Below are 288,358 nucleotides of genomic sequence, written 5' to 3'. Positions count from 1 at the left end.
CCAGACAGATGGTCCTTACCAATAACAGGAACCATGCTAGTATAAACAAAATCTAATTGCCAAGACAATCTTTCTCTTTTATTAACTTTTCTTGTCTATCTTTTCATTATCCACTTTTCCTAACCCTAGTGGAAAGAAAATCATATGGTTGAACACTTGTGAACGATTACTTTACGTCCCCAAAAGATTTAAGGTAAGGAAGAAATCATATGATTCCAATTTTGAGAAAGCGGTTCTGCTTTCAGTATATACTAGTTGTTGCAAGCATAGCTTTAGACTTTGCAGTTAATAAATTGCCCATTCACTAAAGTCCTTTCTCTTTCATATGTATTTCTGTTCATATAACATAGTAGATGCCTGAATCTCAGATTGTCTTACTCCCCAGATTGAAACCTTCCTTGAATTGCTTTCAGAATGCTATTTGGACTCCTTGGCAGAGCCTTGGTGTCTCTCCAACTGGAACTCGGTCTCCTGCTGCACACTGACCACTGACCCTGGCATGTATACACATGATCATCACGCATGAGAAAGCATTTGCACGTTTGTACACATTTGCAGGAGAAACACACACTTTTCAAATCTACGTTTATAAATGCTGTTACTTTTAACCTGTGTGTAATACACACAGACGCACATACATTTGAGCTTCAGTATTTACTATCCCAGTTTGAAGACCAATCTTTCTTCTTCCCTTAAAAGGAACCTCTTTGGGGATACTTTTGCATTTTTACCTTATAGTATCACTTAGACAGAAAAAAGTGTGCTTGGTTAAAAACTGAAATTGGTTATTATTTATTAGATGAGAAAAACAACCATAGGAAACACATGTTTTGATATATGTTTATTAGATTATTTCCTTTGGCTATATACGAAGTCTAAACTCATCAGATTGCCAGTAAGCCCCTTACTACTCTTTATTAGTTAGAACTTAAATCCACCATGTGTCAAATACCAAGTAGAACCTACTTTGCATTGTTTTATTTTATCTTTTCTTTCTTACGTTTTCTTTATTTCTTTTACTTTTTCTTTTTCTTGCAGTACTGTGGTTTGAAATGAAGGCCTAGTAGTTGTATTCCAAAACTTGAATCATGCTTCTAGCTCTTTTTGCCCTGTATGTGTGTTTGTGTGTGTGTGTGTGTGTGTGTGTGTGTTTGTGTATTTGTTGATTGTGAGTCTTGAACTCAGGGCTTGGGCGCTGTGCCTGAGCTTCTTTTTGCTCAAGGATAGTGCTCTACCACTTTGAGCCACAGCTCCACTTTTTGTGCGGTTAATTGGACATAAGAGGCTCATGGGGTCTTTTCAGCCCAGGGTTAGCTTTGAATCATGATCCTCAGATCTCAGCCACCTGAGAAGCTAGGATTACAGGCATGAGCCACTGGCACCTAGTGAGTTATTTTTTAATCATAATTTCATTGTTATTACTAAGATGTCATAAAGAGAAGCTACCATTTCATAATTCAGGTAGTGTGAACATTTCTCTTCTGGACAATGCCACCCTTTTCTTTGATTTCCTCCAATTTTCCCCTCCATTCCTGCCTACAAGTTTCATAGTTCATTTGCCACATAGTATGTGCTGAGTACCATGATTGCATTTGTTCACAATTCCTCCCTTCTTTGCTATGTCCCCTTTTGCTCCCTCCCCCAAGAACAAGAAAAAGAAAATCACACACAAACAACAACTATACAAGAAACAATATAAATAAATAACTGATGTTTTCTCTGGTTGTTGTTAAGTTCTCCCTTTTTACTTAGCCAGGCTAGACCACAATGATCCTACTTATGCATCCCATGGTAGCTGGAGTAACCAGGTACTCACCATTGTGTCAAGTACTGTGCCAGAAAGGATTGTGCAATCTTTTGGCTAAAGCTGTCCTTAAGTCATCATCTTCCAATCTCTTCCTCTCAACTAGACAGATTACAGGTGTGAACCATGAGTTCCTGACTAATTTTCATTTTTTAAAATATGGATTATTAAAAAGCATTCACTTTGCTGGATGCCAATTGCTGACACCTCGAATCCTAGCTACTTAGGAGTCTAAGTTCTGAGGGTTGAGGTTTGAAGATAGCCTGGGCAGGAAAGTCTGTGAGACTCTTCAAGTAATCAGAAAAAGCTGGAAATGACATGTGGCTCAAGTGGTAGAGCACTAGCCTTGCGCAAAAGGAGCTTAGGGACAGTGCCCAGGCCCAGAGGTCAAGATCCAGTACTGGAAAAAATGGTATTAATTTTATCTACAAATATACACTTCCACACATACATACACAGTTATTTTTACCTATGTTTGAGACTTATTTCACATTAGGCCATGGTGCCTTTAGATAACCAACCATATCTATACAGGGACCTGGACCTATTCAGGAAGGAAGCTTTACAAGGACTAAACTTGCATTTGTTTCTACTTTCTACATTCAATGACTCATTTATTCATTTTACATTATGTGAAAATAGGACCATTTCTATTTAATTGGCCATAAACTAGATATCAGTTATTAAAGTGTATTTGAGGCACATCTCTATCATCCAAATTCTTAAAGCAACACATCAACTTCTCAGAAAGATTCACAATATATTAATTTCCATTAATGCAGAGAATAGAAATACCACTTGTGTGTAAGTTTCTTTGGCGAGAGACCCCTCTTTATCTCAAACATAATGAAGAGCATCACCTGTGAGGACATTGGGAGAGCTGTAAAATGTGACAGGAAGTGGAAAGGATTCTTGCCTGCCTCCCATGCAGGGCATCCAGAGTAGAGAAATATGCTCACTACGTGATGTTATGTGCATAGTCTCCTTTCTCAGGACTTTCCGAGGACAACGGATGCCTCTGAGATTGCATATGGTCTCAAAATTCAAAAAAAAAAAAGAATTAAATACTAGAGAAATGGAACATTCTTTTCCCAAGAGAATTTTTGTAAAAGTATGAGAATTCCAATAGTAAGATTGAAGAATTTGAAGGGAGGTAGATGAAGCTTAAGGGACTAGACAAATGACATAAAAATAAAGCTGAACTTCCATTTCCACTCATGCTTTTTTGTGGAATGCCAGTTGTGAAACATTGTTCTCCTTCATTGTGACAGGACATGTGTTAGTTACTAACATTGGTTTTTCTTTTCTTTTTTTTTTTTTTTTTTTTGCCAGTCCTGGGCCTTGGACTCAGGGCCTGAGCACTGTCCCTGGCTTCTTTTTGCTCAAGGCTAGCACTCTGCCACTTGAGTCACAGAGCCACTTCTGGCCATTTTCTGTATATATGGTACTGGGGAATCGAACCCAGGGCTTCAAGTATACAAGGCAAGCGCTCTAGCCACTAGGCCATATCCCCAGCCCTTAGTTACTAACATTGGAAAAGGCGAAACGCCTTGTGTATCTGCTGATAGCATGGTGGAGACTACACATAGAAACAGCAACATGATTCAATTACAGAAATGTAAAAGGGAAACAGCACAGATGGAAACCAAAAGTAAGAATAATAAACTCTAAAATGGTCATCAAGGAAGGCTTCACAATGACATGCCATTTTGATTTTGATTCTGTCCTTTGGAAAGAAGCTCCTGAGCAAGGCAAGACAGTGGTTGAGGGCATGGTGGAAAGTGATCAAGCCCTTCTGTTTGCTGGGTTGGCTTGCTGGTTTGTGCTCAAGGGCTCAGCCACACCTCCAGCTCTGCCCTTGGCTGATTATTTCAGAGATGGAATGTAGTGAACTTTTCCAGATCTCAGCTTCCTAAACAGGTAAGATTATAGGTGTGAGCCATTGGCACCCAGGTGATGCTTTGCTTTTAAGGTGGCATGCTGTCTCGGCCTTGGAGGCCAATGAAGTTCAAATACTCATAATGGTTAACACCTTGAACAAACTTGGAATACGATTTTCACACTTGTCACAGACTGAGAGAAAGTGGTTGAGGGTGTGGGAAGGAGACCTTTCCAGCTTTTGAAGTTTTTACTGAGTTCCTTAGAAGCTTCTCCATGTGACATGATTGGGTGTTAAGCTAGAAGTGGCTGCAGCCCTAGAGAGAAACACTTTTTCTCTTCGAAAGCTTGGTCTGCAGATCTTCACTCAAAAGTGAATGTTAAAATAAGCCACTGATTTCTTCCTTTCTTTTCAGCTGTGTATTTCACTCTTCTGAATAGAATCAACCTTACACTAGAAAATTCTTGACTGGTAGAAATGAATAGTCAGTGTGAGAAAGAAGTTAGACATTCATCTTCCTTTACCAGAAGATAAATGGCAAGAATTTTCTACGATAAATTGGCAAAAAGGTTTCATCAGGTTTCATAATTTTCCATGTGAAATACCGTGTTATAAAAAGCAGAACGAAGGTTTTCTAGAGAACATTGTCATTAGCGGGGCACTGGTGGCTCATGCCTGTATTCTTAGTTACCCAGGAGGCTGAGATCTGAGGATTGTGGTTCAAAGACAGCCCAGGCAGGCTGGTATCTCTAACCACCAGAAAACTGGAAGTGGTGCTGTGGCTCAAGTGGTAGAGTGCTAGCTTTGAGCTGAAGTGCTCAGGAACCGGCCTGGGAAATACAATTAGAAATTTCACTGCTAACCACGTGCCATAAATGGAAAGAAAAATGTGGTGAACTGGGTTTTCTCACCCTGAGGAAAGGAAAAAATACAGAGAGGATAGGGATGAAAGCAAGAAGGCAGGCTTCATCCACACTCAATTCTTCGCCAACTATGAGACGGGAAACGGAGTCTGACAAATAATGAGTAACAGCTTTTAACACTAACCAGGTTGGTGAATCCATGGCTTGGATCTGGAGCCTTAGTGTATTCCAGTTATGAGCTTCTTAGTTAGGTAGACTGGGCCACAACTCATGGCCATGTGGACTAGCCAAAGACCTGTGACCCCAGGAAAACCTGGGAGAGTAAACCAGAAAAGCAGGTCTTTATGCAGGAAAGAATGTTGGGTCTACCCCAAATCGTACATCAGATAAGCTGGTCCTCTGAGTCCGTGGTGATTAAGACAGGTCCCAGGACCCAAAGAGGAAAGGACATCTAGGGGAAACCTTTGTCACATAATCCAAAAGATAGTTTGGTAGACTTTTTTTGATGAATGGATTTCAATTAAAAGCCCATATAACCTAATCATCTGGAGCATCACTCTTCCTCTGCTCTTCTAGGTGCCTTCTTGGGCCTGAGAATTAAATGTACACAAGAGACTGCCAGGAGGAGAACCATAGACCAATAAACATCTAAAGAGGTGGTAGGACCTAAACGTTTTTGTATTATATTGGGCAAAGAGGGAAAATTGTGGAAACTTAACTGAAATTCATACAAGTCTAAAATAAGAATTACCATGGGCCATTTGTATCAAATTCTCTTGCCTGTGGTCCTCATTAGAAGATATTTCTTTCTCTTGACATTCTGGCTCATGGCTGTAACCTGAGCCACTCAGAAGGCTGAGATCTGAGGATCACTGTTCAAAGCCAGTCTGGGTAGAGCAGAGAATTCTGAGACCCTTATTTCCAATTAACCACTCAAAACTGGAAAGTGGAGCTGTGGCTCAAAGTGGTAAAACACTTGCCTTCAGCAAAAAAAAAAAAAAAAAAAAAAAGGTCAGGAACAGGCTTTGAATTAAAACCCCACGACTAACAAAAATCAATCAATCAATAAATAAAGTGCAAAGAGGGAATCTTTCTCAATAGAAGAGGGTTTTTTGTTTGTTTTATTTTTGCTTTCCACTGTCCTATTTTTAAAAATAAAAATGAATTAAATGATTTTCTTGTATTCACTATTTTCCAAATGCCATTAGCTCAAAACTGTCCTCATATAAGTGACATGTTTCTGCTCTCTTATATCCATAAATGCATTATTTATTTCTGTGATTGTTAAAACATTATGATACCTTAGCATTATCTGAAAAGCAAGTTAACAGCAGCCCAGTGTTTGGGTTTTACTGTAGACTTACCACATTAAAATCTATTAGCAGGGAACATGAAATAAATGACCCATTATCTCAGTCATTCTTTTTCCTGGGCTATAACACTTACTTTTCTGGTGAGTGTTATTTCTATGTGTAAGTTTTGCCATTTTCTTTCCATTTATTTTTCACACCGTGCATGTCAATGATCCCAGTACCTGGTTGTCATTATTTCCTTTCTCCATCACCTAGGGAATTAGATTTTGTGGACATTTTTTTATGTAAGGATGGGGGCAAAGGAAACGTCTAGATTTTTCATACAAAAGAATCTGATTTTCACTGCTAACATAGACAGCTTGCAAGTGTGCCCAATTATTGCACTTCCTTTTTTTCTTTCTTCTTTGCGCTCTCTCTCTCTCTCTCTCTCTCTCTCTCTCTCTCTCTCTCTCTCTCTCTCTCTCTCTCTCTCACTTAGAATTTATTTCCTCCACCTTTGAACCTCATCTTCTGGAGATTTCTAGCTACAACCTTCTTTCTTCATCCATTGCTACTAATAAGGAGTGTAGGTGGATATTCCATTGGGTCCATCATTTTTATGAAGTTTATGTTTTCTGACATTTCCTGAGATGTGCTAAAACTTAGCTCACCTGTCACTCTTTATGTACTTATTCTTCCATTTTAGATAAGCTTTGGAGCATTTGGGGTTTTTTTCCTTCTCCAAATGGAATGCTTCTCCAGCAGGGACATGAACCAGAAATCTGAGAAAGAGAAAATTGATTACTTGTGCAGCAATTCTCATACCAGAAGTCCCCTTAGAAATGTTTTAATTAGATTTTTCTTGGAAATATTTTCTGTGAAACTTGGCTATCAGTTAATTTGTAATATAACTACAAGATAATTTTGAAGATCTTGTTTTTCTAAGGGGGGCATTCTACTTGAGAAGTTCTTTGTGTGACAAAAATCTTTGGGTAATCATTTAATTGAAAAATCATAGAGTAGAAGATAACAGCATCTTTGCCTAAAACGCAGATGAAAAAGTAGCCTAACTCACAGAAAATTTCCATGTAACATGCTACCCACTGTCTCAAATCTCTTGTTTATTAAAGCGTTGTCTTGTAGATTTCATCTCTGTTCCCAAATTTCTCCTGTCTCTGCTATTGCTACGGGGCCAAGTCCCTGTTCTGGGGATCAAAACTCCATTATAATTGACTATGTCTAATTTAAATACAACTTGATTTTCAGAACTGGACCAGAACAGAGCAAAAAGATGACCTCTTTTGTGTGGCCAAACTCTCAACATACATAATATACCCAGAAACCAATAAACCTGAGCACATGATATTGTTTTGCTTTTGGGTAGTAAGAGATATGGTTTTTTTTCAATATTAAGTTGGGATAGGACCTACATATTAAATAATAAAAGCCAGGCTTAATAAAGGCAGTAATAATTTCTCTTCCAGAAAAGGGTCTGAAAATTATTTTTAACTTGAACAAACTGTCCTTTAAAGTACACGACAACTGTCCATGTCTACTTTCTGAGGTGTATTCTTCCAATGAACTCTTGTTTGATTTTTCACTTTTGTATGTTTTCTTTTTAGACTCTTTTTTTGGAAAATTTGTGAGAATATTATATGATTGATTTATGAACATTCACATTTAATTAGAGAGAAATAATCAGTTTTTTTCTTCTGTACAGAAAGAGTTATTTCTCCATTTGTCCTCACAAACATGGAGTTTTACAGTGTTGAAGTAAATATTTACTTAGCCAATTGATGCAGGATTCTAAAACTCCTGGATGCAACCACATTATAGGTTTTGTACCTATAATGAATGCTTAACAAAAAGAAACAACATTTCCAACAATGGTGGTTGAATTTTTTGTACACTTATTTAATTAAAAAAGAAATGAATTCATTAATTCTTCTCAGCAGAAAAGGTTCATCTCAGGGCTTTGTGGTTAGTTTTGTTTATACCACAGCTAGCTTTGGTTCTCGGTAAAGAGGATATTTATTTCAGATTTAACTAATTTTTTTTAAGTTTCTCATTACTCTGGCTATAGATGAGATAAAAACTTCTATGTTTCTCATGAGATAAAAAAATCAACTTTAGAGACTCAGGTTTAATCACTCTAATATATTTAAAATTATGTCTCCTCAGAGCTTCACATGGTAGAAAAAAAATTAATGGTTTTATATTGATGTATAAGTGACCTGTTGTCAAAGATTTTTTTTGTGTGTGCTGTCCTGGGGTTTGAACTCAAGGCCTGCATGTCATCCCAGAGCTGTTTTGCTCAAGGCTAGCTCTTTAACATTTAAGCTACTGCTCAAATTCTGACTTTATTTTTTTCTTCTTCATCTTTTTTCTTTCTCTCTTTTTCTTCTTTTTTTGGGGGGGTAGTTTTTATTAGAGATAAAGTCCCACAGACTTTACCACCCAGACTGGCTTCAAACAGCTGTCCTCAGATCTCAATATTCTGAGTAGCTAAGATTACAAATGTGAGCCACTGGCATCCAGAAACTAAAAAGAAACAAGTCTCGAGTTGGGAATGTGACTCAGCAGTAGAGTGCCAGCATGCACGAAGCCCTGGGTTCAATTCCTCAGCACCACATAAAGAAAAGCTCAGAAGTGGCACTGTGGCTCAAGTGCCTTGAGCAAAATGAAGCCAGGGATAGTGCTCAGGTCCTGGGTCCAAGACGCAGGACTGGCCAAAACAAACAAACAAACAAACAAGTTTACTTCCTTTTTAGAACGGAAATATAAGTTTACAACGGGGGGCTGGGGATATAGCCTAGTGGCAAGAGTGCCTGCCTCGGATACACGAGGCCCTAGGTTCGATTCCCCAGCACCACATATACAGAAAACGGCCAGAAGCGGCGCTGTGGCTCAAGTGGCAGAGTGCTAGCCTTGAGCAGGAAGAAGCCAGGGACAGTGCTCAGGCCCTGAGTCCAAGGCCCAGGACTGGCCAAAAAAAAAAAAAAAAAAAAAAAAAAGTTTACAACGGTTCCATTTCTTTTAAAAAAAAGTCTAAATGGTAGGACACATTTAACAAAAATGTATAGCAGACCTTTGGATTATGAGATATAAGACATGCTAAGATTTTGGACTTTATATGTTCAAGAATCAATTTCTAAAATTTTTGTGACCATGCTATAATTGAACTCATCATTTGGTGTTTTAGTTCTCTGGGAATGAAGCTTCAAGCATGCATACTTATTCTCCCAATCAGACTCAAATGCCTGTGTAGGACTAAAGGATAAAACAGGGGGACAATCGATCAATAACATTTGTTGACAATACTAGATGTTTGGTATTGGATAGCCTTCAACTTTTACTCACAGGTATAATGTGAACTCATAGTGTAATATCCTGCTATATTTTATATATATAATGTATGCAATATAAATATATAATATATACTTATATGCATACTTCTATATAATGCTATTATATAACAATATAATATATATTTATAGCATTATACACTATATATCAGTATGTATAGTATATTGTATGTTATATATTATAATTTATATATAATAATATAATGTGATATATCTAAAAATATTATATATTACATGCTATATAATGTAATAATGGTATTATACAAATCATAATATGTAGTACTATTATATATATACTATGTAATTATATACTGTATTATATATTATATGTAATATTATATTATACATATATGTTTTAATCATTGTGACTAAAGCAACTTAAAAAGAAGAGAGCTTTACTTTGGCTCATGGTGCCAGAGGCTTTGGCTCACATTCTGCTGGCTCCATTACTTTGGGCCTGAAGTGAGACAGTTTCATGGCAGCAATAACATGGCAGGAGCAAATAGCATTGTGGCTGCAATGCAGAGAAAGAATAAGAAAAGATGCCAGGACAAAATATAACCCTGAATTATGCCTTCAGTGACATACTTCCTCCAAGCAGACCTACATCTGAAATTTCCCAACGTATCCCCATGAAATTATCAGATTTTCATTCGATCCATGGATGAATCTATTTTTGAAAGTTGAGCTCTCCAGCCATGAATAACCCCATCTCTGAATATATCACTAAAGACTGAGACTTTAACACATGATCCTTTTGAGTGAAACTTCACAATGCAAACCATAACATGTATGGTTTAGAATTCATTAGAGTTAACTATTATTAACTATTATTCCATCTGTTAAGTACTTTGGGAAGTAGCATCTATTGCAAAAGATGCACTGATGTGTAGTATTTAATTTAATGGTAAAACTTCCATACAGTTATTAAAGGGATAATGTAGTTAATCTTGTATTTCCAGGAATCATAGCACACTTAAGGGACTTCATGAACAGCAAGGTTTCTCACAAAGATAAACAAGGACTTGGATTAAAGTTATCTTCCCTCTGCATCTGCCTCCCATCAGGAGCCACAGAATCTTCCAGATCTTTCTGCTCCTTAATTGTAGCTGCTCTCTCTTTTCCTGCCAGCTAGATTCTTCACAGCTGAGCCTTCTCCACAAATGGCCACTTGTCCCCTACTTGATCATGACTAAGGAGCCTGTCCTATCTTTTTTTTCCCTCTCTCTCCAATTTTATATTATTGAAAGAGAATGCGATTTACCTAGTTTTCAATCTGACTTTGGATACAGATGGCTGTTAATTCTTTGCCTTCCCACTAAATGTCTAATTTCCCTCCTCTAACAACTGACCCAGCCTTAGTTATTTGCTTGACACAGAGAGGGAACCATGGTAACAGGCACAGAGAACTTCTCAGCCAAGGTTACAAGAAACCCTGTAGCTCCTACCTAGGTGTGTGGTGGCACAAGTCTCCTTGAAGATTGAACTACCATGTTACCCACTTGGTTACAAAGACCAGGTCTTTTAAAGGCGCATGGATTTTGTAGGACTGAGGAGGATGTAGGTAGCCTTTCAGTGCTCTTCCAAGATCCTAGACATGTGAGTAAATCTATCTTGAACCATCCAGACCAGACAAGCCTTCAGCTGATTGCACTACTTTCCTGAGTCAATGGCATGTGCAACAAAGTCACCCACATGTTCCTGGCTTGACCACTGAATGTTGAGATTTAATTAAATGGTCCTTTTAAGCGACTGAGATTTGGTGTAGTTTGTAATGTAGCAATATGTAACTGGAACACTTCCACCTGCTCCAGTCAGCTGTAACTCAATGGGACACAAATGCAATCTCACTGGTAGGAAGAAGGTGGGTGGAAGATTTCTTCAAGAAATAAAATGTATGCTATTAGAAATTGTAAATGAAATCACGAGGTTAATTGCTTGCTGTTCTTAATTTCCTTTGAGAAGGCAGCAAAGGAGATCGTGTTACAACCAGACACTGGCAGGATTTCAGTGACAAATACAAAGGCATATCTAAGATGTTGGATGAGACTTCTGACGTCATTGGACAGATTGCAATTTACAACTTAATCATAGTAAAAAGCAGAAAATCATATTCTAAGAAGACTGGTACTTAGTGACTTAGGAACAATTATCTAAAAGCCAAAAACTATCTTTATCAATCACATATCTTATGATCATCCACAGCAGAAAAAATAATAAATTGTAATGCCTCAATTTTGTTGAACCAGAGTTTAAATATATTTTATAGCTATTTGAGAGTGAATGATATGTATGTAAAAATCTATTAAGTGTAAATACTGGAGAATAGATTGTATTCAATTTCCCCAATTCTTCACCCAGCAACTTAACCAAGGTGGTGCAAAACAGGTTCTGAAGGATTATTCATATACTGGAAATTGACAAACACTACAAATAAAGGGTATCGTTTCTTTCTTTCTCTCTTTCCTTCTGTGTGTGTGTGGGGGGGTGGATTGTACTGGGATTAAACACAAGGCTTTGTGCTTGCTGATCAGGTTCTGTATCACTTCAGTCATACCCCTGACCCCTATCTTCTTTCCATGTTTTCTGCAAAGTGTACAGTTTAAAATGCATCATCCACGGACAGTCAATGAGCACCTTTGCTAGTGAGAAGTCCTCAAAGCAATCAAGTATGACCAAGGCCTCACTAGAGGCAATGTGCTTGTGCTGGTGTACAATATATATATACTTGGTCAAGTAGAGAGTAGCTATTGTTTCCTAATTTTTAAAGCCTATGTCAAGAAGGACATTACATCTCATTGTACAATAATTGATTGAGAGTTTTATATTCTCTTATAATGTCAAGTGAATTATTTTACTAGTAACCTTCCTAATAACTAGCTATCCTGTAACTGAATCTAAAGTACATGATGTATTGTTAATTTTAGTATCTGCTAAAGACTTCTTATCATTATTTAATCCAATTTATATTGAATAATTTTTGACCTTTTAATTAATTTTTAAAACATGTTTAGAGGCTGGATGTAGAGACCTATGCCTGTAAATCCCATCTACCTGGGAGGCTTGTATATCTGAAGCCATTTCCAGACAACCATGTGATCTAAAAGAATAAGTAAGTGTAAAAAGTCTAGAGAAGTGGTTTAAGTGGTAAAGTACTGTTTTAGCAAGAATGAGACTCTGAGTTCAAATCCCAGTAGTTCCCAATATATAAATGCATGATAAATTTTCACAGAATATTTTGGTGATTTTTTTAACCCAATCTCAGTCCTTACTATTAACATTTTTCCTTCCCTTGAAATGTTTCAAAGGTAGTGGAGTTTGAATTCAGGACCTACCTCACTCTTGCTTAGGCAGGCACTCTACCACTCTGCCAGTCCCACATCTTTATTCTTTTTGTCAGGGCCTTAAGATTATATAATTCTTTAAGGAAGATCACACGAATGATATGCAGTGGCTTTCATTCAAGAACCATTTAGCTGAGTGGTTCTTATTCTCACTCTTATTTCTCTCTGGGGTCTGTGAATAGACCGAAAACAAAAGAAGCTTTTCATTAGATCCAGGGGGCGCTTGCAGGATTTCCTCAGTAGGTGGCGCACTAGTCAGTAACTGAGTCTCAATCAGATGCTATCAGATTGTCTCTGGCTGCAATTAGTTCTTAGTTTTCAGTCAGTTTAAATGTTCTCTCACATCTATTTTTATAGATATTTTAACCGAATTGAGAGTAAGAACTCCAGCCAGAGTTCTTTATTTCATTAGAAATTTCATTTCTCAACAAAATTCTTTACATAGCTTTACTTAGCTAGTATTCCAAATGAAAGCAAAAAACTGCTTTGTAACCTTTTATCATAGTACTGAAACACATTTATCCAGCCTGTTTTTCACTTTATATCATCAAGCAACAATGATGGAGTCATCACTCTATTGTACCAAGATGCAGTGTATAATAGAAACAGTCTTTGTTATTTCTTTTTTCTTTTTCTTTTTTTCCCCAGTCCTGGGGCTTCAACTCAAGGCCTGAGCACTGTCCCTGGCTTCTTTTTGCTCAAGGCTAGCACTCTACCGCTTGAGCCATAGCACCACTTCTGGATTTTTCTATATATGTGGGGCTGAGGAATCAAACCCAGGGCTTCATGTATAAGAGGCAAGCACTCTACCATTAGGCCATATTCCCAGCCCCTAGAAACAGTCTTTGAATACATATTATATATTATATATTATATAATATATATATTACCTTGATATACATATATATATATCACGATTAAATTGTTTGGCAGGATAATTTTCCACATGGTCTTTGGTTATCTTTTTCAGTAGTTATTACTAAATATTGTTAGAGCATTCCCTGAGAGGTAAAGGTCCCTGAGAGGTAAAGAAAATGAAAAATTATTAACAATAATTAATGCTGTATTTATATATTTGTATCTCTTGTATATGTGTGTATATACACATATATATATAAATGTAAACACCTAAAGTTTGTTCAATATTTGTCCATAGTAACTTAGTCATATCTTTTTAAAAATAACAATTACTTATTTATTATCAAAGTGATGTACAGAGGGATTACAGTTTCATATGTAAAGCCATGGGTATATTTCTTGTACTATTTGTTACTTCCTCCCTCACTCCCCCTTCCCCCCTTGTCCCTCTCCCTTCATGAGTCATTCAGTTGGTTTACACCAAATGGTTTTGCAAGTATTGCTTTTGGAGTCATTTGTCTTTTTATCCATTGTCTCTCGATTTTGATCTTCCCTTTCACATCCCTAGTTCTAATACCAGTATATACAGTATCTAGGATACTCAGATGAGATACAGTGATAGCGCTGAGACAACTGCAGGAAGGGGATACAAGAGGATCATCAACAAAAGAAGCTACAGTTTCACATGGCATGTTGAAAGTAATTACAACAGTGATATAACATTCGTTTCCATAACATGGAGTTCATTTCACTTAGCATCATCTTATGTCTTCATAGGGTCATAGCTATTAGGCTCTTGTGATCCTCTTCTGTGACTAGCCTAAACCTGTGCTAATTATTCCCTATGAGGAAAACAATAGATTCCATGTTTCTTTGGGTCTGGCTCACTTCACTTAGTATAACTTTTTCCAAGTTCTTCCATTTCCTTATGAATGGGCAATGTCATTCTCTCTGACAGAGACATAAAATTGCATTGTGTATATGTACCACATTTTCCTGATCCATTCGTCTACTGAGGGGCATCTGGATTGGTTCCATATTTTAGCAATGACAAATTGTGCTGCGATGAACATTGTTGTGCTGGTGGCTTTAGTGTGTTCTTGTTTGTGGTCTTTTGGGTAGATGCCCAAAAGTGGGGCTGCTGGGTCTTGGGGAGCTCTATGTTTAGCTTTCTGAGGAATCTCCATATCACTTTCCAGTGTGGCTAAACAAGTTTACAACTTAGTCATATCTTATATAGCTAAATTCAGCTTCATATGAAAATGTTTTCTGGTGGACAATAAAGCATAATAATAGATTAGTGCTGTAATCAAGATGTAACCCAACAAATGCTTGCATGAGAATCAGCACACCTTTTAAAATTTCAGATTCCTTCTGAGTTCTGGTGGCTTAAGCCTGTAATCCTAGCTACTTAGGAGGCTAAGAGCTGAGGATCTCTATCTGAAGCCAGCTTGAACAAGAGAGTCTATGACATACAAGTCTATAGTTAACTACCAAAACAAAAAAGTAGAGATGTGGTTCAAGAGGTAGGGTATCAGCCTTGAGCAGAAAAGCTAAGGGACAGTGCCCAGGACCTGAGTATAAGCCCTAGTACCAACACATACACACACACACACACACACACAGAGAGAGAGAGAGAGAGAGAGAGAGAGAGAGAGAGAGAGAGAGAGAGAGAGACCGAGAGAGAGATTTCTGAATCTTGTCCATACCTACTGAATCAAAATCCTGAAATTAGAACCTAGTTATCTGAATTACACAAGCTTCCCAATTGTTTTTTATTCACTTCTGGGCTGTAGACTACAGTGGAAAAGTTAAAACTAAGTAGCAGAACTTGGGCTCCAAACTGTTTTTTTCTCTTTTCTCCATTTCAGGTGAGATACTTTCCTTGAATCTTTTTTCACTGCTTATCCCACTGGTACAAATTAGGCAACCTGCCAAAATTCTCTGTTTCAGTTCCAGGCAATTTCATAAATGAAAATGGCCATGAAGCTGGTAGCATGACTGTTACATAATTTTTCTGGTAATTTTCTTATGTGTTTGTCTACTTCTAATGGCACTTAGTTATATCTAAAGCTATCATATTAAAGCACATGTCCTGCAATGAACTCCTTGAATTCATATTCCAGAGAGTTATATGAGTTGTGCAACAAATCCAACAAACACTTATGAAACACTGAAGCAATTAGGTTAATTAGAAAAAAACATAAACTTGGTTTTAAAGAAAGAAAATGAAATAAACTGACTTGACATTTGCAGATATATCCGGAAGGGTCTAATAAACTATATATCTTTTGACAGAAATCCAAATTGTTCTCAATTTATGACTCACAGTAAAGCCACTAAGATGTATTTAGTATTTGAGTTTGGAGCACCATTCTGTTGTAATAAACACTCATTTAGATTCAAGACAAAGCTGAAATTTCCTAGAGTCATATGTGAACACAAATAAGACACCAGTGACACATTAAGTATGAACTTTAGTTACACAACAACACAAATTCTTCTAGAAAGTAAATCCAGCTCCAGTTGCTGTTCTGTGCGAATTGGTTGATATACACTGTGGTTAAATGCATGTGCATTTTCACCTCTATTTTGTGAGTTACAAAGAACCAACTTTTTCCAATATTATGGGGTGGCAATTCCATTATCAAAAAACTCAATGTTAAATTGGATCCTGAATTATAAATGTATACTCTTCTTGGCTAGTGTATTTCTTTTAAAATCTTATTATGAATATGTTCTTTAGAGATACTCATGTTGGTCAAGAAAGATTGTTACTGAATGCTAATATTCTGGTCTAACATTATATGCCTAAAACCCAAAGTTAAAAGCCAGATTGGAAACCTGTCCCCTAAGCTCCAGATTTGACAAAACATCTACAGTCTTGCTAATTCCAAAAAAAAAAAAAAAAAAAAGGAAAGGAAAGGAAAGACAGATTTCTTCATCTTTTCATAACTACCCATGGGCTAGAGATACATGAAGAGACAGATAGTAGATAGATAGCCATGTGTCACAATTACAACTACTTAGTGATTCATGCCAGCTCATCAACAGGACAAGTGTTTTCTAGCTAATTGGAAAAAAAAAATCCTCATTGCATTTGAATCTTTGACTCATCTGTGTTCCTTGTACCTTTTAGCTTCTGGGGTCTGTTGGCATTCCTTGGCTTGTAGCCCTATAACTTAAATCTTTGCCCCTGTGGTCACATTTTCTTCTATCTTGTATTTCCCTTTCATAAAGATAGATAGATTATGTTTAGATCTTACCTGGATAATCTATCACAATTCCCCCGTCTCAGGATTCTTCACTTATTAATTGCATCTTTTTATTGTCCCAAATAGCAGCATGTGCTGGAACTAGGGATAAGGTTGTGACTACATTGGGAGTGGCATTACCACTCCTGAAATCAAAAAGGATTGGATTGGCCTCTTGGCCTTTATTCAAGGTATCATGGTCAGTGGCTGGCCAGTATGCCTTATCTCTTGTGGTTTAAATAAGGAGATGATCAAAGTATGAATCCAAGATCAGACAAATAGACTTTTATCTTTTGTTTTGGTTTATCATAATTCAAGAGAGGAAGAAGAATAGCAATAAAAATGTCAAGAATGCACTCAACAGACAAAGACATTAACTGAATAGTGAGGAAGTTCCCAGAGTATCCTAAGGAAAAGCTTAGTGGCTGAATTAGCAAGAAGACCTCTGGTGTAAATTAGGTCCAAATAAATTCTAAGCTACTCTTTTTTATGAGCAGTTCTCCCCAAGAGATTGGCTTGATTAACACCACAGAGTCCTGTGAAGACAAGTGAGATGCTTGGCTAGAGGGATGGTTTAAGAGGCACTAGAGGTTAATTAACTCCAAGGTTTACAATGTGGAGCTGCCTTGGCCTGACCTCTCAAAGTATCTGTCACACTCATGCTTATTTGTATTTCCCAGTGTGGTACATGAAGTCAATAGTGAACATATGGAGTCTGAGAAGGCATGACATCACACTTTTCTGGGGAGTAAAAATTCATTTTAAATTCTTGTTGTAGTAAAGCATATGTCCAAGAGTGCAAATGCCCAAGATCATTTCAGAGCTGCATAGCACCTCATCACCTCAGGAGACCTAGAGGTCTCCTCATAGGGCAGAAGTGGAGATATAATCATTATGTTCTCTCCAATTCTATAGCTCATTCAGCTTGCAAATAAGATGGAGGAGTAAGCAACTAGAAGGAGAGGAGGGGGAGTTGTGAGCTGCAGTTTGTGGAGGGGATATATATGCATTAAACTTTACATCTAAGAAAAATGTACACAATATATTTACAGATTTTTAGGCTCTTTAAATAATCTCTTCTTATGGAGTGTAAGGCTTAGGTACAAAATTCCTCATTTTTAATAAAACTGATACAAGACATTATCATATCAATTACATCTCAACTACTTGAAAATAGCTTCCACCTGTTTCACAGGATGATGACTTCTATAATTAGTTCATGGAAACATTTACATATTTCAATTTTACTATAGCATCATTTATCCAAAGAAGTAAGAAATCCATAGCAAACATGTAATGTCAGACTGAATTGGGAGTCAACATTTCTGAATAGTTTGACTACTACCAATTTTAGTGTGCATAGAACTCTGCCTTTTTGTGCTGTTATTTGCCCAGTACATACCCCAGGTTCAAGTAATTCTTCAACAAAGTAGATACATTCTAGAGGAAGAAACCAACAATTAACCATTCCATGATGATCCATCATTTCATTTGCCTCATACTCTCCTTTGTTATACATTACATAGCCCATTATATGTAATTCTAACTATGACCTTATGACTAAGATTCTCTTAGTATGAACCCATCAACCTCTTCTATCCTAAAGCCCATACACAGAAGCTGATTTTCCCAATGGGACAAATAATTGACTCAGCCTGAATTCAGAGTCTACAATACTGTACAATGCTTTTATTTAACCTACATTGAAACAACCACACGTTTTAAGCAAGGGAAGGTGGAGTCAGAAAACTCAAAATCTGCTCTCATCTTCCTAGGCTGTGATTTAACTGAGCTTGAGATGGGCATTCTGATTTGACGCTACCTCTCGCTGCTCCTAACTGTTGCCATTTGGCTGTACTGGCTGTGGTTTCCTTGATTCTTGCTTAAAGACACAAAAGTCCTACAATGACTGGGAAACCACCACACCTGTACCTCAACAAACAAGAATCTGTTGCCAAGATTAAGGAAAACCTAACAGTGTCTACTCTGAAATACTCTGGTGCGTTTTGAGTGATTTTTAAAATGTTGAAGGGTAATTGAGAGCCATGCAATTTCCTCCTTACATTCCAAGACCAGAATCTGTACCTTACTCAAGGGTGACAAGCACTTTCAGCTTTCTTTAAACTCTGCCTGTTGTTAGGTATAAAAGAAGCCGTGGAAGGATATTTTGTTCTAAAAAAATTCCTTTGTGCTACTTGATACACTTTTAAATAAGTAAAGGTCTTCCCATCATTCCAGGTGAAGAGATTAATAGGAAGACCTATAAAACATAAGAGCTTTAAAATAGGAGCTATTAAATCCAGGGTAAGCTAAATGGTTCCTCCCCTGGTCTCAAAGCCACTTGCCCAGGCTACCTCTTCCTCGGGAGAAAACACCTTCAAACTGATCCCGGTACTTGGGAGCAAGTATGCTAACAACATCCAAAGGGATAAAGTTTGCCTGATCATTGGGTATAGGTTTGTCAAAACACATGAATAAATAAATAACCAGACTCTCTGGAGAGTTGCCTGTCACATCGTCATCACACTGTGGACTACTAGATGGTAGCCCAGTTAGAACCTAATCCCCAACATGTGACCTTTGAAAATAATTCCACCATTCGAATGCCTGGCTTTATGCAAGACTTTTCCTGTAGCTCCTAACCTCTACTATTAGAAGAAAAACAACAACAACAGAAAGTGACAACTCTCTTTGCTCTAGGTATTACTACTTTATTTACAGCCTTGGGGGAATTATTAAGGGTGTTGTTACCAACAATCTCCAATCTTACCCAAATGATTTATCAAACCTCAGGGCAGACAGGGCTAAAGGCCCTCCCTGGCAGGTATGGTTCTTGATATCTGACTTGCCCAAATTTCCTATTAACATAACAAGGAGTGTCTGCTATAGCAACACCTCGTTGCACTAGCATCGATACTTCAGGACATGTGGAGGGACAAACTATGGAAACAAAGTTTAGGCTCTCATGGGCCACTTGGCTGCTGCCATTGTTGAAGCCACAGACACAACTCCTCGCATTCTTCATGCTTGGACCCTGTGTTTAAATTACTAACAAAGTTTGTGAGCTTTTGCCTAGATCAAACTACAAATGATCATGGATTTAAAAACTAAACTCTACAGGGGGCCTTTGGATGGCGTTTTAATGCTACTTAAATACGTTCCCCACTACACCCCTCTTTGAGTACCTTCAGTATTTGGGCTGCCTCTCAATCCCCATTCAGCTGGAAGTTTCCAGATCAGGTTCAGGTGTCCTCATGTCTTGACAGTAGCCAGGGAATACTCAAGGAGGGAAAGCGGGGGAGTGGAGGGGGGAAGAAGAAGTTGCATGTCCTGGGAAGGAGAGCCTCAGATAGTCAGGCCAACCCTCCAACCTGAGGCTACTTCCAGGGGAGGGTCTTGCTTGTTTTACACAAGCAAACATAATCTGACAAATTGCCAGAGGGGAGGAGGAATATTAGAATGTTTGAATGTCTTAGGCTAAACCCACTATCTTGAGGCTACTGCCCAGAAGGGGGACTTGCCTGTTTTAAACAAACCAAGTACAACCTGAAAAATTGCCTGAAGGGAGAAAAAAATGGGGGAAGAAGTAAGGTTAACCTAATGCAACAGCTGAGAAACCCTGAGACCACAGGTTTCTTCTGGTCCTGCTACTGATTCTTCTGAGTGGCCTTCATGTCCTCTGTGCTGCCTTGCTGTAACTGTGCTTGTTGTTTTTTTACTTTTATTTTTATACTGTTGGAAAATAAGAACCCCTCCCCCCACACACATGCTCGTGTGTCACAGGCAAAATTTAGGGGACTCGGGGACAATATATTCAGGTGAGCCTTTGGGGGGGGGTCACTGATTCTGTCCCAGTGATTGACACCTCCAGCCAGCAGGTCCACCAAACCACTTCCTCTACCAGAACATATGGGGTTAGAAGAATCACATCTCCAAAATGTCATAGCTAATATACTTAGCTTAGGCTGAAGCTTCTAGCCCGAAGTGAAAGTCAATATCTTGTTTGTATCCTTATTAAACTCTTGCGATTTGTTTTGTAAATTTAGTCTTTGAGCAACTGAAAATCCAAAGGATGTTTGAACAATTCCCTGTAGTTTTATCATTTACAAATACTATTTTCAATTTCATAAGCTTCTTCAGCCTCCACTTAGCTAGTTTATCATGCCTGGGGGGAGAAAAATCAAATTTGAAGAAATTCTCAGACAATAAGAAAAGATGTTTTCAGTATGTTCTTTCAAGTTCCACAACTCAAACAGCTCTATTATTACTTTTATATGGCACTATCCCCTGGCTATCACTTGCTTCAAAAAAAGGGGCGGGGGGACAGAAAGCAATTTATTTTCCACTTACCCTCACAAAGATGAAGGGTAGCTAAGAAGATGAAGAAATTTGTTGTGGAAAACATAAATTAGATTAATATTAGCCACAGCTAAAGGATAAATGTTGGCTCTCATAAAGTATTTACACCTACATATCTGACACACTGCTTAAGCTAAGTGGAGCTGGATTTCTGGGGTCAGAGTTTAAGCACCATTAGCAATCCGGGCAGCAAGTTACCTACTTACTCCTTCTGCACCTCGCTCAAAGGACCAAGGGATGAGCATCCATATTTTTCTGACAACCAGAGCTCTTGATTTTTTAGATTTCTTTCCAGGTCGCAACAGCACACAGGCAAAGAGGTGGAACAAACTGGAGGAAATGGAGTGATGAGAGTATTAAAATAAAGAAGGGGCAGAAAGTAAACTCACCAGACCAACAGGCTTTATTTGGTAATGAAACCTGGGAAGGATGCCCAAGTCTCCATCCCCCTTACAGCTAGGGCTTTTAAAATATCAGGCAGAAAGAGTGAAGGGCCCTGCTTAGGGAGGTGGGGTGAGATGGTGGTGGGGTGGATGTGCAATACTATTTTGACTGAGGAGGAATTTCAAGGTCTCAGCAGCCTCTGTGTTAGTCAGGGGTGTCAGTGTCAGATGTGGCCTTGGTCTCAGGCTCTCTTCCAAGAGTGCTGGTTCATTTGGTCAGGAATAAGAGGAGGGGAGGTCAGTGGTGATTCAGTAGGGTGGGCATTAAGGGTCATCTTAGAACTGTCCTTAGATACAGCTGTTGGGGGGAAGGTGAGTGCTTTCGGTTTAAATTGTTTTCCATCACTCCTGATTCTGGAAAAGCATAGGGAACAAGGGAAAGGGACTGCCATTGTCTTGTCTGGCTACTTCCTACGGATATGGGTCAACAAGGGAGAAGAGGTCTCATGCTTGCAGAGTCAGGTTTTGAACTTTGGAGCAGAAAAGGTGGGTTGCTGCCTGAGAGATAGCTGTTAGGCACTTGGTGAGGAACTTCTCCGTGGGTCTGACTTGAATGCTACAGAGGATTAAATCTGCATTGACAAAAGACTTAAAAGCAATTATGTTGGAAGTTTGAAACAACCACTTATTATTTTTTTTTTTTTTTGGCCAGTCCTGGGCCTTGAACTCAGGGCCTGAGCACTGTCCCTGGCTTCTTTTTGCTCAAGGCTAGCACTCTGCCACTTGAGCCACAGCGCCACTTCTGGCCGTTTTCTGTATATGTGGTGCTAGGGAATCGAACCCAGGGCCTCATGTATACAAGGCAAGCACTCTTGCCACTAGGCCATATCCCCAGCCCCTGAAACAACCACTTATTAAACAAATGAGTTTCTTACTAAATAAGATTGACAGCATTGTAGATGCCACAAACTCTTTTACAAGAGGAATACATGGATGCTGGCTTGCTTGATGTTTTCTCCAGCTTTGTATCTAAGTTGGCTTATGTACTTGAGGAACAGAGATATAATTAACAATAGTTTTACATCAGTGTATTAATTCTGACCTTAGGTAAAAATCTTAGATCAGTGTTAAATTACAATTACATGCCAATATTACCATTTTATAAATCCAGTCTTATAAAACTCAACACATATACACAGCATCTGCAACTTACTTTGAACATTCTGTGGTTTGTCTTAATTTCTCATTTTTTTTCCATTTTAGAACAAACATTTAAGGCAATTCTTACTTCTCAAATCCTTTCTAATCTAAAGAAAACAATTTTCTGTTTCCTCAATTCTCTTTCCAAAGTTTACACTGTTTTTATAAAACTGTCCTATAAACCTCAACATCCCCTTTCCTTTAACTTCCCAGTCTCATTAACCAGTTTGTTAGCAAGGTTTTCTGGCTAATGCAGCAACTCAGTATGGCTGGTGACAAACCTCAAGGTTGTCAGTGACCTTCAGCAAAATTTGTGATACACTGTAAAGCTGCCAGCTTGCTAAACTTCAGTGAGGGAAAGACGTTCCTTTGCTTTTTACTTGCAGTGAGACATTGAGGCTAATGGAGAAACTGAGGTGAATTCCAGAAATCTGTAAATTTGGCCCTTCAGTAGGAGAGACAAGCCCCAGAGTGGAGCAGAAAGGATATTTGCTGGCCAGCCCCTGTCTCTGTGACCCGATATTCTATTGTTGAGGAAGCTCGTGGAGGGGGCAAACAAACCCAAGCCTCCTCGTTCTAGTTTTTGAGGGAGGGAGAACTCCAGATCTGACTGCATCAAGAGGGTGAGGGGTTCTTTCCTGGGTGGGGGGAGCAGTCCATTTTCCAGTGTCCCCATATACCACAAAGTGGGCAAAGCTTAGAGAGTGGCCATGGGTTTGGGCAAGCTCTTGTCCAATGTCCATCTTTGTCACAATGGAAGCAGGTAACAAGAGCAGCAGACAGACATGAAGCCTGTGTTGGGGGAGGTGTAGCATAGTCCAGTCCATTTGGGGGTTGCAGGGAAGCAACTCACTGTTAGCATTTACCTTTAAGGGGTCTCTCCTCTTCTTATTTATTTACCTCTTTATTCTGGCTGTTAATGACCACATTAAGTAGCTCCTGTTGGGGCATTTCGGGGCTGTGCTCCAGCTGTTGACTTTTGTTTTCCCACTGATATCTGAGGGGGGGGGGGGTGGCTGATAAATTTAGTGTGGAGATTTAAAAAAATTGTCACTCCAAGGAGTTCAGATCCAGTTGTGGAGGAGGGAGCTGGCAGTAGAGACTGGACAGGATTGGAGGCTGTCAGCTACACCAATCTGGAGCACAGAGGAAGGGTGACAGGGACAGAGAGGGGTTGCTTAGAGGGGAAAGGTTTCCAGAGCATCTGGGTCAAGGAACAGGAAAAAATGTAGTCAGGAGAAGGAAAAAGACCAGGGTGGAGGGAACTTTCAACTACTTGCCATTTTGTTTCACTGTGAGAAGCTGTTTATTCCATTGGTATTGAGGCCAAACGAAGGCAGAGAAGTTCCATCATTTCCAAGGCTTTCAGATTCTTGAGGAGAAAGCCAAGAAGAGAGTCTGCCAAGATTGAAATTTGGGAGCCCATTTTGGAAGGGAAAGAGCAGAGACCGATACTGTGTTTAGAGCAATCAGAGTATTCCGGTGATGCAAAAGCTGGATTCCTTTGGTCAGTAAAGGGGAGTCTCCACTTTATTCCCAAAGGGGACCTCCTGAGGCCCTGACCGTCCCTAAGCCCAGGGCCCCAAAGTGAGGCCCTCACTCTGGATGAGGCAGGATGAGAAGGTCAGTGGTCCATGCAGGAGATACACCAACCAACGACTTTGGCTTGGAGCTCATGATAGAAGCAACAGGGCAGAAGGAGGAGTAGAACCATGGACTCCAGGGAGGTCTGGGGAAGGGCAGGGGAAAAGGAAGAGAGAGAGAGGTGGGGGGAGGAGGAAGGAGAGGGGGAGGGAGGGAGGGAGGAAGAGAAGGAGAGAGGGAGAGAGGGAGAGAAGGAGAGGGGAGACCAGAGCTCCAGGCGTTAGTGATGCCAATTGGCCAAAGCAAGCTGGAGGGGATGTCATGTGGGGACCCACTGGCTCGCAGAAAGCCACTGGAAAGGAAGAAAACGAGAGGCAAGGTTGAAAGAGAGAAAGAGTAAGTGGAGCGAATCTCCTACAAGGATGGGAGTCCTTGGGGAACACAATCCTGGCTCTGGACACCATTTGTAAGGCAACTGAGTCATGAGGGTATCAGAATCAAGAAGGGGCAGAAGGGGCTGGGGATATGGCCTAGTGTCAAGAGAGCTTGCCTCGTATACATGAGGCCCTGGGTTCGATTCCCCAGCACCACATATACAGAAAATGGCCAGAAGTGGCACTGTGGCTCAAGTGGCAGAGTGCTAGCCTTGAGCAAAAGGAAGCCAGGGACAGTGCTCAGGCCCTGAGTCCAAGGCCCAGGACTGGCCAAAAAAAAAAAATGGGGGGGGGGCAGAAATCAAATTCGGCTGACCAACAGGCTTTATTTGGGAATGAAGCCTGGGAAGTCTCCTTCAGGATGCATAGCTGAGGGGAATGCATGCTCCTTACAACCAGGGCTCTTTACACATTAAGGAGAAAGGGGGGATGGGAGGGAGCAGATGCAAGTGGGGCGACATGGAGGAGGGTGGATAAGTAACTGCTATTTTGACTGAGGAATTTCAAGGTCTCAGCAGCCTCTGTGTTAGGGAAGTCAGCCGTGGTCTAGAGCTCTCTTTCACGACTGCTAGTTCATTTATTCACAGGTAAGGGGAGGAAAGATGATTCAGTAGGGTGGGCATCAAGGACAGTCCTAAGATATGACTGTCAGGGGGAAGGTGAGTGCTTTATTTTCCATCAATATATAAATGCCGCCCCCCGCCCCCCAGAGTCCTGGAGATAGAACTCAGTGCCTGGGCCCTGTCACTGAGCTTTTGTGCTCAAGGCTAGAACTCTACCACTTGAGCCACAGCTCTACTTCTGGTAGAGCCTATTTGATGGTTAATTGAAGATGAATCTCGTGGACTTTCCTTCCCTGGCTGGCTTTGAGCCAGTGATCATCAGATCTCAGCCTCTGTAGTAGTTAGGATTACAGGAATGAGCCCCCAGCAACTGTCTCCACAATGTCTCTTAGCCCTCATCTTGGTAGTTGGGAGCATGAATACACAGACCAGCTGTATCCAGAGCCTTGTCATTCATTCAGATCAACTTACCTCTTTTGACCTAGTTTTTTTTTAAGTTTTTATTTGTGCAAGTATTCTATTTTTGTTTGTTACTTTATTTGTCTATGAAATGTTTAAATCACATAGAAAATAATAGGATGGATATCATCATGTCAAAAATCCATGTAACTACCAAATGTTACAAATATTTTGGTTCTGGTGGTAACAAATAAAATGGTACAATCTCCTTTTATTCTCATCCACTGATCTGTTACTTTCTCTTCTGTGCCACAAGTAATGTCAATTATAAACTGACATGCAAACCAGTTTCCATTGCATATATTCAGAAATAGTATGTTAGCATCTTTTCAATTTTATAGAGGTAAAGTCATATAATACACACTAAACTATAATTTTTTACTGAATAGTATTTTTGATGACCAATAATTTTGACACATACTGCTCTAATTTATAGTTTACATAGTATAATGCTCATTGCTTTAGTACATTCTCTCTTCTAAAAAGAGATAGGTAAAATACTAAGTTTCTGCCTTTACTCAGCTCTTCAGAAAGGTAGAAGAGAAAAAGAACAGGCTTGTCTTAATCAAATGAACATTAAACCAGAAATCAATGCCTGTGACAGATGGCAGGACAGAAAGAAGTCCCACCCTCTGTTAATAGTTAGATGAAAACTGTTTCAGAAGACATTATTCTCCAAAACTACTGCCAGAGAGTAAAAGGTATATTGAACACATTCAATACACATAAAAATTTGAAGAAACAATCTGTCCGTAATTGTCGTTTTTTTAGGTCATGGTGGTAATGAGAAAAACATTTTCTGAGTGCCTTATTATTTTATTAGCCTTTTAAGGTATTTTATTAAAATATTCTTTACAAATGAGGGAAATCTTGTTTACTGGTAGCAGAAAAAAATAGTCTTTATTTTCTATAATGAAATGCAACAAAGAGTATTTGATTTTGGTACCCTAGGGATTGTATATACATTCATTTGAATTAGGGAAGGGAAGGGGAACATCAAAATGGTGACACAAAGGACAAAGGGAGAACCAATGCAACAGTGATACTTACAAGACAATATGTTGTAAACGAACTGTACAACTTGCGGAGGAGGGGGATTGGTGAGGTGGGAAGGTGGGAGAGAAATGAGGGAGGAGGTAACAAGTTTGACAAATGTACTCACTACCTGACGAAAGTAACTGTAACCCTCCTTACATGACCTTGACAACAAAATTAAATCAACAAGAAAAAAAGAAATGCAACAATGAGAATTGTCACCACATCTAAGGATTTTTGAAGTTCCAGATTTCCAATTCTTTTACAGGACACTGTTGTCTAATACCTCAGCACTTTCATAAAGAACACCAAGGCCAGCCAGTCCTGCAGCAGAGCACAACAAACAAAACAACCAACCCCTCCAATCCTCCTGTGCTCACACACGGCACTAAGTTGGCTCGTGAACATCAATCTTGCTTTTCAATATGGAATACTAGAGCTCTCAAATCCAGGGTTTTCACAGTAGAGTAGAAAATGAATGTCACTCTTTGGAGAACCAGTAATTCCTTTCTTGCTCTAGAGGGCTTCAAGTGTTGAACAATACTTTAAAGACTTTTCTGTGTAGGCTATAAAGGAGCTTTCTTTTAGGAGCAAAAGAGAATAAATAATCCCCTTGATTTTATCCTGGTAAATAGGGAGTTTTCTTAGAGAAAGGAATACACTCCTGGCATAACGTGAGATGACTGCAAGAAATGGATACAATGGAAATTTCTTTGGCTATAAACACTACACAAGTTCTCTCTTTTTGTTGTAGTTACAATTTTATTATCTTTAAGTAGTTGTATGAAGAGATTGCCATTCCACATGTCAGTTGATGTGAATAGCCTCTTCAACTGTTCTTTCACTCACAGACCTGGAACATGTTCTGAGGGAATATACTTCATATTTCTTTCTACAGGTAAGTTCTCATGTGATGTACAGTTAATTGCCTTTACACAGTTTTTTAAGATGGCAGGAGCATTTCTTTTAACTAATATTTTAAGTACCAATTAGTTATTTTGCTCATAAGGGTATCTGTGTTTTTTGTTTAATAATACCATGTTCCTGTTTATTGATATACTTTTGCCTTTAAAAGATTATTTGGAATATGAAAACACATGGCAGCTTTTGAAACAGAGGCATTCTATTCTTCTGAATTAATAACAGGTGATTTGATGCCATTTCTTCAGTTTCTTTTCTTCTCATCTCTCATCTTTAACTTTAAGAGGAACTGGTACAGAATCATTAACTGTTTTGTATTTCTCTGCAGTGGTGAGAATGTTGTCCTGAATTGTCTGTTTTGCCACACTTAGGAAATAAGGGAGCTCATTTCCAAAGCAGCTTTCGCCAGATGTATGTTCATCATGAGGCATCACCTGAAGAACTTTCTCCAGGTCCTAAACAAACAACACTTTCTTCTCTAGCACTGCCTGAAGTTGGCAACAACTGTTGAGTAGATGGGGATATCTAGCTTGAATCTCATCATAAACCATCTCCAGCCTGTGCGGGCACCATTTGTCATGTTCTACCCTTGTATCTCCAGATTCCCAACTCCTCTGCACCTTACCATGTCAAAAGTATTTGACATCATCATTATGATTCACATAATAAACACCAGCACTTACAAGCTGCTCTTAATTGAACTGCATGTATCTGCATGCACTGAAGTTTCAGTGATCCCCGGTTATATGGTAAAGAGAAGTGGCCAGGGAATTTCCTTGTATTGTCTTTTTAATTTCTTGTAGCTTAAAATAATTCCTATGTCAAAGAGGCACATTTGGAGAGGCCTCTCTGAGCCACATAAAAGCAAATGAGAAAAGAAAACCTTTAGAGAATTCAAGTAGAAATGATTCATATTCCTTTTGATAGACTTGAATAATATCCAGAAACTGATTCTGCATATCACTAGGATAAAAGGGGTTATTCAACACTGATAAAAAATTTCATCTTTTCTGAAAAGGTGGCCATTCCAATTATGCATCTGGAATTGGGTTATCTAGAGGTTTGCATGACTAATAGGCAGAGTCTATGTGTGGCTAACAGGACTGAAAAAGTTCCTGTAACCTCTGAAGAACTAAAAATGTGCAAGTTAGTCAACATCAGGTGTTCATATTCTCATTGCCTGAGCCACCTTATCCAGACTTCTTTGCCCTGTTGGTTGTCTCCAGGCCTGCAGATAACTATGGTAAGCGTTCTCTTTCTCAAGGCCAATGATTTCCAAGTTTCCTTTTACATAGTGTCTCACATTAATAAATGTTTTGAAAACATCAGTGCAAAACTGAGAATAATGGACATACTTAAAACTCCTAGCATTTTATCTTTTCAAAACCAACTTTATTCAACAGTAAACATTTCAAGCCTCAAAAGGTAGCATATCTCATGACAGAAATATTGAATAAATATGTTGACGTATCTTGAACCAAGGTATAAAAGATATGGACTCAGACTAAGAACAGTAAGTATCTTGGTCAACTTATTTGGATTGAGACAATGGACATACTTTGGGGTTGTGTCTGTGTGGACATTTGCAGAGAGGCCATGTGGCAGAGCCAGGAGTGATGGAGAGAGCTGCTCCGAAGTGGGTGGGACCCACCAATAGGCTAGTGACCTGCAAGTTTCCGCAAAGTTGCTGCAGCAACTGTGATCATAGCCCACGCATCAAAGGTGCTATCTCCAGCAAAAGTACTGGGGCATCAATAGTGTATTCCCAGTGAAAACAGAGGATTTACTAATGTTTTCACCAAGAAGAATTTCTTATGAAGGGACTGTGATTCTCCTTTGAAAGAATGCATGACATCTGAGTTGACTGCTGGGGCTTGCCAGAGAAATTTCAAGGAATGAGGTTTTTTGGCAGTACCATGAGGACCAGATAACATTATGCTTCCATACACACTTATTTTAAATTTCATAGAATGAAACATCACATTCCATAGTGAAATACTGTATTTTTTACTCCTTTTTCTCTTCACAATGTCTCAGGAAATGCTGGTCATCAATAAATAATCATGTTGATTGACACAAATATCTAAATAAAGGAAGTGTCTGAAAAAGCAAAGGGAGGCAGTACTGAGAAAAAGTGAATTTATGAGAAATAACATGGGAGACAGGAGAGAAGTAGCACAGGGAAGAAGAAAGATAATGAATTAACATCCAGAATTGTCTATCCCAGTTCTTAGATTGATCCAGCCTTGTGCTGGAGGCTAAAGAAAACTTTGCTGTCCTTGATTTTACTTCAATCAATTACTTCAAACTCAGAAACTCAAAAAATTAAAACAAAAACAAAACACTTTATTTGTGGATGTTAAGAATTGGAATTCATGAGACAGAGATTTAGAGAGCCTGAAATTAATGTTCCAAGGAAGCCAAGAATCATGGCAGCTAACTTGGGCTACTGAAGTGGAGAAGGGATGGGTTTTATGAGATCTCCCAGAAGAGAAGGATTTGGAATCATATGTAAGCCATGCTTGCTGGCTCCATTTTAAGTGTCCTTCCACCGTTACTGTCACTGTGATTTCCCATTTTCCATACTTCCCATGGTTGTCTCCATTACTCCCCTGCCAGCGTTGAAGGCTACCCTGAACTTGGAAAAATCCATCTTAAGACTTGAATTCAAAGATCATGTTACCAGTATCTGAATAATTTAAATTGTTAGAAAACCAGAGGAAAAAGAGGTGGAATTGTGGCCACTTTCTTGAGCAGAAGAATCGGGAAATAAAATGACTGGAAGTCTCTGTTCTCTGTTCCACTGTGAGACAATCCGCGTGATGCTGCTCAGTCCAGGTCTACATCATTGTGCAAGGCTTCTAGACTTGCCTGCTTCTGCTTTGCCAGGCAGCATCCCATAGAGACCCAGTCCTTAGGGATCTGGCTGTGGACATGGCACAGTCACATGTTGAACCTTGCATCTCTCATGATCAATGCCCACTTTCACATGTGGGTGAGACTATAGCCAGCAGGTGGCTCATTCCTTGTGTACCTTTTGTTCTCTACAACCCACAGTGGGAACTATAGTCCCTGCCTAGAAGCTGGGTTTCTATGACCTGTGAAAAACAGCTTGGCATGGTACAAACTAATATGGCCTGGGACCTCCAAGGAAGTGCTAGTTGTGAGAAGAACCCTCCCCACGAATGTGGGAGATGATTGAAATGAAGGCTTATTTGTTGTTTTATTTTTTTTAAGAAAAAAGCAAGAAATAAGAGATTCTTTGATTTCCTTTTAACCAGTGTTTACCTCAAATGAAGACAAAAGTGCATAGTGGTATGTCCACTCTTTGCCACTCCCATTCCTTTTTCAAATGAAATAGGCTACACAAGAATCCAACAATCTGCAAAAATAAAAAAGTTTTAGCAACTGCGGGGTATGATAACAAAGAAAGCAAGTAAAGTTCAATGTGTTGTGTTTTTGCCCAGAGGTAAACAGCCTTCCCATAAGACTCAGGGTCAAGGGAAGTTCTCTTTTCATTACTGATTCCCTCCAGGAAAATTAACTTGCACTGGATTAAGTGAATTGAGCACGGGGTCTAGAAATTGATGGAATGTGAGTATGGTGTCCAGACAAAGCATGTCTCTGCAGACAGAGCATGTATGTGTGCATATATGATGTGTGCACATCCCCAGGGTGACAAGAAGCTGTCTTTGCAGGGTAATTATGAGTACAATTATTCACAGAAGTTATTTTCTATTTTCAGCACAAACAAGACTAATGGTACAATCATTTCTACAAAGGCTCTGGATGTCATTCAGAGTGAAGAAGAAACAAGAAAAGCAATCCCTATAAAAGTATTGTAAAATTTGTGTGGGAAGCCTGGGAGGAGTTAGGCTTAGGACCTTATCTCTTCATTCACAATGTTGTGTCACATATATGTGGATGAGCCCAGGTTTCTTTGTGGTTGTTGTTGTTGTTGTTTTTAATATAGGATAGAAGATCTGGTCATCTGCTGGAAGAATCTTGGAAACAGGAAGTCGCTATGAGTGCCAGGGAAATGCAAAATAAATAACAACATCTCTCAGAGAAAATATTGCACTTTAGACTTCCAGATTCACAAGTGACCTCAGCTCTGTAAACTGAACCTAGGGGTAGAATTTTCTTACAGGCAATGTTCATAGGTATTCAAAATCCACTGCTGTTCTTACCATAGAGAAAACTCAATTCCAGTCTGCTGTCATAAATTAACTAAAATCAGGAGAAAAGCCAATCATCTCTGCCTCCATTTTGTGTTTGCCGTTATTCTAAGCTGTGTTCTCAGAAAAGACATGAATGATCAATATCATCTTTACTACAAAGGAATAAAACCACCCCTTAAGGAAGAGCAGAATCTTTTAGAACAGATCATGACCAAATGAAGACTAGGGCCCCAACAGAAGGCTAAAGTAAAAATTACTGGATTTAGCCAGTTGCAAACTGTATTGTTCTGTGGCAAACACATTCCATTCCATGCCCATTTCTCCTTTACCTCAGCACCTTCTTTGTCCTGGCCACCAGGTATTCATGGCCTCCTTTGTGGCTAAAACTAACTGGGTGGCTCTCCTGGCAATGAGTCCATTAAAGGCTTTTGGACTATTCACCCTTGTTTGAAAGAGATAGTTCACTGCTTTGTATTAGCTAGTGAAATTAGGCAGGGAGTCTCAGAAATAATGAAAGAAGAATGCTCCTCAGGAGCATTGAAGCTGAAATGAATCAGTTATGATTTTAAAAAATCTATTGAGTAGCTCTACATATCAAATATAAAAGCAATGACCTGCCATTCGGCTACAACGAACTGATGTAGCCAGTGAGGTCTAAAATGTTCAGTAAGATTCTACTCTGGCTTTCTCTTTGAGTTGGTTCTACAGTTCTTGGAACTTCAGAAGACATTTTAACACACTTTATCAACAGTACCAGGGTTTGAACTTAGGAACTCATGTTTGCTTACAGCTAGTTCACATGAACTATACCTCCAGTCCAGACTTTCACTGGTTATTTTGAAGATGGAGTTCTCACAGACATTTCTGCACAAGCTAGCTTTGAACTTCTGTACCTGAGCTTCCTTTGCTCAAGGCTAACACTCTACCACTTGAGCCAGAGCCTCATTTTCAGATTCTTTTGGTGCTTAATTGGAGATAAGGGCCTCATGAAGTTTCTTGGCCAGGGTAGTTTGAACCACAATTCTCAGATTTCAGCCTCCTGAGTAGCTAGGATTAGGTGTGAGCCACCAATGCCTGGCTAGATATGCTTTTTAAGTATGCTACAGTTATTAACTCCTTACTCACTAATAGGTGCTATTGGGTGCATTTATTACTCCCAATTGTTCTCAATACCATCTATTAGCGAGTGCTTTTAATTTGGTACATGGTTAGTGGTCATACAGCTAGTAAATAGCAGGGCTTAAATTTGAACTCAGAATCCAGATTCTTAATGAATTTTTCATACAGCTCCATGATCATGATCATGATAAGACAGGGATCTTAATTATAGCACTGTTGACATTCTGAGCTAGATAATTCTCCATTGTATAGGTAGCTATTCTGTAGATCTGTATAGAGCTAGTCTATATATTGTTGGACCTCTGGTTTCTGGCTACTTGATCTCAGCAGCATAAACTAAAAACATCTTTAGATATTACCACATGTCCCTGGGGGGACTGAAGACATAGTCAGAAGCTGTAGATGGACAGAAATATAATGAGTTATGGATTTCAGCTTAGCTGAAGAAGAGTGTCTAAGATAAATTTGGAGTCAGTGAAGCAGTCAGAATATATGAAATATTAAAGTACTTGTCATAGACCACTTGTTCCTTGGGAATTAAGAACAAAATTATCTGTGCAGAAGGTAGCACACAGGGCAGGCTTCATTGAGAAGGTCAGTGTGTAGAATCAGAAAATGAAAAGACAAAGCAAAGACAAACCAGCATGGAGAAAGCATGAGATGAATTGGACATGGTGAAGTCCAGCTGAACTGCAGTGGGTGCTATGAATTGGAGGGAATAAGATTCACAACTGCAGAGTCGCCAGACTGCGGCTGGGCCGCCAGGGCCTAGAAGATGGCAATTCTGGCGCCTCTCATTGCTCTGATCTATTCCGTGCCGCGGCTTTCACAATGGCTGGCCCGCCCTTACTGCCTTCTGTCTGCCCTGCTCTCTGCTGCCTTCCTGCTCGTGAGGAAACAACCGCCACTGTGCAACGGTCTCCCTACCCAGCGCGAAGATGGCAGCCCGTGTGACTTTGACTGGAGAGAAGTAGAGATCCTGATGTTTCTCAGTGCCATCGTGATGATGAAGAGTCGAGGGTCAATCACTGGAGAGCAACATGTAGGCAACATCTTCATATTTAGTAAAGTGGCAAATGCAATTCTTTTCTTCCGCCTGGATATTCGAATGGGACTTCTTTACATCACACTCTGCATAGTGTTTCTGATGACCTGCAAACCTCCTCTGTATATGGGCCCTGAGTATATCAAATACTTCAGTGATAAAACCACAGATGAAGAACTGGAGCGGGACAAGAACGTCACTTGGATTGTGGAGTTCTTTGCCAATTGGTCTAATGATTGCCAGTCATTTGCTCCCATCTACACAGACCTCTCCCTCAAGTATAACTGCACTGGACTAAATTTTGGGAAAGTGGATGTGGATGCTACACTGATGTTAGAACGCGGTACAAAGTGAGCACATCACCTCTCACCAAACAACTCCCCACCCGGATCCTGTTCCAAGGTGGCAAGGAGGTAATGCGGCCACAGATTGACAAGAAAGGACGAGCTGTCTCTTGGACCTTCTCTGAGGAGAATGTGATTGGTGAATTTAACCTGAATGAGCTCTACCATCGAGCCAAGAAGTTATCCAAGAGTGGAGATCAGATCCTGGAGGAGGAGTCGTCTGTGGCCTCCACTCCTACCACAGTGCCACGTAGAGAAAGCAAGAAGGACAAGTAGGATCTTTCAATGGCTTTGCATCCTCTCCCATCAATTCTGGCACCTTGGAGGCCGAACTCCTGCAGTACCACAAATCTGGCCTAAGGCTGTGGCCTTTTCTTTGTTTCTCTTCTTTGGCTGTGCTTGGGTAGGGCAGGGGCTGTTTCTGATTTTAATGCGGCTTATGGGGGAACTTGTTAAGGACCCTTTTGGAAGGCATTCCCGGCTGGGCCAAGGCCTTGAGATCTCATGGTGGAGAAGGAAGGAACCGAGGGAACCTCCGCGTTAGGTCAGTGGGTAAAAGCTATCCACCACTCAGGATATCTTCAGTCTGTGGTTTCATTGTTTCTCCTTGTGGACCTGTTCACCTTAGACTAGACTAAACCCTAATGCTAGGTGGCCAGAATATAGAACACTAAGAATGCTTCCTCAAGAATGCTTCCTCGAGCAACCTTGCTTCCCTTAGGCCTTTGTGGCTTCATCTGCGGCATTAAAAATATTTAAGACTAAATTTGTCAGTAATCCCAAGAAGAAACCTTTAACCACAGAGTTTTCATCTTTGAGAATAGTATTGATCAAGCCCCCGCCCCCCTTAGGAGGGGATTCAGAGGAAGGGTTTTGCATAATAAAGAGAGTGGGATTGTCAAAAAAAAAAAAAAAGGTTCACAACTGCAAGAAGATTGCACAGAACCGTTACATGTTTGTGACCAAAAACATGAAACAACACAGTCATGCTTCAGGAACACTTATGAGCAGAGAGGAAATGAAAGGTTTGAGGATTTGTGTAGCATTAAGAAAATTCTGCAATCATCTATGTACAGGGAATGAAATAGAGTCCAAGATGTTGACTATGAAATGGGAAGGAAGGCTGACTAGTGAAGTGATTTCCACAGAAAATTCTGATTTATTATTGAACTAAAAATGTTCATGGTTTAGTAGTTATGGAAAATGACAAATGTGGTGGGTGGTTCCTAACAAGGTTCCCCAAGAGTCCTTTCTCCTAAGAGTCATAGATTGAAGTGATTATAGACTAGCCATAGTGGATCTTCCCCTGTCCCCCCTCCCCCCACACTTGGTTTTTGTTTTGTTTTGTTTGTTTTTGATACAGGACCTTGCTGTATAGCTTCTACTGCCCTGAAATTTTCTATGTAGCAAGTTTGGCCTGTAACTCAGGATCCTGCCTCAGTCTCACCGTCACACCACATCAATCGTGGCTTATATCTACTAAGTTCAATAAGGCCAAAGCAATATGATACCATTTCTGAGATTACTCAGTTTGGGGGTTACTTTCCATAATCAGTTAGCCTCACTCCTTTTAGGCCTATGGCAAAGCAGGAGACCATGGGAAATCCTGCAGCAGGCCAACAGAGCTGCACAGGGGAAAAAGAGGTAGAGACCAGGGCCCTCCACACGCTTCATGGGCTGGCCATGTCCCTCAGTGACGTTAATCCTTTCTTAATGGCTTTTACTTCTTATTTTTTTTCTTTTTGTTGGTCATGGGGCTTGAACTCAGGGCCTGGGTGCTGTCCCTGAGCTTTTGCACTGACGGCTAGCAGTCTACTACTTGGAGCCACAGTACCCACAGTTTTCTGGAGGTTCATTGGAGATAAAAGTATCATGGACTTTACCATCCAGGCTGGGTTCGAACCACAATCCTCAGATCTCAGCCACTTGAGTAGCTAGGATGATAGGTGTGAACCACCAGTGTTCAGTGGCCATTACTTCTTTACCTACTCTCCCCCCGCCCCCCCCCCCCCAGAATCCCTCCTGAGACCTAAGTTTCCAACACAGGCCTTTGGCAGACATTGAAGAGCCAAAGTACAGTCACAAGATAAACACATGATTTAAGGAGATAAATGCTTAAATCTTTAGTCCTGATTTCCCAATATTACAGAATTCCATTGCTTCTATGTTATGTGCTAAAATAAAAATCCCTATCTACAGTGGTCTTTCCACTAAACCTCATGATAACAGGAAGAGAGTAAAGAGCTAAGACAAAAATGATAATTATAATAAAACCCTCACCCTCCCAAAGCTTATCAAATCTCCTGCTAGGAGTCTAAAAGTTACTCATTCTAAAGTCTTCCTTGATCTCCTTGGTATCCTAAAATCATATTGCTAACAAAATTGCAACTTAAATAGAAAGAATTCTTCATTCTGTCTTAACAAACTCTAAACTCCCAGAAGCAAAAAGGGATATTGTATTTGCTTCCATACTTACAGCATCTAGCTCAGATTATGTAGACTCAATTCTTATTTCTTAAGATTTTCTTAACTGGTAGTTTAAAACCCAATATGTTTTTTATATGTTTATAGTTTAATATCAGCTTAAAAATGGAAAGTGACATAAAAGACCTAAGCAGCCATATCTCTGAAAAGATTCAGAAATTCTTCATTAGCCAGTAGCGCAAAGAAAGGATAAATACTAGAAGAGTAAACATTTCTTGTTCTAAGTCAAATCACACATTTTTGCATTTTTACTTATAAATGAGTATCCTTTTTGACATGTTTATTACTAATAATTCTTAGAAAAGAAAAAGTTGATTTGCATTTTCACTAACTTTTTCACCTATTTTTCTTTCACTAATATAAACCTGCATGTCTTTTACATTGTTTTCCTATCTAACAAGTCTAGATTGAGACAATGACTCCTAATAGGGAAGAACAGATCATTTGAACTTCTTTTTTTTTTTTTTGACTCCGCTTTCTTTTTAATATCAAGCTTCCTCAGTGAATCTTACTTTTGAAAACTACATCATTATTCACTCAGAGATTTTCATCACTCATAACACTAAACATTATACACAATATGGAACATTACATATACCACAAACTTGGCTGTTAAATAAAAAAGCTATCAATTATAAAAGTTCATCATTCATTTAGATGGAATACATAGTGTTTTTAGAACTTGTTACTTAGGGTTTTTTGCATGCCATACCTGGTGCTTAGATGAATATTGTTCAGAAAATTAAAGACAAATGAGGTATGTCAAGTGACGTGCTCTCCTATTACTTACAAATACATTGTATTCCAGTGCTGGTAGGGCTCATGCCTGTAATCCTAGCAATGCAGGAGGCTGATTATCTAAAGATCAAAATTGAAAGCCAGCCGGGCCAGGTAAGTTCTCCAGTTAACCTAGAAACCTGGAATTGGCTGTGGCTCAAAGTGATAGAGTGCTAGCCTAGAGAAAAAAGATCTAAAGGATAGTTGACAGCCCTCACACCAAGTTCAAGCCGGAAGACCAACAAAGAACCAAAACACACACACAAAAACATCCTAGATGGAAAGCATTCTCCATTCACTATGGATTAGGAGTTTCTTTCCTGCTAAGGCCCTTAGGGTATTTGAAACTAACATTGAAACTACAGACTCCTACATTCCCTAGAATATAAGCAGATTACACACATATATCTTTAAATGTGTTTGTGCATAGGGACTGACTAGTCAAACTGAGTTTGGGTCTCTAGGTGGTGTTTCTGGTTCTAGTTCATCATAGTTAAATTTACACTAAAGGTTGAGTCATAGTCATAGTTCTTATGTGCATAATATACAATCAGGATATAATACCCCACACAGCTCTATTCTTTCCTTTTTGTATTCCCACATGATATTGAAGGGCTGACTATAGACAGAGGATTTCTCACATGAAAAATGTTCTTGTGGATTCTCATCACTGTGCATCGTTTGATTCTGTATAAGAGGAGTAGATCAGTTCACAGCTTTCCCACGAGTGACACTCACGGTTTCTCTCCGCTGTTTGTTCTTTGAGGGAGCCAACCCTCCATGATGACTGAAGGCTTTCCCAGAACTGCGATGTTCATAGTTTTTCTCGCCCGCGGATAGTCAGGCCTAAAGCCTCTTACAAAGATGGTTTCTATCGGTGGTTTCTGTCTAGTATATGTCCTCTGGTGTTGCCTTAGATGAGTTGATTGACTGAAGACTTTCCACACAGATGAGACTCCCGAGTTCTCCCTCCGGGAGGATTGCTCTTTCTTTCTAAGGTTACAGGGTGTACCAAAACCTTCCACACACAGGTTGCATTTGTGTGATTGTTCTCATTTCTCATCCTGGCAAGGTTTAAATGAGATACTGAATGATTTCACTCACTGATGACACACATCATTTTTTTCTCTAGTGTGTACTTTCATATGGTGAAAAAGGCTGGAGGCCAAACAGAAATCTTTCCCAAGAAGTGACGCTAACCGGGCTTCTCTCCAGTGTGTATTCTCTCATGTGTGGCACGTTGAGATGGCTTAGTGAAGGCTTTCCCACAGAAATGACACTCAGTGGGCTTCTCTCCAGTGTGTATTCTCTCATGTGCAGTGCGTTGAGATGGTGTAGTGAAGGCTTTCCCACAAGTGCGATATTCATAGGGTTTCTCTCCTGTGTGTATTCTCTCATGTGCAGCACAGTTAGATAGCTGAGTGAAGGCTTTCCCACAGAAGTGACACTCATAGGGCTTCTCTCCAGTGTGTATTCTCTCATGTCTAGAACAGTGAGATGACTGAGTGAAGGCTTTCCCACAGGTGCGACATTCGTAGGGCTTCTCTCCAGTGTGCAGTATGCTATGTCTCTTAAGGTGACATGGCCATTTGAAGGCTTTTCCACAGATGAGACATTCATACCCTTTCTCTTCAGTGTGTGTTCTGTTATGCATCTTAAGGACACTTGACTTTGGGAGGCTTCCCCACCGGAAGGACACGCATGTGCTTTCTCTCCGGCATTTGCTCCTTCCTGATTTCCAGGATGAGACAGCTGAGTGACTGCTTCCCACACACAGAGGGGACCTTCATCTGCCCCCCCTCCAGTGGGCATGTCCTCCTGCTGCCGGAAGGACTTGGCTGAATGGAGGGGGCAGTACACTGGTGTCTGTCATCAACTTCCTGTCTAGTGTCTCCTCCATCCTGCCAACTGAGCTCCCTGGGTTGACCGAGTACATGCCCCAGGTCACTATCCTCACACGCTTTGTCTCCATCATGTGCAGTCGTATGGTGACTGGACTGTGAAGGAACAAAGGCTGTCCTACACAAACTACAAACATGTGATTTCCCTCCAGTGTGAGTTACATTGTGTTTACAGCGTTCATTGCTCTCAACAGACTTTAGCACAAAAACCACAGTCACACTGTCTGTTTTCCTTGAGAGACTTACTGCATCATCTAATGTCTAACAAATTCTTCATAATGCCATTGCCATTTAGATGATCAATTTCCTTGTGTTCCAGGTGCACTGGAGTATGTGAATATTCATGGTGGTTCTCTCCCTGGTGTAGGCTAACACAGGAGATGTCTTCTGCATCCTTTAGCAAACTCTGTGTCAATGAAGAGCTGTGAGTCTTTGTTTCTGTCGAGTCATTCCTGTCAAGTGAGTTGTGCAGATAAAAAGATTTCACTGACTGGGTCACGCGGACTTTACCGCTGACGTGTTGTATATAAAGATGGCCATCTTTGCCATATGGAGTGAAAATGCCAATGGACTCCAGCATACAGGCAACCTCTGACATCACATCTCTCCACAGCTTCCTCTGTGCTGCGTTCATCAGGTCCCACTCTTTGGGGGTGAAGTTCACAGTTACATCTTCAATGTTCCTGACTTCTGTCACACCTTTGACTTTTCAAAATCTCCTCATTAGGTATTGAGAACTCTGAAAATGAAATTGCACAATTCCACTCCTACAAGGTACCGGGGTCGCCATCATCCCAAGACAGTGCTCCTAGGCTTTCACTTCCAGGCAGTCCCAGCGCTATGCTGAAAGAAGCATGGAGGGAGAAAGGAGAGAGCGGCCGCCTCCAGCCCAGGATTTCCAGCTCCCATTTGAACTTCTTTATAAACTCAGCAACCATGAACAACACTTTCTACTTCCTTAGTGAGTGACCTTAAGGTTTCCAGGAATCATTTTGGAGCTGAACAAATGCTTCTGATATCATGAAAGTTCACGTATTTTCTAGGTGCTGGAAGAAGGAACATTTCTACCAGATGACATTTTTCAAACGTTTCTGGAGTGCCTATTTCTGTGTGGTACTTACATACTGACTTCTTAGATTCTCACCTTTGAAGAGAATGATAGCTTCATTTCAATTATTTTTCTTGCCTTATTTTTTTCACTTCCTTGTAGTAAGGTTTATTGGGAAAAACAACAACAACACTGGATTAGGAGTCAGACAACCTGGCATATAATCCTGTGTGAACTTAAACCTGAGTATTCATGCCTATAAAGTGTCAGAATGTTGATTCAGATAATGTATAGAAAAAGCACTTTGAAACTAGTAAGTATTGAAAGGTAAAAAGCCATTTGTTTTTCATTTTTAACTTTTAAGCCATAGTATTTCTTTTCTTCAGGATTAAAAGCATTAAAGCACATTTTCTTTCTCCTAGGAGATGTTATGTCAATTTGTTTTATTCATAGAAAATATTTTTAAACTTTACACAAATTTATATTGATAACTTTAAATAACTGCACATTGATACTGTTTCTAAAGATAGCACACTATGTTAGCTCCAGCCCATTGCTTAATATTTCCAAAGTCCTAGAGTCTGAAACTCTCTTTTTTTAAAGTTTTTATTATAAAAGTGATGTACAGAGAGGTTACAGTTTCATACGTTAGGCATTGGATACATTTCTTGTACTGTTTGTTACCTTGTCCCTCATACCCCCCTCCTCCCTCCCCCTTTCCCCCCCTGAGGTGTTCAGTTGTTCACTTACACCAAACAGTTTTGCAAGTATTGCTTTTGTTGTTGTGAAACTCTCTTTTTTAAATGTATAAATTGCCTTAGAGCATTGACAAAAAAAAAAAAAACAATTGTATCTCATCCCACTTTAAAAATCATCCTGTGCAGAATGCTTTGGTAATTGTAATAAAAATAAAAATGTTAAGAAATACATAAAAGACCCCAAGACCCATCCTAGGCTTAAGAATAATTTTTAAAAGGTGGGGGGGAGAAGAAAACAAGGGTAATGCCTTAAAAAGATATGGGAACCAGCCCTGCTGGGCAGAAAGTTAGGCTGCTGTGAACCTATTCTGGCTCCCATCTCAACCCCATTCTAAGTGACCTAGCAAGGTTTCTCGGGCTTCATGGAAGTTGAGTAAGGGGCCTATGTCCAGCTGGTAGCACATACCTGTAATGCTAGTTCCTCAGAAAGCTAAGATCTGGGTAAGCATCAAGGTTTTGTCACCTGATGGAGGTGAGGTTTAGTGAAACTTCCTTTAAATATAGGAACTCCTCACTTAGGGTCCTTGACTTTAATGGCAGTATAAGAATTTCTTGACAGGGCTGGGGATATAGCCTAGTGGCAAGAGTGCCTGCCTCGGATACACGAGGCCCTAGGTTCGATTCCCCAGAACCACATATACAGAAAACGGCCAGAAGCGGGGCTGTGGCTCAAGTGGCAGAGTGCTAGCCTTGAGCGGGAAGAAGCCAGGGACAGTGCTCAGGCCCTGAGTCCAAGGCCCAGGACTGGCCAAAAAAAAAAAAAAAAAAAAAGAATTTCTTGACAAATCACAATGGTAAGAAAACTTGGCAGAGCTTTATTGAGTAAGTAAACAAGCAGACAAACAGACACAAAACAGACAAACAGAAGGCCAAGGCACACTCTAGCAGAGTATGGGTGCTCTTATAGGGAGATAGACAAATGTACAGAGAGATACACATGGAGACACACACACACACACACACACACACACACACACACACGGAGACACCAAGAGAAACACACAGTTTCTTGCACTGTTGGGTATTTATAGGGTAAAGGTAAGAAGTCTGGCTTGCTTTAATCATACTTGGTGTTATTCTCTGAGTTTCCAGGTAAGAGTGCATCCTATCAGACTGTTGTTAATCCTTGAGTGAGAATTGTAGTTGTTAATCCCTCAGGAAGGAATGTATCCTGTGTCTCTCTTTGAAGCAAAGATGGCACTTCTATGTTTTTAAATACCATATTTCTGAGTGGCCTTCCCCAGGCCTCAGTTTCCTTAAGTTATCTTGCTTCATTTCCCCTAAAGTGACTTTTGTTCCATTAATCTTAAGGGAAGTACCTAAAGAAATATCTCCTATATTTGATGTAAACTGACCATCCCTCATTTTCTCTTTGTCCATCCGCCTTCAGTTTGAAGCCATCCAGGGGAGACAAAATTGCAAAAAGCCAAAAGTAGAGCTCTGGCTCAAGTGGTAGATTGCCAACCTTGAGCAGAAAAGCTAAGGGAGAGTGCAAGCCCCTAAGTTCAGGCCCCAGCACACAAAAAAAGAAAAGAAAAGAAAGAAAGAGAGAAAGGAAGGAAGGAAGGAACGAAGGGAGGGAGGGAGGGAGGGAGGGAGGGAGGGAGGGAGGGAGGAAGGAAGGAAGGAAGGAAGGAAGGAAGGAAGGAAGGAAGGAAGGAAGGAAGGAAGGAAGGAAGGAAGGAAAGGGGAGAGAGAGAAAAACAGAAAAGAAAAGCATTAAAGAAAAGACAAGCAAAGGAAAAGTTGAACAAGGTAACAAAGGAAAGAAGACAGGAGATTGAAAACCAGAATGGTGAATTAGGAAGGAAGAATTTGGAGATTCCTTCTATGGGTGCTTGACCTAACTTATGGTCTCAGGAGTTGATCCTTGGATAGAAAATGAGTAATGCTTCCCCTGAGTATGGAACAAGAAGCAACTTGTACCCAAAGCCTTAGGACTCTGGGTTGCATACCATTATTGTCCAAGCTCGAGGTCATATTAGATAATAAAATAGTAATGAGTATTTAGTGTGTGGGCGGGCATTTTTGGTAAGTGCCTTACAAATGGTGCTGTGACTCTGACCCACTTCTTGCCTAATCCCCACAACAGCCATGTGAGGTTAAACGAAACATTTCCACCCTCATTTCTCCTATGTAAGAAAGTTGAGACCCAGAAATGTGGAGCAACTTCCCTAGGGTCATGCAAATGTTGACTAATGAAGCAGGGATTGAAAGCCGCCACTTAGACTCCTGTATCCCGGCCCCTATTTTATTACACTGTAGAAAAGAGGGTCGACTGGAACTCTTTCTGAACTCCACAGTATACTCAGGGAGGTATTCTATGACCCATGAGACAATGACTCTTAGATGGCAACGTGGCTTCTAAAGGAACTGAGCACTTTTTAGATAACTGCTCAACTGGTGAACGGCACAAATAGACTATTAGATCAAAACAAATAAATATGCATTATTGAGGAACACAATGTCAGTGTGTATAATCTATGATATTATTTTGTAAATGTTATATTCAAGTAGCCAAAAGGAAAGGATTATAATTTACCTAAATGAAAAAAATATAATCAGAGATATTCTGCACTATTAATGTATTTATGGCTAGTGTGTTATGGTATGTGTGTTGTTATTGGTGTTATTTGTGATGAAATGTGTGTTTGTGTGTGTGTGTGTGTGTGTGTGTGTGTGATGTTGTTGTTAGTGGAGTTTTGGTTTGTGATAGGGATTCTCTATGTAACGCAGGCTGGCCTTAAACTAATGACAATCATTCCTCAACCCCCTGATTGCTGGTATTGGAAGCATGTATAACCACATGTGTACAAGGCATCTTGATCAGAGTTACCCTTTCTGTCATTCTCCCCTTACCACTTACCCTTTCCTCCACCAGGTAAATTGTTTCCACTTTCTCTTTTCATGTACATGTATTGAGTATTATGGCTATATCCATCCACTGATCTATTTTCCATGTATCTGCTCTCTCCAACTGCTGACAAATACTGTCCTACCTCTCCACAGACCCACTGCACATTTAGGTGAAGATGCTAACCAAAGTGTAGGCAGTGACTAGGGGAAATGATACTTGTTGAATGTTCAGCCTCTTTAAAAAAGAAAAGAGGAGCCTGATTGCTTCAGATAGAGGCTTTTCAGTGTCTCACAGGAGTAGAACAAGACCGGCTCCTTGCTTCTATCCTCTTCCATCCAAGTGAACTGATGGTGCTGGGTACTTAAGTCTATACCCTACATTCAAGGATGATTGATGATCTCAGACTCAATGACAGAATAGCAAACAAGTATAAGTTTAATGAAGTGGTAGAATAGAAATTTTACTGAAATGATAAAATGTATGAGTGAGCAAGAGGAAAATTCAAGCCAAAGAGAACTTGCAATCTAGAAATTTATATCATAGGAGCATTGTTGTTTTGTCTAGCAACAACATACTAATTTGCTCATTTTTCTTTGACGATGCTTTTGCAAAAGAAGCATTTAAATTTTAACACTTTGCAACACAGAACAAGTGGGAGGATAGCCTTGCAAAATTTAGTCTCCTTAGTCTGAAAAATAGGGTTCTTGTGTAGCAAAGCAATATGGTCTCTTTTATGTATGTATTCTCATTGAGTTTTTTAAATATTAGAATATAAAAAGATATGTTTCAGGAGGTTAGGATTTCAGGTCAGATAGAAATTGATTTTCTATTTCTAGAAAATAAAGTTGTCTATTATTTCTAAAACTTTTAATGAATTCGGAATTCTTTATTCGATATTATCTCTTCTCCTAACTGGAAGTATGTGAAAAATACACTTTGTTTTTTTTTTAACAAATCTCATCTTCATAGCAGCATCTCTTCAAATGAAGAGACTGATCTGAACATGGCTTCAAAGAGCTCTTTTATGACATTCTGGCGTGGTCATGTACAGGTCAAATGAATAGCTTGTCTAAGCCTGGCATGGTGACACACTGAGCTGGCACATGTCTGTAATCCCAGCTACATGGGTAATAGAGCTAAGAGGATTGTAGTGCAAGGCTGGCTTTCATAGGCAAAGATCATAGGACAGCCTATCTGAAAAATAAAGTGAAGGGCCTGAGGAGTGGCTCAGGAGAAAGAGCACTTGACTCAGTCCCTATTTCTGAGAAGAGGAGGAGAAGGAGAAGGAAAGACAGAAGATGAGAAGGAGAAAGAGAAGGAGGATGGAGAACTCTTTCCCTCTCATAAAATGCTAGAAATAAAAAATTGCAAAATAGAATACTGCTTCTCAGGGTAATTCTGCCCACATTTTGCAAATAGTATACAGTTGAATTTAGTTTCCTTCATTAATAGCATGTATATATATATATATATATATATATCTGATGTACGTATTATGATAGATGAACACATATACATAACTGAGTAATTTAAATTCTGCTGAGAAAAAATGCCATTGTTCATTATCAGGCACACATATGTAATTATCAAATCACTCTTTTTATAACCATGAGTTCAAGGTGGTTTTTTTGTACTCTCTTAGCCACATTAAACCTCCTTTAAATAACAGAAAATTAGAGTGAGCGTCTTAAAAATAACAAGAAAACATATCCATCTTTACACATATAAATATATAACTTTTATCTAAACAAATGCATGCAAGCAAAGATCCCATCAGAGTTCATCCTTGGCAGTAACAAAGGACATAGATGGGTAAAAAGAAATCAAATCATATAAGCATGTTATATATCATGGCTCTATATTTTTAATGTAGAATTCAGACACTTTTTGGAAAGAAAACAAACTTCCTAGGATTTTTTTCAAAGTTATACCCAGACTACAAGAAAACAGTGACAAGTATAAAGGTGTGTCTGAACTCAACTCTAAATTAAATAACTTACAGTTATCTAACCATTGTCTAAGCAAACGTTTATTGTAGAACTCAATGGCTAGCTACAGATTTAGTGTTTTGTGTTTTGCAGGCAAAAATTCTAGCAGTTACTTGATTTAATTGATTACTATTACTACACTCTAAACACTAGTCAGTATTTATTAGGATGGCATTTAGTAGATAGTTCATTAGTATACCAAATCTCAGGACTTCTTAAAGTTTTGTCCACCATCATTTTGGAAATGGAAGGTACCATTCATCTTATTTTATTACAAACAAAATACTCTTCTCCATTCCCTCTTCACACTCTAGATAGGTGTGCTTGCAGCACCCACTGCAGTGCAACAGTTCCATCAGAAATCAGTGCACCAGGTCACTCCAAGAAAACACACCTCCAACGTCTGCTGTGAAAAGGTGATAGTAATCAATTGACTTAAAAATTACCTCCTGCAATTGGAACACTGAAATTCATCCCCATAATAAAGATAATATCTCCTAGGAATAGGCATTAGACAAGCATTACTAAACATGGCACAGAGTCTAACTACCTTTCGCTTTTGCTTTTTTTTTTTCTTTTGTTTTGCTGGTTCTAGGGCTTGAACTCAGAGCTTGGGTGCTCTCCCTGAGCCTCTTGTGCTCAAGGCTAGTGCTTTACACTTGAGCCAAAGCACCATTCTCAGTTTTCTGGTGATTTACTGGAGACAAGAGTCTCACAGACTTTCTTGCCCTGGCTGGCTTCAAACTGTGATCTTCAGGTCTCAACCTCCTGTGGATCTAGGGCTAGAGGCATGAGCCACTGTGCCTAGCCTACCTTTTGTTTTTTAAAGCTAAAGAAGCTGTTCATATCCCAAAGATCACCAATATTAAAAATATAACAAAAAATCCAACTAGGAAACATATAACATGAATGTACACAGACACAACCACATATAAGCTTTCTCTCATGTCAAATTCTGTGACAGTATTTTTTTATTGAAGTGTTTCTGTTTCAGAGATGGACAACACATACACTCATGACTAAGGCTTACAACTTTCAAATGATTAGTGTTGTTTATTTATGGATGATTGGTCCTCCTTAGTTAAGCATATGTTTTCGCTTGATGCTTTGAAACCAGATGACTGTGCAGTTGGCTGCCATTGTCCATGTGGTGATAGACAAGCATTAACTGAAGACATTAGGCTGCGTCAAGCTTCCTCTTGGTACTCTTTAGTCTGCTGTTCAACTTTTATTACACTATTACCATATAATGTATATACCAAGACTTTGGTTAAATATATGTTTATTTGGAACTCTTCACCTATGTTAAATTTCAGCTTGCACTTACTCTTTCATATCTTAAACGACATTTTGTGAAGTATTGATTTAGTAGCGGCATCCATATGGAACACAAATATGATTACTTTATTTTCTAAATTTTCACAACACATGGAGATTTGCAGACATGTTGAAAAACTGATTCTTTGAGAATTTACACATTTCACTGTACCTGGTATTTTCACTTGAAAGTGGAAATGCTTTATTGTCAAGCATAAAAAGAGAGAAAGGTAGAATTCTTTAAATTTATTATTATTGTTATTATTTGTGTGGGTGTGGGGAGGGGGTGTTGGCTGTTGGCCCTGGGGCTTGAACTCAGGGCTTGCATATTGGGAGAAGGAGAAGGAGCTTTTGTGCTCAAAGCTAGTGTTCTACTACTTGAGCCACAGCTCCACTTTGATTTTTTGGTGGCTAGTGGGTGATAAGAGACTCATGGACTATCCCGCCAAGGCTGGCTTTGAACAGCAATTCTTTTATGTTAGCCTCGTGAGTACCTAGGATTACTAGCACCTGGCTAAAAATTATTTTTTTACAAGGAAAAAAGTATTTTTATAAAATTTACACTGAGTAAATTCTTATGTACAATAACTTGGTCATTTAAATGGATTTAAAATTTATTATATCCCAAATCAGTTTCTTATTCACAGTGAAACAGGTTTTGATGCTTCAAAACTAAGTCAAAAATGGTCCAAATATTATTTATTAAAGAACACTCAGGTTGCTGTGTTCATTGAAAGAACTAAATATTCAAGATTGTCCAAGTACCTCCAAAAATATTTAAAAACAAATCTGTTGCTTTTTTTGAAAAATTTCTTGTTTATGTATGTAAATTATTTGTATGTACAAACCAGTATTTGGAAATAAAGCATATAATTGAACAAAATGAAGTTTTTCCTTTTTTCCACCTAAAATATGTACTAATTCATTAGATTTAAAGAAATAATTTTATGAGAAGTGAAGCTAATATAATGTCATGTAGGTAAAATGTTTCAAATTAAGCAGATTAGCTTAACTATTATTTGTAACATTCGCATTTCATTTAGGTAAGAAGTAGAACATATATACAAATGACTAGACAAAGTCTACATCTACACCTCTATAACAGCTACCTCAACCATAATTTTGTATTTCCATAATATATTTAATAACAAGAATCATCAGAGTAGTTTAAAAAATATTATTTCAGACTTCCCAAAGGAAATGCTGACTCTCTAGGATAACAACAAATATACCTGAATATAACTCCTTATCCTACGCTTGTCTATATACACCTACATGGGTGGTTATGTTATTCTTGCAAGAAACAATTTTGTTATAGATTATAAAATACAAGAAAGTATGGCTATAATTTGTAGCAGAGCACCCCAGGTATCAGACCTCATAGTTATCCCAGAAAGACTTTTGAGGTAAACCACAGCCAATGCTTATTTCGCCAGAACATTTTAACAAACCATTCTTCTCCTACAATTATAGAATGATTAGGACAATCAATATTGAAGTGAATTGTGAAGAATACATTTTTTTCAGTTATCTTTGAAAGAAAAGCTATCTGACTTAGATTATTCACTTGCCTGACTTATCAACCTAGACTACAATATGTATTCCATCTAAAATTCCCAGCAACTCCATTCTTTACCATTTCACTAAACCAATAAGACAAGTTAATCAATCGACAGAGAGCCATTCCAAAGAGCCAGTGACATAAAATAATAATAAAGCACATGTTTAATAAAATTGATTGAAACTACATAGCTATTGCCTTAAAATACTACAATAATTATCATCTGAATAAGAGCTTGGTTCTGTACTCCGTTCTTTATCAGGCATAACACAGTGATTTTAACTAGAGCTACCCAATTCCAATACTGCTAACTAGTGGTGGCTGTGGTCTTGGCTGTTGTTATTGAGTCATTTTTCAGCTTTGCATTCTTTAACAAGCGTTTATTTTTAAATCTACTTCCTTTTTGTTCTATTTACTCCTTCGTAAATAAAATGTTGAATTCATTTTCCTGATAGAAATCTTTCAAAAGTGGGGGGGGGGCGGGAAAGGCAACTACAGTCATACTTCAGAATCTGTAGGAACCCTCCCCCAAGGCTAAAAAAATTGGATGCTTCCATCCCTCATATAAAATGGGAAAGCCCGGGACTATAACCTGCCCATATCCTTATACACAGTACTTAAATCATCACCAGATTACTTGTAATACTTGTTACATCTAAAATGTTATGTAAATGGCTGCTATGTAGTATTGTTTGTGGAATGGTCACAAGAAAAAAGCCAGAAAGCGTTCAGTACAGATGCAATTTTCCCCTCAGTATTTTTGTTTGTGGTTTGGTTGAATCTAGGGACGTGAACCTGGAGAAAAGAGGTCAGAGTTGACTGCTTTTGCTAAACTCCTTCACATCCTCTCTTCGCTTGAATTAATTCAGCATTTTACTTTAATCCCCTATCCCTGAAACATATTCTCTAATTAACATATGATTCTCTTTATATTCTGTATTTCTCCTGCTGCAAAGTAAGATTCATTTACAATGCTTACAGCGCATTTGCTCAGAAAACTCAAAGAGCATCCCTGAGGAGCCCAAGTTGCTCAACTACTATTTTCTGGACATCTACCAAGAAGAAAGCAGCCATGAAAAGGAGTGAGACCTCAGCAGTGAGAACATCTCATCTTGAATGCCTCTTTTTAGACAGAGTCCACTTTTATTAGGTTGTTGTTGGTTATTAATGGAGAGGGCTTGCATTTAATCCTATCTGCCACATCATTAGAACTATCCACAAAAAACACCCTGGCTGTACACAGCGAGATGATAATCCTTCTGTATTCCTTTCTGAAATTTTGATTCAGTAGTCCATATATAATTGCATTGAGGCAGCTGTTGAAATAGGCCATGTAGTAACTAGCCACAAACAGCCATTCTGGGATCCTAGGGACCATACTGACTGGGTCCGAGGCCACAATGAGACCAATGAAATTGAGTGGAGCCCAGCAAATGGCAAAGAGCACAAAAACCACAAACATCGTGACAAAGTTCCTGAAGTCCTGTGGTTTTAGTTTGGGTTTGTTGTCAGGTTTCACCCTCCGTCGAACCTGGAGAACCAGGATCCATATTCTGAGGTAACAGAAGATGACGATGATCATAGGAACAATGAAATGGAAAACCACCACAGCTATGGTATAGGCTGAACTGACAGACTGTGTGAAGGTGCAGGAGTAGATCCTTGGGTCATACTGGAGGGACCCAATCTGCAAGTTGGGCACAATGGCCACAAGTGTCAGCATCCAGATGAGGAACACATAGAAGAGGGAATTCTTGTTGCTGTACAGCTTGTCATACTTGAGACTGTGGCAGATGTAGCAGTAGCGGTTAATGGCAATCCCAGTGATGTTGAATATTGAGCCAATGACACTCAGGCCCATCAGAAAACCGCTCACTTGACAGTGCAGATAGCCCAGGTTCCATCCATTGTTGAAGATCGATGTCAGCACCAAAGGATATGGATAAATAGCCACCACCAGGTCTGCGATTGCCAGGCTCACCACAAATATATTTCCTAAAAGAGAAGGATGGATAGTGTACAAGTTAATGCCAGCATTTCATGAAGTGATAAATACATTTCCTAAAAGAGAAACATGGATAATGTACAGATCAGTGCCAGTGTTTTGCAAATGGAGCTGGGATTTTTTTTTTTCATTCAAGGAAAGAGCTATTTCTGCAAGTTGGATGAACTGACCTCATAGTTACTACCACTCTTGAATGAAGGAGAGGGACATTTTCACCAGGAACTAAAGCTCATTGTCCAATCAAGTCTATTCTTCAAGAACCCCTGCATCTCTCCCAGAAGGTATAGTCCATATCCCCAAACCTGTTCACTTTCAAACTAGCTTCTCTTCTGTTAAAAAGTCCTGTGTGCATTTTAGTTGTTCTACATCTTTGTTAACCTTCTGTGTTAACTGTGTCATCTATATATTGCTTCTCAAGTCAGACATGACTCCCTTAAATTCTATGTCTTCTGTCCTTGGTAGTTCTTCAACAACTGTCATCTAGGCCTCTAGGTTCTGTTGTTAGAGAGCAATGGACCTTTGTCTATAGCATAGGAGTTAAGGGGAAAAGGCTCTGTCAATCAGCCACCTGCATTAGAACACTGGCTGCACCCCTGGCAGCTGTGTAACCCAGGTCAATTGTCTCACCTCACCTGGGGTAAGATAATGACAATATTTTCCTCATAAGATCTATGCCAATTTCTGTGCATTATGTCCAGTGACAAATGAAGTTGTTCATATCTACAACTAACTTACCTCACACCAAAAGATAAAGCATAAATTCTCTTAAGTCTTATGAACTTAAAGTACAAAAATTATACCCTTTATATTTTGAATATAAAAATTCTCTATATTAATATAATATAGACTGAACACATTCTTAATGTATATAAAAAGAACATATAATGACATCCACTATATGGCAATGCAAGACCTTACCTGAAAAATAGCTAAAACAAAAAGAAAAGTACTAGGGTTGTGGCTCAGGTGGTAGAGTACCTACCTAGCACAGACAGGACCTGATATGGCCAAAATAAGAATAAAGAGGAAGGAGGAGAAGGAGAAAAAAAGAAAGAGGAAGGCTAGAAAGAAAGAGCTGGGCACCAGTGGCGCACACCTGTAATCCTAAGCCCACAGGAGGCTGAGATCTGAGGACTGTTCAAAGCCAGCCTAGGGGCTGGGAATATGGCCTAGTGGCAAGAGCGCTTGCCTCCTACACATGAAGCTCTCAGTTCGATTCCCCAGCACCACATATATGGAAAACGGCCAGAAGGGGCGCTGTGGCTCAGGTGGCAGAGTGCTAGCCTTGAGCAGGAAGAAGCCAGGGATGGTGCTCAGGCCCTGAGTCCAAGGCCCAGGACTGGCCAAAAAAAAACAAAAAACAAAAAACAAAACAAAAACAAAACAAAACAAAACAAAGCCAGCCTAGGCAGGAAGTCCAGGAGACTCTAATCTCCAGTAAACTACTCACAGAAGGCTGGAAGTGGTGTTGTGGCTCAAGTGGTAAAGCACTAGCCTTGAGCAAAAAGAAGCTCAGGGACAGTACTCAGACCCAGATTTTAGGCCCCTGGACTGGCAAAAAGTAAAGGAAGGGAGGGAGGGAGGGAAAGAAAAAAGAAGATAATTTTATAAGATTTTATACAAATATGCTCTTTTTAAAAAAACATTTGTTTCTTACTGTTCCTTCTCTTTTGGATAAGCTTCTCACTCCAATTTTAAAATGTTACCCATTTTCCCAAATCTATCCTAAATGGAAATACCTAAAGCTTTCGTTTATTTACCCAGAGACAAGGAATTTCTTCCTTGCAGAGTCCAAGAGACACTTTAATTTATATTAATTACAATAACTTGAACTCAGGGCTTGAACACCGTCCGCCCCTGACTTGTTTTTGCTCAAAGCTAGCACTCTGCCACTTGAGCTACAGCGCCACTTCCGGCTTTTTCTATATATGTGGTGCTGAGGAATCGAACCCAGGGCTTCATGTGCACTTTACCACTAGGCCATATTCCCAGCCCCAAATTTCTGTGTTTTTTTTTTAAGAGAAAAATAAGAATATGAAGTTATATTGGCTAAAATCATAAAACTACTGGTGGAGAGTGAAGAATATATGACTGTTTCTTAGTTTCATTCAGTCTGTTTCCCTAAGGAAATTCATAGACATGAGGGTAACAAATGGTCCCCAAGGCCAGCCTTGTCTCCAAGTCTCTTAGGGGACATTTTATTGTTTTGGTTTTTTTTTTTTTTCTATTTGTTTCTGTTTTTGGTTCCAGTCCCTGGGTTGAACTCAGGTCCTGGGCACCACCCCTGACCTTCTTTTACTTGCTAGCTCTCTGTGACTTGAGCTACAACTCCTTTTCTTACTTTTTTTGGCAGTTCAGTGGAGATTAAGAGTCTCACAGACTTTCTTGCCTGGACTTGCTTTGAACCATGATCCTCATATATCTGCTTCCTGAATAGTTAGGATTACAGGCATCAGCCACCACAGCCTTCCTCAATGACCAAATGACTGGTGTCAGAAAACAAAAGCAATCCCATTGCTTCAAGTACCAACAACTCTAAGGATGAATTCAAACCTGTAGGCCTCAACTTCTAGATCACTCCACCTTAGGCTTTGCTGAGATCCTATCCTTTCCTACTCTGTTTCCCTTGCGGCTTATAAGTCTCTCCTAGATTTACATACCATGCTTCCAATAGCAAAGCAGCACAGGTCCTTCTATTTGGTATAGAAGTATGTGTGAGAGACTGAGACCAAGGATTGTGGGTATGACTATTTAAATTCTCACTGAGGGTACATTATAGTTACTCAAGAATAATTGTTGAGTGAATTAATGCACTTTGTTGTCTAAGTGGCACCTGTATGGAAGCAGAAAATACCTGTTCTTAGCCACCAGGATGTTGGTTTTCCCAGGAGACCAAGATTCATTCCATCTTCCACTTTACTCTGGATTTTCAAATATTTGGAAAGGCTGATTAGAAACCCACTGACTCATTGTTCATAAAGACAAAAAGAACAGGTTGAACTTCAGCTTCCAAGTGGTAAATACAGAGGGAAAATGAACTTCACTCTTGGAAACATTTTTCATTTGTTTTTACAGAGAGAGTCCATAAATTCAGATCCAAGAACTCTTTTAATAAAGCATCTGTTATAAAGTTGTTTGTATATAAAATCCCATGTGGATGAATGTTAATAGAATGAGAAGAGAAAGCTGAGAGGCTGCAGGCAATTTAGAAAAGTATTCTTTGGTCATAGAAGGAAAACGGAAAGCTTTATTTTAGGCATCAAAGCACACAGCAATGTCTTAACATTCTTGATCTTAATGGGACTGCATTGCAGAAACATGACTTTTCAGATTATTCAAAGATATATAGCCTGTAAATTTTTAGAAGAAAAAATTTTACACCTTGGCTATGTCAATTATTTAAATTGGTAATTCATAGTTCTTAGAACCTCAGTCTGCTCCTATGTAATAAATCAATATAATAGTGGACATGGCAGGGATTTGTACAAAGTGTGCCACACAAATTTGGCTCTAAATGAATATGCACTTCTCAAGGCTGAGCTCTCCTCACGGCAATTAAGTCTTCTTTTATCCTGCTATCAGCTTCTTATTCTCCCCTCAACAGTTCAAGCCAGATTCTACACAACACAGTCACCAATTTTTCCTCATCCCTTTTCAATCCACTTTTATATAATGCTCGTATGTTAACCACATCACATTACATAAACTTCTTTCTCTCTAGTGTTCAGTGACATGGTTGCTCATCCCTTTTCTCAACTGCTCTTCCTTAAAGTCTCTGAATTGTAAAATCCTGATGATTTAACATACTTCCCATATTATATTCTATTCATCTAACACACTGTCTATATCTATCCCTATTCAAATAACACACTATTTACATACATCATCTGCATCATATTATTCTTATAATACCTCGTTCATGTAACACCTTTTCTATATCTGAGAATTCAGATATATATTCAGATATATATTGCTCTCTCCTTCCCATTTATCTTCCTAGTTCTGCAGTCCTTTTCTATGTCTTAATGTGTTCAGTTTCTTGTCCTGCTGTTTACTGATTCTTGGTTGCTGTAGAGAAAGCTAGTTGATACAGCATCTCAAGTGCTACATTACTGTAGTACACATACAACAAATCACATTAAGAGTAGCTCACATATTTGAAACTCAACTAATATATGCAATCTTATTGTTCTAGTCTAGATTTTTGTCAGTTTTAAAGTTGTGGACTTATGTAAGAATTGTGCTCATTATTTTAGCATGCAAAACATACAGCCCAACTGATATAACTTTTCTTCTATAAGCTGGTAAAACTGATTGATGCCTAGCTATTATTCATCTCAGAGAATTTAAGATGAATCTTTAAAAGTAGTGGTGCATTGTTTTAGCCGCAGTAACAGACAACTATAAAATACTATTCAAACTCCATTTAGGACAGTAGTCTTTATTTCCTTTGTCACTTTCTCCAGCCTTGATGGATTCAGTGAAAATCCAGCTTAAATCAACAAATTACTGCACTAAAAATAACTCTAAATTGCTAAATGATACAACAATAATTGCCATCATTATTTTAAATAATACAATACTATGCTGATTTATATATTAAAATTAAATTGATGAGCTGGGAGATGATGATGGCTCATGCTTGTCATCCCAGTTACTTAGGAGGCTGAGATCTGAGGATTGCAGTTTAAAGCCAGCCCAGGCAGGAAAGTCCATGAGATTCTTACTTCCAAATAATCACTAAAAAGCCCGAAGTGGAGCTTTGGTTCAAGTGGTAGAGCACTATCCTTTAGAAGAAAAAGCTCTAGGATAGTGCCCAGGCCCTGAGCTCAAGCCCCTGGACTGGCACAAAAAGAAAAAAAAAATGAATGAATTGATGAGCTAAAAAAGAAAAGAGCAACATTGAAAAGGTACAAAATGAAATTATTATAAAATATTTTTAAAAATTCAAAATTTGACTTTACCTTTGATGTGCTTACAGAGAATATGTATACATATATATACACATATATGTATATATACACACATATATACATATATACACACATATGTATACCTAGATGTATTAAATACTATACTGCATCATAAAAATAAAAAATATATTCACCTGTCATAAGTGTTTTAAAAAAAAACAGGGCTTATTTTATGGCCTGTCCTAGGGAAGTGCATTCAAAAGGCACTTCAGAAAAACACATATCTGCCCTTGTTTTGTGGCATCTGTCATTTCTAGATGTCCCTTGGTTCTGGTGGTTTTACTATGTCATAACTCTACACCAAGAATACTAAATGATTTATTCTGCCAACTGTAATGTATTTAAATCCTAGTAAATGCAAATTAAAAGAATTAATTTGACCCTTATTACATTAAAATTGTTGCAGATTAATAAACGAGAAGTTGGGTGACTTCCCCAACATCACACACTGTGGATGGCATAGCCAGGCCTTACTTCTAGTGACACAAGGCCACATTCTTTACAGAAAATGTACTTTTTAATAACTGAATGTTTAATAGAACTAATTTTCTACATAGAAGAAGTACCTTATCTGTAACATGATACATTTGAAAACATCTTTATAAAAATGCATTTGCTGAAAGAATATAACTTACATAAGAAAGAGAAAAAATAAAGGTATTCCAAGTAAAGTAGTTAACAAAACATAAAAAATTAAATTAAAACTAATTGGCAAACAACTTTTAAAAGTAAATGTTTACTTAAAAGGAAATATTACAATTGAAGCCACATTTTAAAAGAGAAATAAATGAACAGAACCAGTGTTTGTTAGATCATAGAACTGTGTCCAGTTCTGAATTTCATACTTGATAAATAGGAGGCACCTTACAGAACTTTAAACAAACAGATAAAGAATAAATGCATAACAGATGAAAGTATGTTGCCCTCTTCGAGATTATAAAAGAAGAGCTGTGTATTCCTAAAAATGTGGGGAAAAATCAGAAGGAAAAAGACTAGTTACTGATTATATATTTTAGTGTCTGTCATTTAACTGCTATGTGAGCAAACAAACACACAGTTTATTTAACAGGTTAGCTCTGAAATTCTCTTCCAGCAGATCTTATTCAGGCTGTGTTCCTTACTTTCTTCAAGGAAGAGATAGAACAGTGTGTTCAAATAGCTCTGCTTTGTAATATGTGAAAACAAAAAACTGCATATTAATGTTTTTGCTTGTGATATTTCAACATGTATACATTGTGTGTGATGTTTAAAATAAAATACTGTCTTATCTCCCTAAAGATTTATGATTTTTATGGTGAAAACTCAAGATCCTTGCACCACAGGCAATCACTTTACTACATTGTGGTGCATAGAACTTCATGCTTCTAATTCTAATTTACTCTCCATTTACCAGCTTGTCCCAGATTCAAAATCCAGTTTGTTCCTCATTTGCAACATTATCATAATTACCTGAAAGTTGCTGAAATGCCACACTTACTGTCAGGTCAAGCTAACTGGTTATGGAGGTGCAAAAATGAGAGAGCTGATTAAGAAGGCATCTTCATGAAGAGGAATAGATGAAATGAATGAGATCATTAGAGTTCTGAGCACTAATAGACCTTTAAAAACATCCACTAATATTTCCTTTGGTTGTCTAGAAAACCCAAGAAATGTGTGCTTTTCTTTTTTGAAGGCAGGGCCAGGCAACTTTAAGACAGTTAGGAATGGAGAGAAAACTGAAGATATTATGTGAAGATCTTATTAGTAATCTCTAATGTTCTAGTGACTATTTTGAAAGGTGTGCTAATAAGGAATGAGCAGAAGCTCCTGGGAATCTATAGATTTATGATGGATCCATGACTTCAAAGGCAAAACGTTTTCAAAGTAGAACCATCAAATAAAAGTTAGTGAAAACTAATAGCAGGAGAATTTGTGGAGGACTAGTTTGTGAGTGCGCGTGTGCGCGCGCGCACACACACACACACACACGCACCAGTACTTGAACTTGGGACCTGAGTACTATTCCTTAGCTTTTCACTTAAGCCTAGCATTCTATCACAGTGACATAGCTCCATTGCTGACTTTTGGCTAGGTACTTGAAAAAAAGCATCTCAGACTTTCCTACCCAGGATGGCTTCAAACTCTGATCCTCACATCTCAGTCTCTTTAGTGGCTAGGTGTATAGGCATGGGTCACCAGCACCTAGCTAGTCTAGGACTATTTTTATCTTTGGTTAACTTTTGAAATTGCCAGGAAAAGTAATGATGCAGAAAGCTACTAAAACTCAGTTCTTTACATAATTACTTTAATGGTGAAAGTTGCTACCAGGAATTCTTCCTTACAAGATGAACAACTAGAGGAACTGAAGATTATTTTAAAATTTAATCACTTAACTGAGAGTCTGAAATCATTACCCTAAAGTTTCTAGGGGATGAGAGTTAGTTGGGAAAATTAATAAAAACTCAAGAGTTACTAAGCAATGTACAGTATAAACCAAGGGGCAGGTTGGGGGATCATGCTAGGTGTGGTGATACACACCTGTAGTCTCAGCACTTGGAACAATGGCAGAAGAGTCACTTGAACCTCAGTGGGATATCATTTGGTCAACATAGAAAAGACTCCATCTTGAAAAAAAGAATGTTATAACATTTTAGAAAGAAATCAAGACAATATCTTTACAAGTAAGTCTGGCTGGGACTGATAACTTTAAATATTACATAAAGCGTAGGAGAACACTAACATTGGTGCTTACAAGATATCCATTAGATTGGAGATCGGATAGAACATGGACCTTGTTAGCTTGAAATTCCTGCCCTCGTCTGCATAATACATGCAAGACCATATGTTTTTGAACTTGCAGCATAGTTGTCTGATTAAAGTCTTGTAATTTCTGGGGCCCACTCATTTAATACACAGTTGATCTCTGAATCTCAAACCTATCAGACAGATAGTAATGATTACAAAAGGGAAACCTAAGCATTAGAGAATTTGTGTGATATTTGTGTCCTAAACCTTCTTTTTCTGGCTGACTTCACTTTCTACAAAATCATATTATCTAATTTTTCAAAAGACATCATTAAAACAAAATAAGCACTTAAAAAGTAAAATCAATATCTAAATAGAATTAATCACACAATAATTATGGAAATAATATAACACCATTATTTTGTACATTATATTTTGGTCACCATGGTGTACTTTATATCTTCAAAATGACAGGCAGGTGGATGGGAAGGTGGATGATAGATGGATGGGTGGATGGATTGTTGGATGGACTTGTGAGGCAGAATCTAAGCTTATCTTCTTGGTATTAATAGTATTAACCATACAGAATAAAGGGAGAGATTTAGGTTTATAGTAATAGAACCCCAAGCATATTATAAATAAAGATATGTACATAGAACTGGAATATTCTGAGTTTAGTCTCTGGGTTGGTTAATCTATACCAGGTTTGTTGCATTCTAGAATGAGAAACTCTGGAACATGTTATGTACACAACTTGAGTTTCAGTTTTATTATCTGCCTGAGGTTATATGAACAAACAAGAAAAATTTTTGAGAAGTTTTTTAATTGTTCTATGTGCATACAAATATAAAACATTGTACACAAGCAATCAGACATTCTACACAAGAAAATAAGTTATTTTCCTATTTTACAAGAGATAGCAATGAGACCAACATCAGTTGTTTGTGATTGAAAGGGAATACCAAAATTGAGAGACACAGGGTAAAAAAAGACAACAACTACAAAAGCAATACTTGCCAAACTGTTTGGTGTAAGTGAACTGAACACCTCAGGGGGGGAAAGGGAAAGGGGGAGGAGGGAGGGAGGTATGAGGGACAAGGTAACAAACAGTACAAGAAATGTATCCAATGCCTAACATATGAAACTGTAACCTCTCTGTACATCAGTTTGATAATAAAAATTTGAGAAAAAAATTAAAAAAATTCTACAAGTTTCTTCCTTTAATTTCTTCCAGCTTGAAAACATTTCAAACACAAACCCATATATAAAATTTTAAAAACTAATAAAAGTGTAGAGTGAAAAATCTAACATACAATTATTGGGATTTGTTTTAAATTGATGCAATAACTACATGTCACACAAAGATGTCCAGCCATTTTTACAAAAATCCATTTTGGATGAAGACAATATGAAGGAGGTTGAGGTTTTTAATCACAAAATTATGAGTCTTTTGGTAAGATGCTAGATCATCTTGTTGAGGATTATTACAAGTGTATCCCAATTGCTGAATCCCAGAAGCCTGGTTTTTAATAACATGCTACTTATCTGACATCTGACTTAGTGTATTGTTTACAGTAAGATAACACAAGATGGAAAATGAATCTTGATGGGGGTAAAAATCCTGAAAGGTCAAAAAAATATAAAACTATGGTCCAAATGCTTGCTGCTTTTTTTTTTTAATTACATACTTCTTGGGGGTTGACAAATGCTCACATGTTGGTATTTTATTCTGCTTTCTGGTTTTCTCCTTAAAGATCCCACAGAGAATTGATCTTGAAATCACCAGTAGACCAAGTGACAAGCTGCTTTTTTGACCTCAATTCAGACATCCCACGTATTGAGTCTTGTGTTAGAAATGTTCGCCGCTGGCTTCAGTTCTATGTGGATGGCTGCAAGGGCAGTGGCCACCCTGCCCTTCAGCTTAGGTGCTCCCTTCCCATCCCCACCTCTCATAGTGAGCTGTCCTTGGTGGGAACACTGCCACTCTCATCTCTCACCTTTGCCCAACCAAAGGTGTGAACAGGAGCTCCTTCTGGAGAGTTGGCCCCAGGTCTATGCCATTAGCTCATCAGGACTCCTCAGCTCCTCCTGCCTGCCTGATGAAAACCTGCTTCCTTTCATGCCAGCCCACCAATCTGGGAGGTCTCTATCAGAAAGGTTCCCACTCATGGAGGAACCTGTGTGGTTGGTTATTTTGCTCTCAAGTAGAGAAAATTACATGGCATGTGAAATTAAAAAAATAAAACAAACACTTATAAGTGTTCTTTGGAAAGTTCAGCGGGAAAGTGGATGTTATTAAGGGATTGTTTTTGCTAATGGAGAAAAACACATGTGAGCAAACCAACGGGCTTAGGACAAGCCAGGCTCTCCTCTCAAGAATACACGTTCCCACATCTATGATATCCTATTGGTATACTCATATAGGCAGGTGCTCTACCACTTGAGCCATGACCCCAGACCCATGTGTGTTTTGTGTGTGTGTGTGTGTGTGTGTGTGTGTGTGTGTGTGTTTGCTATTTTCAAGGTAATATCTTGCCACGGTGCCATGGCAAGCCTAGTCTATGATCCTCCTATTTATGCTTCCTTGTACCTCTGGGGATGACAGTCTCATACCACCGAGCCCAGTCATTGTGCTTTCCTCTGTGGTTTGAAGATAGGCAAATGCCACTGAGCCAAGCCATTGGTTGAGATGACAGGCTTGGGCCCCTACACCCACTTTCTAGTCAACTTCTTTGCATGATAATAAATCAAGTAGTGCATTTGATAAGCGTAAGAATGAAAGAAGATTGGAACTGGAGAGAAGCACTGAAGTCTTCCACAACCCTATCAACATGCAGATACATAAAATAAAGAACGAGTAACCACTGGAATGCAGATTCCGGATCTATTCTCTTTACACCCTCCTTCCACTCTCCCATCTTGACTGATGAGTAGCTGTATGGTGCTGCAGGTCTAGGGTCTAAAGTAATGGAGAAGCACTGATTCTCAGGCCTTCTTACCTGAGCCATAGGTCCAAGCACAATCCAACCCATCACAGGCAACACTCTCCTTATGTATAGTAACAATAAAAAAAAAAAAAGATGAGGTTGACAGTTGGTAATTCCTGGAGTCAGTGTAAGCTCTAGTCAAGACATGGCTAATAGTACCACTCACTATCTGTCCACACTCCCTTTTGCAAGTCTTTTCTGAAGAGTGTTGGTCATATCTATAAGAAGACATTAAGTATAAACTTCTCCACATGTAAGTTATGTTTGAATTTAAAAATAATTTTAGTAGTAGACCTAGCACCTGGTGTACAATTACAGTAGCTTGGTGCACCCAAGGCTGGAATCCACAAGGACAGGTGTGGCTCACCTCATAGTCTAGGAGATGAGGCAGGGCACTGGTCTATGCAGACCTGAAAGAAGTAAGGACAGGGTGGTATAGCCTAGGATCACCACTGTGGTATAGTCATCTGGGGAGGGTTACAAGTACTGACATTTTATTTACTCTGCTAGGCACCCATATTAAATAATAATAACAATAACAACAGTAATAATAATCTGCTTTTGATAAGTATGTTTCTCACTATGTCTTCTGTCCCTATCTTCTAAGATCATCTTGTTGATGGATGTCTCCTAGATGGAGCAGGTCAGAGTCAATACATGGCTCCTGCATTACAATGTATTCAGAAGAAGAGAACGGCAACCCGGGTCATCTGCTTTGTCACAGGTACCCACAGACTCACTTTTTCAGGCCAGCTCTTAATGCACTGGTTTCAACTTTGCTGTTGTCCCCATGGACATTCCTTTGAATTCATGGTTTTGCCCACTTACTGAATATCATCTCAGGATCTAGACTGTAGAATCAAAAGATTGCAGAACTTTATGCTCAAAGAGACTGACCCTGGATCAGACCATGTCATTTTTCCTAATTTCTACTTTCCCCCCCTCTATATCCTGTACATGTTAGATTGCTAGATAACTGAATTTTAGACAGGTGAAATATTATTATATCCTTGATGTGTATATTGTTTCATCTACCTTCGCATCTTTATTGGAATATCTGGCTTAAAAATACTTCTATTATCTTTAAGTAGTTGTACAAAGGAGTTGCCACTCACCAAAACAGGTTATGAATGCAGTGAGTCTAGATCAACCTCACCCCTTTCCACATTCTCACCCACTCCTCTCAATCCATCCCTTCCTTGCGTATCTTAATTTTAGGTTATATATTTAATATTTTGCCATTTACTAAAACAGTTTGGTGCACAATGCATCTTGATCTGTGTCACCACTTCAACATCTTCACTCCCCTTCCACCCAATTCTGTTGTATAATACAATGAATTCTTGCCTGTATTCTCCCCTCTTCCTCCTTCATTCTTCTACACATCTCCCCTTAGCCCCACCTTCACCGCTTGCAAGAACCCATTTCATTCTGTAGGGTTTTGACATTTTTAGTAAAAATTGTATTTAAGTATAATGTATTTATAAAAAATTGAATACATACCTTCTTAAGCTCAATTTTCACAAAAAAATTCAGTAAAACTCAAACACATAACAATGTATTTCATCTTTTGTCAGAGTACTTTGTTTTCATCATTTCTCTAGGAAATTGCAACAGCTGCAGTTAGATACCATAGAGGGCTAAAGTGACCAGGCTAACTTTCTGCCTTTCAAATGGTGGAAGAGAGGCTTGGGTAAGCACTGACTGTTCAAGTCAAAAGTCACACAGCAAGATTACAATCCCAGAGTTCCACAGGAACTCTCCCATGTGTGATGGGATTCAGTCAGAAGACATAATGTGGTAGTGTTGATTCTAGTACTGGACAGGAGCAGGCCAAATACTGGGCCACCACCTAAGACACTAGTGGTTTGGAGCCTGCATCTGCTCTGACTGGCCAGCGGCTCCCCATGTAGGCCATTAATTATTGCTAGCTTCTTCCCAGGGAAATCAAAAGCCTTCCTTGGACATGTTGGGGAGGAATAAGTCATTTTGCAGTCATCCATACCATAACTATTTCAACCCTATCTAGATAGGGTTGGTTTTTTTCATTCTCTTTTTTTATCTTTTCAAATCTTAAAGTCAGCAAATTAAATATAACTAAAGGGGAAAGTATGAACCATGTTATAAGTCACAAATGAGCTCATATTTGAATCAGTCTTCTCTATCACTCTATCAAATGGCCATCTATTCTAGAAAGACTCCAGCAGCAGTGATTTTGGTTGTATTCCAACAGCGATGTATTTAGACCAAAGATCTCTCATAAAAAAATGTGCAAGTTCAAAGGCTTTCCTGAGAAAAGCTCATTAAGGACCTACAGAATGTCTACCTCACAGATCTCCTGCTCAAAAAGTTGCTTAGCAAATAAGCAAAGTAACAGAGCAGGAGCCCCCATCATAAAGCACAAGAAACAGAATTTCTCAGTTACTAATGACAACTGAAGTGGCACAAACTGCAAATCAAACCTGCCCACACTGAGTCTCCAAGTTCAGCATGCACCCACAGGCCCTCCCTGAAAGGGGAGTAATCATGGCACCTCATCATTAGCCCACCCACAAATTTACTCTGTTAGTGCTCGAAAAGTTGTTTTTATAACTAGGACGGAAGATGACATAAACCCACTCCACCACTGCTGTGTGTGTGTGTGTGTGTGTGTGTGTGTGTGTGTGTGCGTGTGCGTGTGTCTGTGTGTCTGTGTGTCTGTGTGTTGGTGCTCTAATCCAGGGATTCATGCGTGCTACCCAGCATGCTAGGCAAATGCACTTACCTCTGAGCTACATCACAGTTGGAGCCTTCCTGTGAAGGTAGACTTTCTCTAGTATAAGCCAGTCAACTATGAAGCAACTCAGATTGAAGTTGCATTATAAGATGCTTACTAAATAATTCTTATACTATACACCACCACAAGCATTACAGAAAACAAAAACTAGGAGGGGACGTCTTTCCCAAGAAAGGATCTAAACAAAATCAGACCTTTTTATAAACAACCTACCTTAGCACAAAAATACCACTTTGGGCACACCAAGTTTACCATACCGGTTCCCCAAATTTTGCCTCCAAAGACAGGCCAGGGAAAGAAGCATGTGAGCATGATGGAGAGGTAAGAACAGTCGTGATTTACAGAAGTGACTCCCACAAACAAACAAACAAACAAACAGATTTCAGTCCATGCTGGGAGAAAATGCAGGCCCAGCTCTAGCACAACACTAGCCATGGTTGGATGTCTCTGCGAGTATCCTTCCTACATAGACTATTTTCAAAATGCAATCTGTAAACTTGCAAGGGCAAAGCTGCTTTTTACAAAGCACACTTGGGGGCCTTACAACTAAATACTAGTAACTGAAAAAATAAAATCTAAGACTTCTGACAGCAAAACTAAACCAATCACACTTTTTATTTGGCCAGTTGATGTATGTTCTTTTATCAGCAAAGTTGGGGGAAGTAATTTGTGTCCATTTGAAAGTGAATCTGGAGGAATGCCACCCAAATGCCTCTCCATCCAACACATTGCAGAAACAAGACACAGCAACAACAGACCTGTGTTGAAGAGAATCCACCCTTTTTCACCTGTCAGGAACAGAGGACTTAACACAAGTTACAAAGCACTTTGGTCAGGCTAAAGAAAGAAGGCAAAAAAGCCAAACTACTGCCTGGGTGGCCTCTTTGAAGTCCTCGGTTTAGGGAGAAAAGCTTTTTTTTTTTTTTTTTAAATAACTTTACTTGGGCTGAGGTTGTCGCGCCTGCCCGTGTGCCCCCAGAGGGTGACATAGGGAGCCCCTACCTGCGTTGCGGAGCTTCTTGTTGCGGTATACCGACAGGATAACCAGCAGGTTGCCCACGACGTCCACCACGATGGTGAAGATGAGGATGCAGGCGAGCGTGGAGGTCAGCCACGAGGGTCGCGGCCGGGCGCCCTGGGCGCCCTCGGGCGGCGCGGGCTGCGAGGCGTTGAGCAGCGCGCTGCCGTTGCCCTGCATGGTCCCCTCGCCGCCTGCGGGCCGTGTTCCCCGCGCCCCCGGGGGCCCCGCGCATCTCCGGCCCGCGCCGCCACCTCGCACAGCTCCCGCGGGTCCTCCTCGGCCCCGACGCGCCTTCCTTATTTATTTTTATTTATTTATTTCGTGGCCGTGCTGCCCGCCCCACCTCCTCCCGCAGCCGGACCGACACCCACTTTGCACTTGGTGGCACAGAGTGGGGACACCTGCCGTCCACCGCGCGGGCGGCCCCCACGCTCCCGGCCCCGGGGAGGCGCGTGGCCACTGCGCCCCCGCGCGGGCATCCCCGGCGGTGACACCGGAGACAGCCCGGACCCTGGGCGGCTGGCCCTCGCGCAGGACTGCGGAGCCCTGACCTCGAACATCACTTCACCATTGTGCTCCCGGTTCCCCGGCCTGAAAAATGGGGATGAAATCATATCCAACTTCACTGTTCTTTCCAGTCTGGTATTTCACCATTAGTGTCTGCGCAGGACGCGTCCCGCAGTGTCGAGGCGAGACAATCAATAGCCGCCAATGTGCTCCTATGCCGCCCAGGAAGCCTTAGAAATTGTGACTTCCTGAAACACCACTGTAAATGGACACAGAAGACATCACCAGAAGTGATGACAACAGAAATCCATGTAAAAATGCTAAGTCGTGGATGGACCAGCGGTGTGCTGAATGGGGAAATAAAACCCTCAAAACTTCCTGTGACTTATGAAAGAAAGCTTCAGTAAATGGAAGACACCCCATGCACTCATAATGAAAGCTTTAAATGTTCATTTTCTCTCAATAAAAACATCAATTGGTTATAAAAATTTATTATCATTATATTTTGCCACTCATGTAGCTTGAACAGCCAGCCTAGGCACTGCCCCTGAGCTCTATTTGCTCAAGGTTAGCACTCTATCACTTTGAGCCACAGCGCCACTTCCACTCTTCTGGTGGTTAATTGGGAATAAAAGTCCTACAGACTTTCGTTCCTGGGCTGGTTTTGAACTGTGATCCTCAGATCTCCCCCTCCTGAGCCACCATGCATCCAACTTCCTAAGTTCTTTTTTTAAGAGTAAAAGACAAGTGTAGGAAAGGGGAGTAGACTAGAAAGGGCAGGAGGAAAATGACTTATCCATATTAAAATGTATATTTAAAACTACAGTAAGTGAGGCATGGTGGTGTACACCTGTAATCCCAGTACTCAGGGGCTGAGGCAGGAGGATCTCGAGTTCCAGGGCAGCCTAAGCCACATAATGAGTTCAGAACCAATCTGGTCTATAATGGTGAGACTGTCTCAAAATGCCCCAAATAAAATAATTGAGTAACATTATGAAGTTCATCGATTCAAGAACATGCGGAGTACAGATTTGAGAGAATCACATTTCAAATGAGTGATAAAAAGACTAAGTTGTGAAAACAATGAAGGGGAGTGAGGGTGTGGTTGAGCTGGTAGAGCACCTGCCTAGCAAGCAAGAGGTCCTGAGTTCAAACCCTAGTACCACCAAACTACAAAAACCAAATCCTACAGTCAGTGTAGGTAAATAGTTACAGAACCTTGGGGTGAAAAAGAATTTCTTAAGCAAGGTAAAGAAGACAGGACAGAAAATAAGCATAACCACAGGGGAAAAAAATGATAACAGGTGCTTTGAATTGCACTACTTCCCAGCCCTGAGATACTTTCATTGTCATACATGCACAATGTTAATCCTGTGAGGTTTAGTGTTGTGAAGACCATGTGATGGGTGAAAAATCTATAGCCTTGAAAGATTAAGTAATGTGCCAAAGTCAGGTAATACATGGAACAATGTTTGAACTCAGGCCTCTGCTTCAAAAGCTGTACGCCTCATTACCAAGTGATTATGTTACTCTGTACTGATATATTTTGCCGCGACAAAGAAAATCCTCCTATGTTTAAAAAATACCATATATTTGAAAAGATCAACTAAAGTGGGGAATTAGTTTCTAACATAGTTAAGAGACACTATGCTTCTAGTCTTCATTAACTCCAGGAATCTCAGAAATAAGATTGAATACATAATCAAGGTAGCACCCCAAGACTTTATTGCACATATAGGCTCCAGTGTGTAATGCACACACTTGGTAGACAATAGCAAAATTCAAATGACCTAGGTTCTTATGACTTGGAGTCTATGATTAGTCCAATTGTCTACACTAACAGCTTATAGAACACTGCATTGGAGCATATTCCATAAGGACACTCAGGAAATGAAATAACCTTAGGATACATTTAAAACATATTCACCTAGTAGGGCATCAGAAGCTTGCACTTATAATTTTAGCTACTCTGGAGATAGAGATTAGGAAGATAACAGTTCAAGGCCAGCCTGGCCAAACAGTTCAAGAGACTCATTTCAACAAAAATGGGCATGGTAGTGTGTACCTGCCACTGTACTGATTTGGGAGGCTGAGATCAGGGGAAATGTAGCCCACATCAGTCTGGTCAAAATTGGTTCTCAAAATTCCAACTTAGCTGAAAAGGCTTGGTGTAGTGAAGGACCTAAATGGAAGACCCAAAACAATTAAACTCCTAGAAGTTCCTCCACACTGGCCCTTTTTAAAATACAATTTTTAATTCCTTGCCCCAAGCAGACAACCAAAGATAAAATAAATTAATAGCACCACATCAAAGCAAAAGATTTCTACATAGCAAAATGAACCAATAGCATCCAAGAAAACAATCAACATAATGAAAAGTCAGCCAAAGGAGCAGGAAATAATATCTATAGAACATGTAAGCTAAGGGGTTAATATCCAAAATATGTAAGGAGCCCACACATTTCCCTAGGAAAAAAAAAGGACCCTCATCAAAGTTGGGCAAAGAACCTGAATAGATACTTTTTTTCCAAAGAGGAAAGAAAAATGATCAATAGGGCTATGGAAAGGTTACTGAGTGACTAACCATCAGGGAAATGCAAACCAAACTACCAGAGGTAACACTTCACACTGGCTAGAATGGCTACCACCCAGAAGACGAGAGACAGGCAGTGCTGGCAAGTTTGAGGGGCAAGGGGCCTGGGACACTGCTGGTGGAAATTGGCATGGTACAGACACTGGAACAAACAATGAGGATTAATGAGGAATTAAAAGTAGAACTTCCAACCTTGGAGATCTGAATGTGGGGAAGATCATTTATATAAGAGGAAAAGAAAAAGAAAAAGAAATACAACTAGATTGTGACCTAACATTCCTTCTTCCAATGACACATTCAGAAGCAATAAAATCACCATACAAAACTCTCTGCACTCCATGTTTGTGGTCACATTATTTTCAGTAGCTAACATATGGAAATAAGCCTAAATGAATATTGATGGATGAAAACTTGTATATACACACACACACACACACACACACACGAACACACAAATATTATTTAGACTTAAAAAAGGAGATCCTGACATTTGCCCCAATATTGATGAATCTGGAAATGATTGTAGAGTGAATAAACCAAACACAAATAAACAAATAAAACAAGTCCACAGAAATTCAGAGTAAAAAGGTGTTTACTGGTCAGATATCTATAATCCTATTCAGGAAATTTAGATCTAGAGGATGGCAGTTCAAAGCCAGCCTGGGTAGAAAAGTCTACAAGACCCCATCTTTAAAATAACCTACAAAAAGGCGTGCTAGAGGAATGTCTTAGGGAGTGGAGCACTGAAGAAGCAAGCCCACCTAGTAAACATGAGGTCCTAAATTCAAACCCTACTACCTCAAAAATAATTTTTTGAGCTGAGTATATTTTAGATTTGAGGCCCTTGTCTGATGTATAGCTAGTAAAGATCCTTGTCCATTCTATGGGCTTCCTATTTATCTTGTTAGTTATGTCCTTTACCATGAGAAACCATGCATTCCCATTTGTCTAGTCTTTCTTTGATCTGTTGTGATTCTGGATCTTTACTTACGAACTCTCAATCTGTGCCAAAGAGATGCAGTATTTCCTCTATCACTTCCTGTAATATTTTCAGGGTATCTGGTCTTACATGGAGGTCTTTGATTCATTTGGAGTTGATTGTGGTGTGATATGTAAGGAGCTAACTTCAGCTTTCAGCATGTGTATAGCCAATTCTGCCAGCACCATTTGTTGAAGAGGCTGTCTTTTACACAATGAGAACAAAGGAGGATATTCTTAGGATGGATCACAGGGCTCAATAGTTATGTGCATAAGGTTATATAAAATGATGTATATTGAAATAAACTCCAAGAAATGGAAGTTTTTTTTAATTATTCCATTTGTAGTTCTTTTTTGTTTGTTCTTATTGTTTCCTTTTTTTCTCTTCTGTCACTGTTTTTGATTTCTGTATCCTTTGCCTTGTATATGTTTCTCTGATTTGGGTGGGGGGAGAAGCACAAAAACAATGGGACTAAGGTGAACCAATTCAGCAGTGAAACCCACTAATCACTATGTTGGAAATGAACTATACGATGGGTGGGTGGGGGAGATGGGAGGGGAAAAATTGAGAATAAGGTAGGGGGTGACACTGTTCAAAAGGAAATGTACTCATTACCTGGCTTGCATAACTGTAACCCCTTTGTACATCACCTTTACAATAAAAATTAAAAAGAATGCAAGGAAGAACAAAAGAAAGAGTAGTTATCATGGATGAATAATACAAGGAAAAAGGGGAGATGTTTGTTAGTACACAAAGTGTCCATTACATAGAATGAGTAAGCCTGGACATCTGGTGTACCACATGAAGATTATTGATAATAATACTGTATTCAACACTGGATATTTACTAAGAGATTAGATTTTAGGCACTTTTAACAAACACACACATACAAACACATATAGACACAAACATACACACACACACAAACAGGGATGGGCAATCTATGTGAGATGACACACATGTAAATTAGGCTGACTGTATTAATCAGTCTGTGTAAGAAATCTCTATGTACACCTTAAAGACACACAGACACAACACACACACACACACACACACACACACACTTTAAAAAGTACTCTTGCCCTTGAAGGAATAGAAAACTATTCATTTAAGGCCTCCCAAATGCAAAAACACCAATCACAAAAAAAGTCTCAATTAAAGATGTCAGTTTTCAATCTAGTGTATAGGTGAGCTAACACGTTGAATTTTTTTTTTTTTTTTTTTTTTTTTGGCCAGTCCTGGGCCTTGGACTCAGGGCCTAAGCACTGTCCCTGGCTTCTTCCCGCTCAAGGCTAGCACTCTGCCACTTGAGCCACAGCGCCGCTTCTGGCCGTTTTCTGTATATGTGGTGCTGGGGAATCGAACCTAGGGCCTCGGGTATACCGAGGCAGGCACTCTTGCCACTAGGCTATATCCCCAGCCCTAACACGTTGAATTTGACCAAGAGATATATTTTAAATCTTTTCTAGGCCTGGAGCATTAATACGGCTTCTGAATAGATTATTTGCTTATTTTTCTACATTTTCTTTGTGACCTAAGGCTGTTGGGTAGTGCTCTTAAACATTAAAATGAATTGAAGTAGTAGTCACTCAACTTTTTGACAATTTCATTTTCCCCTTTGAGATAATTGTATAATAGCTGTTAGAAAAATGAACTTCATATTATTACCTCCTACACTGACTGGTTGCTGGGAACTCTGCAAGGTGTATTTGATCTGACGACATTTTCATTCAAATATGTCTCACGTTTCTTCCTCATGTCTAGAATCATGGAAATGTAGCCTCTTTCCTGTCCATGCTCTCTGACAAGGCAGTGACAAGTGCATTTACTACCCAAGAGTTCACTTAGGCCTGCACTTTCTTGAGGGAAAAAATAAACACACACACAAAAAACAACCCCCAAAACTTGCCATTCTTTATAGTGGCTCATTGTGTTTGCAGTCAAAGCAGTAAACTGCCAGCAAGGAAATTAAATTCTGACAAACAGCCCTGTTCTCAGCTGCTGTACTAATTGAAATCAAACCTAATGTCTTTGATGATGCACAGTCTGAAAGCACACAGAATGCACCTGCAGAAGAGCATCCTACTGTCACTTGCAAGAAGTGACTGACCAGACTCAGTAGACTAAGGTCACTTGACTCTTCTCCACTTCTTCCCCCGGGGGCAAAGAAGGAATTACAGTTCAAAGAGGAAGTGGGAACCCATCAGGTAAAAACAGGTGAAGGCGAGGGCTAGAGAATTTGCCATGAAGTCTGACAGATAACCAACCTGTCTTACATGTATACACATTCCTGACAATAAAACAAAATCAAAGCTAATCACACAAAGATGATCCATTTTTTGTACTTTAAATGTTTTATTTTTGTTTCTTTTATGCTGGTACTCGAGGTTGAATTTAGGGCCTGAAAGGCTAGAGCCACAGCTCCACTTCTGGCTTTCTGATGGTTAACTGGAAGTCCTGGCCTGGCTTTCAACCACTATAAATCCTTAGTTCTCAGCTTCCTGAGTAGACAGGAATACCGATATAAACCACTAGTGTTCAGTGATGCTCCAATTCTTGTTGAGACTTTTTCCTAGAAATAAACTCATAGGGAGAGAAAAGAGGGCAGGGTTCTACAGAGTTCTTTATAGCAGGTATGGCAGAACCTGCTAGGCCTCTGGAAAGACAAGATGGTAGGCACCACAGTGCAAATGATAGGTAAAAAGCATTGTCATGATGATTACAGCAGAGAATTCTAACACAGTTGTGCCTTTTGTGTTGTTCTAAAGTTTTGTTATAAAAGTATGATCGACAAATACTTAGATTAAGATGCATAATGTGATTTGATATGCATGCATACTGTGAAATGTTTGCCTCCATCAATCTGAAAAATCCAACCCTCTCATGGAGTCACATTTTTTTTTTTGACAGGCCTTGGGCTTGAACTCAGAACCTGAGCACTGTCTCTGGCTTCTTTTTGCGCAAGTCTGGCACTCTACCACTTGAGCCACAGCACCACTCCCAGCTTTTTCGATATATGTGGTGCTGAGAAATCAAATCCAGGGCTTCATGCATGCTAGGCAAGCACTCTACCACTCTGAAATCCCAGGCCCAAGGGTTACATTTTATGTGCCATGCACATTTACTATATTCCCTCTTAATATGAGCGTAGTAAGTATAACTAACTCCAGTCACATCTTACATTTAATTTCTAGCACAAGTTCATTTTAATGAGCTAAAGTTTGTGAAGTTTTGGACCCACAGCTCAATTCGTTCCGGAGATGAAGGAGAGTTAACTTTGTTTGCTTTGTCTAGATCTTTCAAAATCCTTTCACTCTTAGTATGAGCATAATCCTGGGATTATTAGAAAAAAGGATGGTTTGAGGCCAGCCCAGGCCAAAAGTTAGTAAGACTCATCTCAGTAAGTCAGGTGTGTTACTACATACCTGTAAACTCAGCCACTGGGAGGCTGTAGGTAAAAAGATCAAGGTTGTCTGAAGCAAAAAAAAAAAAAAAAAAAAAAAGAAAAAGAAAAAGAAAAGAAAAAAAAAAGATTTTATTAGAAAAATAAAAAGCAAAAGGGCCTCAGAGGGGAGAGCATCTGTCTATATATGATGAGCCCTGAGTTCAAACCATTGTACCATAAAAAAAGATAAGTGCCAAGTAATGTAACAGCAGGAAATAATCAAAATAATCGATCCACTCTGCACAAATTATGCTGTAAAATGTTATGCTGTAACAAATGGAAGGAAAACAGGAGTAATGAGGATTATGTTACTGGCCTCCCTTCAACACCATTAAGTCAACAGGCAAGTTCTACATTTACTGACTCAAATAGCATTATATGCTTTTAGAAAACATGGAGAAGAGGAAGAATGAGAAACCCGGCTTAAAGAGTTGTAAGTGCGGGGCTGGGGATATGGCCTAGTGGCAAGAGTGCTTGCCTCGTATACATGAAGCCCTGGGTTTGGTTCCCCAGCACCACATATATAGAAAATGGCCAGAAGTGGCGCTGTGGCTTGAGTGACAGAGTGCTAGCCTTGAGCAAAAAGAAGCTAGGGACAGTGCTCAGGCCCCGAGTTCAAGCCCCAGGACTGGCAAAAAAAAAAAAAAAAAAGTTGTAAGTGCATCGGTTATCTGTGTTTTCTTAAACAATATATGTGTAGCTATACTATTTGTGTGTGCGCACAGCATTTGATTAAAAACCAAACTTGAAGCATTTCATTAAAATAATGAAAATAAGTTTGCTTTTGTTTATGATTTTTGCTTAGTAAACATAGTGCTCACTAAACAATTTTTGTTGAATGGAAGGATGGAATTTGATGATATGGAGAATAAATAGCTTCTGGGTTTTACATTACATCATATAAAAGTATGAAATGTTTGTTCATATAGAAAAGAGAAAATGCTTCAAAACCCTTTTCTGAGATATATATATATATATAATATATATAAAGCTGATAAAAATGAAAACCACTGATGCTTTAAAATGGCCAGTGAACATTAATAAATTTCAAAATGCCTAAAGAAAAATTTTCTTAAAAGTTTTACTTAGAAAATATTCATTACAACTAGGCACTAGTGGTTTTCCTATAATCCTAGTTACTCAGGAGGCTCAGAGGATTGTGGTTTGAGGCTAGCCTGGGCAGAATGTTTGCTCAACTCCATCTCCAAAATAACCAGCAAAAATCAAGGGTAAGGAGGCATGGCTCAAGTGGCTGAGCACCAGCCTAGCAATCTGTAAACCCAGGGTTTAGACTCTGGTGTGGCAAAAATGAGAAAGAAAGAAGGAAAGAAAGAAAGGGAAGGAGGGAAGGAGGGAAAGAAGGAGAGGAAGAGGAAGTAAAGGGAGGAAGGAAAGAAGAAAAGAGTCATCATTAAGAAAGTATGTGCTGGGATAGAGGTGCACGGGAATCCTGAGCGAGGCCAGACTGGAAGACATGCTGAGACTTCCTTGTAAAACAACCAAAAAAAGCACACTTTCATAACCATACACTGCCACCTAGAGGCACCACCTGTACACACGCAGCTTGCATCCCACATAACAAGCTGACAAAATGGACATCTACCTAGCCTTTCATCTCAACTCACCACTTGTATCCTAAGCAGGAATATAAACACCAAAGAAAACAGGACAGTAAAGCAAAAGTATTTTATTAATAATTTATTGTCAGTAAGAAAGACTGGCTAATGGTAGTTTTCAGTAAAAACCTTTACAAGACCATTGCATCACAAATATACAGACACCATAAAAACTGTGTCATGGGGGTTTTGGTTCTAAATAGTTATGCAGAAGGTCCCCGTTACACTTTCCGATAATGAAAAATGCATATTATCCTAAAATACAGCAACCCACTTAAGACATGTCCATGTATCAGATCTTCCCCATCATATGTACAGCTAGAAATAAATGATTACATTGAAATGTGTTAATGAAATGTCATACTTCAGTGGAAAAGAACATATAATGAAACCCTGGTTATATTAAGAAAACAAAACAACAACACAGGGTGCTAGATAATGACACTAACACCACCAAAACTCAGCTGAAAACAAATACACAAAGTACCTTGAAAAGTCTAGTTAAAACTGAAAAGAAAAAAAATCAAGTCTGTACATAAAATTTACAAATAGGAGACAGGAGGATGAATCAAATCTACATAAATACATGAATTATGCTAAGGTGGTGGTGATAGGACTGATTTTTCCGTCTCACTATTTTAACACAGACAAGTGTAAATACAAAAAGATGCTTAGAAATGGCACAGTCAATGAAGATCTTGTCCCATTACAGTAGGTCTGGGGGGCTGGAAATGGCTAAGGTGTCAAGAGGTGCGGGATTCAGTGCAGCCATGCCCATGGGAGCTCACTGAAAAAAAAACAAAAGCACTCAAGCATTGCTATAGAGAACAATGCAGGTCAGCGAGACCATCTCTAGGTTCATTAAAGTCCAGGCACTTTGGGGGGGAGTCTGAGCATCAGACTTGCGTATGCTGTTGGGAATCCAGTGGAGGAATTGTTACCTCTTCGAAGTGACTGTCGTCTCCGCTCTCATAGTCACTCATCATGACCTCAGACTCCGCTTCACAGCACGCGGACACATCCGAGCAGGAAGCCGTGGACGCGTACACAGACATGGGCATGTTTTCTATAGCGGGGGCTTCAAAGTTTCTGGAATATCCTGGCGGGTAAGGAGGGGCAAAGGATTCTCTACAAGTACTATTCTCACTGGTGGCTTTTTTTTGAGGTTCAGACATATCGGCGGGGTAGAAATTGGGCAGGTACTGATTCAAGTTGAACCTCTGCCGATTTCTGGATGAAGAACCCAAGCTACCTGCAGCAGGCATGTCTCTGGGTGGGTGTATGGATTCGAACTGATCGCTGAATTCCGGGGGCAATGGTGGCAGTTCATCGGGTGCAGGGAAGTCTTCTGGTGGTGGGGGGAAGTCACTTTCAATGTCGTAGCCCCCAGGGTAATAGTCGGTGTCGATGGCATTTGGATCTGCTGAGTAGAGAGGTGTGTGCTCGTCAATCACCTCATAATTGGGAAACTCCTGTATGTCTGGCAGGGGAACAGCTGGCATCCAGTCTGATGTATCCCAGTGGTACCCTTGGTAGAAGAGGAAAGAGATTTCAATGTATTTCTCCTAAGCTTTTTGCATCTTGGAAAACAACAACAACTCCTGATATTAAAGACAAAAAAGTGCCATGGTATTTATGCATTCATTCAAAGCTCATCACTTGGGAAACCCATTGTCCTTGCCTGGAAGACAAGAGCCCCGCCCTGGTGCAGCTTTGAAGCCCTGCATGAATGGGGATCAGTGTGTACACACGGGGAGCTTGCAGTTTTAGTATACAGATAACATTCAGGGACATGAAAAGACTTGAGAGAGGCAGGATGTAGTGTTTAAAACACATGCAGGTTTCTACACATAGCACTGGTCATCTTCAAGTTTCCTTCAGTGATTAAGAACTCATCACTACGTGAAGGAAGGCAGTAGTACCTTCTTAGGACATTAGTTGTACCCTTTCAGAAAGGAAGGATCTCTATTAAGATTATCAGACGCCAATCTGTATTACCTGTCATTAAACGACACTAATTAAGGCAAACTTTAAAGTAATAAAAGTAACCTTTAACACGTTAAAATTTAGAAAATGAACATCCTTTGTAAGAATGTGGTACATGTAATATGAAAGCTGTACTATTATTCATTAATAAAACAACGAATGATCTTACTACAGTTACATATCAAACCATACCTCTAAATACAATTGAACAATTAAGTGTTGAAGAACAATATAACAGTGTATCTTTGTTACACTGGAAAGAACAAAGAATCATTTTGGACTATATAAAGTGTTGTGATTTAAAAAAACAAACAAACAAAACACCTCCCTAGTTAGGGATAGTCATTTATTTTCTTTTTCTTTTATGTCTTCCTTCTTAGATTTTAGAAATTCCGTTAGCTAGGAAAAGGTTAGCAGTGCATGCTTAGCATGCAGGGCCCAACAGTCAAGGATTTAGTTTTTGCTTCAAACACCAAGCAACCAACGTGAAGCAAGTCAGCACTGCGTCAAATCTTCACCAAGGACTTAGTGATTATCAATGAGCAACTGGCATGCATAAATCACCTCTTGATTTGCTGAGGTCAGGAGCAGCCAAAGATTCTTTTGGTGGCAGAGTAGAAAGAAAAGAAAACATTGGTAATTAAAATAGACAGGCGGCTAAAAAGCAATAAAGTTAAGTACATAGTACCATGTAAGCCATTTGTCAAGGCCCAATCAGCCATGTACTTCTGTATGTGCCTCATTATCTACACACATTCCACATGGCTGAGAAACTTACAAAGCACAAAGAAAACAGGATATGGAAAGAGGAAATAAAAAGCAATGATGATGAAGTGGACACTCTGCTAGGAAACTCAAGTGTTATTGTTGCTACTGCCAATGGAAATCTAGAAACACAGAACTTTCTTTGGAATAATGAAAATAAACTCTGTAGGCTCTCATCAAATACAAACGGGTTCGTTATTTCTGTGACAATACAAATACATCTCAAGCTACCTGCATCACATTATAATCTCAAAAGTATATTGAGTTCAGAGGAATTCCTGGGCAAATTTTGAACAAATTTAGGTAGGTAAAGCTGAAAACCTCTTCCAACCCATCCTTTATGAATATGATTTTATATTTGTACTGTGCAGTCTTCTTTTCACAAATCTGTCATTACAGTTGCTCTTTCTGGGCTTTTGTTTATACACAGAAGCTGGCACTACATCAAAGGAAATTCAGCATCATGAGACACTAACTCTGGGCTAACTTTCCACTCTCTTTGAAACAAGGGTAAAAATCCCTTAGAGGATGATGAGGATTAGGTGAAGCATGAACGGACCATTGTAACAGCAACAATCAAAGGCAATGCTTTTCAGTGCATTTTACAATGTTCCTGAAAATCCAAGTCAACTATCTATGAACAAATACTATTTGATTGCTGTCTCTATGAACTTAATTAAAAAAAAAACTATTAGAAAGACTGTGATGTTTCTTGAAAATACATAAATAAACTGTCTACTAAAATGTAGAAAGCTCATTAAAAATAAAGACTGACAATTTTTATTACTGGCTGGCACTTGATAATCCTTATAATATAAACTGGCTTTCAAAAGTAAAAACCTTTTTTTTTTCAGTGAAGGAGATTGAAATGAAGCAACTATTTAAATTTGGTTTTAAGTATTGTTAATATTCTAAATGTTGGAATGCCATCAGGTAAAAACTGAAATTCACAAAGCTGAGTGCTGATGGCTCACAAACTGTAATCCAAGTTGCTCAGGAAGCTAATATCTGAAGATGACAGTCCAAAGCCAGCCCAGGACAGGTAAGTCTGGAAGACGTGTGTGTGTGTGTGTGTGTGTGTGTGGTCTCAGGAGACTTTTCCTACTTGGACTAGCTTTGAACTGAGATTCTCAGATCTCAGCCTCCTGAGTAGCTAGGATTACGGGTGTGAGTGAGCCCTTGACACCGGGAAAGACTGTGAGACTCATTATCTCCCATTAATCACTAAAAAGCTAAAAGTGAGGGTGCGGCTCAAGTGGAAGAGCACTAGCCTTGAGTAAACAAGGAAAGCTCAGGGACAATGTGCCTAGGCCCCTAAGTTCAAGTAGTATCAACACACACACACACACACACACACAGAGAGAGAGAGAGAGAGAGAGAGAGAGAGAGAGAGAGAGAGAGAGAAAGGAAGGAAGGAAGGAAGGAAGGAAGGAAGGAAGGAAGGAAGGAAGGAAGGAAGGAAGGAAGAAAGAAAGAAAGAAAGAAAGAAAGAAAGAAAGAAAGAAAGAAAGAAAGAAAGAAGAAAAAGACTAAAATTCACTAGACAGAATAGAACTCACTTCTGGTTTACCATACAGAAACAGTGGTACTATTTATTTAGGAAGAAAACAATCAGATCTCTTTAGTAACTGGGTAGCCTCTTGTCAAGTTCAGCAAGGGTGTTTTCCCCACCTACAGCTAGACAGCCCTCACATCCTTACATGAGGGAACTCTGGAGCATTATGGTGATAATGCTGGTGTTTTCTTCATGGCCTCTGCACCTTGGCTAGCTGTGGTCTTTAGATGAAGATCACAATCAACCAGGAACTTGCTAGACCCAGACCTGCTTTATCAGACAATGGCTCAGGGAACAAATCAATCAGCAGGTCCTCTGGGTTTTCTGATTCACACTAGCCTGTCAATTACTAGCCTGTGCTATCCACCTGTGATTACTCCAATTCCAGTGCACCAATGAAGGGCTGCTTTGATTTGAACTAAGTTGAAGGAGGTAGTTAATGCCCTTTCAGTTTTAATCAGAGAAAGTTCACAGCACATGACTTTCACTAAATTTCAACTTGAAAATCTACCTTCTACCACTGTCTTTGATCATACTCGGGAGCAAGAGGAACCAAAAGTCCAGAGTCAGTTTTAAGTAATTATAAAAGCTTTTAGTATTTGGATTTGTGTTCAGAGAAAGCGGTATCTATTGTAATTCTTAAGTTAAAACTACTTCAGAAGGTCTTGGCATTGTGTCACAGGAAGATAAGTTCTTGAGATCCTATCATTTATTTCTGAGATCCTATCATTTATTTCTGACATCACTACAGATGAGCAGAAAGTAACAAAAAAAACATACATAGAAATAATTCTGCAGTACACGTGTTATAAATATATACACCTTCAAAATTATAGCTAAAAATACAATCTATTTAGAACATTACAATAGGCAAAAAAACAAACCCAACAAAACAATATGAATACTACAGTACTCCAGTGACCTAGACATAAAACACAAACACAAAGTAAAGCATTTATGACTATACCTTCATTATTCACCGTGTCAACTACAGCATTGACAAGGTGTATTACAGTCACTATGGAAGCTTGTAAAAAGGGACAAAAGGAGTGAATTAGGAAAATCTTTATTTAGAATACAGTACACAAAATAAAATTTCTTCATGCTATGCAAATTTTCCCTATAGTTTAAAAATGTGAAATGAATGTTTTAACACAACCATATTATTATGAATGACTTGAACTGCAAGCTATAGACTTTTCTAATCAAGCTATATGTTTGCTACTATTCATCAAATGATCAAATTAATCAAATGATCAAATAGCTTTACTGAAATTTAAGCTAGAAAATGTTTACAATTATCATTATGGATCATGCTGGGACAAAACAAGTCTTATGTCAACACCTCATGGACTGAAGGCATCACATTTAAAAAGCTTGTATAACTATCCCACAAGAAAAAAACTTACGGAGATAGATATATTTGTATATAAAAACCAACAAGATTTTGTCCACTGGCTTCAACCCCAAATTTGTCATTTTATACATGTACTAAATAGCTTAAATAGCTGGTAAGCTAGCACACCAGCAATCTATCTGGCTGTTTCCTGTATAATTTGTTTTTATTTGTGTATTATTTAAAAAGTTTGTCATGATAAATATGTATGCATTTGATGGGTAGGCCCTCAATGTTTACATCCGAATTGCATCCTCATCTTGGGATCCTCTGATTATTTGTTACCATCCAGGGCACAAGGAATACTAATGAAACTAAGAGCTTAGGACAGGTTTTCCTGATTATGGAGGTGGGCTGAATGAGTTGTTAAGATAACCATCCTTTCCATCTGTATGCGGAGCCTAGAGTTGTGACTGCAGGTGAATGATCAATGAAATGTACACTGTTGCTATGCTGTTGTTGAAAGAGGATGAAGCCATGAGCCAAAGAATGCGAGTGATTACTGCACACTGGGAAAAGGAAACAGATTCTTCCCTCACTTCCCAGAAAGTACTGTAGTCCTCTGGACACTTAGACTTCAGTCCAATGAGATACAGGGTGCATTTCTAACCTAAGGTGCACTATTTTAAACCCTTAATTCTGTGGTAAAGTTTTTCATAGAGGTTAGAAAATAATAAAACAGTAAGTGCAGAATTTAATGACTGATACTGATGAAAATGTGATCACTAAAATATAAACACTTCTGCACACGTCTTTTCTCCACATTTTAAAAACTGGTCATTCATTATCATAAATTTGGCCACAACTAAAGAACATTTAAAAGTAATACGATACCAACAAAAGGAACTAGAAAAGAAAGAAAAATAATGAAAAATTTCTGAAAATATTTCCTTCCTTCCTTCCTTCCTTCCTTCCTTCCTTCCTTCCTTCCTTCCTTCCTTCCTCCTTCCCTCCCTCCTTCCCTTCCCTCTTGCTCTGTTTCACATTATTCCTGGAGCTTGAACTCAGCTGTCCCTTAGTTTTTTTGTTTAAGGATGGTGCTCTGCTGTCGGAGCCACAGCTCCACTTCTGTGAAAATGTATTTGTGAAGGGCATTTAAAGACCAAAGTGCAAATTACATAAATTGGCAATATAGATCATTTTAAAACAAACCAATGGAAGAAATAACACTACATCCACTTACTACATCATAAATGTAATATCATATGTAACATGCTTGAAATTAGAAATGAATGGGACATAATCTGGCCATCTGGCTGTGACATGTTTTTTGAACTATCTGACATGGATTTACAGAGATGTACTCTATTATGAATTATATTACCCTAGGTGATGGACTACTATGGATCAGACAGATATTAGTGGATTGTTTTATTCTACCAAGAATATATAAACCATTCGATTTTTACCCAAGGTGAAAAACTATAATGAAGTGTACAAATTCTAACATTCAAAAAGCTTTACTACCAATGGCCTTCATTGTATTCCTGAGCAACACTGACAATTTTCTATACTGGTATGTATTCATAAGGCAAGCTGCTGATCAGTACAATTTACCCTAGGGAAATCAGATGAAGCTAACTGGTATCATCGAACCCCCTGCCAAGCTTTCTTCATTAAAAACATAATCAAACTTACTAGCAATCTCTTAAACTGCGCTCTCAGTCAGTACGCTCTGATCCAAATGGGAGCTGGGGCCGCAGTGGGGTTGAGGGAAGAGACAAATAAAACCTTGTAATACCAAAGGTGTGACGGAAACGGAACATTTCAGATCGTTACATTGTGTGTGTGTGTGTGTGTGTGTGTGTGTGTGTGTGTGTGTGTGTGTGTGTGTGTGTGTGTGTGTGTGTGTGTGTGTTGGACAGAAAAGCTGTTACAAGAGTTTTTGAAAAACCCACAAAATTTCCATAACATTTACTACACTGCAAAAGAAAAAGCAACACCAGATTAGGCAATCAAATAAAAAATATATCTTTCAATTGATTACATGTTCTTCCCTATTACTGATACATTGCAACTGTTAAAATAGCTATTTCTTAAAAAACATTTTTTTTTTCAGTGTTGGGTACTGAATCTTATGCATGTGAAGTGAGAGCTTAGGGCATATTTAAGGTATTTTCCCCAGCTAATGTTCATGCAAATGTTTCCAAGGCATGGTTGAAAAGTGGTCATGTGGGATGTGGAGCCCTCCTGAGACAACGAGTGCATCTACGTATTACACAGGGCAATATGAACAGCACAGCAGACAGCCACTGCCCGGGATACACTGACACTCACCGTTGTCATCACAGGACTCAGACTGGAAGGAGCTCAGGGACTGCACTTCAGACAGGCTCTCCCGGGCACTGTAGGGCTGCGAAGGTTTTTCCTCTAGCGGCTTCTTGGAAAGACAAGGATCGAGATCCACCACTTTAGCTAAAAGGAAGAGATGAAAAACAATGAATTCCAAGTGGGTCAAGGGTTTCCTGCCTGAGGCCTGAGAAACTTAAAGGAGAAACAAAAAGAAAAGACAACAATAAAATTTAACATCTTAAAACGACAACAAAAGACTAGACGGCCTACAAATATTCTTGGATATTCACAGCAGAATTTCTCCATAAACTAGCCTGTGGATATCATCAGACAATAAAGAATACTGAAAGTTTCTGTCTGAAACTAGCATCTATAACATTTCCCCCTAAAGCACTGAATACATGCCAAGTCACTAATACATTAACTGCTACTTCCTCCAGCTATATTTCCTAATAATTCTAGCACAGAAATGCTCCGAATTTTTATACATTAAATCATTGTTAAAACCTTTATCAATAAAAAAAATGAAAAGGATCTTTCCAGAATATTAATTGGAACATGACCAGACCCAAATCCTTCATTAACACACCCACCTACCACTCCTGATAAACAAGTTTCCAACTCATAAGCATTTCAGCTTTGGAGCATTACTGGTCTGCAGCTAATGCTGCTGTGTTTTACGTGAAGCACCAATGGCATGGCAGAACTCTGCAATGACCCTTTCTCTCTCAGTAACATTCCAAGGAGGGCAGAGTTGCTCTTACTGTCATAGTCGAAGTCCCAGTTTGGCTTCTGGATGGAGTCGCTGTCGGAAGGAGAGTTGGAAGGAGGAGGGGGAGGCAGGTTGGGGGCCACGCTGCAGACGGCTACTGCTTTTCGGTGTCCATGCACAGACTCGGGGTTAAAAGTACTGAATTCTGGATGCTCTGGGATGGCCGATCCTTCAAAGGAGTTCCGGTCAAGGTTGTTTCGGGAGTCACTTGGAATGCTTGGGGTGTAGGAAATGGGGCGGACAGGCACCTGGGGGGGTATGTCCGAGTAAATGTTCTTATTGAGCTTCGAATCAAAGTAAGGTCTTTGCAAGAAAGCTGTGGTTGGTCCCAAGTGTTTGTCTTCAGGTTCGGCTTGGTGTTTCTTCTTGCGACTAATCATCTTGCGGCAGAGAACAAACACCACCACCAGTAAAAATATCCCTGCTATAAAAACTACAATGCCTATTCCTTCGGCCAACCCAATATTCCATGGGGTGGACACATACTGATTGGGGGTGGCATCTTCGCAGTGTTTTCCTCTGTACTCGTGGCTGCAGTTACAGTGATAGGAGCCATGTGTGTTCTCACAGAGTGCCCCATTGCGGCAGGGATTTCCAGCACACTCATCAATGTCACTCTGGCACCTGCCAAGATGGCCAAGAATGAGGAAAGAACTTTGCAGTGCATGTCAGACTATGGCAGATCTATTACTCTCCAGAGGTTAGAGATTCTACCAAAACCCCTCCTTTATAAAGCATGCCAAACCAAAGCAAACCAAATAAAACTTGAAGAGACCAGAAAACACATCAGCAAAAATAACTGGGACCACCAGTGCTAGTGGTTCATGCCTGGAATCCTAAGCTACTGAGGAGGCTGAGATCTGAGGATCAAAGTTTAAAGTCATCCTGGGCAAATAAGTCCATGAAATTCTTATCTCCAATTAACTAGCAAAAAGTCCAGAAGTGGAAGTGGCTCAAGTGGTGGAGTGCCAACTTAGAACAAATAAGGCAAGCTAGTATATAAGGCTTTGAGGTCAAGCCTCAGTGATAGCCAAAAAAATCATGTGACAAAACAAACACCTTTTGTGGAATAATTACTCATTTTATTATAGGCTCTAATTTTTTTTAAGCAAACATGAATTATTGTCCTAGAATTCAACATTCTACTAACCTGGCAGTTTGTTTCTAGAAGTTATAGACAAGTTTATCATTGAGGTATTTGCCTTGTGAACTCTGATAAATGGCATGCTTTAACTCTTTGGAGAAAGCTCAGTTTGTAAGAATATGCTTCCATTTGGGAATAGGACATAATCCCCTACAACAGGTGAATGGTTGAAAAACTCTTCTTGTTTTATTCACTCACTCACTCACTCACTCACTCACTCATTCATTCATTCCAGAGCTGAAGACTGAACTCAGGGCCTTGCACTTGCCAGGCATGTGCTCTTCCGCTGGGCTAAATTCCCAACCCAAACTCTTCCAGTTGTAAATGGTATATCCCCTGTTGAAAACTTTCCCAGGTACCTTACCCTTACAAAGAGATCGCAAATGCTTTCTGCTTTCTCCAATAGGGGCCTACAACACAATGGCACACCTCTCAATCTCTCCTACCTCCTTCAGTGAACTGGATCTACTTAACATCCCACAGACCCATCACTCATCTGGCACAGTTCTGACCACTATTATGGTTTTGTCAAATGTAGGAACATTATTTATTGATTAGAATTAGGGAAGTCAACTTGTAAACTTAGGCCATGTAATGAGTGGCAAGATGCAAGATTATAATCCCACGTGCAAAACTACAAGAGATATATACCTTCCTTCAACTTTGTAAATCTGCCCAAGGAGGCTGATAGTGAAGGCTTATCTAAGGTGCTTACAGAGTTATTTTGTTCTTTAAATGGAACTGGAAGACAAACAGGCTAATGTAAAATGGCATTTGAGACTAAATTCTCTCATGCATTGTTTTCAAGGTATAAGAGCACTTTTATGCCTCAATTCCATCAAGCAGAAAATAGTAATCACCTTTTAGGACTAGGGTAAGAACTATAAAATATAATAAGAGATGCAGAAATGTTTCTTAGATGTTGTATAAAAATGTTAGAGCACATTACAAAAAATAATAATTACCATTACTCTCCAAGTTGGTCTTGAACAGCTCCACAGAGTATGTTAGAAAACAATAAATTCGCACATGGTTCAAGTGTGTTCTGCCTACCAGAAAACCATTCACTTTTTTCTAGAAGTAATACCTCTAAAGTAACGTAGTAGGGATTTTCAGGCATAATATATTAATCTGCTTGATTTTTTTTTATCTTAAAGAGGAGAAAGATAATAAAAATGCCAATGAGAATTACTAAATTCGGAAGCAATGTAGTCTGAATTAATGAAGTATTATTGTGTCAGCTAATGAACATAATGCCAAGGCAAAGGGCAAATATAAATACTGAAAGAAACCATTTACCTCTCTCCCCTAAATCCTGAATCGCACTGGCAAACAGCACCATCCAAACTGTCAAAGCATGTTCCACCATTTTTACAGGGCTCATCCTTGCAATATGGACTCAGCTGGCACCTGAAGAATAAGAAGAGAGCATGCATGAACTTCATACAGCAAAACAGAACATTAAGTGAAGAACACGGATGGTTTGCACGCATGTTTTAAAAATCCAAAGAAGATGCCTTTACTCCTAGTTGACAGGACAATTCAGCTAGAGAAGGACTTCTTTTAAGGAAGCTTAGATCAAGTTTGAGGCCAGCTTGGGCAAAAACCTAGCAAGATTTCCATCTCAACCAATATGAGGTATAATGTGTCTGCCATCCTAGCTATGTAGAAGGCGAGACTGAAAGGACTGTGGTTACAGGCCAGCTCAGCTCAAAAGTCTACAGGACTCTCTCAACTGAAGAAACTGGGGGTGGGGAGAAGGGAGGCTAGGAATATGGCTTAGTGGTAGAGTGCATGCCTAGCATGCATGAAGCCCTGGGTTCAACTCCGCAGTACCACATAAACAGAAAAAAGCTGGAAGTGGTACCCTGTGGCTAAAATGGTAGAATGCTAACTTGAGCAAAAAGAAGCCAGGGACAGTGCTCAGGCCCCGAGCCCAAGCCTTAGAACTAGCAAAAACAACAAAAACAATAACAACAAAGAAGCTGAGGAGTAGTAGCATATAGCTGTCATCCCAGCTATGGAAGAAAGTTAAAATTAGGAGTCCAGGCACACAATGGACATATACAGTCCAAACAAGCTGCAGGTGTTGCTCAGAATTAAGTGTCAAGAAAGCACAAGGCCTTGAGTTCCAACGTCAGGACAAACAAAAACAAAAATCAATGCTAGAACTTCCCATGAAAATTAAGAAAACTACACATACCTCTGACCAGTGTAAAGTCCTCTACATTGGCAAACGAAGTCACCGTTGTCTACCACGCAGGTGCCACCATAGAGGCAGGGATTGGAAGAACAAGGGTTGACGCTCACCTCACAGTATGTCCCTATGTACAGGGCACTGCACTTGCAGTAATAACCTACACGTGAGCAAAAGAGAACAGTGTCAGATCTCAAAGAGTCACATTTAACTTTTATGTTGAAGTGAAGGCACAGTTCTCTAAGACCTACACAACCTATCCTTTCTGGGTACCTACCTAGTTTTCCACACACTAGTGTGTCCCAATACTAGTGTAACTTGAGAGTAGCCCTTACCAAAAATATCAGAAAGGTTGCAGATCTTGGAGTTTTTCAGGTTGTGAATATTTGCACAATCTTTAAGGGCAAAATAACCCTAAGTCAAACATTAAAAATGCTATATGATCCCAAATTGGAAATGCCTTGTTGAGTTGAAGAATGTCTAGATTTTTAGATTTCCAGATTGGGTAGGTACAACCTATATAACCAAAGCACTGGAATAAAAAAGCTGCAGAAACCAGAAAGGAAGAAAACTATAGAAATTGAAGAAATAATTTATACTACCTCTAGCTAATCACAAATGATTTAATACCATTGGGCTAATTTATACTACTACATACATGAACATTACTTATCAATTTAGTTGCATCTCACAAGCACTTAAGAATTAAAGATAATAATGAACATAGTAGAATAATACTTTAAAGACCATAATTTGCCAATCAGATGTTTAAAAAGAGAAATATCAGCTGGGCCCTAGTAGCTTATGATGTAATTGTAGCCACTCAGGAAGCTGAGATCTAAGGATTGTGGACTGAGATTCGTATCTCCAATTCACCATCAAAAAGCTGGAAGTAGAGCTGTGGCTCAAGTGACAGAGCACTAACCTTGAGCAAAAAAAAAAAAAAAGTTAAAGGACAGTGTGCAAGCCCCAGTAATGGCACAAAAAATAAAAATAGAGAGACAGTGTCAAATATATCCAGAAGAGCCTCAAAGAATGTCAGACTCTAATTTGTAGAGACCTTGGCCCTTAGGGAATGTGGGGAGGCTATGTCTAACTCCCTGTCCTTAGGTAACAGGAAGATGGCATTTCTCGCCCTCTTCACAGGTGGCCATGGCTATGAGTTTTTCTGTGGCCAAAGGACTATGGGCACTTAGCTAAGAGCTTGAGGAGCTACTGTGTAGTCTTTTCTCCTGATGCAAAGGTCATGGAGGCATGAGTCAAGGAAATACCTCTCGAGAGCGAGGGAAGGGGTAATATTGTCCAAGAAATGTACTCTTTACATGACTTATGTAACTGTCACCCACTCTGTATGTCAACTTTAAAATAACAATCAAAACATTGAAACAAGAGGAAAGATATCTCTCTGTGCCTCACTCCTGAGTGGTTCCCAGCCTAATCTGGATGGTTAATTAACGTAAGCACAATGCTGGTTTTGTTGTGCTGGTCCACTGAGATTCTCAGTGGTACTGTGGAGATAACCTGGCCCACTAGTAGCTTCAGTGGACATACACACTTCCTGGGGGAAATGACAGAAAAACCAAATCTTTCGAATCCCACTTAAATAAAATATTACTATGTAATTTTACTCTCCCATGCACACCAAGTTATACTTATTAAGCATGAAGGTTGTCACTTTCCTTAACTATGTTTTATCACTCTAAATGACCTAGTAGGATTTAAGGATACAGAAGTTCTTGAGTATCCCAGAATGCAAAAATCTCAGGACAGACAGATATGGAAACACTTCAGCAGGAGTGCAAGGCCTAGACAATCTTTATGGTTAACAAGACTCTAGCTGACCCTCTGTACAGAAATGCTGGATAAATGATAGTACCCAGAACTGAGCAGAAAAATGTGAAGCTATTTCTAAATTCCTGAGCCAGTGTCTATGGAGTTTGGAAGATGTATTTTGAGTTAGCTGTGCTTTGCCTCTAACTATTGGCACATGGCAAGACATGCATAGAAATGCAGTTCTGGTCAAGCATCCAAAGTATTACTGTAGCTCAGCAGTCAGAGAAACCATTCTCTTCCAAATAGTTTCTGCAAACAATTCTAAGTCCAGCTCTGCTGTGTTCTAACACATACTTCTCAATCTGGATGGTACTATCTGTACTGATGACACTATCTAAGAATATTATTTGAATAAAAAGAGATGAAACAAAAATATGTGGGAACCTTTTAAAGACTAGAAAGTTATGAGCCCTACCTCCAGTAGGTGATGGATTGCAAATGCCTCCATTCTGACAGGGGTTGCTTGAGCAGTCTTCTGTAGCTGTTAGCAAGCATCCCGGAGATATATCCACTGATTCTTCCATGTGTGCATAGCTTCTTGGTTTGCTATTTAAAGGCAGCTCCTGCCCATTCAAATAAATGGAGTCCATACAGCCCCTGAAACCATTACCAACTTGTGGGCTTCTTCCATGCCTTGTTCCTTGTTGACGGATGTGCCCACCAAAAAACACATAGTTATCCAGGTTGAGGGTTTTCAGAGTCCCTGGGGCCGTGCCTGATGCAGTGTGGACTTGGTCTAGAACCAATCTAGCGTAGTTTCCATTCACCTCAAGAGCCACTGTGTGCCACCGCCCATCATTGACTTGGAAGCTTTGAACAGAGACAATGCCAGGGCCACTCCCACAGTCAAATTTGTACTGCAGTCTTCCATTGTGAATCTACAAGGAAAAAAACAAAACATAACAACGGTTTCCAAGAGCCTTTACCTTGGTCTCTGTTAATTAAACAGATACTTACTTCTGCACACATTTTCACAAATATTACATCTTGAAATATTAAATACATTAACTATTAAAAGTGGTAACAAAAGCCAAAACTCAGTAAGTGGGCACAGTACCCATCACCTCAAATGTATGCAGGACACTTCCCCTATGAATTTATAACATCAGTAAGATGCAATAACTGGAGATTATAAATGCTTACAAAACACAGATGTGAACGTCTATGCTACTGTAAAGCAAAAGAACCTTTCATCCCACTACAAAGTGTGTCAAAAAATTCTTTGAAATGTGCAACTTATCTATCCATTTTGCTTTACTCACCTTTTTAAATTGATAATCAGAATGTAAAATGAAACTGATTTTTTTTTGTGCGCTTCAACCTTAAGCACTAGTTGCTCATACCTTTAATTATAGCTGCTCAATCACAATTCAAAGCCAGTATGGGCAGAAAAGTCCACAAGACTCTTATTTTCAAAATTAACCATAGAAAAGCTGGAAGTAGAGGGGTGGGTCAAGTGGTAGGGCACCAGCCTTGGGCAAAATAGCCCAACACATACCTCCAAGATACTGTAGTCAGTTCCCCGGGCATACATTACAACTGCATGGGTTGAATAGGTTCTCAGCCTCATTGTCAATTTCATCTCTAACTTGTTTTCATTTTCCATCAGGCGGTATTTCACAAAGCTATTTCCAGTAAATGTTATAGATGAACTCCCTGTGAATCACAAAGAGGAAAACAAAGTTTCTACTGTCAGTGTCTATTCATCTCTATGTTTGACTTGTCATGACACAAGTAATTTACATTATCTTTTGACTCCAGTAAAGAAAAAAACATGTAAGAAACGTCAGAAGTGATTCTTTAAAAGGCAATTGTGCTTTGTCGTTGTACTCTTACCTGGGCACTGTGTCAGCCTGCCCCCAGGACATACACAGGTATATGCCTCCTCTCTGGGGTCAGTGATACATTCAGAGCCTGCTGGGCATGGGTTTCCATCACACCCATGGTGGATGGGTGGGCATTTTCCCTCTTTATTTTAAGGTAAGAGGGGAGAGAAACAGGAATTTTTTAGAAAAAAAAAGATCTTTACAGCGATTAAAATCCAAGTAAAATATTCCTTAACACTCATTTTAATATCTTCATGTTTATTACCTGTGCAGAGACACACAGCTGCCCTGTGGTGGCGAGGAGTCACAAAACTCAGCCTGGCTGTGCTGTGCGTCGACATAACATTTTCATCCACTGATATCTTTTCATCACAGAACTTCCATGGGCAATCCAGTCCTGCACAGCGCTTGTGAAACACATCCAGTATCCTAACACCTATGATTTCCTCAATATCAGTCACAGAAGAGTTAATCTTGTGCAGGAGTTGTTTTGTGGAAAGCTGAGCGATGCTGCCTGATTTCTCTATAAAAAGTAAGACATCCAGATGTGGATGTGGCTCGGAGGGCTGCAAACTCACAATCTGTATATCGGTCCTCCTCACACCCAGGATGTTCCGTAGAGCTCGCTGGAAGTTGCGCCAGTAGTCACCAACAAATTCTTCAGGTGTGAGATTGGCAAAGCGAATAGCAATGGAGTGGTTCAACATCTCCTGTGTTATCTGTCTGATATGCACTGTGATGTCTGCCATGGTCGTGAACTTTCCATCGGTTACACTGACATTAAGAAGGTACTGGCCCATGTCTAACTTTTTATGTGCAATCAGCTTGCCCCCGGTGCTGGACACAGAGAACAGGTTGTCCATCCGGGGATCAAGACTGTAGGTTAAGGTGTCATACACATCCTGGTCTGTTGCATGGATCTTCCCAATGACACCGCCTGAGTATTCCTCTCCAGAAGCCGTAATGAAAATCTCCAGTGGCAAAATCGCAGGAGGATGGATGCTCTCCTCAATAACTCTTATGTCAACATGTGCTAGCGATGACAGTGGAGGTTTTCCGTTATCTGTCACCTACAACAAGTCATCATTTGTCTTTGTTAATAAAAACACTCATTTTGTTTAGGTTATAAAAAGTTACCAACTGTTAAATCCTTATTTTTCCATGAGAGGCCTAATATGAAGGAAGGAAACAAATAACCTTCGTAGACCTTTTACTAGTTCATACCGAAGCTCATCTCATCATTCCTACAGTAATGTAACAAATGCTCAACCCAAGAGCAGGGTGACAAAATGAAGGTGTGCAAATACAGAGGCCATAACTACGTACATTGTTCCCAGAAATGTAAGCTAAAATAAAAGCTAAATATAAAAGCTAACAGCCAAATAGCTCTTCTCTGTGGGTCTATAACAAAATCGTAAAGTAAGCCTTTGCTACCTGAACATGCAAGAAGTAATGGTCCTTGGCTTTCCTCTTGATGGCGGCTGCTGTCTGGAGGACTCCTTGCTGGTTCACCTCAAATGCTCGGTCATCATTCCCGCTCACAATGGTAAAGAAGAAAGGTGGACCATTGTGAGAAGAGTCCTTGTCGGTCACCACGAGCTGCAGCACACTGAAACCCACTGGCTTGTTTTCCTGTGCCAAAATTTAAAAATCATAGTAAAAAAAAAGATCTTTCAAAAAATCAAATTATAGGTTTGAGACACTTGAGAACTTTTTTAATGTAAGATAAATGAAAGCACAACTTTCTTGTTGATTGCTGTTAAAGGAAGAGGTGGAAGTGTTGGAGGGGAGTGGAAGGTGGGGGAGAAAGGGAGTAGGGGCAGGAAATGTGTGCGAGAAGAAAGGATGGGAAGCGTAGAGAAGGAGGAGCAATCTCAGAAGGCTAGAGGTGAAGAGGCAGAAGAAATGGGGGTTATGGGAGAAGTGGGGAAAGAGGAAGGGGGGGGAGCCAGGAGGAAAGGCAGTAACAGCAGAACATACAATTATGAGAAGTTCTCACTTGTCCTATAACAGTGAGAGTAGCTTACAATCTGAGCACAAAACGAGGAGACAGAAGCACGGCTGCATCTCAGAAGTGTTCATCTCTCAGTACAAGGAAAGACTCCTCTAATTTTACTTTTCCTAAAACACAGACTTCAGAAGGGAAGGTATTTCAAACAAACAACTGAGGTCAATGACAGCTCATTTTAAGAAGAGTCCATGAAGCCTTTACTGCACCACGCTCACCTGGATGATTACACTGTAGTTTCCCTTGGAGAAGACGGGAGGATTATCATTGACATCAGACACATCGATGTTCACGGTGGTCGTGTTGACTCTGGGTGGACTGCCATTATCAGAAGCTTGAACTGTGAGTGTGTAACCTGAAATCTTTTCAGGGAGAAGACAGAGAATGTGTTCTTATTTTCACAGAGCCAACAAACCAGGATAAACTGTCAAGACTTACTGAACTCTGTCTAGATAATTCTCTAAACCGTGAACAAGTACAACTGCAAATAAAATGTACTATCTCAATAGAAAAAATTACCCCAAATGATCAGATTCTCTACTGTCTCTCTAGAAAGTCTTATTAAAGTGTTTTATCACTAAAAACTTGCAGTTCTTTCACAGACTTAAGACAGACAAGTCATACAAATGGCTAGGGAAAAGTGTTAACATTATCTCAAGTGCTACTACTGCTCCAGAAATAACGCAGAAGACAACTTTTCCTAGGGGCCAAATTTTGCTCTTGGTCAGAAATACAGTGCTATGAGCTGTCACTCACCTTGGAGTGCTGACTCATGAGGCCATGCCAGATAGCTCTCCTCCTCAATTTCACACATGGATTGTGCTTAGCTTTCTAAATCCCTCAAGATGATTTCTGTGCCTCTTACACAAGAAATCCAGCTTCTTTCTTAGGAATTGTCCTGTTGAGCTCTCTCTTCCAAAGTAAGTGGTAAAAGCAGCCAGAAATCTAACTAACTCCCCCAGTAATATTCTGCAAAACATTAGTTCTGCAAGAATGCTCCACTCAAGTAGAAATGGGTTGCTAGGCCAAGTTAGCTAGAAAAACACTACTGGCTAATTCCCCCATCTCATAGTGGAAACAAGTATATTAAAGGACCTGGGTTTAATTACAAATAAAAAAAATTAACTGTGTATCATGGTGCATGCCTGTAATCCCAGCACTAAGTAGCTTGGTGGATGAGAATCTCAAGGTGAAGACCAGTTTAGACTTTTACAGTAAGGCTCTGTTTCAAACCAACAAGGAAACAAGCAAAAACAAATAAACAAAAAACTAATTTAGGAAGAACTCTAAATTTTCTGGTGCCTAATAGTCATTCTTCCTAAACTCTTAGAAAACTCCTATTCAAAAATCGTAGGTCAGGAAAAAAACAATAGACACCTGAGAACCGAACTGCATTTTAAGATTTATATCTTCTTCACTTATCAGTTCCTGAGAAGAAGGCTGATTCCATCTGTTTTGGGTATTTCACGTTCTTCCCAGCAGATATGAACACAAGATATTTATGTTTATTGCTTGGTATTCTGTAAACAACTTAAACCAAACTTTTCCACTTACTGTTTCCCGATCCAGCGGTTTGGTAACTTTCACCTCTCCCTTGACAGGGTCAATTGTGAATGGGCTTCCTTGGTTACCATCTACGATGGAGTAGTGGATGTGGCTGTTTGAGGGTCCATCCGCGTCATCAGCCACAACCTAGAAAATATCACTCTGTTTACGAGAGCGCTAAAGAAAGAACAACTGTCGACAAAATCTTGGTATTCATAGCTAATAGTTTTAAGGCAGTCATTTTTCTCTTTTGAAAACTTTGGTTAGTTGTGTTTCAGTAGTTATACAAAAGAGGTGCTATCATATGACAGTGTCAAGGCAGTTATTTAAAGACAGCTACTAACAGCCCAACAAAGAACTTCTGTTCTGTGGTGGCAGCCACTGAACCCATGGCCCCCTGCATGGTAGGTTAGTACTCTAAGCTACATTCTGGAATCTTATGCATCTCTAACAATATTTAATAAGCCACTATCAAAACTGGACTGACTTTACTAACAGCTAGGATAAAGGTCTAGAAGAAAACGGTAGAGAGAAATGACTCACTGTAATGACAGACTGCTCAAGAACAGCATCTTCACTGATGACTGTGGTGTAGGTGTCTTGGCTGAACACCGGGGTGTTGTCGTTGATGTCGGTGACATTGATGTTCACTGTTGCCAGATCGCTTAGTGAAGGTGTGCCTCCATCAGTGGCCTCTATGGTCAGGTAGTACTCATGGGAGCCTTCGTAATCCAGATTCTCAATGATAAATATGGCACCTACAAGAGACCATCCAAATTACTTCCGGGACTTCATAATTCCATGACCTCCTCTTACTTTTCATTCAACAGATAACACCGTTAAATAAAAATAGTTTCCATTACACCAAGGCCATTTATGAGTTTTCTGAATAATTAGAAATTTACCAACCTCTAGATCTTTCATTTCACTTAATTATTTTCTTGATACTGAGCATGATATTTAAGCTGCTTTCCATTCAGTACAACTCATAATAAACACAGGAAGAGTGTTAAAACATTCTATTCTGTGCTTTTCCATTTCCTTATTGTTTTGAATCATTAAAAATTCCTTTTGGAGTTTTAAAAATAACCATTTTATGATAGCGAGTAAAAATACATTTTAAAACAGCATCATCACATACCTATTCACAAATGGCCACATTCAACTAAGTACAGTTTGAAAGGGCAATGATTTACAGTGCCCTAAGATTTAATACCTACTCCAGGCCACTGGCTGATAAGGCTACATCCCTGTGTATGCAACAGGAGTCAAGAAGTGCCTCTGACTTTAGACCTTACAGGCAGTGCTCCTGAGTGACTCAAACTACTTCAATGATTACATGTCACTTGCTCAGTAAGGAAGATAGCACAATGAATATCAGATGCTTACTATAGACACTAAGATCTCAGGAGTTCAAAAGATGTTTCTACTTTGGAAGCTATTGCACATGCCTTTGACAGGGGAGATAAAAGAAATAGTTCCTCAAGGTCATCCATTATCAGGCTTTCTTATCTCTACTAATGGGGGGCACTTACATCATCTCTAAACTATTAGAATGTGATAATTCAGCTTTCTATTTTAAGACAGTGTGCTTTGTAGCTTATGTTGGATATGTCAGAAAACTATTTTGCTAAGTAGAACCACTTTCAAACCCCATTTAGAAACAACAGGTAAAGTGTCAGACAAACTTAGCACTTTGGGTGGAAGAAGGCTCCTATCATTTACATGATGGGTTACCTGTTTTAGAATCTATGCTGAATTTTCCATGCTCATTCCCACTTATTATTGAGTAAGTGATTTCCGCATTTGCTTCGATGTCCCGACTTGCTGCGTACACTTGAAGAACTTCTGTCCCAATGAGAATGTCCTCAGATACCGTGGCACCATATTCCCGGTACTCAAACACAGGGGGGTTGTCATTTATATCTAAGACTGACACAACAACAGTGCCAGTAGCAGTCAACCTCCTTGGCAAACCTTGGTCTACAGCTCTCAAAATAATGGTGTATACTGCTTGTAGTTCTCTATCCAAAGGCCTTTCTAATTGAATAATTCCAGACAACTCATTAATGGAGAACTGCCCATCAGCAGAGTCAATCAGTGAGTAGGAAATCTTCCGATTCAAGCCTGCCGGAACATGAAAAGGTATCAGAGGGTTTTATAGAAGGAAATTTAAATAAATAAGCGTGTTACATACTTTAACAAAAGTAATATGCTAATAGACTTATTTAGTTAATATAAATATTTCACAGATAACGAGTTAGATCCACAGAAGTTTTTGAAAGATTTGTAAAACTATAACAATACAGGTATTTCTGTTAAGATCCTGTGACACATAGCTTCTTTATGGCACTAATTTGTTCACAAAACAGCACTTCAATAATCCAATGAGACATGAAGATCAGTTAACGAAATTATTCACCAGAATTTCTGCAACACTTCAGAGACATTATAGTAGTAATTTCACTGCCTATCATTTTGAGACTTCAAATATATATTTAAAACATGAAGTTATTTGAAGGTTTCATTCTAAAACAAAGGATCACTAATCCAGATGCATGAGATGAGCTAACAGGCTGCCCTTGGCTTGTGTACTGGGCCTCTATCCTCCCCACAGTGTGAAGACACAACATTTGCTAGAAGTACCTGCATCTGCATCTGTGGCCTGCACTCTGGTCAACGGCGTCCCCGGCTCAGTGTTTTCAAACACGGTAATGGTGTATGGATCAGCAGTGAATTCAGGGGCATTATCATTCACATCTTCTAATAGGAGCACAATATTAGCTTGACAGAATCTCCCACCTCCATCTGTGGCCTTCACTAAGAGGTGATAAACTGCTTGCTCCTCACGATCAAGGGGAGCTAATGTTTTCAGTTCACCTAAACACAAATGGAAATAAATGGACTGATTTGACACTGACCATCTGAGCTGTGTTTGTGCATCTTCTCTTTTTTTTCTCTTACAATAACAAAATCTGAATAGAAGACTTCATCTGAAGAACAATTTTCCAGGGACCGCTCATGAACCTAGCAAGTTGAAGGTTCTAGCTCTTTCCATCACAAGGACTTGCGACAAGAGCTTCTTATATGACAATACTGGCAAGGTAAAATGGCTCCTTAATCTCCCCAAGTTTATAAGTATAGTAAGGATGAGGAAAATACCACAAATCATTTTAATTGTGAAAAATACTGAAGTATAGACTGACTATATAAATAAAATATACACTATATAAATAAAAGTGCAGACCTACTTAGGATTTTTTTTAGTGAAATAATTTAACAACTTAATTTTTAATAATTACCTTAAGGTAATTACTTAAGTAATACTGTTGCTGCTTAGTTTTTTAATGTCATTCCAAATTTTATACTTTAAATTGCTGTATAGACTTATAAAATATTAATTCTATAGCATTAATCCTACAGCATTTGAAAAGAATAAAATGCAACTTCCTAATTTTGTATGTAAACTAAAATCACTTATACAGATGATTTTATGGGAAATACATAATGAAATTTGTCCCAGCTCTGTCATTACCTGTGTCTGGATTTAGTTTGAATTTTTCTGCACCAGAACCAAATAATGTGTAAGTAATTTCAGCATTGGAACGGATATCTGCATCCGTAGCAGAGACCTGCATAATCAATTTCCCAGGAAGGGCGTCTTCAGGAATGGTGTCTGAATATAAAGTCTGCAAAGATGTTAAACAATATTGTTAGAATAAAAACATTAGCAGTCAGCAGTGACTGCCGGGGGAATAGCAAAAATCATTTCACTTGGCCACAGAAAACGTGGGAAATGACTAAAGTGAATATTCAAAGAGCTTTTAAAATCATTTTTCTTAAAGAAAAATTCAAGTAAAATGACAATCCAGAACATAGTCAACTTTATGGCCCTGAGTCACAGCTGATACTGGACCAACAGAATACTAAGAATTTTTTGTTGTACCATCAGTTTCATGTTGAATTTTTAGGACAAAATACAAACAGTCATCCATATCACCTGAAAATCAGAGTGCATGAACACTTGTTCTACCTGCTTATTTTTTTTTTAAATTTAAATTTAATTTTATTTTCAAGGTGATGTACAGAGGGGTTACAGTTACATAAGGTAGTGAGTACATTTCTTGTCATACTTGTTACATCCTTCATTTTTCTCTAACCTTACCTCCTTCCCAGCCTGCTAGTTGTACAGTTCCTTTCCAACATGTCTTATGAATATCGCTATTGCACTGATTCGCCCTTTATTCTGTCTCACCATCCTGATGTTCCCTTCCCTAATTCAGATAAACATATGTACAATACCCATTGTACCAAAATCATATACAGTAACAATGGGATAAGCCATAGGAAATTCACAAAGCACATTAAAAATAACAACAGCAATAAAATCCTCTTGTTTCCATATCTTGGAGTTCATTTTGCTTAGCCTCAGCTTAAATGATCATATGTACATAGCTGTTGAGCTATTATGATCCTCTGCTAGGACTATCCTAGACATTTTTATGTTTATTTAGTAATTGTTTGGTTTGAGAGACATGATGTAAATTCACTGACCAAAACATGTAGAAACACCATTTGAAAAGATGTTTATTTTACAGACATAGTCTCTGCTTTTTGTTTCCCCCTAACATCCACGTATCAGCGAGACCATGTATGTGCCTTTGTTCTCTGTGTTCTAGGCTTGTCTCTCTCAACATTATTTGTTCAAGATCTGTCTGTCCATTTCCCTGAGAATGCCATTATTCTATCATTTTAATTGCTGTGTCGAATTCCATTGTGTATAGGTACCACATTTTTTGGATCCATTCATCTGTAGTGGGGCATCTGGGTTGTTTGCATATTTGGGCTATTGTAAATTGTGCAGCGATAAACATGGATATGCAGGTGTCCTTGTGGTATCCTGGATCCCGCTGTTCTGGATAGATGCCTAGGAGTGGTATAGCTGGGTTATAGGGTACGTCTATGCTCCATACTGTTCTCCAGAGTGGTTGTACTAGTTTACACTCCCACCAGCAGTGCAGGGGGGGTTCTTCTCCACATCCCCTCCAGCATTTGTTGTTCCCTGAGCTCCGAGTATAGGCCATTATAACTGGGGTGAGGTGGTAATCTCAGGGTTTTTATTTGCATTTCCTTTACTGCCAGGGATGTTGAACATTTCCTCCTATGTTTCTTTGCCATTTTTATTTCTTCTTCTGTGAAGTCTCTCTTTAGCTTCCTTGCCCATTTAATAATTGGTTTACTGGGTTTGGAAGGGGTTAGTTTCTTGAGTTCTCTGTAGATAACGGATATTGGGCCTTTGTCTGTTGCTTTGCTGGTGAAGATCTTTTCCCATATGGTTGGTTGTCTTTTTATAGTTTAGTGGCTATGTCTTTAGCTGTGCAGAAACTTTTTATTTTGTACTAGTCCCATTTGTCGAGTCTCTCCCCTATCTGTTGTGCCCCTGTGACTCTATTAAGGAAGTTCCTGCCTACTCCTATAAACTCTAGTGTCCCACTTACTCCTACTCTGTCCTTCAGTAGTTTCAGGGTTTCAGGTCTGATATTGAGGTCTCTAATCCATTTTAAGTTGATCTTGGTGCATGGTGATAAGCTACGGCCTGCTTATTTTCAAGTACTGAAATAAATAAATAAATAAATAAGCACCATTTTTTATACAAGTACTTATCTGAGAGAGGAATGACCCCTGTGTGATAGGCGAAAATTATTTCTTCAAAGCCACAAAAAGGACAGGTAAAGCATAGGCCATTCTATTATCCTATCTGATCCTTTCATTCATTGGTTTTAACCCTCAAACATAACAAGACAGTTGTTTTCTGGTCCGGTGACTAAAGAATCCAAGTCATTGACTTTCCTCGTAGCTCATTCTAGCTTTTAAAATTTCTACTGCTTGTATAGGACCATAGTAATTACATCATACACATACTGACATTTTTAATTAAAACTATTTTACCAGGCAAAAAAGAAAAAGAATCCATGTCATAAACGAAAACACAAAAGCATCAGAGGAAGGTCTGGTTGAATTCACTTTCATTATATGAACTCAAGTATATAGGTAGATTACTTTATGACTTAGGAAACAGGATATTTTAGAATATTGATAACTGAAAGTCTTGAGCCTTACTTCATTATTTCCAAAGGTGTTATACACATTTAGTTTCTAAAAGAGAAGATACAGACATATTCCCTCCTCCTCTACCAACTATATCACCGGAAAGTACAAATATGGATTGGAATAAATCTCTCATCTTTCAGGAATCTCTCTTCCCCTCTAGATGAATTGTTAAGTGTCCATTTCCCTGAGAACAGCTCTGATACTTTCCCCAGCTATGACATATCTCACACTTGATGGGTTTCCAACATTGTCCATGTGCTCTGTCCTTTTTCAAAACCACCATCCTCACTACCCCTTTTCTTGAATTTATCATATACTTCTTCCTTTATCTACTCTTAAGTCTTCTGGGTTGACAGCTAGTAGGATCTGTAGACAGATGTCCATCCTTATCAGGATCTCCAAGGCCTCCATGTCCAAGCAGGCACGGAATTCAAATGGTCTAGATTACCTGTTGTCAGGTTTTCAGCAACTGCATACCTCTGCTTGTCATCCCACCCCCGGGGACAAAGCATTGGTATCATTGTCTTCCTTCCATCTCTGCTTCTTCTCCCTTCATAAATACCCATCTCTTCATTTTTTCCTTTTCTGATTATCTTCTCAAATTCTTCCATAGTGAATACCAGGTTTACAGATCTATTCCCAATCTCACTATCTAATGATATGACCCATTAACTTATAATTAACAAACCTGAACTGGAAAACTCAACATGCTTTCCCTAAAACCCAGGTTTACTTCTGACACTTGTACCATGTTGCCACATCCATTTTCCTATGTAATACATCAAGGAAAACATTGCTACATTATCTTTTCATTTTCTTATTGGAATAGCTTTAAGTAGTTGTACAAAGGACTTGCCATTCAACAAAGCAGTTTATGAACATAGTGATCCTGATATTTTTTCCAAGTCTTTCCATTACAATTATGTTCATGGAAGCATTATTTACCATAGGCAAAATATAGCATCAGCCCAGATGCCCCTCAATGGACAAATGATCAAGAAAATGTGGTATGTATACACAATAGAATTCTGCTCATCAATCAGAAAGAATTATATTGTACCATTTGTAAGGAAATGGAAAGACTTGGAAAAGTTATATTATGCCCACATTTTCTTTTTTTTTTTACTGTAAAGGTGATGTACAGAGGGGTTACAGTTACATAAGTCAGGTAATTAATGAGTACATTTCTTGTTGAACAGTCTCAGCCCCTTCCTAATTTTTTTGTTATTTCCTCCCCAAGCCCCTCACCACCAAGTTGTACAGTTCATTTCCAACATAGTATCTAATGAGTGTCACTGCTGAATTAGCTCATCCTTGGTCCTATGCCCACATTTTCTTATTCAGCATCGTATAGCTATCACTCCTCTACCACATCTGCCTGTTCTCTGTCTCTTTGCTCTCATTCTTCTTTATCCAGGTAATAGTCACAATCCTACCAAACTGAATTTCTTTAGGGACTATTGGTTATACTACACATGTATCTTTCAGTTATAATAATGAGTTCCCTCACTATTTTCTGGGACAGAGTTCAAATTCTCTGGAATAACCACCTCTCTCTCTCTCTCTCTCTCTCTCTCTTTCTCTCTCTTTACTGGACAGTCCTGGGCCTTCAACTCAAGGCCTGAACACTGACCCTGGCTTCTTTTTTTTTGCTCAAGGCTAGCACTCTGCCACTTGAGCCACAGCACCACTTTTGGCCATTTTCTATATATGTGGTGCTGGGGAATCGAACCCAGGACTTTGTGTATACAAGGCAAGCACTCTTGCCACTAGGCCATATTCTCATCAACACATCTCTTTACAATCTACCTTGCCTCACTACTTCTTTCCCGTAATTCCCCACTTGGGGGTAAATGAAGTCACTATTACCATAGTTCCCTCTACTTCTAATCATGGAAGCATGACCTCTGTGAAGCAGAGCTCAAACCCTGCCTCTGCAGTGCTTCCTCATCCCCAGCTCCGGATTCCCATTGTCCCATCTTGACCCTAGATCTGCTCTCATCAAATAGTGAACCCATGGGCACCGGATCCTTCTGCTAAATTCTTAGCTTCTTTGGTATGCAAAAAGCAAACACCCCAATTTGGTCTGTTACAGCAAAGCAGAGCTTCACTGGAAGAACTGCAGGCCAGATGTTTCCCCAAAGAAACCTTGTCCTCATTTTATGAGAATTCCTTCATGAAAAGTTTACAAAATTAAGCCAACACTATAATCCTCTCCATAATTTACAGTTTAGAATGAAATCTAACTGTTTTAGACTGGTATAAACTGTAAACTGTAAATTAGAAAGTTTTTACCTGCTTTGTATTCTGCAAAATAGTTCTGATGACTTCCCAAGTCTTGACCTATTTAACACTCACCTCAGCTAAAATATTGTGATAATATAGAATGCATCTGAGTTACAACACAGCACTGAATAATAATCCCATGGAAAACAATTATGATACTTTAAATTCATAATAATATTAAAGAGAATGTGACCTACCTTTTCACAAACTGGACTGTTGTCATTTGCATCAAGAACTTTCACTTCAACTATGGCTTTTGAAGAGAAGGTCCCGTCAGTTGCGGTGATTGTCAGAAGGTAGTTGTCTCTTTTTTCCCTATCTAGGGGTTTCTTTACATAGACTTTCCATTCATTCTGTATATTTTCAACAGCAAACTGTCCTAAAGTATCACCTCCTATTAAATCAAAGAAGTAAAGATGACACATTTGTTGAACTAAAAGGGTAATCAAGTAACCAAAATAAACTGTAAAAAAGGTGCATAGTATTGTAATTAAAAAACTTAAGAATTCATAAATACATAAATTTCATCTATATTGGGCTTTCTGTTTACAAAAAAACATTACTAAGCTATATATTCAGCCTACGACTGTTTCCTTTTGATACATTTCTTTTATAGTAGGTATAATAAATTTATCAACAGAATGATATCAACAGTTCAACAGGAGTCATAATAAAAATCATAGCCTAGTGAAACTGCTTTGGTTAGCTAAAAACTTGAAATAATGCAGCTTCACAGATTTCTCCTTACTTTAGATATTCTTGTTTTCTTTTCGTCAGTACTGTGTTGAACTCAGGGCCTCTTGCCCTTACTTGGCTGGCTTTTTCTGCTCAAGGGAGGGTGTCTATCACTCGAGTCATGACCGTCACTTCTAGCTTTCTGCTGATCAACTGGAGATCCCTATGAACAGCTGTTCTTAGATCTCAGCCTCTTGAGTAGCTTAGGATTACAGGTGTACATTACCAGTATGCAGCCTATTTTAGATTTTTTGAACCCAGACCGCTAACAATTTCATCTCAAATCCAACCCTGTGGTTGAAATTCTTTACCTGTTATGAAGTATGTAACTTGTCTGTTAATCTCTTCAGAATCTGCATCAGTGGTACTTAAGATGGCAATCACGCCCCCTGGAGGATCATCTTCACTCACGGTCCCCTTATAAATCTCAGCTGTGAACCGTGGTGGACTATCATTAACGTCGGTGACGGTAACATCTACAAGGGCTGTGGAGGACAGCTGTATTTTGTCACCATGATCTGATGCAACCACTTTAATCTGGTAACTGCATCTCTCTTCATGGTCAAGTTCCTTCAGAGTTGTAATCCAGCCTGTTTCTACATTAATGGCAAAGGATTCGATGATGTCCACACTTTGTGACTGGTCAAGACTATACATAATTTGGCCATTGGCTCCTGAATCCAGATCAGATGCTCTGACCTGGATGACTTTACTGCCCCCTGGCAGGTTTTCAACAATAAATGCTTCATAGGGATTGGACTCCAAGACTGGGCTGTTATCGTTTGCATCTTTCACCTGGATACTAACATCTACAGAAGCCACTACTTCATAATCATCATGAGTGCACCTAGCGAGTATGGAAAATTGATACCACTTTGTCGTCTCATGATCAAGCCTCTTCTCCAGTTTCAGTCTCCCACTCTGTCTGTCAATCACAAAGAATTCATCTCTATTACTTTCTGGAGTGTTCCCTTTGATGAGGTTGTACAGAACGGCCCCACTATGTTCTGCTCTGATGAGATCTATTTCGGTACCAATAGGCATGTCTTCTGAAACAGTATAGGTATAAAAAGGCTCTGAGAACTTTGGAAGCTTTATTTCTGGTGGAAGTATTTTTACATAGACAGGAACAACAGATTCTTTTGGTGGAGACCCGTTATCTACAGCTCTGACAAAGAAAGTGAAGATCTCATTTTCTAAGCCAACAAGACTTTCCTTCGTGGTAATTATGCCCGAGAGTGTGTTAATTTCCAAATTCTCCATAACACTTTCAGAATCTGCTTCAATGGTGTAAGTGACGTCAGCATTGGATCCCTCATCGGCATCACTGGCAAAAACTTTAATGACTGATGTTCCTTTGGCAACACTAGATCCAATGTTCACCTCATACTTAGTTGCTCGGAACTGTGGAGCATTATCATTGTCATCTGTCAGGATGACATTAATGGTACAGAAAGCAACTTTTCCTCCTGCATCCTTTGCCATCAGGCGAACTGAGATCACTTTCTCTGCTGGGGTCTCTCGATCGAGTTTTTCTGAAGTGAATATCTGTCCTTTGTCATTTATGTAAAATCTATCTTTGGCAAAGTCATTTACAATATGGTAAGTGATATGTCCATAAATGCCAGAATCCCTATCAGTTGCTTTGACCTCAACCACCAGGGTATGCATGGGAGCATTCTCAGCCAGTTCCACTTCATATTCATTCTGGAGAAAAACAGGACTGTGCAAATTACCTCCAATTACAGTTACATGAACCTGGGCCGAACTTCTAAAAACTCCATCGGAAACGGAAATGTTGAGGGCGTAGAATGGCTTCAAGGTGTGCCGTCGCAGGTTCGAGAGTGTGATAAGCCCTGTTTTGCTGTCGATGACAAAGTTTTTATGATCATTGCCAGACACAATGGAATATTCCAACGTGTCTATGTCTGAACTGTCTGCATCATAGGCTTTGACACACATCACAAAATGCCCATGGGTGGCATGCTCACTGATTTTGGCTTGGTAAATCTGTTGGTCAAAGAGCGGCGAGTTGTCATTGAGGTCAGTGACATCCACGGTGACGATGACCTCGCTGCTCAGTGGGGGCATGCCTCCATCAACAGCCCTTACGAAAATCTTGTGCTGTGGAAACTGCTCATAATCCAAAGTTCTGACCAGTGAAATGAGACCAGTGTTGCTGTCTATGTGAAAATGATCGTGACTCTTGCTATGATTTCCAAACATCTGGTAGGAAATTCCCCTGTTTGGTTCTGAATCGGCATCCATGGCTCTAACTTGAACGACAGATGTTCCAATTACAGATGCCTCTGACAGGGTCGCAGAGTAAGACAGCTGCACAAACACTGGAGGGTTATCGTTGATGTCTTCCACTATGATGTCAACAAATACTTCAGCATGAGCCCCAGTTAAAGAGTCTGTAGCACGAATGCTCAGTTTATACGCTGGGTGGGACTCAAAGTCCAGAGGAGCTATGATACTGATCACTCCAGTATTGAAGTTAATGGTGAACTGGCTAAAAGGATCTCCATCTGTGATGCTGTAGAACACTTTCAAACCTTCTGGACTATTGGCTTGGGTGTGGACCACTGGACTGTGCATCTGGATATTTTCTGGGATCTCTGCACTGTAGAAAGGTTTTTCAAACACAGGCATGGCTTTATTCATAACCGTGATTGGAACTATAACTTCAGCTGAGAATGGTGGGTTTCCTCCGTCTTTTGCAACCACTGTGACAAGATATTCTTTATTTAAGGTGTCAAGTTCAAACTGCTTTTTTAGGGAAATTTCACCAGAGATTCCAATCTGAAAGTGGTCATGATGCTCCTTAAGGTAGTAATGTACTTCCCCATTTCTGCCACTGTCTCTGTCTACAGCAGTGACAGAGCGAATAACATGGCCCACTTTGGTATCTACCTTAACAACTGCATAGTAGGGAAGGTTGACAAACACAGGTGCATTATCATTTTGATCTTCAATAGTGACTTTGACAACAACATGGGCCACAGCCGAAGGCTTATGTTCTTGGGTCACTTCAACAACCACATCGAACAACTCTTGCTGCTCACGATCAAATGGGAGGCCGGTGGTTGACAGCACTCCTGACGTGCGGCTGATTTTAAATCTGCGATCTGGATTGAGGATGTGATAGAACAAAGGCTCATTGATTGGATTCCCAATAGCAGTAATGACAGCTAATGTCTTAGCTTCAGTGGAATTCTCTTTCACTTTTGCAGAGTAGAAATCTTGGGTAAACTTCAATTGACTTTCTTTGCTTTCTTTCACATTAACTTTCACAGAGGTAAAGCTGGTAAATCTGCCGTCAGAAGCTCGAATGGTTAACTCATAACGACTTCTTAACTGAGTTGTGTTTTGTACAGTTATAGTGCCAGTCTTGTAGTCCATCAAAAACTTCTCCCCAATGTTGCCTTCAGTGATGGAGTACATTAGCTGGGAGAATGCACTGGAATCAGCATCTGTAGCATTTACTGTGATGACTTTTACTCCTTTGTATGTTGGCAACAAAAGAGATGTTTCATATAATGACCTGGAGAACAACGGAGGGCAGTCATTGATGTCAATTACACGAATAGTCACATTAGCGGCATATTCGGCAAACAGACGTGGTGCTCCCATGTCATGCACTTGCACAGTGAAGTGAAAAACACTTGTTTCTTCATAGTCCAAGCTTAGGACTGTGCGAATAGCACCAGTGCTGGGGTCAATAGCAAAATACTTGTGTACAGAGGGTTCAACAATATGATAGACAAGCAAGGCATTGGATTCTTTATCCGCATCTGTTGCTCGAATCACCAGGGGGACATTGCTGTCTGTGAGGACCACACTATTGATGGATGCAGACTCACTAATGAGTCCTGAGTATTCTGGCTGTGTGAAAACTGGCAAGTTGTCATTCTCATCCTGCAAATGCACTAGAACAGTTGTGTTTGTGGATAAGCCAGCCATGTTGGTTCCTTGTATTGTCAACATATAAACCGGCAAAGTTTCAAAATCCAGGGCTTTCTGAGTGATGATACTTCCAGAATGGGGATTGATATCAAAAGCATCACCTATATTTCCATCCTTTATTTCATATACCACTGATGACTGACTATGGGCTGTAACCATTCCAACAAAGCTTCCAATGCTGATAGTCTCACTAATTTCCACAGAGTATTCTTTGGATGTAAACTTGGGAGAGGCATTGTCAGCAATTGTGACAATGATGTGCACAGAAGTAACTTCACTCAGTGGTGGATCACCTTGATCGGTGGCTTTTACTATCAAATCATATTCTAGTTGGTGACTTCGGTCTAATTCTTTGGAAGTTTTTAGAGAGCCCAAGATGGGATCAATTGTAAAAGAATTTCCAATATTTCCTAGAAGGCAAGGAAAACAAAAAGAATACATGTTACCAAGAAACACAAGAAACAACAGTAGTAGGAATAGTTGGAGAAGAAAGCTATGTTCAAAGACACCCAGCAGAAATGCAAATTATAAAAACATCAACATTTGAATAGAATCTTCATTTCATTTGCTACCCACTCAAAAGAAGGTATGCTTTTTTCAAAAGTTTGACCATAAATTACTATAAATAAAAATCAGAAGGATTATTATATACCTAAAGCCAACTATACTCTCTCTGGTTAAACTGGAAATGCATTGTGGAAACCCATGGCCATCCTTACACTAGGAAGCAAGCAAGTGAATGGTTTTCCAATAGTCTCTCAAAACCTTTCTAGAACATATTTTATCCTCTGAACATTTACCCACTTGCCATTTCTCAAGATTCCTATTTATTATTCATGGAAAGATTATAATTCATGAAGCAAATTTACACCATGATCCTAGAAAATTGTTCCTTATTTTAAATATTAAGTGAACTGAGAAACAACTTTCTGCAATCTACCCTACTTAATAAGTTTTGAAGAATAAAAAATTTCCTTCTTAATTTTTTTCAGGTGAATATTTCAGGCGAGAACACGTGGCAACGTTTGATTGTCAAACTGGGAAGAGAGTGTGTTACTAGCATCATTGGGAGAGGACAGGAATGCTGGGAAAGCCCCTTCAATACCCAGGATAACCCCACAAGTATCTCACTCCAAACGTCCAGAATGCTGCAACTGAGAAATAAGCTTCCAAGAAAGACTGTTTTATTTTAGACCTTTCTAGGCTATACAAACACAGATTTGGCTCTAACCTCAACTCCACTGGGTGCTATAGTTTTGTGCCTTTGAAGAAACTAGCACTTCTCTACAGCCTTTGGACAGACCAAAGCCATGTGAGGATGCTTAGGTTGGATCCATCTATCCCTTTTCTTTTTCATACCTTCAGAATGCATTATTCTAGCCATACTATTAAATTTACTATCCCCCAAAGAACAATTGCGCTTTCCCCACAACAAAGTTCACTTAACTGCTTTGTCAAGATCCTCCTCCAGGCTTGCAATCAATTTGGTATTTCACAGACCAGAGCTACTTAAGTGTGGTCTGCAAACCAGAGAATTAACCAAGTACTTCTGTCTCTACCTCATTAACATGAAACACTTCCTCTAACAGTCTTCATTTCCTTCCTTCCATACACTTTCCAAAAATCCATGACAATTTTGTCTAAAGTCAGACCCAGCCTGGTTTTCATTAAGTCTGTCAGGCTATGAATCCAGGCCTCCTGGCAGTGCCTCAGACTGTGGAGGAGACCCACGCTTCTGCAGGCCCTGAAGCTCTGAGCTGAACCTGGGCCCAAGAAAAGTGTTCTGGCTCCTCTGCCAGGCTGCTCAGACACTAATTTCCGGCCTGTCTGTTTTAGAAGAGTCAATGATCTCTCACTCTATTTGTAAACAGTCATTAGAAATTAGAGTTCCTTCCCTCATCCTATATGAGCCACACCCCAACCTGTCAAAATTGTGACAGCCTGGCCTGACATGGGAGACTTTGGTAACCTTTGTCAGATAACATCACTCCTGGGGCTTTGTACTTACATTTTTACATCCCTCTGTTTTTACAAAGCAGCTGATATGTCAAAGTTTTTATTTTGCTCATCTTTCTATCTTACATAGTTTCCAGAGTGAAATTTGTACACTTAGTGAGACCTCCAACATGCCAGGTCTCAAATACAGGAGCAGCCTGTCCTGTCAGAATGCACTACTTCCTGTACAACTTATTCTCAGCCTCCAGCCACACTGTCATTCTCTCAGGTCCTCTGTATCTGCTTGTCTTCTCCTCACACAGCCTTCCCCAGCCTTTCTCCACTCATTTACCCATTCAGCCTTTACATGGCCTCCTCAGCAGGGCTCTTCCTCTTCCCTACCCTACTTTAGCCTAAATGATAACTACTCTGAGCTTGTCACTGATATCAAGAAAGTTAAGCTGGAATCCAACTAGTGACTTCACACGTGGATTCAACACATATGTATCAAGGAAGAAAGCTTCAGATTTCCAGAGGAGATATCAATAACATGGCTTGGGGAAAAAATAATGAAGCTCTCCGGCAATAACTGGCAGAGTCAGCAAATTCTGAGCTACATCTACAGTATTTGTGAACAAGGCCATGAATGTGTCCTGGGTTGGGGGCTCATCTATTCATTAAAGCTGAGATATTGTGATCTTAAAATGTCCTCTGTATTTAGAGCTCTTAAAGCATAATTTTCTTCTCCACAGGAAGTGTAAAAGAGATGTCAGAGCATTGTTTAGCAGGGCAATTTTTTCCAACTTACAATCACAGTTATATTTAAGCTAAATTTTAGGAAGAAAACCAATTCTAATCAATAAATGTATTTACTGTATGTCTTCTATGTCCAGGCATCACAGAGTGGGGTAGTACTCTATCTCCTCTTTTTTTTTTTTTTGGTCAGTCCTGGGGCTTTAACTCAGGGCCCAAGCTCTGTCCCTGGCTTCTTTTTGCTCAAGGCTAGCACTCTACCACTTGTGCCATGGTGCCACTTCTGGCCTTTTCTGTTTATGTGGTGTTGAGAAATCGAACCCAGGGCTTCATGCACGAAAGGCAAGCCCTCTACTACCAGGCCATATTCCTAGCCCCTCTATCTTTTTTAAAATGACACAAAGAGAAGAAAAGGCCAGGGTTTGGCACTGGCATGTCTCCAGGGCATAACTGAGTTGTTACTGAAAATATATCGTTTTATTAAATTCTTTTTTCCCTAAGACTTCTAACCAGACTAAACCTTTTGCTCAATAAATTGCTGCTAATTAAACATGCAGTGTTATGGACAGAATTCATAACCAGTCCTCTGAATTTCATTAAATGTAATCTGACAGAAATTGTAACCAGCTGATTAGGAATCTACTGTTAAATGAAAAGCAGTGTGAGAATTTTACAGTTCACATTATACCCACAGATGCACAGTACAAACACATACAACATACACACACACACACACCTATTATTGGTAGTAGTTGCCTATAAAATAATTGTTTACCATGATCACAACTAAGAAAGTATCTGAGAAGTCCCAATTTCACACTGGAACAGTCTACTGGGGGGGGGGGAAGTTCCATTCTTAGAATACCACATTACTAACTCTATCAGTCATTGCAAATATTCAAAGAATTCACATGCCTTTCTCAGACATCAACAATCATATTGTAACCACCCAGTTGTTGAAAATTATGTGAAAGCTAAAGAAAAGTTTCACATTTTCTCCTACATAAACCCAGTTAATTTGTGTATGACAAAATCACTGTATTGAAATGCTCAGGCATGCACAAGTGGAATGTACTGTTTTTCTAACTGCCAAGTCTCTGAAGCAGTGGGAAAATGCTTTTTCTTTGTCAAGACATTAACTAGAGTACAATGCAATTGACCACTGCAATCATAAGCAGCACACAGAATCTTATTTGTGAGTAATAAACTCAATTTGGTCCCTTTAAGGGAAACTGATGAAATTTCTAAATATGCAAAGAAAACTAGGTTAACCAAAAAAGGTATACAAGTATTCTGTTAAAATTATTCGCCATTGAGTTTAATTTCCTATCTGTGTTGAAGAAGGTAGGAAATTAAACTGTCTTCTCAGTATTTCACAGCTTACTTATGATATCTATATTAATAAGGAAATCCGGACACAGTGCCACCTCTAACTGCATAAATGTGCTCTACATCAGAAGTCTTTTCTTTTAAAACACACCTATTAAGTAGCTCAAACATGAATGCCACTTGCCTATCAGGCACATACAATGACCTTCATTACTCTATGGAATGAGTGAGCGTGTGAACAGCAACCTCACACAGAAAAGAACTGGTGGGAGGAATCTGCCCTGTTGTTGCGGCTGCTTCTTGGCAATCCTCCTCAGCAACAAGAGGACTCTGCATCTTCTGCCAATCACACTTACCAATGCCCAGACCCACGGGACCTAGCTAGTCTTCCTGATTCTTACTGCCCCCAGGCCAACTACAGCAGGGTCCTCAGCTCCTTCAACATTTCTTTAGTCTCACATCTGCACTGTGACCTTACAGTAAGTAATCCAGCTCCACACGTAAAAGCCCACATGACAGGATATGGGGGGAAAGGTGTAGGGAGAAGAAAGAAGGAGTAGGAGAAGCAGTACACTCACTTTCCCAGAACTGACTCAAAAAGAATTGAACAGGTCAGCACTATCATGGAATTTCCTGCTCTGCCCAAGAGAAAATGCTCTTGGAATAAAATTATAATGATAAATTACTAGGTCATCATTTTCTTAAGCGGATTTCATAGTTAACCAATATTTTAGGAGAAATAACTTTGTGTTTATAATAATTTTAGGAATACTGAATTGGCTCCACAATTATTTTCTTTTCCACCAGACTTTACAGTCTTGGTTATTTTAATACTGCAAAGCCCCAAGAACTCCTGATACCCAAACCTACAAGAATTTTTATCATTTCTCTCTACTGAGTTAAAAATGAAAAATAAATAAATAAAATAATTTTTTCCTTAGGCATGTAAGATGGCAGCTAGAGATCAATTTAAGCAATGTTTGTAGTGATACCAAATTTTTGAAGTGATACTTTAGTACTTACAACTGATTTTGGAAGAGAACAAATACATTCTAACAAATGCAAAAGTTAAAACTATTGAGTGCTCCAAAAATACCTGATTCAATTGAGTACAACACTTCAGCATTTTTCCCTTTGTCTTTGTCCAGAGCTGTAACCTGTAACACAACTGAGCCGACAGCAGCGGACTCATAAACCCGCCCTTCATAAGAGGAACTGGTGAACCACGGGGCATGGTCATTTGTGTCACTGACATTAACAATGATCCTTGCAAAGTTGCGTTTTACAGGCACATCTTGATCCCGTACCTGGAAGAAGCAACACATGATGAAATCAGGTTGAGGGTTTCTTTCATGGATTCAAAAGCATTATCACTCTTAAGAGGAAACTACTCCACAGGAACCAAAAGGGGGTGAGAAGGGCAAGCAGATGTCATACCATAACTGTAAGAATGTGTTGGTGAATGGCTTCATGATCAAGTTTTTCAGATGTATACAGGGAGCCAGTTGCAGGGTCAAGGCGAAATTTCTTGAGGCTCAATGGATCTATACTGCTCTGCAGAGTGTAGATGAGCTTGTTTTTCTCATCTTTATCCATAGCGCTGATTTGTAGTATTTCTGTTTCTGGCACTGTATCTTCAGGAATAACAACTTCATATTTTGATGTAGAAAACTGAGGACGATGATCATTCGTATCTATCACTTTGATGAATACCTACAATAAGTGACAAATGGTACCACAGTAATAATATTACTAATCATGATACCTTAACTTCAAAAAAATCAATACTTAATATGATACCTTAATATCAAAAGAATCAAAACCACATATACATTGGAAACAAGCTGGTATTTTAGCAAAATTAAAATACAAATGAGAAATAGATGTAAAAAATCTAGACTCAAATAAAGTTTAAAAACTTCTCACTCATAGTTACTTAAAATATGAGTGTGGTAATAAAATACTATTCACACTTAAACTGACTTTCCAAGAGACAGACTTAATTTCTCTTCAGTACAGTAGGTGTAGGACACAGTCTTGTGAGACCTCTGTAGGTATCAAGAAGAAACAAGAAAATTTACTTCATCAGGATTTATAGGCAATACATTCCCTGTTACATTTGAATCTGTAAATATCCATCTACTGAGGCAAGTAGGAGAGATGCAAACTCAAAGAACCATGAAAGCAATGCTGTTCCAATGAAGAACAAACTGCAACCTAGGTTGCTAAGTTACCTGGAGACACAAAGGAAGTATGGCAATGTGACTGGAAGCAACACCAGGCAGGACCTTTAGAAGATAGCAGTTAGCTGGAGAGCACACAGGGGTTGCACCTGCTGAGCACCTGCATTTATATGGCCTCGCTTTACTCCTACTGTGTGGAGGATGCACCCTGTGAGACCCACAATGTCTCCTAAGCATTCTCACACATGCTTTCAGCTGTCACTAACCTGGCTACACAAAACCTGCTCTGCTGCTCCTTGAGTTTCACCCACAAAGCCAAACCTACCTTGCTGTGCTCTGGTGCCTTGTCAGCACAGATCTGGATTTCTGTGTTCCTTTCCGTGTGAAACCTGTGGCTCTGTTCTCTCAAATGGCTATCTCTTTCTTGTCAGTTCCAGACTGGAAATTCAAACCTAATTACAAATTGTTCCCTTTGTCCTATGCCATTACAGGTCAACCTGAGCTCTTTTATATTCTGACTCATTTCCCTGACCACAATTCATTCACGAGGATATAATCAGGATTCTAACATTAACTTGAAGTATGAAATTACAATGAAGCACTGAAATTTAAGAGAAAATGAATCTAGAATGCATTTGCTAGTTTTTTTTAAAAAGAACGTGTCCATGGATATTATTCATTCTGAGGTTTTCTTGCCCTGCTTCACCCCCTACCCCCAAGCCTCACTGTAGAGCTAGTGAGTCTTGTTCTTTTTCTTATTAGCTTTAAGTAGTTGTAGAAAGGAGTTGCCAGTTAACAAAGCAGTTTATGAATACAATATATCTTGATCGTTGTTACTCCTATCAACAGTCTCATCTGTCCTTCCTTACCTACCTTTTCCCTTAATCTTCTTAATTTTGTACAATATGTTGGATCCTTCATACTAGCTAAAAGTATAATTTGGGGGGGAAGAGGTGCATTGCTAAGAATTCATTTGTACAACAGATGTTGGAGGCACAGGTGGGACTGTTAGAAATGAGCATGTCTGACGGAAGGCCACTTTCACGATGCCTAGACATCTGCTGAGCCAATCTTGTGAGCTGTACCCTGAAGCTTTCTCTCCTCTGAGAGACACTGAAATATCTGCAGTGTCTTCACGTTTATATTCCAGCATACACTTTCTAAAGTTTAACTTGCAAGGCTTATGACTCTGCTGGTCACTACAATTAGAACAACAATCAATAAAACAAATTTCAGGATTGACTAGAATTTGTACAGAAAAATAATTGCAAAATGAGTCCACAAAAGCACTGCATAGTACATACAATATCAATATAACATCCGTTACTAATCATAAGCTTTTACAGAAAGGAATAAAAGATTTGCACAACTGAGGTTAGATTATTTGCTTATTTGTTCACTGTAAATACACAACAGATAATATTTTTATTATTTAATGCAACTATATGATTTATCAGTGACTATCTCAAAAAGATTTAAAGGGGGAAGATCTAAATGAAGATTGAAAAACTGGAGCTTATGAGCATTTTATTCTCTAACCTTAACTTCTTCCTTTTTAAGGACAGAGAAATCACACACAAGGCTTTAGTTTCTCCTATTGTAACACAAGCTCACAAAAGGCAGAATTTTTCCCTGCTACTGCCCATACTACTTGGCTTCCAAACTAATAGCTGGCATAGGACAAATGTTCAACAAGCCATTTGTTAAATGAATAAATGAATGACTCTGTGCTTCCTCCTGAAGGCACATAATGATTATTCATCCAGTAAAGTCCCTTTTGTACAGCTCCATCAAAACATACTAACAACCAAAGAGAATTAATAGGAAAAGAGAATTTAACCAAATAAAAATGGTAGAAGTGTTAAACTGATGTAACTACTTAATCATATACAAACCAAGTAGAGAGGTGTTAAACTGATGTAACTACTTAATCATATACAAACCAAGTAGAGATTTGTAGTTAATTTTCTCTCTCTAAATAAAAAGGCTTGTGTGTAAACTACACGAACATACCAACGTCTGGTTTTCAAGCGTAAGAGGGCAGCTGCCTGTGCCACCATGCACACTAAATGCAGGATAGTCTCTCCATCCTCTTGTGCCACACACACCAGCAATACCTGTAGCTCACTCACCTGAGTAAGGATTGTGCTCGTTCCATCTGTTGCCTCGACCGTGAGGTTATAGTTTGACTTCTGTTCTGCATCAAGGGGTTTGGCAATGATGATAGTTCCAGTGCCCTTGTCCACATCAAAATGACTGTCATAGTTGCCACCTAGTTTAAATTAGGACAACATAAGAACAAGTCACAGGATGAAAATCCTGCAACTATTTTGCAGCTTTCTCATACCTAGTAGCAGCAAAAATTCACTTCTAACATAACCATCATAGGTAATCTCAGGAGCTAGTATTTTGAAATTCAAGAAAGGCATACAATGCTTTAGGGCAATACTGAACCCTAATTATCAAGGGAGGCAACAATTGAGAGGAAGCCAGAAAGCAATTCTACAGAGAGAGTAACACTGTAAACACTGCCAAAAAATGTATCTCAATTTGCTTTTCAGACATTCTTAATATTTACTTAATTTATATGTCAGTTTAAAAGCATTACTGGCCATATAAGAGTTTATTTAAAGGAAATTTTTATGAAACTTTGAGCCTATTACTTGAGTAAATAACTATTAACAACAAAATACTGGGCTGGGAATATGGCCTAGTGGCAAGAGTGCTTGCCTCATATACATGAAGCCCAGGGTTCAGTTCCCCAGCACCATATATATAGAAAATGGCCAGAAATGGCGCTGTGGCTCAAGTGGCAGAGTACTAGCCTTGAGCAAAAAGAAGCAAGGTACAGTGCTGGGGCTCTGAGTCCAAGGCCCAGGACTAGCAAAAACCAACAACAACAAAACCAAATGCTTCCCTTCATATAAATACTTAATAATTATAAGCAAATGCTAACTGAAAAGAAACTAGTGATAGTTACTGCTAAGTAGCTATTACATACTATTGGCAAATGTTTTTCTATTATCAAACATAGAGTTTCATAAAGTAAAATTTTCTATCCTAGAGAAAACATCAATGTATCTTCAATTACATTATAAATATAACTCTTCAAATCTACTCAGCTAGAAATACTTGTATCAATGAAATGAAATTGAACAAAATGAAGGCAGAATGTCTACTAACCAAAAAAGCTAAACAACACAGAGACACATGCAAGGTCTTCAGTCAAACCTAAAACTATGAATCTCGATGAGTAAGAGCTCTAGATGAAAAAAACAAAAGGGTGGGGGGAAGCAGAAGGGGCTAATGGGACCAATCAGATGAAGGACTGTGGTAAAGGGTGATGGAGGATAAGTATGATCAAAACATAATATATAAAAATGTCAAAATGAACCCTCCTAATTTGTGTACTACTAAAAATAATTAAAAATAAATAACAAGTGAAACAGTAGTTAATGTATTTGTAACTGGAATAGGTGACCACATACATACTATGAGAAGAAATAGCAATGAAAAACGGTCACTGGAAATTAAAAAAAAAAGTTCAATGAAAACTTGGTGCTTTGATTTTAGATCTCATAATCTGAAGCAAATTATGGGATCTCAGCAGATACCTTCTGCTGTACAGTTCAGGTCACAAGTCATCTGAAAGATGTAAAACACTTCTCTAGCAAGTGTATCTCCTGGCACAGCCAAAAGAAGTAAGCAAGCATGGAAAGCAAGCACAGGAGAAGAAGAAGAGTCAGTCAAACCAGTTCCAAACACAACCAGATACCGAGTCAGGTACCGCACAGCAGCTAGCACTCTGACCATCTGGAAATGCGATCAAAATGAAAGAACAGGAATTAGTTATCAGTAACTATGAAAATCACATTTTCCCTTAAAATAAGCTTGAATAGTTTCAGACCTGTTATCAACAACCATTTCATCATGACCAAATATGGAGAAGAGCTCAACCATCTCCTATGAGAAAGTATAAGAAGGGGAGCGGGACCCAAACATCTGTCCTGCCCATCTGGGATCCCTCAACCTGAATTCTATTGGCTTCATTTTCTGAAAGAACATTTGCTCAGCTAAGCAGTGGCACAAGGAAAATAAAGATGACAATTAGAGGTGAACTGCAATACATAAATTTGATTCAGAATATCCTAATAATTAAAATACTGTGAAGAAACACAGAACCACCAGAGTAGGGTGATATATACCTGTAATCCCAGCTACTCAGAAGGCTGAAGCAAAGAACACTGCGAGTCTAAGCCTAAAAAAATCTTAGTAAAACTCTGACTCATAATGTAGGATGTAGTACTATCTATCAGGAGGCTGACATCTGAGGATTGCAGTTCAAAGCCAGCCTGGGCAGAAAAGTCTGTGAGACTTTTATCTCCAATGAATCACAGAAAAAGTTGGAAACGGCTCTGTGGCTCAAGTCTAGCATTGAGCAATAAGGAGCTCAGGGATAGTGCCCAAGCCTAGAGTTCAAGCCTCAGGGCTGGCAAAAATAAATAAATAAATAAATAGATAGATAGATAGATAGATAGATAGATAGATAGGTAGATAGGTAGGTAGATAGATATAGATAGATAGATAGATATTAGGATAAGATATCAAAGTCCAATTTTAAATTTGAAAATATAGTGAATTATCTGTTACATTCTATATGTGAGGTCACTAAATGATACACAGGAAACACTTGCTTAAAAATGTAAATTTTATAATAGAAAAGTCTAGTATGCTATGCTTCCCACTGAAAATGAGGTAAATAAATCTAAAACCCTGAAGCAGACAATATAGGGTTTTTGAGTTATACAAATCAAAATCTGTAAGTTTATTCTCTACTATCACTGACATATAGATTTTTTTCCCCCAGAGCTGAGGACCAAACTCGGGGCCTTGTGTTTGTCAAGCAGGAGCTCTTCTGCTGAGCTAAATCCCCAGCCCCTATCATTGACATATGATAGTCACATAAACACAGTTACTCTAGAGATTCCAATAATATTCACTAAAAATAATAATGTGATGTGTGTGTGTGTGTGTGTATGCACGTGTGTATAGGTTAGACAGAAACATTTAGGATCCTGAAACATCCTGACTCACCTAGAAAAACTTACTAAATGTTAAATATTAATTACTTTGTGGCTACAGAATGCTCACTGTAAACAAGTTATATGTATATATACTGAAGATTTTTATAATCCAATTATTACAACTTAAAGGAATTTCTCCACCTTTTGGTCAATTTTCAATTCTCAGAATTGCGCAGAAATGAGAAAAGTATAAGCAACCTTTCCTCCATGTCACTTATACAGGGACAAAACTTGTATAGTCTGTGAGCAATGCTTACCAATGATGTCAAACCACAGGGGTGTGCCAGGAGGCTCAACAGATATCACTCCAATCATGTGAGTAACTGGATCACTTTCCATTACAGTGAAGGTAAAAACTGACTCCTCAAATGAAATTGGCTCTGGGGATGGTTTGGGTTTGGCAATCCATTCAATGTGGAGCCGGGTGGTAGATGACTTCTGAGGACGACCATTATCAACTGCCTTGATCTGTAAAACAGGAACAGAGGGAAGAAAAGCAACAAATCAGTAGCTACAGTCCAACAATGAAACACAGGATTGACTGTTTTCAAGCAAGCCAGTTTCAAACACTTAATAACTGTGTCTGTGTATACCACACATTCCACACTTGATTCAAGAAAGCTAAAGAAGGGCTGGGGATATGGCCTAGTGGCAAGAGAGCTTGCCTCGTATACTTGGGGCCCGGGGTTCAATTCCCCAGCACCACATACAGAAAACGGCCAGAAGTGGCGCTGTGGCTCAAGTGGCAGAGTGCTAGCCTTGAGCAAAAGGAAGTCAGGGACAGTGCTCAGGCCCTGAGTTCAAGGCCCAGGACTGGCCAAAAAAAAAAAAAAAAGAAAGCTAAAGAAAAAACAAACTTCTATTTCTCAACCATAATAGAGCACTGCCTAACTGGACTACAAATACTAAATCCATTTCCTGAATAGAGTTGGAAGAGTTATGATACCAAATTCACAGTCAAGGAAGAAATTCAGATTATGATCTTCACTCACTGAAAGAATATCATATTCTCCAGCTGAAGAAAACTTTTTGGATGAAACCACTCCAGTTTTGGGTTCAATGAAAAATTTGCCATGCTCATTTCCATCCTCAATGCTGTAGGAGATTTCTGCATTGGGCCCTTCATCTTTATCTGTAGCAATCACTCGATACAGAGGCTCTCGTTTGGCATTTCTATCCCGTTCTAGCTTTTCCCGTTCTGGGAGTCGGATTTTATAAAACTTCTGAAGGAACTGAGGTTTGTTGTCATTTTCATCGAGGATTTTCACGATTACTCTTGCAATGGTTGACTTGGGGGGTATACCATTGTCTGTCACAGTAACCTGTAGTGTAAAGGTAATAGATCAACAATGTTTTAAAAAGCACAGAACAAGTGAACACCTTCTATCTAAAGACAAGCAGCATTTGTATATGCTTTATCAGTTCACAAGGCAGGAGGCCCATGTCATCCATCTCTTCTCACTTCAGCAACACCCTCATGGATGTAAAGTATCCGCTCTCCTGGGATGCAGGGAGCTGAACAGTGGCCAGGAAAACACCGGTACCCTCAGGTCTTCCTTACCATGACCATGTAGTCTTTCCTCCTAACTACGGTCACTGCAATGTGAACTCTGACCAAATGTGAAGCTACCAGGCTTTACTATTCTTCAGTCATACACGTAAAGATATGGCTTTAAATATTTAAAGATTCATTTAAGGAAAAAAATATACCCAGTATATTTAAGCCAATTCTACTTAACATCTATTGCATTTTTAAAAAATCTGTCATTTTAGTTTTATCAATAATATGTCAAAGCAATATTTTAAACTATATGGAAAATATTAAAGATTTATTTGATTTCATTTGGCTACTTTCTTATTCAGAAGATTTAAATGCATAGGAGGGTAGACAAAACACTTGTCAACCAAGATTCTTAGTTAAAGAAATGTTAAAGGATTTCCATTTTCACTAAGTTGTCCATTGACTCAGTTTAGGAATATAGATCAGAGATTCTTCAGGACAATTGTATATGCATGAAAGTCAATTTCACCCTTATAGTTCATTTATCACATTATTAGTAATAACCATTTTCTCCTCACTCATCCCTCCTTCCAAGTTGGCTACTAAAATATTAGAAATTAAAGTGAAGTTTCCCATAGAACTATTTTCTTTTTGAAATTTGGCAGTGGTAAATCAAAGCATGAATATATCCTTAGGGGATGTGTCGACAGCACGCAAACTGCAGTGTTTTACCATGCTTAAAATACATGGTTTATTATCATGTCCTTTACAGAATAATAAAATTTAAAAAACCTATTGCGAGGTTAAACTTCTCAAAACCCATCCTTTTGATCAGTTCTAAGGTCTTCATAAAGAGAAATACAACCAAGTACTGTGCTTTTTAGTATTTATCACCAAGTTGTTCAAGTTTTCTGTTTCGTTTTGAGACAGGATCATTAAGCCTAAGCTAGACTTGAACTCATGATCTTTCTACCTAAACTTCCCAAATACTAGGATTATGGATGTGAGCCACCACACTGAAGTGAACTACTCTGTTCTTAAATTTAGATTCAATAACCAGTAACTTTCCAACAGTAATGGCAAGAAAACAAAATAAAACAAAACCTTTTCTCTTCTCAGACAGACAAACCAGGCCAGCATTAACCTTCAAATATATGACTACAAAAGAACAATAGAGACATAGAAACAAATGATGACAATACCTTATTTCCCAATAATGTCTTACTATTATCTTCAAGGAAATGTGTTATACCTTGCCTCTGACTTTCATTTAGAAAAAAAAATTCAAGAGTGAGTTATAAAATCAATGTAAACCTTTCAGTTCTAGCCACGTTGAGAGCAAAGAACCATGGCATGAATGCTTTCAACCTGCTATTTTCAATCTTTTACCATCTGCTTATTTTCTTCAGTAACCACATTCACCCTTCATCGGTTCCAGTAGACACTGAATGAAAACCCAAAGTACTGCTCTATAATAAAGAAAATGAATTCAAGGGAACAACAGAACCTATTCCAAACTCTAATGTAATTAATATGTCAAAATTTCTAATGGAAAAGCACCATGGCTATGAAACACAGGAAGGAAATTCATGCACATACACATGCCTGCACTGCTTCGTACCTATCTGTACACACACTGCAGAGCTATTGAGAACTAAGTATTTTGCTGACAAAGTTAGGAACATTCAGCAAAGAATGAGTGGGAGAAAAACAAGGGAGAGGGTAACAATGTTCAACAAGAAATGTACTCATTACTTTATGTATATAACTGTAACCCCTATGCACATCACTTTGACAATAAAATTAAATAAAAATAAAGAATGACAACATTATGAACATTATGAACAGCAGTCATACAAAGAAAGAGAATGAGAACACTCATTTAGAATTTGGGGTTACCTATGCTGTTGGAATAGATGGGATAGAAAAGTATGTGCTTTTCCAGATTGAGCTCCCAGATATCATAAAGAAATGTGGACAGAGGTGGCAGGTTTAGTCTGTTCTGCTCCTTCTCATAGTGTGCCTTTTTCTTTACATCTCCATAGTGTGAGGACAATAGCACCTAGCCCTCTCCACATTACATTCCAACTTCCTCCTACAAATATTGCTAAACCTCACCTCTGCAAACTATTTACTATGAGCTAGAAGCAGGCTGCCTAGTAGACCAGAAAACATTATCAATTAATCTGGGAGTGAAAAGCCTTGTTCAAAGAGAACATTTCAGAAGACATGTTTGACTTCACTCTACTTTTACTTCAAAAGATTTTAGAAATAATCTTAAAACCACAAAAAATTAGTTAAAATGCATGTGATAATGTAAGAATAAAAATAAAAAATTCTGGAAACTAGCTACAGTTCAATAGCTTAAACTAGATGTCTACCATCTCAATATAGCTCAAAAACGTAACACCAAAGAAAAAGGAAGCTGTAGGCTGTACACAGAGAAATGTTACTTCTGTAAATGACAATGAAAGTTACAAATATTATTCCTGGGTGTATATGTGTGTGTGTGCACATATGGTATCTAAAACACAAAGTTATACATATTCTGGGGTAGACAAAGGGACATGAGCTATATTTATAATGATAATTTTCTTTTTATCAATGACCAGAAGCTAATAAAATAAAATATCAACAGTTATATATTCTGATTAATGGAAGCAAGTTTGAGTTTTCTTAAGACATATACAACTGGAAGCATTGTTTAAATTATTAAAAGTAAAGAAACACATACTTCTAATAGGTGTTCATCCTGTTGCTCTCGGTCTAGTTTTCTTGATGTAGTTGTGATGAGACCTGCAACAGAGGAACAGCTTATTAATCCTTCTAGAAGAAGGTCAGCTATTCTAAAACAAGGCAACTGAAACCATACAGTTGTTAGAAAAATTAAAAAACATGTCTTAATACCTTTGAATCATCTGCCTTCCAAAATGAAGAACTGCTACAAAACAATAATGTAATTTACCAGGAAATGCTACACAGTCAATAGTCATTTAATGTTGTTTTTTTTTTTTGTTGTTTTGTTTTTTTGGTTTGTCATAGGGCTTGAACTCTGGGCCTGATTCTCAGATCTCAGTCTCCTGAGTACCATTTAATGTTCAATGAAAGAAAAAAGACAAATGATTCTCAACGAAAATCTGTACTAAACTTAGCATATAATAAACTAGACTTACTTTTGGTTCTTTGAACCAAAAACTAAAATATTTCTCTAAAATCCTAAGTAAAATATCTACTGTGCAACAAAGCAGTAATCTTATCAACAAGAATAACAAAAGTCTATATTGTAGGTAGATACTGGGCTTTTTCAAACTGCATTTACAGATGAAAGGGGAAGGGGTTATGAAAAATGCTTCCCTTTGGCACAAAAATGCAGCATACTGTGGCATGAGCTTTGTTTTCAGCAGTCAAAACTTTTTAGAGTTAATTTTCCCTTCCCATACCAGTATATCTTTCATATATTGCAAAGTTCATGAGAACAGAAATTTTTCAGTTGGCTGAAATGTCCCCAAAAGTGTGAAATTTGTGCCTTAAGATGTTATCATATTAACATTATAACAATTCAGGAAAGCAATGAAAATACCCTGCAAATAATACAAAGGTGCTAACTAAAGGGAAAAAAGGAATTATGTATTTACAGGAAATGTCTCATACTGTGGTGGGTGGTCCAGGTGCTGGGGTGCCTAGCAGACCTTGAGCATGGAGAAGCAGTCAGAGCACTGTGCACAGACTCACTTGGATTATACAATGAGCAAAGGAGAGAACACAGAAACCTGGGAGGACCGTGCCTTACAAAATGAATAAGCAGTCAAGACTGGTACTGGGGAATCAAAACCTGAGAACTAGTACCCTGGCAACGAAATCCCAGTTGTTCTAGAAGCCAAAGGCAGAGAAATTTAAAAAGAAAGTCCCTCCTCCACAGATTTCAGAGAAGTATGAAAGAGAAGGTCGTTATGAATGCCAAGATAGAGTGGAGTCAGGTATGGTGGGACATGCCTGTAAATCCTAGCATTTGGAAGGCTCAGACAGGAGGATCCGGAGTTCAAAGATAGCCTGTGCTATACATACAGTAAGGTTGTCTCAAAAGCAAAACAAGTAATAATAACTGTAAGAAGGGAGGGAGGGAGGGAGGGAGGGAGGGAGGGAGGGAGGGAGGGAGGGAGGAAGGAAGGAAGGAAGGAAGGAAGGAAGGAAGGAAGGAAGGAAGGAAGGAAGGAAGGAAGGAAGGAAGGAAGGGAGAGACTATATTTATTAAGGGTCTACAAACAAGAAAAGATAAAGTTCTAGACTGACCAGGCATAAAATTAGGCTGGGTGTGTGGTAGCAGAAAGATCTGTAATCCTACCTGCTCAAGAGGTAGAGATAGTAGGATCGCAGTCCAAGGACAGCCTGAGCAAAATTACTGTGGAAAAAAAATTCTTTCTAAATTCACATCCTTTCCACTAAAAAAGAATCCTGTCAGAGGCTTCCTGATGCTTTCTCCTAATGCCATGAGCCCCTCAGGGTGTAAAAATCAGTGCTTCCTATGGAAATTTCACACAGAATGAACTCTGAAGAATAAAACTGTTAGGGCCAGGAATAACACTCAGTAGTAGAGTACATTTGTGAGGCCCTCAGTTCCATTCCCAGCACCCCATTAAATTGACTAATTGATTAATCTCTTAATGAAACAAGAAATCATTAGGAAGCCAAGAGTGTTTTAAAGGTATGCTTTTACCTGACAGCAAGGAACCACACTGAAAGATTAACACCCTGACAGCGCTATCTGAACATGCTGCACTCTGTCCGGTAGGATTTATTCTGTTTATAGTCACTCTTGCCTCTGTGCTTCAACACTTCTCACTCCTGTTAATCCTCGCCCAGTTCTTGGCCCGCTTGACAAAGTAACTATTTCAAAAATGAACCCAAAATACGACTTCCTTATGCTTACATGTTATGAACACTGCAGTTATGAAATATACAATTAACAGTATGATCCACTTCTTCACTGTGAATGTTTATGCATGTCTACAATGTTGTGTGGATTTGTATGCCGTCTAAATCCTACAGATACACTTCACAGAAACAGCTCAGAATTCCAGTGACCAAGCTAAAGTTTTTCCTGCCAACATCACCACCAGTAAATCAAGTCATTAACAAATTTGGAGTTAAGAGTGTTGTTTTCCTGAGGCCCAAATGAGTTATTTCTCTCCTTCCTATCACACCAATCTGACTAATTCTCTGCATAATAGTTATTTCAGCTCCCCATAAACTGAGAACTGTGACTTCCAAAAAAAGTTTTAAAAATAAAATAACCATGGTTAATCATGATTCATTCTACTAGGTCCAAAAACAAAGGCAAGTTAGAAAATAAAATAGAGGGCAAAGCAGAAAAATGCCTAAGTAAGTGTTTCCTTTGATAACGTTGTGTTTTATTTTCAGTTTCTGCAAGTACCTTTAAATTAAAAATAGAAATGAAAGGACAAAAATTAGGTATTTTTCTCTCCTTGATCTAGAAAAACATTGTATTCTTTACACCAATTCTATTAAAAATGTGTGCAGAGTGACACAGCAGGCATCATGTCTTCTTCTCAGCCACTAACAGCTACAAATTGACCTCATAAATTTATCTAACACTAAGGGACCCTCTATGCATAAAAGAGCCAGTTCTTATGTGAGGCCTGGAGCTGGCTGGACTAGAAACCATGCTGAGATGGAATTATAATCTGAGCACAGGTATGCTGCACCCCTTTCTTTTCTAGCTATGTAAGCAGGACTGTTGGCTACTCTTTTGTGGTCAGTCTACGAGTCTTCTCTCCTATATCTTGACCTTTCTTTCAGTGTTGTAACATTTGGCTCCCATAAAGGCTTTTCCCAAATGGTGTAATTTTTATTATGGGTAACGTGAGATGGGCTGTCTGCATCTGAGGGGGCCGAAATGTTCTGGAGAGTCACCAAGAGCTTAGAATTCTGATAGTCAAGCATAAATTGTTGATTAGGCCTATCTTTGCATATCTTAGCTCTCATACTCTTTTGTCCTCCATAATAGAATAAAAACTACCCACATACCCTTTAACAACCCTATTAACAATAATTACAAACAATAGCTTAGAGCCCAGGAAATACAAAGTCTTAATTATAAAGTTGTTTCAACTAAGAAGCATGAGAGAAAAAAAATTTTTTTATCATGAATGAATCAAAATAATTTCTCTCTGTTCTCAAATGAGTTCACTTAACAAGCAACATGCAGGGTACAATGAAATTAATTGAGAAAATCATTTCCAAAACTAATTTACCTAATAAAATATTCTTCAGTCAGAAAAATGCTTAATATGTGCTCACCCCACATTTGTAAAAACTATCCATCTTTTCTATTTTAGTCATTTTGGGTCTTAATGTAGCAGTTAAGATTTGAAATAAAATGTTTTAGAACCATATATTCAAACACAAGGCTTCTATTTTTTTTTTAATGTGCAAGCTATACTAGTTGAAATACAGCTTGCTCAGTTAATTAAATTATTTTTTAAACCAGAGATTACCCAACTCACAGAAAGCCAAAAGGGCAAATAGAATCAGTATTGAAATTTTGAATGAATTACGATGATAAAACCAAGCACAGAAAGACACAGACAGAGGAGACAAAACTACAGAACTTTGTCTAACATGACTGTTTCCTTGAAATATTCCAGTCTTTACATCTGCACCCTGTCAGTGTTAGTAAAATGAAAATGGCTTCACCACAAATCTGTTTCTGCAAGTGTGAGAGTACATAGCTGGCAGGCTGAGAAGTATAGAGGGTAGACAATATCCACAGGTAGATAGAGATGAGTACAAAACAGAACCAAGCACAGAACTCATCTGTTCATCCTTTTAAGACTCTAAACAGTGGGAAGAAAAGTCTTTCAAACATCTTGACTTTTTAAATCTTTAACCTGTCAACAGGAAAACGTATATTATGCTTGGTTCTGGGGAACACAATAAATGAAGAAGGGGAAATCCTTGGCCCTTAAAAACTCAGCCAGGATGGGGTTCTTAGGGGAATAGCGTCAAGACCAGAACCAATAGGGAAAAGTCAGAGCAGACCTGTGAAGACTAACAGGGAGGAAGCAAGCCATCACCTCTTCCCCACTTGCCACTCTAAAAACACAGACTGCTTTAGAGGAAGGCCATGAACGAAAGGCTCAACTCTGCTTGTGTTGTCAGTCAGCACCCTTGTCCTTACTATGAGCTCTGAGGGCCTGTGTGGCCCGCCACTGCTCTTGCTTAGGTGCTGTTCCAAGGCCACATTTAACCACAGCCTGTGGAGAGCAATTCTGGCAGCTGTGGCCATCTGAACAGCTATTGTTTGTCATTCTAGTACTGGTGCCGGCCGGATTAGGCTTGGAGCCAAAAGTGGAATTCTATTCATAGGTTGTCAAGGCTGGAAAACAGCTCAGAATTCATTTTGTTCAAACTTTCAGAGCTGCAGAGAAAGGACTAATAAAATTAATCAAATGAACAGTCTAAAGTCACACACAGAATGGACAAGCAAGAGCCATTCTGGTTCATCACAATTCTCTTCTGGTTTTAATTCTGTCTTCCTGGTTGTGTTTTCTTTGTTGTTGAAAACATGGCATTAAAATGTAAGATCAAGAGCCAAGCTCAATTAATGGGGAACTTTGGTATTCATATAAATGCTATCTTTAGCAAGGCCAGAAAGAGAGGGAAACAGACCTAGTCTATTATAAGGTCAGCATCACGTTGATGTAAAATTCACACAAATGTACACAAATGCAAAAGCTTAAGTGCAGTTTTAGTAAATAATATTCAGCAACATATAAAAATTCTTGATGTAATTAATTTATCCTATGGATTCAAAGAACACACTTTTAAAAAGCATGCCATCAACATATACAGAATAGGCACACAATGCACACAAAACATCTACACATTCTTTAATAAAAATGAATACATACATACATACACACATACATACATAGATATTTTGAGTGGAACTACCAATAAGTACACTTATTTTTTAATGAATTCCCAATGCCATGATGAGACTGGCCCTTCATTTCCTGCCTTTGTAGCTGTGAAATGTCACCGGAAACTTTCGGAAGTTGTTTGCTGCTGAGGCTACTTCCTATTGCACTGTTCAGCCTCCTATCCAGTCATAATAAAATGCCACTGACTTTGCTTCAGAAAAAAAGCAGTTGTAAAGTGATACAGGACTAGAACACAATTGAGTACCTATTGCATCTACTAGATATGAACAGTATTTTGTGATTTTGTAATGCTTTATTCCTAATTTAAATAAACTATGTATCTACCAAATCTATCTGGAATCAAATAAAATCTTATATATTGAATAACCACATTTCTTATGTCCAGTATAAAACTGTTCAAATGAACAACTGAAAAACAGTCCATTGTCTATACCACTGAACTCTACAGAGTTTATTTAGTCCATTGTCTATTCCACTGAACTCTACAGAGTTTAAGAATTTGAGAGTTCTATCGTATGCACTCATTCATTCCTGTATGCTGGCTTTCTTGCTATAATGACAGAGCTGAATATTTGCGACCAAGACCAGACAAGCCACAGAGTTGGGCCTTTCTAGAAAATATTCCATTAACTCCTGCAACTATCATATGATCCAGCATTCCTTAACAGTAAGATACAGAAAAACTGGCTCCCAAGTTACACTCACACATCAAAGACAGCATGTACCATGAAGGTCCATTGAGGAAATTCACAGCTGGTCTGGCTTGGGGTCCTGGAGTCACATAAATACTTGTAAAATGGGGGGAAATACATATGACAAACACAATAAACTGATGGTATCTGTAGTCCACTCTTCTCACAGAGTTCTTATAAAGATTAAATAAGTGGATGTGGCTTGGAAGACAAAGTGCAAAGCATACATGAGATAACTCTGGGGATGGCACTCTGGCTCTTGACAGAAGTTTGAAGTGAGGTCAGGAAATGGTAGAAAGGTAGAAGAAAAGTGAACAAGACAGAAAGGTAGCAACAAAGGAAACTCATTTCTCTGGTTGTCTCCTTCCAGCTCGAGACCCAAAGGAACTGAAGACTGTCTGATGGAAGAGAAGAGAACCAGCAAGCCTTTTGGAGAGCCTAACAAGGTACCACTCCCATAATGATATGAGATTTAGAATAAGGATATTAATCGAAAATAAGTAATTTTAAAAGACAAAATCATTAAGCCTAAACAGCCTCAAATAATTTTTAACTCATTTAAAATCTTAAGTGGACAAAAACAGATGCTGCAGCAGCTGCCAAAGAGATCAAACGTCTTCAAGCACGCAGACACAAACATATATTCAAAAAGGATGCCGCTGCTTTTCACTTCCTGTAGATGCCTAATACATTTAGCATAAGCCTTAAAAATAAAATTCTCTTGGAGAGTCTGTGTTCTCAAGCAGAAAGATATAAGAAACTGAAAGAGAAGAAGAAAAAAAGTAATATATTTACTATACGAGTAAAGCTGTAAGTGGATCAGTGAAATGGGTAGTTAAGGCAGGTGGGTGCCCATATACAGTCGTGTAATAATGCACCAAATCCATCAATAACAATAAAAAAGGGATTTTTGAAGCATAGCAGCTAATATTATTAGGGGAAAAAGCAAAGATGTCTAGCAGTGGGAACAGGATGCTACCACTTGTACAAAAACAAACCAGTTTAGACTGGGCTCCTTTGGGTAAGTTCTCCAAACATGGAGCACTAAGGCTGTTCTTGGCTGTCTGTGATCTGGCTCTGAAATTATATGAGGAAGGACAGGGGGCTTAACAAAACAGGCAGGTAGTTTTGATTATAAACTCGGAGTTGGTTGATTTACTTGTGGAAGGCACACTTCTCCAGTCGCATGCTATCTCTCAGCCTTTCTCACTTAGCCCGAATGCCAAGGCCTCAATACAGAAATTAGGGGAGGAAAGGAAAAAGGGAGGGAGAATAGTTGATATACTAAGGAAGGAAACTAAAGTTCTGGAAAACCACACCAAAGGAAGCTTCTTCTCTGGACTTCTGTGTCTTTTGAATTAAGTGCCCTGTTAACCTACTTCCGATTTAAAATACATACAGACATCAAAGACAGGTGACTGTTCTTCAGTCTTGGTAAGCAGAGTATGCAGGTACCAAACACTGTTATGAGGAGCATGAAGCTGCCAGAACTGAGGACTGTCACTCAGGGTAGAGAACTACAACGCATTAGCACAATTTTGGTGAGACACACACATGAAAAAAATGTATGTTAATTAATCCATATTTCCACAAACTCCTAAAAAATACTTAGGTTAATAAGAGTCTGCTTAAAGTAAACCTAGAAATTAAATTTTACTACTTAAAAGCAGTAGTTAAATCTCTATATCTACTTTTAAGAATCAGATTTATATTCCACCACTGACCCACCCTGAAACAGACAGAATTCATGGAGTAAGAGTTTCAGGCCCCTGAAAGCTAAGAAGGGAGTTGTCCCTGATGAGAAGTGAATAAAGGGGAGACCTACGATTGTAGCTCATTGCTTGTAGTGATAGTATTCTACATATAGAAAACAGTCAAAACTTATTAAGCCTTGAACTTGAACTGTGTATTTATCATCTGCCAATTTCACCACAGAAAAGCTTTTTTTTAAATACATAAAGAGCATTACTGGCTTTATATCAAAACCTTAGAAAATACCAAATATAGAAATGAGACTTTCAGAAAAGACTGATCTGTTCTAAAGCATGCACAATGCCTAATAAGTAACCTTCAAAATTATCTGGTAAAATTATAAGCTGCATATCACTCCTCAAAGTTCAGACTGATAACCGCCCCTAAAAAGATGCTCTGCCAGGGTGGCATCAGCTTCCTGAGGTTACTTGTGGATAAGCGGACCTATAAAGCTCACACTAGTCCTTTTTGTTCAGTACTCCCTTTCTTTTCTGTCCTTGACATACCACAAAGCCATGCTACAAACTGGAAGAGCTGTAGCTACCTAGGCTCCCAACAATAACATCTATGTTCCTCTCTCTCTTACCTCAAACAAAAGCACAATTTATGTTTAAAGATATTGGAGACAACCAAGAAAAAAAAATGTTATAAAATGTTATGTTGTCAATGGAAGTGGAATCAGAAAAGAAAAACGGAATAGTCTTTGGCCTACATACCCTAACAGAGAAGATCTGCTGTGGCCCCACCCATAATCATAATGAAAACTAAGATGCAGAAAACAGATCCATCTATCCATGACAAGTATAACATATTCAAGAGAAAGGGGTGTGGTGCCTTTGCCATAAATGAGTGTGGGTAGTCCACATATACAAGCTTTAGGAGGAACATAAAGCTATCATCACTAATAACAAGGAATAAAGACTTAAAAGTCTGTTTTCTTGGAGATTCAGAGGAAATGCCACAGCCTCTATCTCTTCATTTCCAGTGCAGTGATTTTCATTAATTACTAAGTAACATGACTTAAAGTCTTCAGGTGGTGGTGTGGGCCAGTAAATCACAAGAACCATCTTCTAGCTGACTATCATTCATCAACTTCCACCATCCAGCCCCCACTTTACTAACATCCTATTATAAATAAGGCTGCTTTAAAGGTTTAGAGGAAGAAGATGAGCACTTACATAGTGGACATTAAGCATCAGGCTTAAATTTTCTATTGTATCAAAGGAATAGAATCATCTAGACACAGATCTTATGAGGCTGAATTCACTAGAAGTTTTTAACTAATGCTAAAATATGGTTCTCTTTGACCTGCAGGTGTCTGTGGGATGTTAGAATATACTTCGCAACCAATATTCTTGCGGAATATACTAACTTTCCACTCTTACCTGCTTTCAAGTAATCAAAAACAACAAAAAAAGCACCAAACCTCTATGGACTGATGAATTTTCTTCTGCTGTCTGGCCTGCCAGCAGAAAGTATATCTTGTTAGAGCAATCTGTGAACTCCTACAGAGGATTTACTCTTGCAGAAGATAAGGAAAGATTAAGACGGAGGAGGTGATGCTCTATCAGCCCACATTCTATAGGACATAACCTCACAGCAGTGATCTCATCATTTCAGAGCACTACTCTAGATTTCTCTAAGATGCTTTCTCCTCCCATCAATTACACCCAGATTTACAGTATCTACTCAGAAACAAAAGGACACTGCTTGCTTGCCTATCTATTTCACAGGTCTCTTAACCTAATCTAAAAGAAAGGCCAAAAGCACAAAAGAAAAAAAAAACATTTTTAAGGCCAATTCATCAAATAATTTAAAAACAGAATTAGCTACACATTCCTGAATTACTTCCTCAAGGCTTTTCTTTCTATATTTCTGTCTCTCCAGGCATACTTATCTGGCTCCAAAATCCTCCTCCAAACATCTTATAAGCTCCTGAATTTCTTCTTTTATATCTGACAATGCCTTCTAATTATTTTGGCTCTTGGCTGTCTTTCACTTTATTTCACAGAAAAATGTGATAGAACTTAATTACCATCTGTGCAGTAAAAACAATATGGGGGACATTGCTAAAATAAGGCTTTTATTAATCATTCAGATGCTGCTACAGGGTGAGTAGGTTCATGTCTTGATTCCTGCCCTTTGTCCTGAACTTCATGTCTTCTATACCCTCAAGGCTTCAGAAAAACACAACTCTCACAACTGGTAAGCTCTCTCCTATGTAACCAAATTATCTTGTAAAGCTCAGTGAGTCTATAATAGTCATCAGTGTTCTTAAGAATCCAAACCCCTCAGTAGATGAGATGACAAATGCTAAGATATTTAAAAATAAACCTTGATCAAATGTCAGGTTGTAAATGTCAGGTTGAAATACACTGACAAGAGCTTTACAAACTAGTATCTTAAAATTTTTCTTCCCCTATTCCCAGAGCTGGGACCAGAACCTCAGGCCTCACATATTCTCAATAAATGGTTCAAGTACTGTACACCACTGATCCACATCCCTAGTCCTTAAAGGGGTCACTTCAAGAGATAAACCTACTACATACTCGATGACCTCTGTGGGGTATCTTTCTAGGGGAAATTTCCACAGGATTGTAAACTCAAGACTTCTTTCCACCTTAAGAATGGCTTCCTTTTAAGTTTAATAAAAGAAGTTGGGAAGTATAAAACTGGCACTAAAAAGGGGCTAGGTAAGGTAGCTTAAAAAAGTAATCCTAGTTATGAGGAAGGAAGACAGAGATTGGGAGATCATGGTTCAAGGTCACTCCATCACAACCAATGGTCCACATGAGAGGGAGAGAGGTACCTGTTATCCTAGCTATAAGGAAAGGACACTGGCTGGGTACAGCTATGGACTGACTGGTGTCAACATAGGAAAACATAAGTAGGAGCCTGGGCCTAAAATGAGACCTTATTATAAGGAAGAAGGGAATAAGAGAGAAAAGAGCAAGAAAGAGTAAGAGAGAAAAGGAAAGAGAGTGGGGACCGTGTTGAATCAGATTATATAGGAAAAGATGGGAGATATGGCCAGGTGGATTGGATGAGACTTCAGAGAAGCAGGAGGTAACTGCCGCCAGGTGTGCCAGTTACCAAGGTAACTCAGGTACCAGGCACAGACTTAAATAGGTGGGGGGCATCTGCATGGAGCCCACCGGAAGTGGACCTTACATTTAAGTTGAAAATAACCAATACAAAAAAGGGCTTCTTAGAAGCATGATTCAAGATGTAGAGCACCTGCCTATCAAGCAAGAGGTCATGAGTTCAATCTCCAGTTCCAAAACCCAAAAAGCAAAAAAGGTGTAACAGACTGGTTAAAAAACAGAGTTGTTTCATGATTTTTATTTTCTTTTACATATTACTTTCCTGACATACTAAATATACAGCTAAATAAGTGAAAAGGCCAGAACACAGAAAACAAAGGGGCATGATCTCCCTGATATATGACTGTTAAGGTAGGGGGAGGGGGAGACAGTAGAGACCAGGTCTGTGAAACCAAAAACTTCTTGTCAAATGGTATTTCCCACAGGTTTGGGTCAGCGACCCTACATTATGTAACTAAAATCAAACAACTACTCAACATATAAAGGTCAAAAATTGACCTCTCAGTGGAATACAATAGCTCAAAAGCTATGTATGTACGTTCATATAAGACTATTGTCTACATATTGTCTATTGTCGACATTACATTTAAAGCCTAGGTGAATTTTCTTCGGCTAGGCCACGTGGCTACTGTATATGTTCTTGATACATTGTATATTGTATATATGTCTACCTGACCTAGGGAAGGGAAAGAAAAACAGGGTGTACAATATCACAAGAAATGTACACACTGCCCTACTATGTAACTGTACCTTTTTTGCACAACACCTTGTCAAAAAAATTTTAATTAATAAATAAATTACAAAAAAAAAGAAAAGGCCAATTTCCCTAGGATAAGCAGATACAATAAGCACAAGAAAAGTATATAAATTACTAACTAAATCTTACTCTTCAGAATCTTGCTAATTAGATTCTACTGGCAAGTATTGAATAACCGCACAACATTATTGTTTAAGGCCAGTAATCAACTGGATTAGCAGTTTTATCTTCCTACAAATAAACTGTTCTCTTAATGTCATATCAAAGTTGTTATCTTAACTGATTAATAAATCAATCCAAGTTCCTATACTCCCCATGAGACGTTTTCACTGTACAAATGACAGCTAAGATCTCCCTATTTAAATGATAACTCCTCTGAAGATCTTTTTTGTGAAACAGTATAAGAGTCCTAGAAACTAAAGAAAAATATAACACAATGAAAATTAGAAGTTTATAAATAGTTTTGGAACAAGATTTGGGGTCATGAGCTATACCTTAGGAGGAGGAGGCTGGACACAAAGAGGAAAATAAAAATATGAAAAACAAAACTATAATCTAATAGCTTAAGACTCCCAATCCCGACACTACTTGAGCCTTATCTTTTTCTGACTATAACTGTATAGCCGAGCCTATAAAATTCCCTAGTCTAGCATAAGAAGTAATACCTTCAAGTACTGCCATTTAAAAGCAAAATTTTCTTAATATTTATATAAATGAAGTTATGAAAATTCAAGTTCTTAGTGGCAGAATTTGCTTTAAGTTCAAAACATATTTCTTAGGAGCAGCTATTAAAATAACAAGTACTTGCTTTTAAAAGTGAAATTTCACTAATGAGAAAAATCATAAAATACCTTTATAAAAACAAACTAAAAGGGAAAACACCAATTTTCATTGAAAAAAACATGTCTAAAACTTTACCAAAACCAAATAAAATGATATAATAGGTAAATATTAATTCTTATTTTCCCCCATTTGGACAGTGTAACCATAAACACTTCATAATATAGTATTACCACCTACCTGTTTTAGGATGTATTGAAAAGAATCCTTGTGGGTTTCCACTAGTAATTCTGAACATTAGCTTGTCATTAGAGCTAGAATCTGGATCAAATGCCTCAATTTGAACCACAGACACATCTCTAGGTGCATTTTCCATTATTTCTGGGTAGTAAACAGGCTCTGAAGTTCGTGGAGCATTGTCATTGACATCTTCAACCTCTATGTAGATCTCTATGAAGGATGAAAGTGGCACGACACCCTGATCTGTTGCATACACTGTTAGCCAGTAATGGGAGGCTGACTCCCGATCCAGTCGATCTGAAGTTTCTATAACACCTAGAAAGAAAAAAGAGAAACATGCAGTAGCATGTCAGCAACAAGAAAATGCCACGTTGAGAAAATATCAACTCAAAATCACTCATGTCTCTTACCAGCCAGATGTTCTTGAGTTAAGCTCCTAGACACTGTCTCCGTTTCCTTCCTATATACAATGGAGCTAACAACAGTATGTTTTCTGTGAACTGATAAAATGCCCTATCACATATATCATGATAAAAAAAACAACAACACATGGCACATAATATGTACTATGAAAATAGTTTTTATTATTTGAATTGGGTGACAATTACCCAGTTCTGAAACACAAAACAGCGCCAAGAACTGGGCACTAAGAGATCATCTAATCGCCTGATACTTTAGTTTTACCAAAGATAAACTTACGGTTGGTTGAAATCTGTTACAAGTTTCCTAGAAGTTAAACAGAAATCAACGATGAAACCAGAGCCATGGCCGAGACCTCAGACTAGTACTCCTTACTCTCCAAGTTGAGTCACTCAAGGAACGAGGTGGGAGCAATGCTGCTCTAGACAGCTTAATTACTCTCCTGTTTAACAAATTATAAAGTTCTAAAGTCCAGAGTAAAGGATTGCTAGGTCTCCTGTGTTCAAAAGTTTTTATGTTTGTTCTTAATCATCTTCAAGTCCATATGTTATAAAAACATGAATTCTTTTGTGTCAGCTGTGGGGCTTGAACTCTGGACCTGGGTGCTATCTCTGAGCTCTTCAGCTCAAGGGTAGAGCTCTACCACTTGAGCCACAGTGCCAATTCCAGTTTTCTGGTGGTTAACTGAAGAGTCTCACAGACTTTGCTGCCAAGGCTGGCTTTGAACAGAGATCCTCCAATCTCAGCCTCCTGAGCTGCTAGGACTACAGGCATGAGCCACTATTCCCAGCAAAAACATGAATTCTTATCAGCTATTCTATAAATTGCAAAAAGGTAAATCACCTTCTCAAACACTAGTGTCTCTAGCACTTTATACAAAGTGACTATTCAACAAATAAGTAAAAATGCATAAATATGTTACTGGAAATGGTATACAAAAGTCCTTAACTGAGATCCAAGCTAGAACATGTTATCTATGGAGTTGACCAGTAAGAGATGGGGTCATACCATCACTAAGACTGTCTTACTCTGGTCCGGTCACTAAAGCCTACCAAAACCATACTTAATCACAGGTGTTAATTCCCCTCTGAATGATTATAAGCAGAAATATCAACTTTTCTCACACAAAGGAACACTATTTTATTCACTAGTATAATCTTACCCTTTGGCTCACAAATATTTCATGACATTTTCTTTTCTCATACTGAACTAATGATACTTTTAGTGTTCAACACCATGGTCCTTGTTGGACTTTAGAAATCCCTACTCTAAAATCACTTTTCGAAAAGTTCAATGCAAATGCTATAAGAAAAAAAATACCAATTTCATCTATATTTAGCACTAAAACAGTACTGACCTCAACCAAAAATCTACTATTTTGTACTTATTCAAATTTTCAAATAAAAGTTACATAGTTATTGTGTACAACATGTTTTAAAATATGCATATGCTATGGGAAGCCAGAACAAGCTAATTGTTAAATACATTACCTCACATGTTTATCCTTTCCCATGGTGAGAACACTTAATACCCACCACCCTCTTAGAATTTTCAAGGTAAGTTGTTATTAACTATAGTCAACATGTTAAATGTATGACCTCTATTTAAATTTGAGTTTTTCTTTATTTGAGTTTAATACCAGAAGAACCCATATATACTAAATGCTATAAACTGAAATGAATTACATGTGACATAAACTGTCATAAGATGAACGTTTATTACTACTCAAGAGCATTTTAATTGTCTCACTAAATCCTCACAAAGATATATAATGTTTATCAAAATATGAAATGAAGCTTCAGAACTTAAGAAAAAGAAGCTAGCTGGTCTCTTCGGTGACAAATAAAAATAAATGTTTACTTATTTTCTCTAACTCAAACATAATCTGTTCATACTCTACCCACCTACCAAATTACTAAAATTCTATTTGTAGTGAGAAGTAATCATTGTTCATTTTGTTGTTGTTTGTCATTTCATCACCTAACTGAAAGGAAGTGATAGTATCCAGAATGTTCTTGCTACAAGATTGTAAAAATGAGGCACATACGTTCCTCTTACCTTCTGGAACTTCAAAAATGCAATTAATTTTTATATGACAAGGATTATTAAAAATTTCAAGCACTCAGATAACAGTGATTTTACTCACTTCTTTTCACTTCTAATCCTCAAATGCTTTATATGCAGCTGTTCAAAATTATGTTCCTCTAAGTGTGATTATAGGCATTTGAAAAATGACCATCATAGAAACAATCTACTCGGTGTTTACTACTTGTGGGCATCATGGCAAATATCTTGCTAGTGTTATCTGATTTGATCTTTGTTTCTGCCCTGGCAACACAAGTAGAGGCAGTGCAACTGTTCCTATTTCCTGATAAAAATCACAGATGAGGACCTTTCCCAGGGACACAGCACGGTGCAGCTAATGCTTATATGCCAGGCTATACATCTCTGATTCCAGAGTGAAAATCTGTCCATCTTAGTGTTAGTATGACAAAAGTGAGAGTAAAGAGAACTAAATATGGTAACTGACAGGCCAACTGCATGTCCCATCCACCGTTTCACATACCACCAATATTTGAGAGAGGAATTAAATATCCATTCCTATACAACAGCATTTTGTAATGTCAAGGTAAATGGAAGAAAAGAAAAAAGGTACAAAATACAATTGCAGATGTTAAAAAATGACTATGTATTCTCCATCATGTTCTGTTTCTAGCTTGGTCTCTCATGTGTCTGTACTGTAGAAGCCTTCTGCTTGGAGTTGCCTCTCCCCTAGCACGTGGGTCAGGAGCCACGGCAGTCACATGATACTGTTCGTAACGCCTAGCCCTGGTCAGAAGCGGGGCTGAGAGTCCCACATCTTCTCTGGGCATTACTAACATGTTAAAAAAAAGACAGTGAAGTGGCTGTGCTCAAATATGGGAGAAAACTAGGACTGGACTAAACTAAGTAGCAATGAACCACACTAAGTCACATGGCTATAGTGACCACAGAATCCAGATTATATGCTCCTCCTTCCTTGGAGGTTCATCAGAATACAAACTAGTTTTCACAAGATTCCTGGTTTCAGGGCTGACCCACACATTCTAGTCACCTGTATTTCAACTAGAAGTAGTGTTTATTCTTTAAGTCACTAACTCCTACGATGTATCTACCACCTTCCTAAGGGCATAATTAGCATTTATAGATCCATAGATTGATTTCTTCCAGAACTCTACCAGTTACTGTAACTCAGCAGAGAGGAACAAATTTTAGCTTTTCCACACTTTTTTTTTTTTTTTTTTTGGCCAGTCCTGGGCCTTGGACTCAGGGCCTAAGCACTGTCCCTGGCTTCTTCCCGCTCAAGGCTAGCACTCTGCCACCTGAGCCACAGCGCCGCTTCTGGCCGTTTTCTGTATATGTGGTGCTGGGGAATCGTGGAATCGTGGGGAATGTGGTGCTAGGGCCTCGTGTATCCTAGGCAGGCACTCTTGCCACTAGGCTATATCCCCAGTCCTTTTCCACACTTCTAATCAGCCCCTTTAACACAAGAAAAAGACAATCAAACTGAATAAGACAGATGCATTAGTTCTTGAAACTATCCTATATTTAATCTTAAATGTCTACCAATCAGCTTTCAATAATGAACTTTTCTGTATAGTGACTTATTAACCACATCTTTTTTTGGGGGCGGGGGGAGGACAAAGACAAAAAAATCCACAATTTTTGTACAGTGTTTTAAACATATACCCAAAATAATACCTCCCCTTTGGGGGCCCATATAAGCATCTACTTAACTCTTTTCTGAGCTTTCCAGTCTGTCTTCAACTATCTCTGTATTCAGATCTCTTCTTTCTCAGTCACCTCACCTCTTTTCTATTTCCTCATTCCCTTTCTAAGATAGTGATGCAGCTGAAGGATGCATAAGCCCAGTAGACAAGGATCAGCCCCAGCGTTCCACAGAATTCTCTCTAGCCAGATATTAAAACAGAAGCCAGGCAAATGCAAAACAAGGAAACCGCATTATTCCTACTATGAGCTTCTCTGGCACAAGCAGGAAAGGAGGGTGAGATGCTACAGCATTCATGTTGAGCACAGAAGTCAAGTTTAGACATGCCTATTACATGTACTACCCAGTAGGGTAGCCATGAATCATTCCTTTAGTTCGATGAAGTATTACAAAAGTAATAAATATCCCACTGTCTAATCTCAAGTACACAATGAGGACATTGTCAAAAATGTTATTAATAAGCTAAAAATTTTTTGAAAGATGCTAGAAGTCTGGAAGTATTAAGTAAAAATATTTAGCATTCCAAACATACTAAGATTTTGAAACCACCACCAGATGTCACTATGGAAACTGATTTAAAATATGCATCCAGTGAAATTTTTTAAAAAACTGTAATTTCTGAAGAGTCTTGGAGCAATCCGGTTGAAAACAGACCTCACAGCAAAATTTCCTTCTTAAAGGATTTATTAAAATTCACGTTCAAAATTCATGTATTTAAGTAAACTCATATTGAGATGTCTTCCTACAGTCCAGTTATTCAAAATTTATGTGGTACAGAAACAAGTGCTCAAGTAAATGATCAAAAATTAAACAAAGGTTACTAAGAATTATTAATTCCTACTACCCATCATTGGCGGCTGATGCTACTATAACTTAAAATGTCCTTAACTAGCCATGGCCAGCGATTTTCACCAACAGATTCAAGTGGAACAAAATGCTTTCAATAGAAAGTTGGAGTGTTCACTCTCTCTGCCAAAAATAATTTAACCGATTCAAATTTCCATGGTCACAGAACACCTTTCCCTGCCACAATTTTCCTATTCCTTTAATAGACCTTGGATCCCTAACAAGCCCCAATGCCAAAGCTTCAGACAAAACTTCTATTTATGATCCCTCAGCTACTCTATTTCAAAAATACTTGCAATTGCAATAACCAAGAAATACACATTTGCAAACCACAGTAATCTCTGGGCCTTTCTGGCATGCCATGCTATGAAGGAATGCTTGCCCATAACATACAAAGCTCTAGGTCCAAGCCCTAGTACCCCAACACAAAAATTGTAGGGCTTTATATTACTGTATGTTACCCCAGAGATAACTGAGGAGTCAGGGCCCTGCTATCCCCATCAAAAGTTCCCCCACATTGACCTAAATAGTACCCAGTAGAATCCATCTCTTAAAGGTTCAGCCACTTCCCAATCACACCACACAACACAACACGGCAACCAAGCCTTCAACTGATAGGTCTGTGGCACAGCTAATACGAACCACTGCATTCTGGAATCGCACTTAGGGTAGCAATTGTATAGTTGCTTCATCAACTTAACAACAAAAAAAATGTATTCATAAACTGCTTTATTACATGGCAACTCCTTTTCACAATTACTCAAAGACAATAAAACAAAATTTCTTGCGAGACAAAGATATCATAACGACATATACATACATGGTAGTCATGATGTTCTAGGCACTATTTTGAGCAGGCCTTGACATGAATACTCATTTACATCAACCCCAAGGAACAGGGAATGTGATCATCTGTATTTCACAGGTGAAGAAACTTTAACTGCATAAACAGTTTGTCTAAAGTCACCCAGCATTTCACTGCTAGAAAGAAAGTCTAGCTCTAAAGAATCCTGACAAATGTCCCTAGCAAGCTTGTTACAGAAAAGGAGAATAGGGGGTGACTGGCTTAACTCCACTAGGGAATTTCTGTTATTGATGGAATGAAATAATGTAATGGCAAAATATAAAAAGAAAAAAAAAGTCTTGTCTTTGTTTATCTTCTTTTTCCCAACACTTGGGGATCTGGTAATGTAGGACAAGCAATCCATAATATTAGGAGAGATAGGGATTTATTTAACATATGAGGGTACTTATCTTATTGTCCAGCTTTAGCAAGTACACATTAACTATCAAAAAAAATCATTGGTATTCAAACTAAATGAAAGATAAAATCTGACAAAAATGTATAAAATATTTCAAATCTGTTATGCTTGGGAAAGAATAACTGTAAACCTCTCTCTTCCCTCTATCACACACACACAAATATTACACTGACATGTTCAGAGAAAGAATGGCCTAGAATATGCAAGAAGACAACAAAGAAAATAGATCCAACGGACTAATTATTTAAAACTACTGATTTTCTAGAAAAATAAATTCAAAAAATTTATTTAAAATGTGCACAATAAAAAGTTAAATAAAACATAAATAACCAGCAGTCTTTAAAAGTGTTGCTAACAGAACAATCCCTCTGTCTTAGATACATGATATACTCTCTTGATTTAAAAATAAATACTGCTGCAGATATTTAAAGTATACAAAATGTTGTAATAATATGTAAACAGTTAAAGGTTACTATAGAAAATAAATGAACACAGAGTAGTCTGTAGTATCACAGGATTATCTGTTCTGGGTTTTCATAGCAAGGGCAGCTAAAATCTACTCATGTGAATTCCTAATTCAATACAATTGTATATCCTTTAGATCTTATACTGTACATTAACTCTCTGGGCTTCTTTATTCTATATATATGCTGCCGGACAAGATGGGAACCTATACTTTCATTTCCAGTTATCTGTGTTTCATTTAATCTGAGTGGATTCTGAACAATTTAGATTCCAATAGCTTTAACAACTAACACTTGAAAGTACTTATATTTGAATTTACTTTAAAAGTTTTAGGTCTAGAAAATTGTATAGTGAGTCAAAAGTTAGTATCTAATGATAAGCTTTTTATATGGCAACTATTGGTTTATTTAGAAGACTCTTAAAATAATTTTAATTGAAAAACACCTATCAACTCTTTCAATTAAAATTAACTGAGAGGCTTCTGACTTAGAAACTTACTAAAACTTACATTAATTAAGTTAACAAACTTATTTTAAGCATCATATTTCAAGCCTAGGGATTTTAGCTTTTGTAGTCACTCCCAGGTCCAACTCTACTGAACCATGTTTCCTCCTTTCTTCAGAAATCAGAATTTCCAAGTTCTAATTTCCATGTCAGAATCCTTAATATTGTTAATGAGGGCTTTCATGGATAAGCTCTCTTTTTAAAGAGGATTATTTTTGAGCTGTAAAAATTATCATGTAACTGGGCACTGGTGGCTCGTGTCTATAATTCTACCAGCTCAGAAGGGTGAGTTCTGAGGATCACATACTGAAGGCAGTTCAAGGAGACCAGTCGGTCATCTAAGCACGCTACCCTCCGATAACTTGCTTAAACCTCTAAACTAAGTGGACTGTTTTAAGCCAGAGTCCCAAATCTGGCTGACTTGCTCTCTGGGGCACACACAAGAAACTCCAGGGTGCTGCTCCCATGTAGGGCAGCACTGCCTCACATTCCCACCCTGGTTTCTTCCCATAGACCTGGGGAGATAACTTCAATCCATCATTATTAATAGGGGGAAAACATCAACATACCAAGGCAAACTGACCACGAATCTGCATGAAGTTCAAGAATCCTATGCAACTGAGTCCAGTAGGATGAAAAAGAAAAAGCATTCAAAAAAGAATCCAACTCTGCTCCATATTAAGAACATTACTGTATTTATCTATCATCTCCTTTTGAGGCAGACTATGTGAAACTATGTGAAACATAAGGCACTGTAGTAATAGCACTGCCTATCTGTGTTTTGAGGACATCCTAACTAATTTGTGAATACAGCTACTGTTAGTAGCTTTAAAATACTGAATGGCAGGTGATCTCACAAGCTTTTGGCAGATCAAAACTGATGTTTAAAGGGAAGTCTCTCTCTCTGAAAAAGTTCTCAATCTTTTATTTTATTGGACTCTCAACACAGGCATAACAGAGCATTGAAAACTGTATTCTATATCTTCTTCATCAACAAGGATTTAATGTCAGTTGATGGTACTTGGTTCTTGCTAGAAATAAACTGAAACCTAGTACTGCAGAATTAAGCCTGTTTTAATTCATTCAACAAACACATTTCCTACTACATGTCAGGTCTAGTACAGGGTGCTAAAAAAAAAAAAAAAAAGACCAAGAAGAAAACATTGGATTTTGTGCAGAAGACAAATAATAATTTATTCAGAAGAACAACCAGGAGAAAAGAAAAATGGCACTTGTTTGAGAAGGACAATGCAGTATTTTACCAAGTAGGTGCATTAATAGTTACCTTACACTTAGTTATAAATATGTGTAACACAAAGACCAAGTAAGTCCTTTCTGAGGTTGTAAATTGCTAACTGAATCTCATAATGCACCATGTAGCAATGACTTTCATATATAAATCACAACGTAATTGTTTTGGGTGGGTTACAAGCATAATCAAATTTTACTTTCTTCTCTGTTAATACTTTTTCAATTTTTCAAAAAAATCTGCATATTAAGTTAGACTAAAATATTTCAAAAGCAGTACTTATAAAAGGCTAACTTAAAATGTTATCAATAGCACTTAAAGACATTTCAGAAATGTAAAAGTGACCTTTAGAAGTTGCAAGTGCCTTAGAAGTTTTCCTAAGCTGAGCAACTACGTAAAGCATCTGTGGTGCAGAGTATGTTCGAAGATGAAGACAAGGGACCATTTAGTGATGGAAATGTCAGTTAAAGTGGCTGAGTCCTGGGCCAACCTCCCTAGGCACTCCCTTGCTAAGAAAACAGAATGAGCTTCCTCCCGCTGTCCCCAACTACTGTCCAGGGCACTGCATGTATAAAGAGCTTTCCAAAGGAGACAGTCATCTCCAGAGCTCTAGAACGTACAAGTTCTGTCCAGGAGTGAGATTGCCTTTTTGCTAGGAAAAAGAAATGCAGAAAATGGAAACGTTCCTTAAAATAAAACCTCAAATCCCTATGTACTCCAGTTATACAAAATGGAAGGTGTGTTTTATATGAAGTAAAAATCGAAACAGTACAAGAAATGTATCCAATGCCTAATGTATGAAACTGTAACCTCTCTGTAATTCAGTTTGATAATAAATATATATATATATAAAAAATTTACTTTTTGGCATCTATGGTAATGGACTTGGGAAAAACTTGTGTTTCTTATTCACTCCACGTAGCATTTTCCAGTTCTTGGGCTTGCATTTTGATTCTAAATAAGTTAATATGTAATCTTTAAAAATTGTACTGTAGTCACAAAGCAATCTTCAAATTTTAACAAACAACATATTGTGTGTGTGTGTATTTGAAAAGAAATGGTTTTACAGGCAATATTTATCTACTTTCAGTATCCAATTTAGTGACAAATTCCAAATCTTTACAAAATCAGAAACTTAATTTGAGTCAAGTTACCCTAGTTATAAATTATTTTGCAGACATTGATAACTTAGCAGAAACTTTGGATATCACCATTTTATGCTCACATACACCTCAGATTAAAACAAATAGCTCTAAATTATAACCTAGATGCATTTTCAGAGTTGATGATATAAACTTTATTAATCTTGGACAAGCAGGGGGCTGGTGGCTCAAGCCTGTACTCCTAGCTACTCAGGAGGCTGAGACCTGAGGATCAAGATTCAAAACCAGCCAGGGAAGGAAAATCCATAAGACTCTTATCTCCAATAAATCACCAGAAAACCAGAAATGGTGGTGTGGCTTGAGCAAAAAGAGCTCCAGGACAGAGCCTAGGCCCCGAGTTCAAGCCCCTCAATCACCAACAACAGAAAAAGAATCTTAACAAACCAGAATACCAATCTGTAAATACATAATAGCCATTTACTTGTTTTTTAACTTCTTCCCTTCTTATGAAGGGAGTGTGACATATCTGTGTAATTAAGGATTTCTAAGTTGGTAAATTATTCTGAAATCACAAGATGTAGCCTACACAAGAGAGAGTAAATCTTAAAATTTAAAAGTAAGCAAGAATATTTAGTACCCTAGAATATTCGGGACACACTCTCAAACTGAAGGATAACAGCCAAGACTTCTCAGTGGTACGTACGGTACACAGATGTAAATTACCTAATCTTCATTATTTTAAGCAAACAGGAAACAAATCTCACGAGTACAGCAGATCCTGGGCATCTGCAGGTCTGCGATTGTTAGGTGACCACCACTGAGGAAAACCATGCCTGCTGGAGCGGCCCAGAGTTCAGTGCCATAACAGGGATACCACCACCCTAACACTGCCCAGTTTCCAGTAGATATGCCACCTGTCAGCAAATCTCAGATTTTCACTTTACCCCTGAAACTAAAACACATTCACTTTTACCTTTGTGGTTTCTTTGGTTTGTTTTTGGCAGGGCAGCATTTGTGTTGGGGGAGGTATACTATGTTTTCACAAAATTAAGGGCTGGTAAAGAGCAGCTCACAGATGACTCTTAACACAACTAGCAATAGCGTTGACCTGACCAAGAGCTTCTCCTCATTAACTGATCTGTGCTATGCTTGTGTTTATTATTAATTTTGACCCCACTTGGGGTAAAAAAAAAATCCAAAAACATGTAACCAATCTGCAAATAAGGCATGATTAAAGACAATACATACAGTAAGGTAATCATCAAGTATGGATATGACTGCATTTACATCTGACAACAACACCATAAAACACAATATAATTCCATGGCATTCCATCATTTCTGCAACCTTCCTCCCCAATCCACCCTGCTTCCCCCACACCTCTCTGAGAGGAAATGTCATTAGGCCCACAAACCAAAACATCTTGACAAAGGCAAATGTAGGCATTGGTGGAAACATTACTTTCAAGTCCTAGATGGGTCCTAAAGCACAGTCTTTGGTTATCTTAAATGACTAAAATGAATGTAGCAGGGTGGAGGAGGAGAAGACAACAAGGAGAGAGCAGGAGGAATCAGAAAGTTCAACCCTTTAATTTTACAGCTGAAGAGGCAAAAATCTACAGGGTAAATGAGTGGTTATTAGAATACAGATTTTAAAAGAAAGAACTCAAGTACCTTGGAATCCCATCATACTTATGTTTCAAGTGTGGCACCAGGCGAGAAGGGCCTACTGCACTGTCAAATCCCAACAAGCGTGAAATACGACATTTCCCATTTCTGAGGGAAATGACTGATAACAGGGATGAACAAGGGTCAGTGATGCAATCTCAGAGTGAATGGTGTAACAACCTTAAAAAGTACTGCCAGCCCGACCTTACCATGGTAACTGCTGACTACTCACTTATTCCAGTCACATTTTCCATTTCCGAGTAAGAACAGATTTCAACTGACAGAGTAAAGAATGTGCTAAATACGTAAAGAACACACCAATACTGCTAAAGTAAGTTAATAAACACAATCCCGACCCTCAATGGAACACATAGCTTTTTTGCAAGGCATGATAAAGTCTCACTTCAAATGTGAATGAAATCCAAGCTAGGAAATCAAATTAGAAATTTCTTGCGCACAGAGAGAACATGAGGTCAGCTTTGCCTCCAGCAGTGTTTCTCCATTTATTTTCATCAATTTAGTCACAACTCCTATTTAAATATTTCTTTTCAAAAATCCAAGTTAAAACTAACCAAATTCAATAGACATCATTTCTACAGGATATCATGATTTAAAAATATCTGTATTTATATTTGTATAACTCCTAGCCCTTAGTTACCAGCTGCACAAAAACCTTGATAATATATAAAGGAAATAAGGAACATTAGAGTTCTCCTTCATTCGGAGCCAGAAAGAAAATTTAGGTTCCTGCAGAATATGACTCACACTAATGCGATTCTTAAAAATGTCTCCCAAATAGTAGTAACTTATCTTTTGAATTACTAAAAACTATAAATGTTTCTAGCATGGTTTCTTATGAGTTCTATAAATGAAGGTAACATTTTAGAGATTAAAAGAATAATCATTTCTGAGAAACCAACTTGCTTTAGATGATTTTTTTAAGTGGTTGAAATAGGAATCTTATTTCAAGGGTTTATATCCAAGAGAAAGTCTATTGCCAAAGAGGAAAACTAGTTTCGCACACCATCAAAACTGAAAAGAAAGGGAAGATGCAGGGGCTTTTTTCTTCTCCTCTATCTTTGTTGATGACAGGAATCCAGAAGGCCCTACACTTAAGGTGAAGTTTAGACTTATGATTAAAGCGAGCAATGGGAAGTAGAACCCACCAAGAAGCGAGGAGGAAAGTAGGAAAGATGCTAGTCCCACCCTCTGGAAAGGCAGGGCTAGTCACAGAAGGGCCTGGATACAAGTAAGCACTATTCACAGCCAGGTACTCCTACCACTCACTTGAAGTCACACCCAGATCACACCCGGCCTATCTCACACAATTTGCAGCCATACACGATTGTGTGCACTGCACTATTTATTCGATCTGATCAGAAACCACCTTCAAAGGATGGTCTTTTCATTCAAGTCCCAGCTCAGGTCCTCCCTAGAAGTCCTTTCTGACAATCTACCCTAAAGGGTGCCATATACCTCTATTAAAAAAAAAAAAAGACACTATCACAGGACTGTTTATTTTTTCCAGCTTCTAGGTTGTATGTCTGTGTGTGAGTGAGGAGAGAGAGACAGAAAGACACAGAGAGAGAAACTGCCTATGTGTCAGAGACAAAGAGAATTTTATCTACCTGCTCATTAGCTGTCTAGTCTCTCCAGAATGCATGCTTCCAAATGACCACATGGTGCTATGAAATCCTCAACACCCTGAACAGGTTCAGGCAGAGGAGGCTGGCAATAAACACTAATTATCCAGTGAATGAAAGCATGAAGGAACTCTTCACCAAGCCTTCTTTCATCCTCTGAAACTTTGCCTCTGAAATTCTTCCAATTCTTCACTTTCAAAGGCCTGGTAAAGATTTCTCTACTGCCCTCATCTTTCCAGGACCCACAGAGAACTGCAGAAACACAGCTCTAGAAGCACTTACACTTCTCCTCTTCTCCCTTCCCTCCTAAAGACATTTATCCTCAGCCTCTTACGGGGACTGAAGCTAGCCCCAGCTAGCCCTTCTCTAGAAGGTCTCCATCCATCAAGGATCATTAATGAGCCTTTCAAGTTGTAGTCATCATTACTGTGTTTCAAAAATTACTATTACTTTAAATCTGAAAATGCTCAAACTCTCTCTGTAACAAGCTTCAAAATCCTGGAAGGGAGGGAGGTGTATTTAAATCACAAAGTGCTACATACAAAGTTAATAAAGCTGAGTTTTCCATGACTTTCAATAGTTACAGCACAATATAGCCACTTCGTTAATCCCACTGAGCCAATACATACAAGCATAACATAATTCACTTATGCAAATAACTGAACAAGCAAATTAATAGCTCAGACAGAACTATAAATACATGCTTATCTCCTTAAGGAAATAAACCAGAATTTGTTATGTTCACTGCATTCAAGAATGTATTAACTGTGTTAAAAAAAAAAAACCTCATTACATAGAAATCTCACCTCCCCACTCAATTAGTTCCTTATGAAATGTGTATTTGGTAATAATAAGGTATGCTGTCGTTTTTTTAAACTTTATAACCTAGACTGAACCTCCACTCTAATTATAACTATATCCAGTCCTCACTCCTCTGTGCACAGGATATATTTATGAGAGCTTGCAGGTTGACCACCATGGCTTAGAAGGGCTGTAGCTTTGAGAGGGAGAAAGTGTGCTTGTAAATTTCCCATTCCTTCCCACACGAGATTCACTAGCTACTGCTAACTGTGTTTCCTCCCTAGCAAAATATGTCTGTCTTCCACACCTGAACATTCCACAGCACAAAGGTGGAAGTGACACTAGGTGTATTTCCAATAGAAAAAAAACAGCAACCAAACTTCTTTAGAAAGCTTTAACAATTACCCACTATTTCCAAAGCAATCAACATTCCTCCTACAAGTGAATGACCATATGTGAATCATTAACTGGGAGGGAAGAACACAAGTATTAACAATAGCACAATGACACAACTGCAGGTAAATAAAGTGAATGGGTAACCAAATTAATCTAAAATTTAAGAAATTTAAAGGAAAAAGTGACCTCAGTAAGGCAACAATAAACAAAATATGGCTTTCATTTAGTGCTCAATATTTCTTATCACTAGCCATTCTTTTTAGGTCCAAAAATCAAGTCATGAATTCAGAAATGATGAAGACACATCTCATCTGTGTAGGAAGCACTAAATTTAAAAGAAAAAGAAAAGAGTCAAGTCAACCAATGCCTTTAGTAGTCATCCCTCCAGCAGCAAAGAATAGCCAGTCCCAGAGCCAAATTGATATGGGTTACCTAAGAAGGGATTCCTCTAACCTGGAATTACTTAGATGTAGCTCACTTTCCCTACACTCAACAGGCATTATTAAGGGTAGCTGGATGAAGCAAAGCTTTCCAGAAAGGCAAAGGAAACTCACCTCACAGAGAAGGGAAAACAAGGTTGCAACTAGGCCTTTGTCTATCTATGTCCTTAAAGAAAATTTCAAATCCATGATAGTGTATGGAACGATATCAGAGACCATTATTCAGACAAATTCCTCTGTTTCTTTTTTTAAGTAAAAACATAAAATATATAGAGGGCTAAAAATTCCTATTTCAATTTTTTAAATCTTAAAATTTTCTTAAAATCACAGATTTCATATCAGTCAATGTGGCCTGGGATTGCTTTCCCCATATGAAGTTCTATAATTAAAACCTAACTGACTGATGCCTATACAGTTGACATGTATTTGGTAAAAGATAGTTACGCCTTTCCTATTAACTTCCACCATAATCTCTTCCATTTCAACCCTGGTAAGAATTATCATTTTATCTACTGAGAAAGAGTTATCACATCCTGAATTCTCAATTCTATCTGATAAATTCCACCAAAACAAAAAGATTTTCCTATGGACTTACAGGTAGGACTCAATTTCTAAGCATCCAACAGAAGCTAAGCATTCAGAATGTGGGAATCTAATATAAAGAAACCTATTTCCCATAGTTAAATTCTGATTGCAATGTCACCCGATTAGCTCATTAATGTTAGGTTCTTTAAGTTTTTTGACTCTCTGACTCAGGACTAGCACAAAAGCTGAACTCAAAATATCTATGGGAAGTAGGCATTCAGAAATAAATCCCTGAAGAGCTATAATCAACCAACTGTCATATAAAACAGACAACCACTGTCTGGTTTAGAAAAATAATGATTTTTTTTTAACTTCCAGATGATTAAAGATTCACCCATTCCGTAAGACTGCCTTTAGGCTGGGTCCCCCATGGAGCAGGAAGGCAGAAAAAAACCAAACAAACTGTGTACCATAATTATGTGTGAATTTCCTTCCCCACTCCAATTCTGAAAGAAGCCTGTAGGGATCTTTTCTTCCTTACATACTTCCTCCCACCATTAACATTTTATTGGTAAATTAGACTCTATGATACAACTTTTACTGGTTACCAGAATTATATAGAAGTACAACCTGAAGCTAAGGAAGAAAAAAACTTGGTGAATTTGTGAATGAGCATTCCTTTTTCCAAAGGCTCATTGAAGTCTGCAGAGTAACTTCGTTAACATCTGGGTCTCATTTGTTCCAATGCAACATTCTGCCTCAATTACAAATATCATGTTAATGCTAACTTCTTGAACCTACTGCCTAAATCTCCAATGTTAAACTGTTTTTTTAATATTATTATTGCTATGTTTTGGGGGATTTCTTCAGCAGTGGTTCTTTACCCAGTTACATTTTGAACAGAACCTTGTGTGTTTTATTTGTTTCATAGTTAACAGTTGCCAAGAAATTGCTTATTGTCTGAAAACAAATCTGATCATTTATTCTCAGATCTCAAGAGGAAGATAATCTGTTTGGAATCCATCACTGTATCGCGGAGTATATATTAACTTCAGACATAAGAAAATAGATTAATTTACAAGACCACTTAGGAAGAGAGAGAGAAGGTCCATTCATATAAGTCATGTAAAAAACCCGAAAAGTCTCATAGTAACTAAATCTCTAAATGCATCTTAAACATGATTTTATAGCGTAAGTAGTATCTAACCAAAAGAAAGAAAAAGTCAAAGTCCATTTCCACACATTACCTATAAAAAGCTGGCACATGATAGACACTATATTTCAAAAAATAATAACCATTATTGCAAAAGAATAAGCTTTAAGATACCACTGGGACAAAAATCTGACAAAGGTAAGTTAAATCAAACTACTCTTAAAGGTTTGAAAAAAAATCAATTATTTACTCAGGTTTGAAAAAAAAATCAATTATTTACCCACAACCACTGTTTTAATTATAAGTTTCCAGAGGAAATAATCTTCACTTAACAAAAGTGGCATTATTTTGCCTTCATTCTAAAGCCTAGGCAGTGACAGCAAAAATGAAGAGAAATAAGCAAATGTGCATGACACCTTTATTTCTGAAATTTCAGATTCAGAAATGCAGCATTTTTATTAAGAGCTTTAAAAAAATTATGTCCAATAATCTCATTTCCTACTATTTATGCCAAGGCAATAGAGATACATACAAACAAGAAAACAACTTAAACATACAAAACCCATGTTATACCTATTATAGGTTATCTATGTGGGGCAACCAAATTAAGTCATATTTACTGATTAGAAAGGCTATATATAAATTAAAAACAATAGACAATAATGAAAGAATTTGATTTTGTTTAAAGTTACTCCAGGGTGCTGGGACTGACTTTAAACATACATTTATGCATGTGCCTGCAAACACATTAGGAAAAACATTATCAATGCACCCAAAAGTCCATTTAAAATTTTTATATGAGTCTACATTTTCCCAGACTTCTACAGTAGCTATTTACTACATTTTTTCTTTTCTTTTTAATAAGGGTCATTTTAAAAACAGGGGTAGCTCTTTGCTAATTTTGTTCCAAAGCCACAAAGTCAACTCTTCAAGAAAAGAAATCAACCCACTGCAATCATTTTCTAACTCCTCCTTCACAGACCTTCATAGGGGACCTTTCTAAAAAGACACAGATGCCCCAGCAGGAAATACATTTGCAATTCAACAGATGCACCTACAGAGATAAGGCAAAGATGCACCCTTAGTGGTGGTGGTAATAATTTCCTTTTATTATTCTTTTGCTCCCAATAGCTTTTCAACTCAAAGAGAAGCCTGTAGAAGTTAATAGGTCCCTAATACCTACTCTGTGGCCTGAACTGATCCTGCTTCAGAAGGTAATGGTTAAGACCCCAAGCAGCCTTTCACACGGGCTTTAGCAAATCCCCTGTGGTGAGATGGCCCCGGGCACCTCTGTTTTTAGCGGACCAGGCACTGACCTAATCAACAGGGTACCAAGCAAGACAATCCCCACATTCACCAGCCCTGACCAAATGAAGAGGGAAGGAGCTGGGGCTTTATGGAGGAAAGCTTTTTACCTGTCACAGTGATGGTTTGGCCCAGCAGGAGTTTTAGGGAAGGAAAAACGTTCTGCTGTTCCAGCAGATTTCCTGGTCAGCAGCCAGCACAAAATAAACTTATTTACTTAAGCTTCATTCACAACTTTTGAGTGGAAATTGCTGAAGCCTGAGAAGCCTGAGAAGGACAAGGTAAGATGTGTGACAAACCAGGGTAGCAGGACCAATATGGCATCCCAGGAGCTTTTTAATTCTCCTTGTTCACTGAAATGCAATGACATCATGGCATCAGGACAAGAAGACAGACATAGAGCAGAAAAAATATCCTAGAATATGAATGCCAAAATTTACATGGTAAATTCTATAAGCCTGAAAATGGCAGCCTTTTGAACTTGCTAAACAGACCACTGAAACTCCAAAGATCAGGTTTGCAGAATAGTAACTGCTTTCCATGAATGCCTCTTATTTCCAAAGAGAACTGCAAAATCTTCATATTTTAAGTTAATTACACAAGGTAAGAGTTGGAGATACATAAAGGACCCTGCTAGCTAATTACTTAAGTTTTCCCTTCAGCCTCAGAATGGTGAACCTGGGCTAAATAAATCTTCTGGAAAATTACTCTGTAAAGGACTGTTTTAAGCCATTGTATACTTCCACATAAGGAAGACTTATGTCTCAGAAGTCAAATCCAATTAGAATTATGCTACCAACCCCAAATATGCCCGAAGAACCATTTCAATGGAGCAATTTTAATAAAATCACAGATGTTAATCCTGAGCAATCAGGTGATTTACTCTGATTTTTTTTTAAAGCTGGACAGTTTTTAATTGAAAACAACATTCAGGTTTGAAATTAATTGCTAGGATGCTTTCCTACATCCATTAACTCAGAACAAGAAAGTGCAAGTCAAATAATTACAAAATGTGTTTCTATCTAGCTTTGACATGAGCTTAACACCCCAAGAATTACTTCACTGTAGTATTTTTAAAGCCAAGCCAGGTTTCAAACCATTAGCATCTTTAACAAAGAAATTTTCTAAAACACCAGCACAATGGGCTTTTAATTTCCCAAATGTCCTCAGAACAGGGTATCTGGTATGCGCACAAAGCTACAGTACACTCCACATGCAAAACTTAACTCTATCTCCTCTGCACACAAGGATGCGCTAACCAATCATAGAGGCTCAGAGCTCGGGACAACTCATCTCACTGGGCCTTGTGCTGCTGATAAGCCATCTTTTAATATCCACAGGGAAAATTACAATGGTATGTAACTTTCTTTGAAAGGGAATATTGGAATTTCCACCCCCTTAGAATTCCACACAACCCAACAAATGAAGAATAGTTTTCGCTGGGAATATGGCATAGTGGCAAGAGTGCTTGCCTCATATACATGAAGCCCTAGGTTCGATTCCCCAGCACCACATATGTAGAAAATGGCCAGAAGTGGCGCTGTGGCTCAAGTGGCAGAGTGCTAGCCGTGAGCAAAAAGAAGCCAGGGACAGTGCTCAGGCCCTGAGTCCAAGGCCCAGGACTGGCCAAAAAAAAAAAAAAAAAAAAGAATAGTTTTCCTCACCACCATTTTATTTTAGTGGATTTGAGCAGCCACTTCCTATTAAGATGCAGTTTTTCTTCTATTACATATTGTCATCCCATCCCATCCCCATACCCTCCCCCCAACCCGTAGCCTATGACAGCTATAAATACCATGAAACACTGGTTATAAGCTGGGTACAATAGTGAGTGCATATTGTTCCAGGTACCCAGGAGCCTGTGGCAAAAAGGATCGCCAGAGCCCAGAAGTTTGAGACTAACTTGGGCAATATAGCAAGACACAGGCTCTAAAACCTAAATAAAACAAAGCACCATCAGCAACAACAACAAATTATTCAAAGCTATTGTTCTCTAAAAAGAAATTTGAGAGACTATAGAAAAAAATTATTATCAGTATCAATATCTGAATATTTTTACTCTTTAGAATGCTAGTGACTTCAAGACAGTTGAGACATAGTAAAAACAATAAAAAAAAGAAAAACGGGCTGGGGATATAGCCTAGTGGCAAGAGTGCCTGCCTCGGATACACGAGGCCCTAGGTTCGATTCCCCAGCACCACATATACAGAAAACGGCCAGAAGCGGCGCTGTGGCTCAAGTGGCAGAGTGCTAGCCTTGAGCGGGAAGAAGCCAGGGACAGTGCTCAGGCCCTGAGTCCAAGGCTCAGGACTGGCCAAAAAAAAAAAAAAAAGAAAAACAACAAGTCATCTCCCTCACTCCAGAAGAATCCAGCAGAAGTTACTTACAGATGATAACTAACCTGAATGACTGGGTCAGAAACTTAGCTATAGGTCAAATATTTTGTGAATGCTATTCACCTAAGTAGCCTACTATTCAAATTTAACCTGACAAATAATCTGCAAAATAAATAAACCCCATAAATACATATAAACCTGTGCCATAGTAGATAGGAATTTGAAATGAAACTATTACAACTTGAGATTTATTTTAAGTATTTAGAAAACGTATTTAAAAGATAGCATATGAAAAATAGAATCTGAATATTGCCTTGTTTACTTATTTGAGTACTGTTGAAATTTTACTTTTTGATATGTTGGATTAAATTAATATGATGAAAACTGATTTCACTTCTTTTTTGTTACTGTGGCTCCTAGAATATTGCAAATGACATTTGTGCTTAGAATTGAGCAGTGTAATACTACCAATTAGCTTGTATATAAATATGTTAATATAAATTACAGAAGCCAGTTCATCTTTTTCCTATGGACCCTGGAAAAGAGAAATTTAATTCAGTAAGTTTCTAATAATTGAGTATATGCTCTACTTAGTGATAAATTATCAAGTTAAGTTTTGTCCTAGTTTGTATTGATTGTACCTGTAATGCTAGATTACTCATAAGGATTGTCCTATAATAACAGGCTATTTTATATAAAAATATAAAATTTAAAGTCAGCACCTCTAGATTAGGCTTGTAATGAAGTTTGTCAACAAAATTGCTACAGAAACTTAATCTGATTCTACAAAACAATGTTGGAAAAAGTATCATTCATTTCGATACATAATGGCTGCTGAGCTTTTCTTGCAAAGAATAAACACTGGGACTTTATTTTAGTCACTTAGTGTTTTATTTTTACCCCTGATGACTGTTTTGTACGCAGTTGTTTTTCCTTATCTCTTTCAAGAAATGAATAACAAGGGGGTTCAATTTCTAATACACTATTATTCTAGAGGGTCCCTAGTTTCTCTTTACGTATGAATGTATTTAAAAATACCCAGTCCCAAAATATCCAGACAGAAATAAAAAACAGTGAATCAGTAATTACAAGCTTCGGTCTGAACCCATCACAGAGCACTTTCCTATTGATGCAGCTGCATACATGTTCTCCACTAACTCTAACAAAAGCTCGATTTGTATAATAGCAACATGTATTACACTACATGTTCAAGTTATTTTTCACTCAGTTCCATTTAAGCTAAAACTTAAACCAAAGCATGTATTAGGCTTTAGGCTTAAATGGAAATTTATTAAAAATAGCCAAGGCATTCATGGTCCATGCCTGTAATCCTAGCTACAGAAAAGGCTGAGACCTTGAGAATCATGGTTGGTATCCAGTCTGATCAGAAAAGTCCTTAAGACTGTACCTCTAATTAATTATCAAAATGACGGTCTAGAGGCAGGGCTCAAGTGATAGAGTACCAAAGGAGCAAGTGCAGAATTGGCAAAACAAATAAAATCTTGAAATGCATTTCAATGTTATCACATGGCTTTATGGTATTTTGGAAGCCTGCGGTGTGTTACATAAGGTAGTTTAAGATATCATAGCTATTTTTACCAATTTCAAAAGCGTTTAACTTGAGCATACTGTACATTCAAAAGGAATATTCTCCAAAGGAAAACCAGATCAAACAGCCAATGTCAGATTGCTCTGGTGTGTGTGGGGGGGGCGGGCGGGAGGCAACAACAGTGTAGGACTTGAATCCAGAGGCTATCCTCAAAAGAAAGTGCTGCTTCTTTTCTTTGAGAGCTGCAGGGCACATCCTATAGAACAAGCCTGGAACAGGCAGCCAAAGATGACAGACAGGGCTTCCTACACCCCTGCCCTTAGGCAATATCCAGCTAATTCCAGACACAGAGCCACCAAGCTGAATAGCAACTGACCAAACCCGTGGGAAAACCCAGCAGAAACTAGCAAAGAAAGCATGTGGCTGATCCTGCTTTAACTGCTCAGGGCAATACTGTCTCCCCTATAAATGATGGTATTTGAGGCTACTAAGTTTCAGGACAGACTGTTTCCCAAGTATGGACATGATAAAGTTCCTTGTGACAATGAACATCTTACTTTCGTTTTAGGTTTGCCTAAATTTTCTAACCTCTGTGCCAAACTAACTTCATCTAGCCAGAATCTCTATTTCTTATAACATACAACTTCTCTCAAACCCTAAATTTGTCTCTTCTGATCCTACTTCAGTAGTGACATAGCAAACAACTTCCAAAGTTCTTCTGTCCTTATTTTAGTCATCCTAAGGAATAACTAGCTACTTCTTTTTCTCCTTTCTTCTTCTTAAAAGTTTGTAATCAGCCCCTAAGCAGCAAAAGACCTTCTAAAATGTTTGTGTACTCACAAAAATGAAGGAAATGACTTTAATGTATGTATGCATGTAGGTGTATATATATTTGTCCCTAAGAGAATCTGGTCACTGAATTTCCTCACTGTTAAGTCAGACTTCAAAGGAAAGGGGAAGCTAGGTTTTAAAAGTCACCAAGCCAGTAATCCTAGCTACTCAAGAGGCTGAGATCTGAGGATTATGATTCAAAGCTAAGCAGGGCAATAAAGTCCATGGGACTCCCTATCAATTAACCAGCAAAAAAACTGGACTAGAGACAAAGTTCAAATAGTAAGAGTGCCAGCCATGATCAAAAAAGGAGAGCGTTTGCTTGTAGGTGTGTAGAAATAACCAAGCAGTTAAAAACACACAACAAACATCCTTTTTATAAAAAAAGGACTTCTGTGGGTACTCAATTTAATCCCAGAAAGTTTCAAAAACAAGTTTTTGTCAACTCCAGAAATCATATTTATTTATTTATTTATTTATTTATTGTGCCAGTATTCGAATGTCAACTCAGGGCCTGGGTGCTGTTCCTTAACTTTTTTGGTCAAGGCTGGTGTATTACCACTTGAGCCACACCTCCACTTCCAGCTTCTCACTGATTCATTGGGGATAAAAGACGCATGGATTTTTCTGTACCTGGCCAGAAATAAATATTTTAAGTTTTAATAAATTAAACAGTAATGAGAATTGAGCAAATAAAAATAAACTCGTCTAGTAAGAGTGTGATAAGAGATGGAGACTTTGTGAAATGATGGAGAAGGGGCTGATCATTTTACACAGAAAAAAGAAGAAATACCTTTCAGTCCAGAAGAATATGGCATATTTATTACATGCACTTAGGATTCCTAATGCTATGCTTTGGTACTGGATCTGAAAAAAATGAGTTGTTTCTAGAAAAGGGAAGAATCGAAACAAAAAGGAATGCATTGTTACTGGACCATTTTTGATGTTCTAAGCCTTGTTATTTTGGAGCAGCTGTGAAAGAAGGTAGTTTAAATGGAACAGGAGTTGCAAAGGATCATACAAAACTACAGGACAAATGTTAAAGGTCTTTCTTAATCATAGTTATTTAGATAAGTGCTTCCTTTTAATATTTTTACCATAATCTATTTCAATTTCAAGTTGTTATGCACTGAACAAGTGCTTTCTGGGCACCTCTATGCCAGGCAATGCACACAGAGAGAAAGCAGATGAATACTATCTTCTGGAAGCAAAAGAGAAAGCAGGTCCCTTCCTTTGGGAGCACCCATGCTCTGTTAGGTGTGCCTCTGCCTTTCAGATTGCCTGCTTACCTGCATTCCTACTTCCTTCCTCACTCAATAAAGCTCAGCCAAGTTTTCTTACAGAAAAAAAAAGAACAAAGACAAAAACAGACTTTATAAATTTGTTAAAATAATTCTTAATATATAGTTTATGTAGAGCATGCAGTATAAAAACCACTGGCTGTTGCAACTCTACATTCTGTAGATGTGGCACCAGGTAGGGCTTCTCTGACAACATTCAGCTAATTAAAACCAGCCACTTCACACCCAGGCTTTACCTATGTGAAGTTATCACAATACTGAGATGAAACCCTTTCCTTTAAAAAGTGTTTTCACAGCCTTCATATTTCCATTAGGTCCCCTCAAAGAACAAACTAACTTGACATTTACTTGACAAACATCTATTTTTTTCACTTAAATACATAAATATTTTCAAACTGAGCAACAAATCCAAAAAGAAAGCTCCTCAGATAACATGCTAGATTAATCAACAGATGACTATCACTGAGTATTTGCTAAATACCTACCACCTATGTGCCAGGTACTGAAATGAGAAATGTCTGCCACTGCCTAATGTCAAGTATCTTCAAGACCAAGAAGGCAAGTGAAGACACTAACAGCTACGAGGCAGAGGCACAAGGATTACAATTAAGGACAATCTAGGCAAAGGGTAAGACCATCTCACAATAGAATTAATAATAATAGTAACGATGATGATGATGATAATAATAATATTAATAATGGCGTTAAAAGCAAACCTGAACCGAAAGAATACATTTTGGGGAATGTTGTAACTAAGAATTTAGGGAAGAGTTATTTTTCCATGGAGGTTAAAAAGCATACTGCCAAGGAGAGATTAGACTACCAACGCTGAGAAGCCATGAATTGGAAAATCTGCCCTCTCCTAAATCCTCCCCTTCCTCTTCTTCTAAGGATCCTCTTATAATAGAATAAGCATTATTTGTTCACTTCTTTCTTTTGTACTGAACAAAGGAAATATTTACTTACCAAACAAGATTTATTACATCCTAAACACTGTGATTTTTAAGCCCACTTAAATAAAATTTCAGCATCTGAGTTTTCTGACATTTCAAAGCAACAGAGAATTTCCATTGTAAACTGGCAAAGCTTAAGCTCAAATCCTAGTCCAAAGTGTTGCTTAATTTAAGCAAAACTACACTATGATATTTATTTTATTGCAATTGCATATCTTGTACACCTCCTAGGGAAAGAGGCCATCTGATAAAAACAATTGCACAAAACATACTGGTTAAAGCCAGATGCAGTAGCTAACATCAGTGCCTAGCTACTTGGGAGTCAGAGATTAGGAAGATAGCAGTCCAAGACCAGCCTTGTCCAAAAATTCATGGGATTCAAACCTTAATAAAATAAAAAGTGGGGTTATAGGCTGAGTAGCATTGGCTTCTTCTTGTAATCCAGGCTACTCCGGAAGATAAGATCTGGGGGATTACTGTTTATGGGGGGAAGAGGAGGAGAAAAAGTTTGCTGCGCTTCACCAAAATAACCAGCAAAAAAGGTGGATGATGTGGCCCAAGTGGTAGAGGGACAGCCTACCAAGCACAAGGCCCAAAGTTCAAATTCCATTATCCCCCCCCCCCCGCCCACACACACATAAAAGCTGGGCACAAGAAACATAAATAGGATCCTGGTTCCTGGTCTATACTAGCCTATGCACATAATAAGAAACTATACCTCAAAAATAACCAAAGCCAAAAGGGTTGGAAGTATGATCCAAGTGTTTGCTAGAGCACTTGGCTTTGCAGGCATAAGGCTTTGAGTTCAAAGTCCAGAACCCCCAATAAAAAGATATGTATAGGTTATCATTTTACTTGAACAAGCTTGAATGGGTTTCTGTTGAATCATTTTAGATACATTTATAATTACACAACAAGTAATTTTTCCATTTTAAAAGTTTATCTAGATCTTTTACAAAACAGAGGTAAAAAGCTACTGTATTAAAAGTTGAATATTAGTTAGATCTACTGAATGCATAAAAAAAAAATTTAAGAGGCCAGAGAGCACTGAACAAATGCTTGTCATTGTCATTTTCACTGTCAGTCATCATCATCACAATCTTTTGTTGTTGTTTGTCAGTCCTAAGGCTTGAACTCTGGGCCTGGGCACTGTCCCTGAGCTCTGTAGCTCAAGGCTAGTGCTCCACCACAGCTCCACTCCCAGTTTTCTGGTAGTTAATTGGAGATAAGGGTCATTCCTACCCAGGCTGACTTTGAACTTCAATCCTCAGATCTCAGCATCCTGAGTAGCTAGGATTACAGGCATGAGCCACCAGATGCCCAGCAATCGTCACAATCTTTCTTCTCTGCCCAGTCTCATGGAAACCTGAGAAGCATCTTCAAAATCTCTTAACAGAGGAACTTAAAAGCTTGGAGATGCCAGGACTTTGTGGATCATGGATATTCCTAGGTTCCAACCTTAGCCCTATGGTAATTTAACTAAACTGCTGAACCTGTGAAGAAAGAATATACAGCTTTCAACAGATTCTTACAGGATCCTAGGACACCAAAAACATTTAAGAACCACAGTTTGGGAGCTCTAGAAATAGGTGTCAGTAGCAAAGGAAATGCTTTGCTCAACCTTCACAACTATAGTTACTAAATGTTACAATGAGGTTGCCAGTTGCACAAGTGAACAAGTGAGTGTGCTGCTATGTTAGCTGTGGGGCTGGAAAGACAAGGGATGACTAAGGCCAGACAAATCCTTAGTTCAGGGAGAGAAAGAACCAGATAACTGTGCCCTGAGTCACACGCCATACCTCTGGAACCCAAGAAGCAGACAACTGGGTTGTGGGTAACTCCTGAGAAAACAGAAGCAATGATGGTTTCTTAGGCTAACCTAACAGATTGTCTGTCCACTGTCTGTTACACAAACCCAGCAGTAAAATCAGAATATGCCCACAATGAACCAACAATGTATAGGAAAACAATATGCAAAAATAAAGAGGGGGTTATCAAAGATAGAACTAGTAGCTCTATGTAGAGAAAAAGGCCAGTGTTCAGAAAGCTAGCACTATGGACGTCACAGCCAACTGTGGTGGAATATGTCCAGGATAGGAGATAGGAAACAATGGGGCAAGAGCAGTTTGCAAACAGCTAGAGCTAAAAGCGAGAGTGGACCCACAGGGGCAAAGTAACCTGGGAGGCAAGTTACAGGCTCTACTACAGAGCACAGAATTCAGGCAGACAGACAACGAGAAGTCTCAGAAAGATCACATGGAGGGAGGGATCAGTGCTACTCAAGAAGAACCTATTACACAGTTAGGCTCAAACATGTCACTTAAATATATATTTTTTTTTGTGGGGAGGGAAGTTGGGGTTTTTTTGGGGGGATGGGGCCGGAACTGGAGTTTGAACTCAGGGCACTCTACCACTTCTGCCATGCCATGCACCCTGTTTCAATTCAACTAATTTTCACATAGGGTCTAAAATCTTTGCTCTGGCTGGCCTTGCACTGCAGTCCTCAAAGTATGCCCAGCTATTGACTAAAATGGGGTCTCGATAACTTCTTGCCCAAGATGTCACTGAACCACAATCCTCCCAATCTCATCCCCCACATAGCTGGGATTACAGCAATGTGCCACTTGAATCCAGCCCAGTACCACACTTATTTTTCTTTAAGTAAGGAATATTCCAAAAGCCAGTAGCTCAAATCAGTGTGCCTTATAATCCCCATTACTTGTTATGGTTATCATTTAATACAGATCTGCATAACATTAACTAAGTATATAATGCCATGCAAGTTTATCATGGATCACATATAAGTGTATGTAAAAAGCTTAAAGTAGCACACAGTAAGTATTCAATAAATATTCACCATAATTTCATACTGATGAGAATAGGATGGTGAAGGTAGGAGTTTGCCACTGGTAAGAATAGGGTTAAAGTATCACCAACTAAAATACTGAAATAGCTAAGTAGCTTTTATTTAAAAAAAATCAATTAGTCATTAAAAAACCTCTATTTAATAGATTCTCTCCTGCATTAAACTTTTAAAAATGCAGCTCTAAAGAATTCCATTCAACAGGTTAGTTCACTCAGCCCTTTGCAGACCTTGCAATGAAACAGGTTCAATACAGTATCAGATATCCTGAGGAGATAAAGTACAGCCTAACCGGCAAGGCAGCTAGATGATAAGCTTGGCCCTTGAAGTGCTCTGTGAATAGTTTCCTAGACTTTCTATCAGTGCTATGGAACTGGAGAGCTGCCAATTCAACAAGCACAGGCATGTGCCCTTGAATGGCAATCTCTCAAGTCCATTTACTCCTAGTAACAAAGACTTGAGAGATTGTGTGTCAGAGCACTGAGTCTGATGTGGTGAGCAAGTGCTATGTATATCCATCATGGTTTATTCTTTGTTAAATGATATAAAGGTAACTGCAAACTAACAGTAATACAGAAAACACAAATTAATAATGAGGAGAAACTTGACAAACTCAATCTGATGAACTAAAATAATGCACAGTCAGAACAACAGCCTTTAAAGGGTGAAGGGGGGAAAAAAAAAAAAACCTAGCTGGGTGCTAGTGGCTCATACCTGTAATCCTAAGTACTCAGGTGACTCAGATCTAAGGACTGAGGTTTGAAGCCAGCCCAGGCAGGAAAGTCTATGAGACTCTTATCTCCAATAAACCAGCAAAAAAGTAGAGCTATGGCTCCAGTAGTAGTGCACTAGCCTGAGTGGAAAAAGCTAAAGGACAGTGAGTGTGCATGCCCTGAGTTGAAACCCCAGTCCTAGCACACAGACACACAGACACACACACACAAGAAAAACAAAAAGACGACAAATCCAACATTGACAAACACCTGTCATCTATTGTTCAAGGCAGGCGATATGGAAAGAACAGGCAAGATATCAATTGTATGTTAAATCTCTATAGCCACAGGTCACTCACCAAATTATGAGCATCCAATCCTGAAACATTCTTGGAATATAAAAATGATTCCCTGCCAAGAGGCGTGAGGAGGGTTGCATTCCCTCTGGCTTTTCCACCCTGGACGAGATGTCTGGGGCAGCAGCTGTTGCATTCAAGGCATCCAGGACAATGCAAGAGAACAATGATCATAGCAACTCTATTCAAAGAAGACATGCGTACTGCATCAGTGTCAACTACTCAGTGGAAGGAACTGATTTTGAACGTTAGATGAGATCCTAACAACCCCCTAAAGCACTGTTTAACAAGAAAACGCTCCAGAGGATGAATATCCTATGTGCACTCCAACAGGCAGCATTTTGGCTGATGGTATGCATACTTTTATTTGCAAATGCAGGTGAAGCACCAGTCTCTCATTGCCTCACTGTCTATTATGTCCGCTAAAATTCATCTGCCAGTCATGTCACTGTAATTGAGGACCACAAATGAATTCTAATGGTCTGTACTCCTAAGTGAGCTAAAAAAGAATTCCACCATTCTACAAAAACATGTCAATTAATGTTCCTTCAAGATCAAGCTTTAAATAGAGGACTCAGGTCTCCAGCCCAGCCTAATCCAGAGTCCTACTGAACTAGCAGTTCCAGAGAACATCCCTATGAGTGAGAGGCAACAAAATGTAGTCAGACTGCTCAGTACCCAAAGGGTCTCGAGTTGAAACAAACAGCACTGATCTGGCAGTTAGGGTAATTGAGGTCATTCAGTGCTTAGAACAGAGCCTGATGGTAATATTTCCGTGTCTACAGTTTATGGTACTAATACTGATCATCATTACTAGTATTATCATTATCATGGAAGTTATGTTATTTACTTGCTTCCGTTGCTTCCCTTCCATATTTCTACTGATGCTGGCTTCTATTTTGGAATTCTGGAAAGGAACAGTGCATTATCATGCTCTGCTTCACAGCATCTACAGTTTTATCCCCACACTTCCTCCTAACAAGATTTAGTCACTGAGTAAAGTATGAGACTTTACTGTATAAATAACTAAAGAAAGCCTCATCTTGTTTTCTTTCAAAACAAAATGGAATTTCTGCCAGACCTCTATTAGACCTCACTTTGACCTTCAACATCCTCCTAGTTCAAGTAGGATCCTTATCTTAGCCAAGATCGCATTGCCATGACCTGCCTTGACTCAAGGACAAGAGGACAGATGGATACACTGGACTCCCTCTCTGTCTCTCATGGTTCTAACCCCCCAATATAGCCCCAGTGTACTATCCTAAGTTCCTTTCTACTGGAGCTTGACTTTCAATCTCTCTGCAGCTGGGGGGAGGGGAGGAGTAGTTTCTAGGCTCTCCAACTTTCCTAGAAGACCATAAAGTGAGAGAAGAGGACAGCAGCTGGTGCCACTTAAGGGAGGAGACAACAGCACAAAAGTTCTTTCACCAGCAAATTTCTTAACTCCCTAACCATACCTCCCCCAGTGTCAAGCTGCCAGGAATTCTAGACCCAGTTCCAACAGAGAGAATTGCCCCACCCACCACAGTGGCCACACTCCCAGTGATCCTCAACTCGTGGCCACTTCACTTTGCTCTCAGTACTGATGCCTAGCCCTCAAGTGCATCTTCTCCATTCTACTTCTTGTCCTGAGTGAACAGACCTGAGGAAAAGAACCTAAGTCTTCAGACATATGTAGAATATCCTACTGTAAGGCAAGAAAATGCATTCTTCAAATTCAGTAGTCAAATGATATTCAAACGGGCTGGGAATATGGCCTAGTGGCAAGAGTGCTTGCCTCGTATACATGAGGCCCTGGGTTCAATTCCCCAGCACCACATATATGGAAAACGGCCAGAAGGGGCGCTGTGGCTCAGGTGGCAGAGTGCTAGCCTTGAGCGGGAAGAAGCCAGGGACAATGCTCAGGCCCTGAGTTCAAGGCCCAGGACTGGCCAAAAAAAAAATATATATACATGATATTAAAATATTCAGTTTTGCCACACCAAGGCTGCAGGAACCTTCTTGCTCTCGATGAGGTAGGCTACTGGGCTAGTCAATTTTGGACTTCACTTCTGTTTTCAATCATATAAAGGCACTCATTGTGTCCCCCTTAAAGAAAGTCAAGAGCCCATCCCCAAGAATTCCCATAATGAGAATACAGGACTTTCTCTAAGAAAAAGGCAGTCTTCATTCTTGCTTCTTTCATGAACAGTGATTTATCTTGTCCCAACAGCTGTGCCTCCATATTAACACATTCCTAGTCTTTCCAGAAAAATGTATGTAAATTTGAATCCTGCAACCATGATTGGGGTTTTAAAGAGCAGCACAGCATTAATAACTTTTAAAATGTGGCCGTTATCTTAATGAAAAACATGTCTTCCCCAAGTAAGTAAGGTCAGAGGAGGGAAAGACTCTTATCCCTTACATTATACTAACAGACAAACACTGAAACATACATATGGGAACATTATTGCCACATAACAGGGAAAAGATACAACACTGCAACAGTGCTCCAAACCAACTGCTCACTAACAATCAAGAAAAAAAATGTTTATCCAGAAAAAAATCTGGATAAACATTTCTTTTCTAAAACTACCTTAGTTTTAACAGTTAACAAGGGAGTAAGTGCTTAATTCTCAAGTAAAATTAATGTGCTCAATAGATATCTATTAGCCAAGACCAAACAGAATTGATCCCACAAATATGTAAGAGCGGCTCAATTCTTTTCTGCTTAACTTTGAAACCTACGATAAAACAAACTGGATACAAATGTAAAACTAAAATGAAATGCAAGGCCAGGCAAAACAAAATCTACAACATGTGAACTTTCACATGCATCAGAGATACTCCACTAACACTGCTGAAAAACCTACCTCAAAATCTCCACTGCAGATTTTGAGGAGAGAAATTTAAGGAATCTTAATTACAGCTCTGGAGATTGGTATTGAGACTTTCAGATCGACTTTCCAAATAATGTTTCATCTCAAATGGAAGAGCAATGATGTGGGTAATGGATTTGTCAGAGCTACTCATTGGTACCTAAGGGACTTTCTGAGGAAAAAATACGATATAAGGAGAGCTTTTCAGATGAGCAAATAAATGATGGTCATCCCCTCACAGCAATTTGAAGTCACCTTCCTACAAAGTCCATTAGCAAAATATGTGTAAAAGCCAGGGCTAGCAGGAGCATGCATGTGGTGACTGACATGCTTTCGGTGATCCATACAATTTCTATTTCTTAAGGACCAAATTTCCAGTGGATGTTTCAAATATAAACCAATTTAAAGAGGAAAAATGAAGACTATTAAAACCGAACTACATTCAAGATTGCTGGTCTGTGAAAAGTATGTAAAATAATATTTCACAATTTTAAAATAGTTAAACCACCACAAAAATTTGCTCATATTAGCCTAAAGCTAGTGGATGAGTAGATTCTTGCTCTCCAAAACCAAAGTCATTCTGCCCAACTTGAATCAATCGGGCCATTATTAAATGCACCAGTGTTAAAGAAAGAAAGAGCCTAGTGAGCTGGGAAATGAGCAGGGAGTAACAATCCAGAAATAAGCAGAACTGTGCCAGACCAATGCCAATTCTCACTGAGTTGTTCTTACACTCTGTGTGGTGCTCACCAGTACCCCCAAATTGCCTCCACTTTTCATCATGGGGCAGCTCTTCCTCCCCACTTTTACACTGCCTTAAAAATTAAACTCCAATTTAAAAAAAAGGAATTAGCTTGCCTACTTTTAGCATTTCTACGGCATAACACATACTGATTTTTTCCTAATGGAATTCTATGATATCAATTGTCCTGGCTTGGAATCTCTACACTAATTTGGGCAGATAATTCTACTCCTAAGAATTTATCATGTAATGCGATATCATTATATCATTTAGTCAATTTCTAAAAGCATAAACCTAAATCTACTACAGGCTAAGTACTTTCCTCTGTCAAGCAAAAGCCAGAGAATAAGTGATGTAGACGTTTTCAGCTTCTTCCTCTCATCTTTAATTAAAATCATTTACTTATACAAATGCATGACAGTTATAACTTACTAACCACCCTACCCATAATCCCAACACCACCTCTACCCTCCCACTAAATTACCATCAAGGTCTGGCACTGCCTTTCAGCTCTGAAAACGACTGTACGTCTACTCAAAGGCTCACCTTCATTTGTCTGGCTGTTTCCTTTTCTGTTTCTAGTTTTTTTTTTTCTCCATAGTAAGAATAACACAATTCCTTACATTTATAGTTGAAAAATACTAGTTTCTAAATGATTCTTTAAAAAGCAACAATAAAAATACCCTTCACATGAAAGAGGGAAAAAAAGACAAAGCTTATATAATTTGAGTTACAAAGAGAATGTAAATTGAGACTCAGGTTCTATTTTCTGACTCAACTCTAACAGGTCTTTATAGGCTTGGAAACCTACCCAGAGAAAAGAGTTGAGAATAATTATTCTTAGAAAATTTACTTAACCACATCATAATTTTAGCTTTAGCTTTTGAGTATTTTCCTATGTTAGAATTGTATATTAGAATTGAAATTCTAATATATGCATAAACAAACAATACAGCATTCTACTCTTCTGATGAGTGATTGCCAAACACTATTGACTGTGCTACTACTTCTTGAATTAAACAGAACTTTAGATACCTGATATATAACCTGTAGGCTTTTTATATCTCATATACAGTGGTATATAATCAATTAGAAAAGGAATCCCTTGGAAACAGAGCTATGGTTGTAGAGTACCAGCCTTGAGCACGAAAGCTCAGGTACAGTGCTCAGGCTCTGTGTTCAAGCCCAAGGACCCCCCTTCATCACGCCCCCCCCCCCACAAATATCCATTAAATTTTTAGAAGCACAATAAAAACCATTAGTGTCCAAGTAACTGTTTCTATGACAATTAAATTTTTGTCATGTACTATACACCTTTAGATGCTGGTGGAGTGTTGACTAGATGCTAGGATGAGTGTTGACTAAAGGGGATGTGTGTGGGGGGGGTATTACTTGAACATAAACACTTTAATGTAATACAGTAGGTATCATTTAGGATGAAGAGATCTAGAAAGCAAACATTGATAGTAAACTGAAACTCATTTAGGGCTGATGAGTGCTGTCATTTCTCAGTTTTGCTCTCTACCATGCTCAAAGAGCAGGACAGTCAAAGCCAAGCCTCATTTATCCCTGTAGCATTTATTAAGAAGGTTCCTTGTACCAGGCGCTTTTTGCAAGGTGCTGAGATAGAACCTGAGCTGAAGCCTATTATGGCAGGCTCACAGTCCCTCAGGGAGACTGACAGTCTATGCAGCTAGAGGAGGGGACACTGAAAAAGACCAGTGTAACAAACCATTGCTGCCATTTCCAAATATATTACTAAATCGAACACATACTAGGGGCTTTTCCATGTTGTTCTACCATATCCTCACAGAAATCTTGTAATTTTGAATGTCTCCACTTTACTGATGTAAAAAGATCATTTTAACAAGTATTTCACTTATCTAAGACCATGTCTTATCAACTGAATGAGCTAGGATTCCAAGCCAAGTCTTTGCCCTTCAACATTGTACTTTCCTACACTGGCCTCGAAAATAAAACTTAGAAGAAAAGTAGATCACATTATAGAAATTTTAGCATATAATCTTGTGAGTCATTGCACAATTTTTCAGGTGTGCAATATCCTCTGGATGGCATGCCAAATGACACTAGTGTTGTGTTAAGTAGAAGCTGGCAAGTATGATGGCCTTTAAGCTTCTCCCAAGGGCTTCTGAAGTTAACAACAAAACCACAACAGAGAGTACAAATTTAGAAATCACTATCAGTAGTAGTAACAATTTTAATTGTCTTTTACTTGTGGTCATTCAGGTTCCTTTGATTCCATCTTCATGGCTTTCTATATATAAGCATATTTACATACCAGAGGACCAAAAACATGCATATGCACTTTTATATGTATATTATACTATGTTGTGTATATTATATATTATATAAACTATATCTTGTATATAAGCAATGTATGTAATCGTAATGTATATGTCTTGTCTTATATATGTCATATATATACATGTGTGTATGTGTGTATATATATTTTATATATTTTTGAGAACGTATACCAAACTAGAGCAATAAAACGTGTACCTGTTTCTTCATCTATCCTGAAAACACCAACACCAGATCCATCTCTAATGGAGTATCGGATCTCCCCATCTCTTCCTGTGTCCTCATCATGGGCTGATACTGTCATGACTGATGAGCCAATAGGGACATCTTCTTTCACCACACCCTTTTCCACAAAGCTAGAAAACACTGGCGAGTGTAGGTTCTCATTCACATCTACCACCTCAACTTCCACATAGCAAGTAGAAGACAGAGAAACTGGCTTCCCTTTGTCCTTGGCCCTCACGGTGAGATTATATACTTGCTTCTTCTCAAAGTCCAACTGCTGTACAATTCTAACTGCTCCACTGAGTTTATCCACATCGAAGTGTCCTTCTCCATGGTCCATAAGACTGTACCTCACTTGACTAGACTGACCTAAATCGGGATCATAGGCTTCTAACCACATGACTATGGTTCCTTCTGGCAGATCTTCTCGAACTTTCACACGGTAATTAGGTGGAATAAACTTGGGCGGGTTGTCATTAACATCTCCTAGTGATACTTTCAAAAGCACAGTGGAAAACAGCTGGGGCTCTTCTTTAGCTTGGTCCCTGGCTTCAATCTTTAAGTAATGCACATGCTGGACTTCTCGATCCAAAGGTTGAACAATTTTAACCACACCAGTCATACTGTCAATTGAAAACCTATCAGTGTCAGTAAGAATGGAGTAGGTCACATGTCCATTGGGGCCTAGATCTCTATCAGTAGCTTCAACCTGGATGATTTCACTATTTATCTCCTTGTCTTCACTCACTTCAATGAAATAATGCTCCTGTAAAAACTCAGGTGGGTTGTCATTGGCATCAAGGACGGTGATGTGTAGAAGATGCCAAGCTGCCTTCTGTGGTATGCCAAGGTCATATACAGTAATATTCAGGGTATACTTGTCTGCTGTTTCACGGTCTAGTGGAGATAAAATTTTCAGCATTCCTGTTTCCATGTCAATAATGAAGCAACTATCCTCATTTCCTCCAGAAATAGCATACACCAGTTTCCCATTGAAGCCAGAGTCAAGGTCTGTAGCATTCATGAAAATTATACTGGAACCTACAAGATGGTTTTCCTTTACTTCAATACCAGTTGGAAGAGTACTCCTAAACTGTGGGGCATGAGCATTGACAGAATGAGAATCAAAGAAAAGATCCTCCACTTCCTCCTGACTGTGTAACTTATTGGCCTGCAGGAGTTTCTCTGCCAACATTTTGGCAACACCCGTCTCCTCACACTGCAAGTTTACTGGCTTGCGACTGGCAGCCACAGTGATGTTGATATATAACGGAGTGGCAAAATTTTCTCCATCTGTAGCAGTAATTCTCAGACTGTGAAAAGACAACTTTGCACCCAAGCCATCCATAAGAGATTGCTTTAATGATAAAACCCCAGAGTTGGGGTTTAAGTCAAATAAATCTAGCTCATTTCCAGCTTCAATCTGGTATCGTACCAACTGAAGTTCATCAGCATCAATAGCAGAAACGGTAGTGATTTGCTCCCCCACTCCTAGATCTCTGGGAATTGTTCCTTCACAGTTTATTTTCTCAAACAAGGGTGTATTGTCATTCAAGTTATTGAGCGTAATCGTAGCCAGAACTTCAACTTCCCTGCGGTAAGGCAAGCCCCAGTCTGATGCTCGAATCCTTAGTGTGTAAACCCGAGGCATCAGCTCATAGTCCAAGTTTTCTGAAGTACTCACAGCACCAGTGAAATGGTCGATCACAAACGGCACATGATTTAAATTTGCAATGCTGTAAGTCACATACCCATTCTCACCCTCGTCAGGGTCTACAGCACTCACACTCATAACAGTAGTACCGATGGGTGTGTTCTCATCAAAGGATGCTTTGTAGGCTGTCTGAGAAAATTCCGGCGGGTTGCTATTGACACCTAAGACTTTAACCAAGACTTTGGTGGAGGCTTTTCTATCACTTGTCAATACTTCAAGTTCAAAATGGGATGCCTGCTGTCTTCTGATTGGTTCTAAAACAGAAATGAGACCAGTGTTTTGATTGATGCTGAACCTCACTTTTCCAGGTGCACTTTTAAAGATGTATCTCAAATGTGAATAGCTAGGAATGGCTTTGACCATGACTACCGGTGTGTTGGGAGGAGCAAATTCACTTATTTCTGCTCTGTAAACATCCTTTTCAAACTTGACTGGGCCAGCTTTGAACTGTGGAGAAGCCACATGAATCACTTTGACTGAAGAGAACTGAGGAGGAGTTCCTTTGTCTTTAGCCTGGAGGGTCAGATTGTATCCAAAAGGATGACTGTCCCAATCAAGGCCACCAGTGGCTTTGACTTTATATTCCTTGCTCCCTGGGAAGGACCTCACCGTTCTAAACTGTTGATGAAGGTCACCGGCCACAATGGTTAAAGAAGCTATTTCCCCATTGACGCCCTGATCACAGTCTTCCACGGTGACAATTGCGAATGTTGGGTCCTTGTCCAGTTCTGATGGTGATAATGTCACAGCTGTGACCACAGGAGCACATTCATTTGCCTGTTCCACATGAACTGTTAGCTTGGCCATGCTACTGATACCACTGCTACCATACAATTTCATTCCCCGGTCCACAGCAAGGATTTCCAGTTCATAGAGCTGGGTCTCTATGTAATCGAGTCTACCAGTTAACAGTACCACGCCACTGCTTGGATGAATAGCAAACATGTCTGTTCGGTCTTTAAAACTGTAATAGAACTCTCCATTTGTTCCTATATCTGCATCAGTGGCACTGACCCTCGCGATGCTGGTCCTTATAGCTGTGTTTTCAGGCAAGGAGACACTGTAGGAAGTGGGGGAGAACAATGGTCTTAAGTCGTTTGTATCCAGCACTTGCACCCTGACCTTTGTTCGTGCTTCAGCATTAGTGATTTTTTCAACGGCTTTGATGACCAATGTGTAATGGTCTTTCACTTCTCTATTAAGAATAGCTGTATTTCCTCCTTTGGTCCTTATTCTTAGAAAGCAAAAGTCTCCAAGAATGTACTCTTCAGCTTTGAACAGGTTTTCATTGTCTCCTGAGACAATTTTGTACCTTAAGTCCCATGACAGATCTGTCATGTAAATACCCATCTTTACGGGATGCCCGACATAGGTTTTGGCTGCAGAGTTCTCATGAACAGTGACGTTATACTGGAAATGCGTAAACTGTAGAGAAGGAGGCTGTTCAAGTTTCTGGCTTCCATGGCTGTCTCCAAAATGCTGGAGGAGGAGGAGCAGTAGCAGAAGCAAGGCCAAATCTCTCCCCATTGTTTAACTCACAGGAACCCTAAAATAGGAGAAATAGGAATTACTACTTTGGAGAAATAAAGCAGCAAGCAAAAAGTTCATCTCGAAAAATACATTTCCCATCTTTATAAAATAAATATAATGGATTGGGAGCTTTTCTTGTGCTCCAATTAACATCCTTCTAAAAGTCTCTTCTTTTAGTGATTCCAGATCCTGTATTTCCTATGTGATGACTCAAGAATCAAAATGAGCCAAGGGCTGGTGGCTCCCACCTGTGATCCTAGCTCCCCAGGAGGCTGAGAGCTGAGAATGATGGTTTGAAATCATCCTGGGCAGATATATTCATAAGACTTTTATCTCACATTAACCAGAAAACAAAACAAAAACAGAAGTAGTGCTGTGGGTACTGCACCAACCTTGAGCAAAGAACTAAGGGATAGTGTCTGAGCCCTGAATTCAAGACCCAGTACTAGCACGTATACACATGCGCACATGCTTGCGTGTATGAGCGCACACACAAATACATACACACACATACAAAGTCATAATGAACATTAAAAATTGCCTGCAGTAACAACTAAATAACAACTACATTTTGTTCTTATAATTGACAAACAGTTAACCTTTACTTATACAAAATGAATTAAAATGCTGAAAAAGCCTGCAGGCAGATGCTACTATAGTACTGTGAACATGCAGAGCTTCTAACAAGGAATTTGGGATTAAATCCTCAACAGTATTTTTATATGACCCTGTGTAATAACAGTTTTGGGTTTTTTTTTTGGCCAGTCCTGGGCCTTGGACTCAGGGCCTGAGCACTGTCCCTGGCTTCTTCCTGCTCAAGGCTAGCACTCTGCCACCTGAGCCACAGCGCCCCTTCTGGCCGTTTTCCATATATGTGGTGCTGGGGAATCGAACCGAGAGCTTCATGTGTAGGAGGCAAGCACTCTTGCCACTAGGCCATAATCCCAGCCCGTAATAACAGTTTTAGTCTCATGTCAAACAATATAACCATGTAACAATTTTAAGGAACTAAAATAATTATATCATAAAGTTGGGTAGCCAAGTGATTCTCAAACATCAATTTGAACATACAGAAAAGGTTTGTGATATGAAAACCCAAATCCAGCTAATGGATAGCACAGGTTTTTCCTAAGTCAGAGAAGCAAATCTCAGGAACAACATCAATATTTTACTGCACTGCTGTCAATCATCAGTTCATAAAGTGTCTACCATCTCCAAGGCCCTGAGCCACCTATCACCCAAGAGGCCCCTATTAGAAGACAAGATATACACATACCAGTACTGTCATCAAAACTAACACATGGAAAAAACACACAAGGAAGCAGAACTTCAGCAGAGTCAGAGATAGAGAGGAAAAAAAGAGAAAACTGAACAAAGGGTCACCTTTCACAAGTGGGAACAGAGGTGGTGTCCACTAGGCTGAGGCCTGCTCAGAACAGGACAATTACATACCAGACTGTTCTTTATTATGCCAACAAATTCATCTTGTAAATCAATGCAGTTTCACAAATTCCCACAGTACTGTCAGGTGAGGACAGCATTAGCCTTGCAAAGTAACTCCCAGATTAATATTCACAAAATGTGAATGATACCAAAGGTGAAAGACACAGCACACTGGGAAGCTGGTTTGTCAGCCAGGTTGAAATTAGTATGGCAACATTAATTTATAGTCGCTTAACTCAGCCACTGCCAACTTTGCCCTATTAGTCATTTCATTAGGGGAGTGGGGAAAAAAAGACTTGATATGCTTAAAGCAATTAGAGGTTTAATTGATACTGAATGATGGTCAATTTGGGCATTTGGGCACTTGTTCTTGAGCTAGCATGCCTTCTACTATGCAGATAAAGTCAGGAAAATTATGCCGATGTTTGGCCTTTAATATTCAAACTAAAATAAGAAAAAAAAATCTCGGGGCTGGGGATATGGCCTAGTCGCAAGAGTGCTTGTCTCCTATACAGGAGGCCCTGGGTTCAATTCCCCAGCACCACATATACAGAAAACGGCCAGAAGGGGCGCTGTGGCTCAAGTGGCAGAGTGCTCGCCTTGAGCAAAAAGAAGCCAGGGACAGTGCTCAGGCCCTGATTCCAAGCCCTAGGACTGGCCAAAAAAAAAAAAAGAAAAAAGAAAAAAGAAAAAAGAAAAAAAATATCTCTGACTGAGCTATCTCTACAAGGGTATCAGTCTGGTCAGTGGTTCTAACAGTTGGAAAAGTTTGAGTATTTTTCAATGATCCTGTAATTTGAAGTAAAAAAAAAAAATCAATGCAATTCAACCTACAGATGCTACAGATCACAATCTTATACCACCACACTAGGTATATAGATTAGAGAAAGGAAAGGATCTCAATTCTAAATCATTTATAAGCTAAGAATGAAATATGCATATTAAGAAAATGCTTTGAAGAATGTTCAAAAAAATAATGATAAACAAACACTGTTTGAAGAAACTCATGTGTTAGGAGACATGATTACACTTTACGAAAGGTATTATACCAAGATTCTATTATAAGCACTTGTGTTAGGAGACATGATTACACTTTACGAAAGGTATTATACCAAGATTCTATTATAAGCACTTGAAATACGGTATATACATAATACAGACACACACATACATATAACACATTAAAATATATACTTCTTTTTCTGGTCCTTGCGCTTGAACTCAGGCCTGGGCACTGAGCTTTTTTTGCTCAAGATTGGCACCCCACCACTTGAGCCACAGCTGCACTTCCCACATTTTTGGTAGCTTATTAGAGATAAGTGTCTCATAGGCTTTCCTGCCTAGGCTACCTTTGAACTGCAATCCTCAGATCTCAGCCTCCTGAGTAGCTAGGATTACAAGCATGAGCCACTGGAAACCAACCTTGAAATATTTTAGGTTGGTATATGTAAAGTCATTGAGAGGTATACTGACTGGAAAAACACAGCTGATGACATTTGCTTGTTTAAAAGGGGAGGCAGATAAATGGCATGTGTATGTCTGAAAATTAGAGATGAATTCCAAGCCCATAAAAAAGAAACTTCAGTATGGTTAATTTAATTCAAAGGACCAAGAAGAGGTAGTAAGGATAATGCATACGTTTTCATTGTTCTCTACTACCGTCCACTGTTTTTCAGCCTAAATATGTTATCTTTATCACACTCTAAATTATTTAATTCCTTTAATATTTAAGGAACTTCTTCCATGAGTCAAATATAGTTCTACATGGTAGGGATTCAAAATTGAACCAAATTACCAAGTCCTAGTTATGGAAACTTGTTCTCAGCTAAGGCATACAAGCAAATAAACCAATAGTTTATGAGTAATGATGAGTAAGAGCTACAGAGAAAATAAGGTAAAAGACATAATAGTTAGGAACAAAGAGAAATAGAATCCTAAATTCAAAAGTGCTGGGCTGGTCAACCTCAGCATTTTCCAGTTTTCAGCAGATAATACCTAGATTCCCCATGACACCGATGCTAGTATTTCAGGTCTCCACCACAAAATAACTCTGTCTAGCATCTGTCACCAATTAAAACAAGTATTTCCATATATTATCAAATGCCCCGTAAGGCTCAAAAGTACCCTGGTGAAAGAGAACTAGTTTAAATACAACCAAGAGAAGCTGGGAACCAGTGGCTTATGTCTGTAATCCTAGCTACTCAGGAGGCTGTGATCTGAGAATCATGGTTCGAAGCCAATCAGTGCAAGAAAGTCTGTGGAAATCTTATGTCCAAATAACCACTAAAAAAACTGGTACTGAAACTCAAGTGCCCCAAGTTCAAGCCCCACCCAAATCATTTCTCAGTGTGTCTCCTCAAACTCTTCTGAACTGTATGTTTCTCAGATTTGCCTTGTTTATATCCTTGACAATTGTGATAAGTATTAATCACAAACTCTGTAGAAAATTCCTCAGGCAAAATGGCCCTCAAGTGGAATTTGTTTGATACTTTTCTGATGATTAGACTGAAGTTGTTCTGTAAAGGGTAGGTTGACAAAGACACATCATATCAAGGGACATAACCAACATGATTTCAATGTTAACATTGACCTTACTCATTTGGTTGAGACTCTTTTCTATACTGTGCTATTCATAAGTAAGAAGAGAACTATGCCACCAAATCACTTGGACTTCTACAAGATTTATGTAGTCTTTCTAATCATGTATTTATTCAATCACTTTTCAGGACACTGAATTTTACTACTACAAACAATGAGATGCCACCAGAGGATTTTGAACAGGGCAGTGCATGATCTACCTGGAAGAAAAATGGGCCACTCTGGGATTTATTGAGAAGAGTAATATAGGACAGCAAGGGCAAAAACTGCAGGGAACATAGAGAGAGAGAGAGAGCACTGTAGTGGAACAAGCGAGAGACCAAGGTGTCTTGGTCCAAAATGGCAATAACAGAAGTGGAGAGAAATGGCCAAAGTGGCCCGGACCAACAAATCCTGTTTGGAATTTGTTGATTCATTGGAAGGGATAGGGAAGATAGAAAAACAAGTAACCTGGAAAATTTCAAGAACTAGATGCTGAGCAAAGAAAATGGTGCTACTATGTGTCTAAAACATGGGAAGACCAAAGACTAAGGGTTGGAAGTGTCTGTCCCCTAGCAACTCATGTGCTGAAAGACTTGGTCACCAGCCTGTGGTGCTACTGATGGCTGGGGAACCCTTAAAAGGAGGAACCTAGAGAAAAGAAGTTAGGTCACTGAGGCCTGCCTTTGTAGGGAGTTGTTATCCCAGCCTTCTCCTCTCCTTTTGTTTTCCTGCCATCATGACTGAGATCACAAATCAGGATAACACAGAACTGGGGTGGGAGGGGAAGGAGACATAACCATGGATGGAGCCTGTTGCTCCTCAAAAGCTGAGCAACAGAACTTCAGCAACTTCCAAAGCATGTTTGTTAACTCAGGCTTTTCAAAACCTTGTTTAACTCTGCACACCTAACCAACAGAGTGTCACCATGATTAGGATTATTTAATGCCACCCTTTGGTCAGAAAACAACCTGCTTCTTAGGAGACACACTGAACACTTTCACAATGTAATCAAGAACCATGAATTTGGATTTCACCACAAAACACAAAGATCAAACTATGGCTGTTACTCCATGCAAAATGGGTGTGGGGGGGTGGAAAGATGCTACAACAATATTTCACTTGAAAGCATGTCATTACCTAGAGTGCATGCTTGTGAAAATTAAGCCTCAAAACCCACTTAGCCCAGGGCTACCCTGGTATTTAGAAGGTGATAGCACTACTTGAACTCAGCAATTCATGATTTCTAAAATACAATTTCCAGACTGAAAACAAAAGGTGTGGGCTGGGAATATGGCCTAGTGGCAAAAGTGCTTGCCTCATATACATGAAGCCCTGGGTTCGATTCCTCAGCACCACATTTATTAAAAAAAAAAAAAAAAAAAGGCCAGAGGTAGCACTGTGGCTCAAGTGGCAGAGGGCTAGCCTTGAGCAAAAAGAAACCAGAGACAGTGCTCAGGCCTTGAGTTCAAGCTCCCAGACTGGCAAATAAATTTTTTTTTTTTAAAAAAAAGGTGTTTACTTAGCTCCATGTTTAGAGGAAAGAACCTTGGGTTTTGAAGCTTAAATATGTTTAGTATAGATTTCTGAAAAATCCATAAACACAAGAGGAAAATAACTTTTTCCGGTAAAAAATGAGATATTAATATCCTCATAATTCTTCATTAAGGAAACTTTCATGTAAAATACTCCCTCCAATTTATCACTGAGAAAGCAAATTCTTCACGGAAGCCAGTGTCTGTGTGGAGAATGTAACTGTTCATTCCCACAGTTAAGCCCAAAGCTGGTGATTACCAAAGTGTTACCCCTGATTGACAGGACAGTCACACTCAAGGTAGCAATTCTGTCCAAGGTGATACACTTATTATTGCCAGGCCCCTCTTCTTCATGCACAAGCAGTCACTCTGGTCTTCTCCACATGAAAGAAGCAATAGCCATTTCATTCCGCAGAACACTGAGGGGAAGAACTTGGTGTTCTCCCTCAAGGCTCTGTCCCCTACACACTTACTTATATCAACATCCCCGGGAGAGCTTTACTACAGATTCACTACTGAAATTCAGCTTCTTGTTTACTTTAATATCCCTTCTTTTCTTAGGGTGCTGGGGGACGGGACAATAGGAGGCTTCCTACCTGGCTCGGCAATGCTCTGAACCTGCCTCCAGCCCTTGTTCCCATTTGTTTCAAGTATTTTCTAAAGACCTCAGAACTTCAAAGAATCTATCATGTTTTTAAAGCCATGTCACAAAATTGTTCAAAAAATAAGCTGGCCGGTTCATTCACACCTGTAAGCCTAGATGCTCAGGAGGCTGAGATCTGAGGCTTAACATTCAAAGACAATTTAGGCAGAAAAGTTCATGAGACTCTTATCTCCAATTAACCAGCAAAAAAAAAGAAAACAAAGCAAAACAGAAGTGGAGGTATAGCGGTAAAGTGCTAGCCTTGATCAGAAAAAGCTAACCAAGTGTGTAAGGCCAATTTCAAGCCCCAGTACAGGGACACACACACACACACACACCACATACATACACACAATGTAAACTTTTTTTAAAAAAATATTTATACTAGTGTTTATTTTTAAGATCATGCAAAGTAAGAAAAATATGGAAAGCTTTCATCAAAAAAAACCCTGTTCATCTATAAACAATTCATAACTTCCAGAAACATTGAAATGGGGAACAAAACCTTTCCATTTTCTATTAAGTTACAATAACCAGATAATACTTTTAAGAAGTTTTATTTTTACACTGAAAACCTAGTAGATCTTTTCTACGTGTATATTAATTCCTTTAAAACCATGTTAAATTTTTTGGGGAAAAATGGAAAGAGAAACTAAGTAGCAGCTTTAGGCTTGATGTATATCAGATTTCTTCTGAAAACTCCACTTATAGGTCTGTTAGTTTTGACTGCAGCTGCAGTAAATGTGATTACTCTAGCAGGTTTCAAGTTAAATATTACCCTCTGAGTAGGCTCTGCTGGTCGGGTGGCCACTAGCAGAAGGGGGCTGAACTAACAAGGAGAGTGAACGAGGATGAATATAGTCAGTCATTTATTTGCATGTACGAAAACAGAACAATGAAACCAGTTGAAACTTTTAGGAAAGAGGGGAGAAAGGAAGAGCAATATAGAGGGTGAGATTGACTGGAATACATATATGACTGAGTGGAAATGACATGTTGAAATCTCCCCCTGTATAACTAATACATGATTCATTGATAGATGATAGCTAGACAGTATGATATATAGTGTGATAAGCAGATAGATACACTGATTCCAATGTAGCAGAGACTAGTTTTCAAACTATCAAGAGTAGAAATACAAGACTTTCCTACAACTTAATACTTGGATATTTACATAATTTAAACAATGTGAAATACAGTTTTAAGGATCTTTATCACTTTTTAAGTTAACTAGAGATTAAGTTAATCTCTCATGCTATGCAAAGTATGTTTTTTAAATGACCTCCATTAAAAAACCTGGTATCTACTCTTATTAAACTCCACAGAACACCTCTATAAGCATTACAAAGACCACTGTTCCTACTTGTGTGCTATTGTGAGCTAAGATTCAAAGCAGGCAAAGGAAGGCTGTACATCCATTTCTGGCTAGGTGAGACAGCCCTGGCCTCTTCTCTCTCCTCTCCTCAATGAGAGACATGACCAGTATATAATATCCATCCTCTCATCTCTCAACACTGCACACACACTCCGGGGCAAGCTTTGCCCACAGAGCATTCAATAAACCAGCCACTTACCTTTCTTTTGTGATTTAAGCTCATCTCACTTAGCCAGTGACTGTGGCTCAGGCCAGCATGGGCAGAAGAATCTGTGAGACTCTTATTTACAATTAATCACCTAGTAGCACTGTGTTTCAAGTGGTAGAGTGCCAGCCTTGAACGAAAAAGCTCAGGGACAGTGCCCAAACCCAGTACTGGCACAAAAAGAAAATAAAGATATTAAAAAATAGGTCGTCTCACCAAATCTATTTTACTGTGCAAAGACAAATCATTCACATGATGTGCTCCACAGGAAGGGCAGTCAGTAATTACCAAGGGCCACTTATCCCACTCCTGAATTAGTTAGGTTTTATTATGGAAACTTAGGTGCTTCTGAGTAATGAGTGGGGAATGTGACCATTCCATGTGCAGGAGGAAAGTGGGTCATCCAGGATAAAGTCCTTGGCCTTCCTTCCTCTCCCTAAATGTTCTCATGGCCCGTTTTCATTTCTGCTCACACCTCACAAGAGATGAAACACACCCTACCTGTAAAAAGACATCCTGATGACTTAAATTTTGTCTCCCCAAATTAGCTCTGTACCTGAACTCCAACAATCCCTTCACTACAACGATGTTCTGAGGAGTCTACAAACACAGGTACTTCTTTGCTTCAAAACATATCTCCACTGGGTGTGGTACCTCATGCCTATAATCCCAGCTACTTGGGTGGTAAAGATCAAGAGGATCACAGCTTACTGTTTAAGGCCAGTGGGAAGGCAGTGGAGTTAGTGAGACCCAATCTCAACAAATAAGTATGACCCTTGCAATCCCAGCACTGTAGGATGCATGGGCAGGAGTACTGCAGCCCAGACCCAGCTACATTCAATATTAAATGAATATTTAGTTATCCTCCCTCACTAGACTGGAAGTTCCTTAATGCAGAAAATCTGATTTGTTCACCACTTTATACTATGCCAATGCCTGGCACAGACCAGATCAGTAGTTGCTGGACTGGAGGATAAAGAATTAAGAAGGGAGAATGGAATGTGCTACTATGGCAGGTACTATGTATGGGAAGGAAGATAACTACAGGGGAGGGGAGGATAATGTAAAAAGACAATACTTCCATCCCTCTAGAACTACCACAAAACAGCAGGCACAAGCAACAGGCCAGCAACAACAGGGCAGATGGCTCTGAATTTATAGTCTCAAAAGAAGTCAGTGACCACTTCAAAATGCTTTTGGTCCAGATAGGGATGCCACCTAAATGCCTGTGTGATGGATTATATCACAGTTTCTATGCCTGAATGCTCTAGGAAAGATTTCTGAAATGGTCTATAGAAAACATTTAAGTAATTCCTAGATTTATCTCCACATATAAAATAAACTCTTGGGATTAAGCAAGAATTGGAGTTACATGTGTATCTGGGACTTTTCACGAAAAGAACGATGAGTTTTAAAAGCTTCTAAAATGTACAATATGGAGATTCCTAATCTAATTGTGCATATTTTTAAGTGAAATACTCCTCTTAGTTAAGAGAGGGGGCAAGAGTTGCCATTCAACAAAGTCATATTAGAATACAAGGAATCGTAATGTCTCCCATTCATCATTCTCCCTCATCCTTCCCAAACTCAACCCTTCCCTCCCTCAAATTTTCTTAATTTTGTGGAATATGCATTGAATTTTATGATTGCATTTCCCCTCCCCATTTTGATCTTAACACGTACCACTCATTTAAAAAATTTAAAAAATTCCTTTCCGAAGTCTACGGATAAACTGACATCAATTAACTGAATAACTTAGGCCAGAGCTTGACTTCCTTACCCACAAAATTTGCATCAAGAGCACTTTCTACTTAAATTCCCACTTGTAAAAACTGAAAGGAACATATAAGGTTCCATAGTTTCTCTATTAACCAGGTCCTTTGGACCACAATTAGTCACTAAAACACAACAATAGACTACAAAACAATGGTAATAAAACAGTGGTTTAATTTCATTTGGACCACTGACTCTTGAATGGAAAACAAGTTGTAGTAGAATGTTTTTGTCTGTTGGTTTGTTTGTTTGGGTGGGAAATCTATTTGTAGCCCAGCTGGTTTTGAACTTTTCAGCCTCCCATGAGCTGAGATTACTGGCCTGAGTCAACAAGCCTAGCTACTTGATGATGTGATAAAAGTAAAACAGATGATCTTTAAGATAATCTCCAAGGTTCTTTTCATTCCTATCATTTAAAGAAATGGTTACTTCAAAGGTGGCTGTATCTAAAATGGATGGGCTACAAAGGCAAAGAAGTTCAAGAGAATAAATACACTATTAGTTTGGTCATACTTTTTCTTTTGTTGCCCTTAAAAATAGCATCCATTAATTATATATGAGGATTTCATTCTGAAATGTCCACACTGGGCATATATTTCTACCATAGATTTAAATGATCCATTCACATGAGAATCTGACAGTCATTCCTAGAAAGTAATGGATGGATGCAAATCAAAACCTTACCAAGTCCTTGAAACCTTATTTCCTTCTTGTGACAAAAAGTGGCTCATATAACTTTTCAAGAAATGGGTTCACAAATGCAAACCAAACTTATGCTGAGCTTTGTGTTATTTATATTTTTTAAATATTTTAAGTGTTTGTAAAGCTTAAATACATAACAAGACAAGAGAGACAATTCTAATTGTGAAATCAGAGCCGTCCTCTTCAGACAAAGATAAACACCAGAATTCACCAATATGTCCAGAGAACACCTTTTCACGGTAACAACTGCAAGTGTTGTATACATTAACTGAAACTCGTTAGTGAAAAACAAAGCACTGTGTAGTTTTAACACAAGCAAATATCTTCTGAAACTATTAAACACAGATTATATGAAGCCTTTAGGAATCTGCTTTGAAAAGGGTGAATAAGTAACCGAAGGTTAAGCGCCTTTAAAATCTTTCTCAATTTTAACAGTCATTGTAAATACTCAGTTTAAAAAACAAACGTCTCCTCTACCAGGCACCAGGGAGTTGCTTCACAAAAAAGCCACTTAACAAACCACAGTTTAGACTTACGTTTAAAAAAAATAACTGGATAGAAAATTTTCGAGTTTACTTTCCTAACGCATACAATTATGTCCTTGTTTCCCAAGTCCAGTTCAATGGGGTGTGAACAGGGAGGGGGAATCCTTAAGAGACGTGAGAAAGTAGCTTCCTAAAAATATGCACTCATGGGGAAGGGGAGCACTGAAGAGCGAGTCTCTTCCTTTAATAGAGGTCTCACAAGTTTCTCCAGGGAAGAGAAACCACGGCCCAACCGCGCATTTCCCCATGTCTAGCCCGTGAAGTATCTGCACACGCGAGCTGCACTGAAACCCTCAGCCCCGCGCCCCGCTCCCGCACACACGCACGCGCGCGCACACACATACGCACACACAACGCGCACACACATCCAATGAATGCCTCCGTCTCAAAGATCCCACTGGCGGCCGCTGACATTCCTTTCACCTCATCTACGTGGAAAAAAATTTTAAAATTTTTTTTAAAGTTGCCGAAATGATGAGAGAGCCCCGAGGTCGAGTGCGGGCTGGGGCGTCACCGCGGAGGGGAGAGGAGGGGACGGCGTGCGGGAAGTTACTGAGCTCCGGGCGGCGGTTCTGCGCCCGCGGCCGCCGCTGTGGTTTCCTGCTAGGACTCCGGAGCAGACTCGGGGGCAGGGCCGGCCGCCGCGGCCGACTCCCCTCGGTAATTACCATTCCCTTCACGTCGCCAATTCCCCCCCTCCCCGCCTTCGCCTCCGCGCTCTCCCCGGCCAGACTCAACTTTCCAAGTGGGAAGGAGGGCTCAGTGCCCCCGCCTTGCAGCGCAGCTCTCGCCCCCCTCGCTCTTTATCTTGTCCCCTAGGTTAGGGGAGCCCGTCCAGAGTTGTAGAACCGAGAGAGAGCAACTCACCGAGCCGCAAGCCTGCAAGTAAGAAGCAGCCCCGTTGCACGCCTCCCGGACACACCGATGGCTCCGGCCTGGCACCGGCGGCCGCGCCGCGGCGCTGCGCTGTGCCCCAGCCCGCTCCCCCTCCCGCCCAACTTCACCGCCAGCAAACTTACTGCAAAGTTCACCCCAAGTGGCGACGGCGCTTCTGGTGGGGGGAGAGAGGGGATGTCCGCAGGCACCGGGAAGCTTCAGCGTGCCCCTGAGCCGGGCACGGGTCTGCCGGGGACCTCACTGGGCCCGCACGTACGCATGGTGCGGTAGGCGGCCGGTGTCTTCCAGGCTCGCCGTCGGCGCGCCAGGCTCAGCGCCGCACTCCGCCGCCAACGCACCCAGCCCCGGGCGTCCCGCTCCGTTCGGGGGCCTCGCGCGCTCCACGCCGAGGATATCCCTCCGCCCGTGGCCACGCCCTCCCCTGCCGGAGCTTCTTTCCCCGGCTCAGAAACTCGAGCCCACTTTTCCAAAGCTCTCCAGCTGCCCGCGGTACCCGGACGACCACGCCCCGTCCAGGGGTCCCGAGATCCGCCCCCTCCTCCCGGCCCCGCCGCCGCCGCCGCCACCCCCGCACCAGAAGTGGAACAGGCCAGCCTTCAAGGTGATCTCCCCGAGCCTGCGAGTAATAGTTTGGGGTTTGTTCAAATGCCCACGTTAGTTATGGCCAAGAGTTAACCTGGAATGTTCTCTGCTTAGAAAGAGGAAACGGGATCTTAACTCATAAAGAAAAGGGAAAAATTGTAGAGCTCAGCTTAGGAAAAAGCCCCCCAGCATCCTTTTAGGTGCTTTTTTTTAAAAAAAGAGAACCTCCAGGAAATCCCTAAATTTGCATTTGAATACTGTGATTCCCAACTAGTGTTTGGAGGGAGACTACACCACCGAGGGTCTGAAAAGGAAAGTAATTAGAATGGAATCTTTTTCCTCCAAAAATTAGCACTTTTAAGTCTTCGGAAAATGCAAAGTCTTCCTTCCCAGACCTCGTCCTGAATTGCTCCCGAGACCCCAGGACCTCCTGGATCCGCCGGCCTCCCCAGGCGAACACCCCCAACTTTGGAGTCTGCGGGACAAAAGGCCGCCGAGCCGCCTCGTGCATTCCTGGCTCTCGGGTCCTCCAGTGAGCTAGCATACTGGGAACCCAGTCACCCGGTTCAAGCTGCCCGTGGAGAAAGGGGCGCCCCACTCCGGGAAGCTTCCCTCTCGCGCAGGAGCACCCCATCTGTGTGCCCCGGAGCTTGGAGCCCTTCGCAGACACCCGCAAGGCTCCAGACGCAGATGGAGCCCCGAGTCTCCGCCGAAGCCGGGAGCGCTGGAGGGTTGGGTGGAAAGTTTGTGGGGTTCGAACATTGCCAGGACAAAAAGACCCGATTTCCCTGGGACGGGTGAGGGCGCTGCAGAAGGAACGACAAGCAGAGGGAAGCAAGAGAAACTAAAATATACATATATATTTTTTCAATTCTAAGTTAGAATGGTCATGTCTTAAGCCATCTTAAAGAAAATGTTTGCAAATAATCATAGTAGTAATGGTATCTAGCAAGAGGAGCGTGGTCTGACATGCCATACTGATTCGTCGCACCCTATTCTCGGTACACTATTTCAGAAAGCACCCCAACTCACACAGCCAGCAAATACAAGCACCGTCATCTAACGACTGGTCTGATCAGGGCTACCACTGCGCAAAGTACTCTAGGAGTTACTTTCAGTTACAGGTCAATTTCATGCATGGAACACCTGGAAAGTGGGTAATCTGATCTCCAAGCTCAGCCAGTTTGCTCCCTTTGCAGAATTTTAACTCTCGATAAAACAACCGCACTACAACGCTAGCCGTTGGGGATGGGGGGCGGGGGGGGACGCACGACCAGGTCTTTGGGAAGCGCAAGGGAGAAGGGAGGGTGCAGAAAGTACAAAGATACCATTCTGCAACGTAAAAATCACAGAATTTTCTAAATAGAGAAAATGGCTCTTCGTTAATGAATAGTGCCACTTACTAGGTCTCGACCATGGGTTTGAAAATCCCCATTTTCCAGGCTCGCGGAAAAACCGAGTTGTCTAGAAGTTACACTTCCCTGCCCCGGGAGCCACCGCGAGTCAAAGGCTGCAGACTCGGCCCCGGCCGCGGTTTTACCAATCCTGCATCCTAGCACAATGAAAGGGAAGTTGGTGGGGGTTTTTGCTATCATCTATCGAATTACCTTCACATAGTGGGAGAAAATATCCGTTAAATCGACGGTCTTCCCTAACGCGGTCCCCAGAGCCTCCAGGAAATTAGGGGGCTGGTTCCCCAAACAAAACCCCTTTCCTCCAGCCCCGCTTCAGCATCCAGCCCAACCGAGGGGATTTTCCGAAGTTAAGTGGAGTCTGGACCGGGTGGGTGGTAGAGGCAGCCTGGGGGATGGCCAGCCCAGGCGGTGGTGTTCCCGTCCCCGGAGGTTCCAGCAGGTCGGAGTCTTCGGTCCGCGCGGAACCCGGGATCCAGCCGGCCGCGCGCCTTGCTCGACGCGCGGCCTAGAGGGCGCTGCGCCCCTGCAGATCACGCGGGTCCCCGATGCGCCCTCCCCGGGCACCATCTCCACACCAAGTTCCGTTTGCAGTAATTCACACACGGCATCGCCGCTTCCCAAGTTCTTTTAAACAATGCGCGGGGTGTATTTTATGCATCTCCAAAACTATGCATTACAGATCCTCCATGCGCGCACCGTGCACAACCCAAAGGCGCGTGCAAGCCTTAGAAAACTCACACGCATTCTGTACTCACCTAGACCAAACACCCCGTGTTTTCATTTACGTTTCAACTGAAAGAATTAAGGGGGGGGGGGGAGAGAAAGGGAGGGACGGAGAGATTCACTGCACAAAAAGCACTCACCCACTGTATCCAAGTCCTCGGGGCCCGCGGCACCGTGCCGGCTAGTTCAGTGGCTCCCCACGCGGTGTGGATATTTGTTAAGTGCGGTGTTAGAAGCGCCAACTTTGCCTCGGCGAGATCTTCAGCATGCCCCCCACCAGGGTGCGATCCGCCGGCGCCGCCTGGACCCAGGTGGCCGCATCTCCAGAGTGCTCGGGCCAGGTGGAAAAGTTAAGCAGCAAAAGCAGCCGGAGGGAGAGAGCTCGAGGGCCCGGCGAAGCCAAGTTTGTCAGGACATGCCCAGGCAGCCAGCCGCCCAGGGCGTGAGTTGCGGCCCGGAGCTGCGGCGGCTCGCGGCCTCCTTCCCCTCTCCCTCCCTCTCGGAGGTGCTGGGGGGGTGACGTCAGCGCCCCGCCTGCCCCCCCCCCCCAGGTTCCCCAGCTCCAAAGGGGTGCTCCAGCTGTGTCGGCCTCCGGGGCAGCTGCGGCTGCTGCGGGCTCCCCTACCGCAGCGATGTGCACGGCCGCCGTCGTCCGCACGTCGGTCCGCCTATCCGGTTCCGCGGGGCGCGGGCCTTCCCCACTCCCCGCACCGGTACGGGCCCGGGGCCCCGCGGGGCGCCCCCCTCCGCCCCACGTCGCCCCCTCGAGCCGCGTTTCCCACGCCTCGGGCGGCAGGTGATGCTCGTCTTCCTTCGCGGTTGAAACTCGTCTCCAAGGGTCGCCGGCCCCGGGTTTAGCCGGGCCAGCAGACAAGCGAGAAACAAATGTCTGCAGACCCGGCGGACGACTTGTACTCTGAGTCTCGCAACTTCGGAGCGCGATGGGTCGTCCCCAGTTCTAGTGTGCTCTGCCCTGACGGTGGGGAGGGGGCGCTTGGAAGTGTTGAAAGTCACGGTGCCGTATTTTAATTTTCAAATCCTTCCCAAATGCCTCGGTGTCTTTAGAAGCGGAGGAGGATCCGAGGGGCAGGGAGGAGCCGCGGTTTAGGGTGCCTTACCAGTGATCCGCGGTGATCGTGGCTGATTCACAAATCAATCCTCTGCTCCTCCTCGCGACGTGGATTCAGACGAATGCAAACCCCGTGGAAGTTTAATTTACAATCCAGAGCCTCGCTGGTGCGCGTGTGCGCGCGCGAGTGTGTGTGTGTGTGTGTGTGTAAAGCCCTTAAGCTCCAGAAAAATATCTGCTGTGGAATATTTTTAATGCCAGTAAAGTAATAAAGTGAATCTCCCGAACAGCATGAAATTCTGAGGGAGCCATTTTTGTAAATTGACACTGCCCCCAAAAGATTGGCGTTAAAAATGTGAAGAGCCCTGGAAAGGGAGGAGGGGGCGGGAGGCAGGCCCTACTGATAAATTTGCCTCGGCCTGTGTAAAATCTCTGGTTCAGTTTAACTGGTCGTTCGGTTTTAGACCTTTTAGGGAGGAAGGGAAAGACAAAGAAGTTAAAAAACCAAAAACCTAAAGGACACAGGCAACAAGGCCAGGGGTTAAAACAGTAAAGAAGGGAAAAAGAAGTGGTTGTGTGTGGTTTAGGCTTCAGGAAGCCATAAAGTGCTGGAAGTTTCAGTGTCCTCATCTCTAATAGAGTGCCCCCTGTACATCTGCCCTGTCTCCACTCCCCTTTTAAGGTGTCTAGATTTTCTGACAGGGAGGTGAGGGCTCTGGGAATCTAGGAAATGGAGGACTATGGGAAAGGACCAGTGGAGGGGCTGGAAGAGGACAGAGGTGCTGGATACCCTAGGGGGGAGGATGCAGACTATAGAAAGGCTGGCTAAAAGACCAGTACTCCAACTACACAGGCTCACTTCTTTCATATAAGTTGGAAGTAAAAAGTGGCTGCAAATCCTCAAAATGATGCACATAAAGTTCCCTGAGCTGCTGCTGTATACGTTGATTTGCTTTGCTGGTAGACTGGACAAACAAGAGAAATTTACATATCTCTGATGGTATTAATTTAAAAGATAGCTAGTTTTTGAAGTGAGAGGAGCAGAACACTTCTCACAAAACCCTTAGACTTGCAGTGTTTAATGTAATTAGCGATTATTCACGTGTCTACTTTCATAAAAATGAAATGAAAATGGAACTCCTTCATCTTTCTAACTACTTTTCACATGTTCAGTATCCATGGAGTTTGTACAGGTCAGAACAATACTTAGGAAGTGGACTGGGGATTGACCTCGGGCAGCTACCCTTTGAGTCACACTCCCAAGTCCTTTTGTTTGGGTGATTTTTTGTTTGTTTGTTTGTTTTCCCAGATACGTTTTCCAGCTAACTGAGCTATCATTGTACATCTCTCCTTTTTTTTTTTTTTTTTTTTTTTTTTGGCCAGTCCTGGGGCTTGGACTCAGGGCATGAGCACTGTCTCTGGCTTCTTTTTGCTCAAGGCTAGCACTCTACCACTTGAGCCACAGCACCACTTCCAGCTATTTCTGTGTACGTGTTACCAAGGAATCAAACCCAGGACTTTGTGAATGCTAGGCAAGCACTCTACCACTAAGCCACATTCCCAGCCCTATATATCTCTTTTGTCTCCACTTCTTGAGTAGCTGAGATTACAGTTGTGCACCACCAAACTTATGCCTGGTTTTCTCTGTGTGTGTGTGTGTGTGTGTGTGTGTGTGTGTGTGTGTCTGCCAATCCCTGTCCCTGAGCTTCTTTTGCTCAAGGTTAGCACTCTACTACTTGAATCACAGCTCTGCTTTTAGCATTTGTATGGGTTCATTGGAGTTAAGGGTATCACATACTTTCCTACCCAGGCTGTCTTTGAACTGAGATCCTCACATTTCAGCCTCCTGAGTAGCTAGGATTATAGGTGTGAGCCATCACTGCCTGACTGCATAGCTTTTTCAAAAAGGTACTTCAAATATTAGCATTGAAGTGCCTCCAATACTGAAGTACTTCTTAAAGCTATGTAGGAAGTGAGGGGTGGGAAGAGAATCATGGAAGGGTTCACACATTCAGCAAATATTTATTGAGTATCACCAGGGTGGTAAGTGAAATTAATGTAAGTTTCAAATTTTAATGAGTTAGGTGTGTCTAATGATTAAGAAATATGAACCTCACTTAACATGGCCTTGTAGTTGTTTTACATCTTTTCTGAGTACAAAAACTAGGGGAAGTCATCATTTAAAACAAGAAAGAACTCTTTTCTTTTTCACTTTCTAATTTTGTTTCCACTTTAGATACACAAAATAAAAGCTGGTAGCAGTGATATAATTTTTGCCTCCTTCCCAGAAGAATCACAATGTTTGAAGACGTGAACTGTTAAATCATTCATACAAACAGCAGTGGGATGAAATAACGCTAAGTAGTCTTGACTGACTTCTAGCATCCTACCTTCTCTGTTCTTTCCTCATCATCCAGCACTTCCCTTGCTTGCCTACACTTCCTGAAGGTGGCAGGAAGTGTCAATTCTCTCCACCTGCCAAAGTCTTACAGTTACTCTTCTATCTAATTTAGCTCTTTTCTGGAATCTACTGCTGTTAACCAAGGGGGCCATAAGAACAGGCAACCAGTCAATCTATTAAGAATCAAAATCATCATGAGTATTCCTACTCCCTTCCCAGTTCAGTATAAAGAGGCTTTCCTTAAGACTGTACCTTAATGATAAAATTTTGTTGTAATGTTGAAAGTCTAGAAGCCATAGCCATTGGAAGATCATTACAAATCGCCTATTGACGGCTAACCATTTAAAAACAAAGTACACCTTCATTATGGAGATACATAGAGGAATGAAGTGTTAGTGGGCTCTCTTTCCCTACAAATACAACATCTCCATATCCCGTAGATTGCTGACAACAGAACTTTGAAAGATAAATAAAATCTAATGCTTTCCCAGCTCAGTAATGGAAAGATCACATGATCATCTTTTTTAAAATAATAAGAAAGCGGGCTGGGGATATGGCCTAGTGGCAAGAGTGCTTGCCTCGTATACATGAGGCCCTGGGTTCAATTCCCCAGAACCACAAATAAAGAAAATGGCCAGAAGTGGCGTTGTGGCTCAAGTGGCAGAGTGCTAGTCTTGAGCAAAAAGAAGCCAGGGACAGTGCTCAGGCCCTGAGACCAAGCCCCAGGACTGGCAAAAAAAAAAAAAAAAAAAGAAGAAGAAGAAGAAGAAAGGAATCATATAGAAACTGTTAGAATTCTTTCTCAATTAGACTTGAATTTAGAAGACCTAATTTGAATTTTACCTTTGATAAATAAAAGTCTGAATTTGTATGAATTTACAAAATTTTGGGAGTTTCACTTCTCCCTATAATATGAACACCAAAATGATCTGCCTCACTGGTTTTGAGAGATATGATTAGATTAGAGGATGAAAATCTTAACAAAATTATTCTTCTGATATACCCACTGCCTCTTAATCTCATCTCAGATATAAAGCTTTGTAGAACCACGGGTAGTAAGTAGCTTACTTCAAAGCCAATTGAGACCCAGTGTGCTCTAAATTCTTTACATTTATTATTTCATTGGTTCTTACAAAATCATACCAATTAATGCCCTAAGCTATTTTATAAATGAGAAACACATTGGTCACCTTTCAGACTGAAAATTACAGCTGACTAGCTGATAAGACAACATTGTTGTCTGCTATGATGTACTGGTTCCTTATAGCTTGCACCTCATCTGCACTCTTTATGAACCATGACTGTTTTACATTAATGATCAGCAGTGTTGTGGTTTTAAGAATTGGACTAGAAAGAGGGCAAAACACTTATCAAATGATGGCCAGAGGGAAATGTTCCTTTCTAGCTGCTATATTAAATGTGGACAAATAATTTTTAAAAGCAGTTGTTTAAGCACAGAGTGCCAGCATCACTAATTGTGTTTAGAAATATATCTGTAATACATCCATTATTTGTTTAGATTGTTCTTTAAGGAGGTATACATATACTTAGGCATACACTTCTTCTGAATTCAAAATCAACATCTGGCTTTTAACTTGTTTAGGCTGAACAGCAGAAAAATACACACTCTACACACCACTGATTCTCAATGAATTCTGACAAGGACTATCTCCCAGGATTTCATGATCAGCATTTCAATTTATGCCTTGTTTTTTCCATTTCCAGATCTGGAACCACTGGTGTTCTCCCATTCCAATTTTTTCTTTCATTAGCCCTTTACATACAAAAAGTAATTTTACCATTTTAATATTCAATTTATTTGTACTTACCACTATTAGATTCTATCTCTTTTTCTTATAGCATATTTTTGGATCATGACAGCTAATCTTATGTAGAAACTCAGAGGATGGTGTTTGAGAAATGTAATATATACTGGAATGGTTCCCAACAGTCATTCTTTAACAGAGTACCTATGTAAACCCATGATAGTTCTGTACCACTTGTCATAGGCATATGGAACAACTATAACCAATGATATGCTAAGGATATATACTGGGACTTCTAAAGGAAACAAATCCTCACTCACTCATTCTAATAAGGATCCACAAAAATAAATTATCTGTACAGACCGTGTCAGGTCAAGATCTCCCAAAAACCTTAACTGAGATACCTAAACTGAGATACCTAAACTGAGATACCTAAACTGAGATACCTAAAAAAGAGTACTGAGTGATGTTGAATCATCTATCTTTAACTCCAGACTTCTTATGAGAGAGCGTAAGTGTCTATATCAAGCTGGTTCATGTTGGGATTTGGATTAGTTTCGGCTGGCATGATCTATTCATCTATTACAACAAGGTTTTTCTCTCCCTTTCCCGCTCCTTCCTCATCTTATTATTTAATCTAGGGTAAACCAGAAGCCCCCTTCATGAGAAACTGACGCTTTCTAACAGCCACATAGAGGTCAGCACCTCCAGCCCCAGTCCTGTCTTCAGAGAACAGAAACCTAGCAGATTCCTTGACTGCAACCTCCTGAGAGACTTTGAGGCAGATCACCCAACTAAGCTGCTCTCTGGCCTGCAGAAAAGCTATTTTAAGCTGGGGAGGCCAAGGTATATTACTCAGCAATTGATGAATTTAGAGTTAACAACTTTATGCCAATAAAATGCAAGGAATTGGTGAATGCTTGTATGAGAAAAACCATAAGGCCAGATTGAATGTTAGAACTATGTAAATAGACTGGAAGAATATCTAGAACCGCATCAGACAGAACTTTATAATGCAATGTTCCATCTGTGATGATGGAAGGTTCCATCTACAATGTCCTGAATGGTGATATTGAGTACTTCACAGTGGCCCCTGCAAAATGACAAACTGAATCTTTTATTCATCTAAATTTAAACAGTTACTGTTAACCAACAAATGACTATTACAGAAACAAGTCAAAGAGATCACACTTTGTAAAAATCATGAGCCCATCTTCTTAACCAAAGTGATGGGGTGGGGGAGGACAGTACTAGAGTACTGGGAATTGAACCCAAGAACAAGTGAAAGCATTTTATCACTGGAGCCACAAACTTAACCCTTTTATTTTTATTTTATTTTTGAGACTGGATCCCACTAACTTTGTGGAGGCTGGCTTCCTACTTCTGCTCCAGGATATCTGAGAATTCAGGATGTACTTCCCCTCCCCCCCCAACACACCTAATCTCAGATTCAAATCGTGGCTTTTTCTAAAGGAAGATGAGTTACTTACTAAGTCCAGAAATGATGGATTAATTTAGCAATTGCTCTGTCATTGCATATATATTACATATATATATATATGGACAATGCATGTTGCAAAACTGTATTTTGTGAGATCTTTCTAAGATGACTTGAATGTGCAATTTATTGGAGGAGAAAATGGATTTAGTTGAATGTCTTACATACCTGGCTCATTTACATGATTGATTAAAGAGTCATAAAGTCAACCAACTGGTTTAACCATGGCTTCCTTAACCACACAGGGTAATGCTGATTCATCTACCTTGTGAGCGAGAGTGTTTCTTGGCAACACTTTATACAGTGATGTCATTGAGTGAGTATGTGACTCAAAATGAAAATGAATTGCACTGTTACTTGTGAGTTACGGGTAAACCTACCTAGAGATAGACTTGACTGTACAAAAAATTGTATGTTTGTGCTTGTAGGGTATCATGTATTTCATGCTGTTAGTAGAGTGGGGAGGTTAATCTGGATTTTCTTACTCATCCTAAATTCTGTATGTTGAATTGTGATCTGTAATCAAGCTAATTGTCACTTTCATGTTCACCAAATCCCAAAGTCCATCTGTCATGTCAGATCATGCCTTTTCTCCTGGAACTTGCATAGTCATCTTATTACAAAATAATCACAACTGCTCCTGACATTGACCAAGGCAGAATGGTAGGAAATACATTATCCCAATCCATAGAAAGAAGGAACATTGCACCCTTACCCCAACTGACACATGATAAATAGCCTTTTGATAGACTGAATGCTAAGCTGTAAGGGCAAGTGTAAAAAAAATTAGAAGAGAATATTAAAATATTTGGGGACTCTGGAAGAATTTACTGTATCAGACCTGAAATGTGCTAAATATGAAAGAAAATGTGGACTCATTTAATTACATGAAGATAAAGAACTTCAGTTTTTCAGAAGACTTCATCTGAAGAGATGAAATATAGTGATTAGAGGAATAGTCACAAATATAATTGATTTTAAATTATATCTTTAACATAAAAAAGACATACATCAATAAGAAAGACTAAGTAGATAAAATAGGCAGAGCTTCAAAAGAGAAATTTGAAAATTATGAAGTCATATTTCAGGAAGTTAAAATATGGGTGGTAATTTTATGTAAAGTGGGATAAATGGTGAAATATGCATGAATGTGCTTATCACTAGAACATATGAATGTCATTTGTTTTACCAAAAGGATCTTTGTAGATATAATTAAATTAAGAATTGTTTTTGTCAGGCTCATGACTATAATCCTGGCTACTCAGGAGGCTGAGATCTGAGAATCATTGTTTGAAGCCAACCTGAGCAAAAAAGTACATAAGACTCTTGTCTCTAATAACCACCAAAAAAAATCAGAAGTGAAGCTGTGGCTCAAGTAGTAGAATAGCCTTGAATGACAAAGCTAAGGAAGAGCACCTAGGCCTCAAGTTCAAACCCCAGTGCAACCAGTGCCAAGAAACACAACAAAAAAAGAAGAAAGGAAGGAAGGAAAAAATAAAAAAGTTTTCCTTTATTATCTAATTTGGTCTTAAATCCAGTGTCATATGTTCTCTTAGGAGAGACTGCAGTGAAAGATACAGGAGGCAGAAGGCCAATGAAGGCTGTGGCAGAGACTAACTTATGAAGCCCCCAAACCAAAGAATTCTTGGAACCCCCAGCAGCTGAAAAAAGATACAAAGGAGAAAGCCTTCAACAGCAACATAGCCATATCAACACCTTGATTTGGGGCTTCTGGCTTCTAGAGTTGTGAGAGAATAAAGCTTTTAATGTTTTATGGCACTCTAATTGAGATAACTTGTTATAGCAGCCCTACAAAACTAATATAGTATATAGGAGGAGATAATTTCATTAGACATTACAGAAATAGAAATTAAACATCAATGTACTATCTTTCAACACCAAAAATATTAGCTCAAATGAAAATGCTGGATCCTACCAGAGCTGGTGCAGACATGAATCAGCAGCTCTTAAGCAATGCTGTTGGGATTGATAGTTGGCTCCACTACTATGGAAAACAATTTAATATTTCCAGAAGAAGAGGAATCAGCACACATCCTATAATTCAGCACTAGTACCATGAAGAACTCTACCACATGTGCACCAGGTACTATCTATAAGCAAAATCATAACAAAATAAACAAATGAGCAACAAGAGTATATGAAGTACAGTGTATTCACAATATGAAATGTGTATTATGAATCTACTATTGCTACACAAAATGCCATGAGTGAATGCTTCTTATAAATATAATGTGGGGTAAGAGATACAAATGGCAGATAAGTAAAGTAAAATGTTCTTCAGGGAGTTATACGTAAGATTTAGGACATTCATTTTTAATCGAGGATAGTGGTACTACAGAGAATGAAGAGGACTCATTCCTGAGAAGAGAAATGGGAACCTAGTTGATTGTGCTTGTGCTTATTCACTTTAAATATTTTTTACCTTTTAAAAAACACTTTTGCACATTTTTATTAGCAGCAATTAGTTAGACAAAGGAGTTTTGGCTTGATATATGCATACATGTATTCACTGTACCTTGATCAGACCCACCTCTACCATATAACTATATAAAACCTGTAATCACACTCAAAACAAAGATAATACGAACAAAAAGATAATATCTCATAATTAAATAAGGTCATATAAAGATCATCTGTTTCTTGATATCCATCAATGTGTCAGAAAAGGATTGGATTTGAAGAAATGGAAGGCAGCAAGAATGGATATGACATTACCTATAGAAATGGAAAGGAACAACACTGCACTTGTGTGTGAGAATAGGTGTTATATAGGTCATGGAGCAATGGTTCATAGATCAGAAAAAGAAAATAGAACTGCAAAGATAAACATCTGATCTATCACCAACAAACGTTCGTAAATACTTAAACTCAGGAGAGTCATACTTTGAGTAAAGATGAGTTAGTGAAGTGGAAAAAGAAAGGCCACCACATAATCTTAGGAAGAAAATCCAAAAGTTGCAGAGTCAAACTAGGTAAGAATCCTACTAGGGACTTGTAGCTATGTACAGCTGGACCTAACTTCACAATCTGAGCTGTGTCTGCACTTTTAAATGAGTACATATGGAGGTGGGCAGAATTCAATTTCTTATCTGTGTGCTTAGGTCTTTAGTACAAGCCCCCAGGGCATGGAGAGGTTTGCACATTCACTGATTGGCTGTAGGGACTTATCCTATTTGAAGTGTGCCATCTGTTTCCAGTTGGGACCCTAACTGATACAAGCAGTCCTATTAATTATCTCTCTCAAACCAGCTGTTGGCAATTGTGGGAGTGGTTTCCTGGCAGCCATGGCCAGACAATATTTGACTGTATTCCTTGTAAACAAAGGTGTCTCTAAGAAGCAGTGATTCTCAAATGGATTTTTAAGTGCAGTATTAGACCAGCATCATCAGCATTTCCTAAGAACTTGTTAGAAATGCAAATGGGCAAACCCTGCCCAAGACCCACAGAATTGGAAACTTTGTGAGTGGAATCTGACAACCTGCTTTAAAGGGACTTTCAGTGATTCTCATTAATGCTGAAGTGGGTGAACCTTTAGGGTAGGGAAACCACTGGGGATAATGCAGTAAGTAGCCTGAACTGACAGCAAATGAATGTAGACCCCAACCTGATGGATGGAGGCAAGGGAGGGGTTGCTAGGGCTTTGGGGAAAGCAATACTGGTACAACAATGTTATGGCTCTGAAAGTAAAATTCTACTTTTTATCTCTATAGATTAGGAATAGCCTCCCTCCCTACTTCCCATCTTGGGTCCTCATTAAGCTAAGGAGCAAGAGGCCCATAGATAAAATCCTAATGGCTCAATTTCCAAAGAACAGGGAAGATTGTAGAAGGGCAGACCATAGAGAGGAAAATGGAAAGAAAGTTCTTATTCTGTGTCTTTTATTTAGCAACCCTTACTGTAATAATTGAAAGGTGAGTGTAAGGTCATTGTACCTGAGACAGGCAACATAGATCCTCAGTTCTTGCCCCCTTTTCAATTTATGTAATTACATATTTATGTATTTATTTATTTTGTGCTGGCACTGGGGTTTGATCTTAGAACCTGGGTGCTCACTGTCCCTTAGCTGTTTTGCTCAAGGCTGCCACTCTACCAACTAAGCAACAGCTCCACTTCTGGATTTTTGGTGGTTAACTAGAGATAAAAGTCTCGTGGACTTTTCTGTCTAGGCTGGCTTCAAACCTTGATACTCAGATCTCAGCCTCTGGACTATTTAGGATTACAGACATGAGGCTCTTGCCTGTTTTCTGTTATTTTGTTAAAAATAAAATATCATCTGAATCAGAGAAGTGAGATTTATGTAATTCTCCAATATTGTAGAAGTGGAAGACATTAGGAGGAAAGTTTAAAGATGGAGTGGGGGTGTGTGGTTCCTCTAGATGAGTTTAAGATTAAATGAGTCTCAGAGGATTGTTATACCATCATGTTAAGTGACTCAAAGCTATTTCAACAATGTCTTAAATAGACTATTTTATTGGAGATTAATGAACTGAAGTATCTTATTGAAGAGAGTTTGTGATAATGGGATCATCATCTAACTCTGTAGCCTAATACCCTACCAAAATTGAGTAATGAAGGGGAAAAGAAAAAGAAAAACAACTAAAAGTGCTTCAGCCTATGATAATTATTGAAGTCTAAGGAACACAGGGAAAGTAGGCCAGAGCTTGGGAAAGAGCTTGATAACGCAGAAGAACAGTTCTCAAGATGTTATTTTTATTAATTAGTCATTACCTAATACTTAGAAGTGTCACAGTAAGGAGGGGTGTGCTTTTATCTTGCAATGGGATTTAATATTTGAGGGGATGCTTCAGAGATCTCAGCTCCTCTTCTTGTCAGTTTTCTGGTGGTTAATTGGAGATAAGAGTCTCACAGACTTTCCTGCCTGGGTGGCTTTGAACCATGATTCTCAGATGTTAGCCTCCTGAGTAGCTAGGATTACAAGCATTAGCCATGGATACCAAGAGTTGTGGAGGTACTTAAAATGTAATTGTTAACTAAACAGTACCATTTCCATGGATACAAACTGTTGAACTATTATTTTTAAATAGTGACTTCATTTTTCATATTTACTTTAAGTATAGCAATTGGTTCTGCTAAAAGGAAGAACTCTTTGGAAAACCATCATCTGCCAATTCAAGTAAAAGCATTTCTAAACATCTTCAACATGCTTTTGAGTTCTATGGGTAGTCTCTGTTCAATACTGTATTTTATGTGAAACTCAATTTTTTAAAACTTAAGTATTTTTACTAACAGCTATAGGAGAACTTGAAGCAAGAAGAATGGTAGCGGGACATCCTCGCTGAGTGCCTCCTCCACAGGTGCTGTCCTCAGGACACGGTGATTCTGGTCCTAATGCTTCCTGAGAAGGAACAAGATAGACCTGCCATCCGGGAGAGGGACCATGAATGTCTACTGCATTCATTAAGCTTCATTTCTTTTATATCTGGTTGTGCCTCCCTGATCACTATCTTGGTTTGCTGCACAGATTCATTTTTGGGATGAGATTACACAGCTCAATGTAGGAAGCTAATCTGAAACATTGGCTTTAAAAAAACTATGGAAAACTTTTTTCAAAATGCATTTTATATAATTGTTTATCAAGGAACTTTATTTTAGGCTCAGCAATGACCCTTGCTTGGATAAGTGACATTGTATCTTCTGTACACTAAGATTTCCCCTTTTCAGTTGTAGGAATTTCATAGAAAGATTGTTTTCTGAAGTGTAGTTTACAAATGAGAGTGATAGGCACATGGGCTTTGTAGTCAAAAGACTTAGTTTAGAGGGCTGCTTGTGAACTGAGACATGACAAAACAGTTCTGAGCCTTGATTGTCTTATCTAAAAATGTACAGAATAATATTTTAATCAAATATTTTTATTGTTATTATAAAGGTGATGTACTGAAGGCTCATTGTTTCATAAGTATACCAGTATACGTCTTTTTGGACAATGTCCTCCCTTCCTTCGCTCCCAGTTACAAAATAATTTTTACCTAATATGTTACTCAAACAATGTATATCTGTAAGCATCTTACAAAGTCTGAAATATTAGAAAAGGCATTCAAAGTAATGTTTCAACTTTCTCTATTCGTTATGTATACTTATCAACTATAATAAAGTGTAGCTAAATTCTATTTACTTGAGCAATAGCCCAAAAGTCTGTCATATCTTTAAAAGGCACAGATTAGAAAATTGTTATGTAGGAAATTTGATCTTCTGGCAAATATAGTTCCTCAAGCTGAACTCTAATAAGCTTTCTTCCATAGATGTGGATCCTTAAACTATCTTTAGTCCTGTTATCAGTGTTTTAGATAGAGCCATTTGGATGCAAATTAGGCAGAAAATGAACTCCAGTAGAAGCCCTCATTTAGAGACCAATATTCTAGTACTGTGATCTAAGGAACTTCCTCACCAAATAGGATCACACAGAGGTCAGTAGTAATAAAATGAAATCATAAATCAAAGTAGGGTCTTCTTATAAATCAATAGCAATCCACCCAGTTATCACATCCATCAGTGTTATTTATAAATGTGCCAATAAATAGCATCTCTTGGTTTCTTCATGTTTCATAGTTTATACAGTTTGCAGGTATTTTAAAATGTAATCCTTTGCAACTGCTGAATAGCCATTTGCCTGACTCACAGACATTAAACAGTGCTCATATCTTCACTTTACATACCTGAGGAAGGTAATTACTATGAATTCTTTTGTTCTTCTGGGTTCTTCTACCTTATCATGCATGAGAACTACTCAAGGGATGATAAAACATAGGTTTCTGGGCTGTCATCCTATAGATTTTCTGAATTAGGAGTGATGGAATTTGAGAAATTGCATTTCTAATAAGTCTTCAGGTGACATTGAGACTGCTGGTTTAGACACTAGACCTCTCTTTTCAGAGAAAACCATTATCAGAATGTTATGGCAAGCCACTCGGACTTGCACCAGTGGCCTTCTGTGGTTCTTCTGTATCTCCCAGCTTGTACTGACCATACTTACACTTTCACTAGCTCTCTAGCTTGCACATTGCCTAGCTTGGGAATTGCCAGCTTCCATAATCATGTAGAACAATCTCTAGTAAACCCCCTCTTATACATTCCTATCCATGTGTATCCTACTGTTTCTAATTCTGGACAGTCAGATTAATACCTACTTATTGGGAATTTTTTTTTTTTTTTTTTTGCCAGTCCTGGCGCTTGGACTCAGGGCCTGAACATTGTCCCTGGCTTCTTTTTGCTCAAGGCTAGCACTCTACCACTTGAGCCACAGCGCCACTTCTGGTCATTTCCAATATATGTGGTGCTGGGGAATTGAACCCAGGGCTTCATGTATATGAGGCAAGCACTCTTGCCACTAGGCCATATTCCCAGCCCCTTATTGGGAAATTTTGTATGTTGTTTGAAATGGAAGTATTTGGTGGAGGTAGTAGGTCATGCTGTGAAATGCTTTAGAGCCAGCTGTCCAGTTTGGTGATAAGAGACATAGTACAATTAATATTCCCACCTTGGCTAAATTCAAACTCGGGCTGACATCTCTGAACGCAGAATGAGAAGAGTTGCACATCATTAATTCCAATGAACTGGTAGTTGCTAGTTTAGCACAACAGTAGAGAGAGGTGTGGTGCTATAAAACCCAATAAGAAAAGATGTAATATGTGTGTGTTTTCAGCCCACAAGCATTTATAATAACTGGGGTTTACTAGGTCATAAAGCAAACCTCAGAAACTCCAACTATTAATAAACTTTTATTTTCTTTAAATGGTGCAATTAACATGATGTTAGTACAATTTATAAAAGAGACTCTAGTCCCAACCAAGAGAAATCTGCCTTGCCTCTTTCACTGAAGAGAGTTGTAAAATCAAGACAGTGGATGAAGCAGCTCTCCCAGGACAGCTGTTGTAGCAGGCAGTGCATAAAAGACCAGAATTCAAGGAATATTGAACTCGTAATTTACCTAATCTCTTTTTTTTCTTTCTGGCCAGCCCAGAAAGAAGGGTTGAGGAAACTCCAGGAAAACATTTTAATATTCAAAGAATAGGAAAAGAAGCCTAGAGGCTTCACAGTGGAGGTCCTACCTAGCAAGCACCAAGCCTTGAGTTCAAAAAGCAGCAGTACCCAAAGGTATCATTGTTCTAAGAGCTAATTGTGGTGACATATGATTGTGGTCCCAGCTACTTGGGACATATATGTTGGAGGATCATGGCTCAAGGCTAGCCTGAGCAAAGTTAGTGAGAGACCCTCTCTGAAAAACAAAATGTAAAGCAAAAGACTTGGAATGTAGTTCAAGTGGTAGAGTGAGGTCCTAAGTAATGGGGGAATACATAAAGGTATCAGTTTATTTTTTTCTTTGAGCACTGAAGATCAAACTCAAGGGCTTTACCACTAGCTGCACCCCACGGCCCTTCTATGTACTCTCAGTAGGCAACGAATGTGTTGTTGCTACCTACTGAAACATTAATATATTTGCTCATTAAAGCCTATATATTTCATGTCTATAATTCTAGCTACTCAAGAGGCTGAGATGTGAGGGTTGTGGTTCAAACCCACTCCAGGAAGGAAAGTCTACTAACTACCCCATAAGCCAAAAGTGGAGCTGTGGCTAGCCTTGAGCACCGAAGCTAAGAGAGACCACCAAGGCCTTGACTTCAAGTCCTAGTTCTGACACACACACACACACACACACACACACACACACACACACACACCCTATATCACATACCTATATGTTTTTATTGGTATGTTTATGTGTGGTGCTACATCAATAAAGAATAAGGATAAAAAAGGAAAGAGGCAGGCAAGGAGAGAAGAAACTACAGCTTAGAGAATCACCAACTAGCTCAGATCTTCTAGAAAACATAGCTGTCTGCCTGTCACGAGAGCTATTTGAAAGATTGGATGGAGCTATGCTTTGCTTTGTATTGTATCTTAGAATAATGTCAAAAAAAGAGAGAAAGATATAGAATGTTCTGCTTTCCCTTCTCCAAATGATCAAATTTGACCTTCCTTCCTGCTTCTTTCCCTGAGGCCCATTAGACAATGCAGGAAATACAACCGTAGAGTGCTTGGGAATTGCTGAGCCAGGTGCAAGCGATGGCACACTTCCCTGCAGTCAGGAGGCTGGAGGCCAGCTAGGTGAGCAGGTGCAATTTAGTAATGGCCTGAAAGCTGTAGGTGGTTGGAGATCTGAGGGGCGGTGGGGTCACCCAATCAACTACAAAGAGGACTGGAAGCAGCTGCTCAGTGAGCTGGACTAGTCAAGTAGGAGTGTGCTACAAGAAAGCGTTGGCTTCCATGTCAAAGGTGGTGAGGAAAGTTAATGAGCCTCTGTTAAACCTCTCAGTGGCAATGCTTGGTGCCAGTTGGCCTCCTCCTTGGTGGGTCTTCACTGTGGGCCGGGAATTCTAGAGAGGCATAAAAGCTGGGTCTCAGTATAGTAAAAGTCTACAGTTCTCACTATGAATGGCATGCCATGATTCTGGGCCATTTTCTCCTGCCAGCAAAGCAAGGAGACTAACAAACTCGGGTCTTTTTTTTTTTCTTTTTTTTTTTTTTTTTGCCAGTCCTGGGGCTTGGGCTCAGGGCCTGAGCACTGTCCCTGGCTTCTTTTTGCTCAAGGCTAGCCCTCTAGCTCTTGAGCCACAGCACCACTTCCGGAGTTTTCTATTTATGTGGTGCTGAGGAATTGAACCCAGGGCTTCATGCATGCTAGGCAAGCACTCTACCATTAAGCCCCATTCCCAGCCCTACTCACATCTTTTTTAAAGCATACAATGCCAGTTTGAGAACTCTTACTGAGCCCCGGAGGTAATTCCAGCAATGGAAAACATGAGTACAGTAGATTGCACCATATCAAATTCATGAAGAAAAATTCATGTGTTTATAGTATGATATACCCCAAAATTTAACTGAATAGGAAGTTTTACAAAGGAGGAGAGGGCAGCTATATTCTCTTCTCCATAATGACTTCCTCTTCTTATAACCAAGCAGTTGGGGAGCAGAATTCCCCTCCCCCCCCAATTGTAGCATGATTCCAGCCTGTAAATGCCCAAGGAATAATGGAACTGGAGCATTCTCATTTTGCAGACTTCTGTAAAGCAATAGATGGAGAATCAAAGTGTCTTAAAACCATTATGTAAAAGGTTAAGGGAAAAATTTTGTAAAGGACATAATAGTCTGGTAACCCTTGGACTTAGCAAGGTGTTTTATTATTAAAAGTCAGATATGAAATTAGTTGATACCCTGAGGGTGGAAAAATAAGAGAAATCTTTAGAGACAAAATAACCCATTTTTTAAATCAACAAATTAAATGAATGGAAAAAAATGGAAGTGAATATAGGCAATGAAATGTTTAAAGGAAGTATCGACCATATGTAGTTCAGTTGACTTGTTTTTAAAACATTTTTTTATTATCTTTAAGTTGTACAAAGGAGTTGCCGCTCAATGAAGCCGCTTATGAATACAATGCATCCTGATCAACTGTCAGCCCTTTCAACAGTCTCACCCAACCCTCCCACACCACTCTTCCCTCACTTTTCTTAACTTGGTAGGATATACATTGAATGTTTTACAGCATTCCTGCCCCCAACACACACACACTTCATCTCTTCAAGCTTGGTTGCTTTGATTTAAACACATAAACTTTAAAATACTTAAGAGCTGGGGGTGTAGCTTAGTGGTAGAGCACTTAGTATGGATTAGGTCCTAGGTCCAATTCCTGCCAACTCAACATTTAAAAGGGTTGTTTTGTTTATTTATATTTTATGTAGCATCTAAGAGCCTCACCTTCTTACTTGGCTTTCTTCTGTTTCATGGCTGGTGCTCTACCACTTGAGCTATACCTCCAGTCCAGCATTTTGCTAATCGGAGATAGATTGGCTATTAACTTTTCTGTCCTCAGATCTCAGTGTCTTTTATATATATGTATATATATTTATTTATTATCAAACTGAATTACAGAGAGGTTACAGTTTCATACATTAGGCATTGGATACATTTCTTGTACTGTTTGTTACCTCGTCCCTCATTTCCCCCTCCCCCTCCCCCTTTCCCTTCCCCCCCATGAGTTGATCAGTTGTTCAGTTCATTTACACCAAACACTTTTGTAAGTATTTCTTTTGTAGTTGTCTTTTTTTACCCTGTGGCTCTCGATTTTGGTATTCCCTTCCAATTTCTAGTTCTAATACCAGTATAACCGTATACCAGTATATATCCAATATACTCAGATAAGATACAGAGATAGTGCAGGTACAACCACAGGAAGGTGATACAGGAATATCATCAATAATAGAGGCTACAGTTAAATATGACACGTTGAAAGGAGTTACAACTGTGATATAACAATCGTTTCCTTACATGGAGTTCATTTCACTTAGCATTATCTTATGTGTTTATAAGGGCTATTGGGCTCCTGTGATCCTCTGCTGTGACTTGCCTAAACCTGTGCTAATTATTCTCTATAGGGGAGACCATATAGTCCATGTTTCTTTGGGTCTGGCTCACTTCACTTAGTATAACTTTTTCCAAGTCCTTCCATTTCCTTACAACTGTAGCAATGTCATTCTTTCTGATAGAGGCATAAAATTCCATTGTGTATATGTACACATTTTCCTGATCCATTCATCTACTGAGGGGCATCTGGGTTGGTTTCAGATTCTAGCGATGACAAATTGTGCTGCAATGAACATTGTTGTGCTGGTGGCTTTAGTGTGATTATGTTTGTGGTCTTTTGGATAGATACCCAAAAGTGGGGCTGCTGGGTCATAGGGGAGTTCTATGTTTAGCCTTCTGAGGAATCTGCATACCACTTGCCAGAGTGGCTGAACCAGTTTACATTCCCACCAACAATGAAGTAGGGTTCCCTTTTGGCCACATCCCCTCCAACAGTTGTTATTGTTAGTTTTCTTGATATAAGACATTCTTACTGGGGTGAGATGGAATCTCAATGTTGTTTTGATTTGCATTTCTTATATGGCCAGTGATGTAGAGCACTTTTTCATATGTCTCTTGGCCATTCTCATTTCCTCATCAGAGAAGTCTCTTTGTAAGTCTCTAGCCCACTTGATGAGGGGGCTATAGGTTCTTTGCGGTTTTGTTTTGGAAGAAGGTAATTTTTTTAGTTCTGCATATATTTTAGATATGAGGCCTTTGTCTGTTGAATGGCCGGTAAAGATCTTGTCCCACTCTGTGGGCTTTCTGTTTATTTTGCGAGCTATGTCCTTTGCACTGCAGAAGCTCTGCAGTTTGATGTAGTCCCATTTGTACAACCTTTCTTTGATTTGTAGCCTTTCTGGGTCTTTGTTAAGGAAGTTCCATCCTGTGCCAAGGAGCCCAAGTGTTTCTCCTACTCCTTCCTTTAGAGTTTTCAGGGTGTCTGTTTTGATTTCGAGGTCTTTGATCCATTTGGAATTGATTTTGGTACAGGGTGATATATAAGGTTCTAGTTTTAGTTTGTTGCATGTGTTGAACCAGTTTTGCCAGCACCATTTGTTAAAGAGGCTATCTTTCTTCCAGACAATTGTTTTAGCTCCTTCATCAAAGATTAAGTAGGCATAGTTCTGTGGGTTCATTTCTGGATCTTCAATTCTGTTCCATTGTTCTTCAGGCCTGTTCCGGTGCCAATACCAAGCTGTTTTTATTACTATAACTTTATAATACAGCTTGAAGTTAGGTATTGTAATTCCTCCAGCACCGTTCATTCTGCTTAGGATTGTTTTTGCTATTCTAGGTCTTTTATTGTTCCATATGAATTTCAGGATTGCTTCCTTTATTTAATTAAAAAATTGTGTTGGGATATTAATGGGTATTGCATTGAACTTGTAGATAGCCTTTGGCAATATTGCCATTTTGATTATATTAATCCTCCCTATCCAGGAGCATGGGAGGTTTATCTATTTCCTTAGTTCTGCCTTAATTTCATTTTTCATGTTTTTAAAGTTCTCATCATAGAGGTCTTCCACTTCTTTGGCTAAGGTTATTCCTAGGTATTTTATGTTTTTTGAGGCTACTGCAAAAGGAGTTGCTTTCCTGTTTTCAGCCTCGGTCTTCGGGTTGTTAGCATAGAGAAAGGCCATTGATTTTTGAGGGTTTATTTTATATCCTGCAACTTTGCCATAGTTTTGGATCAGCTCTAGTAGCTTGGGAGTAGAAGAAGGGTTCTTTAGGTATAGGATCATGTCATCTGCAAAGAGAGAAAGTTTAATTTCATCTTTTCCTATTTGGATCCCCTTTATATTTTCTTCTTGCCTAATTGCTCTGGCTAGGAATTCTAGTACTATGTTGACAAGCAGGGGAGAGAGTGGACATCCCTGTCTTGTTCCTGATTTTAAAGGGAATGGCTTTAGTTTTTCACCATTTAAAATTATGCTTGCTGTTGCTTGGTCATAAACTGCCTTGATTATATTCAAGAAAGTTCCCTGGAATCCCAGTTTTTCCAGGGCTTTTAGTATAAATTGGTGCTAGATTTTATCAAACGCTTTCTTCGCATTGAGTGATGTAACCATGTGGTTCTTTACCTTGCTCCGGTTGATGTGGTGGATTACATTAACTGACTTGTGTATATTGAACCAACTTTGCATCCCTGGGATGAATCCACTTTGATTGTGATGTATGATTTTTTTGATGACCTGTTGAAGTCGATTGGCCAGAATTTTGTTGAGAATTTTTGAGTCTATATTCATCAGGGAAATCGGTCTATAGTCCTTTTTCCGTGATGAGTCCCTGCCTGGTTTTGGGATGAGGGTTATAGTGGCTTCATAGAATGTGTCTGGTAGTGAATGTTCTCTTTCAATTTCATTGAAGAGTTTGAGAAATATTGGTGTGAGTTCTGTTTTGAAGGCCTTGTAGAATTCTGCTGTGAATCCATCTAGACCTGGGCTTTTCTTGGCTGGGAGATCACTTATTGCCTTTTCTATTTCAGTACTGGATATGGGTCTGTTTAGAAGGTTTCAGTCTTCATGGATGAGTTTGTGGATATAAATTTTTTCTAGGCAATCACCCATTTCTTCCAAGTTCTCAAATTTGTTGGCATAAATGTTTGCAAAATAGTCCCTTATTATGGTCTGAATTTTGGTTGTTTCTGTGGTGATGTTACCTGTCTCTCTTATCTTGTTTATTTGAGTGTGCTGCCTTCGTTTTTTGGTCAGGTTTGCTAGGAGTCTGTCTATCTTGTTGATTTTTTCAAAGAACCAACTCTTTGTTTTGTTGATTCTTTCGATGGTTTTTTTCATCTCTAATTGATTTAATTCTGATTTGATTTTAATTATTTGCTTCCGTCTATTGACTTGGGGTTTGGCTTGTTGTTCTCTTTCAAGGAAATTAAGGTGCTTCCTTAAATTATTGAGTTGCTGTTTCTCCAGTTTGTTGGTGTATGCATTCAGAGATATAAATTTTCCTCTGAGTACTGCCTTTGCTGTGTCCCAAAGGACCTGGTACTTTGTGTTCTCATCTTGGTTGAGTTCCATAAACATTTGAATTTCTGATTTAATTTCTTCAATGACCCACTCATGGTTCAGCAGTGAGTTGTTTAGTCTCCATGAATTGTAGGATTTTCTGTGGTGGCTGTTTGAGTTGAGTTCTAATTTTATTCCATTGTGGTCTGAGATAATTCAGGGAATGGTTTTGATACTTCTGAATTTGTACAGATTTTCTTTGTGCCCTAAGATGTGATCTATTTTGGAGAATGTTCCATGTGCCGCTGAGAAGAATGTGTATTCTGTTGTTGCAGGGTGGAATATTCTGTAGATGTCGATTAAGTCTAGTTGGTCTATGCAATTGTTTAGTTCTGTGGTTTCTTTGTTCAGTTTTTGGCGTGTTGATCTGTCCAGAGGTGATAGTGGAGTGTTAAAGTCCCCAACTATCAATGTGTTTGGGTCTATGAGTGTTTTTAGAGACAGTAGTGTTTGTTTGATGAAGTTGGGTGCTCCTGTATTTGGTGTGTAGATATTTAGGATGTATATATCTTCCTGTAGGAGAGATCCTTTTATTAGTATACAGTAACCTTCTTTGGCTCTTCTTACCTTTTTTAATTTGAAGTCAATTTTGTCTGATACTAGAATTGCAACTCCAGCCTGCTTATGGGGGCCATTTGCTTGATAGATTTGATTCCAGCCTTTCACTTTTAGAAGATGTTTACTTTTGCTGGATAGATGAGTCTCTTGGAGGCAGCAGAAAGATGGATCTTGATTTTTGATCCAACTTATGAGCCTATGTTGTTTGATTAGTGAATGAAGTCCATTAACGTTGAGAGTTAGGATTGAGAGCTGATCATTTGTTCCTTTCATTATCCCTATCTTGTTAAAGGCTGAGTCTTCCCATTTGTTGATCTGTTATTTTGGTTTACTATTTAGGGTTCATTTCTCTGTCTGCATTGGGATCTTGATTATTTTCTCTGTATAGTACATCTTTGAGGATTTTTTGTAAAGCAGGTTTGGTGGAGCTATATTGTTTCAGTTTTTCCTTACTGTGGAAGACTTTTATTTGACCTTCGGCTATGAATGAGAGTTTATCTGGGTACACTATTCTTGGTTGGTAGTTATTTTTATTTAGGGTTTGGAATACCTCATTCCAGGCTCTCCTTGCTTTCATGGTCTCTGCTGAGAAGTCTGGGGTGATTCTGATTGCGTTTCCTTTATATGTGATAGTTTTCTTCTCCCTTACAGCTTTAAGGATTCTTTCCTTGGACTCTATTTATCCTGTTTTGATCACAATGTTTCAGTGGGATGTACTATTCTGGTCGGGTCAGTTTGGGTTTCTAAATTCTTCTTGTATCTATATAGGCCTTTCCTTCTGGATATTTGGGAAGTTCTTGGCTATTAGTCTGTTAAATAGGTTGCCTATTCCATTAACTTCCTTCTCCAAGTTTTCCTCAATACCTATTATCGTTAAATTGGGCTTTCTGATTGTATCTTGAATCTCCTGGCGCTATCTGTTTTGGTGATTGGATTTGTTTTGTATTGATTTTTGATCTTTCTCCATAGATTCTAGGGAATCTTCAGCTCCTGAGATTCGATCCTCTGCTTCAGTTAGTTGGAACTGTAGGCTAGCTACTTGATTTCGAATCTCTTTTCCTTCTGACTGGTCTTTCCTGATGGTTTCCATGCCATCTCTTATGTCTTGTATGGATTTCTTTACTTTATTAACTTCATTAATTTGGTTTTGAGTGTTGTCTTTCAACTCTTTTAGCTGGGTAGCTATCCTTTAATTATCTTTTAATTTGACTCTTGAAGTTCATTTATCTTTTTTTTTGTGGGGGCTATGAAATTCTCCATTAATTTTTTCTTTGCCTCCTCACGCTCTAGAATAATTGACTGAAGAGATTCAAACTTTTCATTTATCATGTTTATCAGTAGACTTTGTAGAGCATTTTGGGGATTCTCTTCTATGTGTTTGATTGACTGCTCTGCTTACTGCTTGTTTTGAGTGGGAGATAAGACTCCATTGTTTGCCATCTTTCTTGTGTTTCTTCTGCCCATTTGGATTGGGAATGCCAATCTACAAGCACCTGTGAGCACCATTTAAGAACCAAAGCAGACCTTACCAAGCACTGTTCTGTAAATCTTAGAAGTTCACAATTATATACAAATACCTTTTATACCTGTGTATAAAATTAGATTTTGTGTTCCTATAGAATACAATTTCAATATAACAACCAATCCTGAGCCCTGTATTCAGTAGTTACTTATTTACTGTTACAACCCTATGAGGAATTCTTGTTCTTATATTAAGTTCCTTTTGGACTGGCTTTCCCCATGAACCCCTTTGATTCACTTGGATTAAGCAGGGATATCCTCTATCCAATAACCAGGAGTCAATGGAATTTGGAGGTCCTAGAAGTAAGTCAGGAGGGTAAGTTAGAGGTAGTAAAGAGACTAGAGTAAAATGTATGGGGGGTGATGATTTTGGTTTAGTTTCAGAGACGTGGAAATGTGGAGGAGAGTAGAATCAGTAGAAACAACAAGGTTAAAATGATAGACAATGGAGAGTTAGCAGTAAAGAGTGGAGGTGTTATTCATAGGAAAGTAATTTTTAAAGAAAGATCATGCAAAGAGAGAAATTAAGAAAGAATACTGGAAGACAGATGCACATAACAGAAAAATTATTTAAAAAATAAAAAGGAAAAGAGAAAAAAAAACAGAAAAAAAGAACGAACAACAACATAAACAACAACAAAAACTTCATAGAACCAACAGGTGAAAATGGAAAAGAAAAACAAACCGATGACGTTTCAGAAATGAAAATATAAGAAAAAAATAAAAATAAAAGCTTAAAAAACTTTTGAGACAAACAAACAAAAAGTCTTCCTTGTTTGGGTGGGCTTTCTACAGTCTCTGGTTTCCTTGTGATGGTCTGCAGTCTCTTCTGCCGCTTGGCTGGTTTGACTTGCTTTCAGTTCGCACGGGGTGGATCTGCTTTGACCCTCTTCCCCTGTTAGTGAAATCCTGGCTCACTGTGGTTCCCACAGCTTTCAGGTAAGACTTGGGTGTCCACTGTAGATGGGGATGTGAACAGTCTTGGGAACCGTGGCTCCTCCGTCTGCTGTGAGGCCACTACCTTTAATGCCTGGCTCTGAATAGGCTGTGGACTCAGCATGGCGGTGCTCCTTCTGGCCTGGTTTACCCGGCTGAGAGTTGCTTGCCTGGGGGAGGCTCCTCCCTCCTGGGCGGGGCGGCCTTCTGGGCAGAGCTGGGTATGGAATTCAGCTCTGTTTCGGGCTGGGAATTGGGCTTCTAAACTAAACCGTTTTTCTGTCTTGGGAAGTTTGTTCTCCCATGTGGCTGTTCTGTGCCGCCAATAGCCACTTGCCACTTTCATTTTTACTTAGGAATTCCGGCGGGCAGGGCGGACACCTCTAGCTGAGCTGAGGCCCAGGACAAGCCTTCCATCTGGGAAGGGGTTGTCCTACTGGGCGAAGCAGGCTCTCATTGGTTGGTCCCTCTTGCCCTTCCCAAAGATGCCGCTTTGTCCTTGCTTTCCCCAGGCGGGCTTTAGCTCCAGTCTGGTCTGATCCTTTGCCAGTGTCAAAGATGGCGCTTTGCTCTGGTGGTGGGGGAAGGAGCTGCTCTGTGGGTGCGAGTGAGAATGTCTTTCGTGGGGGTACTCACGATTTCTCTGTGATTTTGGTCTGTCCATGCTCAGCCTGCTATCTGTCTGTATGCTGCCATCTGGAGGATTTCTCCCTGGTCTTCATTGAGTGCTTTAACTGCACAGAATGCAGGGTGCTGTGCTGGTGCCGGCACTGGTGTGGTGGTGAGTCACCACCTGGAGCTCAAATCTATGTTTTCAGACCAGCAAAGTTGAGTTTTCCTTTCTGGCCAGAGTCCCTGTAGTGTTATAACTTATTTGGGCCATCTATCTAGGGGTAAAAGTTTCTCTGGGATGGGAAAACTGATGTTGGAGGGAGCTCAGCTAGGGCTCTGCTCCTCCTCTGCCGGCTTCCCGGAAGTCCCAGATCTCAGTGTCTTGAGTAGCAGTAATTGCAAGTACAAACCAGTGGCATCAGCAAAACTTTAAGAAAGAAAATTCAGGGAAATTGAGCATGAATTAGGTATTACCTAATATTAATGATTTGTTTTAATTTTGTTGAATGTGATCAGGATATTGCAATTATGATTTTTCAAGTCCTTAGCTGTTAGATAGGCAAACTGAAGAACTTACAGACAAAATAATATGATGACTAAGGATTGCTTTTCAAAATCCAGACAATAAAGTAGGGAGAAATAGACTAGATAACATGGGGAAAATGTTTATTTTTTTCAGGGGGAGGGGGAGACATACCATTTTTTCAATGGTGTACTCTACTTTTTTTGTGTTGTTAGAACACTTCCATAATGAAGAGTGTCACTGGCGGTCTAAACACTTAAAGGTTTGTTTCCCAGGGTGGTGCTCATAAAAGGTGCTACAGACCCGTTATGGGAGCCTGAGATCATTCAAGGCATATCTTTGAAAGGGACTGTGTGACACTCTGGTCTCTTTCTGTTCTCCCTTTGCTGCCTGGCTCATGAATGAGTAGTTTGCTCCACCACAGATGGGTTGCTGTTACCAAAGACACAAAATGTATAGGTCACTCAAACTTGGGCTGAAGGCTTCAGAAGCATGAGCAAAAATAAATCTTTGCTCTTCATAAGTTAATTGCACCAGGTATTTCATTATAGTGATGGGAAGCTGTATTAGAAAGCACAGGAACAAGTTCTTTTACAACCAATCAAGTGAGCTTTGTAGTGGAATCACGGAGGTAGAAGGAGCCATGGGATAAAGGGGAGGCAAGCCAGAGTGTCTGGTACCATCCTCTGCCCCATGATCTCAGCCCTCACCATCCACCCCAATCTCCTTACCCTTCCAGAGCTACTGTGTCATTCCTAGGTTATTCTTACTGCTCAAAGTCTCAGCAACAGGCTGAGCCCCCAGGAAAATTCAGGATACAGGAGACCAGCTTCTTATTATAGCTTATAGTTTTACTAAAATGTCTTCGCAGATAGATGAAAAAGATTAATGTGTGTTAATATTTAGCTTCTGTTTCCAAGAAAAAAAGCCCATGGAAAAACATTTGAAAAAGCATCTATAGTAACTAATCCAGAAAATAAATCAAGTTAATCATTGTTGAGGGCTTGCATTACAGTCCAAATAACATACTTTTTTTTTTCTTTTGATGAGTAGTTACCTTGAAGATGGAACTTTATGGTTGTGCCTTATGATGGAAATTTAGCTATCAATTATTTCTAAGTTGGTTTGGCTTGAAACCTTGTAAGATGCTATAGATATCGTACTGAACTGGGTGGTCTGAAACCCAGGTTTTGATTTGGGATCTGTCATAGACAAGCTGTGCTTTCTCATTTCTAAACACAAGAGGGATTTCTGTGATTCTTCCAACTTTAATATTCTATTTGCCTACGAATGACAGTGTGCTTATTCGTTCCCATTCACTAATTAATAAATGTCTAACAACAACCTTACGACACAGGTAATTTAATACTTCACAGTTGGCAGGAGTAGAAAACAAGAATCAGAGAGAAAGACTAATTAGATGAGAAAGACGCTCACAAATGTTGAACAAGGAACTTTAGGCATACCTACTTTCCATTCTCATAAATGTCCAGCCATGAAGTTTCTATGTGTGCTGTAATACTGTTCATAGATAAGACTCAAAGGATTTGGATACGTGAAATCTGTTGAAACTTTGAAACATTAGAAAAGTTTGCTTTCACTAAATATTATGAAAAATTTGCGTCTTAATACAAACTAAGCTGTAACATAGCATTTCTACAGTTAGATTTCTTTTCAGCTCAGGCTGTATGTGTGTATATGTGTATGTATATATGAATCACTTCCACAATTTCAAGGTAATTAAACAAATAAATATTACACTATAAGTATCAAATATCGTAATTCAGTGGACGAGCTATACTTTCTCTCTCTCTCTCTTTTTTTTTCCAGTACTAAGGTTTGAACTAAGGGCTTGGACTTTCACAACTTTCTTGGGGCTCTACCACTTTAGGCAGCACTTCAGCATGACTTTTTGCTGGAGGAAGAATTAGTCTCTAAGACTTACTTGCCTGGGAGGTCTTTGAACTTCAGTCCTCTGAATCTCAGCCTTCTGAGTATCTGGGATTACAGGCATGAGCCACAGTTTCCAGACAAGATCTATAAATTTTAAAGTGTCCCGTTGATTCATCCAACAAATATTTTGCTAACACTCACTGTAGATTTTGTTGTTTTGAGGGAATTTTAATCTTTAATGTGGCTCATAAACAACTCTAGAGGGATCAAGGTCATTTCTTTCAAGGAGCACTGGACACAGTCTGTTACCTAACTTATCTAAGACCACTAGGTAACAGGATATATTTGACCTGATCATCTACATCTTGACACCCATGAAAAATTTCAGAATACAAAACTATGTGAGGGGAATAACACCAAACCTTACCTGTTATATAGATACTCAGTGAGTAAATGTTGAATCAAAGCTAACATGAAAATATGCTCCTTTAGGAAAAATGTAGACAAACTGAAGATCAGCAAGAGAAATTTTATTTTATGTATATTTTTGCAAGAGAATTGGCAAGAAATTATTTTAATATTATAGGGAAAATAATGTTAACATGATAAAGGAAATAAATATATGATTTCTTGTGGGTTTCCTTATGCCCAAACAGATTGCTGCTTATTTGCAGATTGCTATAACTTCCTCAGTGATAGCAAGAGGACCAATACTTGTTTTCCCTTTATATGTTTTTCCCCTCTTTTGCAGTGTTGGGAATTGAACCCTGAGCCTCATACAGACTCTAGTAGAGCTCTACATCTGAGCCACCTACCACAGCCCTCACTTTATATTTTTTAAAGCACTTTGATGATATGATTCCATTTTACTTTTCTGTAAACATTGACTTAAAATCTTGTTTGGAAGCTGGAAAGAGAAAACCTTTATTTCCCTTTGATAATGTCTGCTTGCTAAAAACAATGGTTTCTTTTATAAATAAGAAAAAGAAATAAAAACATACTTTGGAGGCAGAGCTCACTTGCCTACTTTTCCCCCTAACAGTCTGAAATCATAATACTAACATTGTTGGCTGAAAACACATCCTTTGGGAAAAACTTTCCTATTAATGGCACCGATTTAGGTCTGTACGCTTTGGTGAAATGGAGGAGAGTTTTGAGGGCTGTTAAATTAAAAGACATATTACCCTGCTTTAAGTTGTATGACCATGAAAATTGTAAGCCTTTACAAAGCTGCTTTCCTAATTTACAGCGCATTTTAATAAGTATAATTCAGCTGTATAATTCCCTGTAGTATTGAACAGAAAGTAACGCTGTAGGTGGCTGATTTACATTTAATGTTTATCTTTAGTAACTAACCATGTCAATATGTAAAGACATTCTGAAAGAAACAACATATTCAAAGCAGAATTCCTTTGCTATACAAGTTCCTTGGTATATTTCGTTTTTTAAAAGTATTTATATTAAAGCTTTAAGAATACCATAAGCTTATATAAGAAGTATTAACACTTAATATTGAATAAAATGTATATACAACTTATAAGGGCAGAAAATTACTGGCTCAATAGTTGTTTAAGGAAAATCATTTTCCTGTGTCACCTGCTATATTAAAAATATCATTTTGAGAATTGTTTTAAGTCTTTAAACCTCAATGTTGTTTTGAATAAAATAGATCAGTTTTTAAAACTTCCAAAGTTTTTCCAGATTTTCCTTGATGGTATCAAGTATCAATGGTATCCTGTACTACTATTGGTAGTTTTCTAACTCCTCCCAAGATTTGGTATATTAACCTTCCACTTCTCTGGTGATGTGGATTATATAGTAGAAGGGCTTATCTTTCTTTAAGGAAGTAATTTCAGTCAAACTCATTAACAAGAGGGACTATATGTTTTAAGTATTTATAAAATATTTAACAATGATAAGTCTGAGATAAAAACCAATCAGCACAGACATCAGCCATAAAGCTGATGGGGGACGACAGAACACTACTGTAGTGGGTGGGGGCCTACAAGTGTGAAAGGAAGGACAGAGGGAGAAGGTGAGAAGGGATGAGGAAGCCTCCATGGAACTTAAAATCTTGCTCACATAGAGTTAATCGGCCTTGGTACTATGGACATTTTGTCCTAAACTAGGATGCTTAGCCATACTTTGTGCTTCTCACTGTTACATATTGTTATTGTTTCCCCCTGCATTATGACAAACCACTATGTCTCCATATATTTTCAGATGTCTCATGGGGAGGGAGCAGAATCACTCTATTTGAGAGCCCTTGTTTATACCACTGAGTACACAGCAGTCTTTCAATATAGTAGGAGCCATTTCAAGGCCACCATTCCTCACAGTATGTTACAGGCTGTTACTTGCTTTACAGTTCTAAGTGAATATTCGTTGAAAAGTGATTCAGCCAACACATTGGGAATTACCTGTTGGCAAAAGTCAGCGCATGAATTCTCTCTTACATTTTGACTGTGGGTGTTTTTTGAGTTGTGACTATACAGGTCCTCTGTCAGATTCTTTAGTGTGTTGACCACAGTGTCGGACAGCATGAAGCCTAAGTTCATTGCTACCAGCACTTCTCACCAATTGGTAGACATTCTTTAGTTTATTGTACCCATTGTCATTGGGTCACTCATAAGCAGATAATTCCAGATTTGTACCTCTCTCCCTCAATGTCTGTCTGAACTTGAGATGCAGCTGCAATGGCCATATGTACGTTATACCACTACAAAATGCAGAGCCCTGAGCTTTCGGCTCACCTCTCAGCAACAGGACAAGCTCCACTTCAATCCCATCCAAGTGAATGAGGTAATTACCACCTCCTTCATGGTGGTGATCTAGAAAACTTTCCCCTTCATTTCTTATGTGCCACCCATAAACTCAAAAGTCTAGTTAATCATTAAGTAGTTTGGAGTTATTGTGAATGTACTTCTGCTTTCTAAAGGTTATGATTTATGTTATGGACCATAGTTTTTTAGCCTCTCCCTTCTACTCAGCATTGGAGGCTCCAAAATGGAATTGCATTACCCATCAATTTTGACCACCGGTTAACATACTGTTAACATGTAATCAACTTGTTTCTTCAATTGAAAAGCCCTCCTCATCACCTTTTGCTATCTTACACCTCCTTTTTCTTCAGCTCAGTGGGCACTTCCCCCAGGAAGCTTGGTCTGCCTTGTTTGCACTGGATTCCTTTGCTCTTTCATGAGGCTTCCTTAATTGTACCATTGAATCTTGGAAGGAAATGATCTGTGTAACCATTGTGTGACTGATAATAGCACAAAGGCTGTGTGTTATTCATCTTTATAATCTTTATTCCTGCCTGGTAGATGTGCCAAAGTGCTTCTAGTTGGATCATAATTTTGGAAAAGAAGATTAGATATGCAGATAATATTTTTAAAAAAGGCTAGAAAAGTCCATCTTCTGACATTTCATAGGAACTTCCTCTTACTTTGGCCACAATAAGCATCAGTTCATGGGAAATATCAGAAAGGGGGGATGGTGGTGGAGAAGGTGGGAAAGGAAGATAAATAGACAACAAAAAGCATAAGCCTTATAATAATAGACCTTTAACTGGTGCTTTCTAAAGGTATAATCTAACTTTTACTGGAATATGTTTTAAAAGCATAATAGAAATGCAATTGTAGTAGTTACTCTTACTTTCTTCATAAACTGTGAACAGTACCCATCACTTTCCACAGTACCTCCGTGACATCCCCTCTTCTCTCCAAAAATGTATTGGAATAAAAAATTATGTTTTGTGGCTTTCTTTTGCTGCTTCTGCTTTCAAGATTTAAGCTCAATTGGGGCCATAAGGCTAGCAGATGGGCATAGTTTTAAAGAAGTTATAATAGTTGCGTTGAAATTCCCTACCCTGTTAATTGTGGCTCTGAAGACTTCTTGTCACAGAAAGCAAAATTTCACAAGCCCCTGACATTAGGAATGTTGATATTCTGGCCTACTGCAGCTGCTTGCACATGAGGCCAACAGATGTGCATATTGTTTTTTTTAAAAAAAGGAGGACTATTAAAAGGCTGCATTTCTGAGGTTTAAATTCTCTAATTCAATTACTGGGCCTAGGGTAGCTGTCTCTGTCTGAAAACTGCCGCCTCATTTGAAGAACATAGGGGTCCTTTCCTGCTCATCTTTGTACTTGAAGCCATAGAGGCAAGAGTGTTTAGAAGTCACAAGTAACCTATTGAATCATGGGTGGGGAGACTTTTTTATGATTAGTCTGTGACCAGAATCCTAACTCATATCAGGTGCTGTGCCAGAATACTTAATAAAATAAAGCCAACAATAAATGTGTACAAACAGAATTGGCCAGGCACTTGGTGGATTGTACCTTTAATCCTAGCTACTCAGGAGGCTGAGATCTGCGAATCATGGTTTAAAGCTAGCCTGTGCAGGAAGGTCTATAAGACTCTTTTTTGCAGCTAACAATTGAAAAGTGGAGGTATGCCTCAAGTGGTAGAATGGCAACCTTGAACAAAAAAATCACAAGTGTTCAGGCCCTACGTTCAAGTCCCAATATTGGTACCAAAACAAGCAAACCAACAAATCTAAGGATTATCATATTTTCCTCTGTTTCTTGACCATGGCCTCACATTTACAAATCAGATTTACCTTATAGTCTCTCAACAAACATTAAAATAAGCACTAGAGACCCTTCCATTTGCAACAACCTCTTAAAAGAAACAATTCTCAATCCACATAAGATTTTATTAAGTTTGATGAATGTAGTAAAATATGCATTGATGAATGTTTGAATGAAATATATTTAACCAAAAATAAGCTGAAATTAATGGTAACTAATAAGTTCACAAGAGTCCATTTGTTTCATCCCAATATCAGTTGTGTGTAGGTAAAGAGAAGATCCTCTAATGCTGTCAGGGCCTAAAGTGCCTAAGGCTTAGCAGCTGGACTGGCAGAATCAAGAAGCTTACAGCTTCAAACTTGTAACCATTGGCAGTCTATTGTTTCAGGTTGTAGGATCTAGAGAATTATATCTCTTGGCTCACAGATTGGAGGCTTTTTGTTCTGGGCTTTAACTTCCAATGGCCCAGACATTTGGCAGTTATTATAATCCTGGATCTTCAGCAGCCTGAGCTGAGGCTGCAGATAGCAGCAGGTGGCACCTTCTAGTATTACAGCACTCATATAGTCTTGGGTGCTGGGACCTTCAGACCTACAGGGACAACTGTGATGCACCCTGGGTCTAGGTGAAGAGCCTGGCTGTTAAGACTTGGCAGATCTCTGGAACTTTTGCCATGACCAGGGTTCATAATTGTTTCTTTCTTGTTTGCTCTTGTTTATTCTTCAGATATTTACAGCCTTTGTTGTCTCTGTCACCTTTGTTTCTCATCTTTTCTTCCTTAGATGTTCTCTGGAACTCTTCAACTTCCCTCTGGTTACCTCTGCTGTTGCTGCTGTCCCTGCTGCCACCTTTGCCTCTATGGCTACTTATGCCCACCTCTCTTGGTAATACTAGTTCACCTTCCTTTACTGATTACAAGATTGTAGGCTAGAAAAGTAGGCAAGAAAAGACCACTCAAGAAGAAATCTTTCATTGGGTCTAACTTTGCAACACCAGGGAGCAGCACAGAAAGATGTGTCCTAGCTGTGGAAGTGACTGCTTTTATAGCTAGAAAGGGGGTGGGGTGAGTTTGTCTGCACCAATCATCATGACCTTCATGTAAAGGAAGGGCGAGTTTGCACCAATCATGGCAGGGTTCCTCCTTCATATGAAGAATTTGAGGAACTGCATTCTGTGCATCAGTCACAGACTTCTAGTGGAGCACTAGGGTAAGTATTCTAACTCAAAACTGGGTAGAGATGGCTGCAGGCTCATTTGGAATTGTAATGGCAAAAAAGAAATTACCTAGTGCAAGACCTTTGAAACACTAGTGGCTAGGATAGTGACTTTAGAGCCAGAATTTGTGTTCATTAGCAGTGAGTTGCTGTGGTTGTCATGTAAATTTCCTAAAGGTAGCTGTGGACTATTCAAAAAGGCTGTCCAGCTGGGTGCTTAGGCACCAGAGAAGAGTCTAACAATTGTTAGAGAGTCCAATAGCCCTACCTCTCATTTTTGCTTATTTAAAGGAAAAATACACATTAGTAGTGATTTAACTGAGTGCAACAGAGCTTTATCAATACTTAATTCCTGTAGGGTCCCATGGAAAGGAGGATCCCTGTAATCTCTCTCCTAATCATCAGAGAAGTCACCATCTGATCTTCAGCCACATGATCTGATGGAACAAATGTACTTTTTCAATAAGTCATGTCCAGGTTCAAATCTGTTTTCCAGCTCTTACTGCCTGTGAGTGGGTTGAATTGCCCCTTCTGAGCATGCTTACTTGTACGTAGAGCAGAGACTAGTACTCACCTGACATATTACTGAGCTTAATATTTCTAGTTTGTGTTATTATTGCGTAGTAACTGCAACCTCTTCCTTACAGTTGATTCAATATATTTCCTCTAAGGTGTTCATCCTTTGTTTTGTGGACCCCACATTCTGCCCATTTGCTTCATGTCCTTTCTCCTAGGACTTCATTAGGTGGCATTCATTTTCTAGGTCTGCTTTAGCTCTGATTGTATAGGCTGTGTGTGTATAGAAGACAGTTCTTCATTACAAGGGGTAGTTTCCATGTGGTATGCAAACAACTAAGATTTTCATTTTATTTACTAACATGTAGATACATTCCTTTGCCAATACATCAATATTAAATTTCTTATAGGAGTAAAAAACACAAGCTACAAGGAAAGCCCAAGTGTAGTACTCCAAAGACAGTCTTACTACTAAGACCAAAATATTAATTGAAAATGACATTGATCTTAATTGTGAAGAACCTCTTTATGGCATGGTATACTAATGTTGGACTGTTTGCCAAGTGGTTCCAACACTTATGAGTGGGTGGCTAAGTGCCTTATCTGTTGGTTAATGAGGAATTCAGTACAGTAAAGGTGAAGAAGATGCTTGGGTAAATCCTTTGTTCTGGCTAACTGAATAGGGAAGAACAAGTTGCAGCACCCTGGATGCCTTTCCAAACCTGGGTTTGTTCTTGAGATGGGCAGAGGGAGAACCCCTTCCTTACTTTCCATTGGTTACTCACTCAGGTGAGGCATTAGGATTGGCTCAAATGCCTAGTTTAAGAGAAGATATGAAACCTTTAATTTTTGTTGACTTTTATTTTTGTTGCTCTATGGACACAATTGCATTGTCCCATTGGAGAGAGAGCTAATGCTTCTTCTATTCATTGTGTCCCTAAAGAATAGGTTAATTAATAGACTGTATTTAATAAGAAGAATGCTTTATGAAGAATAGTGGTCACTCATTTTTATGCCTCAATACTTCCTGCCTATGCAAATAATGGGCTAACATATCTATACTTAGATTAGATGAAGAATGGACAGCTTTGTGGAAATGTGATTGGCCAGGAGGGTATGATGCAATAATCAGAGACTGAAAGGAATCATAGCAAGGCCTGTCTGTTTAGATTCTTCTTGGCTGCTCAGTACAGTGTTTCTTCTTCTTGGTTATGGAATAATACCTTTCTGGATTGGTTCTTCTAGGGAGAAAGGAGAAGGAAACAGAGTGACCATTTTAGGTTTTATAGCTTTCTTTGGAGAAGAAGGGTTTTAGTGTTTAGAACAAGGGTTGGGGAAGAGGAATTCTAGTTTCTACGACTCACTTCTGGAGACAACAAAAGATGAGAGATAAGATAGCAGAATACGTTTAGAAAAAGAATTTGCTTCAGAAGACTTCCAATCTCTTTTTATTTCAAAGCACCCAGAATGACAAGATGCTGTGCTGTGGGGAAATTTTTCTGGGACCTAGCAACATTTAATCTGTAGGACAATCCTTGATGGAAGACATCAAAAGTCTACTTGAAGGAATGTGCACAGAAGCCAGAATATATGCTGGGCCTTTGCTTTCTGGGGACCAGATGCAGTGTCAGTCATTGCAGGAACACCTAACTAAAATGTGACCAAAGGGCTAAAAACTGACATAGATTTGCAGGAGAGTTCACTTAATTCCATGTATGGGAGTTGAAAACATCTTTTCTTTTATTAAGAACAATGGGTTAAAGAAAGCAAGAGGAATTAAATCAAATCCAAAAGTTTTATAGAATAAAGATCAAGTATGACTGTTGAAGGTCAACTATGTCATAATTAATACTAAAAGAGTGTCTGCAACATATTTCTGAAATATGCTTTGGGTTAATGTTCACCATAATTGGATTCACTTCAGTACTTTGCATAAACTTTTTTTCTTAATAAGAAGAGAATGAATGCTTTGAAAGTGGGATACCACAGAGCAATGGATGGAGTGAATATGATCAAAGTCTATTTGTTATATGAATATATGGAAATAACACAATGAACCCCACACATACATTATAGTATATATATAGAAGAAAAGTAGGGCATAGATGTGACCAAGTGATTGTTTTCACTTTTGTTTTTCTGTTATAAACCTAGTCATTCAGGAACATATGAAGTAAAGAGTATTACCTGAGATTTTTATCATAACCCAAACAGACTCTATTTTGCTATGGCCTTGTACATTATTGTAGGTTGCTATATAAACTATGTGCTTCCTTTAGGGCAGTCCTGACCCCCATTTGCACAGCATTGCTCAGTAGGGGATTGCAATCTTCTCTAGTGAGGGGCATAGATTTAAGGAGCTACAGAATGACTTTGTGTCAGACGAGTTAACAGGTGCAGTTGGAATTCAGAATTATAGGATGAACTGAGCAAGGCTTTGGTAAAGACTTTGAAGCTAAAGATTTGACTTTCTCTCATCATGGGTAAAGAATGAATTTTTTTTTCTTAGCAAAAACAGATATTGAGTGATGAGATAATTTTGATTGATCTTCATCATCAGCCTTGCTTTCTACCTTTGAAGTCAGCAAAGTAAGAAAAGGGGGGAGAAAAACTGGCCAATTGTGAATCATTACTTAGTTATTCATGAGGTATATGGTGTATGTCAAAGGGAGAGATTAAAAGAGTTTGATGTATGCTGCCTATGAGACAAATACTCTTTTGGGGTGAACTTTTTTTTTTATCATGCAGAGACTATGAAACACAAAGCAATCATATGTGCCCAGCCATGGAAAGAAAAGGAATGTAGGTTGATAGGACTATCTCCTATCAACCAAGCAAGGCTTTGAGATAGGCATTTGCAAACCTTTATGAAACAGAGGGCTACCAAATGTTGCCTGGAACTAGAAGATCATAGTGGATTACTAACCTTTATCCTTTTTTATTATTCCCTGACAGCTGGAACATATGCCATGAAAGGTGCTATTCTTACTTGCAGGTAAACTTGAAATTCCTAATGATTTCAGTTTAGCAGAATGGAGAGATAACATTTAAGAATAGGAATACAACACAAAATACTTAAGCCCATAACCCAGTAATATACTAGACTGCATTTTGACTATCAGTAAAGGAAACATTTTACTTTTGGCCCTAGAAGACATGGGTAGTGTTAGTATTTTAATTCTAATAATTATTAATGTAGTACTAATAATTGGCATTTTTATGTCCCAAGTTGGGTTGTAGTTTCAGGAAAGTCTATAGACCTGGCTTGGTTAGGGCTCCTTATAAAGTGTCTGAGAGTACAGGAAATAGTGTAGCCAGTCCAATCCTATCTTGTATCTAGGCAGAAGGATGTTATGCTGTAATTCCATCTGCTTCACAAATTGTCATAGGGAGGTACAGACTGTAAAGGTTTTCAAAAGAAAAAAGAATCATTTTGATATCCTAAATAATATGTTGACTTAATGAGTAAATATAATACAATTTTATTTGGAACTATGTGAATCCCATTTTAGGTATGATAAAAAGCAAAGTCCTTTTCCTACTCTTCCTGCATGTACTGTGAACTCTAAGTTTCCGAGTTCCAATAATTTTCTGGCAATGAGCGAATGAAATAAGTATTCTGATACCTAATCAAGTAAATGAGCACCTGTGAGTGAGAGAATGGAAAGAGTTAGTAGGATTCACATTACCAGAGATGCACTGTGTAGGGGAGAAAGAACATCCTCAAACTTAATAGCTACTGGTCAGTGTTTATCTGGTTTATCTGGTTCAAAATTGCTTTTATATCTTGTCTTCAGTTTATAATTTGTATGAATTTTCTCTTTAAAACAAGTAATAAAAGAAAAACTTGAGATTTCTTTTAGCTAAGGTAGAGGGTAAGGGTCTTTCATTCGATAGCAATGTTCCAAAATACATGAAGTGTTTCCTCCAAACAAAATAGGAGGAGGAAGGGAGATGTTAGAAAGAGAAAAATCAACCTTAAGGACTGTGATTATTCTGAAATACAAATGTGCCTTAAAACTTTGCTGAAAAATGTGAGAAGCAATAACCACTTCTAAATTATTTATGTCTTCTCATGTGCTCTGACTTTGCCACTTCTTTTTATCAACTTTGATTTTATAATCTACTTGTTTTTATTTACTGTGCTATGGAATAACAAATAAATATTATTGTACAAGTGACTTCAACTCTAAAGAACTATCCTTTGGTTATTATTGGCACACTGTAACATTTTTTAAGAAATGGAGGAAAGGCTCAGCAGATAAAGTTCTAAAAGATTTATATTATGCTGTTGACTAGTATACCAGCAATTCTGAACATGCCCAGCTACCAGCACACGTGGATTCCTGAGAGGTTCCTTACAATGAGTGGTGGCAGTAGTTAAGTGTACAATCTTCCTGAGTATGTATGGTTGGTCTGGCCACAGCTCTGCCTCCAACCTTTAATCATGCACACAAATGGGACTAGGGAATTTAGGAAGGAAGAGATTTGCAAACAACAACAACAACAAAAACCCCAGCACTGTGTTAGCATTTGTTTGTGGTTTGTATTACATTACACCCCATGCCATGTAAGAGAGAGACAGCCATTTTCTACCCTCTTCCTTTTAGAAACACACAAACAAAAGAAAAACATTCTCAAGCTTTTATGTAGTTGGTGCAGAGATTTTTCTTCAAGTCCTTAGGATTGAACTCAGGTCCTGGGCACTGTCCCTGAGTGTTTGTGCTCAAGGTTAATGTTCTATCACTTGAGTCATAGTTCTGCTTCTGGCCTTTCTTTTCTTTCTTTCTTTCTTTCTTTCGTTCTTTCTTTCTTCTCTCTTTTTTTTTGTGGTTGTTAATTGGCAATAAGAATCTCAGAACCTATCCTGACTAGGTTGGCTTTGAACTATGATCCTGAAAGCTCAGTCTCCTGAGAAGCCAAGAGCCACCTGTACCTGCTTCTGTTGATTAGTTTTTTTTCTTTTTTCTTAATGCAGCAACCAGAGGCAATCACTTTTCCCCTTGTTTTTGTTGATAATGATCACTTTGTGATTGACAGAACTCCATCCTGGGTAGTTTATGCAACCTTAAGACAGCCAACATTGAACTAGACTAACTGTGTGTTTTGGGTTTTGTTGTTTGTTTTTCTGCAGTGTCCAGTTGTGCCCAGTGGGCCCCTTGTCTTACTCAAGTTCTTTGTGATGTGTTAGCATGTAGTGTGGCAGGCTGTGGTGCTCCAGGATTGGCTGTATCTTCCCTGCATTCTCACTGACATCAGCAAAATGATGTCTTTTTTTGTACCTTCCACATACTCTTGCCCTCTGCCTCTGCCAGGAATCCACAGGAGAAATAGCCTCAAATCCCCACATCCATGTTAACTGGGAATCTTTTTCCTCTTACTTAAAGTGTTTATTGTGTCATTGATCAGTCAAGAGATGAAAAAGCAATTGAGAAGAAAATCATCTTTTCTCTCAAGGTTTTCAGTGTTGTACAATTATTGAACAAGTGATAGATACTTTCTCTGAGACAAAGAGCTGCTTAGGGGCCCAATAGGATCTATTAATAAAGGCTGCTTCAGACTATCTGTATAGCAGCAGATAACTGGAAAAGCAGAAAGACCCCTGAAAGGTAAATGATTAGGAAAAGCTAGCATCTACCTTCTCAGAAGCCAGATCATGTGAGGGAACACTTGGTAGAATCTCATCTACTTTCTCATCTGGCCACTGTCTTGTCCTCACCTCAATGGAGAGAGATTTCTGGGCAAGTTAACTGATAGGATCTAAACAAGATCTATAACCCAGACAGACAGGTCAATCTGCATGTTAGCAAAGGCACAGGATTCATGCGACAGATTATGGTGGAGAATGTCTTGACCTTAGTGAGTTTTCTGTTGTTTAATTATTTAGGACATTTGAAAGGTGAGCTGTACTGTACATTGACTTAACCTTTCAATGGTAGTCTTAGAACTAAAAATATGGAGATAATTTAGGAGCTTTAGCTTTGATTCTTAACCAGCAAAATCACTTGTTTCTTGGTGATTTGCCTCAGTTTCACTGTGTGTGTGTGTGTGTGTGTGTGTGTTTTTAAAGTAGTCTGTCATAAGTGTATCATACAGACTGACTCTGTAATCTACCAGAAGACTATTTTGAGATGGATCTTATGAAATATGAGGAAAAAGTTGAACCTTCCCTGTGTACATGAAAATAGTTGGAATTGGAGATCACCATGTTAAACAAAATAAGCCAGTCACAGAAAGACAAGTATCATGCTTTTTCTCTAGTATGTACAACATAGAGAATGTCAAGACAACATAAAGGTAGACGTGATATTACTAGGGAAGAGGAAGGAGATAAAAATGGGCAGACTAAGTGAAGATACGTGTTGGGGAGATGAATGTGATCAAGTTATAACATATGCTCATATGAAAAGGTCATAACAAAGCTACCTTTTTTTGTAATTAATGTGCATGAATGAACAGCAACAACAATAACAGTAGCATCAAAATTCTTATTTTTCTACTACTATGAAGGCTTTTGTCTTGAAGGAGGGAAAAAGATAAAAATATACTGAGATTTCAGTTTTTCTTTGAAATGATTCAGAGGTTTATTTCAGTCTCATGCTATAATTAAAAAAATATGATCTTCTGCCTTCATTCTCTTGTTTGCACTTCAGAACTTCTGCTCAGAGTTAGAGTTAGCTCTGAGGATATCTCGATCGTTGTAGTATCATATTTGTGCCATTTTAGTGGGTATTTGCCAACAGAACTCAACTTTTAAAGTAATTTACATAGGCAATTTATGGTCCCTTTAAAACTAGTCACACATGTACTAAAACAATATCAGAAGCTTATTATAAGGCAATTTAAATAATAGAATTTGATGGTAGACAATGGAGTAGAAAGTTCCATCTCTACTCCCCTGTTAACTAGTCTTAACTAAACACAAGACTATTGAGCTAGAGGACATATTTCCAATCAACCCTCCTAGGTAAAGGCCACCCTACCCATCATTCTTGATGGATAGTTTGGGTCATGTAAATTCTCACAACAGGAATGTGAAAAAGTAATGAACATAACTGCTCCATCCTTGTCTAAAGGAAATTGCTTTCTCTCCATTCCCAATTTTCCTTCCTTCTAGATAGTTGGACCTCTAATATGGCACTGATTTAGAGAGGTAGGCTGCAATAACCTTCAAACAAAGAACTTTTCCATTTGTGTCACTGAACCAGGAGGATTGCCTGAGTCTGTGAGTGTCAATTGTCAACACAATTTCAAGTACTCCTTGTTATTTCAATAACAATATTAAGATGGTATTTGTTTTTTCGCTGAGTTAACATTTACACTGTTGGAGCAAAGCAGAATTGGGTAAAGCCCTGGTAGCTTACCTTGGCTCAAGATGGTGCCACCAAGTGATGTCTGCATTCTTCAGCATGACAGTAAAGAAAACATGCCAGAGTCACTTACCAGTATCCCTGTAAAGCTGTAGCAATGATCAGTATTATTAAATGTAAAATATATAAAACATTACAGGCTGATGAGTAACAATTGTCTTGAAGAGGGGCTAAGTGAGAATGAAACCATTGACATTAAAAATACAACACTAAATTTTAACAGGAATAAAATACTAGTCTTAACTCACTATAAGTATTCAGATTAGGTACATGGCAGATGTTTTCTTGAAAATGAGTGAAGTAATCTTGTCGTTTCAAGGAAAATAACTGATAATGTTTGCAGATGAAATGCAAGTACTATGTAGAAAATTGTAGCTGGAAAACTTGTGCTTACTGTATGAACTCAATAACAACCCAATAACAAAATATTTCTGATAAGATAGTTGCTGGTATTAGTGAATTAAAAATATTTAATAAATTTTCCGAAATCCCAAAGGTATGCACAATTTACTTAATCACTCTTTCCAAATGATGTTGTGAAAACTTTCATGTGGAAAGGTGATATTTAAGTTACAGCATTGATCTGTGAATTTGCATGGAAAAGAGTATGAAAATTTGTTTGACATTGTTTCAGATTCTACATTTCAACCAACCTTTGAAAACTCACTGACTAAATTTTGGTGCACTATAAAATAAGCACACCCACATCTATCTGAAAATATTTTAAAAAGCCTTTGAAAATTACAAATATGTGACCATGAAGATAGATTTTCTTCTTTTACTTCAGCCAAAATAACACATCAGGACAACTGAATGCAGAAGAAGTTGGGACAACACCATTAGTTACCTTTTATTAATCCAGTCATTGAAGAGATTTGCAGAGGGTAAAACATTGCCACTCTTCTCACCAACCTTGAGCTCAGGTTTCGAAAACTATAGTAATTTTTATTTTTATTGTACTTAAGCCAACATCAGTAACTTTATTATTGTTGTGGTAAGCCAAATAGTAACCCCTTTGACACATCTGCATTTGAATTATTGGAATTGACAAATATAATGGCAGCAGAGACTGCAGATGTGATTAAATTAGCATCTTGAGATGGGAAGATACTCTGGATTATCTGAGCAGGCACAATGTAATTGTTAGCATTTTTAAAAGAGGTAGACAGGTATGTCAGAAGAACAGAAAGGGGAGGCAGCAGAGGAAGAACAGATGGCATGGTCATTGTTGAAGACTAAGGACACAGTCATCTAAATCATGTAGGTAGGCCTTTGGAAGCCAGAAGAAGCCCGGAAACAGTTCATCTCATGGACCCTCCACAGAGCACAGCCTGCAAACTTCTATTCTAACACTTCCCAATTCCAGAAGTGTAAATAGACACTATTGTGTTATTTATGTATTTATGTATTTTTTTGTTTATTAATTTATTTGCTGTTGGTCATGGGGTTGAACTCAGGGTCTGAGTGCTGTCCCTGAGCTTTTCACTGAAGGCTAGTGCTCTACCATTTTGAGCCACAGCACCACTTCTGGTTTCCTGTTTGCTAATTGGAGATAAGAGTCTCATGGTCTGGGAGAAAATGAGAGAGGGGTGACACTGTTCAAAAAGAAATGTACTCAATACCTGACTTATATACCTGTAATCTCTCTGTATATCACCTTTACAAGTTCCAGGCTGTCCTTGAACTACTACCTTCAGATTTCAGCCTCCCAAGTAGCTAGGATTACAGGTGTGAGCCATTGGCACTTGGCTCAGTTGTGTTATTTTGAACTCCAAAAGTTGAGTTAAATACTTACAATAACAAGAGGAAACTAGTGTTATTTCTCAAAGCATTAAATACTCTAACCAGCCTCTGTTTTCATTTGAATATGATCAGTGGTTTTCTCAAGAATGATTTGCTAAGAAGTGACACTACCTCATGCACATTTTAAATGCATCAACATTTAGAATCATTTAGAGACATTTAGAATCAAAATTTTGAACCTGATGAGAATTTAAAAATCTTATCACTTTTATAAAAAAAAAAAGACAAACTCAAGGTAGTGATACCAAACTAACATCCTAAGGAAAATGTGTCTTTTCTCCTCTTCTCATTAAATCTTATTTCTTTTATTTACTTAGCATTAGCATCCATTAATTATATGGAGGAGGAAGACTAATTGTGACATTTCCTTTCATATGTATGATATATTCCATTTAATCTTACCCTTACCTATCATCCTATTTTCCTTGCTTCTTAAAATAATCTTCTTTTAATTTTTTACATCCAAAAAATCCTATTTCTTATAAGTATTAAAATAAGGCTTCCTCTACCTTAAACAACAAATAATGTTTTCTAATCTTTGCAGGAAGATGAGTTTTTTTGGTGGGAGGGCCGGCACTAGGGCTTGAACTCAATGTCAGGGCGCTGTCCCTAAGCTTTTGTGCTTAAAGATAGCACTTGGCTACTTGAATCACAGCTCCATTTTTGGCTTTTTGATGGTCAGTTGGAGATAAGAGTTTTATAACTTTCCTTCCTAAGCTGACTTTGAACCCTAATCCTCAGATCCTAGCCTCCTTAGTAGCCAGTGCCTAGCTAGATGGCTAGATGAAATTCTTTTCAGTAATTAATGTGATCTTTTGCTATTAACTTTCCTGTTAATTCTTGCTAGTCTTTGGGTCTATCAGCAAGTTGAAAGCATCTTAAGTGATTAAAACAAAGAAATGTATGCACTGCCTTACATATGAAACTATAACCCCTCTGTACATGACATTGACAATAAATAAATAAAATTTAAAATATGTCTGTGCCTTTGCCTTTTAACATATTTTGACCTCACAGGATTGGATGACACTATTTCCATGTAGCCAATTAGGACGAACCAAGAATATAAAAAGTGTAACAAACTTAACTCCAGCTATATAACTGTCTCTTAGCCTGGCCAATCCAAAAACCAATTTCATTCAGACTTGCTAAAAGAGCACATTTTTTTCAACAACCCAAACTGGTTATTTTCAGAACATTTATAGGTTATTAACTGGGAACTGTTTGAATTAGAAATAATTGGTTCCCTAAATATCCAATAACTCGTCTAAATAGCTTTTTAAATGTCTAACCTCTTTCCTATCAAAATTCTAAGATGTGATGCAGGCAGTGAATATAAGTAATAATCATTAGAATCACAATTTAAGCATGCTAGCAAATAGTACCATCATATCTTTAACTGGGCTATTTACTGAAGAAAAAAATCGGGGTCTAGTAGCAATGAAGTGCAGAAAAGCTATGTCAATAAAGTAAAAATAAGCCAGAAGTTTTCTTTACTTAGAAGGACCACCACACATGTATACAGAAATGGATGCAGCAAGGAGAGACATGATATCATGTCCTTTGTGAGAAAAAGCTACGAAATCCAAAACAATGGTGTTTGAAAGAACTTGCTTGTATTCACATGGCACATGACATTATGATTATTTTCTTCTGACAGAAATAATTTATATAAAAGGACATCAAAAGAAGTATGTAGCTTTGATCTCATTTCTAATTAATTATGCCCAGGCAAGATTCATATCATCTAAGTAAGGGATAGTAAGTGTTACTTACGTAAATAATTAATAAGCATCTATGATCTATTAGGCTTTTATCTGTCTTTCCAAAGAGGAGAATGTTATCTACAGTTCAGTCAGTAAGAAATAAACTTGTCATTTAAATCTCTTCTCTGGGTTTATTTCTGGGAGGGATTTCCTCAAGAGCAAAAGTTCTTTCTGTAATCTGGTTTAGAAGAGTATATTCTAGAGCTCAGGACTTGATTGAATTTCTTTTTTAAGATACTGTGGCAAAGAATTATTTTGTCTGTAACAACTTTCCTCTTCTTCTTCCTTAGAAATGGAGTTGTAACTGGGATGGGATGGTTCTGAAAGAGTATGCAGTTTCCAAGCTCACTGCCTCAAAATGTGTTTGTGAGATATATCAAAAGAATGTGGACAGGGGGAAAAGTTTATTTTCATCTAAGTTCTTTTGGGCAGAACAAGCTGGAAGAAAAGTCCTCATCCTGGGTCCTTGAGAGAATTTGTGGACTTAAAAACCCCTCTCTCACATCCCTGTTACCTCAGATGTAACCTGAAGAGGACATGAACTGCTTTGGTTTTTACTATTTGTCATTTTTCCTTTGGTGGTATATCTTGCTAATGAATTGATGAAGAGATTGAATCATACCAAACAAGGTTTTACTTATTTTCAAATTCTGCCTCTACTTTATAACATTTAGCACATCTAATTCTTCTTATGTGAAATAGATAAATTTTATTTGTACAATGGATCTTGACAATGTATTACACTTTGTTCAATGTGAGATTCTGTTGGGAGGGGGAGAATAAAAATTGGAAAGAATAGTAATTCTGCCAGACTCTGGTAATCCTAGCTACTCAGGAAGCTGAGATCTGAGGATTATGGTTCAAAGCTAGCCTGGGTAGGAAAGTTCATGGGACTCTTATGTTCAAGTAACCACCAGAAAAGTGGAAGTGTTGCTGTGGCTCAAGTGGTAGAGTGCTGGCCTTGAGCTTAAAAGCTTACAGACAGTGCGCAGGCCCAGAGTTCAAGCCCCATGATTGACAAAATAATAATAATTCTTTAAAGATACTTAAATTCTTTCTCCTTCCAAGTTTCTGAATATTTTCTTTCTTTTTACAGTCTTTCCACCAAAGATCTTTGTGTTATGCCCTTTAGAAACTGGTGAGATTGTTCTTTTTCCATTCTCTTTTAAATATCATATTCTCTTCTTTGGTCTTTTCCAAAAAATTGCCAAAGCTCTCCTGAGCAGCTAGGGTTACAGACATGAGGACAGCCACTGGCACTCAGGGACTCACCATTTCAGTATGTCACCAAAATCCCCATCTGGCTCCACAAATGTATGTAATTTCTAAGTTTTATTTATTTATTAACAAATTTATTGATTATGCTAATACTGGGGTTTGAGCTCAGTGCTCAGCTTGCTTGCTCCCTGCTGGTCCTCTACTACATGATCAATACCTCCTTTCCAACTTTTTGCTGTTTAATTGGAGGTGGAGTTTCATAGAACTTTAGACAAAATCTGCTTAATAAGTATTTGGTAACCAACAACAAGTCCAAGCAGAATTGTCACAATAGAGATTAGGATAAAATATTAAAAAGAACTGCTTACATAATACTGCCTACATAATACTACTAACACCTGGTTGTGTTAGAAGAAATTTTTTTATAGATATTTTCTGTTATTTAATTTTGCTTACTATTCAAAATGACTTCAGGAAGAAGAAAATGGACATCAGGACATCTTTCAAATATCTGAAATATTTGATACATGTTGAGAAATGATTTTCCTCATCTTTAAAAAAATAAGCAAAGATTAAATACCAGTGGAAATGCCATAACTGAATATGTCAATTGCTTTGGAATATTGCAGTGGCACTCATTATTTCTAGGCAAATTTATGCCAGTGAAAACATCAGCCAGGCATTTGTTGATGTAGAATTGTGATTTGCAGAAGTCAAAACAAGAACACTTCAGTTCAGACAATAAATTCCTCTGGAGGTTGATCAGCACAAGAAAAATTTAAAAAGAGGATTAGAAGGTAATCTTAAACAGGAGGCTAACTGACATATAAAAATATAGTCGTTAGCATTCTCTGAGGATGAATAAGAGTTAGACAAACAAGTAAAAACAAGGCATCCTCATGTCTTCTGAGGGACTTCAGATTTAAATGCCAGAGCCATCTTGTCAGAGATAATGCTTTATCTACAATTATTCTACTAATATGTTTACTTCAGACAAGATAATTTATAGATTCCAATCTCTTAAATTGAACACAATAGATTTTTGTCCAAATGGCTTGTATTATCCAAATAATTTTATCCAACTACTTTATTTTTCTAACAGATTGAACTATATTTAACTCTTGAAATTCTGACTAAAAGATAACTATTGATTTACAGTTACATCTCTATAACTGGAAACGCAATTCTGTATCTCACTCTCCCACTGATCCCAGTCTCTGGTTTCAGTTGGGTACAAATCCAGCAGAAGAGATCACATGGACTCCCTTTCCTGCATCCAGAAGGACTACATATGGGTTTGGCTGAGGGATGCTTCTCCATGGGCAGAGATATCTCCACCCCAAGACCTTTCTTTGGTTTTCTGAACAATGGGCTCTTCAGGTCTCCTATTAACATCACACTTGTTAAAAGTGAGATGAAAAAAGATGAGAGAAGTAATGGAAAACCAGGAGTTTAAAATCCACACAAAAGAGTCTGAAGTGTTGCCTATTTGTCTTCTCACTTCCTCACATAATGGCATGAGTATCACCCTGTCCCTCTGAGGACACATCAAACCCAGCCATCAACCAGCACCCTCCAGGGTTTGATCCTGATGTAAGAGTCTGCCTTCCATTCTGTACAACACAACCTTTCTACCTGCTGCTCTAGGCTCCTGTTACAAGTTGTGCGGTTCTAGATTATTGAGAGGAGGGCTAAGACAAGGGAGGTGGGGTATCTTTTCTAACTGCTTTCCTGCCTTCCTGCCTTCCTGCCTTGCCTGCTTCCCTCCCTCCCTCCCTCCCTCCCTCCCTCCCTCCCTCCCTCCCTCCCTCCCTCCCTCCCTCCCTCCCTCCCTCCTTCCCTCCCTTCTCTTCCCTTTTTTCTTTCCCTTTCTTCCTTTCCTTCCCTTCCTTTACTTTCCCTCTTAGCAATGCTAAGAGCAACTTTCCTATATTCCAACTGAAGTGTACTCACTCAGGTACTCATTCCTGGAGGAGCATGATTTACTCTCTGACCTTTCTTTTTCTTTTGAAAATTTGAGGACTGCTCTTTGCTTTTGTTGTTGGATGTGTTCTGTGTCTCTTCTGATTTAATATTTGTTCTTGGCTTGGGCCTCTCATTATGTATACGTTCTGTGTTTAGATTTGGTCAAATATTCAGTAGAAAATTATTTCACAAATATAAATGCAATATTTTTTGTTTGAAAGCATATACATGTTGATATTTGCCTTTAGAATGGTCCCTGTAGTTTTCAAACAAATTCCTTTATTGTCTAACTTTGAGGTGAATATATTCTAATACTTTGGGACAAATATGTGACAAGCCCAGTCATGATTTTCTCTCTGGAAACTTTTTTTCCATTAAATGTGTAGTTCAGACCGCAAATCACTAAAACAAACAAATATTCTCAACCACCTAATAAGCGCCAGACACTTAATAGGCACTTATAGGCCTGGGGCAAAGGGAATAGGTTAGGAAAGACATGATCTATAAGACATTAGTTATGCCACAGAGGAATTATAATTTAACAGGCCATGAGAGAGAAGAGAAAGACATGTAAATAAATCATTTTACTTCAACTCATTAAATGTTGCAATAAAAGTCGACATAAAATCCTGAGGTGGTAATTACCAGGGAATGACCAACCGTGACTGAGGAACAGGAAATGCCTCATAGATGAACCTAATAATTATAATGATTCTGATGTACTTTGCACCATTGTTTAAGATTCCTGCCCAATCTAATATCATATGACCTAATCTTTTTATTGCCTGCAGCTCTCCAAAGAGGAAAACGACAGAGAAGTGCAGTACAAATGCATCAACTCCCCTTCCACATCAGGCCTGCTGCCCACAGTCATTTTTTGCCTCTTTCATGTTGCCTGTAGAAGAGCAAGTTCATACCTGGAGGGCAAGAGGAGGTGATACCAGGAGCTCAAAAAATAGATCCTGGAAAGACCTGGAGAAGTGATGAAATAGAGGGGACAAGAGACAGACCTATAAATTAATCAGTAAGCATTGCAGGCTAGGGGAATATAAGTACCCTTGTTTTCTAACTTCAAGATTAATATCTTCCAGTACCTGGAGACAAACATATGCCAGGTCCAATCCTGACTTTCTATTTGGAAACTTTTTTCCATTAAACATATTGGTTCGGATTGTAAATCATTAAAAAATTGTTTTTCCCCTTATTCTCTAGTAAGTGACAGGAGAATGTATAGATAGAGAACTTGGTGTCCGAGAACATTCCTACCCAGTAAATCCTTTCCACGATCTTTGCTTGGTCTTCAGTGCCTGGTCATGTGCAGGATGATTGCCGAAGGAGACCAAGTCTGTGGACTAGGTAGAACAGATGGGCTTGTACCCCTTGCTAGAACCGGAAGCTGTCTTTCCCTGGGAATTCTGCTGTAACAAACTCATACATTTATTAGTCTGTGGCATATCCTGAATTCGCTTTTTCTTATAAATCTTACACCAGGTCTAAGACAGTGCATGCACTACATATGAAGACAACTTATCAATTACTAAATCAGAATTGATTTCATCAATAATTATCATGTTTAGCTATAGAAATCCCTTTTGGAAATCAATATAAATTATGTATGTTAAGGCAAGGAAAATAGAAATATCATTTTTGTGTACAATTTTAGCAAGAGTATCTTGGCTGTACTTTCCCTGATGGCTCCACGTGGAGAAGTCAGGTACCCAGGGTGTGCATTTTCACTTCAAGCACAGTGAAAGCACAGGAAAGAATTTCCAGCAAGTTTGCCTCTCAATAACTTTCGTCGCTTCCCTGTTTCTCTGGGGATGGATCTGAACTGCATTTCTCCCTATCGAAGACATAAAGTTTGTCATTCCATGCAAAGAACATGGTTTTATCATGTTCCTGGTTGGCAATTCATTTAGCTTTCAGTATGTATTTAGTCTCTATTTCCAACCAAACAAGAAAACCCCAAGATCTCCCAAATAAAAAATGCCATCCTCAGCTTGTCTTGTCTAAGCCTGCTCCTTTTCCTACCAGCAGCACTTCAATTGTTAAAGGAAGGTCTGTGTTGTTACATGTCTTTTTGGAGTCACAGACCATAGTATTTAGCATAGTAAGATAAGTGCCACAGCTACTCAGGAAATGAAGATTGCTAGTGAAGTTCCTTTCATAAGAAGAACAAATAAAATGAAGCAGCATAACTTTTTAATTTAGCTGTTTGAATTTTGAGATTTTTCATTTATTAAAACTGAAGAAAAGTATTTACAAAAATCCATAATCCCAATTAACATAGATTTTGTTTGTTTTGGTTCCTGTGAGAGCTAATGTGATAGTGCGTCAGCTGTCAACTCTCTGGTGATGTATTGTTTGTTCTATGGGTAATTTTTAATCATTGGATGAAAATGTTCTGTACTTATCTTGTGTTTTTTAACGTGTAGGTTTAGCATTGAAAAACGAGATAATGCTACGAATATAACTTTCCTTTCTGTATTTGCTCTCATTTCTCTACTTATTTTAGTATCATATAGATGTTTTTGGTTTGCTTTTGTTTCATCTTTTCCAGGCAGAGTCTTGTAGCCTAGCCTGACCTTGAATTTTCAGTCTTTCTGCCTTAGTTCCTGAGTTCTGGGATTATAGGCAGTAATCTGATTTCTCTTCTTAGAAATAGCCAAGCACCTGTGGTTTGTGCCTGTAATCTTACCTGCTCAGGAGGCTGAAATATGAGGATTATAGTTCAATGCCAGCCCAAAGCAAGAATATTTATGAGGTTTTTATTTCCAGTCAATCACCAAAAAGCCAGAAATAGAGCTGTGGCTCAAGTGGTAGAGTGCTAGCCTTGAGAAAAATAAAGCCTAGGTCCCAAGTTCAAGGTCCAGAACTAATATAAAAAGAAAAAAAGAAAGAAACACAGGATTAACTTCATGAGAATTATTTTTGGTCTTTTTTTTCATGTACCATGTTATATAAGTAACATCTCTTACTAGATAATATTTTATTGTTTTTGCTCCCCCCTCCCTGCACTTATGGTTATAAGCCACTTATGTTCGCCCCTTCCTCAATTCATACATTGAAATCCTATCCTCCTACCATATGACATGTGAGGGTTTTAGACAGGTGGATAGGGCCTGAGACGGGCACCCTCACAAATGGGATTACTGCCTTTAGAGAGGAGAAGCTAGAGAGCTCTCTCATATTTTATACACTGTGAGGACACACAAAGAAGACAGCTGCCTGTGAACCAAAAAAAAGGCTTTCATCAAATCCTGACCATGTAGGCACCTTGGTCTCATACTTGAAGCTTTCAGAAATTTGAAAAACTGATTTCTATCATTTACAAGCTATGCAGTCCATGGAACTTTTTTATTGCAACAAGCTGAGCAGGGTAAGAAATGTTATACACAATAAGTATAGTAATACATGAAGCTTATATACGACAGTTAATCGTTGTTATTCCCAGGAATGGTATCCTGGGATGACAAGTGCAGTAAAAAGAATATTTCCATATTCACCAACACTTCATCTACAACTCCAGACACAAATCCCATGGCAGTTAGTAATATGATCATAAAGCTGTAATTTTAAAATGATATTGTTCTTCTTGTATCTTTGCCAGTGCTGCAAATGATTCAAATGTAAAAGAGACCAAAAACTGTGACAGATCCTTGGAGATCTGTCCTGTTTGCACTAAGGCAATATCATTGCTTATGGAATTAAAGAGCATTACAGTGGCACTTCATACATTTCAGATTATATTTCTTTTTTTTAGCATTTATTTATTTATTTATTTATTTATTTATTTATTTATTTATTTATTTATTTATTTAGGCCACGGTCCTGGGAATTGGATTCAGGGCCTGAGCACTGTCCCTGGCTTCTTTTTTGCTCAAGGCTAGCACTCTGCCACTTGAGACACAGCGCCGCTTCTGGCCGTTTTCTATATATGTGGTGCTGAGGAATTGAACCCAGGGCCTCATGTACACTGAGGCAAGCACTCTTGCCACTAGGCCATATTCCCAGCCCTCAGATTATATTTCAACCTTCCTTTTTCATTCTTTCCAGTTTGCCTCCTTTTACCCCCATGAACATTTGTATGAGGCCCTGGTACTATTCTCCAAGATACCAGTATGAATAGTCTCAGGATATTAGCCAACAAACTAATTTAAGCACAATATTAATGACCCACCTTGTTTTGTTCCTTAAGTGATATCTACATTTTAACTAAGGTTTGAGATTCAGAGCTGATGAATGACCACCAAGAGAATGTCAGGTACTCATATATTGCTAATTTATATTCACACACAGAACTTTTAAAACTTCAAACTTATTATTTTTTTCAGTACTAAGAATTGAAAGCAGGACCTAGTGCTTGATAGGCTAGCGCTCTGCACTTGAGCTATACCCTCAACCCTTTTGTTTTTCTTTTTTTCTTTCTTTTGAAACAGCTATTGCTACCTTTTGGCCAGGCTGGCCTTGTACTTGAAATTCTCTAGCTTCCTATTCCATGTAGCTAGGACTGGATGTGTACATTATCACATGTGTTAAAGGCTTTACATTTTTGAAAGAATGAAAACAATTAGTTTTGGAGAAAGCTAATATTTATTCACTGTTAATATGGTCTTCTACATCCTTCATTTCTCCTCTCTCCCTCCCTCCCTCCATCTTTCTCTTCTTTCCTCCCTTTCTCTCTTCCTTCCTTTTTTCCTCCCTCCCACAGGGTTTGTATCCAGCACTTTATGAAGCATATAAAAATAAAAAAGAAAGCTTTAAAGAATAAGAGGTATTTTGTCTTAATTTATCAAGATGCTACTAGATATTCCAAGTTCCATGTTCTAGTTCTACCACCTTAATGAAAGCTTTTTCCTAGTACTAAAATATTTGCTTTGCCGTATTTCCGTACATGAAGACAGAAATTGAGAGGAGGTGGAGAAACAAAGAGATAGAGGGCAAAAGGTAAAGGACTGAAAATTTGCCAACTATATCACTCCCTTTAACCATTTGTTCTTAAATAGGATTGTAACTCAATGACAGGTCAATTATCCAGCATGTAAAAGGCCATAAAGTTGATCCACAGAAAATTTCTGGTACTCTGTTTAGGATTATAATCCTGTATACTCCTAAGCAGAAGGAAAGCTCTTGTGAGTAAAACTGAAAAGTTCAGGGAGAGTCTGAGTTTCTTAGCCAGGGTAATAGAACACAGGGTGTGAGAAAGATGAACAACAATGAATTCTTTCTTAGAAATTGTTGCTAGATATCCAAGAGCTATCTGTGCACGGGTGTCTGGATTTATAACTCAAGTTGGAAAAGAATCAGGATGGGATGTTTTACATATCAAGATTATTAGAGCTGTGGGAATTAATAATATTGCCTTGGGAGAGCAGGTAAAGTGAGGAGCTCAGGACAGAACTCCTTGTATAGCTCTGATATGGGAGGGGATAGAGACGTAAGGCAGAGTGGATGTGAAGAATTGTAAAAGTTCTTGCAGGAAAATAGCATGAATTAGTAGGCCATGCCAACCTAGCTGGGTAGAGGTATCAGTCATGTGTAGGAAGTGTTGGACAGAATTCAGGCAAAGCTACTTTGTTCCCAGCCATGCAAAATATTGAACACCTAATGTGAAGCCACATATGTTCTGTTTCCATCAGGGAAAAATAGGCAGGCCCTGGTTAAGTCTGCGGACTGGCTGAGTGAAGATTGTGTCATGCCCCCATTTGGGTTCCTACTCCAGTTCGTATTTTGTTTAGCTACAGAAATTCTTAATTAAAATATGACAGAGTCTAATTAGTTACTTTTTCAAAATGTGTTTATGCCAAAGTGTTATTTTCTTTGGGTTTTAAAAAAAACTTTGACATATCTTAATTGAAGACTGAAATTCATTTTATTTTACATTTGTAAACCAGGACTGCAGGTTATTGGATCAATGAGGACTTTGCAAACAGAGTATCTTTCAAAGAATGCTCAAAGGATGGAAGGAGAACACATGCTCCTCCCCCATCTCCTTGTTGATTGCCTGCATGCACTGGGTAAAGGCACTGGGTAAGGGCACTGGGGGATAGAACTCAGGGCCTTGTGCTTATCAGACAAAAGCGCCCTACCGCTTGAGCTACACCCCCAGTCCCTCCATCTCCTCACTTGCCTTCAGAGAGAGCTTTGGGTTCAGGCGTTGAGGATTAATGCTGAGAGCTTTGGACACATCTGGCCAGCTTGGGCCACATTTTCAAATGATCTTTGTAGATTTTGACCTCTTTGCTCTTCCATTCCTCCCTTCTGTGAGATCACCTCCATTCCTGAATATTCTCAGGGGAGGGGCTTTGCTTTCTCTACTTCCCCTGACATCTGGCTAGGATTTCTCACTGAGAGTGAAATTTAGAGACTGGTGGGTTACACTTGAGGTGGAAGGAAGAAACAAAAGAGATGGAAATTCATCTCAGCCTTTGGACATGTGGAAATGAGAGTTTACAGGAAAAGGAGAAAATTCCACTGCTGATAGAGTATATCCAAAGACTTTACCTGTTTATACATAGGGGAGTTTGTGTTGGGATGTGCAGATATGTGTGAATGGGGAAAACCAGATATAGGGTGAGATGGATGGAGCTGGTTAGTGCCATGTTAGTCAAGATAATAAAAATAATAAAAATGTAATAATAATAAAATGTATGTGATTTCATATTTTACAGATTTGAGAGATCTTAGACTATAGAAGAAAAGTAAAGTTTTGAGTTGAACAATTTTTATCTTTGTCATTGATGTGAACCCTTTTAGTGCATTTACAGAATAACTATTTGCAAATAGTTAAATAGTTATATATGTAAATAATTAAATAATTACATGTGTATATACCTCCTATTATATATTAGTAAAGATATACATAAATTTAACATGTACAAATTGAATATCATACACATATACAGGCCTTTGGTCAAGTAGCAAACTTTATGTTAGCTAGAATTTTTCCCTCCTTCCTTGTCACTCACTAGCAATTTCTTTGAGCCACTGTCTTCTTGAAACACTGGATTTACAAGGGAGTATCTTTGAAACACACCAAAGCAAAGGCTTATCTCCTGTTAAAAAAGAGTCCGGACTACTCAGATTCTGCTCTTTCCTTACGTTTGAAATTATTTGACTAAATTGAATAAAAGTTAAAAAATAAATTATTGAATTATTTTTCTCACCTCAAACAATTGCTAACGTGGCTAGAAGGTCTAAGGGAATTCCCCTCTACTACAGAAGAGCCACTGTGGAGTGGACCATATTTACCTTTCGAAAACCAGTCTTTCAACTGCATTCATGTGTGACAATAAATTTAAGGCTTATTCCAGTGAAAAGAGTAGAGAGAAAAATGAGATCTTTTGTAGAGCCAGGGTAGACAGCTGTTCTATTTTTGTTAGGGATATAAGAGTTTATAAGAAAGTGTCCCTCAAAGAATGGAATGCTTGTATGTACATTCTTTATAGATGAAACTCTCTAGAAAAAACAACTATGAATAGAATCTAGTAAACATACATGTACAGAGACAGATGCAGCAATAGATAGCACTGCTGATCTAAGATATCTTGGCTAGTCAGAAAAGTACAACAGAATACCAATTGCTCCACTTTTTTTTACAATTAAAAAACCAATGTTCTTAATAAAACAAAAACAAAACAAAACAGAAAACAAACAGATAAAAACCTAATTTATTTCTCAGCCATGACCTGGAAACTTTGAAGTCAGGGCGAGACTTGAAACAGCTCTCTTGAGTAGACTGCTGCTTCTCTTCTCTGAGAAAGTGATAGTAAAATTTCGTTCTTCCTAGCTTCTCTTTTGGGTGCTATAACAAGTACACAGACTTCCAGGCCTCTGGCCAGGATTCTGATTTAGCAGGCCCAGTGTGGACTCCAGAATCCCAATGTTTATCAAACAAACCAATGGATTTTAATACACGGGGGTTAGGGAATTGTAGCATGTAAACACTGCCCTGGGACTAATCTTGTTACTAATTTATCGTGATCAGCCAAAAGCATTTCTTCATTGAAGATGCGGGGGGGGGGGGGGCGGGGGAGAGGCAGAGAGACAGAGAGACAGAGAGGGACAGGGAAGGAAAGAGGGAGAGAGTGCCCTACAGTTTCTATGAAACTTTCAAATCAATAGTTGAAAAAATATTTTTCATCCCCCAATTTCAGATATTTCTGCTGTTCCTGATAGTATCATTCTTATAATCATCACTTAAAAACTGAGCATTGGGGGCTCATGCCTATAATCGTAGCTAATAAGGAGGCTGAGATCTGAGGATTTTGATTCAAAGGTAGCCAATACAGGAATCTCTGTGAGACTTTTACCTCCAACCAGTCACCAAAAAGGCAGAAATGGAGTTGAGGTACAGTGCTACTCTTGAGCTCTATGTTCAAGCCCCAGGACTACTGTAATACCCATACCCCCGCCCCACATACATATATAATCACTTCATCAAAATAATCAATTTCTCATTATCAGAAGTTAAGTTTGCCATTTCATTTAGAACAATAGAACAATCAAGACAGCCAGTGTGATCATGAGTCACTATGGCTTTGGTTTGTAGTTCTGGTTATGACCCCAGAACTCAGTACACACACTGAAGCTCAGAATTAGGACTCTGGACTTCTACAGTGTGCTGGCATTTAAGTCATTGTAGGGATCCCTCATTATTCCCTTTAAAATTATTTATTTGTCCATTCTTAAAGATTATAAAGATGAGGTAAAGGGACTTAAAATATTCACCAAAGATATACCACTATGTCAGAAAAGTGGAACTGGAGCCAGGAGCAGGTGGCTCACATCTGTAACCCTAGCTACTTAGGAGTTTGAGATCTGAGAATTGTGCAAAGCCAGCCTGGGAAGGAAATCATGTGAGACTTTTAATCTCCAATTAACTACCTCCCAAACAAACAAACAAAAAACTGGAAGTGGAGCTCTGGCTCAAAGTAGTAGAATACTAACCTGGAGCAAAAAAGCTCAGGGACAGTGCACAGTCCCTGAGTTCAGGCGCCCTCCCCCCCACCACTCCCAAGGAAAAATAAATAGAACTGGGAGACTCAGCCTTCCTGACTGTCAATGTCAGGCGTTAACATTAAAATAGCCGGCCTTTATGAAAGGTTGTACAAACCGATGCTCACTAGAAGTATATGGGAATTATTGACTTCTTACAGCCTAACAAATCAAGAATATTGCTTTCCTTTCAAAATTACAAGTTCAATGAGGATAATTATTTAAGGAATAAACTATTTGCCTGGTGTCCTAGAACTAAATGTAGGTGGCTCCCTTTATATTCCTGTACAATACAGAGTTAATTCCGTGTCTGTAGATCTTCTACTATAGAGTTGAACAAATTCTAATCTTCATCTACTTGGTGGGCAAATGGTTTTCAGACTCTTTCAAGCAGAACCAGATGCCATGATGACACTAGAAAGGATGGATTGAGTGTATGATCTTGGGAAATAATTTGTTGTTGTTGTTTGTTTTTTCAGTGTGTAATAGGGTCTGAGAGTGGGGGGGATCCCCCATCCCTCTAAGAGTCCACCACTAAGAGACAGTCTCAAGTAAAAAGATGGATTTATTGGGGAAGCAAAAAGTACACTGACTGGCCAGAGTCACAGCCCAGACTTGGGAGCTGGAACCGCATGGCCTGGGCCACCATCAGGGTCGGGTTATAAAGACAAACATCACATGGTCAAGCTTGCCACACACAGATGGCCAGTGAGGTTACAACACTTACAGAGCATGCCAGGTCACACGCAGGTGGCCAATGGAGTTACAATCTGCCTTATGGCAATAGTTTGAAGTAACCTATCATTCTAGTTAGACTTGGCGCATGGATTTGGTGGGGTTCACATGATGCAGGGGATATGCCTACTCAAGGGAGGGCACAGGTTTAACCTTGAACGTTCCTCTACTCAGGTGGTCTAGCAGTTTATACAATCTTATCACAGCAAAGGGGAACTTCCCTGGATAGGGTGGAGGGGAATCTTAGTGAAGATGGAGTCGGCTTCTGCTCTCTTTAATTAATCTGGGATGGAGTCAATCTGACAGCCCTCAACAGCCCATGATGGGACTGGCCAGATCTGACCTCCATATTACAAGTGCTGTGGATCAAACCCAGAGTCTCATGCATGTGAGGCAAGTGCTTTATCCCTAAAGCTACATCTTGAGCTCTGGGGGGAAGAATTTTAATTGTCTATGATATGATCTATTTATCTATGACTTCTGGGCTTAAGTTTTTCCATGAGGAATTTGATAATGCTTTAATTATCCAAATGCAGAAATAAGCAGGGTAATTTTTAAAAGCAAGAATAGAGTCAACAAGATTTAACAAGAACTTGGTTGAGTTAGGAAGGAGAAAGGGATATAATCTGGAATACAATTTGTATATTCTATCACCTACATCCTAACTTTAGGATGACAAAGCCAAGAGGAAGAGTCCTAGAGTTCTTATTGTTCTTCCCAAATGAAAACCTGTGAAATCTTGTGGAGAGCAAACTGTCAATGTAATTGTTTAAGGGACTTAAGGAGAGATATCACAGAAGATAGTAAGCAAAGCCACCAGACTTCAGGAATTCATCCAGAAATCATCCTAAATACATTTTTAAATAGAACTTTATGTTCAAATTGTCTTGTGGATTTTGAGATTATGAAGAGATAACCTGCTCCAACTGGCAAATGATAGACCAAACAATTTCTTTTTTTGTTGTTGTTGTTTTGTTTTGTTTTGTTTTTGGACAGTCCTGGGCCGTCAACTCAGGGCCTGAGCACTGTTCCTGGCTTTTTTTTTTTTTTGCTCAAGGCTAGCACTCTGCCACTTGAGCCACAGCACCACTTCTGGCCATTTTCTGTATATGTGGTGCTGAGGAATTGAACCCAGGGCCTCATGTATACGAGGCAAGTACTCTTGCCACTAGGCCATATTCCCAGCCCACCAAACAATTTCTAATTGAACGAGTGCTACCATTTTTCTGAGTCATGCCACTAGATTGTCTGCTGTTGTTTAAGACACTGGAAATTATCTTAACACAAATTATTCAGTTTGAAGCTTCCTAGTTTTTTATTTTTCTGGGACGAGCTATTGTTTTGGTACAAAGTAACTAAGCATATTTTTCTAAACTTTTTCAACTCGTACAAAAACACAATATAGGTGTTGTCACTCTACTTTCCAAAGTGAAGTAACTATCATACTTTGTTTTACTACATCTTGCAACATATTTATATATATATTTCCATTTTCGGTATTAACTAAATTATTTTGGAGAACTAAAATATAATATTGAAAATATTTGGGCTTGAATTCAGGGCCTCACATTCTTGCTCAGCTTTCTTGCTGATGGTTGGGCCTCTCCCACGTGAGCCATGCCTCCAACCTGCCATTTTGCATGTTAATTGGGGATGAAGTCTTGAAGATATTTCTTCCAGGGGCAGTTTTGAAATGAGGTCCTCTAGATATCAACCTCCTGGTTAGGATTACAGGTGTGAGCCACCAGCACCTAGTTCAATGTTAGAAACTTGTGATTCAATACTTCAACTTTTAGATCTATCTATCTATTTATCTATCTGAAGTCTAGGAAAAAAATCAGTAAATAGCAGTGAAGTTTGTAACAATGAGTTCAGAGCAAAGAACCCTGAGTTCTTAGCAAAGAAACATTTAATTATGGTACTTATGAGCATTTAGCTCTTTATTATGGTTTAGACAATGTTTGGAATATTAGGTCCATGGGGAATATATAAACTTATATGTTTTATTTTCTCTTACATCCCCCAGTATCAAAAATATTTTATTATATATTATGAAAATAATATTCCAGAAATACTTCGGGAATAAATATATACTTAGTTAATTGTTAGCTAATCTATACTAGCCTAACTTTAGGTAGGTGTTTTCTGGCATTGTTTTAACTATCTTTAATGTGTTATTAATTTTTAAAGAAGTACTGGGCTTTAAACTTAGTACTGTAGGCTAGGCAGGCATTTTACCACTTGAACCATATCTCCAGCCCTTTTTGGCTTATAGTGTATATGCTTTTGCTTGGGTCTGGCCTGGAACCATGATTCTTACATCTATTCCTTTGAAAGAGCTGGGATTTCAGGTGATAAACCTCAGGCCCTGGCTCATTAGTTGAGGTGAGATCTTGCTAACCTCTTGCCTAATTTGGCCAACAAATTGGTTATATAGCTCCAAGAGCTTAAGCTAGCATTTGAAGTCAGATATTTTATTTCTAGGGTACATGTGCTTGACAACTACTGCTTGGTTTAGTAATACCTGTAAAATGCCAATTTAAAAGAATAAACTATATTTGAATCCTTAAAGCTGCTTTATTTTTGTTGGTATTTCTCCTTGACATAAAGAGTAAGAAAATTCCTTGTCTCTGTTCAAGCTAAGTTTAGTTTTCTAACTAACTAATTAATTAATTTTTACAGTATTGAAAATTAAACCCAGGGCATTGTTTCTGGTAGGCAATTACTCTACTTCTGAGCTACATCCGTAGGCCAAATTATGGTTTATTACAAAGGATGAGAGGATGATTTCACAAGGCTGAAATGATCTGAAATAATGTGTTAGCCCACACTCACCTTTCTCACAATTTCCTGGAGGGAAAAAAATCAAGACTGTTAGAGCAGAACTGAAAGTACAGGCTGACTCCCTAGCATGCATGCTCCACAGAAATCCCAAGCACCCCAAATTCTTTTAAATTCCCACAGGGGTGCTCTATGGGAACACTTCAAGAGGTATTTCATTTATTTTCTCTGGATAGCTCTTTCTCTTTGTTATGATTGTTTCAAGGTTACTCTCCCTGCCTAATGGGTCTTCTCAGCATGACTTTGGCTAGCACCCTTCCTCAGCCGGTTGCATCCATAATTCTGACACTTAATTTGAGCTACATTTGTTGCAGAAATGATAAAGCAGTACTGTCTAGGAATGCTTTCATTCTTAATGGGTTTGTAGTAAACAGCCCTTTGGGGTTTTACACATTGTTTACTGCAGCTCCTTTCTCTAAGACATTGGCTTGGTTTTATGGATTTGTACTTGAAGAACAAGAAAGTGACAGGTGTTACCTTGTACTCAAAACTCTTTACAACTGTCTCCTCCATCTTTCCATTCAACACCTGCATTTGTGTCTGTCTTTCCTTCAGATGAGCATGATTCAAGGAACTTTCTCATCTGTTATTTAGGCTTACAAGGACTTGCAAGACAGTCCTATCTTTCTTCCTTCCTTTCTTTCTTTCCCTCTTTCTTTCTTCCTTCCTTCCTTCCTTCCTTCCTTCCTTTCTTCTTTCTTTCTTTCTCTCTCTCTTTCTTTCTTTCTTTCTTTCTTTCTTTCTTTCTTTCTTTCTTTCTTCCTTTCTCATATATATTCAGACATATGAAGCTCAAACACTGAAATCAATAATTGCATTTTGCATATATAATTAGTTGATACTTTACTTTTTCTGCATCACAATGGTGGTCTCTTAAAAAGTCACATAGGAAAGAAATGGTGTTATATTCTCCAACTATTGTTTGGGTCCTAGGTGAAGGCCTTATGGCAAGAGACAGGCCAGTAAGAAAAAAATCATACACATTTACTTTATTTATTTATTTATTTATTTATTGTCCAGTCCTGGACCTTGGACTCAGGGCCTGAGCACTGTCCTTGGCTTCCTTTTTGCTCAAGGCTAGCACTCTGCCACTTGAGCCACAGCGCCACTTCTGGTCATTTTCTGTATATGTGGTGCTGGGGAATCGAACCCAGGGCCTCATGTATACAAGGCAAGCTCTCTTGCCACTAGGCCATATCCCCAGCCCCTACACATTTACTTTAATGTGAGTAGTATGTAATATCCAGGTCTTCAAAAAGAAAGACCCCAAGGAAATGGAAAATGTATTTTTATATAATTAAATCTGATGAACAGTGATACTATGGCTGTATAATACATTAGAGAGGATGATTGTTCAGACTCTATTTCATATCTCTGTGTCTTTAGAGATAGAGAAGTTCTTTTTCTCTGAATTCTTTCATCTAGTTCTAGATTAGAGGAAAGTTAGAGAATTTTGTTATACTTTCTGTTTTTCCCATCCCACCATCTTTCTCTCCCTTCTTTCCTTTATTTTTTTCTCCTTCCTTTCTTTCTTCATTCCTTCTTAGACAGAACCTGCTTATAGGTCATCTGACCTTGCCTGAAAGTCACTGTGTAGCTCACACTGACCGGGAACTCATCTTCTTCCTATTTCTTCAAGGACTATAGATCTAAACTACCATTCTTGGTAGAGAATAATTTTATGATATGCTTCAGAGGAGAAGGCCAGGGAGAGTTTCCAGATGCAGATATTTTCTCAGAAGCCAAGGTGCTGAACCTCACAATATAAACTGGAGAGAAAAAGACTGTGTCCCTTCAAAAATTCAAGTGTTAGGCTAATTCTTTAATTAGTCACTTCATAGCATGACAGAAAAATGGCCTTTTGTTTTGTGAGATTGTACTGCTTTGGGGGTGCAAAAACATTTAAGGAAAGAGTTGTGAGGATATCAATCAAAAGCAAACTTGGGAGAGAGTGAAAGCCTAGAAAAATGGAAATTAAAGAATCAAAATGACAGAGCCAGTTTCTCATGATTGGAAGACAAGAGTTATGGTCAAAAGACTTCAATGAGTTATAGAATGTCTTTCTAAGCAGATCACTCATTTGATTCCTCTTGCAATACTGTACTATTTGTGAGAATGACTTCAATAGTTAATCTAAGTACTTTCCTTTGCTCTGATTTTAATGTTTCAACTCTAACTACTGCTGTTATTACTATTTGTTTTTAAATTTGTGGGTACTAGGGTTTGAACTCAGGGTCTCAATCTTGCTCTACATATTGGCTCAGCTGGTATTCTACTGTTTGCATCATGCCTCCAGTTATGCTTGCTGCTAGTTGTTTTGAAGATGGATTCTTGGACTTGTTTTGAACTGAGACACCCTGGATCTCAACTTCCTGTATAGCTAGGATTACAGGCGTGAGCCACGGTGCGTAACTTGAACACTGAATATTTTATAGGCATTTGAAGACAATTTGTTTTGAGACAAAAATCTTCCTATGTAGCTCAAATTAGCTTTGAGTTCATGATCCTCCTACCACAGTTTCCTGCAGTTTTGGGATTATAGACCTGCCTATCATACCCAATAGTGCAGAGTTTCATTGACTCCTCAGATCAGCACTGTGAGGATGAAATTGGGGTTTGCTTGGCTACATTTAGTTTTCTGTTTATGCTTTGACTTCCATGTGTGTCTGTTAAAAAATAAGAGGCCAGCAATAGGACATAAAATCTTCATTTAAAGCAACAAAATTCTCTTCTGTAGGTAAGGGAATTACTGCTATTAAATGTCAAACACTATGTGCTCATGTGAGTCAGTGACTTGCATTTCCAAAAATAGTAAAGATTTTATTTCCTTTTAATAAAATTGATTTTTAAGGCACAAAATTTGTCCTTCTTTTTGGATACTGTTTATTATTTGAATAATGATAGAAAAGTAAGAGTATAAAAATATCAAAAGCCGACTTATGGAAATTGGACCAAAGTAACTAGGATATATTGTTTTCACTCACTAATGTTTGCATTTTTCTCTTTATTGGCTTATAATTCCTTTCTCTCTCTACACACTTCACGATTATTTTGCTCTGAGTTCATGTACCAGGTTAAGATTGATTTTTCAGAACTTCTGATAACAGTTTATAAAAGATATAGCTTCAAAGATGGCACTTCTAGCTCAAGTACTTGGCTTCTATCTGTTAAGTTAATATCACTAGTTCTTTTAGAACAATGATTTACTCCTTAACGGTATGTGTGAGGGAAAATATGAGCTAAGTTAAATGGTACTGATTTTGCCCATGTAGTCTTGTGACACTTAGGCTATAGATGGAATATAATATCCACAGTCATTGACTTTAATGTGCTTTGATGTGAAGGAGAATTTTAGTAACACATAACTTAACATCTATATTATGGTAATTCTCTAAAAATCAATAATTACTTATAGAATCATATAGCCATGAATACTGGTAATTGTGCCTATAAGTGTTATACAGAAGTGTACACGGTAGGATTAGGCATGCGTAATTTAGCATTTTTAGTGCTAGTTGGGCATTATTATTTTCTGAGGCAATTCAAGTATATTTCTTCTTTAAATTTAGGTATCTTGAAAGTTTATCACTCTCCTAATATTTGTGTGTGTGCGCGCACACACACATGCACGCATACATGCTCTGGTACTGGGGCTTGAACTCAGAAGTGTGGACTGAAATGGCTCACCATTTTTTACTCATGGTGCTTTACCACTTAAACAGTGCCTCTAAACCTTGAATTAAGTTTTCCTGGTTAAGTGGTGATGGAGTCACATGGCTTTTCTGCCTAGGCTGACTTGGAATCATGATTCTCCAGATCTCAGTCTTATGATTAGCTAGAATAACAGGTGTGGTGTGATTACCACAGCCTAGCTTATTCCTCTAATATGTGCATTGCTAAATACTAGGCTAATGATAAAAAGAACCTTTCAAAATGTCAATGAATTATATTCAAAGTGTTTTTCCTTTTCAGCCACTCTGCATTAATCCACAGACCTATACTGAAATTTTTTTTTATTGATCTTTGCAAGTCCAAGTCTACTCTCACAAGCTATGGACAACACTGAGAAATGAGCTGCAATATTTACTCTGAGATTTTCTTGAAGGGGAACTTGTTTGGCCACAGAGACTAGAAGTGTTTTCAAGGATATGACAGATAATTTTTCACATCAAATAGGTGATAAGTCACCACCTGCCAAGTTTTCTTGTGGCTGTTATCTTTTACCCAGCATTTACCCTCGATAGGATGGGAATACATCATGGCGTGAGTACTTTTACCCTAAGGACAATCACCACTTGGGTCAAAGTATAAAGAAAGAAAGATATTAGGTTTGTTTTGTCCTGTAGCACTCATTGCAGGTGTGATTTACAAATGGTGCTGCTTGAGCCAGATGTGGCCCAACCTCCAACAGAAAAGAGGTTTTGGATGCCTATCCAATTTTTCAATAATTATCAGAATAGGAATAATTCAGAGTTGAGGGCCACATCAAGAGGTTTAGTTAGGAGGAGGAAGATGGTGCCGCCACAGTAGGGAGGCACCCCGACTCGCTCCAACTGAATAGCAAGCTGGGAACTCCAGCACCCAACACCCCATCAAGAACCCAGCAAAACCAGCAGCCAGAAGCAGTGGAGAAACGCAGGAAAACAAAAAGGAGCAAAAAAGAAGAGCCGAAAACCTACACGGAGCCGGAGAATCTATGGGCACCCTCCCCCCACCCGCCGACCCTGGCCCAAATAGGGCCAGGCTGGGAAAGGGGACCCGGCGATCGGCAGACAGACTGCCAGGAGCACAGAGTCCAGACAGCGGGACTCCATGGACACCAGGGAGAGTGTGGACCAAGACACACGATGACGGCAGTGACGGGAAGTTCGGGTCCATATCAGGAACAGACGTAAGCAGCTGGGGAACCCAGCGGTGCAGAAGGGGAGAGCCAGGGATGCCACCACGACTTTTCGCCACACCACAGCACTCCACCCCCGAAGGACCAATGGCGGCACGGGACACACACACAATCCAGGACCAGTGAGTCCCCCATTACCCCCTCCCCCAACAGGAGACCAGCTATCAGAGACCCAAACCCTACAAAGAAGCTAGATCTCCCTCCCTCCCCCTCCCCACCCCGAGGGAACAAAGAACCCCCAAATCAGGCGGGAAGGCCCCATCAGGCTCTGGGAAGTCACAGGAGTTTAGCTGGGGAAGGGCAGAGCAGCCCCAAGGCCGCCCAGGAGCCTGAACTGGCTGAACCGGCCCTGCCCTTTCCCAACAGGGGCTGGGGGACGGCCGGCAGTGCAAGCTCCACCCAAGGCGCCTGGACCTCACAAACCTTCACAACTAAAATCACAGGAGCTGGTGGGCAACACTAGCACAGCAGGGACACCTGGGCCTGATCACGCACCCCCTGCAGCGGAGGCGCAGTCTGAGAACGCTAACCCGCGCCTGGACAGGTGATCCCACTGGGACCCACACATACCAGCCCCCACAGCAGTCTCTCGGGAGGGTGCAAGCACAACACAACAACCCGGGGCTCGCTCTGGTAGGCATACCCCGCTCAGGTTGACAGGGCCACAGCAGCAGCGCCCGTTGTAGTGGGTGCACAGCGCACAGGGGGGCGGGGCCCCCGGCAACAGCGCCCGCTCTGGTAGGCATACTCAGCTCAGGTGGGCAGGGCCACAGCGGCAGTGCCCACTCTGGTAGGCGCGCCTACACAGGAGGGCAGAGCTCTCCATCGGCCCGCACTCACTCAGTTTGGCGCATTTTGCACAAGTGGGTGGGCTGCCCCTCAACAACACTGGCCCTGCAGCGGTCCACACAGGAAGGCAAACAATCTGAGAGGTGAGCTCCTCTGACCAAGATACAGAGTGGAAAAAAGAACCAAAGAAGAGATAAGCCTCTACGCCACGCTGAATCAGTGATCAGCAATCCCCTAACAGGGGCACGCTAGGGTCAGCACAGCACAGCAGCAGGGCACTGTCCCGCAGAGAAAGACACAGAACCTACTGGCCCCCAAGTGCAGAGAGAGTGACCACCTCAGCAACAACCAAGAAGGTCACGCTCACCCATTGGGAAGCAGGGTTCAACAGCTAAACCCAAACCCAGAGCCAGGACACCAGGGCACAAGGCTCCCACTGACAGACCAGTGGGAACCAGCACAAAACCAAACCAGGGAAGCCACCCCCAGATCTCCAGATGCACAAATCACAAAGAAATATAACACAGTTCATCAAAGGGCAAGCCAACTTGCCAGCTCCAAAAAGCAGCATGACTGAAGAGGAGATGGAGAATAAAAAAGCAAATGAGGCCATATTAATAGGAATGATCGAAAGCGTCAGAAATGAAATCAGAAAACAATTCAGGAGTTTAGAGTGGAAGTCTTGAAAGACATCCAGGAAGCCAAGAAAGAAATGGAAACAAAAATGGATACATTGCAAACCTCTGTTAAAGAAGACCTTAACATCCTGAGAAGTGAAATGCATGAAAAAATAGATTTAAAATACAACTCTTTAAAGGAAGAAATTTCCACTATCAGAGCTGATCTGACAACCATAAATAGCTCTCTGACATCCATAAACTCCGCAATTGAATCCACAGCACAAAGAATTGACCATATGGAATCCAGAATCTCTCTCTTGGATGATGAAGCAGCTGACAACAACCAGAAAATTACCACACTCCAAGAAACGGTGAAGCTTCAGGGCAGACTAATCCAGGAATGAATGGACAAAGACAAGAGATATAATCTGCGCATAATTGGAATAGAAGAAGGAGCCGAATACCAGAGCAGAGGGCTTCATCATATTTTCAATAAAGTTATTGCAGAAAATTTCCCCAGTCTCACAAGGGACCCCATCCAGGTAACCGAAGCCTATAAGACACCTGGCAGGCCAGACCCCAGAAAAGCCACCCCAAGGCACATAATATTCCAGACTTCAGATCTCAAGAATAAAGAGCAAATTCTGAATGCAGCCAAAGCAAAGAAAGAAATTTTCTACAGTGGGAAGAGGATCCGAATAACAGCATACCTCTCCACACAAACCTACCAAGCGCGAAGTGAGTGGAAGAACACCATCCAGGTTCTACAGGCCAACAATATGCAACCTAGGATTAAATATCCAGTGAAATTGGAGTTCACATTCGAAGCAAAAACCAGATCTTTCCATAGCAAAGAGGATCTAAAGGAGTATGTGAATAAAAAACCAGCCCTACAGCAAATTCTAAGAGGGGAATCCCACCCAACAGAGATCGTACGGGACACACAGACAGAAACAGAAAGAAACTACAATAGCCAGAGCCCAACAGAAAGAGCAGCTCACTAAAGACAAGAAAAAAAAAAAGAGGAAAAAACAGCCCAAGAAGAAAATGGAAGGAGAAAAAACACTCTTATCCTTGATCTCTTTGAATATAAATGGTATAAACTCTCTGATACAGAGGAGCAGACTGGCTGAATGGATCCGCAAACAAAAAGTTGACATCTGCTGTCTACAAGAGACCCACCTTACAGCAAGGTACAAAAACAGGCTCTGAATGAAAGGATGGAACAAGATCTTCCAAGCAAATGCACCTACCAAAACGGCAGGTGTAGCCATCTGATCTCAGACAAGCTGGACTTTTCATTAAAATCAACTCAAAAAGACAAAGAAGGACACTACATTTTAATACAAGGAAAAATCCAAAATCAAGACATCATGGTGATAAATGTATACTCACCAAACAAAAGAGGCCCGACATATGTCAAGCAAATTCTCACAGAATTACAGAACAAGATAGACACAAACACAATCATAGTGGGAGACTTTAATACCCCACTCTCTCCAAGAGACAGATCCAACACCCAGAGGATCAGCAAGGGAGCTGAAGACCTAAGTAAAACCATATCCCAAATGAATCTGACAGATCTATACAGAATCTTCCACCCTACAGAGACACAATACACCTTCTTCTCAGCAGCCCATGTATCATACTCCAAAATAGACCATGTCATAGCCCACACAAAGAACCTCAGCAAACACAAAAGTATCGACGTCATCCCATGTATTATATCTGATCACAGTGGATTAAAGGTAACCCTCAATAACAACGGTTACCACAGAGGCTATCCACATTCTTGGAGGCTAAACCCCACACTGTTATCCAACACTTGGGCCACAGACCAAATTAAAGAAGAAATCAACGAATTCATAAGCCACAATGACAATGAAAATACATCACAAAGAAACCTATGGGACACAGCTAAGGCAGTATTGAGGGGCAAGATCATTGCCCTTAGCACTCACATTAAAAGAATGGAAGCAGAGCAGGTGAATAACCTCACAATGAAACTAAAACAACTGGAGAAACAAGAAATGATCGAGAGCCTAGAGGAGCACTGTCTAAACATGATGGCGTGCTCGGCATTTCCATTCCACATGGCAAAGATGGCCATCTTTACATACAACAAATCCGCGGTAAGGTCCACGTGACCCCGTCAGTGCAGAAATCTCTTTATCTGGAAGACTCATTTGACAGGAATGACTCGACAGAAATGAAGACTTACAGCTCTTCATTGACACAGAGTTTGGTAAAGGATGCAGAAGACATCTCCTCTGTTAGCCTACACCGGGGAGAGAACCACCATGAATATTCACGTATTCCTGAGCACCTGGAACACAAGGAAATTGATCATCTAAATGGCAATGGCATTATGAAGAATTCCTTAGACATTAGACAATGCAGTGCTTCTCTCGAGGAAAACAGCGTGACTGTGGTGTATGTGCTAAAGTCTTTGTTGAGAGCAATGAACGCTGTAAACACAATGTAACTCACACTGGAGGGAAATCACATGTTTGTAGTTTGTGTAGGACAGCCTTTGTTCCTTCACAGTCCAGTCACCATAAGATTGCACACGATGGAGACAAAGCATGTGAGGATAGTGACCTGGGGCATGTACTGGGTCAACCCAGGGAGCTCAGTTGGCAGGATGGAGGAGACACTATGCAGGAAGTTGATGACAGACACCTGTGTACTGCCCCCTCCATTCAGCCAAGTCACTTCTGGCAACAGGAGGGCATGCCCAGTGGAGGAGGGGCAGATGATGGTCCCCTCTGTGTGTGGGAAGCGGTCACTCAGCTGTCTCATCCTGGAAATCAGGAAGGAGCACATGCCAGAGAGAAAGCACATGCGTGTCCTTCTGGAGGGGAAGCCTCCCAAAGGCCAAGTGTCCTTAAGACACATAAGAGAACACACACTGAAGAGAAAGGGCATGAATGTCACATCTGTGGGAAAGCCTTCAAATGGCCAAGTCACCTTAAGAGACATAGCACAGTGCACACTGGAGAGAAAAACTATGAATGTCGCACCTGTGAGAAAGCCTTCACTCAGCCATCTCAATGTGCCAGACATGAAAGAATACACACTGGAGAGAAGCCTGGTTAGTGTCACTTCTGTGAGAAAGTTTTCGGTTTGGGCTCCAGCCTTTTTCACGTAAGAAGTTACACACTAGAGAAAAAATGAGTGTGTTATCAGTGGGTGAAATCATTCAGTATCTCATTTAAACTTTGGCAGGATGAGAAATGAGAGCAATCACACAAATGCAACCTGTGTGTGAAGGTTTTGGTACACCCTGTAAACTTAGAAAGTAAGAGCAATCCTCCCGGAGGGAGAACTCAAGAGTCTCATCTGTGTGGGAAGTCTTCAGTCAATCATCCCATCCTAGACAACACCACAGGACATATACTAGACAGAAACCACCAATAGAAATCATCTTTGTGAGAGGCTTTAGGCCTGACTATCCGCCGGTGAGAAAGACTATGAACATCGCAGTTCTGGGAAAGCCTTCAGTCATCATGGAGGGTTGGCTCCCTCAAAGAACAAACAGCGGAGAGAAACCGTGAGTGTCGCTCGTGAGAAAGCTGTGAGCTGATCTACTCCTCTTATACAGAATCAAATGATGCACACTGATGAGAATCCACAAGAATATTTTTTAAGTGAGAAATCCTTCTGTCTATAGTCAGCCCTTCAATGTCATGTGGGAATACAAAAAGGAAAGAATAGAGCTGTGTGGGGTATTATATCTTGCTTGTATATTATGCACATAAGAACTATGACTATGACTCAACTTTTAGTGTAAATGTAAATACGATGAACTTGAACCAGAAAAGCCACCTAGAGACCTAAACTCAGTTTGGCTAGTCAGTCCCTATGCACAAACACATTTAAAGATGTATGTGTGTAATCTGCTTGGATTTTAGCGAATGTAGGAGTCTGTAGTTACAATGTTAGTTTCAAATACTCTAAGGGCCTTAGTGGGAAGGAAACTCCTAATCCATCCTTAACGGAGAAATCTTTCCATCTAAGATGTTTTTGCATGTGTGGTTTGGTTCTTTGTTGGTCTTCTGGCTTGAACTTGGTGTGAGGGCTGTCAACTATCCTTTAGATCTTTTTTCTCTAGGCTAGCACTCTACCAATTTGAGCCACAGCCCCAATTCCGGCTTTCTAGGTTAACTGGAGAACTTACCTGGCCCAGCTGGCTTTCAATTTTGATCCTTAGATAATCAGCCTCCTGAGTTGCTAGGATTACAGGCTTGAGCCAACAATACTGGGATACAATGTGTTTGTAAGTAATAAGAGAGCACGTCATTTGTCTTTAATTTCGTGAACAAATATTCATCTAAGCATCAGGTATGGCATACAAAAACCCCTCTAGTGACAAGTTCTAAAAACTCTAAGTATTCCATCTAAATGAATGATGAACTTTTATAATTGATAGCTTTTTTATTCAACAGCCAAGTTTGTGGTATATGTAATGTTCCATATTGTACATGTTGTTTAGTGTCGTGAGTGATGAAAATCTCTGAGTGGATAAAGATGTAGTTTTCAACAGAAAGATTCACTGAGGAAGCTGGATCTTAAAAAGAAAGTGGAGTCATTTCTGATTTATTGGATGTCAAAGTATCTTTAAACAATATATAGATATGTATTAGTATATATGTACATTAGTGAGATTGTATAAAATTAATAAGGAATCATCACATGTAGATTTGAATGACATACAGTCCAAACTAATGGTCAACCAGACAGAACCTAATTTGCAGATAGAATTAGGAATACAGATATCAAATAATTGAGGACTAGTTTGAGAAGATCTGACATTTATTTTGTTCTACTTTTTATCATGAATTTTAAACCAGAACATTGGATCTGAACTCCTTGATAGGTGGGAAGATATTCAGCCCATACTTTGGGCTTCAATATCCTTCAATATCCTTCAATATCCTTTCCACTGAGATAATTTCCCACTTCTTCATGTTAGCAGAAATCCCCAAATGTGCTGAGAAACACAGCACAGGGTTTTCTCTCCTTCCCAAGTGTCTAGAAATGCCACGACTATGTCAAAAGTGAGTGACTGGGTATGCACTCTAAGGCATTTGGGACTCCTCGGTCGTCGTCAGTACATGGATGTTACCATGTCTGTTGGTCAGGCCCTCAGAATACTCCTGATGTTTGTCCTTAAACATCTCCCTTGGGCAGAGTAATGGTGGGAACTCCTCTAAGTCAAATCATCATGATAGCCCTATATAACTTATATGAAATATATGGAAACATATATCATTCACATCAAAAGTGCCTGGCCCAAGTGTCTCAGATATGTAATCCCAGCTTGTCAGGAGGCTGAGAACAGAAAATTATTTGAAGCCAACCCAGGCAGGAAGTCTATGAGACTCTTACTAAGTGTCGCAAAGTCAGCTGTGCAAATGATGGCTCAAGGGGTAGAGTGCTAGCCTTGAGGAAAGAAGCTCAGCCACAACACACAGAGCCTGAGCTTAAGCCCAAGGAATCAAAAGAAGAAAAGAAACAAAATGAGAAGCTCCTTAATTAAAGACTTTACTGATTTTATGTAAGTAGTCATTGATGTTATATTTTCAATAATGTTGAAAAAGTGTGCTTTTCAATATACCTTCTCAAATTACCTATATTCAGGTTACTGATGAGCAAGTAACAGAAGGTGCTTATAAATTATATTAAATGCATTATAGTTTGCTGTAAGATGCATATATATATATATATATATATATATATATTTTTTTTTTTGCCAGTCCTGGGGCTTGGACTCAGGGCCTGACCACTGTCCCTGGCTTCTTTTTGCTCAAGGCTAGCACTCTGCCACTTGAGCCACAGCGCCACTTCTGGGTGTTTTCTGTATATGTGGTGCTGGGGAATTTAACCCAGGGCCTCATGTATACGAGGCAAGCACTCTTGCCACTAGGCCTTATCCCCAGCCCCTGCATGTATATTTTTAAAATTAGAAATAAATGACCAAATGTCAAGATACCGAGCCTTTTCAAAAACTTTTCACAAGTGCCTGCGTATCTTGTGTGTTTTTAATTTGTTTTATAGCGTATATTCCTGTTTTGATAATGGAATATTCCCAGTAGACTCCTTCTTTTAAAACTTTGTCCCCAGTGGAATGGGCTGTTGTGGAACACTTGTAGACTTCTGGGTGGAGGAAACAGGTCATTTTGGGTATGTCCTTGATGGCTTTATCAGGAATGTCTTCTTCTCTCCCTCCTCCTCCCTCCCCTCCTCTTCCCTCGCCCTCCACTCTCCTCCCTCCCTTCTCTCTGTCATTTTCATTGTCTCCCTCAGCCTCCTTCCTGGCTGCTAGGAGGTGTGGTAATTCTCTGCTCCATTTTCCCACTGTGGTTATGTTGTGTCCAGTGCATGGGTCTCAGGAACCGAGAGCAGAATCCTTTGAAGTAATGAATCAAAATAAATCCTTTGTCCCTTAAAAAAAAAAAAAAAGAAATGATCGAATCTAAAATGACTAGGAGGAGAGAGATCACAAAGATTAAAGAAGAGATAAATATGATTGAAAATAGAAAGACCATTCAACAAATAAATAAGACTAAAAGCTGGTTCTTTGAGAAAATAAATAAAATTGACAGACCCCTCACAAGACTTACAAAAAAAAGAGAAGAGACTCATATACGTAAAATCAGGGACTCCACTGGAAAAATTACAAGTACACACGATATTCAAACAATCATAAGGAGCTATTTCCAGAACCTCTACTCAGTAAAAAACAATAATTTTACAGAAATGGATCAATTCTTAGAGAAGTATAAACTGCCCAAACTGAACCAAGAAGAAATAAATCAACTAAATAAACCAATAACTTACAGTGAGATACAGGAGGTAATCAAGAACCTCCCAACAAAGAAAAGCCCAGACCCAGATGGATTCACCAACGAATTCTATAAAACCTTTAGTGAGGAACTACTACCAATACTCCTCAAACTCTTCCGCGAAATAGAAACAGAGGGAGAAATCCCAAACTCATTCTACGAAGCTAATATCATACTCATTCCCAAACCAGGTAAAGATCCAACAAAAAAAGAAAACTACAGACCATTATCACTAATGAACACAGATACAAAGCTCCTCAATAAAATATTAGCTAACAGGATCCAGAAACCGATCAAGAAAATTATACATCATGACCAAGTAGGCTTCATTCCACAGTCACAAGGATGGTTCAACATCCGTAAATCAATCAACATAATTCACCACATAAACAGAACTAAAATCAAGAATCACATTGTTATCTCAGTTGATGGCCAAAAAGCCTTTGATAAAATACAACATCCATACTTATTAAAAGCTTTGGAGAGAACAGTAATAGATGGAACATTCCTCAAAACAATAAAAGCCATATACAACAGACCAACTGCTAACATCATATTAAATGGAGAGAAACTTCAATCATTCCCCCTAAACTCAGGAACAAGACAAGGATGCCCACTCTCCCCACTTCTTTTCAACATAGTGCTGGAATCCCTAGCCATAGCAATAAGACAAGAGGAGGACATCAAAGGGATCCACATCAGCAAGGAAGAAATCAAGTTATCCCTATTCGCAGATGACATGATCTTATATCTGAAGGACCCAAAAAACTCAGTCTCCAAACTCATACACCTAATAAACCATTTTGGCAAAGTAGCAGGATACAAAATCAATCCACAAAAGTCAGCAGCTTTTCTGTACACCAGCAATATACAAACAGAAAAGGAAATTATGGAAACAATTCCATTTACAGTAGCCAAAAAAAGAATAAAGTACCTAGGGATCAACTTAACCAAGGACATGATGGACCTATTTAATGAAAACTATAAAAATCTAATAAGGGAAATCAAAGAAGATACAAGGAGATGCAAAGACCTCCCATGCTCATGGGTAGGCAGAATCAATATAGTGAAAATGGCCATATTGCCCAAATTGTTATACAAATTCAATGCAATACTTATCAAAATCCCAGTCACATTCTTCATTGAAATAGAGAAAGCAATCCATAAATTCATATGTAACAGCCAAAGACCTAGAATAGCCAAAGCAATTCTAGGCAAAAAAAGCAGTGCAGGAGGTATCACAATACCAGACTTCAAGCTCTACTACAGGGCCATCATAACAAAAACAGCCTGGTATTGGTATAAAAACAGATCGGAAGACCAATGGATTAGAATTGAAGATCCAGAAATAAAACCGCACTTTTACAGTCAGCTGATATTCGACAAAGGAGCTAAAGACATACAATGGAATAAACATAGCCTCTTCAACTACTGGTGCTGGGAGAACTGGGCCGCCATATGCAGAAAACTCAAAGTAGACCCAAGCCTATCAGCATGCACCAAGATCAACTCAAAATGGATCAAGGACCTCAACATCAGACCTGAATCCTTGAAACTACTGAAGGACAGAGTAGAAAAGATGCTAGAACTTATAGGCACAGGAAGGAACTTCCTGAATATAGTCCCAGGGGCACAACAAATAGGGGAGAGACTCGACAAATGGGACTACTACAAATTAAAAAGTTTCTGCATAGCTAAGGACATAGCCACCAAAACAGAAAGACAGCCAACCATATGGGAAAGGATCTTTAGCAGCACAGCAACAGACAAAGGCCTAATATCTGTCATCTACAGAGAACTCAAAAACTAAGCCCCTCCAAGCCCAATAAACCAATTAGGAAATGGGCATAGGAGCTAAAGAGAGACTTCACAGGAGAAGAAATAAAAATGGTAAAGAAACATATGAGGAAATGTTCAACATCCCTGGTAGTAAAGGAAATGCAAATAAAAACAACTGTGACATACCACCTCACCCCAGTTAGAATAGCCTATACTCTGAACTCAGGCAACAACAAATGCTGGAGGGGGTGCGGGGAAAGAGGAACCCTTCTCCATTGTTGGTGGGAGTGCAAATTAGTACAACCACTTTGGAGAACAGTATGGAGGTTTCTCAAAAAACTCAATATAGACCTACCTTATGACCCAGCCATACCACTCCTAGGCATCTATCCTAAACAGCAAGTCCCAAGATATCAAAAAGACATTTGTACTTCCATGTTTATCGCGACACAATTCACAATAGCCAAAATATGGAAACAACCCTGATGCCCCTCCACAGATGAATGGGTCCAAAAAATATGGTACCTATACACAATGGAATACTACATAGCGATTAGGAATGGTGAAATATTGTTATTCGCAGGGAAATGGTCAGATCTCGAACAAATAATGTTTAGTGAGACAAGCCTAGAACACAGAAAACAATGGGGCATGATCTCGCTGATACATGACTGTTAAGAAAGGGAGACAGTCGGGGCTGGGGATATAGCCTAGTGGCAAGAGTGCCTGCCTCGGATACACGAGGCCGTAGGTTCCATTCCCCAGCACCACATATACAGAAAACGGCCAGAAGCGGCGTTGTGGCTCAAGTGGCAGAGTGCTAGCCTTGAGCCGGAACAAGCCAGGGACAGTGGTCAGGCCCTGAGTCCAAGCCCCAGGACTGGCCAAAAAAAAAAAAAAAAAAAAGAAAAAAGAAAGGGAGACAGAGAGACAGTAGAGACCAGATCTGTGAAACCAAAAACTGCTTGTCAAATGGTATTTCCCACAGGATTGGGGCAGTGAACCAAGTAACTAAAACCAAACAACTACTCAACATATAAAGGTCAAAAATTGACCTCTCAGTGGAATATAATAGCTCAAAAGCTATGTATGTACGTTCATATAAGACTACTGTCGACATTGTCTAATATCGACATTACATTTAAAGCCCTAGGCGAATTTTCTTGGGCTTGGCCACGTGGCTACTGTATATGTTCTTGATACATTGTATATTGTATATATGTCTACCTGACCTAGAGAAGGGAAAGAAAAACAGGGCGTAAGATATCACAAGAAATGTACACACTGCCCTACCATGTAACTGTACCCTTTTTGCACAACACCTTGTCAAAAATTTGTGTTCAATTAATAAATAAATTAAATTTAAAAAAGAGGTTTAGTTAGGAGTTGCAATTTCATATGAGATGATCTCTCTTTTTAAATTCAGAATTAGATCACTGGGTAGATCCAACCATCCTCAGAAAGACACCTGGGAATTTTCAGTGACAAATGCTTCATTCTGTTGATATTAGATCTTTTCTCCACCTTGCCATTTAGGAGTGATGTACAATAAAGTAGCTAAGATGCCTTGTTTTTGCAATTTCTAGCCAGAGGAGAGAACCCTTTCTGATGTAAATATATTAGACTGAATGTATAATCTGACTTCAGAATGTTATTTGCAAATATAAAATAATTCTTTAAAAAATTTTATCGTCAAACTGATGTACAGAGAGGTTACAGTTTCATACATTAGGCATTGGATACATTTCTTGTACTGTTTGTTACCTCCTCCCTCATTCCCCCTTCCCTCTCCCCCTTTCCTACAAAATAATTCTTGAGTGTAGCAGAAGGGACTATCTAATCAGTTTTCACATAGGTGTTAAATGCATTACAAGATTGTTTTGCTGGTATTTCACTGTTGTTTGTGCAGGAATATCTGTGATATCTTTAGATGAATGGACAAATCATTTGCCAATGTGAACGTTACACAAAGTTGCATGTTATAAAATCATCCTTTATTTCTGTCAATAGGAACCTGTTATTTGCCAAATGCTTGCAAGACTGTAGAGGAACAAATAAAACATTACATATTATCCACATTTCAAGTAGTTTTGAAGTGATTTTATTGTCATAGGTAAGGAACACAGATTTTGGTATTCATTTTGATTTCCACCCGTAAATAACACTTAAATGACAGCAATACAAAACAGCAAAATTTGAACTGAATATATGATCATACTTACATAGTCCTAGATGTAGGTAAGATTTTGTCTTTTCAGTTTCTTTTTTATACCCACATTTTAGGGCGGGTGTCTAGAGTTATCACTAACCCAAAAGCAACATGTAGAATTACTTTTAAAAATCCAAGGCAGACTATTATTGTTACAGGACTGGAGAAAACTTAATCTCTAATTCTGTTTACCTTGATAGTATAAGATAGAGGAAGAGAGGAAGGGGGAGATTACATTAATTATACTCAGTGCATATTCTATAACCTAGGAAACTTCAGAAGTGTTGGATTGGGAGGGATGGGGGACAGTGATGAAGAGGGGGGATATTGGTCAAGATATATTGAATGGTAACCCCTTTGTACAACTGAAGTTAATAAACACATAATTAAAAAGGCAATTTGGACTGCAATATCTATAATATTTTTTCAGTCTTTATTTCTAAGCTATACCAAAGACTTTAGCTATCATATTCTGCCTTGCCATAAACCCAAAGCAAAAAGACAACCCATAATGAAGAAGAATCTCTGAAACTGTGTGCTCAAATAAGCCTTCCTTCTTTTAATGTTGCCAACCTCAGGACTTTTGTCACAGAAAGCTAACACAGGTAGGACAAAGTTTGTTCAGAAATCTGAACTTCACGCGATTTGAAACAATTTAAGTTAAACCACTTCCATTGGACTAAATTGTTTGACATCTCTCCTACGAAATATTCTCCTCTATATCTGTGGGAAAGTCTCAGACCTATAGGATTTTAAATTTTAAACACTGTCACATGTGTATATTAGTTGGCTCCTCTTCCAAAACATGGACATTTTTAATTTCAGTTTAGGTTTGTATCCTATGCAATGTCTGACATGACACTCAATAACAGTGGTGAGTAATTGCTTGAGATATTATAGAAGGTATTATGTTCACTAAACTGTGGTGTTAAATTATTCATATATTCAGCCAACAAGCAGTTGCTGAAGGCTTACTGGTACCACACAGCTGGAGTAGGTGCTGGAAACCTAAAGGTAAATACAGCTGCTATAATTAAGAAGGTCATAAAATAGCAGGCTGACAGTTATACAATGAATTACCATATAAGGTGATACATCAACTGCCAGACATGGTAGCATATACATGATGGTAAGTAGTTCCTAAACTAGTGATGATTATTTCTGACCTAGGTCTTACCAGTTAACCAAGTGCTTGTGAGGTGACTATGACATGCTTACAGGAGAACCCGTGTGTGTGTGTGTGTGTGTGTGTGTGTGTGTGTGTGTGTGTGTGTGTTTCTGAAAATTGAACTCAGGTCCTCACATTACTAGTCAAACACTCTAATACACGACACTAACAAGATTGTTTCATTTCTTTTGAAGACAAGTTCTCAGGCTTTAGCCATTTCCAGTCTCAAATTGGTCTTCCCATCTCCACCCTTCCAAATGGCTGGAATTGCAGGTATGCACGACCACATGCAGCCTTTGAACAGAGAAAATATCACTCATACTAGCAGCACTGTGGAAAGGGTTTGGCAGAGTGACTTCAGAGGTGGAAAGATGACTTCTGAAGATCACACACATGTTCAGGCAAGAGATAATGAGTGCTGGGACTCTGATGGTGTTGGAGGTGGGAGAGGGAGCAGATGGCCACCCAGCTGCTTCTTGCTCTGATTTGTACCTATATTAGTATGCCTGGATTCTTTCTAGAAAAACATTTAAAACTTAATAAAAGTTATATCCAGGGCAATTAACAGAGAAATACAAAAGTTATGGAGCAAAAAAATAATTAAGAAAAGAAGAAAGGCATGCTAAAATTGTATTCCTGTTAATTTACCTTGGGAGCAGGGCCGAAAGGCTTCCTCATGCTTCCATGCATGCATCCAATCTGTCATAGTGCATTTTTCTGATGGCATTAGAGAATCTCCCTCTGCATTCTTGTTGGCTTTATTGGAGACACACTGAAGATCCGCCTCAGCCCAGTGTGCTGCTGTTGTTTTTGTGTCTGTTGTCTGTTATAGATATATTTCTTCCTGCAAATGGTACGAAGAAACATGCATGGCTTCTATTGGGAGAGATGAGGTTAGTCCACATAGTGGTGAAGTTTTGACAAGCAACCTGGAAGTGTGATAGGGATTCAAGTTCCATAGGCTTAAGAAGAAAATGGAAGTGAGGTGAGCAGAAAGCTGCATAGATGTACTTTGTAGGCAGCTGTGATGTTAAGCCCCTGTTTCCTGAGGGAGACATGGAGAGGGACAGTCTCTCTGAGCATGTTATCATGACTTTCCCATAGTGCACCTGTGTTGAGTGTTATTGGAATAAAATTTAGGATTATGTGAGGGGTTTGAGTTTAAAGGGCAGAGTACTTTTACTAAAAATGAAGGGATAACCTTTAATTCTTTAGCTTTAAAAAATATAGTTTCTTTACTTGCAGAACTGTTTGGTGTGAGTGAACTGAACACCTCAGGGGGGGAAAGGGGGAGTGGGAGGGGGGAGGGGGGTATGAGGGACAAGGTAACAAACAGTACAAGAAATGTATCCAATGCCTAAGGCATGAGAATGTAACCTCTCTGTACATCAGTTTGATAATAAAAATTTGAAAAAAATAAAAAAAAGTTTCTTTAAAATCTTTTACTATTGTTTAACCAAGTAGTGCAAATGTTTTTCCTTTGAGCTGTAGAATTAATTTTCTCTCTAAAAAATATTCACAGGTATTCTTTTCAATAATTAGTGAAGTTAGTAAGAATAAAGAGGGATCTTATTTTCTATCACATTCTCCTTTCCATTTTAACTTTTTCTTTTTCTTTTCCAGTCCTAGGGCTTGAACTCAGGGTTTGAGCACTCTACCCCTTGAGCCACAGCACCACTTCTGGCTTTTTTTAGTAGTTTACTGGAGATAAGAGTCTCACCAGGACTTTTCTGCCTGGGCTGGCTTTAAACTGTGATCCTCAGATCTCAGCCTCCTGAGTAGCTAGGATTAAAGGCATGAGTCCCTGGCACCCGCTGTTATTTTAACCTTTTTAAATAGGGATTTTAAATATGTAGAGAAGTAGGTATAGCATAATAAGCCCCAATGTATTCCATCCTCCAGTGAGAACATCCATGATTATTTTGTTTCATTTTATCTTCCTCACTTCTTCCCTTGTTTTTTTTTTAATTTAAAAATTTAAATGTTAAAATTCTCTTCCTTTTTAAAAATTATTTCATTATTTACTATATTTGAGACAGGTTCTCACTATGCTGTCCCTGCTGGCTGCAAACTTACTCATCTCCTGCCTCAACCTCTGGAGTAGATAGGATTATAGGAGTGTGCCTAAAGGCCTGGCTTTTATTACTTTGAAGCAAATCAATTCATTCTCAAAATCTCACCAGGTATCTCTAATGATTACAACAACATAACCACAAGAGGATATTTATAGCAACAATACATTAAAATACTTAAAATTAGCAGTAATTATACTTAGCTTTTATAGCACTATAATAATAATAGTAATAGTTCATCTATCAAGCCCAAACTCAAATTCCTAGTTATTTCTTTAATGTCATCAATACGTTTTTACCCTTTACTTGAATCTGAACCCAAATGAAGCACTTACATTATAACTGACTAATATATTTTTCTTTATTAAGGCTGTAAGATCTACTTGGTTTTGTATTCTTGAAATTTATTTGATGAAGAGACAAAGTCATTTTGCTACAAAATTTCCACCAATCTGAAATTTTGATTTGTGGAGTTGAAGCTGAGTACTGTAATTGATTATGTTCTTTGCTGTCTGTATTGAATATGAATTAGTAGACTATGCTAATCCTCCAAATTAGCATTGGATATTGAATCTAAGATAAGATCTGACCAGGCTTTGATCGAGATTTTTTTCATAGGCGCAGCTGTTTTCTGTGCTAAGGGACTTGTAAAGTATAGTGTTGTTTTGTTACAAACATAACAGCTATATCTTGCAATGCCTACATCTTCATATACATGTTATAATTTTAAGAGTTATGATTTAAAAACTATTTAAATGGGAATTCTAAGCAATAAAAACTTACTGAAAGACAAGAGTTTCATCTGAGATTAACAACAGCAACAAACTTTTTAGAAAACCATGAATGCAAATAATTTCTAATGACCCCATCAAAAGCTCATATCATTTATCTAAATTATATGCCATGGATCAGCAAGCACCTTGACAAGAAAACTTCTTTATGTGTGATATAAATCACCAATTGCTACCTTATTTAAAAACTGGATGATGATAACAGCCCTGTGACTCCATAAATTTGAGTTTCTAATAGTATGCAGAGGAACATAAAACTTGTTTATGCATGATAATGCAGCAATAATGTATCTTTTTGCAATCACTGGCATAACTAAATTGACTCACTTGCCTATAGCATGCATAATGACAAGTTTGAAAATGTTTAGAATTTTAAATTTGGATTCACCTGCAATTTAAATCCCTTCAGCAATTAAAGAAAAAGTGACACATACCAACAAATCCCTTTTCCTGAGCCAGGGCAATTGTCAGGGGGAGAATTTTTACCTGACCTTTGAAGTGACAGAAAACCTAGTCATATAGACTTACATATCTGCATATTAAAATAAGCACTGATTAAAATGATTTTCTTCTGCCTCTTTTTAAAAATAATGACCACTAGAAAAACAGATTAAAAATGTCAGTTTGGTCTGCTCAATGTTTTTTGTTTGTTTATTATTTATTATGTCCTAGACTACTCCTAAGAAGGTAAAATAAAGAATTGGCACTTTCTGAAAAAGTCCATTTTTGTAGTAAATGCTTTAGGCATTGTATGTCATTTTGTGTTTATCATAGTTACTCAAGTGTATTTTTTGGAACAAAAAGGTAGTCTTAGAAAATAGGTAAATAAATAAAATAGATCAACATGTATGGTTGTGTTCAATAAATAATTATTTATAAAACCAGACGGTGGGCTGGATTTAACCGGTGAATCACAGTTTGCTGATCTGGATAATTCAAACCAAATCTCATTGCCTATTAAAGAAAGATATTTTAATTTTTATAAAAGCCATAAAGCCCTTTCTTCCTTCCCTCCATCCCTTCCTTTTTTCCTCCCACCTTTCTGCCTCCCTCCCTGCTTTCTTCCTCCTCCTCTTCCCTCTTTTCCTTCCTCCTTCTTTTTCTCTTTCTTCTCAGTAATTGAGGTTGGCAGGTCATACTGAGTTCAAAAGAAAGTAGCTAAGTTCTCCACTTCATTTGATTAGTGTAGACAGAGGATTTGTTATATTTTTAAAGCAAGTAGGCCAGACACCTGACTAAGTTTATTCGAATCAGTGATGGATAAGGATGAATTATACTCTGTGGATAGTTAAATTTTCCAGAAGGAAGTTTAATATTTTAAAGAATCTTTGTACATCTTTTCACTTTGTTTTACAAAACAGTCACTTCAAAATTAAAAAGGTACCAGAGAAAAATTGGAGAGAGGTGGGGTGAATGAGAGAGAGAGGGGGGCAGGAGGGAAGGAGGAAAGGTGGGAGAGAGGAAGGGAGGGAGGGAGGAAGGGAGGGAGGGAGGAAGGGAAGGAGAGAGATTTTATTAGTGTTAAAATTAATAACTAATTCTACGGTTAAACATGAACTTTGTATTTCTGTTTTTTTAAACAAGTGAAAACCCTTAAAATTCATTTGAAGTTGTCAACTCATTTTAAAGGAGCTGTTATTTCAGCATCTGTCTGAAATTAAAAAGATATCTCATATCAATATCTCATACTCATTTGCAAATTAGTTTTTGTTATGATCAGATTATCTACTTGCATAAACTCATTATTCCTTGACCCAATATTATAAAAAATTTTAGATACCAATTTTTAATTTAACTTATAAACCCAAATGATTATGCTCCAGAGAGAAAATAATTTTAGTCTCCTATTTTAGAAAATAGGCATCTAAAAATAATTCTGCATGTTCTAGATTAATTTTTGCCCATCATATGTACTAGCAGAACCTAAATCAGTGTTTTTTTTAATTGTTTTTTATTTAGCACAAACTTTTTTTAGGTGGTTAATTGGAGATAAGAGTCTCATGGATTTTCTCGCCTAGGCTGTCTTTGAACTGCCATCCTCCGGTCACAGCATGCTGAGTAACTAGGATTACAGGCCTGAACCTGACAGTGGCTGGCAGAGTTTTTTCTTTCTATTGTCTTTGAAAGTTTATGGAGGAGCATAATGAAAACTCACCAGTGGACATAAAAGGAAAGTACATTTTAAGATGTGATCAGTTGTGACTACCTAAACAGATTTATATAGAACTCTGCTTTTACAGGGTAACGTTATTGCTTTCTTTACTGAGCAGAAAAAATGATTTCTTATCACCTTTGACTAGTTTCCAAAGGATAATTTCTAGACAGTTAGTTTGAGCTGTTTTTCTATTACTATAATAGCTTACAAATATTCAACAAATTATCTAACCCTGGCCATTAATTGCATTTTCATACAGTTCCATGAAGTGTCAAATGTTGAAGATTGCTCTTAGTTCCCAAGGCATTTTGTTTTGGCTCAGGGGAAAATTCAACTTTTGAAATGTAAGGAAAGGTTTTTTACAATGTGTGTCTTTTCTTTCAAATGAGGCTTGACTTTTAAGCTTGACATTTGAAAACTTTAAGATTGATGACACAGATAAATGATCCTTTCACAGACAGAAGGAAGGGAGGAATTGGTAAACAGATGAAAATTTCTGTTTATAAAATCTGCTAATGATCCGCTAATGGGAGACAGATTATGGAATGCGTTCTATAGCAGCTAGAAGATGGTGCCCACTGTGACCATCAGTTTCTAAGCTACAGTTTTTGTGATGGAAAGAAGCAATCCAGGGGTAGTCATTGCACGCCTGTTAATTGCATGAACATAGTCACATAGTCCTTCAGCACAAAATTGAATTTGGATGCTTGAATAGTATTTTTATTTCATGATGAAACTACAAATATGTAACATGTCCATCTGTGACTCTTTTCTTTCTGGGTCTCATCACATGTAGGGGACATTTCTGCCTGTCCTAGGCTTGGTCTACAATGTTAGATTTGATGACTTTTGAATTTTTGGCCTCATATATTATCTTTATTTAGTTTTGAACAAAAAAGGGATGGGTCAATAGAGTTTTAAATACAAAATAGCTTGGCCATGATCCTACTAATAGAATGCAGATTTCCTAATACATTAGGCTTTGTAGTTACCCTTACATTTATTTACATTTTATCTTACCCTAAAAATATTACAAATTTAAGAATCTTGGCTTTTAGAATAGCGTAATAAAAATGATTCATAAACACATTAGGTCATAGCATTCTTGTGCTGTTTTTGTGGAGATGTGTCTGTTACCATTTTACATTAAAAGTACAGCATAACATTTTTTTTGACAATAGTAGAGCTTGAACTCAGGGCTTCACACTTTTACTTTGCTTTTTGACTCAAGACTGATTCTATAACACTTCAGCCATACCTCTACTTCCAGAATTTTAGTGGTTAATTGGAGATAAGTGTCTCACAGACTTTTCTGTGTAGGCTGGTTTCAAATTTTGACCTTTGAGTCTCAGACTCCTGGTTAGCTAGTATTACAGATATGAGCCACCAGCTCCAAGCTAATATAACTTCCTGAAATGAATAGTGAATATTCTGGAAAAATGAGCACATGGTATTAAGAGAACTATTGCCCTAATAAGTGTTTTTGGAATGAATTTCTTTTTAGTATGTATATATGGTGATTATGTGTGTTCATGCATGTGTGGGTGAGTCTGTAACTATTACAATCACTGTTGTATACAAGTATTTTGGTTTTAACTCTATTTGTTACATACAAATGAATAAGTAAAGTTTTGACCTTGTAAAGGACTGTATATCCCCATAGCAGGAACTTTTGACACAATGTCAACAAGTTCTTGCAGATCAACAAAGCAAGCTAGGGATGACTGGGGTAGCAGAATGCTTTCATGATGTTCCGAATGAACGATTTTAAGTTTTAGGCTCTTAGCTGAGGATTAAAGTGAAGGATTTGCCAGGCAAAATGACAAAGTTAAACTACTTTGGAGAAAAATTCACCTCTGTGTTGCCATTTACTTTCTAGATGCTGTGTAACAGATTTGGGCATGGCTTAGGATTTCTTTTAAAATTGTAAGAGTTTTAAAGGATATTGACCTGCACAAAAAGAATACCCTGGCATAAGAAAACATTCTGGGGAAAGGAAGAACTATGGAAGATTTTTATCAAATAATAAAGAACTAAGGGAGGCAAGGCCTTATGGTTTGGAGAAATGACTGGTTTGGGAGATTAAAATCTCTGATAGGGACTTTGGAAAGTTGTTTCTGACCAACATTTTCCACAGAATCTGAGGTTGTTTTTTTTCTCTGAGAAACTCCATACTCAAATATAGTTAGTTTGGGGATTTTTTGGGTACAAGTTAATAGGTAAATTGACTTAAAAATAAGTTTAAAAAATCTCTTCATCTAATTACATAGAAAGAGGACACATGTTCTGAATGTGTGCAGCTCAATGAATTTTCAGCTCTTGCTGTAGTACCCAACCCCCACACCAAGACCAGCGCCTGAGAAGCCTTACAGCTGTTTCCTTCCAGACCTTTCTGTTACCCCTGAAGTAATCACTGTCCTTATTCCTAAATTAAAGATTAATCGTTTTTTTCACAAGGCTGGGGATCACACTCAAAGCATAGAATATGCTAGATAAACAATCCACCACTGAGTTGTATCCTCATTCAAATTACAGATTTGTTTTGATTATTTTTTAAAATCTTTTATAAATGGATTATATTCTTCTGAATTTGGCTTCTTTTACTACACATTAAACTTATTGGATTCATTTATATTATATGAGTAGCTTAGATAGTTCGCTTCCATTGCCGTCTGCATTTTATTATGTGAATATATCACATTTTATTTACCCTACAACTTCATGAGTATTTTCCAGTTTTAATGTTTGTAAATTGCGCTACAAGAGATATTAGTGTACATGACTTTTGGTGAGTGTATCTATGTTTCTGTCATGTACATTTCTGCCTTTAAAAATTATGTTACTTAGCCAGGTGCCTGTGGCTCATTCCTGTAATCCTAGCTCCTCAGGAGGTTGCGATATGAGGATGGTGGTTCAAAGATAACCCAAGCAGCAAATTCTGTGAGACCCTTTCATTGCCAGTTAACAAAAAAACAAACAAACCGATGAAACTGGATGTGAAGCTGTGGCTCAAGTGGTAGAGTGCTGGTCTTAAGCACAGAAGCTCAGAGAGAGCACTGAAGCCCTGAGTTCAAGCCCAGGACTAGCGCAACCCCCCACCAAAAATATTATACTTTTCATCAAAGCATTTTATTTAGTTAGTTAGTGGTTTACTTATTTATTATGTGTGTGTGTGTGTGTGTGTGTGTGTGTGTGTGTGTGTGTGTGTGTGGGTGGCTTGGGTGCTGTGCCTTAGCTGTTTTTGTTTAAGGCAGGCACTCTGCCATACAAGCCCCAGCTGCACTTTCAGGGTTTTGGTGGCTAATAGGAAATAAGAGTCTCACAGGCTTTCCTACCCAGACTTGCTTTGAACCTCAATCTTCAGATCTTAGGCTTTTGAGTAGCAGGGATTATAAGCATGAGTCTCAAGCATACATTTTGCTTGAAAAACAATGCTTTTCTGTACTTGGGTTTGAACAGTACTATGGCCTCATGCTTGCTAAACAGGTGCTCTATCACTTAAATCAATTCCCAAAACCTCAAAAAAGATTTGTCAATTCTTATATTGATGACACTAGAGAGTTAATTTCTGTTGTCCTGTTTTGGTCCTTGATTTTTTGTCATATATGCTTGATTCTTTTGTGCCTAATGGGTTTCTATTCTATATTGTACATTGTGGTTCAAGAGTTACAAAGTAATTGTGCATAGCTGGCTTGTGCCTATAATCTTAGCTACTGAGATCTGAGAATCTTTGTTCAAAGCCAGCCCTGGTAAAGAGATACTTATCTCTAATTAACAACAACAAAAGCCAGAAATGGATGTGTGGCTCAAGTGCTAAAATGATAGGCATAAGAGAAAAAGCCAAGGGAGAGCTCAAGGACCAAATCCTACTTCTGGTACCTGCCCCCACTCCACCCTGCATTAAAAAAAAAAAAGGAAAGAAAAGAGAAAAGAACCATGTAAGTCCCAAATGACTTTATCTTCCACTAAAGTGCAGGTAGATATATTATATGAATTCATCATGTTAAAGATAGTGCTTGCTCTTTGTAAGTACTGGATTTTGAACTCAGTCTTACACCTGCTAAGCAAATTCTCTATCACTCCAGCCACATTTCAGTGCTTATTCTTGCTTTAAAAGTTTAGTTAATGTTACCCCCCCCCCTTTGTCACTGTAATCAAATGTGAGATAACAAGCTCAGTGGAAGAAAGCTTTTTTTGGCTTACATTTTCAGAGGATATGGTGGCTGGTTATAGGAGGGAAGAAGCATCATGTTGGTCATAGTATGTGATAGAAGAGGCTGCTGACTCTATTGTAGCCAAGGAGGGGAGAGAATTGTGGATAAGGGAGAAAAGAGAGAGATAGAGGGTGAGGGAAGGAGGAGGAGGAAGAGGAAAGTAGGGGAGAGAAGAGAGGAGAGAAATGTAAAGAGGCTAGAGATAAGATATACCCTTCAAAGTCAAGTCCAACTAGTCCCCACAGTCCAATAGCCCATTCAGTTATGAACTTACAAAAAACTCATTGATGAAGCTAGTGACACCAGGATCTAATCACCTCTCAGTAGTAACACCAACCGGACAAGTCTTCAATGCATGAGCTTTTTGGTAGGCACTACATATCCAAATTATAGCAGTGCTTCTCATGATGTTTTGAGATAGCCTGTTGGTCTTTTATGTCTTAAAGACTACCTGAATTCTAGATCTGTGCTTTGAAATTTCTGTCTTTCTTGCCCTCAAGCCAGCCATTCCCTGGCAACTTCAAGAATGAGCAAAAGTCTTAAAGGAGACTAGCAAAGGCCTTAGTTGTGCCATTCAGGATTTCTTTTCCCTGGCACATGTGTGTCCTAAATAACACTGTGAAGCTGTAGTGGAACTCACTCTGATGCTTACAAACTTCATGCTTAATTAAGCCCAGTGGCCTCCTGAATAACCTCAGAGCTCAACAGCTGTCCTGCCAGCTAAAACAGTAGTGTGCTTGTGGTTCTTCAGCTTACAATTTGTCTCTGGCTCTCTATAACAGCGATATATTTTTCTGGTCTCTCTTTTTCATGATAATGGTCTTGGAATGGAATATACTCTGCATACATCCTGAGCCACATCGGGATATGTCCTTAGGAAATCACTTTGAACTGCGATCCTCAGATTTCAGCCTTGAATAGTTTAGATTACAAGCATGAGCCAAAAAGACCATACTTGGAATGGAATTTTGGTGGGCTAGAAACACACCCTCAGACCTAAGCTAGGCTGGTTAATGGTACACAGGCAAAAAAAAATATGAGTAATGTACATATTTTACAGAATTTTGTTTCAGAATCCAAACAAAAGTGGAGGTAACCATAATCAGCTCAGAGAACAACTTGCTGAGGATTCAGTTGATTACAGTGTTGTAGGTGTTTATTAAGTGGAAGAAACCTGACAGATGGAGAAGTCCACTGAAAACTACCTACGTGGGTGCCACAGTACATGGCCATGTTCTCTTGTTCTCAAGATGGCTTTTCAGTTGAGCATAAATGCTTCAGAGGGATGATCATTTTCTAGGTTGGCTTAATGTTCCTTACTCTCTCTTTTTGCTCATTGAGGTTTCTCTCTGCTTCTTGAAAGCATTTGAGCATATAATTCATTATATTTTATGGATGAGATCTTGTGCCCAGAATGTGGCATGGCCAGCTCAATGAAACATTACCTTCTTGTCATTATTCTCTGGCAGTACCTCTTCAAATTAGTTCACAACCTATTAATAATTAGTCTACCCACTGGTTATTTGACTGCACAACATGCTCATTTTTATACTTGTCTTTCCACTAGGCTGCCTCTTCCTTCCTCCATCCATAAAAGAACAGACATTTTAGCTCCAGATGATTGATCTAAGGCCAATGAGTAGAAAACAGAGATTCCAGCGGAACTAGACTGATTAACTTTCTATGAATTTTACTTGGACCAAAGAGGGACAAGTAGTTTTGAAGTAATATAAGCTCTGATCTTCAAATTTTTTAAGTAAATTTTAATTAGAGATAGTGAAGAGGGAATTCTATATTCCTACAATAAGTTAACTTTGAGAACTGCATGTTTTCCTTCTAGTTAAAAAGCATATATAGATCTTGGTCTGAATTGATCTAAATCCATGTTCATACAGCTCTAGTTCTATGTTTATTTGTAAGTACCCTAAAATATACAAACTCATATGTGTAATCCTACATATGATTAATATAAGTGACTAATATAAATATATCTAGTGTTTATTAAGAGTTACATGACCTTTTAGGTACTATGGAGCTTACAGTATCAAACCACAACATGATTGTTGGCACTGGTAGTAGCAACCAATGAGACTGTCAGAAGTAAAGGTCAGAAGTTTTGTAGTAGACAACAAGTCAAACAAGTAGAGGAGCCTGTTAGACATCTTTGATTTAATCTGTGAGCTGATGAGACATTTCTGTGGAATGTATTCTATAGTTTAGACCTTTGCCCAGGATGATCAAAAGCTTTCTCTCCAGGAAGTTGTGATATTGTAAGTAAAACATTGCCGAGAGTCTGGAAAAAGCTTGTAAGCACAAAATTAACTGAATAAGAAGCACCTTCTTTCTAAAGAATTTGTATATACTTAAGAACTATAAAGAGTAGAAATTGAGGGTTTCCTTTTCATTTATTTTTCTTATGAAAGAAAGTCAAAGCCATTTTTGGTCATTTGTAAAACCCTGTTGATAAATTGCTTAGAGACATATAAAACAAGACAGTTAGGGAAATATGACTTTTTAGAAAAAGCTTATATATTTACATAAAATGGTATGCTGTCACATGGCCTGCCTCACAATCTTCTTATAATTTGGAAGTGACTATTTACTTCTGGTAAGCAACTACTTCCCATACGTGATTCATGTGATAGAAAAAGGCTAAGTAGAAAGCGATGGTACCAGTCCTCTAGCTTGAAACATCTAGTAAATTAAAGGCTATAGAGTATTGTTTAAAATTCACAGATATTTACCAATTCCTTCTAAAAAGTATCTTAAGAAGGAAGATTGTGATCGCAATGTCTCATGGCATAGCCATTCTTGTTTTTTACATAGCTGTAAATATTAACAAATTCCATTCTAACTCCTTATTGCACATAGGAACTTAATGACTGTGAAAAATAATCTTATAAAGTAGGCTTAAGCTTGGGTCAAGCTAAGTATCCATTACCAAATTTTAGGTCATAAAAATTTACCCCTTATTTCTAAGAGTTTTTATAGTTTTAGCTCCTACATGTTGATTTGGTTTGCTTTGCATTATTATTATTTTTTTTTTTTTGTCAGTCCTGGGCCTTGGACTCAGGGCCTGAGCACTGTCCCTGGCTTCTCTTTGCTCAAGGCTAGCACTCTGCCACTTGAGCCACAGTGCCACTTCTGGCCATTTTCCATATATGTGGTGCTGGGAAATTGAACCCAGGACCTCATGTATACTAGGCAAGCACTCTTGCCACTAGGCCATATCCCCAGCCCTGCATTAATTTTTATATATGACATGGGCCAGGGGTTATTCTTATGTATATGGAAATCTAGTTGTGTTTTGCTATTTAATATTATAGGGGAAGAATATGTGATTTGTTGCCTCATAAAAACACCAAACTGCTACTTGTAGGACTTCTAAGAAGTAGGTTTGAGTTATAAATGTTCACTTATACTTGTCTTCTGTCAATTGAGAGGATAGTATGTTTTAGAATTGTAGGAAGTTAATATATGTTATTTTCCAATTGCTTCTTAAAAGGAGGTTGCTGGGGAGGCACAGTGTTTGAGAGATGTGCTTGGGTTATTATATATATAATATACACACATATATACATATATATGGATCTTTTTTTCTGAATAATTACTTATTTATTGTCAAAGTGATATACAGAGGGGTTACAGTTTCATACGTAAGGCAGTGGGTACATTTCTTGTGCAATTTGTTACCTCTTCCCTCATTTCCCCCCTACCCCCTACCCCTTTCCATCTCCCCTCATGAGTTGTTCAGTTGGTTTACACCAAATGGTTTTGTAAGTATTGCTTTTGGAGTCGTTTGTCTTTTTATCCTCTATCTCTTGATTTTGATATCTCCCTTTCCCTTCCCTAGTTCTAATACCAGTATATACAGTATCCAGTGTACTCAGATGAGATACAGTGATAGCTTGGGGACAACCACAGGAAGGGGATACAAGAGGATCATTAACAAAAACAAGCTATGGTTTCACATGGCATGTTGAAAGTAATTATAACAGTGATATAACACTCATTTCCATAACATGGAGTTGATTTCACTTAACATCATCTTATGCATTCATAAGGGCATAGCTATTAGGCTCTTTTGATCCTCTGCTGTGACTAGCCTAAACTTGTGTTAATTATTCCCTGAGGAAAACCATAGAGTCCATGTTTCTTTGGGTCTGGCTCACTTAACTTAGTATGATTTTTTTTCCAAGTCCTTCCATTTCCTTATGAATGGGGCGATGTCATTCTTTCTGATAGAGGCATAAAATTGTGTTGTGTATATGTACCACATTTTCCTGATCCATTTGTCTACTGAGGGGCATCTGAGTTGGTTCCAAGTTCTAGCTATGAAAAATTGTGCTGCGATGAACATTGTTGTGCTGGTGGCTTTAGTGTGTTCTTGTTTGTGGTCTTTTGGGTAGATGCCTAAAAGTGGGGCTGCTGAGTCATAGGGGAGCTCAATGTTTAGCCTTCTGAGGAATCTCCATACCACTTTTCAGAGTGGCTGAACAAGTTTACATTCTCACAAACAATGTAGTAGGGTTCCCTTTTGGCCACATTGCCTCCAGCATTTGTTATTGTTAGTTTTCCTGGTAATGGACATTCTTACTGGGGTGAAGTGGAATCTCAATGTTGTTTTGGTTTGCATTTCTTTTATGGCCAGGGATGTAGAGCACTTGTTCATGTGTCTCTTGGCCATTCTCATTTCTTCTTCAGAGAAGTCTCTTTTTAGGTCTTTAGCCAACTTGTTCAGGGGGCTGTTGGTTCTTTGAGGTTTTGTTTTGGAGGAATTTAACTTTTTTAGTTCTGCATATATTTTAGATATGAGGCCTTTGTCTATACAGTTCTTCTTGATGGCACATATTTGAAGATCATAATTAGGTACCTTGTAACATATGTATATACATGCATACACACATACATACGCACATATATGTATACAAAACATCAACACATAATGCTAAACATATCCATTACTCATAAAGATAGTGAACAAAAATATCTGCTTGTTCATGAATGATTCATCTTTCTTCAACTCTCTGCTTTGTGATCTTCTCTTTTCTAGGCAGCCATTAATTTGTGATCCTTATTGTATCTTAGCTTACATTTTCTGGAGTTTGCTACCAATAAAATTAAGCAGAATATGTTCGTTTTTGTTTAGCTCCTTTCAGTACACTGATATTGCCATTCATTGTTGAATGTATCGATAATTCGCTTTTATTGCTGTGTCTGTGTTTTATTACACTGTATGGATATAACCCCTGTTTATCTATTGCCTAATTGGTGAACATTTACTTTGGTTCTACTTTGGGGATATTGAAAATAAAGGCACTCAGTATTTGTGTACAATGAACACATGAACTCATGCATGAACATATGCTTTCATGTCTTTGGGTTAAATACTCAGGGTGGAATGATTGGATTACATAAGGAGCTGCAAAAATGTCTTCCATGGTCACTGTGGTATTTAGTCTTTCTCTCATTTATATGTGAATTTCAATTCCCCTACATCCTCATCATCATGTACTGTGGTTATCGTTTTTAATTGCTATACTGTACCATTTCATCATGGTTTTAATGTGCACATTCCTAATTACTGATGAAGTTGTTTTCAGTTTTTTGTTTTGTATGTTTTTGACGAAATATCTGTTGAAACTTTTCACATTTTTTTCAGTTATTAGTTTTCCTCTTTCTCCACCCCTCCCTTTCTTTCTATTCTCCTTCCATTCCTTCTCTCTTCCTTCTCCTCTTCTCCCCCACTCCCTTCTTCTCCTCTCCCCTCATCTCTTCTCTTCCCCTCTCCTCTCAGTCTTTTCTTTTTGCTGGTACTAGGGCCAGAACTTAGAGTCTTGAATTCATTGGATTTCTTGCTCACAGCTGGTCCTTTACTATTTGAGCCATTCCTTCAATCCACATTTTTTTACTGGTTAATTGGAGTTAATTGGAGGTAGAATCTCATGTTCTTTTCTGCCCAGGGAACTGAGATTTCTGGCTGGGAACTGAAATTCTCAGCTTCAAGCTTCCTGAGTAGCTAGGGGTGCAGATTACAGGCATGAGCCATGGGTACAAAACAGCTGTGTGTTTTCTTATTGAATTCTGAGAAATCTTTCCATGGTCTGTATAAGTCTTCTATCAGATAAAGGCTTGGAAATATTTTCTCCTGTTTTACAGTATGTGTCTATATTTCACTGGCATCTATAAATAAGAAGTTCTTAATTTTAATATGGCCACATGGGTCCAGATTTTTGTCCTGATACTATGAGTAAGAAATTTTTCATTAGTTGAAAGACACAAAGAGTTTTATGATTCTCCTAGAAGTTTTAAGTTTTTAGTCTTTATACTTATACCTATATTTCACTTTTTAGCTAATTTTTATATACAGTGCATTGAATAAAATAAACTATTACTTTGTTACATATGGACATTTCAATTGTCCTAGCACCATTTATTAAAATGACCATCTTTTCTCCACAGAGTTCCTTTTGCCCCTTTTTCCAGAGTTAGTTGTTTTTAAAGGAGTTAGACTTTCGTACTTTATTATGTCTCACTGGTCTAATTATCATGTCAATAGCATACTACCCTAGCAATGTAACATCAGAAAAGTCTTGAGATTTTTCTCTCCGTAGTGTTACATTATTTGCAGCATAGAGTTATCTATCTCTAGCACTTAGTATTCTTTATCTTAATATTAGTCGTATGGCTTGTTAACTTTTAGTGTGTAGTTTTTTGCTGTCACTTTATATAAACACAATTGATTTTTGAAGACTGATCTTATGTCCTGAAATCTTGCTAAAATCCTTTTCCAGAGGCTTTTTTGTAGTGTCCTTTGAATTTTCTACAGAGATAATTTCATCATCTATCAATAAAATATTACTTATTTCTCTCTAATTTGGATGCATTTTATTTCTGTTTCATTTTCCCATTCATTATTGCACTGGCCCATACTTCTCATGCAATGTTAAATTGGAATAGTCAGAGCAGATGATCTCAAAGTCGTTTTGCTCACTAAGGTTGGTACTTGTTGATATTGTCAAACCTGTAGCTTTGTAACTTAATCAAATATGAAAATATTTTGGCCATATTTACCCTTTTTTCTTTGCCCTTCACTCTCCTCCTCTTTAAGGACTCAGGGAAACATATTAGGCCTTCTGGTGTTGTCTTAGAGTAATTGATTCTCCTTCACTTAGTTAATGAACACATTTTATTTTTGTATTTTTTTTGTGAATTGCTTGTTCTACTTTGCTTTCAAGTTCACTGATCTTTTCTTTGGCAATGGCAGTGTCTCGTGAAATCTATTCAATGTACTTCTGTATCTTCCCCTCCCATATTTCTACAACTCCCTTCTAGTATTCTAACCAGTGCTTTGCTTTATGATGCTTTCTAGCATGGCTTGAAATAATAGGAATCATTTCTGACTCTATAAGAGCTTAGAATTATTCCTTAAAATTGTTGAGTCTTGGGCTGGGAATAGGGCCTTGTGGCAAGAGTGCTTGCCTTGAATACGTGAAGCCCTGGGTTTGATTCCCCAGCACCACATATATAGAAAACAGCCAGAAGTGGCACTATGGCTCAAATGGCAGAGTGCTAGCCTTGAACAAAAAGAAGCCAGGTATAGTGCTCAGGCCCTGAGGCACATCGCTGAGCTCCAGGGATGGCCAAAAAAAAAAAAAAATTGTTGGGTATTTCCCCTACCCCTAGATCTTGGCGAGTTTGGTCACTCATTACTGGTCTAGTGACTACTTCAGGACATGCTGTAAAGATCTCAATGGTCTCTCTCTCTCTCTCTCTCTCTCTCTCTCTCTCTCTCTCTCGCTCTCTCGCTCGCTCCTTCTCTTCCCCTACCCCCTGCATTACTTGGGTTTTTGTGCAAAGGATACATATATACTCTAAAAACCAGATTGGCAAACTTTTCTACTCTTTGATTTTTTTGTAAAGGGTAAATAGATTGTGTGGTCCATATGGTCCCTGTTGCCACCATTCAACTTGGCCACTGAAGCCTAAATGCATTTACAGTGTGCAAATGAATAGACATGGCTGTGTTCCAATAAAACTTATCTACAAAAGCAGATGGCAGCACAGGTTTGGGCTTTAACTTATTGATCACGATGGTTGTACTTCTGTGAGTGTGTGTGTGTGTATGTGTATGTGCATGTACATGCTCTGTACTATAATCTCTGGATGAAACTGGAGTCAGCCTTATTCCAGATTCAAAGTAGAGTCTAGAGTTGTTGAAACTTTTTCAAATTGTGTACATTGACACTTGCTTTCATTAGTTTTTGCTTCTGCTTTTGAAATGCTAAGTAGTGAATCGTTTAATGCTGACATTTAAGCTAATTGCTCTTTAATGTACATTTGACATATGAGGCAACATATTGCAATCTAAAAATAATTAAGAGAAATCATTTGCTTATGTGGCTGTTCAAAAGACAGACTATTTTTCATCTTTCTGCCTCTTTTCTTCCTTCCCTTCCCAATGTCAAAAGCAGGGGGCCTTGAAGTAAAAATGGGCAACCAAGACCTATCGTGGTCCCCACGCTTCAGTGTTATTAGGGTTCACCTTTGGAGTGGCAGCAGTGGCCCCCAGAACCCCTCCTTGGTCATCAGACAACCTCCCGAGATGGGGCTGCATTCCAGGGTCTATGCTTCTGAATTCCTGTACAGCCCTCTGGCAGGCAGCCAGTGTGCCATGAAGGGTTAGGTTCTGCCTCCCTCCCTTTTACAGAAACCCCCAAGGATTTCACTCTTCAACTTTTAAAACACTGGCTCCAACCAGCAGATCCAACAAGTGGTCCTATTTGTGAGTTGAATGTCTTGGGAATTATGCTATACAAATAGGTCATAGTTGAATAAGCACTGTGTGCAAATTGATTTTTCTCTTTCAGAGGGAAAGAGCAACCCAGAGATTTTTCTCTGGAGGGATTATATCACCATATAACAACTGTCACAAGGGCACAGTACATTTCGAAGTAGAATGGATCATTTGTTTCTCTGGGCACTTCATTTTTAGTTGTAAAGTTAGCTGATCGTATTTCAAAAGCCTGTTGTAATGTACGTTTTCAAAAGAAAACCTTTTCTGCACTTGTGCTGAGCACGTGAACATTTCTAGCTTTGTTCTGTGTGATTTTATATTTTGAAACCAAAGGGCCATCAGTTATTCCTATACAAAGGCAATTTGTTAGTTCTTTGTCAACATCTTTGGGGTAAGCTTTAATAAAATTCAAGTGCCATTTTTCTATATTGTATTTTTCCATAAAAGGAAGGAAAATTTATGGGCAGAACTATCACATTTAGTTATTAGGTCAATATTTACTTAACGTATGCTACAGAGGAAGTTTCTTTGCTTCAATATAAGCTCTTTGATATTTGGAACTACCAATCTCTTTCTTCTCATTGTATCTTTAGTGGCTAGAAGTTATGTCAATTAAATATTTGTGAAATAAACAAATGGATGAAATGACTGGACCTTACTGAATGGGGTGAATGAAAAAACATGGGAATTAAAAGATACATTTATAGAAAATAACTTAAAAATAACTGGTTCTAGGTGAGGGTCATGAGCTTACCTAGTTTAATTTTTCAAGAAGTATGTTTTTCAAGAAGGTAACGTAGAGAAGAAATTAGAAAAATTACATCACTGGGATAATTTGGGAAAATTGTAATAAAGACAAGGGTGGCTGAGCAGGAAGTATGTATTTGGACTTCCTTTATTTAATACTACCTGCTTGTTCTTACTCTTTTTTCTGAAAACAATGCCAAACCAAGCTCAAATGAAGCCAGGGACAGTGCTCAGGCCCTGAGTCCAAGGCCCAGGACTGGCCAAAAAAAAAAAAAAAATGTCAATTTGCATTTTGTTTGGAAACTTAATCGTACATATTTGAAATATGAATCCCATATAAGAAACCATTAGCACATACCAAAATTAAAGGGGGGGCACATTTTGTTTATGACACACAGGATCCTTGTAATCGATTTATAGACTGATCATTGCAATGAGATTTTAGATTAGGGTGCTACTGGTATGGCTCAGTGGTAAAGCACTTTTTGATTCTCTGCACTACAAAAAAACAATATAATTAAGAATTTGTCATGCTGACAATAACATATTAAAAAGTTTTGGTTGGGGGGCTGGGAATATGGCCTAGTGGCAAGAGTGCTTGCCTCGTTTACATGAAGCCCTGGGTTTGTTCCCCAGCACCACATATATAGAAAATGGCCAGAAGTGGCGCTGTGGCTCAAGTGGCAGAGGTGCTAGCCTTGAGCAAAAAGAAGCCAGGGACAGTGCTCAGACCTTGAGTCAAGGCCCAGGACTGGCAAAAAAAAAAAAAAAAAGTTTTTCGTTGGACAGGCACCAGTGGCTCAGGCCTATTATCCTAGCTATTCAGGAGGCTAAGATCTACATCAATTTGAGGTCATTCCTGGCAGAAAGGTTTACTAGCCATCATCTCAACAAAATAACTAGCAAAATCAGGATAATTTTGGATGTGTGGCTCAAGTGGTAGGGTACTAAAAAAAAGATTCTCAGTGAGGTACTTAAGTAAACTTCATTCTCATGAAGTGAGTAGTCGTTCAGAAGAAAGTATATCGGTTCTCAATTTGCATAAGCCTGTGTGTGTCAATCTTTTTGTTGTTACTGGTTCCTATCTTTATGGATTAGGAAATATAATTTGTGTTATAATGGTTTGTTTCTATTTATTTTGTGGACCAATTTTTGCAAATGTATTTAGCACGCATGTGTATTTTTTTGTTACAACATATGTCTATTAGGCATATTCTATGTACTTACCAATATTTTGTTAAATGAGAAAGACATAATAAAATGCCTAATTTTCCAGTTGAGTGTACTTTTCCTTAAGCTAAAGTATTAAATGATTTGAAGGTTAGGACTTCTTCCTCTTCCTCCTCGTCCTCCTTTATTTGGTAAGGGGCTTGCACTCAAGTACTTGTGTGTTGTTTGCATGTACTGGTATTCTAGTGCTGAGTCAGTCCTCCAGTCTAGCTTTTTTCTGGGCTTAAGTGGAGATGAAATCTTGTGGACCTTTCTGCCTGGGCTAGGCTTGCTGCCTGATCTCCATGTTTCAGTCTCCTTAGTAGCTCGAATTTTAGAGCTGAGCCACTGGCACACAATGAAGACTGCAATTTCTTTATGCTGCTGACAAATTAAAGAGAGGGGGCATATAGCAGTTCTTATCTTCAATTAATCAGGAAGAAATAGAGTAGGCTCACAAGAACTGATTGCAAACATCTCTTCCAAACTTTATGTTCATTGACTTCCCTTTGGAAACTTGAAGCAGGCCAATAAGGCAGCATTTACTCCATGGGTATGAGCAAATGGCACCAAGCAAGGCTATTCCCAGCCAGTGATCAGAGTCAGTTTAGTAATCCATGACTCTTTTTGTGACAACGTAGAGGTCTTTTTCTCTGAAAAGACTTTGCCTAATGAACTAATTTGTGTGATTTAAACTTGTTCCTTAAAATTTCTTTTGATCATTTGCTTGAGGGGACAGAATGTTTCTCCAAGGATTATTTGATCTGTTTCTGCCATATTACTGGGTGCACAATCGGGCTGGGTTATAATCCAAACTGAAATTCTCTGCTGATTACCAGAATAGCAAACCCAACACATGTGTCTGATACTGACAAGGTGGTGGAACAATGAGAACCCTCACACTTTTCTGGTGTAGGAGTGATTTAGGGTGACCAGAAGATTCAAGGCTGCTAATGAATTTCCCCTACATGTCTCAGCAGTCCCTCTTTGTAGGTAAAAGATGTCAGTCCACATACAAGCACCCAAAACATAGAAGTCTGAATCATATCAGTTATAAACTGTAAACTAAGCAAAATTCAAAAAGAGTGGAATGGTCAAAGAAATTATGGCAGGTGTACTCAAGGGAAAACTGCATATCAATGAAAAAAATTCAAATAATTTGTTTGAATGAAACAAATAAAATATAAGGAGAGAAACCAGATATAAGAGAGTAAATCCTGGATGATTTCATTGATACACAATTTGAAAACTAGCAAAATGAACTGTTGCTGTCAAAGGACAATGCTTTCCCTAGAGGGCAGCAGGGGCTAACAGGGCACATGCAAACACTACTTTCTCAACATTGGTGTGTTCAATATGTGAAAATTCATCAATCCGTCCCCTAGTATTTTGTGACTTTTTTTGTATGTGTTCATTGTTCAATCAAAAATGAAATTGGCTGGGTCTGCGCACACATGCCTCTAAGCCTAGCTTCATAGGAGGTAGAATGTGAATAATTAGAGTTCAAGGCCAGTCTGGGCCAAATGAGTCTGACACCATCACACACACACACACACACACACACACACACACACACACACACACACACACACACCATTCTGAGTGATTTGGTTCATGCATGGAATCCCAGCTACTCAGACTTTGGAGAGTCACAATTAGATGCTAGCCCAGTGGCAAAGTTTACCAGGTACCAATGTCAGAGTCCATACCTGAAAACTCAGGTTAGGAAAAGTGGTTCAAGAGGTAGAACAATTCCCTAGCAAGTGCATAGTCCTGAGTTCAAAACCTAATACCGTGTGCCCCCACCCCCAACAAAGGGAATACCTTCAAATCTTTGATGATTCCCATTAGGCTTTGAGTCCACCCAGATTCCCTAACCTACCTGATTTCTCAGGCCTAGACTCATTAGGGGATTTTTTCATTTTCTTCTCCATTGAACCAGAGTGAGGAATGGTTTCCTAGCTCCTGCCTAGAAGAGTGACTTCTTATTCATGCTCTTTCTATCTATCATTCATTCTGCATCTTTCTATCTATCATTCATTCTGCAGCCTTCCTGGGCTGGGGTGAGGGGCTTGGACTTGTGGTCTAGGTGTTGTCCCTGAACTTTTTTGCTCAAAGATAGAACTCTATCACCTGAGCCAAATCCCACTTCTGGCTTTTTGGTGCTTAATAGGAGATAAGAGTCTCATGGGACTTTCCTGCCAGGGCTAGGCTTTGAACTGCCATCCTCAGCTCTCATTTTCTGACTAAGCAACTGTTCCTTGCCCTCTTGTAGCTATTTCAGAATCATTCAGATATGAAAACAAGGTTCGAAGTCACTAAAGCGTGGTCAGGGTGTTCATGTCCTCCATCATTGATTCAGTTACTTTGTTACCTCACAGGATTTTTTTTTTAACGTAAGTGGGTTTTGTTGTTATTGTTGTTTTTGCTTCTTTTAATCTTAAAGGACTTTCTT

General features: G+C 38.9%; 3 protein-coding genes across 6 annotated transcripts; 1 reads left to right on the top strand and 2 right to left on the bottom strand.

Moving 5' to 3' along the window:
- Positions 1–33,672: 33,672 nt before the first annotated feature.
- On the top strand, positions 33,673–35,201 carry LOC125339289 (thioredoxin-related transmembrane protein 2-like). The gene is given in 2 exon segments (XM_048330388.1): positions 33,673–34,255; positions 34,258–35,201. Coding segments are annotated over 2 exon segments (888 nt in total). The 3' UTR covers positions 34,563–35,201.
- A 14,902-nt stretch (positions 35,202–50,103) lies between these two features.
- Mtnr1a (melatonin receptor 1A) lies at positions 50,104–65,640 on the bottom strand. Its single transcript, XM_048330858.1, has 2 exons — positions 65,445–65,640; positions 50,104–50,972 (listed from the first exon to the last, which is right to left on the bottom strand). The coding sequence occupies exons 1-2, from the start codon at positions 65,638–65,640 to the stop codon at positions 50,104–50,106; spliced, it is 1,065 nt and encodes a 354-aa protein (XP_048186815.1).
- Positions 65,641–74,661: 9,021 nt separating this feature from the next.
- Positions 74,662–187,624, bottom strand: Fat1 (FAT atypical cadherin 1). 4 transcript variants are annotated; one of them, XM_048330854.1, is made up of 28 exons: positions 187,494–187,624; positions 169,668–172,954; positions 135,098–135,412; positions 122,543–122,604; positions 119,300–119,629; positions 118,565–118,775; positions 115,356–115,495; positions 112,478–112,753; positions 112,137–112,347; positions 103,366–107,433; positions 102,517–102,713; positions 97,458–97,611; positions 96,569–96,802; positions 95,660–96,049; positions 94,466–94,680; positions 93,932–94,069; positions 92,596–92,739; positions 91,804–92,001; positions 90,635–91,439; positions 90,380–90,511; positions 90,042–90,199; positions 88,959–89,421; positions 86,717–86,870; positions 85,813–85,923; positions 83,362–83,993; positions 82,583–82,720; positions 77,154–77,189; positions 74,662–76,131 (listed from the first exon to the last, which is right to left on the bottom strand). In XM_048330854.1, the coding sequence occupies exons 2-28, from the start codon at positions 172,933–172,935 to the stop codon at positions 75,500–75,502; spliced, it is 13,812 nt and encodes a 4,603-aa protein (XP_048186811.1). In that variant the 5' UTR covers positions 172,936–172,954; positions 187,494–187,624; the 3' UTR covers positions 74,662–75,499. The 4 variants fall into 4 exon arrangements, with proteins under 4 accessions (XP_048186811.1, XP_048186810.1, XP_048186809.1 ...); XM_048330853.1 differs by lacking the exon at positions 187,494–187,624 and adding an exon at positions 186,823–187,061; XM_048330852.1 differs by lacking the exon at positions 187,494–187,624 and adding an exon at positions 184,756–184,942.
- Positions 187,625–288,358: the final 100,734 nt, after the last annotated feature.

Source organism: Perognathus longimembris, chromosome 21 (genome assembly GCF_023159225.1).
Source record: "Perognathus longimembris pacificus isolate PPM17 chromosome 21, ASM2315922v1, whole genome shotgun sequence".
NCBI lineage: Eukaryota > Metazoa > Chordata > Mammalia > Rodentia > Heteromyidae > Perognathus > Perognathus longimembris.
The sequence above is the reverse complement of the archived record's forward strand: the minus strand, read 5'-3'. Positions and strand labels throughout refer to the sequence as shown.

Bases quoted from the DNA above. Each gene is read 5' to 3' on its own strand.
- Fat1 (XM_048330854.1), bottom strand. From the start codon at position 172,935: ATGGGGAGAGATTTGGCCTTGCTTCTGCTACTGCTCCTCCTCCTCCAG. The intron at 94,681-95,659 runs GTAACCCATCAT...GGTCTCTTGTAG, and splicing joins CAGCATAGATTCTAAAACAG to GTGCCATATTTATCATTGAG. The intron at 90,200-90,379 runs GTAAGAGTACAA...TGTGATTCACAG, and splicing joins CAGGCTGACACAGTGCCCAG to GGAGTTCATCTATAACATTT.
- Mtnr1a (XM_048330858.1), bottom strand. From the start codon at position 65,640: ATGCAGGGCAACGGCAGCGCGCTGCTCAACGCCTCGCAGCCCGCGCCG. The intron at 50,973-65,444 runs GTAGGGGCTCCC...CTTCTCTTTTAG, and splicing joins CAAGAAGCTCCGCAACGCAG to GAAATATATTTGTGGTGAGC.